At 37.6% G+C, this 288,358-nt stretch overlaps 5 protein-coding genes and 1 long non-coding RNA gene across 7 annotated transcripts; 1 reads left to right on the top strand and 5 right to left on the bottom strand.

Moving 5' to 3' along the window:
• Nucleotides 1-59,906: 59,906 nt before the first annotated feature.
• On the bottom strand, nucleotides 59,907-75,415 carry ralba (v-ral simian leukemia viral oncogene homolog Ba (ras related)). 2 transcript variants are annotated; one of them, XM_008402924.3, is made up of 5 exons: nucleotides 75,264-75,415; nucleotides 64,536-64,749; nucleotides 63,481-63,689; nucleotides 62,856-63,033; nucleotides 59,907-61,353 (listed from the first exon to the last, which is right to left on the bottom strand). In XM_008402924.3, exons 2-5 carry the CDS (start codon nucleotides 64,647-64,649, stop codon nucleotides 61,231-61,233), a joined length of 624 nt encoding a protein of 207 aa, XP_008401146.1. In that variant the 5' UTR covers nucleotides 64,650-64,749; nucleotides 75,264-75,415; the 3' UTR covers nucleotides 59,907-61,230. The 2 variants fall into 2 exon arrangements, with proteins under 2 accessions (XP_008401146.1, XP_081460681.1); XM_081604555.1 differs by having other exon boundaries at nucleotides 75,237-75,391.
• A 2,307-nt stretch (nucleotides 75,416-77,722) lies between these two features.
• On the bottom strand, nucleotides 77,723-243,484 carry LOC103461272 (syntaxin-binding protein 5-like). The gene is made up of 49 exons (XM_081604843.1): nucleotides 241,712-243,484; nucleotides 212,979-213,076; nucleotides 181,106-181,187; nucleotides 175,952-176,052; nucleotides 168,996-169,130; nucleotides 159,983-160,046; nucleotides 153,457-153,540; nucleotides 151,897-152,020; nucleotides 148,156-148,231; nucleotides 147,778-147,932; nucleotides 146,873-146,945; nucleotides 145,889-146,036; nucleotides 145,078-145,145; nucleotides 144,401-144,441; nucleotides 143,863-144,077; nucleotides 143,519-143,694; nucleotides 143,130-143,255; nucleotides 140,471-140,622; nucleotides 137,275-137,343; nucleotides 133,381-133,446; nucleotides 126,438-126,542; nucleotides 121,005-121,058; nucleotides 117,796-117,975; nucleotides 110,067-110,168; nucleotides 108,218-108,457; nucleotides 106,868-107,231; nucleotides 105,121-105,286; nucleotides 104,582-104,693; nucleotides 104,159-104,379; nucleotides 102,915-102,949; nucleotides 97,849-97,939; nucleotides 94,944-95,017; nucleotides 92,083-92,288; nucleotides 91,756-91,961; nucleotides 91,012-91,089; nucleotides 90,682-90,854; nucleotides 89,563-89,800; nucleotides 88,772-88,981; nucleotides 87,935-88,024; nucleotides 87,723-87,827; nucleotides 86,335-86,571; nucleotides 84,444-84,583; nucleotides 81,695-81,784; nucleotides 81,179-81,307; nucleotides 80,968-81,045; nucleotides 79,278-79,579; nucleotides 79,106-79,146; nucleotides 78,374-78,585; nucleotides 77,723-78,275 (listed from the first exon to the last, which is right to left on the bottom strand). Exons 1-49 carry the CDS (start codon nucleotides 241,877-241,879, stop codon nucleotides 77,942-77,944), a joined length of 6,834 nt encoding a protein of 2,277 aa, XP_081460969.1. The 5' UTR covers nucleotides 241,880-243,484; the 3' UTR covers nucleotides 77,723-77,941.
• Nucleotides 243,485-257,859: 14,375 nt separating this feature from the next.
• On the bottom strand, nucleotides 257,860-260,284 carry LOC145550845 (uncharacterized). Its single transcript, XR_014086628.1, has 2 exons — nucleotides 259,748-260,284; nucleotides 257,860-258,227 (listed from the first exon to the last, which is right to left on the bottom strand). It is a non-coding gene; the product is annotated as an uncharacterized LOC145550845 (long non-coding RNA).
• An 11,049-nt stretch (nucleotides 260,285-271,333) lies between these two features.
• Nucleotides 271,334-280,757, bottom strand: gtf2e1 (general transcription factor IIE, polypeptide 1, alpha). Its single transcript, XM_008402972.3, has 6 exons — nucleotides 280,572-280,757; nucleotides 279,464-279,759; nucleotides 279,206-279,363; nucleotides 275,308-275,503; nucleotides 274,833-275,071; nucleotides 271,334-272,481 (listed from the first exon to the last, which is right to left on the bottom strand). Exons 2-6 carry the CDS (start codon nucleotides 279,751-279,753, stop codon nucleotides 272,024-272,026), a joined length of 1,341 nt encoding a protein of 446 aa, XP_008401194.1. The 5' UTR covers nucleotides 279,754-279,759; nucleotides 280,572-280,757; the 3' UTR covers nucleotides 271,334-272,023.
• Nucleotides 280,758-280,837: 80 nt separating this feature from the next.
• rabl3 (RAB, member of RAS oncogene family-like 3) lies at nucleotides 280,838-285,157 on the top strand. The gene is made up of 8 exons (XM_008402985.3): nucleotides 280,838-280,961; nucleotides 281,405-281,496; nucleotides 281,852-281,981; nucleotides 282,073-282,187; nucleotides 282,291-282,441; nucleotides 283,385-283,456; nucleotides 283,719-283,757; nucleotides 283,926-285,157. Exons 1-8 carry the CDS (start codon nucleotides 280,916-280,918, stop codon nucleotides 283,980-283,982), a joined length of 702 nt encoding a protein of 233 aa, XP_008401207.1. The 5' UTR covers nucleotides 280,838-280,915; the 3' UTR covers nucleotides 283,983-285,157.
• On the bottom strand, nucleotides 284,232-287,270 carry LOC103460710 (mast cell protease 4-like). The gene is made up of 5 exons (XM_081604554.1): nucleotides 286,665-287,270; nucleotides 286,344-286,491; nucleotides 286,058-286,202; nucleotides 284,573-284,833; nucleotides 284,232-284,459 (listed from the first exon to the last, which is right to left on the bottom strand). The coding sequence occupies exons 1-5, from the start codon at nucleotides 286,714-286,716 to the stop codon at nucleotides 284,307-284,309; spliced, it is 759 nt and encodes a 252-aa protein (XP_081460680.1). The 5' UTR covers nucleotides 286,717-287,270; the 3' UTR covers nucleotides 284,232-284,306.
• Nucleotides 287,271-288,358: the final 1,088 nt, after the last annotated feature.

Raw genomic sequence — 288,358 nt, 5'->3', positions numbered from 1 at the left:
CAAGCCTGTTTAAACCACTGATGATTCAAAAAACATCTACATTTCAGTAAATGCACCATTCACACATTGGGCTGCTAGGAGCTACTATGAATAATAAATAAAAGGGATTTTTTTTTTTTAAACTGTCTTTGTAACCAACCAGCCGTCCCAGTTTAGCCTCCGAAAATGAGGTCAGACAACCTATCAATGCCTATTGTATTCAGGTAATACCAGTATTTTTTGTTTATCTCACACTGCACAGAAGCCTAATATATTTTTCTTTTCTGCCAACAAATTATATTTATAAGATGGGTGGCAAGAATCTATTTTTGAGCTGTTTTCAATTCAATACAGGAATGAAGAAAAATTGACCTCTTGCCTTTACAGGGACAATAATAAGCGCTGAGTGGTTCCTATTAAGATATAAACAAACATAGGCACTCACACAATATACAGACGACCCCATGAGGTATTCCATTGCAGGATGGTTACATTAGTCTTGCCTTATAGGAGCCATTTAATACCCGGTCAATAAAATGCAGCTTTTAAAGATACTTTCACAGAAAACTCAATTTAAACTTAAGGACAAATATAGTCTATGCCTTTCCAATCTATGCAAAGGCATAGACTGGACACATAAAGTAATAGCTGCTACTTGAACTCAGTCACATGTATGGACAGCATGTGATAGACCCACACAAAGCAGTGTATGATGGTAAAGTGGAAGGAAGATTTTGCACAATTACTTAAAGATTTACAATTAAAGTCCTTAGACTGGAACATGCATTTATATTCAGCCCTGAGTCGATTACAGCTTCAAGCATTTTGTGGTGTGTCTTTACCAGATTTACACATCTGGATAATGAGATGTTTAGGATAATTTTCCAGCTGGAGAACTGATTTCTTCCGAGTCTCAAGTCTTGTGCAGCCTCCAAAACAGATTATTTTCCTGAACATCCCGATCTTCGTCTACAGCCAAAGTTTTGAACTCCAGTCCTTGAAGTTTGAAGGCCGGAGTCCCACATCTGTTAGATGTGTCCCTGTTCCAACACACCTGAGTTGCTTTCTCGGCAAGTCATCAATTTCAGAAGAGTGCTCCTAATGATCTAAATATTTGATTTAGCTGTGTTAAATCATAAACACACCTACATTTTTCAAGGACACTGGTCACTGAGGGCTTGAGTTTCACACCCATGTGCTTCACCAAATTGTCAATTTATTCGACCAGTTACATCTTATTAAAAATTCTATGATTGAGTGGGGCTGCTGTGGTGGCGCAGGGGCAAAGCACAACCCACATATTGAGGCCTTGGTCCTTGTGGCGGTGGTCACAGGTTCAATTCCTGGCCTGGTGACATTTGCTGCATGTCTTCCCTCTCTCATTGCCCTCCTTCCTGTCAATCTACTTTCAAATAAAGGCCACTAGAGCCAACAAAACCTTTAAAAATATATATATATATGATTGAGTAAAGGGGGGCTGCACAGTGGCGCAGTTGGTAGAGCTGTTGCCTTGCAGCAAGAAGGTTCTGGGTTCGATTCCCGGCCCTGGTCTCTGCATGGAGCTTGCATGTTCTCCCTGTGCATGCGTGGGTTTTCTCCGGGTACTCCAGTTTCCTCCCACAGTCCAAAAACATGACTGTCAGGTTAATTGGTCTGTCCAAATTGTCCCTAGGTGTGAGTGTGTGTGTGCATGGTCTGTGTTGCCCTGCGACAGACTGGCGACCCGTCCAGGGCGACCCCGCCTCTCACCCAGATGAAGCTGCATTGCAATATTGTCAGATTTCTGTAAAACATTTTATATTACATGTGTAATTTTTGCTTCCACTTCTCAGTTATTTACTAGTTAGTTTGTGTGCATAAAATAATTAAACTTATATTCTGTACTGTGAAAACAATACAGAAACGCAAACAAACAAAACTTCAAGGAGGAATGAATACTTTTGAATCGCACTGTACAGGGACTTAGAGGCAGTGAGTGAACTCATTATAATGTAGCTGCTATTTGAGCTCTGTCGCTCTGTCTGTAGGAAAACGTGTCTTACTTTCACAAAATGCAAAAAAAAAAAAGAGGAAAGAAGAAAGAAAAGAGGGTGCATGAAAATTCGTCCTGGCCAGTGAGAAATGATGGCAAAGCTCTCAACGGCCTGTCATGGAACAGATGGTATTACAATATGGGAGCAGCACTATTAACAGATCCATTCATTTTGTGCCTGTGCTGGGAGTGCAGCACATCACCGAGGAAGCTTTAAGTGGGCCAGTTTTTTCAGATGGTCACCCCACCTTTTGTGCTGACAGTTTGCCACTTTGTATCTTGTGTTTTCCTTTGAATATCACTGACGACATGATATTGAACACTCGCTCTCGAACCACCGTGACATTGTGGAGACCACACATTGTGCCTTCTGCCTTTGAAAATGCTTGTGAGTGTCTTTCAGAATGACCACTGCCTGTAATAGGACGCTTTTTGCATTCAGATGTTGTCCAGACCAAAAAGGCACTTTGTAGTTCTCCACTTAAGGACTTTTGAATTACACCCTGTTGGAAAAGAAAGGCAAAGCTAAGTGCTGCATGAATTTTTCAGATGCTCATTGTCTAATTGAACCTAATTAGCATGATTAAGAATTTAAGAGTTGTGTCTGTTGGAACTAAAGACAAAGTAGTAGTTGTCACTTCTGCTAGAGATATGGCAAAAGAGATTATGTTACTAAAAGATCTACAGCACCTTCTAAATTTATGTGCACCATTGTTAGCGTGTAAAAAGCCTTCACAACAGCGTACTCACACCCTGAAATCAGACTCCAGTCTTTTTTTTGATGTAGCTCCAGCTACCATTTTGAAATTTTACTTTACCTCACTTAATATGGACAAGTTTGGGCAGAACATTTTTTTCATTAAATATTATTTTAATATCTTTTTTTTTTTCTTTTACATTTTTAAGAACAGTTAAGAAATATAAGCTTCTCTAATAATAGGTCTTCTTTTATGTATTAAAGAATCCTTAACGCTATGTAAATATCTTTCAACTGTTTCACACAACAACAAGGCCTCCCATAAGGAAAGCGTCAAATGATATAAACTTGTTAGCATTTTTAATTCAATTCCTTTTAGTGCCTGCATAACCACGGTGGAGTTGCTTGATTAAAAACTCTGTAGTCCTAATATATTGGATGAAAGACTGGGATGTTATTGGATGCATTCTGAAATTTCTTCATTTGAACTCAGCTAAATTCTTTAGATACCTTTTGCTCTGATGCTGCTGGAGGCCAGCAGAGAAAATATATTCAGTTTTTTTTTCCTGCTGCAGGATCAAACAAACTTTTGGTTGCAACAATATTAAAGCCTTGAGAGTTTTTATTGCTATTGTCATTGTGAAAACAGAAAATTGTGTCACTCAAAAAAGGACATACCAAAGAATATACATTTATCCAATCTTTTGAACCTAAATGTTCTTAACATTTTTTGTGCAAGATTATAATGTTTATTCAGTGTTATACAAATCCATTAGTAAAGTAGTATGTGCAGTGCCACATTAATCCCAGTAGAGGTATTTGATGGAAAGAGTTTGTCTTTTCTTTTTGATAGTATGGAGGAGGAAAAGGAAGATTTTCTTTGGTTTAGGATGTTGTCTGAAGGCTGAATGGAATCATTTAGACCAGTGGTCCCCAAACTTTTTCCTGTGAGGGCCACATAACTTTTCCCTTCTCTGGTGGGGGAGCCGGAGTCAGTTTGTAACAGAAAAAGTGTTACACGTTTATCACCTGCGCTGCCGGAAAATGTTGACGGGGGACGGGGGGAGGTGAGGGATGCGCGTTTCTCGATTGATTTTTACCCAGAAAGCACATGGGCAAAAACTGTTAGTGAAACGGTCACTGGGACTGACTAGTATATATTCCATTGAGGGAGAGTAACTTTAACATATGAATTCCTCATATATTAACATAAAGGCTCGTTTTGAAGTATAAGCTTCTTCTCACAGGCATTGCTTCGAAGAATTCGACCTGGAATGCGGCGTTCATAACAAACACGTGTGTTCATCTGTTCTACCGCTAGCAAACAACCGTACTAATTAAATAACATAAAAGCCAAGCCGTTTCCTAAAAGTAAATGGCGCATTTTCCTAAAAGTAAAATGCGCCATCTGTTACTTGGCGCATTGCTGCCAAGTAACAGATGGCAGCAATGCGCCATGCACTTCCTGCTAAAGGGCCCCCTGGTGGTTGAAGAAAAGTCCACATATAAACCGGAAAATACAATATATAAAAAAAAATCTGAAAGCTCTCTGGTATTGTTCAGGGGGCCGGACCAAATGTGGAGGTGGGCCGGATCCGGCCCGCAGGCCGTAGCTTGGGGACCACTGATTTAGACTGTTGAAACTGGAATAAATCCATTCATTCTGTTACAAACTGTTAGGAAATCATTCCTTTAATATTTCCACTTACTTCTCCTAAGGCATTGACATTTCATGCAGACATGTTTTCACAAGGAAAATAGATAACAACACACAGGTGCACCTCAATAATTTACAACATTTTCAAAAAGCAAATTTATTTCAGCATTCCTATTCCAAAACTGATACTTTGCTACTCTCAGCAATATAATTCAAGCTTATATTGTTTTTAATTTTTATGATTATGGCTTCTAAATACAATAGTCATTCGTGCATAAACAAAAGGAAAAGTTGCAGAGTCTTGAGAGAAATATGTAGGAAACTTATTGAAAACTTCTGCTTTAAGAGCAACACCACACAGATGTATTCAAGACCTGAACTTTGTATTAAGCTACTCTGGAACCAGAAACACCTTTCCTGCACTCAGGGAGAAAAGACCAGGCTGTTGCTCAGTAGTCCAAGCTAATCTTTTCAGATGAAAGCAAACTTTGCATTTCAGTTGAGAATCGAAGGCTGGGAGTCTGGAGAGAGCATGGAGAGGAAAAGTAGAGTTTGAGTTGCTGGAGGTCCAGTATGAAGATTCTATAGTCTGTGATGATTTGGTGAATGATGTTGCTGGTGTTGTTTTATCCAGTCCAAAATCATCTTTGGACCAGATACCAGTAAATTTTAAGGACATGTCATGTATCACTTTACCATCATATATCATATATATCATTTTGCGCCTACCCATACTGTCAAAAGTACATAGGTTGACACATTAATTTAAATATATTTTCAGTGATCTGATCATTCAAATTTTTTGTTAAACTGAGTCTAATTTCTGAATTGTTGGCCACATTCAAGATGATCAGAAATAAATGTTTAACATACATCACTTGGTGTGTGAATCTACATCCAGTTTCTCATTTTGAATTGAATTACAAAAATACACTTTGATTCTAGAATTCTTATTTGTTGAGATGCAAGTATTGCATTTTATTATTTTAACTGAGAGTATTAGTGATAACTTTAGTTTAAAGCATATAAATGGGATAAAAGATCAAATACTAAAGCAATTTTCACCTTCATTTTTTGATTAGCAATGACCTACTGCATGTTCTTGCATAAATAAACCCCTAAGAGAGGAAAATATCCATTCATTGTATTCTTATTCTACACCTCTGAACACTGAAGGGCAGACTGTAAATACTCAGCACCAAGAGTCGGAACACAGACGTTGCAAATCTGTGGATTCAGTTTACGCTCACTAAACATTTTTCCTTCCCAAAGCATTGAATTACCCCACTTTGTCAAATCTGTAAGTATTTGAAATATATGCCCAACGAGTCTTTTAGTGCCATAATACACCAGCGGCAGAAATACTAAACAACAAGAGCAACATTTGCATAAGACAGAACAGTGTGTGTAGGCTTGGTTGATTAAAGGATCAGGTTTTTGAGCCAGTTTGAAGATTTCCTGAGTTTATTTTTACATCTATAATTACTTCTGTATATTCATTCATATATAGTTAAAGCAAGCCACCATCTGGCCTAGAAATCTTCTCTTTAAGTCATGCTAAGTAGTTATGGTAACGTGTTGCAGCATATTGGAGTCCTCAAAGTACCTGGAGTTTTGTCCTAGAACTTGCATCTTCATTTGGCTGCATCACAGTTCTCTCTGCAGCACTGATTGAATTTATGGATGTTTCCATCAAAGCAAAGGAACGCCATTAAGATGGAAAAAACTCAGTTCATTAGCACATTTTCACTCATGATTTAACCTGTGTTCTAAATGATTCGAAGTGTTGGTAAAAGCATAAATATTTAGTTAAATATTGTTAAGTTCCACACTGCATTTTTAAAATTCTGATCCAATGTGGAATAAAATGTAACCTTCAAACTGCTCATAATCTGATTTTTGCATTCACAGCAGAAGTGGGCTCTACAAAGTAATTATAGGTAAATATATTGATGGAGAGTTTCTGCACAGGGACATTGAAATGTATTAGCAGTAAGTAAGTAAGTGGAGAAACATGTTAAAGCTTTTTGCACACATTTTGCATCAGTTTAAATGATCTGCTACTAAAACAGCCCTAAAAATGAAATGGCATCTTTAAAATAAATTAGACACACATTCATAGAGATATTTCCCCTAATATTTTTTTACAGATGCAGATAATTAGTGAACCACAAAAATCTAAACTTGTAGTTGCAATTTTAAAATTTGGATCAAGAAGCTAATGATTCTGAAACAAATTCTTTAGATGTAGACGTGATATATTGATAAAAATAAGTTATTTAAAATAAATCAATGCTTTGATCTGTGTATGAATCGGTTATGGGGAATATTCTTTTTTTCTGTTTTGCAGTGGTGTAGTTAAAGTAACAACAGTGCTTATTGATTTAGAAAAATGTTCAACGAGACAGAGAAAAAAGTTTTCTCTGTCTATTTAATCACATCTTCATCTTCTGGTAGGAGCAAGTTGTTTGAATCTGCGTGTATTCAGTGCTTTGTACATGTGGGGCAGATATAAAGCACATTGTGTTTGTAAAACCTTTGCAAAAAAATGCAGCAAATTGCATTGCTTTGTGACTTTCCCATCATCAAAAAACATCTATTTATATCCTTGTTTTAAAATTTTTACTTCTGCTGTGGCTACCTGTTCTTGCCGTCATGTCCCTTTTGTAGCATTTGTGGGTTTCTACCTATTTTGTCTGCCATAACTTACAGTATCAGGCAAATATACATGCTGCCGTAATTTGTTCTCTTGTTACATTCAGTATGTTTTGAGGTGATAATGATGCCTGGAGATCTGCCTATCATTTCAGTTACGGGATAACAACGACAGTGGCTAGTCGCCTCATTCTCATTCCACCCCTGTGAGAGTAAAAGACGTAGAATTACCCCGTAGCTGCTCTCTCCGGGGAGAAATCCTTGTGGAAGAAGCCCATTCTCCAGTGTGACTGGGTGGGATGAACCTCACTTGTTGATAAGTTATCATGTGTTGTCTGTCCTCTCAATCAGAACACATCCACCCTGCTGCAAGGCTCCCGCTCACCACGTTCTCTGTCTCGGTGAGGGCAGGCTGCATCAATACTGCTTTCACCCCACGCTGCTCTGAGAGAAGCCTCATTCTTCCTGAAATCAACTGAGAATTCTTCAGAAATTGGCCATTGAAGCTCTGAACTGTTAAAAGGCCACAAACCTTTTTATCCGCTAAGGAATGGATTTTGTCCTCAACATCTTTGAAATTTGACAACTTTGTAATGGAAAAAGTTTTTGCAGGGAATGTGAACAAAATCTCCGGAATGTTGATTTAGCTGACGCGGAGTATGTTCATGAAATGGGGGATGTTAGAAAAAGAGATCCTTGAGGCATCTCTGCTGGATTCTTCAAAAACAACCTACAGGCAGAGGAAAAGATTTACTGTTTTGTCTTTTTAATCCTGTGGAACAGCACACAAAAGAAGACGTGTGTCTGTGACTGTATACCTGTGCACAGGATCTGACTGTGTGAGGTTAGCTAACTTACATCCTTACTTATTTACATATGGTAATTGAAAATCTTAATTTCTATTAGCATAAGTATGAGGATTTACTTGTTAATACATTATTTGCAGAGTTTCCTATCAGCTCTTTATTAGCAGCTTGCATATTGCAAAGTCATAAAAAAGGGATATATAAAATGATAAAAATTTTAATAGATTGTGCTGTGAGACTTGTATGTGGAACAGAACTCCAGAGATTTTGAAGAGTTTTTCATGTGGGTGGTGATGTGATGCATGTGATCCTGTTGTTACTACACAGCAAATAGGTTGTACTTATAAAGCTCCTGGTCAGAGGGAGATTTTTAGGGGGTTAAATGTACTTTTCACAGAACAGGTGGATTTTTCTTGGATTCCACTAAGTAACATTAGTGATGCTAATTGTTGATGGTGAACCCTAATCTGATAAGGCAGCGAATCAATGCCTCGGGTTAGTAAAAGCTAAAATAATATTCTATATTTAATCAGTGTTATATTGTTTTGTGACTGCTTCTCACATGTTTTACTAAAGATGTTCAGATTTCTGATAATATCTATTTTTCTTGACAGCACCAGATATTTTGTCCCAACCAGAACTTGTACTAATTAGCCTCATTATCTTGGTTCAACGCAGAGAGGATTTGGCTAAAAAAGCTCAAAATATGTATGTGAGTGTATGACATAACTGTGCATTGCATTGCCATTTGTTTGGAAACACATCTGGCTCAACCCATGAAGTTAGACTTTAATTTACATCTTGTTTATGCGGACAACGATTTTATGCTAAGAAATTTGCTGAATTACTATAACGCCAGCCTGTTTACTTTATGTTTCAATATGCACAAAAATTCCCTCCTTACCTTATTGCATCATAGTTGCATTTAATTGTTTGTTGACCAGATTTACACAAAATCTTGTTCTTGTGCCTTGCTTTGACTGCTGCGAAATTTAATTGCCACGCTGAATGTGGGGATGTCTGAGCGCAGTCACCAGGCCAAGTCACACAACAGAGAGGACGGAAGATGCAACTGTCAGAAAAGTTACTTTTTCACATATTTTATAGATCACAAAATAAATTTTTCCTAGCCCACGATACAGTGGTACAAGCTGTGCTAAACTGACTTTGATTTTGAAAGAAAGGAGGTGAAACTGAATGGGTCGAAGAACAACTATGGGTCAGTAAGATAACACACAGAAAGACAGCACCGGCATTCAGTTTGGTTGGGGACTCTGATCCCAATTATTTAAAAATGTCTTGAGCTTGGTATGACAATGGAAATCGGGACGAGACGTCCTTTACTGAAACATAATTCATCTCAGGCCTACCTGTTTGGTCTGTGTTTGCTGGATTGAACAAATAGTTTTTTTAACAGCAAGCAATCAGAACATAAACCTTGAACCATCAGTATTTAAAAACAGAGACTAATAACTTTTTATACATCCATCCCTCAGTTGTAGTTCGCCACATATTTAGTGTCACTCATGCAAGTTTGTATATTTCACAGCCAAAAGACACAAAGTGCAGAGCCTCAGAGTTCTGGTTATTGTCCCTTGTGGGTCCTTTGCACAAGCCAACCGCCTGGGGACAGAAAAGTGATGCCTAAAGACCAACGTGAGCAGAAGTGTTTCAGAAATTATACGTTTGAGTCGATTTGCAATAAAAAGAATTGATCTGACATTTTAATGGACCCGGAGAAATAAAATACCACAAGAGTAGGTGAAATTCAGTTTTCTCAGCAAATAAATCATCGGAGTTGAGGCATTCAAAAGACGACTGTATAGAGTTCCACAGAAATAAACCGATAAAATGACAAAGCTTGGCAAAAGTCCTTGGGAGATCTTCTCCTTTCTGTCCCATATGAATAATATATAGGACAGCATTCTCTTCCCACTGTTCATAAAGTTAATTATACAGCCATATATCCACAGTCGTCCCTCTCAGTTTCAGAGGTAAACAAAAGTCAGGCCAAGGACAGTGTTGGGAAGCTGCAGGTGTTGTGCATGTGCCACTACCTGTAATGACACTTCAAGAGAGCATTCATGTCCTATTGACTTTGAAGCATGGTGGGCTGTGGCCTTGTAAATTGGAATCGAACAGAACAATTATCCCATTAAGATGTCAGCAGAAGTAGAATAGAGCAGATGTTACTTGTTAGCTTCAGTTTGAATGATCCACAGCAAGCTGTGTGGCACAGCAAAGCTAAGTAAAGGCTTTTAACAAAATTATGGCAGATGTTTTTTATTTGTTGACGTGTTCATGGTTGAGCACAGTAATGACAGGTATTTATATCATAGGTAACAACACTGCTGGAAGACTTCCAAAACAACTTTCCAGTGAGGCGTAATTGTGGATAAAATGAATAACTTAACCTTGCTTGTCTGGAAAAAAGTCAAAGCAATTGTTCATTGCAGTTCATGAAGCACGGTTAGCAAAGTTAGCATTCCTGCATCTCGTACTACAACTCTCCTTTTTCTATGGCCAAACTGCAGTTTAAGTGCCACTGGTTTTACTTGGGCTCTTTTAGTGGCATATATAGGACCTTTAGGTATTGGCTACATTTTTTGTGTAGATATTAATATATTACACATGTAAAGCAAACTATGAAGTTACGTTTGCACATATTTTCCATCACCAACCTGAATAAGCTTAAATGCTTATTGGGTTAAAGTATTTATAATGGTGTGGCCTGCATAAATATTATGTAGCTGCTATTCCAAACACTTTAAATTGTCAAAATATTGGAGCGTGACCAAGGAATAATAAAATGGTTTGTTGCAAATGGTCAATGGAATCACAAGGAATGTGTTCAGAGAAAAATGGTGTCAACTGATTTGAGAAGAATCAAACTTTAAACTACCTGGAATCCATTTTCCTCAAATGTTGTCATATTTCTCAACTGTAACTTACCTAAAGTGCCTAAAAGTACAAGCTGCTCAAACCTCAGACACATTGCCAAGGTAACAAAGGCTGAGACCTGGCCAAAGCTGAACAAGACACGTAAAGTGAAATGTCAAGATTGGACCCAAAAATATCTAAAGATGGAAAGGCTTTAATTTTTGTGCTAGAAAATGCTTCACTTCAGGAAGTGAAGTACCCAAGATACTATCCTTGCTTCTGTAATTGAAAAGAGGGGATGCTAAATCATTAAATTACTATTTCTGAAATGTCAGAAACTTTATTTGTAAATCTTGAATTGTTTATTATTTCACAATTTTACAGATAAAGATGAACAAGTGAGATGGAGAAAAATAATTTAGTTTCAGAAAAACTGCTCAATAACAGCTGAAATATTTGTGTACACTGATATGTTCTTTAAAAAACAAAATCAAGATTAATTGAATTTGGATTGATTATGGAACTGCTTAGTCATGGTCAAGAAACCAGAGTGTACAGAACAAGTCTACATTTGCACTTTTCTGTCCTTTTAGTTTCTATTTTCAATCCAGTTTAGTGTTAAATTGTACATTTTAAACCTTTTTGATTTGCATTGTACTTTTAAGTACATGGTACACAGATCTATTGCACAAATGATCCCTGTCACATCCCGCCTTTTAGTGTGTTTCCATTTGTTTCTCAAGAAGCTCCTCCAAGAACAGGTGACGGAAATGACTTCAGGAGTGAGCTCAAACTTACTGGGGTTTTTTTTTTGTCATGCGTCTTTGAGCTGGCCCTTTGAGGGGCCAGCTTACCTGTCCACGGTGTAGCCTGTTTTGACAGCTTGGACAGACTCCAGCATCCTGCAACCCTGAAAAGGACAAAGCTGGTTTGAGAAAGGGATGGATGGTTCAAGCTGAATGTAATTATTCTAAAAAACTGCTGTGACATTCACACCTGGGAACCTAAACCAATTTGAAAGCCAGCACAAGAAATTACCATGCAATGAGGAGGTTTGTCCAAGTTTTCATTTCTAACTTGTTATATATTGCATTAAGTTTATGCATTTTGACATATTAAATGAACAGAATTGTGCCATGGCCCTTTTGGACACAGTTTTATTTTAAAAAGTCACCGGCTTGCTGTTCGGCTGTCAGTTTGACGCTTTGTGACGTGCTACTCCATGACCTACTCCAGACCTTGTCACACTTCCTTCCACATTTATACATTTTTCTCACTGTAGTTGAGGCTTCTTGTCACCCATCCATCTTCTTTCCTGCAACCTGGAAATTATTCAGAGTGAAATTTTCTGAACACGTTTGACCACTGCTATTGTCAGAATTGGAACAAGTCATTGAAACTAGTTGATTTCCTGGCATGGATCCAGCTATTGGGCATTAATTCAAACCTTTCAAAAGAACCCAGTTATTGCAGAAGCTTAATGTTAGTATTTTTCTTTTTTTCCACTCAAAAGCCAATCTTGGTTTATTTTTGGGATCTGCACCTTGTTGAAACATGTAGTTTTATCAACAATCCTGCTGCTTTTTTGAAGTGAAGGTAGAAAGTTAGAAGGTTTATTTTTATATTTTCATTTATTTGTGCAATGCACTTTGTTCCATTGGAAACGTTTTGGACGAAGCTCGGGTCAGTTTCAGGAAGCCAACAAATTTTAAGTAATCTCTTCCATTTCTAAAGAGAAGAGTGGTCAAATATCCAACTGTTAATGTGTCAGGATTTTGCTAATAGATAGAGTTTGCAGTTTCTCTCTGCATCTTGCTGAAAGACATTTAACCAAATATCACTGGAGGGTGAACAAATGTAAGCTTGTATGTACAGTAGATATTGTGTAGAAGAGAGTAAATCCCCAATAAAATCAAACATCTAAATGTAGAAGTAATTAAAAGTGCAGCAGTGTCGTTTTATGTTTGATCATTTCCTCCCAAAGGAACAGTCCAAGCACAAGAGTCAAAGGCCGTAGATAATTCAGTATTTACGATAATGGTGGATGCAGCCTATTCACTGGCACTGTAAGGGAGAACACACTGTTGTTGGTGGAAGGGGTGTGAAACATAAAATCCATATGATACTTTTTTTTTTGCTATGACTGCTTTTTTCTCGATCATATTTTAATGTTTTTGAAACTAATGTTATTGTCAGTTTACTGAGTTGCTTGTTGTTTTAAATTATGGCAGTTACATGCCAAAATGTAAAATCTATTTGATGTCTGATAGAAAAAAATATGAAATTACACCTGTTTGCTGCAGCAGCAATAATAACAAAGCAGCCAAAACAGTTGTACTATATTTCATATTATGTGGAAGTTTATGAAAGTCACACGGCAAAAACAAAAATGTTTTAATTTGATAAACAACTCTCATGTGGCTTTCTCTGCTCATGACCCCCAGTAGAAAACAGTAGAAAACAACTTTATGTAACGACGTGTGTGTAGTTACTGCTTCTTTTTGGCTATTCTGTGTGGATTATATTTCTCGTTCTTGTTTTTCTTTTTAAACAATTGCTTTATGCAGCACATGCTTTTGGTCTTGTTGTTTTTCTTCTGACTCCAAATTTACACCCAGTAGCCATGTGACAGTATAACCTCATTGTTTATAACAGTTAAGAATTACAGGAGATAAGATTAAAAAAATGTTTGGACAGAAGTGTCCAAAAGACTTGGCATGAAAGGGTTTGACAACTCCTTCATCTTTCTGTTTCTAATTAAATGGTGCATTTAAGCATATTTTGGCTCTGTCTGGCTGTTGGTAAGCTTTATATCCAAACTTGTAAGATCAGTTCTTATCTCAATAAAAATACACTTGGTAATCACCAAACCGATTTAAAAGGCCTTCATGTACACCTATGTCAAAGCGGCATTTATAATATCAACAAGATTTGAGAACATTTTCTGTGAAGTAATGTTTTTGTTGTTGTTTTGTTTTTTTTTGCTACATCATTGTGATACATGTCGTGTTTGTTACAATGAATTATTTAATAAGATGTAGAGTTTATTTGACTTTTATTTTTGATCAGAAATGCAATTTTATTCTGTCTTGGCTTTGATAGCAAGAGCCAAACATTCCTTGTAACTTTGATTTTTATTTATTTATTTATTGTAATTTAACCTGGGACACTAAAAATCCACCATGGTGAAAGAAGGCGAAAGTTACTTTGTGTCAATGTCAGAGAGAAAATAACATGGCACAGCAATAATGGCTGTAGGAGGATTTGTTTGTGGATTCTGTGCAGGCAATTTGTTTCTTTTGTTTATTTCATGTTAAGACACAGGCTAGTGCAAAGAGAATTACCTGTTCAATGTTTGTTTTGTACCAAGATAATGCCTTACTCGTTTTATCAAGGGATAAATGCAATCTTGAAACCCACTTTTCAAAGGAAAAATGAGGGAAAATTGGCTTTGTTGGTTTACCAAAATGAGCTAATGTTCTGTGGACATGTTACCATCATCCCTTGATGTTTCCTCCTTGAAATAAGCCCATTTGTATACCATTTTATGACAAATGAATCTAGGAGAAAGTATGTTAAAATTATATTAAACGCAGCATGAAAACTACGCATTTCACAAACAGTAACGCAAAGTGATGCAAATACATGCATGTAATTAAAAGGAAAGCTGTATAGAATTTATTCTGCCCAACAAACGGTCCATAATGCCACACTGAGTTTATTTTATGCAAGCTGTTCATACAGGACAGACACATTTCCTTGTCGTCTGTCAAGATAAGGTCACAAAGACAAGTTGAGGTAGACCCTAACATTTCTCTCATGACCAACATTTTCCAGCTCATTCTAAAGAATCAAAAGACGAGGGGGGGGAAAAAATCACATATTCTCACAAGAATGAGTGAGTGTCACGGTGTTAAACATGATCTAATTGCTTTTATTTTATTTGAAACAGTATTTTTTTTTCTTACTACTGCTACAACAATTCAAAAATATTTATATTGCTAATAAAATATTTATTTTTCCACTTGTAAATGTTTGATTTTAATAATTACATTGAATCAAAAGTGCATAATAAGGGAACAGTAAATTCAGTAGCTGTTTTATTTTGCTACATAGAATAGAACGCAGTAGACATTTGGTATTTGTGGTTTTGGGACCACAGTCACATACAAACAGGCGAAATACTTGAGATCCCCCCTATAAATACTTCAACCTGCTTAGTTTAATACTTCAAGCACCAAATATACATTAGTATGCATTGATCTCCATATGCGCTGGTCAGTCAAACATACATAATGTGTTCTTTGGTCGGGAGAAAAACCTGCATCCTGAAGATTAAAAACATTCCCAGCTTACATTTGTTCCTCTTCAATAACAGAATTTTATTTTTGTTGTAAATAATCCACCCTATGCAAAATGTTGCGGTCTGATAACATTTTATTGCTGTTATTGCCTGCGGTTATTGCCAGTAGTAAAGAATGCAAGAACAAGATGAGCTGCATGAGCAGCGGATGTTTATGAGATGGAGTTTGTCAAAGTTATTGATGGGCCTTCAGCGTACATTGAGTGAAGAACACATTTTTCAGTCTGGAAAATTATTTATGGTCGGGTTTCTGAGATAATAAAAAATGCTACTAAAAGTTGTGATCCTCCTTTAGCAAAAGGAGAATAAAACATTTCATTTTATCTAATACACAAAATCTAAAACTCCTGATCAAAGTGCAGTTGAATTTAGAACTTTGTGGGTAGAATGTGATTTTTTTTTTTCTTTTTTAAATGTAATTAACTCAGAACCAAAACGATTCATCTGCTTCTTCTGCAAATTCTTAATCTCATTGGTTGATTTAAAGGTTTTATGGAAATTAATTATAATTAACTAAAAAAAAAGCATTATTACTATAGTTGGCATAACATAACTGTGTGCAATCCTATAATCCGATATTTTTATCTCTGCCTAAAAACATATTTCGGTAACGACTCTCTGTTCTAAACTCAGAGAGCGAAATAAATTAATAAATATTTTTCAAACGCATAAAACAGAGATTGTTCTCAGGGCAATTGTGCCTGGTGTTTGGTTATTTATCTCCCTCTCCTTTCATATCATATCACGGATACTGTTAATAGCCCTAAATGTTTGTTCTGCTTCCATGATGCTTGCTCACTCTGAATATAAAATGACATCTGTTGATGTGCATTCAGCCAGCATCATCTGACTATAATGATTAAATTTGCTGTCGCATACCAATTGTGCTGAAAACGTGCCACGAGATCCCAAGAGTGATTTGTGTTTAGTTTGTTAATAAAAAAAATATATATCCAGTCTCGTTTTTTTCCTCCTGTGCAGTCTGGCATAGCTACGTTCTGCCGTGTGAATAAATCAGTCTTAAATGTCAGTGACTGGAATGTGTTAGTGGAAGCTCCCCACTGAGGCTTTGGTCACTGGTGGTGGGAGGATGCACACCCACTGATGGATTACAAAGACACATGTGGACTGAAATCAAATGCATCCTACCCATGGAAAATAATTGTTTACCTAATATTTGATTGGTGACAGTGCTGAAATACGTACATAAAACAATGTGAGAGAGAACAGACAAACAGCATATTAAAGTAATGCAGCTCTGGAAATAACAGTCCACTGCACTGAACGCGTCCTGGTTATTCCACCAAACATTGATTCCTGAACTCTTCCTGAGTTGAAACATTAGTAATGAAGCCCTAGGCAAAAATTCAACCCGTAAGACTCTTCAGGCATCACCTACCACCGCGCCTTCACCCCAGCCAATCAGGACGCACCACCTCTCTATCTCGATCTAATCACCTGGCAAGAGCCCCTTCAAAACGCGAAGCAACCACAGATCCACCCGCTTCAGCTGTGCTTCAACCCACCTCCTCCCCGTTTCCACCTCCAGCCTCCCAGACGCCTCCAGATCCCCTCAAGACTCCTCTCTCCAAGCTCCGCTCCACCACCAGTGAATGGGCCCGGGGGAAGACCTACCTGAGCTTCGTTCGAGCCGATCATTCAAGCTCACTGCGATTCTCAGCCTGCACGTCTTCCGCCGGTGTCCGAGCGCCAAATTCTCGGTCCAATAAAATTGTCTAACTGCTGTTTCTCTCTCTGCGTGAGTCTCTACAGATTAAATTGTTGTTTCTAAATGAATGTGAACTTTTTTTCTTTGCATTATTTGAGGTCTGAAAGCATTGCATCTTTTTTGTTATTTTGTCCGTTTCTCGTTTTCGGAAAATAAATGCTACATTTCATGTCAGCAGTTCATAAACTAAAAGAACAATGTTCATTTTACTCAAAAGTAAAATCAGAGAAAGTGATCATTTTAATGGTATTTTAATGTTTTTCTAGAGCTGTAGCTAGTGCCAAATAATGCAATTTTGGTCAGTAAAGTTTTCAGCACACGTACAAAAAAACAGACGCAAAGATGATTCCAACCTGGTGAATCTTTTCAGGTCAACAAACACCACCATGATTTAAAATGACTTATTGCACAAACAGACTTATTGATGTGTCATTTTAATTGTATTTCTTATTCAATGGAAACTCTGGCAAAATTGGGGTTTTGGACATTAGAAGAATATTAAAACAAATTTAAACAAATTTTAATGGAAACACAGCTAGTGAATTCTCCAAATCTTGGTGACCTTCCAAGCCTCCTTCATATTCTCCTTCCAACCCTGTTTCCAACCCTCATTTAACCCTAATTCCAATACTTCTCTCAACACTAAGTCCAAACTTCCTTCCAAACCTCCTCTAACCCTAATTCTAACCCTTCTTTCCTTCCTTACGTTCTTTAAGATTATTACTTAACTTACTGTCAAGTTCAGCTGCTAATTTTAGTACAACAGTTAAGTTTTTGCTTTTTTGCTGTTGAGCTTTCTGGTGAGATCTTGGTAGCCTTTGCAGGTACCAAGGTGAGGGTTTGATTTTGATAGTAAGTGAAACCAATACTTGTGTGAGTTCAAGACATTTAACAGACTGAGGAGAAATTCTTCATCATCTCACATTCTAAAGGCAAATAGAGAAACATCTTTAATTGAGGAGGTATCTGAAAAAAACACCATTAAACTTTCAGAAACCACTATAATCTCAAGTCACTTTGCTATAGTTCCTTAGCAAACTCAAAGTTCTTAGTAATTAGCAACACACACAGTTGAAGCTGAAATCAATCCAGGATCCCTCTGGAGATGTAATCCTTTCTTATCCTACTGTAAGCTCAGATCAATGAAACAAGCACAGACTTGCATTTGGTCCAAGTTAAACTGACACCCAAAACACCAGCCTGCAGATGCTGGTCGAAACGTCACAAACAGAAAAAAAATTCTTAATTTTTATTTTTTTATGAGCAACAGAGAACACAACGATTAGCCCAACTGCCTCAATGCAATATTTGGATTTTTTTCCATGTGTCTGTTTCGGTTTTCATTGGGTTTTCTGGTTTTCTCCAACAGGCGGTGAGGTTTTTTTTTTTTTTTTTTACTCAGAAGTCTCAGAAGCAATGGATCCCAAGCAAATGTTAACAGCTTAAGAAGAACATACTGTTCCTTCATTTAGACTGCTAGCTCAAAGAAGAGCTACACCGCAACTTTTCTAACACTGTTAACTAAATTAGTTAATAACCCCACATCATGCTGATATTCTTGATTTTGTTCCAGTGTCAAGAGGTAAAACACTAAAGTCAACCATGTTGATACCCACCATGTGCTATTTTATCCTTAACAATGTCAAATTTTGTTTTGTGCCAATATCTGTTTTAAAACTTAACAAAAACACTAAAGCACTAGGCAAAGAACTGGCTCCTGTACTTAAGGATTAGCACTAAATAATTTTTTGTACCATGAAATAGCCAATTTAGAATACTTTCCAGACAACTTTAAATCCCTTACCAATTGATAATCTGCCATAATACTCCTTCTGAAGGTTTCAGACAGTTCATCATGGTGTTCCAGTTTACTTCAATAGTCAGGAAAACGCCAAACCCAATGTCTGAGGCCTGAACAGGGTCAATCTCATTCAAAACACTAACAATGTTCTAGTCATCTGCATCAAATACGATGCGACTGAGTGTCCTAATTTATTAACCACCAGAATTTTTAATCTGTTGAAATACATTTAATCTTTTTTTTTTCTCTCTGCCTGTATTTTGCTCAGTAGTTCAACTTCCACAGCCAGTAAAACAAATGGCTTGTAAGTGAAATGTGCATAAAATAGAGCATAGCGTTAATGAACAGATAGAGTGTGGGCAGTGTGGCAGTAAATTCCCTGAAAGAGCACGAACTGTTACAACAGAAAGACTCCAGTGCTGAAGTTGCTGCGAGTTTCTGGCAAACCTCAATGATTGGCAACGAATAGATGAGTGCAGCCCCGAGGCAGTCCAGTGTTGCTGGATATCAGTCACCGCTGATAAATAGCCCTCTCCACCGAAAACAAATGTCCCCTCTTTTACCAGTGATTTAGATGAAACACCCAATGGACATCAAAATCCAATTGGTCTGCCTTTGCACTCCACTCATCAAAGTGCATCTGTTGGCCATCTTTTAGCGGCAAAGCAAATGCTCCATGAAACACCGGCAACATTAAAATTTAATTTCCCATCCACAGAGAAAACACCTCTGTGAGGACTGTCAGTCATTTCATACACATGTTAAACAATGGCGTATTAATTTTCCCCAGAGTTTATTATGGTCTCTGCCGTGGGCCCCCCCCTCCTCCTCTGTTTCATTGCCCTGCCGTCTCGCTATCTTACACACACTGCGGCTCTTCTTCACTTGCAGTTGAAAAGGCTGTCAGGGTGAAATCTAAATAGGTAATTATCTGACTTGTATAAAGCAGAGAGGAGGAGAGAGAGCGAGGCAGCCGCCGGGCCATCGTGACTGGCCTAAAATTGAGCCCACTTCTCTGCACAGGAATATTAATTGCAGTTTCACCTTGTGTTTGGGGTTGTTGTTAAATCTGTCTCCCTTTTCTTTTTTTTTTTTTTTTTTTTGAACAGGCGGTTTTCTACCAATCCCACATTCATCTGTTTATTAGTTACAGTTTGGGCTTGCTGAAAAGCCTGATGTCAGGGTTTTTCACTTGTCTCACAATGGAAACGGGGCTTCTTTAAAATCTTTCTCCCATTCTAGCGTTTCACTGAAAGTGCGTGTATGTCATTTGTAGTGAATAAAAAAGGAACAAAAACAAAATGTTTGATGCATTATTCTCATCCTTGATTCTCGTTTACTGAATAGAAGTCTGTTTTTGGTGGGCTGCTGCCCCCAATAGGCCAAATGAATGGAAGATGAATGTTTACTGAGAATTTAATTAATTTGAACATTTTCTGATGCAACTGATGCAGAAAAGCCCAACAGTTATTTTTTATTTATATTTCATTATAAATGGGAAGAGGCAAATTATTTAAAATTCATAGATAATTGTAGCAGAGCTCGTATTTAGATTGCTTCAAATCATTATTTAAATTATATTAGCAAAGTAACAAAAACAATGTAAGCTTTAATAAGTCATTGATTTTTCTGCTTGTGTCCAAATAAGATTCTTAAAATATAGTTTCTTTGTGAAAATAAGGAATGAGTGATGTGCAAAAGAATTTACAAGATAAATAAGGCAACTTTCAAGAGCTTTAAAGAATTTATTTTGCTCATTTACACCTGTGTCTTATCATTCTTTTATTTTTATTTTGATGTTATATAATTATTATCTTGTGACAGGTCGACATTTTACCCTAAATAATAGCAGCATGGTCATTTGCGTGTTTGCTGAGTAAATTATTATGAGTTATGAGTTTGCTCAGTTGTTTAACAGTTTGTAAATAAAAATCACTTGCAGTGTAATAATTGCATGACAACAATTGTGTGCAGATTGTCTTGTATGATTAGTCCAACATCATGGTTGACTTCATTCACAATATACACTATGCTAAATGTTTTTATTTCTATTGTTGAGCTCAATACCCAATTTGGTTTTAGACAGATACTCTCTTAATTAGCGATCTCCTCATGTTTAAAAGTGTAATCTGAAATCTGATTTAATCATAATTTAACCCTTGATTTACATCAAGCAAATCATCGTCCAGACGATTTTGTTTTGTATAAATGTCATATTTTTGACCTTTACTGCATCTGTCCTCTGACATTTCAGACGAGCTGAACCTTTTTTTATTTTACATTAGCTGCTTGCACTTGCATATTTTTATCCCAGATGTTTGTGTTATTTAAACCGTAGCTATTAAGAACCGCAGAAAACCTGTTGACCTTAATGGGACTAAAGATATACAAGCCTGGCAGATTCTTTTTTTTGGTATAATGGTGCAAGTGCTATTGATCCTGGATAACATTTAATTTCCCTCGCAGTTGGTGTCCATCAGATTTGCATGAGGTCACGCCGCCTCACCTCATGTCTGTGTGGCCTGGAACCTTTTGACTGAGTGACTGGTAACAAATGATCATCCTCTTGGCTGCACTTTGCAGTCTGGCTGGAATAGCCCTCAGTGGCTGGCTTGTGCACAGACATATAGACCTAATGGAGGTGGGCAGGGTAGAGGGGGGGGTGGTGAGCAGAGATGGATTCTTTCTGTCATTCTCCGCTCGAGCATGCCAGCCCCTATTTGAAGAGATGAGCCATGTTTGAGTTCACATCTCTAATTAGCCACAGAGGCCCGATCCTTGTTCGCAGAATTATTACACTGCTTAATAACAGCTGCTACAGAAACATAGGAGGAAAAAAACTAACGCTCACAGTTTAGACATGCCGTCGACTTGTGTCTGAAACATGAGCTCAGAGACACATTTTGTTTGGATCTGCAAATATGCAAATAGCATTGTATGGATGTGCAATACGTGCGTGTAAGTGCCTGAGTGTTCCCCAACAACAATGAGAAAAACGCCAAAGAAGTGGGTCTCAGATGATTAAGAGCAGCCTCTTTCCCCGAGCGTGTTGGTCTCCAGAGACACATCATCTTCCTGATAGTTTCTAGGCTGAGCCTCGGCCTTGCGACAGATGACAGAGAGAGACGCCCAGCAACTCCTCCTTTGTCTAGTTCAGGGAGGCAGTCTGCTATCTAGCATTATTTATCTTACAAATGACTCTATCGCTGGGCTCTAGTGTTTGACTTCACATCTGGATGACTGAAAGAGTGCAGAACCAATCTGATCTCTTCTTCTGTGTCAGTTGTCATTTTTTTCCTCCCCAGATGATACTTAAAATTCATGAAGCTGCCTCCGGCTGTTTTGTCTTTTTTTTTTTTTTATTTATGTAGTGATTGAGTATTGCTGCTTATCAAATTTTTTTTCTAATATCATTAAAATAAGCTTTGGCAAAGTAACGAGCCTGTGTACAAACCTATCTTTCTGCCACAAGTATTTGAACAGACAATAACATGATCCTTCATCTCCTAATTAACCAACTCAGGAGTTTGCAAAGAGAAAACCTTAAACCTGAAGCTTTGACTGTCCTCTCACAAGAGACAATTGGCATGTTGTCCTTGGTGGCACGCAACAACGCATGCACCTTGCGTTTCTTGGCTGTATTTTTTATTCTTCTCTCTGCCTCCAATGGAGACTGACCTATATGGAGAAAAATGTCAAGCGTAAGGCAGAGAGCAGATGAGAGAACAGCAGAGAGAGAAGACAAAAGCGGACTAAAGCATACACTCAAATCCACTCATGCAGGAAATAGAAAGAAAAAATAAGATCCTTTCCCTTTTTTTTTTTCTCCTCTGCGCTCCCCTGGAGAGGTCACCTTATCTCACAGTTACATGGTGAAAAGCTGTACAATGTATGTGCAGTGCCACATTCATTTTGTGATTCGTAACAAGCCCTAATTAAAGTGAGAGAGAATATTTATGGTGTTTAAGTTACCAAGAAACAGGAGCTCATTTTAAGACGAATACAAATTCTCTGCCAAATTGTCACATAAGTTGTGGAAAAAGTAAGAAACTAATTTTATATTCATTTATGAAATTGTTGGATTCAATTGTAGTACATTTTCAAAAAATGTTTTGTTTAAATTTAAAAAAAATGGAAGTTATTTTATGTATAGCAGCCTCTCTTCCTCCTGAACCATTGGCATTTCTGGCTCCATGTCTTGTGAAACATGACATTTTTTTATGGAGGATGACTTTTCATGATGTGTTGGAGGATAATAGACAGCTTGTTATAGAGGACATGCTGCATGACCAACCACTGAGGATGCAGCCAGCTGACTGAGTGGGGACGCATAGAAAGAGGTTTTCTTGGAAACCCAGAACAAACAGCAGAACCATAAACAGCTGCACTTCAGCCTATGTCTGCTAATGGTTATCTCATGGATAACAGGATGGATTATTTACAGCTTCAGGAACACATGCCGCAGCAAGTAAAACCCTGCTGTGTTTTTGGCTGTCTCCGTAGCAACAAAAAAGCAACTGGATGGTGGTATTTAGCATCCATGACAACCTATGGCACACTTGTGGGTTAGTTTAAAAACGTTCGGATGTGGTAAATATTTGAATTAAAATCTCAAGAAGAAATAGAAGAGGTAGTCCCCATGGTAACTATAAAAGTCATTTACTGCAGGGACTATGCAGGATGGTGGACAAAGATTACTTCACAACAAAGTCACAGTGATTTCTTAGGAAGGTTTCCACTTCCTGCAGCTACTCCCCTCCTTCATCCATCCATCCATCCATTTTCTCGCACCCTTTTTCCCTCAGTGGGGTCGGGAGGGGTGCTGGTGCCCATCTCCAGCCAACGTCTCGGGCGAGAGGCGGGGTACACCCTGGACAGGTTGCCAGTCTGTCGCAGCTACTCCCCTCCTATGTTTGATATTTTAATTATTTATTTGTTTGGTTAACCATGCATTGGCTATCTAAATATGTTTGAGGTTTTTTATTGAACAACAATTTTGTCAAATGCTTACTAAAAATCATTTCAAACAGCGTCTTTAATGATAGCCATGCACAACCCTGCAGAATCCAAGTGCTGATCGTATTTCTGTGTGCTACATGTGCTAAATTGGATGTTTTACCCTTTTTTTGTATTTCCAAATTATTCATGAATAATGAAAATTTTGATTTCTTGTCCAAACAAAAGTGTAAAAAGAAACCTTTGCCAAAGTAAAAACTAATTTCTAACTACAAAATAATGACAAATAAAAATAGGTTAGCTAAAATATGTGATTGCATAAGTATTCACCCTACAAGTCAGTAGAAGAGGCACCTTCAGCTGCAATCAGAGCACAGAGTCTGTGTGGTTAGGTCTCAATCATGCTTCCACACCTGGGTGCTGCAATTTTACTCCAATCCTCCAAACCAATTCAAGCTCTGTTAGGTCCAGCCACAAATTCTCAAATCCATGTGTTTGTGGTGATGTGCAGAGTTTTATGTCCGCCAAACAAAGCATTTTTGTCTGATTAGCAAAAAGGTCCATTTTAGTCTCAACATCCACTTGACCTTGGAGTCTCCTAGAGACTTAATTTGAGTTTTCTTCAACTGTAGCTTTCTCATTTCCACTCTCCCATAAAGCTTTGACTTGTGAAAAACCTGGGCAAAAGTTGCTGTCTGCAGAGACTCTCACCATCTGAGCTGCTAAAGCTTGCAACCCGTTCAACTTAGTCCTGGAGGCCTTTGTGTTTAACACCAGGTGTTTCTGTAGACTTTGCTTCCCGACTCCAATGACGTTGTAGTTTTTTTTTAAAAAACACTAACAATAGCATGAAAAGTGACAGTTAACTCTCAAAGCATCCACAGTTCCTTTAAGTAATTATTATTGTTATTTTTGTGTCAATCATGCAGAAAGAGCAGCTTCCCTAGAGATATAGTTGAGTAACAATTTATGAAGAATGACAACTTTGTTGAAAACTAAACAAAATAATGACAATCCTTTAAGAGAAAAAAGACTGCCGCTTCACCTAAAAATACCAATAAATTTCATTGGAGATATAACACATGAAAATATATGACAATCATGTCATATTGTTACAAAATTACTTCCCTGTTGGTCTTGTTTTTTGAAATTACAGTCCCTCTTTAGCGGCACTGGAATCTCTAAAGTATTTCTGCATTCATCACACTAAGGTGCAGCATCTTTTTTTGTCCTTTTTGTACCATTGAGATGGAACTAAAATGGTGTCTGCATTTACATATTGAATGGGAGTGACTGAAGGAACAGAGACAGAGCCTCTGGGATATTGTTTTCTGTCATTCTTTGGATATTTGGTTTTGATTGGAGACACAAATAGCACTTTCCCGCAACAGCCGCATGTACGCATCAAATGTAACCTCTTTCAAAAACAAGATGTGGAAATAGCTTCAGTAAAACCAAATATATTTCCAAAGATTGTCCACTCAGATCCGCCGAAAAACAGTTTTTTCCATCTGTATCAAACTAAATATATTTAGTCTTAATAATAATCTATAGTCTGAAAGGGATATGTCCCAGTTTGGATAATTAGTGGGACATTCTCACAGGGGAGTTAAGCTCCCAAATGGATCATTTTAAATATAACTTCCTGAAATATTAACAACTCAAAGTTACATTAATTTGAATGAGGCAGATGATTGTTATTGCTAGATTAAACAAACAGCTTTTCAACGATCTAATTTCACCTCATGGAGGAATATTATTTTTGCCGCTGGTACCTGGGATCTTGTTTTTTCAATCATGATTCTTGTCTCATGATGACAGATCAGGGCCAGAACATATAAAACCTGGTAAATGGGGAGCTTTGGTTTTTTTGGATAAACTGTACTTTCATGTTGACATACTGGAGCAAATGCATTCACAATAGTTCTATTGAGAGCTATTGCGTCAGCCCTAGAGGAAAGGACTTTCCTCCCAGCTACTTCACAGTCACGTCAGACATACAGCTCCCCCTGGTGGCGAATCAGGAGTAGGGATGGCAAGCGTGGCTTTGACTAGCATCGATAGCGATTCTCAGCTTTAGAAATGTGTAATTTATTTATAATATATTCATGGAGTGGAATGGGTCTCCTCTGCTATGACTACAGGCGATGGTATAGTACAGGCTAGATGACTGTCACACTGACTGAAGTGCTTAGGAAGTTCTCACGGTTGCACTCGCTGCTTGCTCAGGACACAGCAGGGTTTTGTAGTTTAGTCATGCAAAATTGCAATAAACCAGAAACATAAAATGCCACTTTCAGTGTTTATAAGGCGAATAAATACTTTCTTCCTTCAGGGTTGTCACAGATGCTCTGTTGCCATGTGGGTTAACATAGCAGCCAGGAAAAGGTAAAACATTAGCACAATAATGGGAAGGAGCAAACTATTGTTACGTGTTCAAATTCACTTTAGTTTTCATTTGACCTCTGAGCTCCAGCAGCTCTCAGGTGCAGGCTTGTGTGTGAGCTTTCACACTTGAACTTTTGAATTGTCCATTAAGTGGAACATTAAGGTCAGAGCCATTGTCACCTGCTTTCCCTGCCCGTCGTGAACAATGTGCAAAAGACCAAGACCTTTCTAAAGACAATTTGTCACATTCATGAGAAACATTAACTCCACTGAGGAGCTGTGTTTCGGCAGTCTGCAGGAGAAATTTTCAAAGCTGCCAGACAGCAGCAAAACATCAAGCATCAGGGTGAAAGCTTGAGGTCAAACGCAACTCAACAGGGTGCTCTGGTAATTATCCCCATTACCAATGCACTCAAACTAGTAGCACTCCTAATTTAAACTCTGGGAGGAGAGTTGAGCATTTTCAGCTTGGCTGCTTCAGGTCACTTGTTTGAACAAAGCTTGCTGTCTTCTTAAGTCTTCCAAATCAGTCTCATGTGTGCCATGTGTTAAGCAGACTGAACCTGTGTTCAGATGCTAAGATAAGAAAATGACCAAGTTAAACAGTATAAAGAGGAGTCTGTACCCCTGCATGTGTCTTTGCTGTAACATTATACAGAAAAATGGATGACTTTGTAGAACCAAAGTGGACAATCTCCGTAACGACTAAAATGATAAGTGTTATAGATATGTTTGCATTCTTTAAATCAACATGAAAGCTGTCTTCATTTTAGATTTTTAATAATTCATTTAAACTATTCTTATATCAGTTTAGCTCAATAACACATAAAACTATTTCGAACTTCCCCAAAAACACATGAAAATAACATGTTGTTCTTTGTAGCCGTCAACAAGATCCTGCTAAAAATGTGATCATACTTCTTTCAGAGATCTTTTAAGTTGGCTGCTTTCCTCAGTAGTTTAAGCTTTTAAGCTTTGTTCAAGAATTGAATCATCAATTTAACTGAGGATCGAACTATTTTCAAAACTAGTTTTGATATTTTGTTTGGACATGAACAGACAGTGGTCTCCATCTGTCAACCAGCTAGCTTCTAATATGCGGCCACAGACCTTTGTCTTTAAAATTCTACCACCATTTAGAAATGCACAAGTACATCTGGTAACATAGCAGATCTGAATGACACGACCACTACCGTGCATCATAATAAGGTTATCAAGTCATTCTGGTTTCTAAAAACTACTGGGGTTAAATGAACAGAAATGTCTAACACAAGGTTCCACACTTCATGACTTTATTCAAACTGTAATTTTGTGGAGTTTGCTAATATTCATATGACTTAATTAAGTATCGTGTGATTTCAGCAAGGCACTTCATGCCATTTGCTTAGATTCAAAGTCTCAGAAGAAGGGGCATACTCACAAAAAACATTATCACATGTAGAAAAAAGGCTAAGATAAAACAGTATCTAAAATGATAAAAGTATGGAAATAATAGTGTTCCAAAGAAAAGTAGAAAAAACTGTTAAACTGTTGTAAGACATATCAAGGATAGACTTGATATGTCAAGAGAGAGATTTTTTTTTAAATTATGCACATCCAGTTTGAATATAAGGTGAAGGAGAAATAGCAATTTATTAAGCACAGCTCTAATTTTTGTGGCTGAGAATAATTAGCACAACCATAAATTAAACGGTGCCACTTTAATACTTGAAAATGGTTTGCAGCCAATTACTGCCTGAAGACAGTAAACTGTGGAAATTTCTAGAAAGAAAAAAAAGGTTTCTCCTCGTTTGGCAGGCCTTTACTCCAGCTGTCACTGGTATCTGTCTTTCTTTCTGACTAATTTTGTCTCCAGCAAGCGGACTGTTGGGGTGGAGATGAGATGATTGGCTCAGACAACACAGGATATTTCACTTCCTTATAGTCCAGGACTGTTTGGAGGTTTTTGCGATGCTTTTTTCCCCCCTCCTCTACATTGTAAAGTATTCGTAAAATACTTGTAAATTATTTTTACTGAAAAGTTGAAAGGCTTTAACCCTGAAGCAAAAACTTGTTTCCAAAAAGTTTTTGCTTCACGTATGATAAATTTGATTTAAAATTTCAGGCTGCAGGAAAATCCTTTTTTCAACAAAAGTTTCAACATGTGTATGTTAAGAGATAATTGCAAAAGCTTTCAACCAGGCATAAAATACCTAGAATTCCTGGTTTCAGGTTCTCTAAAAGTGGTTCTTAAAAAACAAGGATTCCTAAATCCTTCATTCAAATTGGTTTTCACTGATACTATGAATGTGTGAATCAAACCAATTGCATCCTAAACACAATCACATTTTTCTGTGCATAGCCATGGAGAAAAAGCTATACAAGTCACAAAGAACTGAAATACAATGATCATTAAAATGTTGTGTTAAAAGAAAACTGTTATGCCAATATTAACCTATTAGGCAACTTGACCGAAACAAAGAAAAATGGATGCAAAGCCAGAGGTTTGAAGAAATTTTAGACATTCCTGCCTTCCAACAGAAAAGTCTCCTAATCTGATTCATCAGTGTTGGATGTTTGTTGCACAACACTCAGAACATTGTTCTTTTGTTTGATCAAAGTTTACTTCATGTCCTTTTAGCTTGTGAATGTTATATGAATTTGTTGAAGATGAAAACAGAAGGCCAGGCAGATTCATTTGTATACAGTCATTGATTGATAAAGCTTTTCAAGGAGCTTTGAAGAAAATTAAGTGCCTAAATAAACTGACAACTGGAAGAAATATAAAGAAAAAAATGAAAATGTAACAAATGCCTTAGGATAACATAAAAGTGTTTGCATAACATGAAGAGAAAGAAACGGTAAAATGTGAATTTGAGACTGATAAACATTAATCTAATGCAGACAACTTACAAATAAACAGACTTTGAGATTTATGGGAACGCATCAGGAAAAAAATGCTTTCAGTAGTTCAGGATTGTTCCAAGGTTTAGAAGCATGAATGCTAAATGCTGGTTCCTCCTGTTTAGTTCTGGTCCAGGGTACACTGAGTAACTGTGCCTGTTATGATCTGAGGGGTCTCGTAACTGACAAGTAAAGGGAATATTTTCAGGGTTAAAACTTTTTTAATGCGTCATAGACCAGTAAAAATAATTCAAACTCTTTCTCTGTATAAACTGGGAACCTACAGAGTCTTGGTTTATATAAGGACACGAAGTACTAACTGTCATTAAATTTCCAAGCTCAGATTCCAGAACCATTTCCTCCCTCTACATGCCTTCCTTCCTCATAGTGTAGAAATTATAAATAACATGTGAAAACATTTATTTTTCATATGTTTAGATTTCCCGAAGCATCCTTTAATTTTCTCTCTCCACAAACTCCCAGTCAGGGTCACTGAGGAGTTCAGACGTATCCCTGCAGCTACTCAGCAATAGCCAGGGTACACAGATCACTCTACACCTTAAGGCAACTAAAAGAAATGTTAACCACACGCAAATGTTTGTAGACTGTGGGAGGAAGCTGGAGTACTCAAAAAAGCATATCCTCGCAAAGGAAGGTTATCCAAACCAAACATTCATAGTTGAGATCTGACCACTGGATCCACCATAAAAAAACAAATTTTCATAAAGTTAGCCAGGAATTTAAGGTATTTCAGTTAATGGATTTGATCAGATTTTTTCATTTAAACCCATAAAATAAAAACATGTTTTTCATATTTGCTAAAACTGTCACTATGCACTGAGGTCCTACAGCCATCTGCAGAAATATACTACAGCCAGTCACAAACAACCAATCAGAGCCAAAGAGGAGGGTCTTAGCGCTGTCAATCATTCTTGTTTATGCACATGCAGCGACAAAATCACTTTAGCTGGCAACAGTGACGGTTCTGTGTACAGAATAAACATGAATTGCTTGACTGCATAATGAGTGGAGAACATGAGGAGAGGAACTGGGACTGTTTCACTCACTTCAAATTATGGTTTCATCTATTAGAGGAAAAATATACTCAAAGAAACATGGCTGAATGTGAAAAAGTAATTCTTTTATCAGAGCACAATGGCAAAAACAAAAACACCTGGCACTATAGCCATGTTTCCATTAAAAAAAACACATTTTGCAGGCATTCTGTAGTTTTGATATGTATGAAAATTGACAAATAATAAGTATTACAGATAGTTTATTACTCCATTTGTAAAGAAATTATTTTACCAGCACTAGGAATAACTGTTGCTTTCTTTTTAAAAAGTAAGATTTGATGACATTTTATAAAAACTAGGGTACGGTAAAACTGAGATTTTTTATAATTTGCCCAGATTTAATCTTTCTTCAATAATGTTTTCATTCATTTCTGTATTTCATTGCTTGGACAAAAACTGCTGTCCTTCACTTGCTGCCATGCTTTGTGGTGCAGACTGATGCGCTGGAAGTTTCCTTGAAAGTCAAACTCGGTGCTTCATTTACATTTCAGAGTACGTTTTTGTGAATAGAGCCAGTTCTACAAATAGTGTGTTATAACCTGTCATTTTGGAGTTCCATTGCATTTGGTTGTTGTTATAATTTGAGTAATTTGTACTCTTGCAGCCTGTGTTGGCAGACTTTTGCAATGTGAGATAGCAGGTGGAAGATACAGAGCCTTAATTCTGACAGTATTCCTTTTGCTGTCACAACGAGCCACCCTCAGATTGCTTTTAGCTCTTGATCGTATGTAATGGGAGTCTGGCATAAGTCTCAGCATGGGTGATAATTAAAAGTTTCACCAGGGCTTGAAACAGGTCTTTGACTGCTTGGGACCCAGCGTGACACGCTCCTTTGTAGCATCTGCTAATGACCCCTCAACCGGGTGGTGGGCTCTCTCTGATGATAAAACCGAAGAGTTGATCTGCACACTGCACTGGGCCACAAGTCTTTATTAATGTCGCAGAGTCGTCCAACAAACAACTGGGGATTTTACAGCCAGTATCAGTGGGTCTCAGTGGAGGTCATTACAAAAGCGAAGAGCAGCATCTCAGAACATATTCTGCAACTTATGACATTTTAGCTGAGACGGTGTGGCAGGGAAGCAGAACGTGAATTGTGCAGCGACAAATAGAAAGTCACAATTGGAGACAGATATAACAGAGTCGGGAACACAGGAGAGATGGGGGGGGGGGAAATGTGTTCAGGGTTGGGAAAGCGTCTTTGAAAGCTACCAATTACTTCATACTAGAAAAAGTTGCATTGGAGCTGAACTCCCCTGGGCGGGAATTCAGGCATTGTTCCAGTGCTCATGCCACCAAACTATTTATTTCAATTCAACTGAGTTTTATTTATACAGCTCCAAATGACAACATAATTCATGTGAAGCACTTAACATTGTATAGGACACGATCCTTGAATATTATCAAGGGACAGCTAGCAATTCCCTTTTAGCACTTGGCACCGGTAAGAAAGGAAAAAAGCACTTTTAATAAGAAGAAATCTCTGACAGAACCAGGCTCAGCAAGGTCAGCCATCTGCCTGGAGTGGATGGGGTGAGAGGACACTGGAGGAGAGAAAAGAAGAGAGAGAACAAACGAAATAACAGCGAAGACTGGCCAGGGTTTTAGGCTAGCGAACAGCAGATAAGAAAACACACTCAGCCAGAGCCAGGGATGCAGATGGAAAGTAACGCAAGGACGTAAAAAGGAAAAGGGTAGAAATCACCGTTTACAGGAAGGAGAAGGAACACAGTTAATGACATTCAGGAGTCATATAAATGCATGGAGTGTGAAAAAGAGGAGAGGTGCTCAGAGCATCATGGGAGGTCTCCCAGCAGGCTGGGCTTAGAGCAGCATAGCTGAAGGAAGTTTTTAGCTAAATTTGAAAAGCAGAGAAGGTGTCTGCCTCCTGAACCTAAAGGGAGCTGGTTCCACTGGAGAGGAGCCTGATATCTATTTGACTTTCAGACAGTCACCAAACCACAAATAGGCCTCAACGCTAAGAACTCAGAGCAAAGTGCCAGACTGGGATCATTTCACCTGTTTCTACTGTATCTACATGGTTATTTAATGAAGTAGAAGAGAGGACAACAACAGATGCACATTAAACACTGTCTGACAAATTAGTCAGTCCAGATGAATCACATTTTGTCCAGTTACAACCACAAAATGAAATATATTTTATTTGGATTTCATGCGAATAATTAATTCTAAGTTATTCAAAATTGATGAATGAAAGAGAAATGATGAATGATTTTTAACATTTTTACAAAAAAATACATATATATATATCTAAGAAGTGTGACATAAATGAATATTTGGCCTCCCGAGCCAATGCTTTGTAGATCCATTTTTCCTGCACACCTAACCACAAAAAATAAATAAATAAATTTTGGCCCACTGGGCCTTAATATTTGCTTGAAAAAAAAAAACGATCTGATGAGATGCTGGAAAAGATTACAGTTGGGTTCAAGTTGTGCTATAAGGAGTTGAGGCTATTCAAGCCTAAAATACCAACTCAGTGCAAAACATGTTGCAGCAGCAGAGATGTCCCCATTACTGATGTCAGCGTCCACAATTCACATTAACGAGTATTTTTAAGTTTCATGAATGACCAGGGTTTTCTGCAACACTTGAAAGCTGAATGGGTATGACGGCACTTTGCACCAGTCTGATGGTTCAGTACCATAGATAACTGATTAAAAATAACAAATAATTTTGTAATTAAGCTCATATGCCTATTCAATACTACAGCAGGAAAGCTGTTTTTGATCTGGAAAAAAATTATTATTTTGTCAATATATGGTTTTCTGAAAACATTCATTGCAATTAATTCATTAAAGACTCTACAATTAACTTGCTTGAGTATTTTAGTCAAGTTCGACTACTAATTTTAACCAGGATTGCATTGGATTGCATAACTAAGTTTGAAGATGTTTATATGCCTGAATTGATTTGATCCTAAATTACACACATTAAAATCAAATCTGTTTTTGATATGGCATTTGTTGTGACCTGGTAGTATATAAATATGTAAACTGAACTTAATTGAATATGTAACATGCAACTCAGATAAATATCTGGGATTGTACATAATCACTGATGAGCACTGCATTGTTTTACTTCTCATATTTGTTTTACTACGTATATAACACAAAATAACAAAAATATATTCTATAAGGAAACAGCTGATGAGTCCCTGCAACCTTGTCTTTAAATGTGCATTCACTGTAGCGTTGAGCCTTTTTTGCCGACTGCCTCTCTGGACCACTGAGCTAGATTTATACATGAGAACTACTTTATCACAAAAGGCTCACCGCCTTAGCCCATGTCTTCCCAACCGTTTTGTTTTCTCCATACCAAAACTATCTGAAAACACAGTAGGAAAGACCTGGTAAATAATTAAAAATGAATGCAAAACAAACCCCTTCTCCTGACTGGGTATATTGGTTTTATTCTCTTTTGTCTGCGTATTGAATATCTAATGTGAAATATGCTTTCAACTGCAGATTGTTCTTGAGCATACAGTGTCACTTCCACTTAATCTTTGTTATTTCTTTATGCATTATTCCAAAGATAATCCCTATACCATATTTATTCATTTGCATATGATAATTGGTTTGCAACAGTGAATACAGTAGGTAATTACCAGTAACCAAGCATTCAGGCTCCCCACCAGCTCCAAACAAAACACAGATAAATAAATTGATGGGGAAGCCAACTGACGTGACTCAAGTTGAGCTTTCCTCTTCACAGTGTAATGCGTGTATGTGTGGAAAGGAAGCTACAAGCCTATCTGAGTGTGTCAGACGCAGATTCCCTATTGAGGTCTTAATTGCATCTCTCACTAATCCAGTTGCTTGTCAGGGCTGCTGCTGCTGATGGCCCTTTACAGCTGGATAATCGCCAGGCTCATTGGGCAAAATGGTGCACACCCATCTCCCTTCCACCTGTCTCTCTTTCAGACATTTGTTAAATGTGCCTTGTGTTGCAGTATCTTTAATGTCAGCTGGAATTTAGATGTCATCAAGATAAGATATACAATTTTAAAATGTCAGAATGTCAGACTTAATACTCCCAGCCATTCATTCTATAGCTACAAATGACCGTGGTGCAGTAGATCGCTATTAGACGGGGAAACAGATGATGTTTTCCACAGTGGGAATCATACTTTGGAGTTTGCTGGGGGGAAACTGAGAGACCAACTGAATTCTGAAAAAGATTGCAATGTAAAAAGAGCAACAGTGAACTGACTGTGAGAAATGAAACTACAGAATATGTGTGAGGAAGTTAAACATATAAGACATGTGAGTTTACTGCGACAAGTTATAATGTAATTTTTTCCATCCATCTTTGAAGGACATTAACAGAGAAAGACTACAAACTTTATTATTTGCAACCTAAAGCTTTTATTTACTAGTCTGCTTTCAAGGTGCAATCCTTGTGGTTCTTAGACGCTTTGCACCACTTCACCAAAGATATCAAATGTTTTTATTTTTGCAGTGTACGGTGCCATATTGAGCTAAAAAAACCAAAACTTATCTAAATGTGAGGAAATAGAAGGAATTTTGTAGAGGAAAAATTTTGGTCTCTTCTGAAGTTTTTCCACTGATGAACTCTGAACAGTGTCTGTGTTTTGGGATTCGTGGTGTGGGATTCACAGTGTTCAACTGCATCAAGATCTGGTGAGATACTTTTGCTATAATGTCACATTTCATTGATATCGGGGAATCTCATTCCCATGCTCTGAGTGCTTTCAAGTGCAAAGAAATTATTTCTCAAATTAATAAGAAGGTACGTTTTTATTTTTCAGCTCAACAAAAATTAGAAGGAAATAACTCACAAACTGTAGTTTTTAGGGAATGCAACAGTTGTAAACAAGTCTCCAGAAGGGCATATTTAACTCTAGCATTTATACAGATGCTCATAAAACACAAGACAGTGAACCTCTGCACCAATCTTCAAATTGATGCAGAGGCTTTAAAGCTGCAGGAGAAGAAATCAAAGACAAGTAAACATTTTAGACTTCTTTTGATTCCCATATATTTAATAGAAGCTGTGCTTCTTGCAACAGATTTGATCAAATATTTGAATCACAGCTCCACAGAATGCACTTCAGGCTTGTTTTCATCTGTCAGTTTGCTGTAAATAAAATAAGTTGAGCATTTGGTTGGGTTGCAGGCTTCAATCAGCCTGGTTTTAATGAAACTAGTTACGGTAACTAATTGCAAAAATGGGTCTGAGGCTTTCACTATGCACCACTTCAAAATGCTGCCCTCTTAGATCAAAGTTAAGCACTCGAATTCAGATTTTGACTACTAAATCTTTATCGCTCCAAGATTTGTAGTTCATAATTAATTTTAATATTAATATTAATTTAAAAACGTATTGACTGCTCCAAACATTGCTTTCGTCATGGTTTTTTGGATCAAGAGACTCTGTCCTCTTTGTTTCTTTCAATAACTTTTCACTCCATGTTGATATCAAATTGCTTGGTGGTGGACAGAGGCACTGCAGCTCCAGCAGTCTCCAGTCTATGACAAGTTTGAACCATATTTGGTCTGCATGGGGCATTTTGGGCCAGGTGCTTTAAATGATGGGCATTTCAACAGTTCAAAGATCAAACGCTCTTCTGAAATGGTCTTAACTGCAACCGTGTTGATAATTTATGGATAATAGTAAAAAACTGTATTCCTAGCAGGAAACTAACCAAAAGATGAGCCCTACCACTACCGATAAAAAGATTTGACCAACATTTAGCCGGAATTACACCAGAAGGTTGGTTTTGCAGTTTTGAAAATCCTGTGGTCAATGTGCGAGTTCCCAAAGAACATTTAACCAAACATAAATGAGGATCTCTATTTGTGTTTAAGGTTGCAATTATACTTTGGCTCTGTGCTGATGAGAGAAAATCCACAATAACTTCCAACTTTTACGCTGTATAATCTTTCTATTCCACATTATTAATAGACAAAAATTAATATAGGATTCATACCCATTGTAATTTTACAATGTTTAACCTTGTCGTTTCTAGCAAGCTCAAGGTTCATTTTATTAGGAAACAGGGGAAATGTTGAGAGGCTCCTCTGTATCCATCATTTGTTGAAAATTATTACATTATCTATTCTTTCCATACAGTTCAGATAAGGTTTAACCATAATAATGCCATCGTTTTGTGGAATAAAATTCTGATCTTGAAACTTTCCCAAAGTACGGAAAATTGGTTTTCTAATGAAATACAGTGAGTAAATGAATGGCAGTGGCCAGTTATACTGGCTGAAAATGAAATTGGCACTTTGGAAGCAGTTCAGGCTCTGTGACTCGATACGTCCTATTTAATCTGTCACAGACAGCCATTATGTCCAACACTGGCAGTTATGAAAAAAAGCATCGCTATCTTTCATTGGGAACCTGTTTACTGTCTTGTTGGTTTTAAAACAAACCCGAGAGATTCGTTAAAATCGATTAGAATCATTTTGGAGCTGTCATCTGTCTGACATGTCATAGCCATCGCTTACAATAGATTCACACACATCTGTTTGTAATAGCTTTACCATTGTGATGCACAGTGCTGCTGAGAAGTGATACTTTTTCCTAAAAGTGTGATAATTAGTTGATAGCAAAGTTGTTCAGAACTCGCCCTGCGAAAATGCTCACCATTCATCTATTTCATCTGTCTTTCATGAGAAAATCAGGAAAAAGTCTTACGCAGGCCGAACTGAAAGAATATAGGAACCCTTCCATACAAATTTGCTGATTTTGTAAGGTATTATGAACGGCAAGAGGCTTGAGTAGTGAGGTGAAAATAGAGAGAACAACAAAAGAAAGAAACACATGGTTCTCACATGCAGCTGTGTAAAAAGTAAGTGTTTCTTCTTTCACCCCAAGAGTTTGTCCGTGTGGAAAATTATCAACTCAAAGCAGAAAGAGTACAGATGACAAAAGTGCAAAAGTCTGACTGCCATATAAAGAATTATAAGAACTTCAGCTGAATAGATATGAGGTACTACTTTGTGTGGGTGAAACAAACATCTTGCTAATCCTATTAGTCACTTTGTATTTTACAAACCTACATGTCTGCTTTTAGCCATCTCAAACTCGGCCTTAAGAACGTTCAGTAACAATTGAAAAGTTTGATGTGTCGAAGTGAGAAATCTTTTTTTTTATTCCTGACTGAGACTCACAGATTGAGAAATAAATACAGGAGAATTATGTTGACAATTAAGTGTGTTTGACAAAGCAAGTTTTTACTAAAATAGGGGTATTGCATAAAATCGACTTGCTTGAGCTTTATATCACATTATAACGTTATCCCCTCATCAAAAACATACTTGGAATGTTGCTTTGATTTTGTCTCGCATGTTAGAGAAATCCTTGAATCGTAAAGTTGAATTTTAAAGTTGAATGTGATTTTGTAAGTCATCTTCCTTCTTTTTAGATTCCCCTGGTTTTAATGCAGTTGGAAGACCTGCAGGCAGCAAAGCTTCACACAAAAGTACTGACTTCTCTCAGAATATTGGACAATTTAAAAACAATATCTAACAACCCTTTTGTTTTCTTGCTTCCTCTCTAAAATCTATAGCTGACCCTTTAAGCAAATTGATTTTTTGTTTTTTATTATTCAGCGAAGTGTCACAGCATGTGCTGTGGACTCTGTAAGTGCACCAATCTGAAAGACAAACAATGTTATAACACATTTATCTGTTTGGCCACAGGATATGAAGGTTTAACTGTAGTTGTCAATTATAGTTAGTCACATACACAAAATGCTCACTCAAGATGAGGGATTGCTGCAAAATCAGTGAGTTGATGCAATTGGCTGTGGTCCATTAGATAACTTTTCACCAACTGGGACAATATACTGCATTCTTCTCCACTGTATTAGAGCTAGAATTGAAATGGAAAATGGAACTGGATTTGAATCCGCCTATACAACTTCATTGATTTGTTCTGTTTATGTTTCTCGACAGTTGGTCTGGTAGCGTCTGAGATTACATTTTTATAAATAACCGGAGAGAAACTGAATAAGAATGACAGGTTAAGGAGACGTGGAAAGTAGGCGGCGAATGAGTGGAAGTGATGTAAAGTCAAAGTAAAAGAGAGACTCGGGACTCTGTCTTGTTTGGCCTCAAATGCCACACAGTGATATCAACCACATGCCTCTGGAACAACCAGGTAATTAAGTTAAAGAAATTGCTGGCGAGGCTGCTCTTATTAGAGAGATTTACTATCAAAGCTGGGCACTCTGAGTGACACAAAATATTGCCTGCCAGCCATTAACAGTGACCTTTCCTTTGGTGCCGGCTTTTATGATTGCCATTATTGAGATGTGCAATGATCGTTGCCTTTACCGCTGTCTGAAGTCGTCAAAAGACATTAAACACCAATCAGGCTGCAAATACTTATGTTTGCCCTTGTAGCAGAGGGAGAATATAAATCACGGGCTGAATGGCTATTATCCTGGTAAGCGCTCAATTAGTTACTTCCTTGCATATTGCAGTGAACCCGATCTATACATTTAGGTGATTTCACATTTTTATATTTCATTTTCCCAACAAAAATCTATTAACTTTTGTTACCTTCAATAAAATGTAAATGTGATATAAACTGAGGGAAAAAACAGCCTTCATAGGAGAGTGTATAAATGTTTTGTAATTAAACTGAACTCTTCTCCCTCTCTGTTAGACAGCGATGGGTTTCATCAGGACCTGGGAAGATGGTGTGGGTATCCTGCACTAGCATAACCTCTAGAACAGAGCATATTTCTCCAATCATGAGTCAGATTTAAATTGCATCTAAAACATTGCTTCGGTGCAAAAATGGCAGTAAAATAAAAAATTGAATAAGGCACATTAACAGTGCAGACAGCAAACAGTCTGTTTTAGAGGAAATGTCCAGATGAATAAAATAAAATGCCCAATGATGGGACTTTTCTTGAACTGGGTGTTTTACTGTATCTGGTGTGTGACTTGAGAATATAAGAAAAGAGACTCGACTAAAACATGTTCTCATGTGTTCAACTTATAACATTAAACCACAAAGCCATTTTATGCCAAGATAATAGACCCCATCTTTTTTGTATCTACTTCATTCATCTAAAGTACATGTCAAATTTGGGAGTGTCAATGATGGAGAAGGTAAAATAAGTACTAAAAAAGAAAATGCTAACTATTTTTCCATCTTCCATATACTAGGTACTGTTCAATCAGTACATGCAATATACATGCATTCAAACTGGTTAGATATTCTCACCTGCTTTCTGCAGCCATCTATAAGCTTTTGGTTGAGTCCTGATTGGACATTAATTCAAAGTTTATTTGATAGGGACAGACACACATTTACATAGACAAACTGAATGAAACAGCAGTCCCATGTTAGCATCATGGTGCAATAGCAACAGCTAATTCGCAGCACTTGTCCCTAGATGGGCTTTTTTTTCCACCTCTCTTTGTGGTGGAATTGGTGATTTAATTTACATCGGTTCCTTTCCTTGGCACATGGATACAATCATGCCTCCAGCCTTTGGTAGTGGTGCTAATCATTAATCATGCTGACCTTTTGTTTTTTGCTGGAATGCTTCTCTTTAGAGAGGAATTAACGTCTCTCATTTCAAGGATGCACACAGTAAAACAGCGCACAATAGTTTATCCTTGGTGAAAAACTCAAAGGTGAAAGGTGAAGATTTCTACTCAGTTCCTCTATCTTTATATTTATGTCTCGACAATGTCTCCATCGTTGCTGCTATCATTTAATGAAGCCCAGTGAGGAGCAGAGGGCAACACTGAACCCATATGCAGGACACACATGAAGAGCAGAGGCAGCGAGACACTCGCAGGCAGTTAGCTTGGGGGCTTCAAGCTTCACTCTAGAATCTGATCCAGGCTGTGTTTGACTCTACATACCAAATGGAAGAAAAAACTAAATAGGGTAATAGAATGCATTGCCCCGAGATTCACTGGAAGTCACAAGCGTGGGCACGGAGGAGGCATGTAGCTGAAGTGTAAAAGCCATCTGAAATTGAGTTGGCAGCAGGACCTCTAAAAAGGAACAACTAAGAAAATGTTGAAGATAGCTGAGGAAGGAATATTCCCCCAAGGAGTTTGGATTGCACCAATGTGGAAGGAGCGGAGCCCCGTGGGTGGAGGGTGCAGTCAGGTTCACTGAATTCCACACAAGCCTATCAGTCTGAATATGACTTCTCCAGAGGGAGTGGATCCCCCATGCTGCAGCTGTCTGAGCTGAGCTGTTTTTCTCTCTGGGGGTAATTTGTGGCACTGCTTGCCGAAACATCCATTCATTCTGACGTGGAGAGGAATAGGAACATTTAAAGGCCTTTATTTCTCATCCTTTTTCCCTCAGACAAATTTATTGGTTTGGAAGTTGTTGGCCTTGAGACTCCTCACTCATAGGTTAAGGTATATCTCTTTTATGCCCATGCAAGTGGCTCGTTGGTTTGGTAAATACAGACATATGCTGCTGCTCAGTCGGTCAGACAAAAACAAGCTGAAGCATACTCATGTTTTAAATATATATATATATATATATATATATATATATATATATATATATATATATATATATATATATATATATATATATATATAACTTTCCATTTTCCTGCTGTACTTCTTTTGTTATTCAGTGATTACAAGCATAATTGCAGCACTCAAATTTTTCAACTACCATGTTAAGATGCTTAAGTGCACAAAACAAACTGAAGTGCGCCCTGCTGGACAAACTGTTAATATGCTAAGTGGGCGACATGACAGATTTATAAAGTCTAAATTTCACCAAGCAGAACCTAGTAACACTACAGAGCAGATGCTGGCTAATTATCAGCATCAAGGCATTTCGAGGTTTTGACCCGTTCTGGTTTGAAAGCCTCAAAAAGGTCCAACCATTCAAAAGGCTTAATGCCATTTTATTAAGATGTGAAGGAAGAGTGACAAGAAGGCAAGGAGGTCGCTGAACACAAAGTCATTTGTAATAATAATTCTGGTCCCAAACTCCTGCGCAATAAGTTCAATCAAATCAGTAAATAACAGAATGGGAACTGATTTCTGGTCCAGTATTCTTTCACTTTATTTAATGCTGTAATGCTTTTATTAAACTTTATTTTCGACAGGCTCTTCGTTTAAGAGATTTTAAATTTCTTAAACTTTCAATCTTTTGGTCTTTTTGTTGTTTGGCTTTCATAACTTTTTGCTATGGTAACTTTGGAAGAGCACAGAAGCTGTATCCTGGGGCCCTTTGAGAATGGGTCTGTCAACACGTTTGTCTCACTGTATAGAGCACGAGGCCAGGGCAGGCAAGTAATTCTCCTAAAGGGCCACATGGGAAAATATGACCACTGGCTGAAGACAGAGTGAGAGGGAGAGAGCACTAATACAACTTAAGGTTACCATGCCATGAGAATCTCATACTGGCCCATTCTTACAGTAAAATAAATGAAGCACGCATCCCAATTTATTCATATTGTTAATTATAATGAGGCTTCTAAACATTTGGCAGCAAATAAACACACAGTCCTGCAAGCTTCCATGTTAGCCTGACTTGGCTTTCTCAAAGTTCTTGCTTGAGTAAATGCTCCATCTGCCGATGCTGATCTCATCTCCAACACTGCATCTAATCTCTATCCTTAGGAAAGGATCAGACCATGTTCACTGATGATTCTGCTTCCAAATCAGATGACATTCCGGATCTCACTTGGGCAATCAGGCTTCAGCGAGTCTTGAGTGGCTTCCAAGGTGACATTTCCATCTGATCCCTCTACCCACTGTGGACTTTCTTCCTCCCACTATCAGGATTTGCGTAATGTTACCACTAATCTAAATTCACATAATGTAATCTGTTATTTCATGGCATATGCACATATGTATGTACAGACACGCACGCAAATCTGTGTGCATCTGTGCTTTGCACTTGAACAGAACGTAACAGACTTAAATGCCACCACGCACACACACAAGCACATATGCATGGGGAAGTGGGTATGAACACAAACACAAACGACAAAACTTCAACAGACAGAAAAAACACACACTTTTCCACTCTCTCCAATAACTGGCAGGAGTAGAGGAAGCCCACAAAGGGAGTAATATCACACCAGGGAAAATGCCAAGTGTCTTATTAGTGCTTTAGTAGAGATGGCTGGGAATCGATGAGCGACCCTACTGGTCACAACACAAGCGCTCCCAGAGACGCGCACATCATGGCACTCAGTCTGCACAATCCATCATAACAAAACATCAGCAAAAAGAAAAAAGAAAGAGAACTCCTCAATGTCTGAAGACTTTCTCCCTCTTATCCCCCGTTCTGTTCTGTGCTTTGGGAGAGACGTGAGAGTGCTGCTAAGTGAAGGCACAGACAGCATAAGGAGTCTCTTATTTTCTTCTTTGGTGCTTTCAGGTGGCTCCTCTGTTCCACCTCCATCCTGTTCAGAAATCCTTTTTTTTAACCTCACAATTTTTAAAAGCTGCGAGTAGTAGTTTATGAAAACTGTGTAGTTTTTTTTCTATGCACTCATCACTTGACATTAAAGAAAAAAAGCACAGATTTTTGTTTTTCTTGCAGAGGAGGTCTAAAAACTTATGACTTTTCTCCCAGAAAACCAACCAGTTTAAATATTCTCTCTTACTTCTGGTCAAATGAAGCATCCAGTCAGAATTATGCCAAGACTTGTTGATGACAAAAAAACTTACAGCCTTCAGTTTAATGTGCCAAATAACACGAGTCAATTTAGAACTTTTAGTTTTTATAGGTATTGGTGAGAAAATACACAAACTTCTCAAAATTATTTTTGATCACTGAAATTCTTTATAATCATTCCACTAACAAAGCAACCAAAATATATAAATGAATATTATATTCATCCTGATGATGACTATATGTGAACCTGTAATTGAAACGATACACAGACTGAACCTATAAAACATCTCTCACCCAGCCACACTCATTTCTGTGTTGACACACAGATTAGCAGGCTACTTGGAGTTAAGCGTCTTGCCGAAGGGCACGTGTGAGTTGGGGGAACCGGCAATAAAACTTGCAACCCTCCAACTTCTAACTGTCTTGCATTTTATGAGTTAATTTATGGGCTCTACTCACAATCAAGTCCTGAGTCATAATTCAGCTGGCAGCAACTAAAAACAACTGGAAGAAAATTGTGAAGAAATGTGGTGTGAAAATTGCCTTTGAGAATTTCTACTGGGCTTGATAGAAAGACAAATGGATCCTGCAGCTTGACTTGACTTGACCTTTACAAAAGACCCGGTAGTGCCGGTGCCTTTATGATGTGTAGTCATGCCCTTACATATATGCTCTTCATGTAAAATATTTTTCTACAAAAACCTTTTACTTTTGTGCTCTCACAGAGAAACTCAATAGCAAACTTTACCAAAGGAACAAATAGACATGCCAAATGCTTTATGGGGGGAAAAATGACTGTCTGCAGCAGAGGTGTATTTAGAGAAAACATTTCAGGATTGTAAGGTCAGAACATGTTCATTTGTTTAGCAAAGCTGACTAAACATTCAGCGTGTGTTGCTGGCATAAAATGTCCCTCCAATAAGGATAAATGATACCCATCAAAGAGCTTTTACAAATCTATTGTGCAGTATACCGAAGCGGTTACTATAAATCACATTTCAAAGTTTGACAAATAAATTACTTTAAGGCCTCTACTCTTTTGGCACATAGATTTCAATTACTGGTAGTAAACAGAAACAAAGATAAAGAGTAGTTTTATGGTTTTATCATTCTAATTCAGCTGTCTTAGTGACTAATGTTGACATTTTTGTACTGCAACATATTTTAACACCAACTATGTAGAGTACCTACCGCTTTACATGGGCACTGTACCCACATAATAAATGTCATCCAAAATAATTTTACAAAATGAACAAATCTAATTTCTAAACAAAAACATGTGACCAAATCAGTCCAACCATGTCGAAAGACTGAAATTCAGTTACATGGATTTTGAATTGTTCCAAATTATACTTCAATCCAGTCAAGTTCAGTCCATCAAGCCATTTGGTGACAAAACCTAGGTGACTGCATTGACTTTGAAGTAATTCCTCATCCTAAGCTAACATTCACGTCCACTTAAAAAAAAAAAGAAAAAGAAAAAATTACAAAAAGGAGAAAATATATAAAAATAGCTTCTGTTTCGGTGCTGAAGAACATGTTTTTGCTTGAAGGCAGAGTAATTACCATAATTACTGTCACTTCAGATTTACCCAAAACAATAGATTACCACCCACTGCAGTCTTGTTGTTTCACAGTTTGATTTTCGGCAAAAATCACTAAGAATATGAACATGTTCCGTGTGTTATTTAATAACAGAAAGTTACACGGTTAGAAATAAGCCATTCTAAGGCTGACCTTATTCCAACCTAAGATGCGTCTGTCATATCTATAACAATAAAATTAGAATATATTTTTAAAGTTAGTCTGAAATACTTGCACAAAGCATATGAAACAACTTCAATGTGTGCAATGTATAAACTGTGTGCTCACAAAAATAATCACGTGTCATGATTTAGCCATGGTCCATCACGTTTTGTAAAATAAATGATTGTTTAAGATGTTTTCTGAGTTTCTTTTTCTGACATGATTTCAAACGCTTCAGACAACAGCAGCAGAAATCATACCAACCATGATTAATGTGAAATGTAAGAGAAGATGCAGTCACAAACCAGTCAAGATGACACATTTCAACATCTCCATTGCCATTCCTCTGGCTCTTTTTATCATTAAGAATGCTGTCATAAAGTTACGGGAAGAGGTAGGATAAACAAGGTTATTCTGTATGGGAAGTGTGCAGATTGCACGGCAGCACCATGACAGACAGGGAAACAGCTGGTGGCTAATGGAGTTTCTAAGAAACTGTCTTTACGACTATCTTCCATGCTTCACTCTGTTTTCCTTTATTTTGCTTTGACTGGGCTGCTCATCTTGACTTCCTGATTTACCTTAGTTCAAATTCACGCTCAGCCAGAAAATGAGCTCTAAAATGAGTTCTAAAGTGACGTGCCTCAAGGGATACACTCTTTAGTGTTTTTCAGTAAACACTATAGCCACTAAAATAGCTATTCATCAAACAGAGCTGCTCCGACACTCACCGGCTGCCTCGAAATTTTAAATGTTTGAGAAATGATTCTTTTGAGGGTGGGTTCCCAATTTTGGGTTGATAGTTTCCACTCAGTGTGAATGTATCACTGAGTTTTTGAAGATGAACATATTGTGAATGCACCAAGTTTTGTTAAAGATAAAACACATATAGAGAAACATAATTTAAAGTTAGTTTTTAACAAATGTAGATAAAATGTCAGCAGTAAGATAAAATATTTTTAATAAAGCAGATTTTGCAATACCAGTAAATAAAGATAATGCTTTCTTCCCTGTTCTTTTTCAAATGCATGGTAATGTACAAAATGCTATTTAAGAGCTGTTGCCCTTTTTACTGCTTCTGATCAGGAGTGTGGAGAATTTGATAGTAATTTATTATCATTTTTTTAAATCTGTGGACAGGTTGTTGCATTGATACATCGTCAATCAATCTTCTCATATCCCGATCTCTAGAGCCAGTGTAGCTGAAAAAAGAAAGCGGTACACGTAGACGCATCATGACAGAGACAAAGCCCCATCCCAAAGCCTGACAACACACAGAACAGTGGCAGTACAAGGAATAAATGAAGAGCTCATCCCTGCCATAAATCCAACTTAAATCCACTGTCTAATCAGTATTCTGCTTAGGCTCTCTTTGGCACATATTTTCTATTCTCCTGAACATATTAAGTGTTGAAAATGTTGTGGAAACCACAGATACAAATTAAAGTTACTTGAAACCTGATGGTAAAGAGTCTACAGTGTATTGCATGTTATATGATAAGTTAGTCTAAGATGGGAGGTGTGACTGCCTCCCATCTTAACCTTTCAATTATTTTGTAATTGAAAGGTTTCAATTACAAAATACCAGCTTAAAACAAAAAAATAGAAAGACTCACTAAAATTTTAGCAAAATTCTAGTAAATTTGTATTAAATCACTGTAAAATAGTAGTAAAATTTCAGTAAATTTGTAATAAAAGCAAAGTAAAATTACAAAACAGTAAAATTGTAACGGAATTACAGTATTACTGTCACAAAATTACAATTAGGATTTTGTAAAGATTACAGTAACTATAACTACAGCAACACTGCTGGCAGTAATCTACTGTAAATTTTACAATTTTACTTTATTGTTTAAAGTGAATATAAAGATTTTTTTTCAGAAGGACACGATGAAGATTGTCAGATTTGTCACAAAGCATTTCTTTTAGCATTTCTTTTATTTTGTTGAGTAGTTAAATTTAACAAGCTGTCACGTTTAGACACCCACTCTTTTGGAACAAATTAACATTCCCAGAGTTTCTTTTTTGTTTTTTTTATCAAACTTTTTACAGTGCCTTTACAATTACAGAACAACATTTTGATATAGTGTGTCCTTTGTTTTCCCTCACATCGGACACAGCAGCCCTTTGGTCCATTTGACTGGTAGAGACTAAGACACAGGTGATATTGAGAATAAAGCCTGGCCCAGCATGCTATTATCATTGCTGCATCTTAGACTCAGTCTGAATCCTTGAATCTTTTATGCTCAGCTGAACAGTTCAGTCGATGCACCTAACAGTGGAGATAAATCACTTTGGACATAACAATACAAACTGGAGCAGAGGGCTGCTTGTTATTTGATCAGAATCCTATGAGACCTGAATGGGAAACACTTTACCTGCAAAGGAGCACTATCATTTCTGACTTGCTATTTGATATCTTCCTTTAGTCCTGGACAATTGTTACATAATTGCAGTGTGATCTCCAAGCCGCACAGCACAAGGTATGTAAATATTATGTTTCTTTGAGCCCATCCAAATACCTGAGGGAGATTAGGGCGGTTGTACAAAAGGTCAACCAGCACCACAGTAATTGGGGAAACAGCAAGTCTGCTGATTAGAATTGAGGTCAAAGCTTTGGTTAATCCCTAAGTGGCCGGCTGGGTCAGCACCTTTAAGGCAAACATCCATACATACTTTTCATGGACCACTTAAAAATGTATGAAATAATACATTGTAATGCCTTGCAAAAGTATTTTTACCACTGAAACTTTTTCACATTTTCTCATGTTATGACAATATTATTTTAATGGGGATTTTTTGTATTGAGTGAATGTGATGTAGTAGAAATGATGCATAGTTTTCTGTTTTTGGTTGTGTTTTTGTAAATATACAAAAATACATATTTTGAAAGTGTGGTATACTTTTTTATTTTGCCTCCTTTTACTCCAATAAACCAAAGCAGATTATGTCACTTTACTTAATTTAATCTCAGTGTAAAGGTCTCTGAGGTATGTAAGAGAACATTAGTGAAGAAACCGCTTCATGAAGACTAAGGAACAGTAATAGACATCAAGTGTTGGACAAGTTAACATTTGTCAAGATGTGTCAATGAGAAAGCCCTGGTTGAAAGAAAGTCATAACAAGTCCCATTTACTGTATATTATACTACAATACGTGTAGGTACTATGATAAACATGTGAAGGAAGTTGTTTGGTAAACTTTCATAGAAACTAATTAGAGGCTAACCAGGGCTACAATAAGTTTAGATCACAGCATATCCGTGTATTAGAATGGACAAATCAGAGTTTAATCCATCCAATCTGAATGAGCTGATACTGTAACGCAAACAGTAATAGGCAAAGATGTGAGTGTCTGCAGCTTTGAATGCACCTGGGAGCAGGCGTGGAGCTATGGGGGGGAGCTGCCCCCCGGCCCGGGCCTGGATCGGTGCCCATGGGGGTCCGGGTCTGGAGGTGCCAGGGAGGGAGGAATGGTTTCAAGTCGCTTTAATGTTTGATTATAGACGGAGAAAGTGCGCCCTCGCCTGTTGAGAAAGGTGTATTTAATGCTTAAGTTACTTTACCTCAATGGAATATATAGAAGTCAGTCCCAGTGACTGTTTCACTCACAGTGTAGCCGATGTGCTTCCTGGGTAAAAATCAAATGACAAACGCGGCCCAACCCCCCCGTACCACCCACCGCGGCATCAGTTTCCAGCAGCGCAGGTGATGCCCGTCAGGGGCCCAATCATTGGCCCCGCCCCCCGGCCCGACGCTGACTTGTTCCGCTAGTGCCTGAGAGGGTGTGACTGCTGCACCGTATAACTCATGTATGTAACAATAGCCCTAACATAGTGAATAATTTTGAGATAAAATAATAAATGTTATAATAAGGTAAGGTGAACTGTTGCTACATGTAAGAAACAGGCAGAAGAGACTTTACCAACGTCCAAATCAATATGGCTGGACTGTCAAAGACTCTTTAAAATATGTTCATCTATCTGTGTGTACCCACTGACAGTAAACTGTACAGAGATGAGACATGAACTAGTGAAAGGATGTTGTCGAGCATGTTTGGTCCTCAGCGAACCCACCAGCAAACTTCCACGACTTAAAATATCTATTACCGCACAGCTAATTCCCTGAATGCTGAAGGTCACCTTCAGAGATGTTCTGGACTCCATCACAGCCAGTTTGATATGTGTTGGCAGCAGATAAAGTGCTCGCAGCATATTGAGCAGAATGTGAAATAATATTTTGGCTCATCAGCACGAGCCTAAAGGCAGAACGCCAAAGGAGATGTTATAATTTGAGAAATCACCATTCCAAATCTGTCAATTAAATTCTACACAAAGGCATGTGTGCAACAAGTAGTGAAGTGATTTTATTTTACTTTAAAAGACTAATTAACGGAAGCACTTATGCATATTGTATAAACACACTGTTCACATGCTTTCACACCTGTCACCTGTCAAGTTCAACAGAATTATATTGCTGGCACCGAGAGCCCAGCTGTGTTAGGGAACAAGACATCCTTCTACATCACTATCTTTTGGAATAATTGAATTCTTCACTGCACACACAAACATTGTGTCTTTCTATCTTCATGAGGACGTTGCATTGACTTCCATTCATTTTTTGCTCATTTCTATTGCCAAACCCTGACCCCATACATAATCATTGCCTAACCCTAAACCTAACCTAAGCTCAACTCATGCCTTGGTCCTAAACCTAACCCCTAACCCATAAACAGCACTTCTTCGTAAAATGGGCTTTAGGTTGCCTAAGGGGTAGTGGGTCCTCACAACGTAGTATTTGTTGGAAAGATGGGCCTTACAGGATAAGAAAGGCTAAAGCACACATGTATATATACACACACTTAAACAATTTAAATTCCTGATGCAATTATTGCCCATATTCCTCATGCAGATGATGTGAGCAGTACTGTGGTATCCTGCTGTTCTATAATAAAAATAGTCTCTAATGAATTAAGCATACAGATCCTCCACTAACAGGAGTCATGTGGTTAGAAGGGAGCGTTCAGAAAGGGTAATTATTGCCTATTTCACTTTAATCTGCCTTAGCCGCATCCTTACATGTTACAGTAAGATTGCAGGAAGATGTGTTAGAGTGTGATGATGTTTTCATCTTTCAAATCTTCACTGACTCTTTGTTGGATTCTCCATGGAATCACCATCTAGAGGTTCAAGCTCAGAGCAGATTTCACTCCTCTTGCTTGCCAGCAGTGACGACACATAATGTTCATATTTCTTGATTATTCACTCAGTTGTGTATGTTATTTATTCTCATTCTCTGTATTCAACACTTGGCTAGTAGTATACGTTTGTTAGTTGTGCGAAAAATTGTGGCTTACTGCAAAGAAAATCTGTTTTCTAGTAGCTAAAATAGCTTATGACCGGTTAATAAACATGCTCAGATGTACTTTACTGTCTAATCCAGCAGACCAGTAAGACCTCTACTGTAGCTGTAAACTTGATATTTTAAAAGTAAAGAAGCCAAAGCTGAAGATAAGAAAATCAGCGTCACAAACAAGAGGAGTCATGCGGTCTAAAGTCCTCATTCAAACCTTTTTGGATTTGAGTTGCAAAATGCCACATCCAGAATGGTTCTTTTATCAACTGTGACCAGAAGAGAACAATCCTCACAGCATGACGCTGTCACAACTATTCTCAATTGAATTATGGTCTTTTCATGGTGACGCAAAGTATTAGATTTTCATCACAGAGAGCAAAAAAGTTTCACTTTGGTCTCATTTGATCACAGCAAATTCTTCCACTGTCAGAGAACATGGACCTAAATACACACACAGAGCCACAATGTTCAGGTTCTTACTGGTAAAAGAAAAAAAGGACAAAAGTTATAAGAGTCGCAATGCTCTTCCTTTTATGTGCTGCATTGTGTTGGTCTGTCATGAAAAATCCCACAAAATAATATGAATGTGGTGCCTATAAAATGGTACAATTTGAAAATGTTTAAGCCGTTATATTTTTTTCACCTGACTGCATTTCATCATTGGATACTTTACACATACTTCCAGCTAATTAGCTGCTACACCCTTAATTGATCATGTGGTTTTAGTGGCCTATTTGCAGTATATATTTGTTAATTCATCAAGTTCACGATGACCTCACCTCTGTGCCTATAAACTACAACACTGATCCAAAGTAGGTCCAAAGTATACTTTTTTTTGTTTTGGTGTGCCACTGGAAGGTTTTCAATGCCCTGCATTGTTCAACAAACTACAGGCCATAAAGTAGCTGACGGAAATGGATCGTTTAAATTTAAAAAAAAATGTAAAAAAAAAGAACTAGGAATAATTTAGACGTAGCGATCCACAAGCTAAACGACCATTGAAAATGGGCTTTTTATTACACTAGAATATTTTTCCTCCACCCATAACTATATTCACAGTAGGTGTTCAAGGTTCCATTCCTCTGTGTACCACTTGTAGATACTGATAGTGATAAGAATGATAAACAGCTTCCCGTCTGAAGTGCTGACGGATTGTACTGTCAGCTTGACAACATCAGTGGGAAAAGATTTATTGCAAACCTCAGATACCTTGAGGCTTAATGCAGCCACACAGTTGTAAATGAGAGCAAAACAGGGTTCATGTCTCTTACAGGTGCCAATGATGCTTGTCAGCAAATTGAAGCAGACCTTTAAACTCCCGCTTTGAAAAACAGCACATCCACTGCATTATGGAGCTTTTATTCACATTTGAAGAGTGTGTGACATTCTCTGCTCATCTTTGATGCTGAATAGAGTTGAAGGTTGACTCAAAGCTTACATCTAGAGATAACTCCACACTACATTTAACCTGTTTGCAGGTCGTTGTGTCTCAAGCAGAAAATAGCATCAGTTCTTTAATGTGTGTGCGTGTATTCAGCACATTATAAGCATAATTCTCCAGGTATTAGCTGCACAAACTGCAAGCTGAGCAGAATACTAAATCTGTCACCCAGGTAAACTGTGAGGTTTGTGTTGCTTTTTTTTTTTTTTACAACGGGCCGCGGCTGGCTGTAAAAGATTAAATTTGGCTAACAGTGGAAATGGCGGCCATAATTACACGTTCACACTCACACTGTAAACTGCGGGTATCCACAGAAGGTGTTAACAATCAGCTAGGAGGTGAGATTGTTATGTGCGTAAGCTACTGCTGATAACATATGGTGATATGGATCTGATGATGATCTTCTACCATCAGTTCCTAACAGTATGTAACGCAAATATTTTTCGAGCAACATTCAGTTTTTATTATTGTGTAAGGCATTAACAACCTTTTTTCATGTAAGTTTGTTGTTGATATTCATACCTTCTGAACAGTTTTTTTTAAATTAAATTCACAAACTTTAGCATATTTAGTTGAGATTTTAGATCAACACAAATCAACAAAGTAGAAGAAAATGTTTTCATTTATCAATGAAAATCTAACATTTGTGGCATGCATTAGGATTCAATAAGCCCCATTTACTGTAATGTTCCTAAATACAATCCAGTGCAATTAATGCCATTAGAGGTTATCTAATAGTTAAACAGAGTACTTGTGTGAATTTTGATTTAAGTGTAAATACACGTACAAAAAAATAGTAAAAGCACACAGGAAAGAAAATGGGTAAAGTTGTAAATAAAGTTTAAAAGTTGTAACACTATTCATTCCAACATCCCAAAATGGGGAATAGTATGGAATCAACCTAAACCAAGATAAGGGGCCAAGATAGAGGGCAAGGAAGTTATTAATTGCAAAAGTAGTCAAGAGGTCCACAATAAGTCTGGAGAAGATTCACGGCTCAGGTGGGAGAATCTATTAACAAGACAAACCACAATTGTTTGTATTGCACTATTGTGCACTCTGCAAATCTGGACTTTTTGCAAGACTGGGGGAAAAAACAAAAGCCATAGCAGAAAGAAATTCATAAGACATGTCATTCACAGCTCACCACTAGCATTCCTGCAAAGCACAGTGAACACACTAGCAACATAATGGTGGTGGCAGCATCATGCTGTCAGAATAATTAACTTCAGCTGCATCAAGGAGGATGGATGATAATAAATACAGTGCAATTTTTAAGGAAAACTTCTTAAAGCCAGCAAAATGTTTGAGACTAGAGCAGAGGTTCATATTTCCACAAGATAACAGGAATCATACAACCAGACCTACAATTGAAAAAGTTAGATCAAAGTAATTCCACATGTTGCAAAGGCACAGTTGAAGAAGAGCACCACATTTTGATGAAAAATACCCTTTCATTCTACAATTAAGCATTAACTATGCAGCAGCTAGCTCAACATTTAAGAGATGAATAATAATGTTGCAATTTTGAAGCTGTATTACAGGGGTGCCCAAGTCCAGTCCTCGAGTTACCATCCTGCGACTCTTGCCCCAAAACCCCTCCGAATGCCTGAATTCCCTCATCAGCATGTCACGCAGTTCTGCAGTAGCCTGATAACAAGCAATTTATTTTACTCAGGTGAGCTGGAGAAGAGGTGCATCTAAAAGCTGCAGGATAGTAGCTCTCTGGAGTTAGGAGGATTGGAGATGGGCACCCCTGCATGAAAAGCTACAAATTACAAATTAAGTGTACAAAATTTGAAAACGCAGAACACAAACTGAAAAGGAATGGAACTGATTGCAAAGCACTGATGATGATAGCAAAAAAAAAAAAATCTCGTTTTTAAAGTAAACAACTTCAAACACTGGCACAAATGATGCATTATAGAATCTCTAGAATCAGTTTCGCTTTACATTATAAAGCGATCATATTATGTAAAAGAAGCAAACAAGCATTTTGTGATTTATCCTAAATAAAAACTAAGCTAAAGATCCAGTTCCTGTGCTGGGGCTTTAACTGTTATGAACAGCAGTGGTGTTTAATGTGGCATGATATGGCTTCTGGGTCATGTCACAGTTGCAACAGCCTGGCACTTCATCCTCATGCTGCTCATTACAAATATGGACCCATGTAAGGGAAAATAAACAAGTTTTCCAATGGCATAACATTTATTGCCAACAAGCATTATTATGATGAAGAAGAAAAAAAACATCAACCAAACACAAATTTGTCACTTTTTGTTTATATCTATACCTGCATCTGTGTTTGCAAGTTCATCTTTATGTCTCTCAAATGTAAGGCGCTTCTACAGAAATCAACATTTTTAACATTAGAAGTATGAGGACACCATTTATGCAAGAACCGCTGCTGATCAGAAATGACAAATCACTCAATTAATCTATAAACCAGAAGCAACAGTATTTATTTGTATCTCTAATAAATTACAAAATGTTAATTCCATTATTTGTTTTTCCAAACCCATTTTGTCCTGTTCAGGGTTGCGTAGAAGAGACCATCCCAGCTGTCATGAGTAAAGAAACATGGCTTTCAGTCATTTTGGTCATTGATTCTCGACAAGATTTGTTTTGGACAGTTCAGATTATTACTTATCCAACACAATAAGGTCCAATAAGGTCAGCTGATTGGTGTGAGCTCATGTAGTAAATTACATGTCATATGGTAAACTCCTGTTTGCTTTTGGATTAAAACAGAGCTGCTCGATGGGTTCTTTCATTAACTCATAATGAAGGATTGCACTGATTCCTCTAATGAGTTTGTTAGTGATTATGGGAGGACAGCAGCAATTTGCATGAAATGGCATTATTTGTCTGCCATGTGATGAAAGAATAGACCACAAGTGTCTTTAAAATAACTCTTTATGCGACTTTCACATATAACTACATTCAACTCAATGTTCCTCATCTTATTTGAACACAAAAAGCTGCTCAGTTAACTGACAAATAATAAAACATGTCGGACAGTTTAGTGTCCAAAGGCTTAATTAATTTTAAGAATATTACATTTTTCACATTAACAGAGTAGAAATTCAACGGCATAAACTGAAAAGAAATTTAAAGTGCCAAATCTTATGTCTTTTTCAACTAAACAACTTGTGACAGAAGTCCTTTACTCCACAGTGGGTCTCTTTGATGGGATCTGGGAGAGTTAAACAATGCTGCACTTCCAGAGAGATGTGGGTATTCATTGTTTCATCATTAACTGTGATACATTTCTTACGATAAGAAATGTATCTTATCATTTGTGATAAGATAAAACACATGATTTGTGTTTGTGGGGCTGTGATTGCTGTGGCATGCAGTCAAAGCCACACAGTTACATAAGAAAGAAGCAGTAAATAGTTCTTCACATCACTTTTATAGTTATCACAACAGTACCACAAAATATTGTGATAAAACCTCAAGTCTGTTTCGCCCATCCCTACTTCCAGATAGGCACGGCAAAGTTGTATGTGTAGAGAGAACATGATGATTGACTGATGGAAACCAGTGCGGCAATTATAAACTTACATCAATTATATAGTATGAGCAAACATTTCAGAAAAATATATCTTAGAAATCTTTTCTGAACATTTTAAACACCTAATTTATTGAACAGAGAAGAGCATAACCACACAAAGTGTTTCCACTAATACAATAGCATTGTAGTGGATCCATATTAAGCATTGTGGATCTGTCCCAGCACACACTCTTTGCAGAGACTGAGTGAAGACCATGTCTGCAGAGTTGTTCCAAAGGGATCATCCGGAGAGAGCATGTGTGCCAGGCAATAAAAGACACTGTGCAAAACAGGCTTTTTTCATAGGCTGTTTGTGTTGTTGTGGGGAGCTGTTGATAGTTTTGCTGTTATGGAAACAAAATTCAGCTGAAGGAGAACGCTTCACTTTAATTCAGCAGTAATTTATTCTTAAAGAGACAGACATCTGAGCCACTGCCACAACTGATTTTTATGATTTGTGCTTCAGTTGCTGCAAAGAGTTCCAGACACATTGAACTTCTTCGCTTTGTGTCTCGTTAAATCATGAATTTCACAGTGTTTTTGTCAGATTCCATGTAAATAGGTCAACACAAAGTAGTGCATACTTGTGAAGTGGAAGAATGAAAGTGAAGACTGTTTAATGATAAAAATCTGAAAAAGCCATTTGTATTCATCCACTTTTACTCTGACATTCCTGAATATGATCCAAAGCAAGGAATTCCCTTCAGAAATCAGCACAGTGGAGAATAAGGGTGTATATAATTTAATGTCAGAATAAATTGAACTGCTCTATGAATCTCAGAGGTTTGTCAGAGAAAATGACTAAGCCAAAAACATTATGAAGACCAAGGCACACATCGGATAATATAGGTGAGGGATAAAGCTGTGGAGATATTTAAATCGGGGTGTTGTCATAAAACGATATCCCAGGCCTTTGAGCTTCAAACCTACCAAGAAATGGCCTTCACCTACATCGACAGGCTGGACGAGCAGAGAGAATTAATCAAAGAAGCAGCGAAAGGTCAACAGTAACTCTGGGGGAGCTGAAAAGATCCATTACTCTGTTTATATTGAAACTATTAGTTGTGCACCTAACAAGTCATGAGAAGTTCAGGATACATTCTGCCACAAGTCATTCAGAGGACACAGCAAACATTTAGACACAGCAAACATGTTTAGCCTCTCTGGATAAGACGAGATCCAAAGTCAAAACAAAGTGGAAGCAACATCACGTGAGGAGACTTTCCTTTACAGGAACGGTGAAGCTGGTCAGAGTCTATTGGAGGATAAATTGAACTAAATACAGTAATAAATGTACATATATGACTGTGCAATGAACAATGGAAACTGGAAGAGAAGGAGCTGAATGAACCATCATGGGATGTACCCATCACAGATAGCTGTAGTGGCTGATGTGACCAAATCCTACCAGTGGCTAGACGGAGCCGGACTGAAAGACAGAACTGAAATACTGATCACTGTAGTACAGGAGCAGGTTTTGAGCACCAGAGCAATAGAAACTCAGATCTACCATACCATGAAAGATCCCAGATCCCAGATCCCAAAGAGACTTCAGAAAAAAATCCAGCATCCCATTGCAGGAAAGAAATACATGGAATGCCAGGGGCCAAGCAGCCAGAATAGCCGGAATACGACCTGGAGACCCGTAGGTCAAAGTGGAAATCACCTCCCCAGGTGATGGAGAATTGTCGAGCTAAGATCCTGTGGTACTTCCAGATACAGATGGACAAAGCAGTAATCTCCAATCAACTGGACATTGTGACCATTGATGAGCAACAGTGTGATCACTTCTGTGATCAAAGTGGCAGTCCCAAATGTTGGAAACATCAGGAAAAAGGAACACGAGAAACCAGAGAAATCAGGGAATAACTAGAAAGAGCCTGGCAGGTGAAAGCAACAATAGTGTAATTAAGTATAAATGCAAATACACACAATATTTTTTATATTTTTATTTGTATGCATCTTTTAAAGTCATGTGTATTTCCCTTTCACTTTACAATTCAGCATTGATTATGTTTGTCTATAAACCAAAATCTTAATGCATTAAAGTTTGTAGTTTTGAAAAAAGATGTGAAAAACTTCAGGGTGTAAGAGTACATTTACAAGTCACTGTACAAAAATTAAACAATAAGCACATTAATACACTTTTAATAAAAAATTGCTGAGTCTTGCTTTATATTTAACACTTATTTATGGTTTTGGATGTTCAACGCGCACTCACTGAGAGGAAAGCTTAATTCATTCCATTAACATTTAAACAAAAATGTTACCCTTGTGTTATCAGTGATGATACACATACATTGGGCTATAAAGATAATCAGAACTTAGTCTTAATTTCTGCAAGAAGACATGATTTAATAGGGGGTGATAAACATTTAGTCATTCTGTCAGCCTCAGTCAAGATGAATGAAGCCTTGGGGTGGAAGAGAAGCTGGTAGCACTAATGATGCAGAAAACAGCAAACGGCACACAGGCTCTAGAGAGATGCAAGACTGCCATCCCATGGCCAAAGAGAGAACAGAAGTCCTCCCTCATAAGGCTCAATGTGCAGACGGTAGGAAATGGCACAACCGCTAAAATACGAGTTATTCTCTGTCCATTGCATTTATTTTATAGGTCGAGCGCAATTCCATAGAGCCGGTTTCTCTTTCTGTATAATGAAGGACTGTGATGGTGCTTTATCACTTGAACATCCTCATCCCCAACATTAGCTCAGATATAATGAGGGTTATTCAGAGGACGGGGGCCCTCTCCACAGAATGATAAAAGACCCGAGAGTATGTCTGTGACATGGCATCGGTCATTAGCCTGCCTCACTTTGCCCTTTCATGTATTTCTAAATAAGTGCCTTCCTATGGGTTTAACAGACCACCTAATCTGCCTACTTAGAGGTGCGGGCGAGGAGTGGGAGCCCAGAGAGGTGAATTTCAGGCAGGTAAATGTGCTTATCTGCGCTGTGACATGTTTAGCCTCTCTGGTGGAAATTCTGCCACAGGCTTCCAACCCCCGGCAGGTTTCACTGGTGATATAAATTATGGTGAGATGGGGGTGGGGGGGATTAGTGTATTTATGTGAAGTATCCTGTGAAAGTGGAGCAGTGGCTTTCATAGGTGTTACAGCTTTAAATCCCCACAGCAACTCTCTCTGCGCCTTTTTCTTTTAAAGGTTAACGTTGATTTAAGAATTCCCCCGGTGTTGACCTGTCTGATCAATACTTTTAAACATACAGTTCTCTCCCCAAGACTGGAGAGGAAGTCTTATCTCTGTTGCCTTAAAGAATAAAAGATTGGAGATACAATGAGGGACTGATTTGAGGACAGGTGGGGATATTAAAGTGTTGGCAACCAAAAAGAACTTGACTTGATGCAAAAAGAAAAAAGATGCTGGAAAAGATCGTCAACTTTTAGAGAATGTAAAAAAAAAAAAAAAAGTAACACACAAAATCAATTAAAATCCCTTGAGAGTTGCTTCTGAATGAAGCAAAACAAGGTCAGAAAAAAAATTGCTTTCAGGCAGATTTGTAAACAGCCCCCAAAGAATAAAAACAGCAGGAATCTGATGATTTTCAGACCACTCTTATTTATTTTTTTATCATGAAGAGTCCTGCAGACTGAAATACAAGCAGATTACTCTACATTTAACTCCAAAGAAGGTGCAATCAGATTATGGGTCAAACATTTCGATTTACATAGCACCAAGGAAGCATGTTCCTATCCTTCACACTCAAAGCTATTTTAAAAATGTCATTATAGTGAGTCTTGGCCGGGCGATGTAGTCAACCCCGTTTTCACACTGTGAAATGAGCTTCACTGACCCAGACGCTCCCTGGGCTTCGAAAATGTGAGTCTTTGCTTCAGCTGATCTTACACCAGGCTGCCATGTGACAGAAGGTTGCGAGGTTAACAGAAAGGCTGGTAAAACATCATTGTCACCAATCAAGAAAACAAGCCCCAGGCTCCCAACGTGACTTGGGAAGCCATATGATGTAAGTTACTGGTCCAAAGAAGATAAGGAATGGCAGCAGTGACATTCGTCCTTTAGGGTTAATGTAAGTGTACGAGAACATTGCATAGGCTTGCAAAAGTATTGAACTTTCTTCATATTTTGTCTCTTTACAGCCACAAACTTCAAGGCCTTTTCTTCGGATTTTATGTAATAGACAAACACAAATTAAGCACAATTGCAAAGAGGAAAATATTATATGCATGGAATGCATTTGTATTCAGACCCCTTTACTCTTATAAACCTAAATTCAATGGCATTGATTATTATTACTATATCTAAATAGCAAATAAAGTCAGACTCACCACTTTGTAGAAACAACTTTTGCAGAAGTCACAGCTGTAGGTCTTTTGCGGTATGACTGAACCAGATTTCAACATCAAAAAACAGAAACTTTTGGTCATTCTTCTTTGCAAAACAGCTCAACATTTATAGCATTTGTGAAAAAGCAACTTTAACGTCTTGCTACAGATTCTCATCTACATTATGGACTGACTAATCTATCCTAGCACAACATACTTTGATCCAAGCCGTTCCATTGCAGCTCTGTTGCTACTGAAGGTGACCCTCCTCTCAAGTCTCAAGTGTTTTGCAGACTAGCAGCCTTTCAGCTTCTCATTCTCGAATGGGGAAAAGCATCAACACTCGTCACCATCTCATTGTTTTATATTTTTTTCCCTTCCCACTGCTGTGTAAAAACTAGATGTGAGCATCACTAATAGCCATCCAGCATCCCGATTCGTCCAGCAGGGTTGTGATTCTCTGCAGCTCTTACAACTCTAACCTGACCAGTCATTTTAGGTTCATGGCCTTGTCTTTGTAGGTTTTAATTTGTACCTTACTATTTCCATTTTGGATAAGATATTAAAGAGTGCTCTCTGAAAAATTATAAGCTTTGGATATTGTTCTGTAACCTATAACTTATCTGTCGTGCACTCATTAGTTTTCATAGTGCCAAATGTCCAACATTGTTTCCTGAACTAAAATTCCACAAAAGTGAGCTGTTAATGTTAATTAGCTGACTTCTGAAGGAAATTGGTTCAATTAATTTTATTTAGTAAACCTAATAGACAAATTAAATTACTTTTTTTTAAAAGTTTGTGTTAATACTTTTGATAGAATTTTAAATGCACACACCCACCAGGAGAGGATGATGTGCAACACCAAGCATAAATAGTGGTAAATGACTTAATTTCATTTGAGTATTGCTTTCATGAATCAGCCATGATTAAAACCTAAAACTCGTTTTAAATAATAAAAACATAAAAAGGTCAAGAATAAAGAAAAGAAACATTTATTTTGCAGCTTTCATGCTGCAAGGAGACTGACTCATGTTCACAGTAGAATGCATAAAACAAAGAAGGCATGTTACAAAGAATGGCTTAGGCAGTGGTAGAAACATCTCACTCACCACAGCACTTGATTAAACAAGAGTTAAGATGCAAAGCTTTGCTCAAGGACACAGTAAGGTAGTACAGTTCAGACAAATTGCTCTGTTGGAGCACATACATAGTGTACAAACATGGTTCGATTTGCAGTTTGGTTGGCACAAACACCACTGTGAACGAAACCCCCTTCCTATGGCAATGAAATGCATGTTATTAAAATGTAAAGAACCGCTGATTTCCTGCATTTAAACTATATTGACCACAACGCAGGCATGTCATTATTGAAGATTGTCATCAAAATGCCAGAACATCAACATTCCTTTAAAAGAAACAAGAAATACAAATCTGCACTACTAGAAAGGTCGGAGTATATGGATGCTTTCTTCTGTTTGTGATAAACTAGTAAATATATCGCATCAGATCTGCACAAAGAATTAATTAATGAGTTTTTCAGTCCCCAAAATTCTGCAGCTTTTTACCTGTAGGACTACAAAGAATTTATCTGATTGACTTTTTGTAATCCTACAAAAGAAGAAAAGAATATGAAATAACCCTGTTTGGCCACAAATCCTCTAATTGGATTCCACTACCTTGAGAATCATCTGTGGGCACAAAAGTCACAAAGTCTTGGGGAAAGATAAAGCTTACGCACTCAGAGGAAAAAAAATAAAAATAATCATTTGAAATGTTTATCAATTCAAAGCAGCCAAGTAGAAAGAATAAGTCTGAACAGACCAAATGGATGAGACCTTGGCAAAGCAGTAAATGTCACCATTAATGGACAAACATGACAGACAGCAGCATTATAGTTCCTACAGTTTGATGAACACAGAAACAAGAGGTCTGCATGATAAGGTTACGAGTGGCTTCGGAAATTTAACACGTTGTTTACTGAAATTCAAAGGCATTATTCAGCGATAAACAGTGGAGAAATTCTTGAGCAGCATAGTTAGTGTCACTGGCAGTTTGGTCATTAGCTTAGTGTGAGCCATCAAGCACTGCAGTTTAAGTCACAGTAACAACAGTGGTCATCTTCCAGTTTTAGTACGTAAAATTGGCAACAAAGTGGTTGAGATTGTTGTAGAGACTAATCTATCACAAGCCATTACAAAAATAATTATCAATTTCCCATTTAAATGACAATGAAAGACATCCGTTTTGTTCCCCGGCAATACAGATGTGTGTTGTGGCTTATATTTAGGTCCATGAAGAGCTCAAAGTAAACAGCATCTCTCTCTGAAACTCTTCTTACTCTTCTTGTTCTTTCCTTTCCCGTTTTTGTCCTTGTTTTCAGTCATTTTCTTGCCACGCACGTCGCGCATCAGGTCGAAGAATACCTGGAGGGAAAATGAGTAGCTACTTGTCACATGTTTGGGAGTCAGATAAAAATCAAACAAGTAAATTTGAGTTCACGTTACAATTCAGTACTGTACAGAATTTACAAGTTAGATATGAGTGGTTACTGTTAGCAAGTTGCACCAAGGTTTTACAAATTCATGGTTTCACAATCACCAAATTTTCCATCAGAGAGTGAATGGAGTAGTCATTGGTCATATGGAGGGAAGAAAAATGAATGTTGCTGTTTGTAAACATTGTCGTCAGAATGTAAATGATAACTTTTCTGGAGTGGGACAAAAGGTGTTTGGTGGCCATTTACTGTTACTGTGTCAATTTTTGCTAGAAATAGATATTTTTCAAAGAATCAAGTTGGAAGCGTGATCAGAAACAAAACAACCAGCAGTTTCTTGGAATTTGTTTTGCCTTTGGAACTTAAAAGGCAGTGACAAAGAGCCTCACTCATCTACTCTGCTAAAATAACAGAATTTTAAAATGGTTTAGGTCAGAGATGCCTTAATGGGGTCTGCATTCGGCCTGCGAACCAGATATCTGTGGCCCTCAAGCTGTGATTTTATTTAATTTTTTAAATATAGACTGAGGCGGCGTGAAATTGTGTGTTGTTTCCCTAGTAATAAGAAGACAACTAAATGTCAGCCATATCATAAAGCATGGACAGTCATCTCCATGTCAACCTGTCACTCGGTCATTACTGCTGCAACACCAGCACTTCCACTTTGGGAGCGGTTTTCTAGCTGAAACCTCCCCAGCACTAGAAAACGGCACATTCCAAATTTGCAGTGAAAGGAAAATTGACTTTTATGCATTAATTCTCCCTCCAACCAACACAAGCATGATTCTGCTTAATTTACCAAGAGATCGTCGGTACGACAAAGCATTTGAGAGCAAAGAGGCATTTTGAAGAGACATTTTCTCAAACTTTTGAGTCAAGAAAAGGAAGAATAAAAGCTCTATCACCATTTTATCAAGCTGCAAGTAGAATTCTTGTTTGATCCATGACACAAAACAACACAATCCAACAGCGTACGCACTCTTAGTGGCATGGATTTTAAAACAGATCTTACTGCAGATCTTGATTTCTTTGTTTACCGACAAATTCTGTGGAGGAGTTGATTCTTTCTGTTAAATTGAAAGAGTTGTAACTTTATATTAGCACTTATTTATTTTAATTTACAAGATTCTTGAATGATTTTGAGTACAACTGTATGTTGTATGTATGGACTATAATACATGGACCTTTGACTATGAAAATTTTTCATTTTGGTCCTTTGAGATTTGCATTTATACAACTCTGGTTTAGGTAAACTATGCCTATGAAGTAACTGACAACAGTCTGGCTACCTGAGCAGGCTGTGTTGTTTACTAACCAGTCAATATCAATGCTGTTGATTATGACCAACATAATCATAAGCATAAATTTACCATGTGCACCTATAATTTTAGCCTTTTTCTGTTTAGTAATGCAGTGAGTGAGCATTGGCACCTTATCCACGTTGGCTCTAGTTTTGGCAGACGTCTCTACATACTGGACCCCCCACTCCTCAGCCTTCCCGCGCGCCTCATCACCAGACACCTGCCGACGATCCTCCAGATCCGACTTGTTGCCAACCAGCAGGAGAGGGATCTTGTCCTCCTCCGCCTTCACTCGCAGGATCTGCTCCCTGCAAGCACAAAACAAAAACCCAATAAGCAAGTGCAAGGGTTGTCGAATACCGTTTTTGTACTTCGCAAATAATAGGTACAATTCTTTAACATTTAGCAGGAGCATCATTGTTTTTGTAATATAAAGGGTTATTTTCTTCCCTGCAAAACAAATCCATGTTGGACTGGATGTAACAGTTTTGTTGCAGGTTTTTTTTGGATCAGATTCAAGCAAATCTTTTTGTCAATTCCTCAGGACTGACACTGGAAAAAAGCAATTAATTTAATCCTAAACTGAACTTGTCTAAAACAATAACATGACCAAGGAGTAGAAAAAATGTAATTGAATCATTTCAGTGATCACAGTCATTACCAATATAGCAACATGTAATCTAATTTACATCTCATCAAAGTTGCGGACCTTCAACAGATGCCACATTTACGCGCTCGCCTCACTGCATCATTACCTGAACTCATCAGTGGCACTGAAGGACTCGTGCTCTGTGATGGAGAAAACCAGCAGGAAGCCCTCCCCGCTGCGAAAATAATTATCCCTGATAGCAGCATAGTCCTCCTGGCCAGCTGTGTCCAGGATGTCGATCTGGACTTCCTCCCCGTCCAGCACTACCTTCTTCCTGTAGCTATCTGCCTTAGTGGGTTCGTAATCTTCGACAAACTGAGAAGGAGAACATTAAGGCAACTTATTTGCTTGCGTTTTGGAGACTGTATGTGTGTTTTGCAGGAGGATGCAGAACACCAGATTTAAACAACCTGTCAACTTTTTCAGATTCCAGTCATAAAATTCAATATGTTTTCTTTGGATTTTATGGAAATCACCAACACAATGTAATGTATTTTACAGATTAAAATATGAAAGGTTTGACATGCATTTGTATTTACGTCCCAATGTCATTACTTTGCAGAATCATTGTTACTGCAGTGAGGGTGACACCGCCACCTTTACAAAAGAGGCCATTCATTTTGAAATTTTTACTAAAACAGCTCAATTTGAGACACACTGAATGGAGACCATCTGTGAAAAGCAGAACAGATTCTTACCTGAATGTGTGTCTGGGCCATTAAGCCGTTGTAAATGTACAGCAAACGTTTCTAACTTTTCCAGAGTTCACCTCAACATGACAGAGACCCAGGTTTTTAGGTGGGTCAGAGTTTGATTGTGCATTCACACCTCCCCAAATGAACTGGACTTTCCAGGCAAACAAATTGGGTGTGAAGGCACCCTCCCTTTCACTTGACAATTGCACACTTCACATCAAATAGCATTAAATCACAAAGAAGCTTGTGGTTGTAATGTGTAAAAAAAAAAGATCATATGATTTTATAGGAAGTTTGAGCTAGTGGCCTTATTAAAATGTTTTTAGCCTCTCCTATGTAGTCGTTCTGGGAGCCCTCATCTCATTTTAACAGCGTTTCCCAGGAGACCAATTAAACAAAGGGAACCGTGGTTAACTGATCAGACAGGAGTTTGCGGGTAGACCAGGTGTGTGTAGTATCAACTCACCTCATCATACATGAATTGCAGCGTGAGGGCGGACTTCCCCACACCTCCACTTCCCACCATTATCACCTTGTGCAGTGCCAGAGAACTCTGGTTTTTACCTTTATTGGCAGCCATCACTGGATTTTTCTTCGAGTCCTTCTCACACACTCAAACACGTGCACACTCGCACACGCAGTCACACACACACATGCACACACTCGCCCACAACAGCGACCTGTGAATGACAAGAGAGGAAACTTAGCAGTGTGTATAGTGGATAACATCAATAAGGAGGGAACATGGGAGAAGCGGATGGGCAGATGGCAGTTGTTACTTAACAGATAGCAGCGCTCTGTGCCAAGGCTCTAGGCCGAGTTCCAACAAATCTTGAATCTTAACACCCACCGCCCCCTTTAAAGTGCCAAATTGCCTACTCATGAATCCGAGAACTTTATAAAGTTGCCCATCAAAAGGTCATTGCAACTGATCAGGAGTAATGAAGCCATCATTCTCCACGGGCCAGGCTGAATTTACGAAAGCATTAAAACAGAGCATCATGTGCTAGAGCCATTAAAAAAAAAAAAAAAAAAAAAAAAAAAAAAACTGACTGGCCATCTATCTGCTTTATAAGAGCCCTGCCCTGAGTAGGTGAAAGCTCAGAGTCAATTGCTTTTTGCCTGCTTCTGTATCTCCCATCCCTGTCAGATATAACTTTTAAACAGAGTGCTAACGGACTCAGCTGCAGATGCCTTAAATGTCTCATCTGAGCCTCAATTAAAATGGAAATTATTTCAAGTTTTGAATGCGCTGAGAGCTGAAAACCAAGCTTCTACTGTTCATATTTCTGCAGTTATTTAAAACTGTGATTATGTCTGCATTACTGTCACATTACAGCTGGATAAAACACACTCTTCACATTGTTCCTTTAGCAACTAGAAGTCCAATCATTTCATGTGTGCTTTAACCTTCATTTCCTGCTGAGTTTGTTTGCCAAGAGCGGTTTCTGTTTTGACAACCTTAAAAAGCCAACAAAAATATTTATCTTACTTTAGCCCTTGTAAGTGATGCGGTAATTTTCTTTCATTTAGGTTGAAGATATAAACAGATGGATAGACAAATCCACCTCACAACAATATACTGAATTTATCTCAAGTATTTTAATTTTTTGTTGCTTTCGCAGACTAAACATTTGACAAACTACAAGCTTTTAAAGAAGCCATGTACCATTATAATATTCCCGTTCAGCTTTGGCTGCATGTTGTTTTTTTTATGCTTCTTTTAATCTATTGTGGTCATAATAACAAAAGAAGCACTGAAAATTTGCGATGCATTCATCAGAGTGAGTGAGAGAGCAGCAACCGTTAAGACAAGCTTTCACTAACATTTTCGACTAAACCAACCTAAGTTGAGTTGACATTTTAAACTAGTGGCATCTTCACTGTTTCTATTATTAATAAGTATTACTTAATAAACAAAGCAGTTTCTGTATGCATTTTCAACAGAGAAAGAGGATTACTTACTCCGAGATCTCAAAAGCCTGCAGACATATTTAAATCTAGTATTTCAATGTCCGATAATAAAAGCTTATAAGGACAAAACAGCAACTTTGCATTTACACCCCTAGTCTTTCCGTTATCTATTAAAAGTCTTGCTCTGTCTCGCAGCCTCAATGAAAACGTCTTGATACGTAGAAAGTACCGTTTCTATTTATTGCTTCTTTTGACTTCATTTTAAAAACACCTTGCATCATTTAAGAAAGGGCTAACCTTGAATCTTCTTTCACTCAGTAACCTACTACCCTGAAAACTGTTGTTGTTAAGGTGGCCTGGAGAAGCGTGAGTATGACCAAGTGTGTTAATTTTAGTTAGTTAGTTTGTTTGAATTTTACGGCCAATCAAATTTGCCTCTACTCCGAATTGTTCTATTGCTCAATTTATGTGTGTCCACTTTAAAATGATCTAGTTACCGGGTCAATCTGTACAAGTCTTGTATATTTTGAAAAAAAAAAAAGAAAGTCACTGACTTGAACTAATCTGTTGGCAGAATAAAAATACCAGGAGGAAGAACTCAGAGTAATATTAGTAGCATCTTTAACCAGTAAATGCAGATAATCTATTTTATTAACTTATGGAATTCCTCTCATCAGATGGTAAATTACCAGACATTGTTCACAAGAAGATGATTTACTAGCAAGAATGTATCAGTGTTTGGTCTCCAGGAGACCATTTTTATAAAATTAGGGCTGTGTAATAATATCGATTTTGCGATATATATCAATTTTTTTTTTCTAGGGAAAAAAAAATATAGATAAGTATCGTAACATCCAACTGTCACCTTGCTCACTCACTGCTTGCTTTGCCGGGAGAGTGATTAGGTCATCAGGCTTAGAGTGATTCCTTCAGATGTTAAGTGTCAAGGTAAAAAGGTATCAAACTATTCAGAGCAGGGTACTTGGTGCACTTTATTTACTTTACAAATGCTATATAAGCTATAAAAGTCTTGCTCAGTACAAACTGGTTCAGTTTGCACTGTTTCAATTAAAAGAAACATGTTTTCTCACCACTTCTTTTATTCATTTTGTCCAGCTGTCGACTTTAAGTCTGTGTCCATGTCCAACCAGAGCCAGGTATTGTGTAGTTGGTGCTTTTAATCAGTTTTCAGTTAAATTAATTCAATCCAACTCTATAACAGTCACAAAATGTCACCAAAATCACTCTGTCCCTCTAAAATCTTTCAGAAAATCGCAAAGGTGTATTGAATTGTATTGTTTGCTGAATATTGCAATATATATTGAATTGTGAGCAGAATATCGTGTATCATATCGTGAGATTATTGTATCACTACAGCCCTAATTAACATGTTGTATCTTGCGAACCTAATAGAGAACACTCAGTAAAATAAAGTCCTCCTGGGTCCACTGTGCTCTGATAAAAAGCATTCTTCAATCTGTTATGTGAGCTGATCTAATATAAAGACTTAACACCATCATGTGTTTACCTTGCTCTGGATTGATGCCACTTCTGTCATATCAGTGCATAGAATACCAACTGAGCCATCCAGCAACAATGTATAGCCAAAAGCACAAGTCCAAAACAAAATACCAGAGCATAAAAATCGCTCTGAAAGAAGCTTTGACACAAACACTTCTGTAAGTTAATAATGTTTGACTCTCCTGGCCCCTCCTAATATGTTTAGTACCTTATCTTTAACATTTTCTCTGTCTGTCTCTATAGAGACAGATCCTTCCCTCCTCTCAGGATGTCATGCTAATGGAAGCACTGAGCTGATTCATAGCAGTATTAATAATCTGCTCCTCCCTAACAGTAAACATTTATTCTTGAAACCAGCAACACTCTCTTCAGGAGACAAGACTAAGAGGAGAAAGTCTTTTAAAAATACCTTAGAATTTCCACTTAAACTAGTCATTGCAAACGGAAGAAAACGAGCCCTAAAAATCAAATAAAACCTTCAAAAAGATCTCTAAATGGGCCACATGATACGAGAAGTTTGACCATTTTTAACAGATAACAGCATCTGAGGATGTGGCATCATCGTTCCACTTTCCCTAATCAGGGAATGAAGCCTGAACTTTGCTCTTCCTGTCTTTGTTATCCCAAACCAGGTCAGTGGAATACTTGATATGAAGAATGCCCACACAAACACATTTACACACATTCTTGTGGAACTTGCAGAATTCAGCATTTATGTATACAGGTCACCATTTTAATTATTCACATGTAACCCACTTCCCTGTGGACAAGCACAGATGGAAAAACTAGGAAGGAATTAACATCAAACTGAACTCGATAAACTAATTTAACCAAAAACCTCCAACATTACAGCAACACGGACAAAGTCAAGATAAACCAGTATTCTGGCAAGTCTCACATGTTTGGTGCAAGCCCTTTAAAGAGGATCAGGGGTTGTGAAAAGGGAGGGGTGAAGTGCAACAAACCACTTTGGTTGCTAGGCTTCTGAAAAATAGATGACACCATTACAATATGGACAGCAGACATTTATTAGCAAGCCCTTCCGAGAAACACCCAATCTTCCAACTGGTGTTTATTTTAAGGCATGGGTGAAACTAAAACAACTTTTTCCAGGATTCAGCATAGAAATGCCTGCAACTAAGCAAATTGTTCACTAACAGAAAAATGTACTTGCCCACCAGTTAACCAAAAGTGTTTCTTGTTGCAACCTTTGGTCATTTAAGTACAAAGTACGGGTGCACTGATTGCAGTTTTCTGGCTGATCACAGATCTTCAAAAAGTCTGACATGCCGATTCTAATTGTTTTGTCTGAAATGCTGCTAAAAAATAGCAAGAAAGGTACCGAGTTGGCACCAGTGGGGTCACTATTGTTTACTGTGAATGTGCAGACGACATCTTTTGGGCGGGTCAGTCAAACATCCCTCATGGCAGAGTAACAGAGGACAGTGGCTGGTTTTCTGTGGATAAAATCAGCTTCAAATTTAAGTATCAGCTGATCAAAATCTCCCAATATTCAGAAAATCATGGCTGAATTATTGGTGCACCTCTAGTACGAAGTGAAAATAATCACCTAACTTTGAAAACAATTTGGATAGCATTCGTTGCTCATAAGCATTTCTGCTTGTACATTGGTATGGTCAAAGAATATCCACCATCTTTTTTTTTTACAGGTAATGACTAACTGTATCATTTATGAACAGTAGCTTGGTCTCACACAGGTGTTGCATTATTACCTTTCAAGATTAATAAGAGTTGCATCAAACAACTTATAACAAATATTATGGTAAAGTCAATTATGTACAACACTACAAATAGGTTAGTGGAAGACTTATTTCTTACAAAATCATCTTTTACAGGATTACTGCTACAAACTATTTAGTCACAAAACAGTCCCATTTCTGGTATCTAACTTAGCCTTGAATCTCAACAAATTAAGTCATGTTATTGTGTCTGTGCTATGTGTGCACTGATGTATTAAATAGACATTTGAACCTCATTTGATTTCTTCTGTCCATCTACTGAACCTTCAAACTGAGGTTTGTGATAAGATCATCTGCTCACCTCACCCTCAAAGATGGAAAACTAAATTAATCTCAACACTGACAACTTACCAAGTGAGCAGAAACACTTAATTACTAATTGGAGCAAAAAGTTTGTTGAAAGCTCAATTATATACATATATATACACATATTTTTCTAGAGAACTGCTTTGCTCTCCTTCATGTATGCATTACTCTTGTTGCATCTATAAATCAAACAGCAAATCATCTTTTTAGTATTTGCTACAAGTCTCAAAATTAACTCCAGGAACTGAAGGATAAACCTGGCTCTCATCTTGCTGTGCCAAAACAATAACCTGACAGAGTCACAGTAATGAGAGGAGAGTAAGAATGGGTAAGGCGTTCCACGATCCCAGACCAGGTTTCAAGACTACGACTTCTTTATCACAGTGCAACAAACAGTGCAGAATTTAAGCGTGAAGCCCTGCAGGTGGCTTTGCAGAAGTGTGTTTGGTTCTTCATATGTAGCAGTTATAACAGTCACCGCCTGTGGAGATCAGGAAATGATTTACTATACTTAAAAAGGCAGCTACACCCCATTTTCGTCCTACAATGCATACTAACAAGTATTTGCCTGTGGGAGTGTACAGAGAAGCCTTTGACAAAACTGGGCAACTGAGACCTTAAATCCTCCCTGTGCCAGAATCCTCCCGACTGCAGCAACACTAAGTGGGCTGCTTTTCTTTTTCAAACCAATCTCTATTTAAAACACTTCCTGTTTTATTTAATATGAAAATATCTTCAAGGTGAAAATGAGGTACTGTCTAAACTGTTCCCAATAAAACAAATTAAGTCTTTTCTAGGGTTGAAACAATTGGATTAATCGTGATTAATCAATTACTGAAATATTTGTCAATTAATTTGGTAATCAATTAATCATTAAATGGAGTTAACAGACTCTTTTAGAGATCATCTGCAGAACAAACACCACCCTCAGAGTAGTAATTAAGCCAAAATTGTGCAAACAATATTGCATTTCAGATTAAATATCTTCTTTGTCTATAAATACGTTCTACCTTGAACTCCTTAATTGGCATAGTTTTGGTTTCACCGGGTTCATATTCTGGCAAATTGTAGACAATAAAGTGTTTATTTTCTCATTTAAAACATGAATTGAACTATTTTATTTGCAAGTGATGCTTTGGTAGCTTTTTGAGAAGTATGATATTTGCAGCAACATGCAAAAAGTCAAGAAAGGCTTCTTGGAATAGCTGAGCTTCATTTGGATGTTTTTTTTCTTAGTCAGAGAGCTTTAAGGTAAATGCAGTAGTGTACTGTCCTGTATTGAACATGATCTTAAATTTGGTGGTCACTTCTGAAGACACCCACTTCAGTTTGTTATTTAAGTTTTTCTGTTTGTTTGTTTTTGCATAGGTATGTGTATATGTTATGGACCACAGAGATGAGAAGCTCTGAAATTAATTAGCATTTTGTCATTTCTATGCAGCAAAGTAAAGGCATTTTAACAAGGGTATGTCACTTTTTTAACCACTGTTTGTTCAAAAATCATTTCATTACTGCTGAGCAGCAGCCAGCTGCCCATTTACCATCTCCTTAAAGGTTAAGTTACATACCACCACCTATGCATAGGGATGACACCTATAGCTACAGTTTCACAAAGTAATTCTATTTGTGTCCTTGTCCCAGAATAGAAGCAGAAAAAAGGAAAAATGATTTATTGACTCAAAGTGTCTTTAACTCACTTACAGTAGGTACCCATGTTTTCCCCTTCAAGGTCAATTTTATTGGGTTGTTTTCTGAACAACCTACCATGTTGTGCTAAAAACAACCAGACAGGTCATTCAGTAATGCAGGTGAGCATTACTGAATGATATTATTAATCCTTAATATTAATAATCCTTAATATTTTATACATGCTCCATGTATGATTTTGTATTTTACAGATTACAAAAAAACTATTCCATTTTATTTTTTATGGATCTTTCTGTGTAAAGTCCAGTTATTTAATGAGAAGTCAAAGTCTGTAGCTCTGCATAGCACCTGAGTAAATTTGGATCAGATTAAATGTGCAAAATTTAAATGTACAAAATTAAATTAATTTTTCCACATTAATACCTGGTATCTGAATTTAGGTCAGAATCCACGTATTATTACATGTTAAGTTGAACTAAGCGTCTAGAAATATTTTAAAAGGTAAATTCTAGCAGTACTAGTATACATTTATTGTCACATAAAGAACAATGACTATGCAATAAAAAAAGAATGACATTATTAAAGCATTGCTTTGCATTATTTGAAAAGAAGACAAATAACATTTTTATTGAAAGGTTAATTTAGAAAAACTTGAAGAATTTTTCCACTTTAAATGTAAAAAATAGAAACAGAAAAATAGAAACATGCTGTTTAATGCTTTCTGCACCCTTCATTTTGCCACTTTTATACAGATATAGATGTTTGAAATTTAAGGTAGAAATTTGACAATGGGTGAGGTCCAAATTAATCACTCTGTGCCGTCTGCTTTCAGATTCCCCAAACAAAAGCATTTCAATTCAAATGTTTTTAAATTCATTAGAGGATTACAAGTCATTAAAAGTGCTCTGAATTTTACTAAAACAATCAAAAGAGTGATTAGTACTGGTTATCTACGGCATCATATTGTTGTGTAAATTCATATTTCTTAATTTGGCTTGAGCATTTACATAAATACACACACCATCAGGTTTGTGAGTAGAGACAACCCACTCAGTGTTGGTCAGTGAAACGATGGCCTTGATTATAGCGTATTCAGAGAGTGAGAGACTGAGGAAAGAGGGGGTTGTGATCTGAGAGACTCCAGGTGTCCCTACATTAATGAGAGCTCTAAAACTGGAAACTCTCCTGCTGCTGATTAGGATGCAACAAATACAATTACGAGAAATTATTATTTAAAATTTAAGAAAAAGAATCACAAGCTGCATATGAACCATGGAAGAAGAAAATAGCATAAATTCAGTGAAAGTAGATCTAAAATTTCTGACACTAACAGAAGTTTCCATCACACTGAAACAAAGCTGCATTTTAAAAGGCAAACAATTGCCATAGGTAGCGTCTGTCACAGCTTGGTAAACATGCCCACCGGCAGCAGCTGCCAGCACTGATTTGGAGAGAATTTACGAATATGAATAATATATATATATATATATATATAAAAAAAAGGTTCAACGTTTTTACAAATGTACATTTGCATAACTTGTTCCTCTTCCTTGGGGGAAACAGGATGCTCCGCTGTGTATTGCTAGTTCCTTACATCCTCATCTGCTTTCATCATCAAAAATGAGCTGAAGCTAAAACTAACAATGTATCAGCTGATTGTCAGAATCAACATAATTCAAGTCTCATTTAGTCACTCAGTCAATCACATTAAATGCAAAAGTAATTAGTAATTTTCTATGTGTTTTTATTGAATTTCTGCATAGAATATTAGAAGAATAACAATGCAAAAAAAAAATTATATATTGTATACAAAATCCCAGTTATGTAGTGTTTGAACTACAAAAGTGACTGTATGGAATGTGGCATTTGTCAACTGTTATATGCCAGGTGTATGAAAAAAGATTCCATTTTGTCAGGAATTACTATGACAAGTTTGAGGTGGGAGTTGTTTTTGCCAATAGCTTCAGGCTACAGGAAAAGAGACACAAAAAGACCCATCTACTCATGTTAAGCTATTGTGTGCTTATTAGAACTTTGCTTAAAAATCTGAACTATTCGTTTGACAGTTGTGATGCAAGTGTGATCTGCTTGTAAATGTCTTAATTGCACACACTGTAGTGGCAACAAGTGACACACTCTGCTGTTCACCTCAACAGTACTTTCAGTGACGACATATAGTGTTTGCTGTATCTTTTTGACCTACAAATGGCACAGCAGGCAGATAAAAAATAACATGAAATCAGCAAAGCTGCATGTTATTTGCGGACAAACATGAGGCTTCACTTTAATATAAACTGTAGGTGTGCCTCTGTGCCTCATGTAGTTTTGGTTAAAATATGTCCGGTCTTCACTCTCTGAAATTACTCACACTGAACAGGGTAGCCAGAAATTTTACTCAAGTAAGAGGAGTGATACTTCATTCTACTCAAGTAAAAGTATAAAGTACAGTGTAATAAAATTACTGTGAAATTTTTTTTTCCTCCCAAAAAAAGTTACTTAAGTAAATGTCATTAGTTACTACCCATCTCAGAAAGGTGAGGTTTGGATATGAGCCATCCTGCCTGACTAAAGAGAAGTGATGAGGGGAAAAATGTCTATCTTGCTCTGACAAGTTACAGAGTAAAACAAAGACAGAAATTGTTTAAAACTATTTTGCCATTTTTAACTAAAAGACTTGTGTGGTCGTGCGTGTTAATGTATACTTTCAAATGCCTACGTAATGTTTCTAAGTTACAGCAAAAAAAGTCCTACACTAAAACATAGGCAACTTTGTGGAATCAAAAAAAGGTAGTTATCTGATATATCCATTGTGTTTCAAAGCTGAGTAGGCACTGTGTTAGAAGTAACATTTGAATCAAATCAGGGGGGGGGGGGGGGTGAAACCCTCAAATGATGTTTGCTGTGAGAAGAAAAAATACCTAACAGTCTGCATTAGCTTCTTAAAAGCCAGGCCAAAACCCTACAAAACTGCCAAGCAATTCTTAAGCTGGTTTCCCTGAAAATGCTGCAAATGTGCTGGGCTCAGCATTCTGTTCACGAGTTGTTTATGGGGGGATGACTGCATGTTTCATTCCAAAGCAGATCCTAAATCAACAAGTTTATGCAGCCAGTTATCTGGAAAAGGAAACACACATTTCACTTCCCCTGCTACCTAAATGGACCTGTCATTAATATCGAGACGGAAGCGTGGTGCTTTGCTAACACCGTCCTACACGCCCCTCTTTTTTACTCAAAAACAGACAGGGGAAAACCAACCCGCATCTCTACATTACACTGTTTACATGTAAACCATCATCTGGCAACTGACCGAACTGGCTTTGGATCTTTATGACTCTGCATCCTTTAAGAGAGGAAAATACGAACGTAAAACCTAAAGATCAGGTTGCCTAGTCTGAAGATACCAACGGATTTACAACATCAGCAGAAGAACACATGAGCTAGTTTGGGTGTGTCTTCTTAGTGGCAAAACTTTACAGCAGTAACAATTATTACCAAGGTGCTTATTCAAACATTTAATGGTGGAAGATATTATTGACGTACTTATATTATGAGGAACTCACAAGTTTGTTAATATTAAAAAGAGTAGTTCACCCACTCGGGCTTTAACAGTTGCGAATACCGTTATTGTTAAAGAAAAAGTAACAGTACTTCCAAACCGCAGCGAAATGAACATAAACGTTTATTCGGAGTACAAGTCAGAAAAAGAAAATGAAGTGCTTACTAAGATTACTAACAGATCTAGGGAAAATGTCCAAATGTTGTGCTAGCGTAAACTCAAACAATGGTGCTGGTATTATTCTACTATTAATCTGGTTTTCTATTTAGAAAAAAGTTTGACAACCACCACAACGTGACGATTTCACCACATTAATCTGGTAACTACCAGTTTTTAAACACCCATATTCCGTTAAACACTGAGCACTTTGCCTCTAGCAGTCACTCGATATGCCCTTAAAAACGCATGGTAACGTTATTTCAAGAGCCATGCTAATAAGCACATAATAGTACAACTACTTTACCGAGATAAGAAGATGTGGATGCCTTACCGAAGCGTAGTTCCAATGACTGCCCTTGGTTGATGCTATCTAGCTGACTGCTTTTCCGGCGCAGACCGACGCATTGGTTCTCCAAATACAAACCGCTCCCGTAACAAAAGCCCCACCTTACGGAAGTAAAAAACAACAGATGACAGGAAGTGACGCATCTGCCCTTGCTCCAGTTAAAGAACCCGGTTTGTGGTTTTTGTATCTTATTAAAAAAAAAAAAAAAACATGCAAGCAAAATTGTTAGAACTGTGTGGGACTGTGAGAACCAAAAACATCGTCCAACCAACTTCTTAAACCACTTAACCGAAAATAAAAAAAAATAAAACACAAATGCAAAACAACCAGAAAACAGATCTTGTGGTTTTTAAATATTGTTCTGAAAGGCTTTTTTTTTTCAATTTCACAGTGGAAAAACAACTAGGACAGATAATTGATTCAAAATTATACTATGTAACAAGGGTAAAAAGTAAAACGTTCAAAGTCACTGCAATATTGTATGAAACTAAAGACATAAAATGCAGCAGCAGAAGTGACCTTTCAAAGAAAGCCAGTTCATCACACATTCAAGAGATAAACAGAGACCAACAATACCTGCAAACACTTACTTCTAAGTTCTGCTTAGACCCATCCATCCATTTTCTGCACACCCTTGTCCCTTAGTGGGGGCGGGAGGGTTGCTGGTGCCTATCTCCAGCTAATGTTCTGGACGAGAGGCGGGGTCACCCTGGACAGGTCGCCAGTCTGTCGCAGGGCCTGCTTAGATCCATGAATCAAATTTATGAATCTGAGAGCATGTGTAATACTTGGTTCATACTGAATCCAGACCAAATAGCTTACAATGGCAAGGTTACATCAGATACTTTCTTAATCTTATAAACATTTAGCACTATGATGCTCTTATGCAAATATTTCATCATAGTCATTTTAATCCTTCTAATCTTATAAAATAAATAAAATGTAAAAAATTCTAAACGTTGCATAGATTGCATTTTTCTTTTTACATTTTAGGATAGAAAACAGAACCAGCTTCCAGAAAGTGCAACAAAACCTGTATTTTTGGAGAAGACAATAAAGTCGTGTCATGTTTTATCTTAATATGCACTCAAAACTCAGTACAGCAATAAAATCCTAACTTTATGATTGTACCTTGATCTTTGGATAAAGATTAACACATTAGGACAAAAGCCTTGTTTTTTTTTATTATAAAGATCTAAAAACTGTTAAAATTACAGGTTTAAAAGAGCTACCAATTAATTGGTTAGAGGCACGACAGTGGTGATGGGAGTTCTCAGCCAGAAAAGGTATCATTGCATTTAACATAATCTGAATTGCAGGATCTCATGGATTTTAAGATTAGATTGTTTAAGAGCATTAATAAAGCAGCTGATGATGGAGTAGATTCTGTAATTTACAATGAGTTTTTATTGCAAAGCTACAACAGAGCAATCTGGACCTTTGATCTTAAAAGGAACTGAGACATAACTTGTCTAGATATGAGTTTATGAGCTGTAACAGATAATAAAAAGACCCAAGTTCCATTGTTTGGTTGCGCCTTCCAAAAGTATTCATGACTCTTGAACTTTGACCTTTTGTTACGATTCAAATGCACATCTCAAAATATTTTATTTGGATTATTGTAACAGAATAACACAAAGTAGAGCATATTTATGAAGTTTAATTATTTTGATTTACAAAGAAAAATCTGAAAAATATGACATTTCAGTGATTCTAGAAAATAGGGACAAAATGGGTTTTAATTTTCCCATTTTTTAAAAATTATCTCTCAACCTTATGTATGCAAATATGACAAATAATATTTTGGACATGTAAATATGCTAAGATGCAGGGTGCCAGTTATAACATTTTTTTAAAAATTACATTTTTAATCGACCTGACCTAGAACTTTGTCATCAACATCTGGCAAAAATAAATATAAAATGATTTTATAATTATTTATATGACTACTTATACTTAATTATCATAACATATAATTTTAGTATTTCTTTAATTGTTTTAAACTATTATAATGTATTGAGTTCTGCTCCTGGACAAGGGATTTTACAGGCATCATCCACCGACTACAATGTTTAAAATAAAAAAATATTCAGCAAACACCAGGAAAATATACATCATTGTGCTCACATGACCCAAGTTAGTTTAGTCAGATATTTGAAAAAATTATATTTTGTGTATATTTTATTCAAATTTTGTGCTTTATCCATAGGACCTGTTTTGTCCCTATTCTCAATAATCACCAATTTGTATTCAACTCAATACTTGGTACCACCAGCCACAAAAGTACGGCTGAGAACTTCTGGAATATGTCTTGGCTAGAGCTCCTTAGCATTTGGTTTGTACTTTACGTGGTCCGTGTTAACACAGAGGCATAGTGTGTGTAGATCTCTTGTTTCCCTGGTATTTTCATCACCCTCTAGCCATTTGAAAGCAAACTACAAAAGTATTATCTTAGAATCTTTATGTTCCAAAAATTCAGAATAAAACAGAATTCATGTACAAAATTACAGAAATGCATCCGTGTCCTGTGTGATCAGGTGCAGCGATATAACAGGTATAAAATGTAAATGTATCTGTTCTAATACAACACTTAGCATAAATGCAATTCACACATTGACTACTGACTTGATGATTGACCTTCACTCAATGTTGTCTATGAAGCATTACAAGCCTGCAATTGCAAATATATCATCTATGTCTTCATTGCTATCTGGGTTATTAATCTGTAATGCACTCCTGCTTGAAGCCTTGCTTTTCCCGACATCTTTAAAATACACCACTGGCCCAGAGTCTTTTTGCTGTCCAAGCAGTACTGTCCTCTTAAAACTAGACCTGGCTCTAGATAACATAAATCTTTTCCAGAGTGATTCAGAATGACCTCTTCGGCCAGTGATCCTCTTCGTTACGGCCGGAAAACGAAAAGTCCTCACTGCTGATCCCTGGGGAGACACAGCCTGGCACACTTCTCGTCTGAAAACCCGAAGCTTCCTCTGAACACTGAGTAAAAGGCCAGATAATGAGCGCAGTTAGCATTCAAAATGTGTCACAGAAGTTGAAAGTCATGGCTGAACAATTTTATGTTTTATTCATCTTACTTGTGTCCTCCTGATTCGAGACACTTCATCTTTTGGCACTTTAAATGCAGGAACGTAAGGAGACGTTTTGTCCTCTTCATTCTTTCAGATCCGCACCACTGAATTATCTCCTCCATATTGGCAGCCAGGTGTGTGAATGTAGTAGCCTCACTCACTTGTTTCTTGAACTCTTGTTTCTTGACTTTGTTGCTCAATTTTGAGACAGTCTTGTGCTTTGAGATCAAAATGAGTCAATAAGGTAACTAAGGACAAATAAATACTTGATAAAGGCTTGTCTTGTCAGGAGATAAACATGGGTTCTACTGCAGCTTAATTTTTTTACAGTTCCAATTCGTGTTTATTTTTTTGTTATTACTTTGACTGTGGAGACTGAAAAGTTTAAATAAAAAGCTCATTTCTGATACAAGAAGTAAGAAGTATCCAGGTGTTCTCTAGTCTTTCCCATTTTAAGAAGTAACTAAGACAAATCGACCACAGGAAGCCATGAATTCCTAATTAGAAGTCCTTACATTTTGTTTTATTTGCCATAATTTTTGTGTACAAATATATAAATAGGGGATTTATATATATATATATATATATATATATATATATATATATATATATATATATATATATGTACTAAATTCACTTCAATTCAATTTTCAATTTGGTTAAAGTTTTCTGTGAAAAAAAAAATCAGCTGTATATGGCACATGTCAAAGGAATAAACATATTGGTTATCATACTGACCTTGAAGATAAAAGGCTTGTCGTCAACATCAAAACCAACACCTGCAAATAGATTTTTGTATAACAATTGGTTAGGAGGAGAGAAATTTTGCAAACACCTGATAAATGGAGATAATTGGTTTGTCAAATTGCTTGCTCTGGTCTTGGGCTTGAATAATCAGGTGACTCCATACCTCTTTTTCTTTCCACAGCCATCCCAAGGTCTTCTTTAAAGGCCATCTGCTGTTTATTGTTTTTGACTTTAGCTTTCTTTGTTGTTTGGCATTTTGTTTTCTGATTTTTAGGACAAGCGTGAAACGCCGGATGCTTCTTGAGCACTAAAGCATCAGAGGGACCCAGGAACTCAGCCATATCTGCTGGCAAGACCGTGTCGGTGAGGAAGGGCATGGGTTTGGCTTGGGCTACTGCTTTCAGGAGTTCCAGGAGCCACTGGTAAAGACTGCAAAGGCTGACCAGTAAACCACGAAAAAACACCCTGATGAAGCAAAAGAACCAGATCAGTCATTTTATATGAAAAGAGAAAGCATTTCCAAAAGGCCACCCTAACAAAATTCTTTTATGTATTATGTACAATACACAGCAGCCTAAAGCCAGGAATGCAGTTTCACAGGAAAAGTCTTTTCCTGCAGCATCAATTAGCTCCAATAAAAATGGCTGACAGAATTGGCAGAAATAGCTTTTATATACTCCTACTTTGGAGAAATCAATCACAGACCCAAGCACAGTGGAACAGTGTATGAGCTATAAACTTTACAGTCCCACAGAGGAGAGGCTCTGTGCCAGGAGGTATTTGGATGGCTTCCATTTCTGTCACATTCATCATCAAATTTCTCCACAAGTAATCACCAGTAATGTTTGCTTTCAGTCACTGTTGTTACAGATCATTTATAAAATTTACCACTGGCTACTTAGTCCGAATCAGATTTCTTAGAGTTATCCTTACCCCTAAATGTCTCCCCATTCCTTAGTATTTAATTCAATAAGTGGTTCAAATATCCTCCAAAGAAATGGGACACTTCTTCACGAATCTGATACATCAGTTTTCACTGAATCATGCAAGTAAGGATTACTGACTTAATATGGCTGAGTGTGTTGAGTAAACAGTTATCAGCAGACATCAGGCTACATTATTGTTCAATGCTTGTTAAAGTGGAACCAAACTGTAATGCAGAAAGTACCTTATACAGTTTTGGAAAAAAAAATAATTTCTGAAAACACGTCCGCTTCCTGAATGGGAAGTATTCAGTCCCAATGTTTGATGATTTCCAACACAAGCAGAAGTAATAATGATGTGGTCATATTAACATAGTCAGTGCCAAAGACTGGTGGGGAGCATGAAGGGAAGAATAACATTTAAAATCATTTTATTCAAACCAAATATAGATTTCTCAACTCTATCCAGGGTAAAATATCGGTACTATTAAAAAAAATAAAAAATTATGAACTTGTTTCCTTTGAATTGATTTATATTCAATTCAAAATACCTAATTAATCCCAAAGAGGAATGAAATGTTTTATTTCATATTCCCTAACTTCTACAGATACGTAGATGGTAATGGGCAGGAAGGCTCTTCTGCAGCAGTCTGCACTACAGCACGTCTGAGTATCCACTGACTGAAAAATTATTATTTTATTTTAATTAGAATGGTTGTTGTGATGGTGTCATGCTATATATTGATAGTGTCACACTTAGTTTCTAATTTCTGGTCAAAGAAACAGGAAATCTGAATTCTGATGGTTTCAACCTTTGATTTCTGAGTCAAATCATTCTAAAAAGCCGAATTAAAGTTATTTTATTGTGCTGCTCTATCTCCCACATCCAACTGGGGCTGCAAATATGAAAAAAATTAAGTAGCTACTTACCATAAACGACTCAGCATGCTGGTTAGCACCATATTCAGGATGAGAAACTCCTCCCATTTCATCTGCCGCTTTGCTAATCTGAAAAATGAATCAAAGACAAACTAACTCTGACAGAGATGTTCCAAGATGCATCACAAACCCTCTTTTGGGTCTAATAAAAATAACATTAAAACTTGATCTACAGAACAGCATGAACTGCTAAGTAGGATACATGAAAGCTCTGCTGCAGCGAGACAAAGTGCAGCTCAGCAGCTTGCCAGCTCCCAGCACTTTCAGACAGGTCCACTCCAGCATGGGTTGACTCGGAACATCACAGTCACCCTTCTTGTCGCACAATGCCCTAAAACCCATGAAGAAACTGTAATTAGAGATCGTACATGCAGCTGCAATATTGTAAACAAAATGGCTTTGCAGACACTAGAGAGTGGGGAGCACAAATGATCGTGGGATTTTTGGCTTCACAATGAAATAACAGCAAACTGAGTGTAGATTTTCTCTTCAATACTCCCTATTATTTATAATTTTCTCATACCGTTCTGTTAGAGTAAAAAAAAAAAAAATCACAATTAAGGAGTTATAATAAGAGGATTAGCCATTAATCCCACATTTCTCATGGCTGAAAAAAAATGCAGACAAAGAATTGTAATAAGTGCATTGTGTTTTGTAACACATCTGACTTGTGTGTTAATGATAGCTGTATTTAGAACAATAATTTGTTAAAACTTACATTTGAAACTGATTGGGACATAGTTCTATTAGCCCCTGAAGAGCAGCGTCAAGCTTCATAGTCTTGAGTCTGTTTACACATTGTTCAACCTGTAGTACAAAAATGGACAAGATCATGTAGAAATTCAGGTTTAGATTGGAAAGTCTGAAACTTCTATTGCTGCTCGACATTCTGAGACTTGAAAAGAGAAAATGTGACACAGTGAAGCATAATGTGGGGTTTCTGCCTGCAGTTCTCACCTGCTGAAGGCCCTTGAAGGTCTTGTTCCCCCTGTAGCTGTTGTTCAGGACGTGCATCAGATCGTAGAGAAGCCGGATCTCCGTCTGCAGTAACTTACTGTGAAGGAGCTTCAGGACATCGTCGTTTTTCAGCAGCAGGTCTTTGAAGAGTCTAACTGCAAAACATAAAAGGGTAGATTGTCAGTATCCCTGCAAAAAGCACGTGGTTAGGTGTATAATTTCGCTTCATGTGTCTATAAGAATGAGCACACAACAAGGTGAGACATTTTCTGTTTGGACGTTCAAACCTGTTTTTGGAGCAACTTTTATGCGGACGATTGAAGTTGCACAGGGGTAAGGAATGTTTACCCTGTTCCAAAGCCGTTCCTCTGCCATGCTCCTCTGCTTGAAATGTGCGGAAGTGCAATAGCCAATAGCTTTTCCAACAAAGGTGACGTCAGAGTTAGCCTTAAAGGAGCCGCAACAATATTAAACCTCCACGGTACGGATTACTTGCATTTTCTTGCCCTAAAACAGACTGCGCATCCAAATCTAAAAAACTAATTATATGAATTTGCATTTTCATTACTAATAGACATATCAAAATAAAACATACCTAAAAAAAGAGTTATTTTATTTGAAAATAATTTAATTAATTAACCCATGTACAGTTATTAATTATCTACAACAGGGGTGCCCAAACTTTTTGAGAGCAAGATCTACTTTTTCTCTCACCAGCCGCCTGAGATCTACCTCATGACACAAAGACATAAAAATTGCAAATTAAACTCTATTGACTTATTTTATATGGGAATATACATCAGTTATAGCAGAAATGAAGTGACAGAAAACCTAATCCAGTTTCTTCCTCAGTGAGATTCTGACACTGGGAGCAGCTTACTGGTTTCTCAGTCAGAAGCTGGTTGCAAACCTGACGCCAGCAGGTGTCAGTCAGTCATGGTGGATCTGAAATTTGGTTTGATGACCTCAATATGAGAAACTACAGACTGATAGGGGGAACCAAAGAGCCCAATAAAAGTAAAGGCAAATCTTCTGAAGTCGGGATATCATTAATTTAATTTCACATAATTATCGCGGTAGAATTTGTTAAAACTTAATGAAATATATTTGTCCTATTTGATGTTTGTTGTGACGTATGCTCACACACGAACGAGGTAATTAGTCCAATTTTGTCGTTTATTGAATGTTCAGAAACTACAGCGGGTGTAATGAGCCACAGCAAAGGTAAAAAAAAAAAAAAAAAAAGAAGGTAAAACAATCCGAACAGACTATCAACTGAAAACATCTCCTACCTTTTTACTCTCTTTGTCGTTTAAGCACACCCGTTGCCGTGGCAACCGCCTGCGTCCCGCAAGCCGAGCAAAGATTAGGCTACATTAAAAACACAACATTCAGTCCGTTACGATATCAGGTTTCCAGGCTTGATGTTTATTTCTCGATTATTAATAAGCCTCTCATGAACACAGCCGTGGTTGAGTAGCTAATTTAAACTCCTGCTCTGCTCGTCAGTCGGTCTTTGAGTCGCTTTTTTTTTTTTTTTTTATGGAACCGAAACGCACAGAATCGCGCAACACCTTGTTGAAACAATAATTACTGAGATTATTAATTTTAACATGTTTCGTTGACTTTTTATAATTATTCTTTTTTTAATGAAGCTACAAACGTTTAGGATCTTAGTGAATATTTTTGATAAGCCTATCAGAAGAGGAAGTGCTGGACTCGTTCAGTTTGTCACCTGCCGAGATCCACTCAAAACCTTTCCGCGATCGACGTATTGAGCACCCCTGATCTACACTATTTTTGTCTATTCGTTGTATTTTTCCAATAGGCAACTTTGTACAGTTGAGGAGTAAAACATTTAAATGGATATCTTAAAAAGTCACTAATAAAATGTAGTTTTCATCTTCGCAATTTATCATTTTCATCCATTCTATTGATAATTTAATGAAGATACGGATCATCTTTTCTTCCTAATCACATATTGAACTAGTGTGTCAATTCACTCTTACTGCTTTTATCTGCCTTGCTTTCTCCAAGTAATTTTTCTTACAGCTTCATTACCACCGCTTCATCTTTACTGCCCTCAACTGGACGTGTGATTTCTGGTCTTTTTCGTCTTTAAACGGGAAGGGTCTGTCTGAATTCAATTATTTAAACAAGAGGAAATTGTGTGGAAATTATAACCCATTAAGTACTGCAGGCAAATAGTATAATAGTAAACTAAGCCAAACAGAATATACTGTAGTAACAGCCTGAATTTTAAGTTTTACATACCTTGCATTAAAATGTATTTTCTTCTCCTCGTGCACCATTATTTACTTACTATATCAGAGAAAAAAGTCTGTTTTGAAAACTACACTGAAAAAGAAATGTATCTTAATTCGTGATTACATGATGCAGCAAGCAGCATTAAGTCATTTATGCACATTTAGGTTGTGATATCTTTTATTTAACAGCACAGTGAAACAAACACCAAATGTTAATTCCCCAATGTTGTTTTGTCCTTTATCCACTGGAGGACTTTTAAGTTCACTTCATCCATTACAGAATCCTCAGACCTTCCTTTCACAGTCAGACCGTGGCTGCCTCCTTGTAGCCAAAAAACTTCAGCCTCGGCTTTCATATCTTTCAGCACCTCATTAAAAAGGTCCTGAGCAAAGAAAAAAGAAGAAAAGTCACCACTGAGGCCTGATATGTCATTGAATCTTCAAGTACACACCTGGCAAACACTGATCAAAGAGAGGCAGAGTAAAAAGGAGACTTAGAATTATAGATGTTGAAGAAAAATAACCAGAGAAGTCTGTGAAATCAGTAGAGAAGAAATGGTCAAATGAAATAAGCTGCTCTGCATGCAAGAGGGGTAGTTTATGTGTATGCATACATAAACTACAGTCATAAAATATTTTACTTTAGGATATAAGCTCAGACCTGTCCAGGGTGTACCCCGCCTCTCGCCCGAAACGTTAGCTGGAGATAGGCACCAGCAACCCTCCCGACCCCACTGAGGGACAAGGGTGCAAGAAAATGGATCATTGGAAAAACTAAGCCCAGTCTTACTGCTTCTGTAGAATTTAAAAAGTAGATGTAGCAGACAGATAATACTAAAATGCACTTGATTAAGTGATGATCAGCGAAATGACCAACAAAAGTGTGTTGACACAATGGCAAGTTGGAAAAAACATCAGCAACAATCTAAGAGAAACAACTGTATCTGCCCACAAATTTAGGAAGAGTTACAAGAACATGTCGGGACAATTTGAGGTCCCAAACACAGCAGCAAGTCATTTTTTTCTATAATTTTGCTCAGTTTCCCCATATTTTGAGACATAGAACGTCTCAAAATGTTTTATTGCATTTCTGACTGTGTGTTAACTTCCATATTGAAAAATGAAACTTATAGCAGTATGCAGAAAGAAGATGTTGCAATGAAAATCCAGACTGAAACAGATTGAAATGTTGTGGCAGGACATTAAAAAAGGAGAACAAAAGCAAATGTGAAAAAAAAAAAAATCCTACAAATGTAAATCCATTTCCTCATCCAATGCAGAACATTTTCACCCTCACCCCGTTGCACATTGTGTCCTCAGTGCCAGACACAAACAGCACACAAACACTCCCAGGCAGCATTTTTAAGTCTTCACTCCGCTGATGACGGGTGTGAGTCTTTCCTGGCGGGTGCAGGGGGAAAGAGAGGCAGATGACACCCTGCACTGCGTCCTCAGACTCATCGCTCAGCTGCCTGGCGAGGGCTGCAGCCGCACGGCATCCCATTGACCTGCCTGATTTGATCATGAAAGGAATCCCATTTAGTGCAGTAGTTTGTCTAAAACACAATGAAGCTGTTATCAATGGAAATCAGCATGGGCATGTGGCACTTTCTATTTACCTCCAAAAAATGTGTTTTTCAATGTAAACCTCTCCAAGGTTTTCAAGTAGTCCTGAAAGGACACATGAGTGTTTTTTTTTAATTTATTTAAATGAGGACTTTGCAATTAAAATAGCACAGCAGGATTTCACAACATGCAAATTTCTTAAAATGCACACCGATAGCAAATGTGCATTTTGCCTTAAATGAATTCCGGTCAATGATATCACAAGAGGCACAAGACGCATCTGATCAGCTGCTACTGCAAACTGTATGTCAAATTCACAGTAGTTTACATATTTATACATTTAACTGAAGCAAACATTTTCTAACAGTTGGTTTCTATGTATTCACTACTTGAAACAAAAGTCACATTCTACTTTTATTTTTTTAAACTTAACTCTTTTGAATTGATTCTGAAAGACAAAACTGAAAAACTATAAAATTCTGTTCAACAAGGCCAATATAGCTCACAAGTCAGATTTTTCCTTTCATTTTGCAGCAGTTTTCTTTCAACAGAAACAAAAAATACTTACCCAGACAGCATTATAAGCTTTAACTCTATAAGCCAAGTTCAAACCCTTGCATGTGAAACGGAGGCAGAGAAAACCGTCTGATGCCAGAGCGTGAGCAAGAGAAACTAAATGTTTGAAGTTCATGTCTCCTCCCGCACCGTGTGTTAGTATGACGGCTGTCTGAACATCATTCAGTGACGCTGGAACACACAAGACTGCGTCCAGACTCTTTGTCCCGAACGGCACTTTTACAAGTTCCTGAAAGATACGTTTAAAAGCAAGTCATTCATCTGGACAGCTCACTGCCCTTTTTCATGACGTACAGTCTGTGTATCCTCATCTACAGTCTCTACGTGTGAATTCCTTCTTTCAGCCTAAACTGCTTGAAAATGGCGCTTATTTTTAATGAAGAATTTCGTTATTTTAACGTTTACCTCATTAAACTTGTCCATTGCAGGCGGTCCTTCTGTACAAAGTCTTCAAAATGACTGAAAATGAGTGCCATCTAGCGTTCAGGAGTGGTATTTACAATTATTCCGTTTTTACCTATTTGAACATAAATTTTGGAATAGTGAATATTGAATTCAGATCTGGACCGCTGCTATGTTTCGTAAAACACTTAGAAAATGTAGAATTTTCCTTTAATTTCAAAACTATGCGCTTACCTGTGTTGGTTCATCACATAAAACAATTTCAAAAAAGGGGGAAAAACTATGGTGTTTTTGTGTGTAACATGCAAAACATGAACACAGGGTTAATAATACTTTTACAGCGATTTTATGTGAATGTAACGCTAATGTGTAAATGCTGAATAAAGGCAAGGAAACAAAAAAAAAACACAGAAATGTAAAAAGAAGAATTTTAATTATATAAAAAAGTGACATTCCTCTCATAATAAACAAATAAATCGTAACTTGAAAAGATTTCTTGGCAATTTCAGATATGATCCATTGCTCTTCCTATGGTGCAAGATCAAAGTTCATCTTTTGCCTGAAAAAGGGAGAACAGTGAAACAGTAAAAGAAACACTGATATTTGTCCTTTCAGGACTACCTGATGAAAAGCATTAATTAGTAAAAGAAAAAATGCAGTGCGGTGGCAGCTCATGTACAGCAGAGGGAGCCAGATACTTTAAAATGAAAGTATGTTATTGGAGCCAATAGTATAACACCATTACAAAAAAGATCAATTTAACTGAAAATCTAGTTTCTTAAATTTTAAAGCGAGTTAATAAAAATTAATCACTTTGGCCAACAGAAGATGCATTTAATGGAGGGAAAAGGGAAGAAACTTTTTCAATAAAGCAGTCACACATTTAAGAACAGATTTATTGTTGGGAAATATTTTTTAGCTGTTTAACACTTGTTCTAAGCAGCCCTGGTATAAAGGAAACGTGCCGAGATCCCTTACCACTGTCCGGTCGCAGGAACATGGAAACAAGTCATCTTTAGGTTGCTCTACAAACTCCATGCCCTCCCGAATCTTAGGCTCTGTGATCTGCAGCCTGGAATACTCCTTTATGAAGCACAGCAAAAATTATTTTATGAATATTGTTTACAAACAACATGATTTATTCAGGTTGGTATAACAGCAGGGGTAAAGGAAAAATACAGCAGTGATACCTTGAAAAGCTTGTAGTAGTAACAGAATATACTATCTCCCATTAAATGACTGCGGGCAAACTGCTGACCTGCAAGGGCAATTTTCCTTGCCTGCGAAAAGATGAGAGTTTTAAAAAAACAGCACCACAAGGAGGAATTACGCCTTGGAAAAACAATAGGTTACATGTTGAATTTAATGCTTTTCAAACATATAAAACATAAAAGAAATTCACATCCAGCAAGCCTGAAATGAAAGAAAAACAATGCATCTCAACTTATTTGTTAAATTACAGGAACGTGAACTATTTATACCTTCTTTACAAACTAAAATCTGACTAAGTGTACTCTGCATTTGTATCCAAGCCCCCTGAGTGACAGATTATATTTTGTACACAAAATTCTACTGAATTATATAGCAGTTTGTGGTTATATCATTTCAAGAGGTATGAATACTTCACTAAGCACTGTATAATTGATGAGCTCCCGTTGATAGATTTATATATAGTTAACTCAGAGAGGCATAAAATAATCTCAGCGAGTCAATAAATTCATACTCATGAATAATGTATTCTTAAATGGACTGCCTACAGTATTACACAGCAAACTGAAGAGATCTGATAATGCAAAAATGATGTGACCATTATTTAACAGATATAATGAGGACAGGCCTGCATTTTTCCATTACTCTGTTCTTCCAGTTGGGATTGTAACAGTGGATTCTGTAGATGGTTCTGCTCGAAAAGTAACAATGTGTGCTCTCTTGACAATAGAAAGAAAAAAAAAATATGTGTGTGAAATGGCTGTTCATAACAACACCAGTTCAGTTTTAGTGACCATAATCATCCAACAGATGATCACCTCGTCATCGTGGTCTCGGGCCCACTTGATCTTCTCCAGCAGGTCACCCAGATTTGCTTTTATCGGGATGTAATGCTCCCACGGCCGCAGCTCGTTGTAGAAATGCTCGTAGTAGCTGGAATCCTGCTTTAAGACCACACTGTCTCCTGCCAGCAGGTACGGCAGACGGTAGGCTGCTACTGTCCCATCAACGTTTATCTGATACTTATACTGCAGGTGAACAAGAAGAGAGAAATAAATCAAGTGAGATAATTACCTTCCTGAAGAGAAATTAGTTTCTAAATAGTTTACATGTAGGTATCCCATACTTCTGCCTGTTTTTAAATATACATTCAAAAACTTCCTGAAGAGGGCAGACATTTTTATATGCTGGTTTTAGTTATGGGATCTACAAATACCAGGCACTAACATATACAGGAAGGAAGAAAGGACAAGAATGAAAATGAAAAAATGGATACAAGAAAAGAAAAATATGACACAAGGGCACAATGAATGACAAAAGGAGGCAAAGACGAGGAAAATGAAGAAGCTCACAAAGTAGGAGGAAAGGACACAAAAACTGAAGGACAGAAAGAAGGAAGACACAAAAAAGAACTTTGGAATAAGGGAAATTTATGTTTCCATACTTCTTGTGTTCTTTTTCCTTGCTTTTACTGACTCCTTCTGCATCTAAAGTTGTACTTGACTTGGCAACTAGTATTTCTGTGTAGTAACTTTAAAGATATAACTAATTGGTTTCAGGACATACTGCACAGAGACGACGTGTCTTCATGCAGCTTCACCACTCTCACCTTGAAGAAATCAAAGAAAGAGACGTGTTTGACCAGCGGGCCGTAGAGGCTCTCATCATGTTTGAAGAAGAAGAAGTTCGTGAAAGCAGCATCTATAAAGTCGGGGCGAGCTCTAGACAGCTTGACCAGCTGTAGGCGCTCCTGGCGGCTGTCCCGGCCCCTCCAGAAGGCCGTGGCGTTCTTCTCCGGCCACGGCGGCCCGGTGTTGGCCTGGACCGACATCATGTCCAGGCTCACTCTGTCCGGTGCAGGAAAATACAGAGTTGAAGTCAAACCTCCTGCTGTTCCAGAGGGTAATAATCTAACTGTATGACAAAATATACTTCTTTTTGGCCATACTCAGTGTCTTAGAAAAGCAAAATAAAATTTGCAGGCTGTGCTTCTTGCATAAAATAAGAGTCCAAGTCATTGGGACAACTCGGCAGAAACATTACAGAAAATAACTTATTTAGAAATATTTTATAAGCAAATGAAGTCCCCTGTAGACACAGAAATGAATAAAATCTACTCATTTAATTGATATGTGACCTCAAATCTAATCTTTCAAAGAAGCAAATTTTAAACGTTGATATTCTGCTTTTCCATTTAAATAATGTTTCATTTGCTAAATAAATCAATTTTTTTGTCTCCTCAGTAGAAACAGTGGGATTTGTTTTGAGTGTTCCTGCTGCAATCAGTGTCAGTTCTGCAATGTATTGATTAAGAGGTGCTGACTGCAAATGCATTTCACATAAAAAATACATCGAAGTTAGTGATTTTAGATGCAAATAATAAAGTTTCTGGGTTGTAAAAACTCTGGCAAGGCACTGGAGGACAGGGTGCCTGTTCTGTTTTCTGCTGGTCTATTTTTAAACCTTTGCAAGGACAGGAAGAAAGAGACAAATTACTTCCTTCGATTTTAGTTCATGAGAGAAATTCCCTGGAGCGAAACCAGCAGAGGCTTCGTTTTCAAAAAGCTCCTGGAGTGCACTCCAAGTTCACCTGCATAAATAGCTGATTGTGTATAATAATAATAATAATAATAATAATAATCCTGTAAGCTTTTGCTGAATGAGGCTGAATTACAGTAACTCTGGTGCTAAGCAACACTTAATACGCACATTGATTCAAAGGCCCTACCTTCCCATGCTCTCTAGAACCGACTCAGTCAGGTCGTAAGTGGGCATGACGATATCTCTGGTGTTGTTTGAGCCACACCAAGAAAAGATAGGATGGAGCTTATCGGTGGGTTTCCTCTTCTCCAGGGGCCAGTCACCCAGATTTACAAAGAACTCAACATCAGGGAGTCGAACCTGCAAACACACCCTTGTAGAATATCAATGATTCAGCTCCTGTCTGATGTTCTCATATATATATTCATGATGAAAGCCTTGCAGAAGAGAAACATCACATTCGATAGGATCGATATTCTAAATTGAAGGGTATTAGGTTATTCACGTTAAAGCTCACCTTTCTTGTAAGTGAGAGTAAGATGGCATCCATGAAGATTCTAAAGCCGACATGTTCTCCAAATGTTTTCACATACACCTGGAGGGAGAAGGAAGGACAAAATGAAGATGCAGGGTTTCCCCCAGTACATTATAAGCCTGGTGGGCCACCAGTATAAATAACTGGCCGCCAGTTATTTATACGTTGTGAGTTTTTTTTGTGCTTTTTTTTTATATTTGCATTTTTAAGACTTTATAGTTGGTGTTCAGGCATCAATCTTCCAGTAACACATAATTATCAAGTGATATTTTCAAGTCTCCCGTCAACTTTAAACATTTTTTAACTCAAAAACACGGTGGGCCACTGGATGAATGACTGACAGAGCGCTCCAACCACCAGGCTTCGCAAGTTTTCTGGGGGAAACCCTTTGGCAAAAATAAGTCACCCTAACCTCTTTGGCATTTCAGATTGATTTTTAAGTTAATCTGGGTTCATTTATAAAAACAAAAAAACCATTAGATTTCTGAAAAGATGCCATGTTCGGAGTGACACTTTAGAATGATGCGTCAACTTGCGTTGATTAATCTAATAAAATCTCAATCAGGTATACTGATGTTTGTGAATGCAATTTTACAAAATCTGAATAAAGCTTAAGGGGTGTAAACGTCAAGGGGGGTGCATTTAGGATTTTTTTTTTTAGCTGTTCTTTTATTGAACCTGTGAGTTAAAATTTGTATAATTGTTATAATTACATTTATCAAGTACCTTGTTTTCTTTAATTGTGTAATGACAGAGGCTTTGGCGCTGCCCAAAGCGCTTTGGGATCTCCTGTGAGTTCTGATCTGGATCGACACTCGCATAAAGGGAGAGATCCCTGCTTATCTGGGCGAAGGACTCAGGACAGCGCATGTTTTTCTCCCATACAAAACCACTTGGCTGGGGACAGTCACAACCTTCGTGGTACACTCTACCTGGGAAGGAGAGGCATATTCATGCTTTTTCACCCTGTGTCATAGCAACAATGTTGAAGTTACGCTTCAAAAATGTAATCTTTTGACACACAATGTTATGGCAACTGGAACAGTTTTCTACCTTGGAGAATATAGGGTGACTTGGCAACATGCTTGGCTTTCAGCAGAACATGGATGTGCAGGTCAGTATAGGTGGCGTACATCCTGTAGCGAACCAAGAACGACCCATCCCGACGATCAAGAACTTGAATCCAGATCCTGGTGAACTGCTCTGTTGGGGAGACCATCTTTACCTCAAACGTCTTCTCTCCAGGCGATGTTGTTAAACTAAAAGTATCAGGATACAGAGAGATTACTCACGATTGGTAATAGTTTAAATCTGATATCTATTGCTGCTCTCTGTGCAAAATGAGTGAAAATGATACAGCTAAACAGAGAACACACCCTAAATGTGAAACCTTTAAAGTTTTTTTTTCCTCAGAGGACAAAAGATGTGTGACGAAAGGTCAGCTCCATGTGTTCTCTCTAGTTCCAAGTTTCAACTTTTTTACTTGAGCAAACAGGGAAAATAGAAACTGTAAACAGATGAGACAATCTGCAGGTAACACTAAATACAGTAGAAGCTTTTTTCCAGTTTTGATAACTATTGCCAGAGCAAAGAGAAGCCAGAAGTGAAGTCAATATTTGAAATATTTGGCCAGGATATATTAATCTAATATTAAAATATGTTTGGTGATTATATGCTACTCCTTTTTTTTTTTTTTTTAAAGATATTTGATATGTTCTCAGATATAGTATCAGTTGTTGTAGCAGGATGTTTACAGTTCTCTTTAAATGCAAATGGTTTCCAGACCATTAACTGTTCTGATCCACAGTTGGGCCTCGACCCTTACTTTAAGAACAACTGGACTTAAATTAGATTGAGACAAATTGATTTTGAATTCTGTCCGATTAGGTCTAAACCGAAACTGCTTTCTGTAAAGGGCCATAAATCCATCATAAAACATCGCTATACAACTAAAATAACCTGAGTTGTACTTCTCTGCAGTGGCGCAGAAAGTGGGTAAACACGGTATGCAACGCATAGGGGCGCTGAACTAGAGGGGACGCAGTAATGTCAGTATTAATAATAAAATAATAAAGACTGTGGTATTCTCATTCAGTAACGTAATTAAATTAGTTGTGCTACCACCCCACGCCACTAGAGGCAGTAGCAAACCCGAAAAGGTGCAACTAAGGAACCGATTTAGAAGTACACAGAAAAATGAAGCTATATCCCAGATTTCAAAAGACAATAAAAAGGGGAGACCGCAGATAATATAGGAAATAGCGCCCCCCTTAAATTCCAGAGTGCAATGGTCCCATTTCCACATAAGGTGTGAGACAGTGGTCTGTCCCCGACCCTTTCTGTTTACTGCAGCAAAGTTCTTCTCAAACAACAAGGTAATGGTGGGTAACTATGGCAACCAGTGACCGTTTAACAGCCCGCCTACTCTTTCTGCAGTCAGGTTGCCGCGCATCCGCCGTGTTAATAAAAAAAAAATCAGAATATTGAGACCCAAAATGTTTCAATGCCGGCTGAAGAACGTGATGAGGAGCGTCCACGGAAAAGGTAAGTTCTACTGAGAGCACTGTGATTTCTGCAACAGAGCCGGTGACCGAAAAGAAATCCGTCACATTAATAGAAGAAAGTCGACCAGAAAGGGGAGAAACAGTCCAAGACTAGATATCAAACAATATTAAGAAGACCCCATTGTTGTGGCAATCTTTCCCCCAGCCAGATACTTGCATCGATCTGACGTTTTTTGCTGCAAACAGTGACATCAACGGTCCTGTGTCTGAAAATCAAAGTCACCAGGCAGGTTTGCCCAGAAGCGAAAAAAAGACGTTCTGGAAAATGTTCCCAACGTCTCAACCTTGCATAGATGTAAGTTTTTTTTGCTGATAATATTGAGACCAAAAATGTTTCAATGCCGGCTGAAGAACATGATGAGGTAGCGTCCATGAAAAAGGAAAGTTCTACTAAGAACACTGCAACACTGATCACCAAAGAGGAATCCATCTTGAAACCGCAGGAGACACAGGATCAAAAAGGGGAGAAACATCCATCTCTGGGAAAACCCATGGACAAGACAAGGCAAGTAAAATGCTCCTGGGAAGCAAAATATAAGGAGTCTGAATTGGCACATATGGAAGTACAAAAATTCTTAATGAAACAGCTTGATGAGATGTTTGATATAAATCAGAAACTAGATGCTAAAATTAAAAAGCTAAAAGATCTGACGAACAAATTACTCTCGGAGAGAAGACAGAGGAAGAGTACTATGGTTTCAGTTCAGACTCAGTGCGAATCACAAAACACCTCACCAGTTTACCAAAGTGTGTCAGTCAAAACGGATATGGATGTGCCTAAAACCAGATGTTACTTGAAACCAGTCGGTCAATCAATATCAACACAAACAGAGATGGATGTGGTGGACAACAGATTTAACTTGGAACCAGTTTATAACACCATTTCAACCCAAACTGAGCTGTTTTTACTGCTTAAAAAACAACCTTCTGAAATACAAATGAACAGACATCAGGATCATCAGACAAAAGTATTCAAGAGATCTACAGTTGAGAACAGCATAGAGTCAGCAAAGAGAGATGCATCTGAACTGAATGTTTTCAGTAATTACAACATTTCTGGTGACAACATTGAAAGAGAACTTTCAGTAAAGGAAATAGTTGGAGACCAGACAGAGACAATCAAAAACGAGATTCAAACAAATGAAACAGCCATTGGTGAAGTACAGCAGGTGATAGAAGAAGAAGCGGTCTGCATAACACAACAAAATGGAGACGGGAAGTATGAGAAAAAGCGATCAAAGACATCTAAAAGTAAGATCAAGAGAAAGGCAGCAAGGAGAGATGCATCTGAACTGGAGAGCCTCTGTAAGGAAAACGTTTCCGGTGACATTAAAAAAGAAGTTTCAGTACCAGAAATAGTTGGAGACCAGACAGAGACCATCGAAAATGAAATTCACAAGAATGAAACAGCCATCGGTGAAGTACTGCAGGTGATAAAAGAAGAAACAGTCTCCATAACACAACAAAATGGAGACGCAAAGGGAGAAAAAGCGATCAAAGACATCTAAACGTAAGATCAAGAGAAAGGCAGCAAGGAGAGAAGCATCTGAACTGGAGAGCCTCTGTAAGGAAAACGTTTCTGGAGCAAACATAGAACAAGAAGTTTCAACAGCAGAAACAATTAGGGATCAAACAGCCTTTATTAAAAACGATATTTATACAATAGAAACAGAGATATCTAAAGAACAGCAGGTCCCTGAAGAAAAAACTGAACAGGAAACTGTTGTAAACTTGATTGAGACAGATCAACACTTTGCCCCAATCACTAAGACAACAAATCCTGATTCGGAAAAAATACCTGACATCCCCCAGATTGCTTCTGAACAAACTGGGACAATAGCTGGGACAGTTTCAGAAGACGTAACACGTCAAGTTGATGTCGTTTCCAGAGAGGAGGAATGTGGTCTAACGGAAAATCAGAAAACATCGCTTCCACAAACAAAGTTTATATTAAGCAAAGATGAAGTCCAAACACCACCTCAGGAATTAGAACCGCAATCAGTTGATGAGTCAGCTGAGGAGGGCAATATTTCTGAAGGAGAAGAGAACCCCAAGAAAAAGACATCAGTGTGGAAGCGAATCAAAAAGGCTCTAACTCCACCACCTCTACGCCGGTTAAAAAAAAACAGATGTAAAGTCCATCCATCATAGGCATCAACTGATGTCTAAAGTAGATTAGATTTAAGAGGGGGGCGGGGCCACGTGTGTTTTGGTGATTAGCGGTAATTAGAAAAAAAGCTACTGTGATTTTTAATTGGACATTTTAATATTCAAAAGACAGGACTGCACGGTGGGAAATGTCTCGCCGTGTAGGTGTGGGTTCACTCCGGGTGCTCCGGCTTCCCCCACGTTCAACGACATCAGTAGTCATCTTCATCCATTGTAAGATGTTTATTTCTAATTCGAAACAGAAAATCAGAAAACCACATTTTTTAATTAGAGGGAGATTTAGAGAAAGAAAATGTAAACAACGTGGAACAAAAAGAGAATTACAGAAGTCTAAACCGATACAAACTGGGAAAAATTTAGAAAACTATTTATCTTTGTGGGCAATCAATCAATCAATCAATCAATCAATAAAATTTGTATAGCACTTTTCAGCAGCAAGGCTGAAACATGTATATATACATACATGTATAAATACATATGCATATATATCTGCCTCTCTCTACAAATATTTATAAATCTATATATAGATATGTATGTATATCTATATATAGATGTCAATCTATAAATATATACCTCTCTTTCTATATATATATATAACATGTATGTGTATGTATACATATATATACCTCTTTATAAATATATATAAATCTATATATAGATATGTATGTATATCTATATATCGATGTCAATCTATAAATATATACATCTCTCTCCTTCTCTCTCTCTATATATATATTTATATAAATATATAAATACATATATATACATACATATATATGCCTCTATATAAATCTATATATAGATATGTATGTATATCTATATATCGATGTCAATCTATAAATATATACCTCTTTCTCTCTCATATATATATATATATATATATATATATATATTCCATATGTATTTATTTACATATATATGCCTCAATAAATATATATAAATCTATATATAGATATGTATATATATTGATGTCAATCTATAAATATGTACCTCTTTCTCTCTCTCTCTATATATATATATATATATATTGTATAAATATATAAATACATATACATACCTATATATATGTATATAATACATGTATATGTGTTTATACGTATACATATATATACCTCTATAAATATATATAAATCTATATATAGATATGTATGTATATCTATAAATATATACCTCTAGCTATATATATATATATATATATATATATATATATATATATAGATGTGTATGTATTTCTATAATTGGTGGGTGGGTGGATCGATGGATGCAGCTACTGTTAATATGTGTGGGTTCACTCCGGGTGCTCCGGCTTCTCCCACGTTCAACAACATCAGTACTCATCTTCATCCATTGTAAGATGTTTATTTCTAATTCGAAACAGAAAATCAGGAAGCCACATTAGAGGGAGATTGTAAACAGTGTGGAGCAAAAAGACTTATTTGTTTAACAAAGAAGTCTAAAACTATACGAATTGGGAAATATTTTGAAAAGTATTTATCTTTGTGGGTAAGATATCTGTCTGTCTGTATTTCTGTCTATTTGTCTCATTTCATCATTATCATTTTATCATTATGCAACAGTTGCTAGTAATTTACTCAAGATGGACATGGAGATGGAATGAGTTGGTTTCCCATCAAACTCTAAAAATTATAGAAAACTTGCTAACAAAAAGCCTCAGGCCTGCAGCCCATGGACGGATCTAGACACAGGCCAACAGATTTGGCTCACTTGTATATTAAATTATGAAATATTGCCCTGTAGACAGCAATTTATTCACATGTACAATTATTATTATTGATCATTTAATTAAAGATGAATTGTACAAGTTTATGTCATTGGGGCCGGGGGCGCCGATGACATGTTCGCATACACCTCAGAAAGTATGTAGTTGTGCCCCTGCTTGTCTGCACTCTTGTTTAGAAACAACTTCCAAAAATCGATTTTTATTTATTTATTTTGGAGGACGGTTGACGGCAAACTATTAAAAAAGGGAAAACTTTCAATGTTTCACATTAAAAGAAAACCCATCCATTTACTTGGATTTGAGGGAGGGGGAACAACATACGCAAACCAGGCCAAATGTACTCACTTTTTCCCTGAGCTGTCCACCGCCTGAATGTAAAAGAATCGAGCAGGGAGGACGATGTCCGCCTCCAGCCCTGGTCCCCACACCAACGTTTTAGCAGCGCTGATGATCGAGCCACCCTTTTCTCCGGATAGCTCACACCTGAACACCTCCAGACAAAAAACCAGCAGCAGCAACAGTCGAACAGACATAACGCCAGGTCTTCTTTTCTTTCGGTCGAGCCTTTTTTCCTCACTGCCGTCTTCTGCTGAAGCCCACCAAAAGATGAGAAACACAAGGGTCGTGTCTTAATATGTTCCGTTTCCATCTGCAAATGCTCCAGGCAGCAGCGACATTGCTAATATTTAATGTCTGTTTAAAATAAACTTCATATTATTTTTGTTTTAGAAGTATTTTCTTGCAGTTCAGCTAAACTTCGGGAATCTGCTAAATAAACCAGGGAGGCGGGCTCAGATATGGCAAGGCTGAGCTGCTATTGGTTGAGGCTTCACGGAAGTATAGCAACAATTGGCTTCAGGAGCAACAAAATACTAAACAAGAATATGATTGGAGGGAAACACGGAAGTAAAATAAAATGTAGTTGGCTAGGTCTGCTCTTTTTATATTGCCCGGCACATGACACAGCTACAGCGGCGCAGGAGGAGTTTATCTATAGAATGGAAAGGAGGGAGGGACGGAGGGGGAATATACAATGTTTTGAAATAGGAAAAAGTATCAATCGAAAACGGGGACCGTCGGAGACATTATCAAACAATATTAAAAAACTAATAAAAATCATGTAAGTATATCTATTCATTATCTATGTCCACTTGTCTATGCGGTTCTTATTCAACTCAAATGGTGATAAGGCGAGAGCCAGGACAGGTCGCGAGTTCATCATTGTGCAACATAGATATACACAGATCAAATAACTATGCGGATTAAGATCTTACAATTTACAGAGACAAAGTAACCAAACAGTCATCCTCTGGACCGTGGAAGGGAGACAAAATACCTGGAAATCACAAAAGATCCATGCAAAAAGAGACAAGACAGGCCACATTCAAATCCAAGACAAATTTGGAAGGTAACCATAGATTTATCAGCATATATCATGTCATATGTTATACATATATACATCGAGAAAGCGCTAACTTTCTTCAGTAAATTTAACCTACATTTTGATCTTAGCATCAAAACAGACTATGTTTATAAGAGCCATGGCTCTTTGAGCTGCATTAGCAAAATATCTTCTGTATTGCTGCACTATATTTGGCTCAAAAATTAAGAGCTTAGACTTAGTATTAACCTCAATTTAACATTGTTTCATGCAAAAACGTTGGGGATTTGCTTGTTGTTCTGCTCAATGACCAGAATAACTACAATTAGCAAAACAAGATGAAAATGTTTTTTTCCCCTATGTTGTGCATTCAAACATATCATTTTCACTAATGATGGTCATACTCTACTATCAACATGATGGATTTAGTGAGACACAAAAGAGCAATTAAGCTGTTGACTGTAACCATAATTTGCTCTGGTATTTACAGCAGCCATATTGGAGTCAAAGGTGAGCCACCAACTTTTAGAATTGCATCTCTGACTTAATGGAGAGTCACAAATTATGTTTTGAGCTTCAAGCTGTTTAAATGTCATTTTTTCCTGAGTACAAATGAAACATAATATAAATTTGTTCCACTTGAATCAGCAGTCAGAATATTCAGAATATTTTTGAAAATATTTTCAAATAAAAAGGTTCTAAAATGTAAATGTAATTGCTTTCCTTAACGTTTCACTCCTAAAATTACATTTCCTGTACTCTGATGAAGGAGCATGACAGCAAAGGAACAGAGATTTCCAGTGTGTACATCAATCAATGTTTATTTCAGTTTTGCTTTTGCATCAACATATTTTCAGACCTTTTTTATCAAGTTATTTCTATTACACTAGAATATATCAAGAACAAAAAGTGGAATCCATTGAAATAAGACAAACGTTGTTGCCATTATTGAGAAAACCAAATAAATGCCATTTCAGCATACTACATTGTGAAGAACTACATAGTTCCAGTGATTTAGACAGAGCCAGAATACCAGATAGTATAGTACCAGCAGTAACAGGTAGAACAAATACAGAAAATATCCCAAGAGTCTCTCATTTTTTGTGTTTTACCTTTCACCCAAAGTTAAACTGTACAGTTAATATAAAAACTGAAAACATACAAACCAAAAACAGGAAAAAAAAAGCTTAATAACAAAACACCCTGTCAGCAGAAGTCAGATTTTTTTGTTTTGTTTTTGATTTTCCTTCTGAATTTTGGTTTTCTTTTCTTTTTATGCGTATTCTCTGCCACTGAAAGAACTGCACAGAACACAAATGTCACTAACGGTACAGAGATAAGAGGATGATGTATTATTGAATCAAAATCATGGTGTTTTTTTCTTTTTATTCATGTAGCTCCACTGTGAAAGGTCAGAATGTTTAGGTTAAGTTTATGTTTGTGTGAAGGCCATTTGAGTCTAAGGAATGTGTCAGCAGCCCGACAAAGCTGGTGGAAATTACCGATTTACTTGTGAATCTTTGTTTTACAGATTTTAAATGCATTTAATGTATGTTTCATTTTGGATGAGAAACTGGCCTCTACTTGACCGAGGCAATTTATTTTACCCTCGATGTGGTGATGCTCCAAAGGATAAAAAACACGCGAGTGATCAAAGTTGGTACCCTTGGATTTTTTTTTTTTCAGGTCAGTTCAAAATACAGACGAGTACACAAGTACAAAATATCCTTCTTGTTTGACGCTGTTAGTCTGTGTCGTGTGGCTACCCACTGACGTACAACACAATCACAATTTGATACACGACCATGTATCATAAAACATTAGTTGCTTTTAAAAATACATAAGCCATCAGTGAAGAGGCTGTAACCATCAAATATTTGACTGCGACACAAGGATATCATAGTCAGTAAGAACAATATTGAAAAGAAAAAAAAAAACATTTTTGCCTCCAGTTGAAATTTCTGCAAATGTTTTACACATATACATATTTTTCTTCACTGACTCAACATTTGAACATCACTTAAAAAAAAAAAAATACTGTTATTTCCCCTGAACCGTATACAGATACACTACTCACAGACGGCAGAGATGAAACTGATGTGATCTCAACTCACTTTTATCGGAAGAACTGAAAATCACAACGCACGCCGTCCTGGGTTGCGAGTAAATGCCTATTTGGGTTTAACACTGAAAAGATGGGAGGGCACATTTTTTGATTGCTTTGACAGAAAAAAAAGTCATATTTGAAATCTTTCTTGAACACACACACACACACACGCACACACACAACCCAAAGGCTTGCTAAACTGTGACGTCAAACAGAGGCCGTTAAAGATCCACATAAAAAAACGCCTTTGTTTACTTGCATTAAAGGTGACCTATCCGAGTCCCTTTCCTTCTGGCCCCAGATTTTTATGTTTCAGTGCCAAAATGTAAAAAAAAAAAAAGATAAAATAATTACATTTTTGTGTTTTCATAAACGGAATAAAGGTTTTAATGTGTCTTAAATCTACCGCTCATGTAGATTAATAAACCTTCAAAGTTTAACCGATTGAAATTATTCGTATATTAACAAAAAAAAAAAATTACAAAATACATTCAGTACTAATTTAAAGAAAAGAAAATTCTTCATTTTGGACCAAATTAAAAGTGGTGATACAGGTACCAGCCTAAGAGTCTTTCTCTACCCACATTACAGGGACATATTTTCTCTGTTGATCCCAAGTCCCAGTTGAATAAACATGCAGATAAGCAATAATAAAACCAGTTGGTATGCAATAGACGGATTAGAGAATAGTTTTTCCTCCCAAGTGCTAGTGCCACCCTTCAACCGGACAGAGTCCTGCAAATTCACCCATTTCAAAAACCTCCATTGCCCTTATATATATTGTTTAAAGAAAAAATAGAAAATGAATTTTGATATGCCCTCTACAAAAAACTTCACGTGTAATTCTTTAAGATCTATCGCTCCCGCTAATGACCTCGTCTTGCTTAAGCTTCCAGTGAAAAGATTCCTCCTACTTGCTTTTTATGGCACACAAATTGTATATAGGTTTGTACAACAGATATAAACACACGATTCAGAATACACTGTCCTCATCTATGTCACTTCAGTTGCTGTTTTTACACACCTTTTGAGTATGGAGTTGTCCCTCTTTGTCATCCAATGTAATTGAGAGTAGCAGCAGCTCAAACAGTGAAAACACACTAGGGTGATCAGACTTTGCAGAGTTATTACTACTTATTTAAATTTGCATTGTGCAGCCCAGAGTAAATGAAGTTAGAAGAAAGTTTGAATATTACATTATTCCAAGTCTGTGTAGATAGTTATTTATGTGCATTTATATTGTATTAAGTAATATTTGCTCAGACTAATAAAAATACTAATAAAATTAACCATAAATGAAAATTAAAAAAGGGAAAGTAACACAAGTTTTGGCTTAATAGCAATGCAGTTATATGATTCCCTTTTCAGATATAGTTTTTTTTTTTTTTTTTTTGCCAGTATCTCAAAAATATAAAGTTTTTCATAGTTTCTGTCGTTGGCTTACATCATAAATAAAAGTTCTTTTTTTAATCATTTTAAATCTCCTCTTAAATTAGCATGCTGCTTTTTAATATGGCAGTTGGATATTTTTAATACTCATCCATTGCTGTTTCATGCATTTCTTGTTGGTTTCATAACTTTTGAGTATCTACACAGTAAGATCCAGAAAACCCAACCACACAAGCTCACACTCAGACACACACACACTCACACCAAATTGTTGGATATTTCAAGTTCTTTCTTTAGACCGTCAAACTGTCCCCAACTGTCCGTATTACCTCCAGTCTAGACGAGGAATAAACCTGCTCTCGTCCTTCAGCAAAGTGACACTGAAGTACACACAGCTGGTTCTAAAAGCTGTAAAGACAAAGTCACTCTTCTGTCTCTTCTGATTGCTTTCATTTCACATGTGAAAGTCCAGTCGCAGCATGGAGTTCTTGATAGGCTAGTGGCAGCCTCATCCCGCCGTCCCGATGTTAGAACTGGTACCACTTCTTGTCCTTACACTTCAGCATCAGCTGTAAAAAGACAGGGTCATATGCTGTTGGTTAATAAATCAAAGAGTTAAAATAAACAGTAGCTGAGCCTCCAATGAATTTGTTTTCCTCAACATGGGGGAGCTTGTTTTTGTCATCATAAAATAATTTTGCCAATAATTTGAAAACAGCAGCTGTCGGGTCCAACAGCCATGCAAGTCCAAGTCAGTCACACCAATGTTAGCTTGCAAACCGTATTTCCTGCAATCCATTAAAAAAATATAATAAAAAAAATCACTTCTTGCAAAAGATACGATTTTCTTGGGTTCCCTCCAACAAGTCAAGTGTTTTTCAACCTTTACAAGAGAGACTGTAAATGAAAGACTGTATTGGCTGCTGCAGCTCCTTATCAATGTAATGCAACTTTTATATAAAAAAAATCAACTAAGATCTTGTGGCTTATGAAATCTCTGACATGAAACCACATATCATTCCTACTCTTCCCAACCACCATAGCGTGTTGCTGTGAGCCTTTCTCCCATGCTAAATCACTCACACCCTTCAGTATGCAACAGTTTCCTCAACCTGTGGTAAAAATCAAATGAAACGTCTCTGAATCCTCAACTAGCTGATTGTACAATTAGAGCAGGATGGAAATGTACATCTTCTTCATCTAAAAAATGTCAAATCAGAATAAATATGCTAGCATTAGCATAGCATTTAGGTAATTTCTCTGCAATAATACATCATCTGCAGGAGAAATTCATTAGTTTATTCAAGTTTGTATCAAGTCTTTAAACAAAAATGATGAAGCAGTACATGTTTTAGGTGGTGTGTTGTTAAAACACTGAATTAAAATCTTGCAGTAACACCTTCTAGGTTGGAATATCTGTTACTGAAGTGAAAATGAAAAAGAATGCAGAAATTTGCCATTATAATTGTAGTACTAATGTACATAATATCAGAATTGGAATATTTGGTAGAATATTACATGTCAAATACTACTCATTCAAACTGGATGGATTTCTCTCTCCCCGATGTAAAAAAAAAATATATATATATATTTTTTGTGTTTGAGATAGCAAAGCTCATGGGCATGAGAACATTGTGATGATTGATAAATAGTGAAATGTGGCGAAAAAGCAACCAGTAAAACCGTAACGTTGTGCAGACCTATGAAACATTACTGACAGACAGTATGCCTGCCTTCACTGTGGACCCGTAAACATAAATATTGTCTTCTATCCTCACCTCATGAGCATGTTTGGAGAAAGTTTCTGCACTGGTCATCATCAGGGCGGTCCGCTCCTCCAGCTCCCCCAGCCTCTGGCCTCTCTCATCCAGAGCGATGCGAGCCCGAGCCAGCTCCCCCACCGCTCCACTCGCTGCCACCTTCATGCCTTCTACACCTCCCTGACCGGGGATGTGCTGTGCCAGACTCCGAGAAGCCTTCCCAGCTGCCGCCTCACCAACTGGGAACCACATCAGGTAAAATGACATTTTCATAAACCGTTATCCCTGTGGTGCTCTCAATGTGTATTTTAGCTATTGAATTAATCTTGAAAGGGTTAATTGTTTTATGTTTTCTTATTGTTAATGAATAAGTTAGCTTTTTAGATACAATGCATACTGGGATTCTATGATAAGTTATAATTAAATAATAAAAAGACACACAAAGCTCCTCTCTGTCGAAAGTATGGGCGTTTCCTCCAAAGAAGCCCTTTAAAAATCCTCTGTTTTGAGCTTCTGGCGTTTCTATTGGAGTAAACAGTTCCCCAAGCATTTCCTGCAATGAACAAAAAGAGCAAAAATAAAAATTTTAAGACTCATATTTCAGCCATTTTTTTTTAGAGGTACACAGCCAAAACATCAGTAATGACACTGTGACCACCTTTGCCTCTAGATGGCACTATGGAAACATCACATGACTTAATCCACATCCATGTGCTGCAAAGTGTGGAGCGTTAGCTCTGAACAATAAATATCTATGATGATGCTCATATTTAAATGAACACATTTACACAGTAAAACCATATAAATTTTCAATCCTTTGAAGTTTGCACCATGTATAACCAAAGTGACATCTGACGCCTAATCCCGCCGTCCGCCCCGGGCTTTAACAGGGCCATGAATAATGGATACGGCTCCTTCACAGCGCCGGTGCTTTTCCCAACCAAAAGATACATACCTATGCACAGAACCACAGTGCTCACCTGCAGGTTGTCACACATTTCCTGGCTGTATGTAATTCTCTGGATTTCTGTCGGGGAGCTGAGATACAGTGCCTGCCCCTCATTGGTGAAACAAAAGGTTCTTGCTATGCGCATGTCTGTCAGAGGCAGGTAATTGACATCCATCAGCGGTCTTAAGCTGGGCAAACTGCGAGAGGAATGACAGGAGTGAATGAGAGACACGTTAGACACCTGGTGAACACTTAGATCATATGAGTTACCTTCTAAAAAAAACCAATGGGAAGTGAGAGCTAACTTTATGCCCAGCAGTGAAAAGGAAATCAGATATTCAAATAAAACCAATTAGCTTCCAGCTGAGTAGTGAAGAGTAATTTCTCGAAGCAGATTTTCTCAACTATGACAACATTATATCTACAAAGTGCATGAGAGAAGACTAGAAAGCCAATGCATATCCAGATAAATTCTGTTTTAATATTCATGTCTGAAATACATCAGATCAGGTGCTTTAAATGAAAAATATTGAGTGGAATCAATCAACTATATTTGTAAATGTTGGGATCTCAGTCTGACTGCAACTATGCAGTTAATTTTAGCAGTTCTGAGCTGGACTTGACAAAAATCTCCATATTTTGATGAGAGAAGATTATTACAAGACAATTCCCATAAGACTTAAAGACGACATATCATGCAACATCCAATTTTTTAGTTCTTGGATGCATTTTATTGCGCACTTGGAGTCCATAGGAATGCAGAAAAGTTGAATTTTTCTCTGATGCTGTGTAGATATCTTTATATTCTCAGATTTTTTCTATCTGTTCAGTTTCTCTGTTCTCTATTGCATTTTTCTCCAAGCAATAAAGCACAGCATTTGCTTCAGAACTGCCAAAAACAAGGCCATGAACTTCTGGCTAACAAATATTGCGACACTGCCAGTTTTATTTCTTGCAGCAATTTTGAAGTCTAAGTTCAAGGAGCCCGAAGCTACAAGTGGATCGAAGTGTTCAGTTGTTGGGTGTATTAACCCACACAATTCATCACAATGTTCCATAGCATCAGAACATCTTCCAAGGTTCTTAGAAATGTACCCACATCGTGGAGAAAGTCATCTTTGTTTGCACAAAGCACTTCAAGGACAAATTGAAGTGTTTTAATTGAAGGACAATTAAAACACAAGATGTTTTAATTGGATTGGATTTTAATTTGGTTTTCATCAGTAACACAAGATGTTTTAATTGACTTATTACATAAACTTTATGGCATTGCTTTGGCTGCTTTAATTTTTTAGCGCTAGTGTTAGCGAACTCGTTAACTATGTTGATGCCTTGTCTAAAAGACTTGATTTAAATGTTGGTAGCAATTCTGGCTTGAACATGTAAAGATGGATGGTAAAATTCTGTGCAGCTAGATAATTGTAAATAAATGCTCAAGCTGCATTTAAAGAAACCACACCGAAGTGAGTTGCTCTCAGGCACAAATCAGAACAAGGGGCTTGTGGAGCTCGCATAATGAGAAATTCAGACAACTTTATGTGCAGCACGAGTAAATGATTTAAATGTGAAAAGGAAGGATTTACAGTAAAAGCATGATATATCCACTTTAAAGTTGCAAATTGCAGCAAAAAGTACTGATTCAAGATAGCTGGGAATGCGTGCTGTGCTTTTCAGACTTTTACTGGTAAGAAACTTTCTAAAGGATCCTTTTTCTTACATTTTGGCTTACGTGTCCACCTTGCACATGCAGAACTCTGAGCGCTGCAGATCAATTGTACCTGAGTGTCATGACGTGTCCGTTAGCGCAGAAGCAGGCCAGGCACACGCTGTTGCACAGAGATACCACATCAGCTCGAAGCACAAAGGACGACTCTGTGATGTTGTGGACAAAGAGGCAAGACTGTGAGGGCATCAAGAAGACTTTGGCCTGCCTCTCAGAGCACACCACGGCCAAATGTCCCTCTCCAAAGGCATCCTGGGAAGAGGACGGGGAAAAGTGGACCAGCTTGCGCCTCCGTGGTCTGTCAGGGTCCTCGGGGGCATTCAGGTCCCGCCAAACCTCATATGGGCTCTGAATTAGAGCTCCATTGCAGTCCAAGAAACCAAAGCGAAGCACAGAGCCTTTTAACATTTGGACTGCTCCTGGGAAGTTTGGAAAGGACAAACAAGAGATAAGAGGCAAGTGGTCCACAATTTTCAAAGCTGCAAATGTAGAAGCTATGGAGCTGTTGGATCCATAACAATATCTGTTAAAAGTATTTTAAAAGCTTAGATTTCATAAATAAGCTTAAGAAATGCACATATGATTACACGATTGCCAGTATTTTTACTGACAGCTGCTGATGTTTCCTTAGATACACATGTGACCAGACTGATGTCTTCAAGATTTGGACAACTGAAAAACATAAATTGTAAAAACAAGTTTGTTTCAGCTGTTTTACTTAAGACAGCCAATTTTTAAGAAAGCCATTACTTAACACAAGGTTTCTGTTTTACTTCAGAGGAATAAGGACGACTAGTGCATGTTTGCCTGCTGCTATTTAATCATGTTCAAAGTAAACAGCGAAGCAGCAAACCCTTTTGAACTATTGAGTGATAGCAGTAATTTACAAGATCAAGGATGACAAATTCCTGTAAAAGTTCTCTTCCACTACAGATTAAATCCAATTGAAATAAATGAGCTTCCTATGCTTGCTGTGTTTGACTTGCATTGTTCTAAGAGTGAAACATAGAGCACTTAAGTCTGCAGAAAATCTCCTGCCATTATACTAAAAGGGGCTCTTTTGCGGAAACATGGTATTTCGAGAGGTTTTAGGGTAGATGGGCATGTAATCACACCATTTTAAGAAAAACAACAAAGAAAAACACACCGTTTTCTCAGTTCCCTTACACTATTTTTATTAAAATAATCCCATTCTGAAAAAATAGGGAAAATGCAACCTTTAATTTGAGCACTTTAATGATGTAAAATGAACTCTTGCATTACAAGAGTTTGATTGCTGTAACGCCAGTAAGGCTTTTCCACTGATTATTCACAAAGGCATACGTATTTTAAAACAACACATAAATAAAAATAGCTCATGAGCTACACTTTGTGTCAGTAAAAACCTAGAAGTGCTGGTTCTTACCACTGGGGCCAACAGTGACAGGGTCCTCCATCCTCTCCTCGTGGTCAGTGGGGATCGATAGTGGGATAAGGATGACCACTCCTAAGCTAGTCCCTACCCACAGACATGGTGTGGGCAGGGCATCATTCTTGCGTCCATAGGACTCTCCAAACTGCAGTGTGGTGATAGCTTCTTTGGTGTCCCTGTCAATGCTAGACACGCTGGAACTGCGAGAGCGGCTGAAGGAGTTTTCACGACTCTCTGTAGCAGCGGCGGCAAGAACAATGGCCGAACACACAGGCATGGCGGAAACAAAGAATGAGGAGACAGATGGGAAGCAATGATGGGGAGAAGAGGAGCAAGAAGGAAAGAAACATAAGGTAAAGTTGTGAAAAAAGTTTTTTTTTTTTTTTTTTTTTTACAAGAGTTGGTGAAAGATTAGTGGGGAGGAATGGTAGCACAACAGAAAGGAGGTATGGCAGGACAAGGAGTTAAAAAGAAAAAGGGCATACAGGAAGGAAAAGGAGTGATAAGCATGGTCAAAACATTTTTAAAACTCAAAAATGACTAATTTCTTGACTAAGTGATGTAAAACACTGCAACAAAAATGCCTGTGGATGGATGTCAAACACTTAGAAGCAAAGTGAATATTCACAGTAAAGACACCTGGACAGAAACACCACCTCTACCTGAAACAAACACCCGCACACATGAAGAAACACATACACATTTATGCTTTAAGTTTATTGACATCATACTAGTCCTTAGTCACTGACAGGACTCCATCTGGCGAGACACGCAAACTCACACACACTTACACTCTACAAACTGCACCAATTTCAAAGGCTTCTTTAACTCCATCTCGGCATTCTGCGTCCCACTCCTCCATTGTGTGCTTAAAGCTTCCATCATGAAAGCATTTCCGTATTGCTGCATTTCTGAATAATTCAGAGCCAAGAGACGTTCAGTACTGCACTCTTAGACTGATGTTACAAAAAGTGGAGGCTTTATGGAAAAGCAAGTACAGATGGGTGCAGAGCCTGGCGTACGCTTATCAAACAGATTAATTGAATCCAAATGGATATTAAAAGGCTGCATCTTTTTTTTAGCACTTTACAGTATTGTGATGGGAAAATATCCAATCCAATTATCTTTTACATAAATTTGTACTACCAGCGCCATTAAAAAGTATTTTATTCCTTAAACCTTTACCACATTTTGTCCAATTCAAACCAAGAACATCAATGCATTTTGTCAAGATTTTGTGTCAGGCCAACACAAAATCATTAATACTTATTGAAGAAAAAGCTTATATGGTTTTCAAACCAGTTTCACTCTGCAGATTTAACTTTTTTGATAAAAGAAACAAAAAAAAAAAAGTTTGAAAAACTGTTTCCTTTCATTTCACAATCATGTGCAACTTTGTTTTGTTGCACTATGTAAAACACAGCAAAATACAATGATGTGTTCTGGTGGTAACGGGACAAAATGTGGAAAAGGTCAAGGGTTACGAATATTTTTCCAAAGTGCTTTTATTGAAGACATGTTGAACATTTGATATTTAAATCCCAGAATACCTAAGCTCTCCTTGTTGATTAAACACAACCTAAGACGAAACAAAAAGAGGAGATCTCCCTTGACCATAAAATCAGTACCAAGCAAAAGGCCTGTGAAAGATTTAGCTGCTCTTCTATAAAGATGACATGACCCACCCAGTTCGTACACCGTCCAAGACAAGATGACGCAGCTGAAGGCATGTTCAGATGACACAGGGCCACAAGACGAGTTGATATTCTGACTGACGGACGGACGCAAACAAGTCAGCAGGACAGCGGTAGGTGTGTTTGTGTGTCTGCCGAAGCCCCCTTACCTCTCTCGTTCCAGCAGTACGCGGCGGTGGTGTGGTGCTCGTCATGGGAGTACATAGTGACTCCGTGTAACTGCTGAAGCATTGCCCTCCTTGATGCATGCCCTAATTGTCCCCCAACAACATGAACCCCGTAGAAGAAAACCACATCCCCGTCATGGCCCAGAGAAACACGTACACAACACCAGTGCGCACAAACAAACAAGAGCAGCAACGCAACAGACGAGATGGACGGATGAACAACGGTTCCAGAGAACAACAAAAAGGAAGAGAAGAAAAGAAAGCAACTGAGCGTGGAAAACATTTCTTCAAAAGTATACGGCAGTGAAAGCGAAGCAGTAAAAGATGGGTGATCCGAGCTCGGTTTCTAGTGACCAAACAATGCATCTTCACGTCTTCTGACTCTTTATGCTTAACAACGTGCTCATGATTAAGCTCAAGTGTCGTGGGGAACAGACACTGCAAGCAGGACACTGTGACAGATGAACAGATTCTGAACTATTGCATGACAAAGTTGTAGTGAACATGAATTTTAAATTAGAGATGGAGAATTTGCAATTATTTTGGCTAATATTACTAAAACCACACTCTCTGTGTTTATTCCCTAAGAAACTCTGACCCTTACCTTAACTCAGGTATTTTAATATTCTGCCAACATTTACAAATGTTAGTGTGTCTTATACTAAGCAAAGGTTGAAAGCTAAGTATAGGCGACCATATTGTAATATGTGAAACTTTCCGTTTATGCGCTTTAAATCTTCCTCCACGCATGCGTATATAATTTTCTATCAAAGAGCTCCTTTTATCAATTTAAGCACCTCACTTGTGATTTTAAAATAGCTAATTCTGAGTTGTATTTTTGAGTTTTAATCAGATCATGCTGACTGATTCCAATCACTCCATAACTTCCCTAAAAGTTTTGATATTTTGAGTTGCCAGTCACTTTGCTGGCCAGTTGAAAACACACAGCTATTGATTAATTAATTTCCACAGTGTTGGAAAAATAAATAATTATTCTTTTCTATTTGTGCATTTTAAAGATGCATCCAGAGATTAATCTGGAAATGTAGATGGACTGAGAAATCACCTGGATCTTCCTTGTGGCTGCAGCAGCTGGTTATGAACTCAACAATCGTATTGTTTTTGATCAGTGAATGCATCATAGCTAAGCTCTGACAGATTGTCTTTCAGTTAGCAGACACACAAATAGAAAACTGTGATAATCATGCTTATCTATAATGTAAGATTTCCAATAGTTTAAAAATGTTTAGACATTTTTGAAACTGTTTAACTGCAGAGTTGAGAACCACAGGTCACCCGCTCTCAGACGTGGTGTAAAGCTGCTCCAAATGTATATAAAAAATATTTCTGAGTAGAAAGGCTGCTTTAACTCTCCATTGAAGCTATAAATATACAACTGAATAAATAGTATAGCACCTTACATAACATTTTTCTCTCTCAAATATTAATTTGGACTTTGCTTTGCTGTTGTTACTTCATGTGTTTTGAATGAGTCTATATTTTTCTCAAGAGTCATTCAAAACCTGCAAAAAGGCAAGTCAGCTGTAGCCTCATTTGTAAAGGACAGATGATGTAATTCTGTGCTAAATCCAAAGGGATTTTACTGTATTGCTACGTTTTCATTGAGTAAAGCAGCTCTTTACATTTGGGCTACTGGTGAGGAACCAATGTTTTATTGTTAGATCTATTTTTATTATTTAAACCTCTGAAAGATGAATCGGCTAACATCAGCAAGTCAGAACTGAATTGGGGATCAGAAATTGGATACAAAATTGCAGATCAAATAATCTGTAATTAACATTATTTCCAGTTCAGTTTGGAAACTGAACTGGAATTTCACTAGTTAAAAGTTCACTCATGCATCTATGTGAAAAGATACAACAAAACATGTGGGTAAATCATTGCTCTCTTTTTTTTCCAGAACCTCTGCTATCTCTGACAACAGTGCTGCACGCTGCAGCAGGCATCCGTGAGCATACAATGGACCTCTGTCGTGTGTCTGGGCGGCGGCAGCCTGCTTTCGCCGTGTGTCACTGGGGTGTGTTTACGCTGCGTGACAGAGCCTGTGGGGTGCTGGCTAATGAAAGTCAGGCACAGTGGTGTTCTGACAGGACACAGGGACCCCTTGGGGCCCCTAACAGGGAGGCATAGACAGGCTAGGCGGTATAGAGGAGGTGAGACAGACAAGAGCTAAACAGTGCTATGTTCACGTACACCTGCAACACAGAATAGAGACATGGACGAAAGACTGGAGACAATGCCTAATTCTATTTTGTTTTTTTTGGGTGGGGGTACTTATATTGACTTGTCAAATTTCAATGCCTAACTGGTAAAGACTTTGTCTTCAATTTGTAACAAATTAAAGAGCAAAAGAAGCAGCAAGAGTATGGGTAAGAGTAAAAACAGGCCAATCAATCTTATGTTTGAAGTTCAGCGAGCCACAACAGTGCGTTATGATTTAGCTAAAAAATGTGCTGTACGTGAGCTTCACTAACTGTAAACAAGACTCGCCAACTAATTAGTCATACAAAGTACTGAACTATAAATTGGATTGTTAATATTTAATACATTTGCGCTCAAAGTAGAGTCGGTGCTGTACTGTACGTTCAGTCGGGCTTCCCCTGCCATTTCCCTCCTCTGTCTCAAGGCCTGGCATGTAGGCCTCATTAACATCAGCCTCATTTCTCGCACTGTTTTCTGACCTTTAATTATTTCAGTTATCCTGCTGTCTCTTCACCGTGGTAACCCAGCGCAGCTGCTACACAACAGTCCCAAAGGTAGGTAACCGATACAGTATAAGCAAAGGTGAGCCAGCAATTGAAAGGCTAATTAAAAGAAGTTGCAGTGTGTGAAAGAAAAAAAAAAGTTTATCAGAGAAAATTGTGATAGCACCCCTAGTGGAGATGCATAAGAAGTAAAATAAATCCGTTTTTTTTTATTGCAGTAGTATATTCTCACATGCTTTATGTTCTTTTATCGTTAGCTCATCCCTTAGGTTTTCTACAGGACTTCATGTGGACTAGGACGCTGATAGGCTAATTTTATGTCTAATTGTTTTGTATCAATATTCTGTTGAAAGACATAATGATGACCCATTTTCACTTGAATAATCTATTAGGGAGAAAAACGGTTCCACAGTTTCAGAGATTCTCCACCATTCTCAACAGTGAGCATGAGGTTTCTTTTCACATGTCTATCTTTTGTTTCCTACCAAACACACCTGGAGTTTGTTTGTTGACAAAAAGCATAATCTTTCCCTGGCAAAAGCAGAGGGTTCCAGTTAGAGTCCCAGTAAACTTAGTAAACTCCACAATAATGACCAATATTTGTAATGTTAGTGCTATTTTCTGGCATCACTCACAAACAACCAAGAGCCTGTGATGGTTGTTATGGAGACTTGGTGACCCCAAGATGCCCCTCTTTGTTACAACACTGAGCTTCAAATATACTAATTTACTTTTAACTTATTAGTACACAAACACTTGTGGAAAGCTTTTCTACCTTTGACCTATAACCTACCAGATACCTGAGGTAATTGCACGAGACTCCAATGCAGACAGCTAGCACAGCAAATCCAAGGGACTTGATTGCTTTGAAGGGTTCAACTTACAAGCAGTATTCAGAAGAGCTTACTTTGCCTGAACACCAGCCAGAATTTTGCTGATAGCCAATACCAGACAAGAGTATTAGAAATTTGAACACAGTCGAGTATGAGCTGTTGCTATCAAGTGGCGATAGATTTGTGTCATTTTCCATGCTTGCACTGATCTGCCTTAGAAGATTTGCAAAAAAAAAACATGAATGGAAGATGTATCAAAGTAAGAAAACCTTCTGAAACAGGCTGTAAATAACTCAATATAAGCCACGAAATAGGCCAACTTTAAGTGTTGTTATATCTCCACATCCAGGTTGAGGTAGGGTGATATGGTACTGCTGATCATTCTCATTATTATAACATTTTATGCCATATTTCTCAAGCAGTCTGTCAAACAGCAATTATCAGAGGTCATAAATGCTTGAAATCAAGTGTGAAAAGGAGTGATTTTCTCTGTTGTCAGCGATGCTCTCACTGGTAATGCACCTGTAGCCAAGAGAGCAACTTTAATAAAACATTTAGCTTATGGTAATGAAGAACTGCTTCCCTCCTGGTTCCAGGTCACTCTTGTATAATGAGGTTGATGAAGATAGCAGTGCGACTTGCAGAACTGATATAAAGAGCTCAGCTTTGACTGCAACAAACAGCACTTTACTCTGGTTGGTAGAATGTACTTTCATTAGCTGTGAAGACTCCTGAAAGCATTCATGGAGCTTACAAACAGGCTGAATGCAAATCGTTACAGCTTTGAAGACCAGCAAGGATTTGAAGAACGAGGGATTTGAGAACGCAATTTAACCTCCAACTGACCAACTTTTGCTCTTTCTTTATGCTTGATGTGCGTGCAGGGTGGCAACAGTAGCTGTGACATTTCGGCGGCTGTCACACTGTTGAGTCTCCTGTGGAGAGATCTGCCTTTCGTGACTTGACTGAGACTTTTTGTTGATCTGAGAGAGCTCAGAATAAAAGTGAAAATAGGTTCATGAGTGAAATGGGATTGGCCGACCCACACTGCCAGAGACTTTTGAAAGTTTACGATCAATGGGGGGATTACACGGGGCATCGATGCACTCCGAAGTCAACTCATTGTTTTAGGTTGGCTGGCTTTACTTTAAGATGATGCATTGGGCTGAATTACAGCTGCACAGTAAGATATTTTTTTACTTTAAATTAGCACACAGCAGTTTGTCACAACAACTTACACAATAAGGTCAGTCAGGCTTCAGTCAATTTTATGGATAGCCAGTTTAAATATTTTCTTTGAACTTGCAGTTTCCTTGGAATGTGTAATTTTTCAGAGCATCAGCCAACCAAATCAACCTCTCTCTGTGTGACTTTTTTTTGTTGTTGAGAAAATTATATTAGATTCCAGTTGAATAAATGTAAAAATGCTCAACATCACCATAAATTGTTGATTATTCAACTAAGACGACGCCAAAGATTTCCAGAAACATCTCTTTCTCTCTGCTGCCTGGCAGTGACAGACTAAGTACAAGAACTCACTTGTAATTAAATGATGCAGTCTTAGCTGAGAAGACATTTTCATGTGTCAGTCCTGTTGCCCATACCTCAGAAATGATGTTGCTAGAAAAAAACCCATTTTCATCTTGGATTTGACAGCGCATGGTTTTGCTGCCATTTGCTTAGTAAGAGATAAAGGGGCATTGTTCGAATGTAAAACTGAATCATGTCTCCCTTTACATGGTGAACAACAACACTGAACAGAAGACACAGACTTTGCTAAGACAATTTTATGATGGTGTCTGTCTTCATTTTGAGAGAACTGTAAACTTCAGTAGGTTTTGTTTGGAGCTTTGTGATTGACCAAGACAAAACAGTACATAGTTGTAAAATAGAAAAGAAAAAAAGAAAAAAGAAGTGGTTTCAGTCAGACTGGATGTAAAGAGAAGTTTCTCTCATCCTTACATAAATATGCTTCATTGTAGCTATAACTGTAAATTTAAGGTAATTATGCTGTAAGAAAGTAAGCCTCTATCCTACTCCAGGCCTTTTACATGCATTAGGAAAGTTGCCCTAAATTTAGCTCAACCCGTCTTACTGCAACTCTAACCATCTTTCCTGATCCTACTGAAGATGAGCAACCCCTGTAATCAGAATTATTTTCAGTGAAATTTCTCACCAACCATGGAGTCTTGCTTAAAGGCCAAAAACTGTTTGGAGTCATTTAGCAAGGCACAGTGAGATGTTTAAAGCTTAGAATGTTCTTTACTGCTTAACTGTACTATAAATGTGTGCCCAACGTTATCCCCAATGTTCTCTAACTTTAGATGACTTTACAAGACATCTGTATTTATACTTAAACAATTATGTGCTACTTTGTCCTGGTCCATCACAAAATCCATTGAAGTTTGAGGTTACAATCTAACAAAATGTTGAAATGGGTTGAAACACTTTAATGAAGTGTATATAAAATTTTTGAACGAATGATTACTCAGACACCCATTTACACTCTCGAAAGCATGTTCCTGTTTCAGTCATATCGCTAAAAGCATATTTACACACAGAATATACATCATGGTATGGTGGATACACCATTTTTCCATTAACGTAGAAATTGTAACTGAGTGAAAAAAGGGAATTAAATATCACGTCGCCAACCTCTAACTAGTACATTGAGATCCCTTAAAACACATCAGTGATGCTGTAAGTTAAAAGTTGTGATAACAAGCATAAGATATTTGGGATTTTGAAGAGGAAAAAAAAGATGCTGTGAAAAAATAAAAAAACTTATCTTGCAAATTCACTTTACATTGCACAACCTTCAGGCCTGGAACATGGTTGACACAAGCAACAGTTCAAAAGCACACAATGCAAGGGTTGTTTCTTGCATTTGAAAGAGCTTATAGTCAAAATAATCCGAGCTTGCAGTCAAATTATTGAGCGGTGATGCTAATGCAAGGTGCAGAAATCCTGTTGCACATAATCAAATGAATAGCTCAAAAAGAGTTTCTTGCAAAAAAAAAAAAAAAAAGGCTTCTCATATTACAAGTAATTCAGCTTGGGTGAACATATTTTCCCAGTCACTGCACACCAGATTAAGACTGCTCTGTTGAATACAGAACATCAGTCAATAGAGACAATTTCATTCTCTTCAAACCTCATTTCAGTTTTAAGGTAACATGACTCTTCTAGGTTTTTTTAAAGCATTTCTCTGTGACTTTTCTGGCCACTCTATTAATTCCATCTCTATTAATACTATATCTTCACTAGATTACATTGTTTAAATCTCCCTGTTAATATGTGAGGTCCTTGTGCTTTTATCAAAAGTTTCAACTTTACTGTGCAGGAGCAAACATCACCAGTGCTCTACCACCGTTGTCATGTTGTTATTTCCAATAAGTTTTACCTGGTGCAGCACTCTGTGTGCATATTTCAACAAATGTAGTTAGAAAAGAAAAATCATGCATGCAAAACTTGAAGTGCTTCTTTTTTTTAGTGATCACTCTTTCCTACTATGCTGTGGTTATTGTAACTATTATTACTATTGCCACCATTGTATTGTATTACAAACCCTATTAACTGCTGCTTGAAAATTTTCTCCTGCTTTTTGTTCTTTATTATCCTTATTTTATAGTACGATTCCTTTGGCTCTCTTTGAGTCATCAATATATTTTTTTATTTGAACAAAATATATTGAAATTAAACTCCAGTTGGTTTTCAAGGAATCTGCCCATATGCACAATTTGGAGGTGTGTGTGTTATTCACGTCAGTCTTAGCTCAGTTTTAAAGGCTTTTTTTTTTTCCTTTGGTATTGTCTTAGTCTTGTGTGAAGTGGAACCGAACAACTAATATACTGCGTACAATTAGAGTGGTAGCAGACTTTCCTAAGCATATTTTTGACTTGACCTTTACTTTTTTGCTGCAAATAATTAGTTGTTTATTTGATTATGAGACCATGTGCTCTCTCCTTTTGAGGAGTACAAAAATCAGGGTGCCATCTTGCATTAGCACATGCTTGCCTTGTGTTAACTATGTACCAGGCCACAGTTCACTTACCAAAGGGACAGAGGGTAACATGCAGCTCATTAGTTATGTCGGGGGTGGGTTATGTTATGACGGTTTTAAGGATGGGAGTTGGGAAGACAAGCACACACCTTCAGTGTGGGACACAGGCAAAGAGATCTCCATGCAAGCAGCAGACTGGGCCTTTCGGAAGGGTGGTCGGCCAGGGCCTCTGCGGGTTAGCCGTGGCCCTTCAGGACCCATTGGAATGCGAGGCTTCCCCGCCGAGCAGGGCTGAGAGGTGGGACTAGTGCAATGTCCATTGACATGATCTGTAACAACGGCAAAGCATTAGCAAACAATAGAACGGAGGGAAATGATAAGTTTGTCCAACATATTGTAATCCACAGCTGCAACATCCATCTTTATAGGTCTGAAAGTAGGAAGTGAAATCAAGACATCAACTGGTCTTTTTGAATTGCCATTAGGAAGCAGTTTGGAGAATGTGTCTTTTTGTTTCTAGAATGGAATGGCAAGTATACTTCAGGGCCAATGAAGATGGATATGTTGCAGTGTAAGAGGAATAAAACCTGATTGTCAAGTAGGAAAATGACAGTGAAGGACAGGGAGGTGAGTGCGTGGCAAAGGGCTGAAAAGAGGTTTGAAGGTAAGTATGTGCAAGGAGAAGAAAGAGATGCTGTGTCCAAAGAAAGGAAAAGGAAAATGCAGAGTGAAATTTGTAAGTGCAGCTTCCTCGACTCTGTGCCAGTAAAGAGATGAAAAAAACACACAAAAAAACAGGCATATTTCATCTCCACTTTGTGTTTTTATCACCGTCGGTAAATTCTGTTTTTAGCAGAAGCTATTAATTTCTTCATCTAATCACAAGCCTTAAGACATTACCAGCTAAGCTCATAATAAACCTTTAATATCTGCTCTGTTATTCCTGTGCAAATTATTTTAGTTGGAGTGGATACAGAGTCACAGATGGTGCTCACATGAAAACACTTGTTACACGCTGGAATCGTGGCTTTGCATGTTTTCCCCATAGGGACCGCATTTGTTGCTGGCTTTGTCTTTATTTAATGGAGCGGGCCTACGGGACTGAGCATCGGAGAATAAAATAATTTGTTTAGAATTAAACCCTATTAATGAGGCAACAAAAAGAAAGCAGGGCAGTTTGGATTGGGTGGATTCTGATGTTCAGTGTTAGACAGACAGATTCTGTCGGGATCATCATAATTAACAGCCCCATGAAACCCGTGCCTTTGCGTGTCTGTTCTCTCTTGTCCTCAGAGAAAAAATAAATAAAGCAATGCCCTTTTTAAATGACATCCTTGTAATAAAACCAAGGTTAAAAGCATTTGGGGTTGATGGGAATGTCTGATGGAATTGCCTGCCTTTATTACTTTTCTCCTTCTCTCTCCGATATTCTTGTCCAGACTTTTATGAAGCTTGAGGACAAACAGCACTATGCTAATTGCTAAAAGCAGTACACAGTGTCTCCTGTTTTCTGGTCTCTTTCATATGTCTGCCTTTTCAGATCCAGTTTTCCATTCAGGTGCTTTTGGCAGAAATAATCCAATTTCAAAGTGAAGATGAAAAACTCTGGGGTGCCACCCAATCCACGTGCAACACTCACATGGGTTCACAGCAGGATGGACAAATGTGGTACAGGGAGTTTTTTTCCTCAGCATGTAAAATGGGGCTAATGGGAAGCCGCATGTTAGTATTCATGTCTATCTGCCTGTGTGTTTTCAAATAGGGATGCAGTAACACTAGCCTCTCTCCAGATGTTGTGTTTGAAACCCTTAGTTAACCAAAATGATCTTGACCTTATCCAGAGCACGCTGATCCATAAATCTACTGAAAATAATTATTTACACACATCCACACAAATCAGAAAATGTTCCATCCGACAGACTGCATCAATTTTTCCAACTGCAAAGTTGCTCCTTTTCTTTAAGAAGACAAAAAATGTATACCCTTGTGATCTTTTTCATATTTTGACTTGCTTCAACCACAATCTTTAATGCATTTTTACCAGGTTTTTTATGACAGACGAACACAAGGGCAAGCAGATTAGTGAAGTGCAACGAAAGTGATAAATTATGTTCAGATTTTTTGCAAATGAAAACCTGAATATTGTATCCAAATTGGATTCCCTTACTCCAATCTGTTAACAGAAATGTTATTTTTTGACAGTCATTCCAATATATATATGATAGTTTTTCACCACCGTTGCATTTTGCATGAAGGCCAAAATATTTAATTTTACTCTTTAAGGCAAAAAATGTTATATAACCTAACAATGTTTTTAACTTCTCACAAATGTTGACCTTCATCTATCTGCTGTGTTTTTTGGTTTGCACAATACTGTTTTTTATTAACACTTTTCTTACTTTTCTTACTTTGTAAAAAAATTTAAACCATGTATCATTTCCCCTCCACTTCATCTACAACTTTGTGTTTGTCTGTTACATAAAATCCCAATGAAATAGATTCAATTGTGTGGTTGTAATGTGATGCATGAAAAAAGTTCCTACTTGTTGTCAAGGATAAACACCAACAAGATGGTAATTCTTTTACTAAAAAAACTAAAGTAAACGGTTTGGACATTTTTTATTCTGGCATAAAAATTTTCACTCTTACCATTGCTGAAAATAATATTACTGTACCTTCATTAAAAAAAAAAAAAGTTTGTAATGAAGTTAGTTGGAGAGATAAGTAGGGACAGGCACGTTTTATGTTGAAAAGCAGAAATTGTCAGTGTGGACATCCCATGTCATACTGCAGAAGGACAGCAAGGGAAACCCGAGATCATGATGTGTAGCAGTTAGAGGTGCATGCGGGGGTGGACGCGTTGTATCTGTAATGTAGGTGATCCAGTCAAAATGAAGGAAGAACTGTTTGAGAGAGAAATGATCCAGTTACAATGAGAAAGGGCAGCGAGTGATCCAATACTGAAAAGCAACGGTTGTCGATGAAGGAAAGATTGAGGAAAACCAGAAGATGGTCCAATCATGGCAAAAGCGATAGAAAGCCTCAACTTTGAATATGAGTATGAGTTACAAAATCACCTTTATAAACACTTGCAAAATGTAGAAGAAACAGACACAGTAGATTCAAATGAAATCAAAACACGCCAAAGGGCCAAAATAGACAAACACCTCAGGCCGACAGTCTTATGGGCTGGTTGAAAAAAAAAACAGAGAAAGTCATAAGGAAATGGAAAAAGTAGTGAGAAGAATAAAAAAAAAAGGTTCTTAAGCAACAGAAAAGCCTAAAATCTTTGAGAAAAACAGAAAATAAACAACTTAAAGGAAATCAAGTGAAAACTGCTGGCTTTCGCCTACCGTACCAAGATCAGTCTTAAGATCTGTGGGCAGACTTAACTTTCTGCCGGGTCCCTTTACTGAAACAAAAGAATAGGAAACAAACAACCGGTTAATCCCTTCAAATAAAAATAAGTAAATAAAGGAATTAAATAAATAAGAAGAAAACAAAGCTGATGTAATCTATGTTAAATAATGAGAAACAAAGTCCAAAAAACAAAACAAAATAGAAAACTTAATAAAACATAACTCAGTCAAATGAACAAGGAACCAGTGCATGCAGATTTGTGCAGTTGCATAAGGCAGGCAAGACGCATGCTCTAAGGTTTTCCCAGGCCATTGTTCACATTGTTCTACAATACTAGTAACACCCAAGACTGATGTGGTGGTAGAAAACCGCTCTCTGTTGGGTGAAACGATCACTTTCTCCTGTTCATTGAATTATTTAACATCCATTTGTTTAGTTTATTTAGAGTATTTAAAAGGAAATAAATTCATGTCAAGTGCTTTTTATTTTCAGAGGCCTGGGATGTCTCACATGGAGGCAGAAATAAACAGAATGACACCCCATGGTGCCGATACAACAGTCACAGTCAGACACTGAAGGCAACGGAAACAGCTCAGTGAAACATTTTGCAAGCATTTTACAGTAAGTAGAGAACTGTAAAGGTTGAAGTTGAGGTGCTAGAAGTCAGTTCCATCTCAAAAAAAAGAAAAAATAAACCAGAAAAACGGATTATTGTTTACTTATTTCTTCTGAATGATTTAGTTGACACGTGGAAGACAGAAAATGGTTTTTATATGATGCCTGGTAATTTTAATGACCAGAAGAAAAATGGCATGACCATGAATTTCAGTTTTTTTTTCTGTTTATTTTCATTTCATCTTTGTTTTTAATTTATTGGTGGAGGGCAAAAAAAAAAAGAAAGAAATCAAAGGAGTCAACAGATTTCTTTGTGAAAAAGAAGTGGACTCAGGTTTCTATCCTTCTGCTGTTAAATGCCAAAGAAACAAAGAGCGCAGGATAGGAGGTAAAACACTATTGTTAAAATTTTGACAAAAGTAAACTGGGTGGAGTTTTCTCAAGATGCTTTCGTCCACAGATTTACCTCCAGTTCAGTGTTACCTGATACTCCAATGACAATGATATCATCTTCTGGAAAATACTGGGGAAAAAAAATCTAATTATACAGAATAAATTAGAAATGTATGAGGGCATAATTTAAAGAGTCTATTTCTGACTCACTTCATTGGATTTTTTCCAACATTGAGTGCAGACCTTCAGATTAATGCTACTAATGAGATAACAGACGAGCACTTATGTTTTTCATATATATTAAGGATCTGATGCTGCAGCAGCAATATGAAATACTGACTGCAAGAGATACAATAACAGGAAAACTATTCTCATATAAACCTGTTGCACACAGATAGTTCTCGCTGTGCAATTGCTCCTTCGCTGACTGAACACCTCATAAAATCATGTTAATCAGAACAAACAAGTGGGGCTGATCTGATGAGCCAAGGGGCCAATCAGCGTAAAATTAAGAGTAAGCCTAATAATTGATTGCAGTAAGACAGTGTCTTTACATTGCATGTTAAACATATAATGTCTCGCAAAAATATTCACCTTCTCTGTTTATTTTGCTTTTTTTTTTTCTTGCAAAACAGCTTTGAGCTATATTGGATTTGGGGTATTGCACTAAATACAAGAGATCCTGAAGGTATGGTGGTGGTAGAATTATGATGAGGTTTCATTATTGTATATTCATTGAGTTTGCAATGCCTCACAAAATATCAGCCCCTTATTTTCTTTTCTTTGTCCTGCAACTTGAACTCATCACAGTTTTAAGGGGGAAGGGAGCATTACTAGAAGCTAGGGAAGAAAAACATTCCAAAAGTGTGATCCTGAATATGTTACTTATACATTTATGTGGCCTGAAAGAGTTTTTTTCCATCTCTCAAATTTCTTAATTGAAATTTTCAGTTGGTTCTTTCATCTTAACAACTGCAGGCATAGTAATGTAGAAGCTCCTGTTATCAATACACAAAACAGATCTACTGTAACTGGTGTCACAGTCAGACCCCAACTCTTGCCATGAGCAAGATTAAATTCACACAACATTACAAAATTAGTGGATCAGATCGTAAATGGACTCTGTACTTAATCTGATTCTTAGTTAGATGTGATTAAATGCAACAAAGCTCAACCAACAGCAAATAAGGTGAATATTTTTATGAGACACAGTGTATGATTGGTTAGAGAAGTAGAGAAACAACACATTTTTTTCCCAGTGGATGTCAGTTGTATGGAATACATGGTAATTTTTGTGTTAAATTGTTCACCATGTCATGGTGATTTCATGTCACTTTAAACACAATAGCAGTTTTTGGAGCAAAGGCTTCAAATGTGATGTCAGCCGTCTTTCCTCGCTCATTTGCATATCTTTATGTGAAGAAATTGCACAACAAATGATTTTCCATTGGTTGCCCTACAGCAAAAACCATCTTTAAAGTTATTTTTCTGACCCTGCGAGTACTTGCTTTCTCTCTACAAATATAAAACATTTGCTCAAGGCAAAAATAAACATTTAACTGTTCTCCAAAATGCTCTGGCAGTGCTCAGCAGTTTTTTCTTTTTTGCACTAGGCGAAAGTCGACATTTTATCCTTCCACACAGACAAGCCATCACTTTACAGCCACATACAGTGGCTCTTAAAAACATCTACAAAAAGTAGACTTTTTGTATCTTGACTGCATAATGATAATTTGCACCTACTCTGCCCTGATTCTTCAATGACAGACTCATAATCACTGTTCGGTATTACAAACCTTAAATCTACGAAATGGGATGCTGACATCACATATGAGGCTAATTCATGAGACTAAAACACACATTGCTAAACTGACAAACAGAGCAAGCTGTATTAATATTTATCAGCCCTGCAATTGGCCACTCAGAGGGCTCATGCAGTTAGAGACAAGACAAGGCGATGACGAATGTTAGCCAAGAGGACAACAAGATAAGTATGTGAGTTTATTGACACACAGACAAAAACCCCGAGCACTACGGTTTGGGAAAACAGCTTGTCGCCTTTTAGTGGCAGAGATGAGTGACTCTAGAGGAGGCACTTGTTGAATAATGCCACATAGGAGCAGTATCCAACTGGAATGCAACCCCTTCCTCTTCTTCTTAAGCCCACCTGCGTCACAGCATTGGAGAGTGAGGAGGGATCCAAGGTCAAAGCCCAGGGCTGGTACATACGGCAAACATCACTGCGTGTGGAGCAGCGGAGACAATGACACCGCCCAGCAATCATCCACACAAAGCATGGAGCACACTGAAAAAACAGCCAGACACACTTTCTTCCCAGCAACAACGTGCTTGTTTACACTGCAAGCAAGCTCGTTCATGAGTCGTTCTGTTGTCACCAATGATGGCTAGGGAAGGTCTGATTAAGTTTTTCCTGCTGAATCATAAAAAGTATAGATTTATCTCAAAACCTGCATAATGTTCCCCATGTCTCTATGGTATTTCCATAACTCGAGTGCTGTAGAAGTCAGAAGTTTCACAGTGCTTTGCAAAGAATTGCAATCCCCAAACTTTTTCTAATTTTGTCACCTTACAACCACAAACTATGTTCATATTAATGGTACTTTAGGTGATACAATATAACCATGTGGTGTAAAACGCTAACACTGTTTGGGGCATTTGTATTTAGAACCTTGTGCTGCAATCACAGCTGCAAATCTTTTTGGGTACGTCTCCAAGAGCTTTGCACATCCATTCTTCTTTGAAATATAGCTAAAGCTTAGTCATATTGGATGAGGAGTGTCTGTGAATATCAATTTTCAAATATTTCTGGAAATTCTTAATTGGGTTTAGGTCATGATTTCCTTACTACCTTAAGGTCCAAGCCATGCGGGTGTATGTATGGGGTCATGTTCCTACAGAAATGTGAACCTTTGCCCCAGTCTCATGTTTTTGTGTATCTAAGAGGTTTTCTTGCAGAATTGCCCTCAACACATATTAACTCTGACAGCCTTTCTTGTTCTCACCAAAGAATAGCATCTCCACACTATTATTCTGCCACTACAGCGTTTAGGAAGAGGGAGGAGGTCTGTTTCGATGCAAGAGTAGTGTTAGTTTTCTGCCAGACATGGCATTTCTCATGTTTGTCATAAAGTTACATTTTTGTGTCATTTGACTAGTCCTCATCCTTTCACATTAGTGAAGGGAAGTTCAGCTCTTTTCAGAGAACCGGTTCTGGGAGCTGTGCTTTTTTGGCTCCCAAATAGCTCCAAATGTTTATTATATCCTGCAGCCTTGTATTGATTGACTCACCTGACTGTAAAGTTCTCATTAGTTAGACCGTCTTTTTGTAAGATACCATCCATCCATTTTCTGCCGCTTATCCGGGGTCGGGTCGCGGGGGCAGCAGCTTCAGAAGGGAGGCCCAGACTTCCCTCTCCCCAGCCACTTCTTCCAGCTCCTCTGGGGGAACCCCAAGGCGTTCCCAGGCCAGCCGAGAGACATAGTCCCTCCATCGTGTTCTGGGTCTTCCCCGAGGCCTCCTCCCGATGGGACGTGCCCGGAACACCTCACCAGGGAGGCGTCCAGGAGGCATCCTGACCAGATGCCCGAGCCACCTCAACTGGCTCCTCTCAATGTGAAGAAGCAGCGACTCTACTCCGAGTCCCTCCCGGATGACCGAGCTTCTCACCCTATCTCTAACGGAGAGCCCAGCCACCCTGCGGAGGAAACCCATTTCGGCTGCTTGTATCCGTGATCTCGTTCTTTCGGTCAGGACCCAAAGCTCATGTCCATTGATGAGGGTGGGAACGTAGATCGACCGGTAGATCAAGAGCTTCGCTTTTGTAAGACACCGCTAATAATAATTATCTTCCACCAGAGCTGTGGATCTCTGCAGCTCATACACACCTACCACATGACACTTTGCTGCTTCTCTGATTAATGGCCTAACAAGGCAGTGAATATAAATGCACATTACATTCTTTGTTTTTCTTTAAGTAAACAAATGAAATGAAAAAATGCATTTTTTATTCTGCTTCATGATTATGTGCCATTTTGTGTTGATAATCATACAAAATTCTATAAAATAATATGCAGTTTGTGAATGTAAAGTGCCAAATGCTCAAAAGTTCAAGGGGAATCTGTACTTCTGAAGGGACTCACTGTATTTTTTTTCCATTTTTCATCCTCTAATAGTGTTTAATTATGTCAAAGGTAATTTAAATAATTCGATTTCTGCTATCCTGTTAGTAGGGCTGCTCACAGTGTTGAAGCATAGCAAGCATGCAAGGTGAACACTGAAACAACCACCATCCTAAAACTAATGATCCTGTCTTCCTCACGTATTACATGTTTGCCACAGAACAAAAACCACAAGCAGGTGTCCGTGAAGAGGCCAAGATCCATGAGTCATCCCTCATCTTACCATTGTCCAGTAAGTAAAAGACTGGACTGCAGTGGCTGGCTCTCAGACTGGCCACAGGCTCTGGCAGGATGCGTGGATCATTGTGAAGGGAGGTTGGGTAATGAACTGAAACAGGAGAGCCAACAGAACAGACACAGACTTTTGAGGGAATCATGGGAGAGACGAACACATTGGGTGAACTGGGGAGAAGAGAAACTTTGCAGATAATAGACAGGAATCAGATCTGAAGGTATAAAAAAAGGCATTAATGAGATATTTAGAAAATATTCTATTCCATCAACAGCTGACCACTCAGCAGTCTTGATTTGCTCCTAGCATAACAGTGAAAGAACTATCAATACTACCACAAGTACAACAAAAACTACCACCAGCCACAACTATTTATGACACTGCTACTATAACATAATATTTTTGTGATAAACCAATTATAGCACAAACATACTGAAACATTTTTAACACAGTCGTAGTGCTATATCCACAAACATTAACAATAAACCAAACAATTATTGCCATGTTTCTAGCCCAAGTTACTTAATAAGCAATGCATCTTTCCCTCAGCTGCACCAATATTTGTTATTCTGATATCTAAAATCATTTTGACTGCAAAAAGTACAACTAACTGGATCCCATGGAAACAATGACAAAGATTTGTACAGCTGATACAATCAGCGTCACATTGACCATAGTACTTATTATTTATTCAACTATAAAACTACTGAAAGTAAAATGTAAGACAATAAAGCTAAAATCACATGTAGGTTTTGTCAAAAGAGATTTTTCTTGCTTATCTTAGTGTTTGCAAATTCCAACATGAAAAAAAATTACAAACCATATAATCCCATTTTACAACTAGACAATGTAATATTTACCTAATCGTCAATCATGTATCTTCTTTGTATATTAATGTTTTGTTCATAATGCTGTGGCAATTCAAAGATCATTTCAGGTAATTTTGTAGAGATTCAGTAATGCAATGTGTTTGCATACAACCATCTCAGTAATGGTACTAATTAATGGAAATGGAAAACTAATGGAAAACTAATTGGTCATTGATTATACCAAGACAGTGTATTTACTGCATATTTTTAGTATGCTATATCATTACACCAGGATTCAATCAGAAACTGCCACATAGAATTCAAAACATGCCACACAAAGACAGACGTTACCATTATGTTTCATTGTCTATTTATTTTGTATTTTCACATTTAGAGAAGCCGGTTTTCTCTGGACTGACATGACTTGCGCCTCTCATGATAGCAGCTGTGTTACGTTTGTGCTGCTTTGTTTTTCAAACATTGGTTAAATTTCTGGTGCAGGTGTTGTATGTTTGGACAATTATTCCTTCTGGTTTTGGATGATGTGCTGCTGGAAGGATTTTGACATTACATTTTTACTTTTGGACAGCTACTATGATATGTATCCATGGCAACGAGGTATGCTTTGTCCACCTGGGAGCTGCTGACTAGCATCTCGAAAGCTCAACCAATGCCTGACCTCTGACCCCAAATCCCAAAGAAGTTTAACAGGAGGCTTCATGGAGCTGAGAGAGAAGGAAGAAGTTCAAACCATCTCTGCCATCCATCACAATAGGTAGGTAGAGATTACATTAGTTAGCACCTAATATAATATAGTTATACCATATGGTATAACTATATTATATTATAATACCCCGGATACCTCGCCCGGAACGTTAGCTGGAGATGGGCACCAGCAACCCTCCCGACCCCACTGAGGGACAAGGGTGAAAGAAAATGGATGGATGGATGGATATTATAATATAATGGTGTTTTTTTCTCCATGTTTCTCTTAAAATATATTTTCTGATTAAAAGAAGAAAACAAGAATGTTGAATTAGCATTTTTTTTAACTTCGTTATGGAAATAGAGACATTGATTTATGTGTACTGTCGCACTTCAAATGGAGTCAGTGTGACAGGGAGGGAGGGCTGAGTGCCCTGATATACAATGATGGACTTACAGGTGGAGTCAAATATTTACTTGTTCTCATGAAACGATTGATAAAATGGGATTTATTCTTGACGGATAAAGTGTTTATTTTCTCAAAACTACATTTTTTTTTAACCTTTTCCAAAGTTTTACTCTTGGTAATAAAGTTATTATAACTTTCAAACAGTGTATATTTGAGGAAAATTTATACTTTTTTCATTGGATTGTTGAATTTTAGCAAAATATCTTACTTTGATATAATTCTGCATAGTTGTTTTGTTCTACTATTAAGTCTGAGGTTTCTCACAATTAATTGCATGGAAGTTTCAGGTTTGAAGGACCTCTGCTGAATTTATCCTTCTAGGTCCAGTTCCCATCAGTCACTTCCGATCTTATTAGACTGACTGAGGGTCAGCTATAAACCCTACTACGGCTACTTGTGGCTGGAAATTCACAAGAATAAAGGTAACACATAACCCCAAAACCACCGACCCCTGGAAATAAAAAGAGGCATAATGTGCCAGGTGTGGAGGGAGACAATGTGCAGTCAGCGGACAGGCCAATTACTGCATCTTATGGCAACAGAAAAATAAGAAAAATGTCAAAACAGAGAGATGAAGATTTGTTAAGAAGAAATCTACAACTATGCTTTTAGTTACCGACACATGGGGTGAATAAGGACAATTGCCGACTTGTTTAATAAGCTGTCTGAGGGTGTATACGGCTTTGAGCAGACACAGCAAACCTGGTTTGCCAGGGGCAGAGAAGTAGCATCTAATAGCCACAAAGAAGAGTGGCAGTGTGTATTCATCCAGAGAAAACAGGCCGTGAACTCTCAGTCTGCCAAGCAGAGCACAGCTGTGCCGTCTAATATTACTGGAACAATAACACGTTTCTGTGTGTTTTTTTTTAATCATTCTCCAATTAATTTGCAACAGGTATTGAGATGCAGGGGAAACAATTCTAAAGGTGATCGTATTAATTTTCATCCTGTAATTCTAATGCTATAAAACGGTCTTTATATGCTTTATGGGTATGTTCTCCTATCGACAAAATGTGAATCAGAGATGTTCACGCAGTGTCATGTTCTACATACATATACATGTGCTTTTCATCCATCTATACATACATCATGTCTTCTTTTAATGAACCAATGACAAACCTGTTGTTAAAGTGAATGCCCGTGACCTAGACGACGAGACAGCTGTGAAAGACGTGGCACCACAAAAGAAAAGAACATCTTGTCCTAGTCACGTTATTTTGTCCTTGTGGTCTCAACAGAAGGCAAGGCTGGTGAGAACACATGTGAAAACAGGTGACACATATCCTACATTATATTCTAAGAGGGAAAAAAATAATTTTGACAAACTCAGAATATATTGTAGTAAAAAAATGTGTGGGCTCTTTAAATGCATGATAAACACTACGACTCGTAATCTTAGCAAATTAGCTGCAGTGCAAATAAATACTAATTTACAGCACTTATTTATGGTTGTCCGAATCAAGATAATCAGTCTTTTAAAACGTTCCTTCAAAGCCTCAAAACGTTTCCATGATACTGCTACAACAGTTTTACATCGTTTAAATATCATGTTGCTCAATACTGCCTCTCCCCCACATGTTCCTGCAAACTCTGCTGGCCGAAAAAAAAGGTAACTACACTTTTTTAACCAAAATTTATGCTATTTATCAGAAATCAAGAAGAGGAATGGAATCAGATTTTAACTTTTACTCAAGTCAATTCCTGGAAAGACTCACATCATACAAAATAAAAGTTTTTGAGAAGTCTAGTTGAGAAGTCCTGTTGAAAGACCTTAAGCAGCCTGTTTGTCATTAAAAACAACTTCAATGTGGCTCAGTCAAAGAAAAAAGGGCCAAAATTCTTCCATAGAAAGTTCAAATTTGCAAGTTATCTCAAAAGCACCATAGCACTTCTTGCCACCAGGAGTGGCACAACCATTTAATCGGTTTAGGTGGCAATTCGATTTTCAGATACATCTCATCAATAGCCACTTAAACATGTCGAAACACAAAAAAAGAATAAATTTGAAAATTGGCAAAAACCTTTTCAGAAAATTGAAGAACAGACGCTGAGTTTTCTCCTACTACTTCACACAAACCAACAGATTAGGAGCTCAGCCCAAGGACACCTCAGTATATGGAGTGGGAAGACTGAGAAAACCGCCAACCCGTCAATTGACAGAAGTTTCTCCCTATCCACTTCTGATCTGCTAGACAACTGAAAGGGCACATTTCATAGTCTAATTTATGCATTATACCCTAATCAAGAGATTCCAGTCTCTTCGTTCCAGTTGGACACCCTGAGACGTGGAATGGGCCGACTGAGATCAAACTGCCAACCTTTCAATTGGCAAATGTTTTCCTTTTTAATGACTGTCAACATGCTACTATTGTTTGTTTCTCAGTAAACCTGTAACATACACTGCTTCATATTCTTATTATTATTCTCCACATGCAGCACTGTTATTTATTATACACACACGTACATGCTGATGAGCACATTAGGGTAATACAGGGCTGAGTGTCTTGCCAGAAGACACTTTGAAGCATGAAGGACAATTTAACGGGCTGTACTGAGCCGACAACCTTCCAATTGGTGGGTGACCAGTTGAACACTCAAGCCACAGCTGCCAGAGTTGATGCCAGCTCGTTCTTTCTGGGTAAGCCCTCAGGGTCTGCCATTTTGGAACCGGCCACAACATTAGATAAGCTAGAACTTTACACCACACTTGCCCCCCAAAACAGAGCTCTATCAAAAAGAGGTCTTGCAGAGATAACTGGGAGATTCTTATCAAGGAAGCATTTCTGTGCCCTTGGCTTTCTGAGGACAGCGGGAGGAAGAAAAGCTGAGGTTTTGACGCTGAAAATTGTGTCAGGTGAGTGGCCTCTTTTAAAGTAATTTAAAGGCCCAGATCTGTGGGGGTTTGTGAGGATAGAATCTAACAAAACAACATGCCTCAGAGCCAAGCAGGGTCATCACCTGTTTGGACAGGTGCAAAGATGAGGTGTTGGCAGCTGGTCAGGAGGGCAGCAGCTGTGGTCCTGATGGATGGTCGTCAAAACACTACGTTTTTTCAGAATGAAATAAAAGGTTCCCATCATGGCACAATTCCCAAAAGTCTAATTTCTCTGCAAAGTGAAATATATTGACAACCTACACATAACGAAACCTTTAAGTTATCCACATTCACATGTTTGATAAACGGACTCAATCCTGTCACACAGAGGTCTGCTTTGGCGTACCTGTATCTGGGAGAACAAACTAGATTTTACTGCAACTCTCTCTTATTTCGACGATGTAACATTTTCAGTCCAAAACATCCTCAACTCTCCTTAGCCGTTCCCAAGAAATTGCTGGACATAACCTCACAGACAGCCAAAGTTTTAAATTAGCCACTATCTGTTGAGAGGTCTCAGAAATTGAGTGCAATTTCCTGAGATGTGAAGAGATTCTTAAATTGTTCCTTGTCTCATCAAAAAGAAGAACCAGACTGGAATAAATTGGCCATCAAGGCAAATATTAGAAAGGATTTCTCACTGACAGAAATTATAGAAGCAGCATCATTGCTGAAACAGGCTCTCAAAAATAGATTTTTTTGATGACACACCACTTTATTGGGTGGCATCACATTACTCTGTATTATATTTCCCAATATTCATTCTCATCCCTGCTGATCAGTCCATTTTATATAATTCCATTCTCAATGACACCTAAAATCAGGCATTTCCTTCATATTCATCATCATCATTTTGCCTGTGTTTGACAACAATTACTTGAAACTGAGAAAAGCAATACATATGTTGCTGAGTGTCAAAGTCTGATACTTTGAAGTCTTACATAATCTTTTCTGTTACCCATAGTGTTAAATTATCTATCAGTGGTCATAATGTTAAGGCAGGTCAAATATTTAAAGCTAAGAAAGTCCTGTTTTAACAAAATGAGCAAAATTGTTAGTCTCTTTACCACAGTCACATCCACTGACAAAACCATTCTGACCTTTAAGTCCTGAAAGTGCTAAAATAAAATGTCTCGCTATGACTAACACAAAAGCACCTCCACAATGCACCCCCTTTTTCTCTTCAACATGCAAAACTCAACAAACTGCAATCAAGCCACTGAGTATTTTAATCAAACATCCATACAGCAAAAACATTCAGTAGCCCATGTCAGTGGTTTGACCCTGCTTTTCTATACGGTGTCATATTTCTAATGAAAGAGACAATATAATGAATAGAACATCACCTATACGCATACACAGACTGCTGGGATATATGGATTGTTACACAATTGCACCTTTCAGAAGGCAAACCTCTTTCATCATACATCCTGTATAATCTAATACAACCAGCTCCCTCTCAGACGCTAACAAACACTTAATAGACAGGAGATCAGAAGAGTTTTTAAATGATGCCGTATAAATAGGACTAAAACAGCTCAAAGAAAAAAGAGGGTTATATAAACTGAGACCTTACCAGCCCAACTTCAAAAACGTGATTATAACCACAGCTGCCAGATGCTTTATCAACTTTAGATGACAAGTCAAAGATGCACATAGAAAGAGGATGAAAAGATGATTGGGGGACTTTTTTTTCTTTCTTACCTTTGTGAAAACATAATTCTGTTGGATTAAAGAAATGAAAGAAAATAACAGCTGCGGTTGTGGAAAAACACATCAGATATTCTACTCCACTTCCATCATCTTTGCGACTTTTTAATCAAAGACTTCCAGCTAATCCCACAGAACGTGAGCTGCCATTTTAAACAGCTGCCACGCTCATCGAGTGAAGATGCTCATGTGATGGGTGAAGTGACCGAGGGCTGTAATACAAGTTAAAAGTCAACAGCAACCCAGCATAGTTTCAAAGTGCAAGCAATGAAACAGATGCAAACTTTGAGCAAGAATTAGGTAGAGGTAAATGTGGCTGTGTTGTGTGTGCGTGTGTGTGTGTGTAGGCATGTGTGGGTAGGTTACCTGAAGTGGGCGACTTGCTTCTTTCCATGTCTATGGACTGCTGGTTGTCAGTGAGTTCAGTAAGGCCTGCCGCAGCCAATCACAGCCAAGAGGAGGAAGAGAAGACACACATTCAGTCAAAACTTTCTGTAACCATTTTATTGATACAGATGAATCATTGAAAAAAAACAAATTTGTATCAGCCACGCAAAACTTTTAAAAGGGATATTTATACTTATTTATTGGCACCTCTACTGTAGATGTAGGGATAGCATTAAAAAAAATACAAGTCTTTTATGACTAAGTCTAACACAGAAATGCTATAGAAATATCTACTTTGTGATTTGAATGCAACCATTTATCTGAATGATGTCCAATCCATTCTCACCTTAAAACGTCTGCTTAACTCTGCTCTACTCTATAATCTATTCTGAAAATGCTCCAAGTGGGTTGCACGTGAAATAAAATGTTGAATATGTGAGAAAGCACTTTAGTATGACAGTTAGTGGAGGAGCTGTGATGCTGTGGGCCTGCATCTCTTCCAAAGACCCTGGAGACATCTTTTTAAACACATCACCTCATGAACTCTGAAACACCAAGGCATGCAAAAAAAGAGCAAGACTGTCACTCAATCTTTCAACAAGATAACTTCAAAATATATGATCAAACCAACACAGAGATTCTAACTTTCCTCAACTGGCATCACAGTCCTTAAGCCTAAATCCCAAAGAAAACCAATGGAATCAAGTGGATAGAAGTAAGCATCAGACAGGACCAGGGAGTTTTGATGATCTAGAGAAAAAGTGAAAACATCTCAGTATCAGACTCTGTGTGCTCCTACTTTGTGAAATCTCATGAGGAGGAGACTTCGCACTGACCTGGGGAAACTGGTTCTACAAAGTATCAAGGGCTTGACAAACCTGTTTGTCCCTGTGCACACAAGTCACTGCAGACAAGCATGCAATCTATTTTGACCATTTTAAACTTAGCTAAGCGTTGCCCTCAGTGACGGACAGCTTTCAATACAATCCCTTAGGAGCTGATAATGCACTGGTTTCAGTGTTTCCACAGAAGAGAACAACAAAGTGATTTCGGACCAGAATATGAATATAGTGTCTGTATCCTTGTTCCTCTGAGAAATCAATGCTCCACACTGTGAAAGCAGCTGTTCTCTCCCCACTGCATTTCTTAAAAACAAGATTTGTTGTCCCCCCCCCCCCGACTATGATCCGATTCTTTGTTTTTATTATCTGCTGTGTGTTTGTCTCTACCCTCTGACACTAACTATTATTGTCCCTGTCGGTGCGCGTATCCAACATGATACTTGAAATTATGCTGCATGTGGCTGTCCTCAGAGAGGTCTCTGTGGGTGGGTGATGGAATTACGCCATGAAGTGGAGTGGACAGTAGAGGACACTAGGAGGTAACAATTAAGCCTTAACAGCAGGGTGACAATAATGTTGCTGTGCTTTTGTTAAAACCAATTATTTCTTAATGTGGGATTGTTTTTCCCCTCTAAATAAATTGTACTCAGCTTAAAGCACTTTGAATTGACTTGTTGCTGAAGTAAGCTATACGAATACACTTTGCCTCGTCTAAAAGTTGCATTTTTCTACAAATTTCCCAATGTGTACAGGTCTACACCTCCTTATCAGTGATGCCAATAAATATCAAAGTACTTATTGAATATAATTATTGCCAATAAATAAATGATATTAAAATCAAGGTTTTTTTTGTGCTGGGTGAAACTTTAATTTCATGTTAACGGGGACTAAATTTTCTCCACAAGGAGCAGAGTGGCTGATTGTCAGTGTGACCTGCACTACAGTCTGATTAAAATATGGAACTACTTTTGGTGCAGAAAAAAAATACATTGAGATGTAAATGTGAACAATAATTTAGTATATATAGCACGTAGTGCAAATCACACTTTAAAGTGACATAGACAAACAATCAAAACACAAACCAAACACAAGTCCAATCAAAATCTGATTGCATGCAGCAAGCACAGGTCAAAATGCAGTCATTTCTCTTTCAAAAAAATCAAAACAAACCACATCTGCTCACATAACTACACCCTGATCTCACTGTCAATGTTTGCTGTCTGATATGCATTCACTGTGGGCTCATTAAAAGCCTCACTGAGTCGTCACAAATTTTCAATAATTAAATTATTTCCCACTCAGTCAAAAGTTCTAACAAACCATCTGGTTTCTAATTTTGTCTTGGTGAATGTCTAAAGACTTGACAGACAGTTCGAGTGAAAGGTCTCAGTAAAACATTTTTATTGGATAGATCAAGAATTTATGTGAAACCGTATCCCACAAAGAATAAATCATACACATACATTTCAATCCAGTGCAGGAACAATTCAAGTTTCAAAGTTTAATGTAGTTAAAATATACATCAGTTGAAGCCTAGAATATTTATAATTTGCTCTTACTAAACTCAAGACTTTTTCTCTCTTTCCTGCAGAGAACATCATTTAGACATGACTGAAACTGAAGTAGTCCTCTACAGTGGCTTTCACAAAGATCCCTACTCCTTAAAGGGTTTCCCATTTGGCTCGTTACAACAAAAACCCTCAATGTATTTCACTAGGATTTTATGTGATCGAGCAACAGAGAGCAACATATCTTTGTCAAGTGGAATGTAAACACACAATTAAGCCCAAAGTTATTTTCCTTTAACCAAAAACATGGAGCCTGATGTTAAATTAAACCGATATCTCTCAAAAGATAATAAAACAAAAGTTGGAAAACAACAATTTCTGTTTTTCTTTAGAGCTTATTAAAAATGGAATTTCAGAAATTATTTATACTCTTCTTAATGACTACTTAGGTTTGATCAGCTTCAGCTGGATACTCTGGCTGGATTCCCACATAATATGACTTCCAGTCAAACTTTTTTACATTGTGGACAACAAGGAGAAATATGGATTAACTTATGACTGTTGGGAGTATAATTTTTGAGAATAATTTTGGGCTTAAGTGTAACGTTTCCAAAAATTTTCAGACATAAAAATCTAAAATGTGCAATGCATTTGCACTGAGCCTCCTTTACTATGACATCCCAAAATAAAAGTAAGTGCAACCAGCAGATTCCAGAAGTAACCTAATGAGTGATTAGCTTATAAAGCCATATTCAAAGTTTTGGAAATCTTCTGTCAAAGTTAAGCCAATTTTCTAAATATGGAAAGGAAAAATCACAACTTAAGACCTTTACAGACATGTTTGTCCATCAAAACTGATTGGCTAGGCAAGGATATTATTATTCAAAGAAGCAGAAGAGACTTCTTTGGGCCTCTGGAGGAATCAATATAGTAACTTATGCACTCATATCTGGCCTATGTATTGGAGAGGATAAAAAGAAAGTCAGTGTCGAACAAAAGCTACAAGAAATACACAAGAATTTTTAATTTTGCAAAAGCCATGGCAGACAAAATTCTGGTCAGTGTCTGGAGGTGAAAAGCTATAAGAATCTGATTCTCCAAGCTATGGCTCTTAGGGGAGAATACAAATGCACACCACACTTTTCAGATTTTTAATTGAAACCCAAATTTCATTTTCTTTCGACATCACAATTATGCACCGTTTTGTCCGGATCTATCAGATAAATCCCTCAACAAAACGCTTTGAAGTTTGTGCCGATAATGTCACAGAAGATTCAAGGCCCCAGGAATGCCTTTGAAATTCATTGCACATGGCACAATTTTCTTTCGGATTTGCCATTATGCTGAAAAATAGGTTTTAGACAATTTCTTCAACTTGTTGCTTCGGAATGTGTCCAAATCTGTTCCTATGTCTGTCCTCTCCACCAAAAACCTATTAGAGACGCACCCACCCAGCCCCGCCACTCACACACATTCACAGAGTTCTTTCACGCCAGCCTTTACTGTAGGAAGGCCCGACTTACTCTGATAGGATGTACGGATCCTTTTCTTTGAATCTGAATAAAAGTTTGACAGGCCGCGCATGCAATGCTCTGTCAGGCAGGCCCCACATGCCCACATCAGCAGCCACAGAGTCACCAATAGGTGGGGGAGGAGGAGGCAGTGGAGGAGGAGAGGGAATGAAGGAGAGAGGAGGAAGAGATGTGGGAAGAGATTCAAGACAAGACATGAGATAGGACGGAGGGAAGAGAGCGAGTGAGTGATAGCATTGCGAGTAGGGTGAGAAATGGCAGAAGGAGAGAAGATAAAGGAGTGATGTCAAGAGGGAGAAAACATATTTTTAGGGAGAAAGGCAGATAGGAGGAAAGGGAGGGAGGAGGGGGGGGGGGAAGAGAAGAACACACAGGCTTAGAGTGGAAAAGAAAGTGAGAGCAAGCAGCAACTGAGTTAGTGTCAGGGGAGGACAGACAAGATATACCGGCGGCTCCAGCAAACTCCAGAAATGCTGATGCTGATAGGTAATTTGCTCAAAAACCACTGTGTTAGCAGGAGAGATATCATTACTGAGAGGCAGACATAAAATAAATCTCTTGTTGCGGAAACTAATTGCTTTGTAAATAAAAACATTGCACTTTGTGGCTAAACTTTACCTCAGTAATGACAAGGTAACTCCAGTTAATTAATAAAGTAGCAACATAAAGTACTTAATTTAAAAGCAATATTTCAAACTAGATGCACAGTTTTCAAGTGTATTTCCTTGGGATTGTTATTGATGAATACACAGTGCAGTAAGAAAGTGTTTTCTCCTTTCCAACTTTATTTTATGTTTTTTGCTTTTCTTGACATTTTTAATTTAATTATATTGTCTACTTTTGATATCAGAAAGTTCATTTGAGTAAATACAAAACATGGTTTTTAATTAACATTTTTATTTATTAAGGAAAAAGCACTATATAACCAATGACAGTTGTGCCATCTTTTGTCAGAACTGCCATCAAGCATTTGTGAATAAGTTTTTTACATAATAATTTTGTTTCCCTTTTGTTTGAGTAATATTTTAATTCAGTCAAATTGTTTCTTAATCAGCTGACTGTCTTGTAGCCTGCAACTGATTAGCCAGCAAATATCGGCTTGTACTCTAAGTATTATTCTAAAAAGACAAGAATGACAAGCTTATATTTTTGGTTTTGATCTATGTATATAATCAATATGTTCCATTGTTTTAGTAGGAGGAAAAAAGCATATTTTTGTGAATTTTAAATAAAAGCAATTTGAGCATGTTTTACATTTTGATGCTCAATGTTATCACACTGAAAGAACTCAAAAAAGGAATAAAGCTTTTTGGCTCAGTAAAACAACAGATCAAAGCATCAGAATTGCAATTTGCATAATATTAATGCTTACAGTCTATTTTACAGATATATATATATATATATATATATATATGAGTGGTGGGAACAGCTAAAAATGTGTTGTGAAAGACAGAACATAACTTTCATAAAGACAGTTGAGCTACAGGAACAGCTGGTCATTATGGTGACTAACATTTTGATATATATATATATATATATATATATATATATATATATATATATACATTTTTTTTTATTCCATTGATATTCACTTTGTAATGACTTCAGAACTGAAAACACTTTATATCCACTACAAACACCTGTGGAACCCAAAGTAAGTCTGGATGTTTTTTCTCGGTTCTAACTCAATACATGAAGATTTTTGCCAAAGTCAATTTAAAGACTTAAAAAACTGGATCCTAAGACTTCAAATATCTTCTGTGTTTTTGTTTTTTTTTTGTCTCCTCAGCTCAGTTTCTAACAACATGCACATTGTCTCATACTATTTGTTTCTACTTAGATACATATTAAATTGCTGGACAGTTTGAAACTAAGGCTAGTTTAAGATCAGGACTTTTTCTTCTCTTCTCTTCTCACAATACGTTCTGAATGTTGAAAATTGCTACAACGCATTAAGGTATGAATAACTGGGTTCAGAGGCCATCGCCAGCCGACGTAGGGAGCAGAGAAAAGGGAGGCGGGGTTAGGAAGTACAAAAAAACCTCTGTGGCTTTTGACTACAGATCTATGCTCAAGCAGGACTTAAAACAGAGCAAACAGAGACCAAATGACAACATGCATATTAAATGTCAATGTTAGATGACACATAACTTGTTAACATGCACCTCATAACAATGTGGCAAGTGTTTTTGTTTGCCATGTGTGACAGGAAAGAAGGAAAGAGGTAAAGAAGAGCAGTATTGTTTGATAGGGGCTGTTCATGTCAAAAATAATGTAATTTTCTTCTGGTTTTGACGTTTTTTAATCAATTGTGAAATATGCCATTGTAAAAAAACTTCAAAGCAGACGTGTTTTGGGGCGTACTATGAAGGCATTTAGCTTTCTGCATTATTATGAGCTTTTGAATTAATCTTTTTTGGTCAGATTAACAACATCTGATGAAAATAAGCTTGAAGTTGGTATTAAACACTTATCATCCCCACTTTCATGTATTAATTTTTTTATTGGTCTGATGTCATATCCTAATCTTTTCTATAAAATGTCTTATTAGCTGAATGCAAAAAATAAAATCATAATTAGCAGAAATAAAGGCTTGAAAACATCAGTCTGTGTAAAAAATGTGTTTTACTTAGTAATTTGAAATTAACGTTGCAATAGTATTTTTTATTGAAAATGATTCTACATGGCATTGATTTTATTCATTTTAGTTAGCATGGAAGAGGAACTTGCTATCGACAAATGCCTGATGTTAATGTCCATCATAAAATGTGAACTGTGTAACAAATATAAGAAAAAGTGGGAAAACATAGAGGTTTAGGTTAGGAAAGATTAGTTACAGGAGGTTACACCTTTCTGCTTCCATCACTAGAGCTTAGTCATATGAGCTGTGACATTTACTGAGAATAAAATAAAGCACTGAGTTAAAGTATTTCAAAATATTAATCTAAAATTAGTTAGCTTTGCATGCTAGTGCCTTCAAGCCTTTCAAATGTTAACAGAAACAATGTAGATAAATGCAAAAAAAAAAAAGTAAAAGTAATAGAAGAAAAATAGAGGACAGAAGCTTAGAAAATTGAGACAGAAAGACAGAGTGTTGGATCGCTTTGACAGTTAATTGTTTAGGTGCTTGGTAAGTGCATCAATGGGCAGGTTTATGTAGCAAGACAGATGTGTTTGTGTGTGCTACCTGAGGTGGACTGCCTGTTCCTACGGGGGGAACGAGTAAGGCGCTGATATGGATCGGTGGCTCCGTATAGATCCAGTGTCGAAATGCACAATATAACAGTTTTTTGTAAGTAGTCAACCACTGCAAGACCGTTACAGTTCCCAAACGCCAATCTGGATGCACAAACACACAAAGGAACCACAAAATCAAAAACATATTCATGCTTTAGCCTATTTGGCAAGGTTTCTCTCACTGACAAAAGGTGGAACATGGAGGACTTCCAAACACTGGGAAATTATCTGTGACATTTTGATGCAATTACTGACAACAAAAGCCCGTCTTTATCGCACACCGCTGGCGCTGCTGTGATTTCAATATTAATGCCCGATTTCCCGGAAGATTCACAGCCACCTGTTAGGCCCCGACTCTGGAGCGTCAGGCATGACAGATCAGGAGAAACTCGGTAGCCAAACTTTGTCCTTGTACATGCAGGATGAGACAATATTTTTCATTTTTCTATAGTAGGGACACCTAATACTTTTGAAAAGGTAAAAAATAAATAAAATAAAAATAATTCTTGCTCGTATCCATTCACAAGTTTATGGGAGTCAAAACCCATGTATTTTAAGTAGGAACCTTTCAGTTTTTAGGCTTGTCCCTGGTGGACTTTTTTTTTATCAGGCACACTTTTAAAAGTAGGCTTCAAACTTTAAAAAAAAAAAAAAAATCAGTTAGTTTGGCGTAGGTTCCCTGTGGTGTCTTCTTAGTTATCCTGCTATAACTTTAGGCTATTGGAGGACTCATTAACCTTTTTTTACAGTGTTACTGTGTGCTCCCTCTTTAAGGCATTAACTGCAGTTATTATTGCTGTCACATTTGTTCATTTCTTTTCTTTACCTTCTATAGAAAGTACTGATGGCCCAGTGCTTCTGGGTTTCACTGCATCTTTATTTGCTCCACAAAGAAAATACTGCTCATCAGTTGAAGACTCAAGTACACCGTTTCCCCTGTAAAATGCTTTGAGAAGACATTTTTTATGACTCTGCACTGTATAAATAAACTGAATAAAGTTATATGGTGGTTTTTAAAGGAATAACATGAATGTCAAACAATTTAAAAAGAAGTTTACAGAAGAAGCAGGCAGTCCCACAAAAACAGGACTAATATCATCAATACTGTTTAAAACTTCTTTCATTTATAAAACAATTGTCTACAACAAAGAAACTAATTTGTTTTTGGAAATCAAGTAAATTATATTTAGTCTTTCACTACTTCAATTAACACAAAGCTAAAATATTTAATCTAGAAAGCTAAAGGTATGCTCTTTTTTGTGTACATGTAAGAAGGAGAGTTTCATGCATTCATGGAAAAAGCCAGTTAGAGACAACAAAATAAATAAATCTCTGGCAGCTGTTTTCAAATTATGGAAAGCTTCAAATGAGAAATTCAAACAAAAATGCAATGGCCTTGAATGACACTGGGCTTTTTAAACCGAGCTGTGACTTTACTGATTTTGATAGCAGAGGTTCTTTTCAAAGAAAAGCAATTAAGCATTCTTTAAAGGAAACAGGAAAGAGGTGTGCAGTTGCTGCATGTACACATCCACATTATTTTATTTTATATTAGAGCAACGCTCCCAAAGATGTTTTTTTTTATATATAATTTTAAAAATGATGCAAATAATTTTATAAACTTCAGTTTTTACAATGAAGGACACTTAAATTATCCTAATCAATGACAGGATAAGTACATATAATTTTTCATATCCAAACTTATCTTCAGTGTTTGTCAGAACAGCATGCTGCATAATTAACATTGCTAGGTTATTGCTTAACAAACAGTTCCTGAATGCTTAAATGTGCTAGCCGCTTCTGTTAATGTTTATTTTATGCCCTTTGGAACCTCATACAACCTTATATAACCAGAATACATAAAAACCTGCTTTTATGTGCTGAAACTGGCCCAAAGAAAGGACAGAAACAACCAGACAGATGGGCAGGACTATGCATACGCAACACCATGTGTGCTTGGAATAGAATGCATTTACTCTAGGTTTAGGATTTAGCCTTAGCTAAACTTTCCCTTCTTGACAGAATTCGAAACTAAGATGCAATTGTTTTGTTTCAGCCCCTGAAACGTCATTCATCATAAGAATAAAATTATAGGATGGGTAAAACAACAGGTTATAGAGGTATTTAAATGTTAATGCAGTCTAACTTGCAGTTCTCTGCAAGAAAACCCAGGACATCCTGGAGGAACTGCTCTCTGGGAAAACCTTGGGATTCCCACAGAGGAACTGGCCCAAGTGGCTAAGGAGAGGGACGTGTGGGTCTCTCTACTAGCATGATGGATGGATGAAGAAATACTTGTGATGCAAATAAAAACTAACTGGTCCACTGCAACTTGAAAAGGCATTCATCTGAACATTTAGTGTGGGAGTAAATATTTTAATCAGTATGCATCACGTTGACCCTTTTTGAATAAGAAACAATCCAAACACATTCCAACTTAAAAAAAAAAAACAAAACAAAAAAACAGTTCAAACAAACCAGCAAATTTCTAAAATTATTACAACATTCAAGCTGTTGCCAAGTGTACACAAACTTCTTGCAAGGACTCCATTTGTCTGTGGATATCCACAAAATCTCAGTTGCACAGATAGACCAGCAGACAAACTTACAGTCCATATGCAGAATTGAGGTCCAGACTGGTGATTTGCTGTGGTGGTTCACCGTCCACCCACAGCAGCTGGATGACCAAGTCTGACTGATAGCCAGGAGGGACCCGGACCATTTTGTCCTTTACTCTAAAACAGAAGGAGAGAGGCAGGTTGGTTAGGTACACAGCACAGAAAGAAGGAAGGGAATTACACTCAACAGTTAGGTGTTTATATCTGCTATTAAAACGTTTGTTGTTTCTATCTTCAATTATGTTCTTGCATGCTGAAAAAAAAAATACTGAAAAAAAAGCACTTTATTTTTAACTCGTCTGTTTTTAGTAAATATTTTCTTACACAAGTCAGGATTTATCTGATGTTTTGTGTTTGCAGTGTGTGAGCTGAGCTCTTACTTGAGGCAGGGGATGCTGTCTCTAGCACCGTCTGGTGTCCTGCTGCCAGGGCTAACCGGGTACTGGTGGTGGGGTTGGGGTGAGTGGGAGCCTGGCTCTGAGAAGCAGGGATTGTTTTCATTCTCAGATGGAGTGATAATATCCTCCGGCTCACACTGCAAGCGCACTTCTAAGGACTAGAAACGACAGTGGTGCAGAAAGATGAATGAATCCACAAACCTGCAGCTACGGCGACAAGTTTCAAACAGAGCCGGTGATTTCAGCGCTTCAGACTTCACATTTATGCAGGGCACCAAGATAATCAGTTTGCGATCATGCTTGTTCAGATTCTTAGTTCTACTCACCACTATCTGAGTGTTGGCATCATATTTGCTGAAGCGATACAGAATAATGTGAGCCGAGATGCCGACCACACAGAAGATGCGACTATGAGGGCACCAGCTAACCATCTGAACAGCAAAAGGGTCTTCCTCCCCCAGCTCAGCAGCCCGGCCCTCACCTGGCTTTGGCTTCTCAAACACTTTGGAGGTCTTCAGCTTGTACAACATCTGCAGTGTGACTTTTGAAACAAATTTGAAGAACAGGAATACACTGAATATTTCTTTTCTCTTTGGTAAGACCCCATTTTCATATGCCATTTTATGTCTGTTTCTGCTAATAGCTTTGATATGACTCTAGGCAATGTGCCTAATTAGCTCTGCAGCTTCCCCTATCATGAGAGTGCTATTAATTTGCTTTGGTGTCCTCTCTTTTAACCCTGTGGCAAAATGGAAGTGACGCATTGGGGGGACTCATATTGTTTACTGGATTGTGGTGTGTCACAAAGAACCTGAGATGATCTCTAAACAATATTTCTGGAAGATTATTAGAGAAGGGACTTACATGCAGATGCATCCCAAAATTTTATTGACCCATCAGCATGTCTGAACAAAAAGAAAAAAAGCTGTTATTTTTCTGAGCAATTGAGAAATCTGTCAACAGATGTAAATCTTAAAATCTCATTTTATATTTCAACACCACAAATTGCCACCCCTAAAGACACTTTAGCAGCTACCGCTTCAGAACTAACCAAACTTCCCTAAATTAGTGATTCATTAATATTTTTGTAAATTGCTCTCTTTAGATCTGTAGCACAGCTATTTTTATTCTGTTGGATGAGAAATAAAAAATTTAATTCTGAGATTCTTCTGAGGCAAAGTGTCGCTATGATCTGAGATTTTAAGATTTTTCACACTGTGCTCTTCACACAAAGTATCTCCATATCAGCATCAAAGACTCGACTCGGCTGACGCTCAGAAGCAGGCACCCTCCTGTGTCCAAGCCTAACAAGTTAACATGTCTGTCAGTCCTGCAAAAAGCATTGTGGGTAGTGCCGTTTTCTCCTGAGCTTGGTTTGCATGGACTCAGTTCACACGTGTTAAATCAATACTATTCAGACTTTACTTATAACACGGGTGTTAACGTTACTCCTTTGGATTTATTTTATCTGTGACAAAGACTGCCAGACATTCCAGAAATGCACCTTTTTTTATAATCTCATTCCAGTATTTCAAACTTACCCTGTAATGATGATTTCTGGATAAGTGTGAGAGCCTAATGTCCATGTTCCGCCACCAATTGGCCATTCCTTAAAACAAATAAAATTATAAAATCTGCATATTTTCACTGCTGACCACCGGTGGTCCCAATAATATTTTTATTAAATACTCCAATTTCCATTTGACAAAATATGTACATTTGCGTTCTTCAATTTAAAAGTGAAAAATTAAGCAGAGCTTGATGATAATCCATCACATTTCCTCAGGCAATTATTCCCATGTCTGAATTTCCAAGTCTGAATGAATGGAAAACAAATAACCAAATAGAAACTAAGCTGTTTTTAGTGTCAGAGTATTGGCTATTTTAAGAAAGTGAAGTCAGAGAAAGCATAACAATATATTAAAAAGAAACCACATTTTTTGCAAAGCCATGCCTGATGTTAATACTTTTAAACAGGGAGCGACATGTCAGCAGATAACAGGAAGAGTGAACATCCTATCTTTTAGCTTCTACTAGGGACAGAACATACTGGATTTGGAAATCTCAGAGTTAAGAAAATGCTAATTTTACTCAGACTTGTGTTTACGACTAAAGAAATTTGACATCTACAAAAATAAAATAAAATAAATATTAAACACTGTTTACACTCAGTGGGACGTCACCTCTGCTGCTAAATAATAATTCATAATCACTCATCATAGTAAAATTTAAAATGTACATTGGATGCCTTTAAATAAAATACTAAAGATATCTTACAACAACTATGCTAAAACAACAACAAAGAAAACAGATCTTTCTTAAACTTGCATTTTGATAATAAACCTTCTGCACCTTGTGACTGTAGCCAGTCTTCTTGTTTTTAGCTCCTATTGAGTAGAGAATGGGGATAATATCTGGTGGGCAATCTGCAAAATAAGCTGTGCAGGTAACAGGAGACTCATGGATATCCATGGGATATGGGTTCTCAAACACAGGAAAGCTGAAAGACACAAGAATGTTAAATGTCATAATGTGATATTAGAATAAGAGAAAACAAAATATGAAGCACTGTAAACTACAGAGGACAGAAATTTGTATTTTACAAAGTCAGTAAAATAAGATCTCTGATCTCAAACCATTTTGTCAGCAGTAAATTTTAACACATCTACAACAAAATCAAAATATTAAAACACATGACTCAGAAATTAAGTTTGTCACAACAAAGCGCAGCAAAAAACTTTATTTACTTATTGAATAGACTTCTATTAGCAATGTGTCAGCTTAAACAGAACTTCCTGCTGATCAATGAGAATGTGTAATACAATCTGTTTGTGCTACCACTACAACCGTCAGGAGACATTTATATCCGACTGCTGTAATTATGAAATCTAATTTACTGAGCAAACTAATTTATACTGAAGTGTTGATCTACTATTCAAATGTACTCTGAGGGCTTTGGTGTTAATCTGTTAACATTTTTCATCAGCAGCTTTTATCTTCACATCACCCTTTAGAGGTTAATTAACCCAGGTGGTAGAGTTTTCACCCTGAAAGCAAAGTATTTGGATTAGAACATCTGAGGCCACATTCACAATTCTCATCTTAAAACTTGAAAAGTTCTCATACAAAAGTGTTTCCATTGAAGTAAGAAATTTGCTTGAACACATTTTTGATAGATTGATGGACTGATTGATTAGTCTCAGAGGGCTAAAGAGCTTTCTTACGTTTTGAAGCTCAGCCTTAGGTGAAACTTTTAATGCTTTTCTTCTTTTATCATGTTGAATATTGCAGAAAATGTTTTGAGGTGGAGGTCTTTGCAGTTTGGGAAGCACCTACTTGCTTTGTGTCAGATCCACCACAATCAAGTCCTTCTCCAACAGCACCACCACCGCATAAGGGTCCTGGACTTCTGCAAGGCACAGATGCCAAACAAATGATACCATTTAGATCCAATTAATCTTCCTTAATCACTTTTAGGATAATATTAAAGTACTTACAAACATTATGAGAGCAGAGAAAGAAATGTTGCATCAAAAATATAAATCATTAGGAAAATATGAATGTATTTTATTTACTTCCGGAAAATCCTCTGATGATGAATACCTGGAAACTAACGTACTGAATTTCATTTACTTCTGAATCAATTTATCCAGGACGGTACTGGTCCACATTTGACCCATGTTTAGTATAGTAGCCCTGTTTTCACAGTGTTGTGACTTTTTTACACTTATATGTTGTTCAGTATGATAAGTGACTGATTTACAATTATATGTTAAGCATAGATTACATGATTATTATTAATTGAATTGAACATGATTGTATATAATTACAAGGATGAAGTGAAATATATTTAAGTGCAAGACATGATTTATTTGAATAGAAGAAGTCTTTTATTTTGAAGAATGCTTAAGTATCTGGTTCTGTTTTGTCACTATCTTGCTTTGTTGATATTTTGGTTGTCTTGGTTACGAATAGCTGTTGCCGTTATCAGCTGTCGCCGTTTTCTCTCTTCAATAAAGAACTGAACAGAAAGGTTCAGTAAAAGACATACGAGCCTCCGTTTTGTTTGAAGAAGCTTCACTCCGTAACACACAGTGCATTGAGATGTCTGATGTTGGATAATTACTGTGTAGAAGCTTCATAAAGATTCTATTCTGACATTTTCAAACATCTTGTGGCTGCCAACAAATGATGTCATCATGGCTTTAAAACATCTAAACAGAGCTGAGGGAAAGTTGTACCGTTGTTGTACGGAGTTTCGCAGAGGACCATGAACTCTACAATAGGATAGTCCATTTCTAGAACCGTGATGGCCTTGCCATGCATGATGGTTAAAGCTGGCCGCCGTCCTGCCTTGTCGTATGAAAGACCACCAGAGAAGATAACAAAAGGCTCGCTGTTGGAGAAGAAGAATTTATATTTAGTAACTCTGCATGGTCGGTGTCAGCAGAAGCCAAAAACGACAATCTACTCATTGTATGAAATTATGCTCAAGAAGATCACACCACATGGATTCAGTTTCAAATACTGAATTCACAGCAGAAATAATAAGACAGAACAAATGAAACTCAACACATGTTTAATGAGGAGTTACTTTAATCAAGAATTAATTCTCATACCTGCTCCTTGAGGTCTTGTACTCCACTTTGAGTATAGGTTTGCATGACTCCTTTCTCCCATCCTTCTGTATCTTTCCTAAATGAGTGGAAAAAAAATATGAATATGTAACAGTCACTTCCAATTAACTGAAACTAATAATCTCTTTCCAGAAGATTAGCTATCAGATTTTTATGGACATTTTCTCAGACGTTCCAGATTAGCCTAAATATATGGGTTGCTTCATTACTTCATTACTATTCATTTTGTTGACTTAATACTTTTCTCTCTATTGGTGTACACAATATTTCACATCCATAGTTCTGTCCTCTGTTGCTGACATAGGCTGAGTAACATGTCTTGCCAGTAAAGTCATAAAAAGATTTGAACACAAATGTTTCCATTTCTTTCTCTTTTTTTAATTTGGTGGAATGACAGATCACTGCAACAGTCACTGCAATACAGAAAGCTATTTTTCTTCCAGTTCTTATAATGAAATGATTTGGCAGTTTACTCAAAGAGGAATTATCTCGGCTTGAATTCAGCAAGGCCTTGAGTTGTATTTCATGGGAACAGAACGATGAACAAAAGCCAAGCTTTTGTGAAAAATTGAACGCATGAGAATTTCTACAGCCTGTAATATCAAGTTGAATATGGTGACATGGATTAAATGTCCAACTGGACAGGAGCTGAATAAAATATTGATATTCTTACAGATTTATTATACTTTTAACTAATAATGTTAAGGTTGCGACATTGTGAAATTGTGAAAGTGTAAAACCTTTTTCCTAAATCCATCTAGTCAGACATGTTGGCAGAAAGTGTGCATTAATTATTCTTCACTCCATGTTTGGTCTAAAATGTTTTACACTCACAAATTTACAAGCTCTGTTTACAAATTTCTTCGTGTGAATTGCACACACTATGGTGTCCCTCATTATTTAGCTAATTACCTCCTAAATGCTGACATGAAAATGCTAGAAAGAGTTGATTATGGCAACTGGGAAACATTTCAGTAATTTTGCTGACTTTCTGCTATAGTACAATCTATTTAGAAAGTCTCAAGTTTTCAAAAGCCTAAACTAGAGAAGATTTGCTTGGATAAATCACTTTCTATACATCAAAAGATTGTAAGTAAAGCATAACCAGCAGGCAATCTGAGAAATTATTTTGCCAAACATATCCTGTATTAGAATTTTGCATCTAGTTTTTCATCAGTTTTAATTTAAATTCTTAAAATCAACTCAAAACTCATCAGTAATATGTCAACACAAATTCTTACCAGACTGTGTAACATAAATTAAGGCAGCAATGAGACCATCTTCTTTTTTATATCAGCAGTCCAAGAGCATGTAACTATATAAGCTCAAGCCTGTGAGACTCTTTAAAAGGCAAAGTGCACCCTTCTCTTTGTAAACTGTGAGAGTCTGTTTATTCAGCATCAACACCACATCTTGAATTAAGACTTGAATGCTGACTTCCAGTTGGCCACTCCTCTGCTCACCAGTTCCCTGTCAGGGAGCCCACAGTCTGCTGGCCCTCAGCTGGAACCAGTCCCGGAGCAAACCTTCAGAAAGAGAGGAAGGCTCCAGGCGGAGAGCTATAGTCTCTGTGTAGCACTGCTCTCTCTGGGTTTTGATTTTGCTTTCTTTCACTGGGCCTTTTGCTGTAGTCATTTGGACTGAATCACTTGTCTGAGTGTCTTTCCTGCAGTTCCACCCACAGTTTTGGCCTTTTGCATTGCCTAGCAATGACAGTCACCTCCACTGTAGCATAACTCCACCCACAGCGTGATTCCCCTCGATTTTCTCCAACCACTCCAGATACCCTTCGAGTCCAGGTTGTTGAGTTCTAGCTGTCTTGTCATTCAAAATCTTGGGTCTCAGGGCTCTCCGGATCTGCCCGTCCTGACTGGTTTTCAAATCAATGACATTGTTGTTACTTACTGAGACCTTTCAGGTCAGACCTACCATATACCATTTATAAAATCATCTTTGATGAAATAAAACAAAATAAAATTAAGAATTCACTTGGGTCCAAGAACATCCTTCCGATGTTTACCTTCTCACATTCTCCTCTTTCTTTTCTGCTTCAACTTTCTGTTATCTCACAGCTCTCTGTGAGGGAACAGAAATCTGACAAGGTCAAGATGTCCTGGGAGTAAACAAAGCCAGGAAAGGAAAATTTAAAGCAAGAGAATACATTTGAAATCTTTCAAGCGTAATATGGAAATCACTCAGCTGAACCACTGCTTAAGATTTCACAGCGATTCTGACGGTTTTCTTTCTTTCGTTGAGGAAGTGAAAATTAGTCTGGTTCAATTAGAGTGAGTTTACGGCTAATTTCATTCTTTCACTCGCATGCTTACACACGCACACACACACCCACACACAGAGAGGCGGGTACACACACGCCACAGACCACTACTAATGACCTAAAGGGGGAATATGCAATATGGTCACATTGTTAAAATGTTCATCACAAATAGCATAAAAAAGAAAATAGGATTTGGTTACTATTCTAATTAACACACAGTGGAATCAATTTATTGATGTGTAAGCTGCAGTTTTTTACATGTTCACCAATATGTTAAATATTTTTTGAATCTGCATCTTTCAGGTCCCTCAGTGCAATGAAACGTTTTCGTTTACAAAGAGCTATGTAGGTTTAAAGTTATATATATATTTGTTGCTTTTGCAATATAGTTTTTTACAAACTTATACACAGTTTTTGATTGTATTTCTGTTTCTACACTAACAAAAAATAGCAAATAATTGTAAAACAGAAGGAAAGGGAAACGCAGTTTTCCAAATATGCAACAAAAACAATCTGGCATCTCATCAACACCAACCCCCATCCATTCACATACAGTTCAAAAGTTAACCTATTCCTTAATCTTGAGTGTTTTGTGCCCTTTAATTTACATTCTTCCAATATTGCCCTGTATTTAGCTCCATCCATTTTCCCCAACACCTCTCACAAGCTTCCCATCCTGCTAGAGAAAAGCAATCTCACAATATGTTGCTGCCACTGCCATGTTTCACTATAGGAATCTGCCTTCTTTAACAAGCCTGACATGTCCAAGCCTGACATGTGTTTGCAGTTTGGCAAACTGCAAACGCAACTTTTTGTGCATTCCTTCCAAACCAAACATGGCTTATTCTTCCTGCCACTCTTCCATAGGGACCAGATATTTAAGCATATCACCAATAGTTACTTTGTAAACAAATTCTCCCACCTGAGCTGTGAATCTCTGCAGTTTCTCCAGAGATACCACAGGCCTCTTGGCTGCTCCTCTGATTAATGCTTTCCTTGCCCACTCTATTAGTTTAAGTGGATGGCCACATCTCTGTAGATTTGCAGGTGTACTTTAAATGTTTCAGGGCTTCACAGAACAACTGTATTAATACAGAGATTAAATCACCTACATTCACCAAGTGGATGATCTGAAAAGCAAACTGGCAGAATGTAATTTATTAAAGGCACTGATGTTAACTGTGGACATTTTCTGAACAGGCACATCACACATTTTTGGTTTTTATTTGTAAAGATTTTAGAAAACCATGCATCATTTTTCCCTCCACTTCAGAATAATGCAACGTTTTGCGTATATCACAAGTAATCCTCAAAAATACATTGCAGCTCATAGTGAAATGGTAAAAACATCAGGGTATATAAACACCTTTGCAATGCAAGGCACACAGGCAACAGGCCAGTTGCATGTTTTTCTGGAATTTGAGAAGTGGAATGAGTGGATATCTCACCGTGAGGAAAGGTGACCTGGAATGGCTTGGTAGTGTTTCTGAGGTTCCATAGCGTCAGGCTGCCATCCGAGTGACTGCACATAAACTGCTTCCCTTCATGATGCCAACTGACTGAATGGATAGCCTGTAGCAATCAGACAGCGTAAAATAATATTTTACTTTCATAAAATCAAGTCTCTCTTTTCACACTTCCCTAAAGACAGATATAGATATATATGTGGTCTGCAAATAGTCTGCTTTATCCATTTCTTGTTAAATCACACTTAGTGCCATCATGCTTTACGTAAAAGCTTACAGCATTCCTACAATTGCCCTCCTCACAAATTGTTCTGGGTGCACCCAAAGGATAATTCAGTTGTTTACTCTTGACTTGTCCAATTTTTTAAAAATTTATTTTTAACTCAGTAGGTGTGAGACACAACTTTTATGCTACACTGACGATGAGCCACAGAAAGCTCCCTTAGTGAAAGAGGAGATAAGAGTGGCAGCATAAGTGGAAGATAAGTGCACAAGGTGACAATACCATGGGGAAATATGGCTCTACGGATGCCTTGCTTTAGAATAAAAATGAAGAAAAAAAAAATAAAAAATAAGAATTCAAGTAAAATTTGGTAGGACAACACAAACATACATACATATTTGTCTGCTTCAATAAGACAATTTAAATGCTTAGTTTAAATTGTAAACAAACACCAGTTTCTTTGAAAATCACTGTTTTTACATTCTTTAGAAGATGAGACAGCAGATTATACAAATACCACTTTTGCTGACCTGCATCAACTCTAGCATATCTTTAACCTTTAAGATAATTTTAGTATCTGTATTACAATCTGAGCTTGCTGAAATGTCTTTTACATTGTGATGACAGTTCTGTTCCATTTTTACATGAAAGTATTTGCGTTTTACCAGAAAAGTCTCTTCAGACTAACATCAATATGGCAAACAAGTTGAGATGATTCCACACCATAAAGAAAGTAAATGCTTATATCCTTCACTACTCTCTGGGCCTTCACCTACGACAGCTGAAAGAACTGTGTAAGCTTTAAAAGGACAACTTCAATGACCAGAGCATTTTCAAGCTCCAATCCCTCCAATTACAACTCTTTGAAGAAACGGTAATTGGATGCTGAGAGACTTGTTGAAGACAATACCATTTGATGCTGCTCAGACATTTTAATTGTGCTGCACTTTGTTGACTTTAAAAGTATTGGCAGGCAAAAAGCTTAAATTGTTTCACTTAATGATAAGAAGAAGACATGATGACTAGGGGCTTTTTTTTTATCAATAGCCGCCGTCTTTCTGAGTAAAATGTCAATAAAAGGAAATGGCACTTTTCTTTTGAAACTAGTTTATTTCGACAAATTAAGTAATTAACAACAACTAGTTGCATCGTCAATTAAGGTGGGTATTATTCTTTTTTTTACTTCTAAAGAAAACAATACCCACAAAATGCAGCTAATAAATTCTGACATTCTTTTAAGAAGTTGCCTTTCATGTTTTTGTTTTAATTTCTTTAGAAATAGTTTCTATCAGTGCATTCAAGGAAGGAATGGAGCGAACCTCATCATAGTAGATTCTGAAGTCAGCCTTCTTGGCCCGGAGGTCCCACTGCACAATGGTTCCACCCTCAAATCCTATAAGCAGCTGCAGAGACGAGTGACAAGAAGTAAAATACAAAATCATATAACTTTAAAGGGCATATTTCATCTTTTTTTTAAACTAGAAAACCTATAACTTTTGATATGACACACAGTACATCTCAATCAGCATCTGTTGTTAAAAGCAGATAAGTCATTTTAAATAGAGCTGCTATGATACACTTAGAGACTGTGGAGTCAAGCCATTATAAAAAATGAACCTCCACCACCATGTGTCAACTTAATACATGTTAAATTATTATTCAAAGTGGAAACTGGATCATTTTGTTTAGCAAGAAAGAACTTTGTAAAGGGAATGAGCCAAATAAACATACAATTGGTAACACAACACACAAAAGTTTGTTTTATACCCTAATGATATGTAGGAAAAGTAGGTGAGATTTATAAAAATGAAGATGGTGAGCATTTCCTCACCAGTCATAAACATTGTTTTCAATTCAAAACACTTTGTGCTTTGACATGGATTAAGAAAGAAGGTTTTCAACTTCATTGCAGTTGAACCAATAAAACATTTTAAAAAATGACATACAAAAAGGAGTCCGTTAAGCAGCTCCCATTAATTGTTAGCATGTTTTCAGCAACCACTGCATGGCTCATTGACGTACGTATTCTGTTGACACACTTGTTCAGAGAAAACACATCGTTAACAGTGCAAATCACAGAAACTATTTTCTTTAGAACCAGAGCAGAATGCTGTCTGAATGCTGAATTAAGCTGTCTTTTGTGAATTCAAGTTTATCTCACAAATTAAAAAACAGGTAGGCAGAGCTCACCACAGCATGCTTTTAATTCCCTGGTTAGTCTCCAGGCTACTGTTCTCAGACAGAATTCCTACTGATGTCGTTTTCCTGCTTATTGCAGAAATAACCATATAAATCTTGGTGTGACGAGCTCACATTTTGAGCTAAAGACTTCTCTATTCCTTCTTCATTCTCGGGTGGCCATTGTGTTATGCACTGATGCCCAAGTTCAATTTTGCACAGGCACCCATGGCCATCACTCTTCACAACTTTCTCCCATATTTTCAGCTGCTTTGTCCTCAGCTTCTTTCTTTTAGGCCTTTTTTTTTTTTTTTTTTTACACATTTGTCAACAGTGGAGATATACATGTTTAAAACTTAAAAGGACATATTTACAATCAAATTGACAGGATAATGGAAACATCTTTGCTGTTTAAATATTAGATAACTATTTTAGATGATTTACACATTTTAAAAACATGAGTGCAACCCCAATTTCAGTTTTGCTCAAAAAGTTTACATAAAAGCCCCTTTCACAATATATTCAGTTTTAGATAAAAACTAGCCTTCGAGTTTAATGTACTACAAGAAGAGGGAATTACATGAATGTAGTACTAAATCTTTACAAATGTCGGAGTCCAATTATAGAAACTCAACATTGGAGTAACAAAAAAAAACTAAAGGTCAAAACGTTTTTGCTCTAATTGCTCAGATATTATCTGCTTTTTTGTTTTATTACTCATAATACAGCTCCAGTTGTGCCTTGAGATGGAAACGTTTAAACCAGTAGACAGACTCTTATTATCTTGCTTATTAAGATTGATACACTTGTGCCTTTCTTTAACAGCATGTTCTCTTGTCCTTCTCCTTTAGAGAAAGGCTAAAAGAACTGGATCTCTGTATCGTGCTATATTCAAACACCAAAAATACATGAAGTTAAGAATTACCAATTAAGAGTTTTCCAACAGTGTGATAAATTAAAAAAATAAAAACCATTAAAAACTGACAGTATAACTTATAAGTTAAAGTCCTTTTTATTTTAGAGAATTGATTTAAATGACTGGATTTAAATGACTGGATGAGACTGAATAAAACTACTCACTTTAAATGTTAGAAAGAAATTGATTAACCTAAGCATCAAGAATTTCACAACTGCTTTCATACAATTGAAAAATAAAGTAGCATTACTTTAATTTGATGTTTTATTGATGTAGGTTTCACATTATCAGACTATATGTTGATAAGAAAGATTGAGTTACACTAAGAGTTTACATTGTGGTTCCAGATGCAAAGACTTTTTAATATTTGCCACCGTTGATATGTTCTATGAAGCATCTTTTAAATATGAGACATTAATTTTATAGAGACGCTGATTTAACTTTAATTCCAAAGACCTTGAAGGTTCTGAACAGTTCTGGAGAGTAGGAGTAGATTTTCCTAATTAAAGATAGAACATAAAACATTAGGTCCTCTGGTCAAATGTTAATTAGAGACAGTCATTGGTTATACTTTTAAAATGTTAACTTTTAAAACTACATGTATAAACACCTTTATATAAAACTAGCGATGAAGTAAGACTTAAAAGAAAGACACAAGGATGCACAAAACAACACTTCAGGTGCAACTTGGATATCTCAAATTGTTCCCTGTAAGATATCAGCCATTTGTTTGTTCAAGACTGCTGCAGCCCACTGTAGAGTCTCACATTTAGATATATCATAGCATCATCTGCATGCAAATTTTACTAATCATCCTTAAAACTTTCAAGTCATGTATTACTAAGGTATGCTGGAAAGCAGCGGTTCTAAAATGTTTACTTGTTGAACACCCACTTACAGCTTTGAATGCTGATCTTATGCCCCGTTTCTGATGAGCCTAATCCCAAATGCCTAGTGTTTCTGGGATGACAAAAGGAGAGATTCTGAACCTTTTTTTTTGTCATTCTGAGAACCCAAAAGGGTTGTGGTTCTGAAGTCAGCATCTCCAAACCTCTAAGAGAAATTAATTAAAGATTGAAGTGGTTTTATTTGGGATAAAATGATGCAAAAGGTCTAAAAACTTTCAGATATTATGTGGATAAGATGAAATGTTCTTTTGTTTTATCCACGAAAGATAAGATAAATCCAGGAGATCACTGGATCTCCCGCTGACCAGTGAAAGTCCAACTGGTGGTGGAAACGCTTCCCTGAATACGCCAGATTGTAAAATGTATCGAGCCGCACTGAAACGAGGCAACACACTGTTAACTCCACCACATTGTTCTTGTTTTTTTATGGAAACAAAGGAATCCCAATGACTAGGACTGTACTTTTTTTTTATTTTATCACAAATACTGTCAAATTTACACTGTAATATATATCACATGTAAAACTACATGTGATATAGGAAGGTAGGACCTTTTGGACCTGAAACGACACCTAATTTCTTCTCCACCCGTACTGATGGGTACAAAATTCTGCACGCACTATACAAAAGGTAAGAGCAGATTGATGCCGTCTGATCACAGATGACAGGAGAAGGAGATCAGCGGTGCTGGGAGGAGCACAGACAGCAGGCGGAAATGGCTCTCCTGCTGAGCAGAGACACAGTGTGACATCTCAAATATGGAAATGGGCGTGTGAAGCTGAGAATAAAAGCTGCCCTTTAGAAACACCCTGCAACCTTGAAGTTTTACATTAGTAACATCAAAAAGTAAAGGAGAATGAAGACACACTGTCAATACGCAGAGAGAGAATCAATACTGCACAATTTGTTCTCAAAGGTATGTGATGTTTGACAGCAGACCTAATTTAGCATGATGAATGGCTGTTTACCGTGTTTACATCAGTCTGACTTTGAGATTGGAGGCAGGTTGTTGACGTAATTCAGACTGTCTGAAAATTCAAAGAAACTGTCACAACAAACGCCACGGCAGTCTAAGTAGGCAGACAGAACTCATAATGTCTGTGGAAGTCCACATTTTAGAAAACAGCCAAATAAACCGGGTGCAAATTTCCAAGGGCAAACTGACACAAAAAAAATAAATAAATAAAACGGAACCCGATGACAAGAAAGCACACAATTCTTTCAACTGTTTGTTAGACGATTTGACAAGTGTGTCTGACGCGCAGTGAGTATATATACACAGCAAAGGTAAGGACAAACAGATGACAGCTGTAGGACAAATTGACTGACATGGAAAATGTGTTGTTTTAAGCAAACACAGGAAATGACTGTAGCTGAACTGCACAGGAAATATCCCATCTACACAGGAGATGTGAGTACAAAAAATTTTTATTAGAAAAGGAAAACAAAAACAGAATAGAAACTCAAAGCCAGCTGCTGGCATTTTGAAAAGAGGATAACACTACAGCGAGAGGGAAAACTGAACTGACTATGCAGTAATTTTCTTTCTGCTTAAGTGGAGATTTCATCAGCTGAAAACTCATTATAGAAAAAAGCATTAGAATCAAATCAGTGTGCCAGAAAGAAACTTTCTCTCCACAAAGCAAAGTATTTTTTTTGAGTCAGACTTGTCATTTTCAGACATCTATATTCAAGAACAGACATGGGCTGTTACTGGTATGATAGCACACAAAGTGTTGAAGTTAGTTTCAAAATTGTTACAATTTCCATCATGCCATGCCTATAATTTAAAGTTCTCTAACGAGATGCCATTCACTTGGTTGAAAGAGGGATCCTACGCTTTTCTCTTGCTTGTAAGGAACATAAATTCACCTGTACAGGCCTGCTACTCCGTCACTCCCGTAAAGGTAGAGCAGTTCTGAAGCTACAGTTTGCAAGCTGGAGGCATGTCTGTAAAGCTGCAGACTTCCAGTTGTCTACCTGAGCAGACAAGGCAAACTGCTCATCAGATAAACCTGACTAATAAATCAGGATGAGCCTGCTACAACCCAAGTGTTTCTATGTAAAGAACAAAACGACATCAGGGTGCGACTGTATCTGAGAGTATTCATGGTGTTTATGATTGTCTGCTTTCATCTTCAGACTGCCGGTGTCTGCTGTCTGAAATCTGACAGAACATTTCTAAGCCAGTAACAGAGAAGCTAAAGCAATGCTACCTATGACGCATGTTAATTGTTATTCTAATCTTGATGGGGACAAATACAAACAGTAAATGAATGCAGGTGAATGAGCCGTTTCATGTACTTGAGAAGCGATTCAAATAATAAAATTAATTAGGTAAATCTATCTCAGTCACAAGAAATGAATTCAACTTAAGGTCACTAAATAAAAACAAAAGGTCATTTTAAAAGTTTTATTTTTTGTAACAGTAAAATCTTAAGTGCTGCTTTAGCATACCAATAGCAAGGTGGCGAATTCTGCTCTGTGCAAACCAGACAGCAAAGAAACAGTGGGAACCATAAAGAGACAGAAATTATATTTTCATATGAAATAGAAGAATAAGAATATTTACTGTCAAATAATTACACGATAAATCAATTCTACAGGAGAGGTAACCATAAATGACTTGTTATCTGATGCAATGAAGAAAAATGGAAAAAAGCAGGAATAGATGTTGATTTTCGATTATAAATAAAACGATTTAGATCATGTTACATATTTATGCTTTAAGTTATTGAGCAAATACCCTGATACTGTGAAACTGTTATTTTAACGCATAATTTCCCATTGGGTCATGAATAACTAAGAAGCACCTTTGTGAAATGTAAAAATACATTTCTGAGCACAATACTTGACCAAACTAAAAATTCATAATTTATCTTCAAGTACTTTTTTGATTGTAGGATTTTAATAAAAGATTGCATCTGGGCAAGATTTTAATCTAACACCTATTGTGCGGTTATGGAGTAAATAAAAAGCTCAAGCTATCATTCACAATGACAAAAAAATAAATCACATATTAATACAGCACAATAAATAACATGTTTAAATATTATATGCAACCTAAATTGCATATGTATTATAAACATTTAATTTCTTGGAGTCCAGCTCAGATACTCGGCCCCTACGTAGGTGAGTGTCAGATAAATCACAGCTATGCGTCTTGATTGGAGGAGGAAAGAACAGCCAGGCTGCTTTTCTTGGTAGAAAACATGTTTTCTCTCTAAATCCCATCACCTGCCCAGTGTTGTCCTGGACGTGCCAGCTCTTTTCTAAGCAGTTCACAGCAAAATCTTTCCAGATGGTTCTCAGTGACTAACCATCTGGTGCATCGGGTCAAGCAGCATGAATATAACTATACATGTATATATATATATATATATATATATATATATAGAGAGAGAGAGAGAGAGAGAGAGAGAGAGAGTGCAGTGTTATTGTAGTGTGGATACATTTTCTGAACACAGAAATGCACCTTGTTAAGTCTGCCTGTATCCAAATTATTCTAAGTTTATTGTGGAACTTAATATGCTGCAAACTTTCTGTAAAAACTACTATGCATGACACTCTGGAGTCCTCCTTAATTAGGATTGAAATACAAATCTGCTCAAGCAGGTAAAGCCATGCATTCTTTGCACTTCTGTTCTTCTGTGAGCATAATTCATAAGACAAGAGGAAAAAGAAGAGAGCAAACACAAAAGTCGAAATAAAAGACATACCAGGGGATGTGGGGTTAAGAGAAGTTTAACAGAGTGTAGCAGTGGGAGAAGGAAGGAGCCACCAAGAGTTTGAGTAAAAGAAACCAGGAGATGTTGCCAAGATTTTCTGTTGTCCACCTACTCACCTTTCCTTCGTCCTTTGGGCTGTCACTCAGATGAACTACAGGACCTGGGTGAGTTTTAGTTGATCTAAGATGAGAAGAAAGATGATGTATGAAACACAGACATCTTCTGTAGTGCTGCGAAACAACATTACAGGAAAATGTTGTTTTTTTTATCCCCAGAATCAAGTAATTATTTTTGCATTTTTTCTTTTACCTATACAAGCTGGAGTACAAGTGGTTGCTAAAAATGAGGTAAAACTATTGCTGCTAAAAACTGTGACATTCATAGGCATTCTCTGGAAAAAAAAGCCAACAAAATTACTGATATTTAGAGAGCACTGAGAGAAAATAAAAAGCAGAGATGGGAGCACATATGCACTTTAAAAGGTGGTGTGTTATAACTATAATTTTCTTGTAATAAAAATCCAGCTGACAGCTACATTTAGTAAATTACCCTTTTGTGCAGTAATACATGTAATGTGCTTTCCGGAGTGCATTTCTTTTTATTACGTGCCAATGAAAGCTGCACAATGACATGCAATCTAAGAACCATTTACACCTATGTTCTGGTTCCCATTATAATGTCTGAAACACAAAAAGAATGCACCAAGATTTGGTATGTATAACCTAATAATAATTGTACCACTCTATACACTGATCTAAACTGGGGCACTTTGCATAATTAACTAAACGTACATTGCCTTGCAAGCGTATAAGGAGACCTTTGGTTTTTTTCCCATATTGTTACATTACAATCAGATATATTAAAGTATTTTATTGGGATCTAATGTGAGTGACCAACATTAACAAGCATGTAGTTGTAAAGTGGAAGGAACATAGTCAATATTTTCCAACAAAAAACTCTGAAAGAAAATGGATTGGTGCATGTGTATTCAGCCCTCTTTAGCAGCAAAGAGTGACCTGTATGTATAAAAAGCTAAACGCTAATCTGCAAAGGCCTCAGAAGATTTGAGAGCATCAGGAAACAAACAATGTCACAAATTTAGCTGCATGTTTAGCATTACTGTCCTGCTGGTAGGTGAACCTCACCCCAGTCAAGTCTCTTTCTACTGCATCTAACAGGTTTTCTCCCAGGATTTCTCTTTGGTCAGCTCCATACAAATCCCCATCTACTCTGAGCAGCTTGTCTGTCCCTGCTAAAAAAGCAAATCTATAATACAGCGCCAACACCACCGTGCTTCACAGTGCAGTTGACGCGTTCAGGGTAGGCTAAAATGTTGGTTTTCCACCAAAGAAAGAGCTGTAGATGTTAGATGATGGTCCGTTTTAGCCTTTTCTGATCAGAGAACCTTCTTTCACATGTTTTTCACGAGCCCCTCGTTGCTTGTGGAAAGCTACAAGTGGGTCTTTTTATAGCCTTTCAACAATGGCTTTTTGCTTATGAATTTTACATAAAGGTGAGGTCTTTAAAATGCAAGGCCAGTACTTGGTTTACCTGTCAACAAATCTAGCCAGTCTGTTGAAACAGTTGCAGCTCCTTCAGAGTAACCGGCCATTTGGCTGCTTCTTTGATTAATGCTCATCAGTGTAGGTGAATGACTATCTTAAATTCTCATAATGATCCCAGTATTATTTAAAAAAAAGAAAAATCTTCTTTTTCCCCTCAATGCTATTTAATTGATCAACAACATTCTCAAATTTCAATTCCCTATTAAAACCTAATTCCGTTTTGATGGGCGCTTCCTTCTTTTATTTCCAATTTTGACTTTCAATGATTCACTTCCTGCTAAAGAGCCCCATGTTGGTTGAAGAAAAATCCACATTAAAAGCGGCTTATAGTCCGGAAAATACGGTATATGAAAAAAAATCTGAATGCTCTCTGGTATTACTCAGGGGGCCGGGCCAAACGTGGAGGCGGACCGGATCCGGCCCGTGGGCCGTAGTTTGGGGACCACTGCCTTAAGAAGAAAAACACTGAGCTTACATTAAATTAACTATTTGCTAATGATCCCACTACACAGATGCTCCACAACAAAAACACATAAATTGAATATATACTGATCTACGCCTTTTCATAAAGACCAACTAAATCACCTGCCTAACTACCTGCTCACAGGTAGACATCCATTAGGGTCAACTCATGATTCAAAGTTGTCTTAGAGTTTATTTATGAAAAATATTGATGCAGAGGAAAAAATGTTCTCTGTACTTATTGGATTTTCCATGGCCATGACTCAGGACTAATGCTTGCTTTTGTATACAGAAGGCTGCATTCTTTGGCTGCTGAAAGCCTTCACAATGAAGAGACGGATATGAGAATTTCAGGTGGGTTGCCAAGAAATTAGTGACTTTGTGATGAAGTTTTTTTCTGACAACTGCCAAGGCCAAGCTTTGAAATCTGTACAAAAGTAAAGCAGCAGATAATAAGCCAAAAGATAAAAAAAATTATTACATTTATGAAAAAATGCTTGCTGAATATAACTGTATGAAAAGGATAAACAGCAGGCTAAAAGGTTGAGAATTTATTTAAAAACATGCTGATTTTGCTCTAACAGACAAGAGTCTTTAATCATGTAGGTGTGTGTGTATCCTGATGTGATCATAGAGTTTTAAATGTAGACATTTAAGGAGAATCTTATCAATCTGGAGGACCTGAAATAGTCCTCATTGTTTGTGTTTAGTTCCTTTGGTGTTTTAACTTTGTTTACTCCGTTTCTGGCTTTGTTTCCAATGTTCTACATTTTTACCCCCACACCTGCTTCCGTTTAGTATCCATCACACCTGGCCTTGTTCATCTCCCTTAGTGCATTCATACCGTCACTTCTGCCTCAGCCATGGTGCAGCTGTAAGTGAGGAAACCAATGGGATTTGCTAATTGTTGTGGTCAGCATTCAGGCTAATTACTGTAAGTGATATAAGCAAATAACTGACTTTGGAAAACACTTTTAAGTCAAAGCATACTGGCCCACTTCATCTGATAGAGGACACAGAGACAGTAGAAAAGCTTTATAATAACTTTGAGATATTTTCGCTACTCTTCAGTTTGCTAACTCAGCAAGTGTCTGTCATACAGGAACGAAACAAACATCTTTGTAAAAGGTAAACTCTCTGCTGACTTGCAGAGTTTGCTGGCATTGGGGCCATTTGAAGAAAAAGTGAACAAGTGTTTTTGTTTGTCTTACCTACATAACCTAAGCAGTTCAAGGTCTGCTAACTGTCCAAACCAAAACTCAGACTTCAGGAGTTGTTCAGGTTGGCGATTCTGATTTAAATTCAGAATTTATGATTTCAGAGTAACAAATTTTGCAGGTTTTTAGTTCTGCGAGTGTCTTCCTTTCATTTCACCTTTTAATTTTTCACCCTGTTTTTCTTAAAATGTGCTTTTTTTATTTCTTAAATTTATATATTTTTATATGTATAACACAGTTTATCACTACTTAACATATATTTGGGCCCTGCAACCAACCATTACCGTTTATTACAGGAATGATCTCATCTGACGGCACCCTGTGGAGCGCCTTGACAATGAGAGGGGTACTGTATTTTCCGGACTATAGAGCGCACCTCACTATAAGCTGCACCACAAAGTTTTAAAAACGTACATATCTAAACGTACATATCTAAAGCCGCACCGGCTATAAGTCGCTGGTATCTCCGCCGCTCTCGGTTTTCCACAAGGATGCAGCAGAAGGCTGCAAAGCGGAGGGCTGCGCCCTTAATAAATCTGCTATTAAGGATGCAGCCTCGTTTCCAACGACAAAACATGGATTTGTTCACGTTGAACTTACATGCAGTGGCTCTATTCCCCTCCTGTACTGCCAGATCGATACCCTTCAACTTAAAAGTGGCATCATATGAACTTCTTCTTGTGGTTTCCATGATGAGGGGATATGAGTTTTAAAACATTTCTCTGTCGTCCCTGCTGCTAGCAGGTGTTTGTTCTAAATGAAAATCAGCACTTTCTTCTTTGATTTCCAATGTTGACTTAAAATGATTCACTTCCTGCTAAAGAGCCCCCTGGCGGTTGAAGAAAAATTCACAGAAAAGCCGCACCAGGCTATAAGCCGCATGTTTCAAAGTGTGGGGGGGAAAGTAGCGGCTTATAATCCGAAAAATACGGTAATCATAACACAAACTGAAGGCCATGATGTCATAGTAGCTCAACATATACAGGAGTGATTTTCCTTTTTTTTCCTCCACTACACTAAAGTTTATTACATAAATTAATGAAAACAATTAAATGTTACTTAGTGGCTTTGGTTGTCAACACTCATTTAATTTCAGCATAAGACAGTATTGCTAAGCTCCAACATTAATTTGTAATTCTGATGTTTTGTTTTATTATTTGTTTTCAGAAGTGGAGAGGATCTAAGGCCACAATAATTCCTTCTTGCACCCAATTAAAAATAATCTCTAAAATCCCCAAGATAAATATATAAAAAAAACATGAAACAACCAGCTAATGAAGCTACTGCATTATAGATGAACTTTAATATATATTAGTTACGTTTTTAATTGAGCCTTCAATGCTCAACTAATAGCATAATAAATAAATTATTTAGCTTTTACAAGTTTAATATTTTGATCTAGTTTGTAATGATAATTTTACATTTTGTTTGGTCCTTTTAATGTTTTTGTTTTCACATTTTCATGTTTCGTTTTATTGTGTTGTCACAACTTGTCTAATATTTTACTTTTATGATTTTTGTTTCAAATGTGCTTAATTTGCTGATTCCATGTGTGTGAATAGGATGTCAGTATCTTTATAATCCATACAAAACTCATGTCTTACACTTTGAATAAAATGTTCTCTTCAAATTAAATTTAAATTAATTTACCGACTGACTTACTGACCGATTCTTAACCACATAAATGTCCATGTATACTTTTTGACACCTTGTTTAACCAGCCAGCCTTCTGGACTCGTCATACTGCATAGCCAGAAGCCTTAAATAGAATACATTAACATACAAATTTAAAATTTTGATTTAATTTCTGGCAATGCATTGTGTAAGAACTACATTTGTCCAGACGGCTTTGTCTAATGAACAGATTACCATATCAGTCCTCCTAAAAGCTTTTAAGAACGCTGCTGGTGTCTCAGTGTCTGTTGAGCAATGGTGTTGCCAAAGAAACCAGCAACTGTTAAACAATGCAGCATTTTGTGGCCTTGGGAATAAAAAAATGGAAATAAAGCATGCCGCAGCACATGCTGGAAAGTGAGAGGAAAGGATCGAATTTAAATAGATATTGTAAGTATTCAATTATTTTCAAACAAATGTCATGCAAGGACATGTTTATCTCCACCAGGTCCGCTGGAACCATGGCAACCAATCATGGTTAGATGAGGGTAAATAATCAAAACGACAGCTGAAAGGGAGCTAGACAGGGCAGGAAATAGTCGGCAGCAAACATGTCAAGAACACAATACATTCACACGACCACATATTTATTTTATATCCCATGTGAGAAGGCTTTGCTTCAGGTTGCCCAAGCATGTGACTTATATCGAAAGCATTCAGATTTAGATGCATGAAATGGCTAAAAATAGATCATTTATTTTAGAGGAAAGCACCGTTTGATGGTTATAGATGTTTTGATTTATTTAGATTGAGAGGGATTTTGTAAAAAGAATAACGTTAGGCAGTCACTGTGCAGGAAGTCGTGGTAGAATAATAACCATTGAGCTCAACTCGAAACATCACAGGAAAAAAATGACAGACAACATCATACTTTTTCATAAGAATTGATGCAAAAAGAAATGTACTTAAATGGAGCACTATAATCCTGGAAGTGGAAAAAAAAATGACCCAGCAGTGCACAGTGTACAGGTCACCAGTCCATGACAGGGAGCCACAGGCGCAGAAGACAAACAACTTTGAAACAACCTTGTCATATGACAATTTTAAAGGTAACATCTAAACATTTTAAGATAAAAGTAGCAACATGAACTACATTATTATAAACAAAATATGTTAAAAAAAAAAAAAAGGTTATAAGTTGTTGGAGGGCATAGCCACACATCATTTAACCCTTTATTTGAAGCTTGTAATATACTTGGATTAGGGTCTTTTCTTTGCGGGATCTTTATTTCTGTACTAATGTTGTATTTTAGCCTGGATAAATTAAGAACAAAGCCGCTCTCATTCATATAAATTTCTGTTAATTATGTCAGAACATGTGTACTTATTCCATTAAGAAAACATCATCACATTATTATCTTGTTTAAGTTCTTTTACACAACATGTTACCTCAAGTCTCCTTGACTAAAAACATGTTAAAGTTTGATCTCGGGAAAGTGTAACTACTACACTGGTCAGATATAATCACAATTTCATCCATCCATCCATTTTCTTTACACCCTTGTCCCTTAGTGGGGTCGAGAGGGTTGCTGGTGCCCATCTCCAGCTAACGTTCCAGGCGAAAGGCGGGATACACCCTGGACAGGTCGCCAGTCTGTCGCAGGGCAACACAGAGACACACAGGACAAACAACCATGCACACACACATGGGAGAACACAGCAGCTCACTCGGCTACATGTTATAGATCCTAATAATAAGTGGAATTATTGTCTTGATAATAACCTAGGGGCAATTTGGAGAGGTCAATTAACCTGAGAGTCATGTTTTTGGACTGTGGGAGGAAACCGGAGTACCCGGAGAAAACCCATGCATGCACAGTTTGATCTCGCAAACTTCATGCAGAAAGACTGGGGCCGGGAATCGGACCCAGAACCTTCTTGCTGCAAGGCAACAGCTCTACCAACTGCGCCACCGTTCAGATATAGTCACAGTTTTTGTATATTAATTTAAGGTTATAATTGTGATTGATGACCTTTGCAAAGTGCATGATTTGACTCTGTATCTTTAAAAACCCATGCAGTCAAGACAATAATATTTCTATACCCTCAACCTGACATGAATTATATTTTATGCGGCATGACCACTTTCTTTCTCTTTATTACAGCATCAGGAAGTTGCTGAAAGCCTATTGTTTGTTTTCACTATCCTTGCAGCACAAAGCTAGACATGCCAGTGTTGATTACACAATGCAAGCCGTAAACACAATTCCACTTATTATTAGGATCTATAACATGTAGCCGAGTGAGCTGCTGTGTTCTCCCATTCCTCCCTGCATCTCATTTTTTACATCTCATTTTGGAACAAATTTCCTGGAGATGAAATTGGGCATTAAATATGTTGCAAAGCTATTTGAATTTCAATGAGAGCCAGGTCCTCCCATTTTGGCGCCGCAGTCCCTGTTGAATTGTTGCTATAACAGACTCTTTTCAAGAGTGCACACTTCGGTTTGAATTAAATTAATCCATCTGTGAACGGGTGTTACACAAACAAACACTCCAAGCGCACAGACAACACACAAAAGTGTGAGTAACATGTGCATGTTACTCACACTTATTTGAAAAAGTCTGAACAATTTCTCTCCTGCTCACTAAATGATCCACAGTTGAAAAAACACAAAGCCCTGGCTCATCCTTATTCATGTTCTGTGGAAAGCGTTCCATTACAAACAATGAATTTCCCCAGTCCCTCTGTATACTGATAGGAGAGGAATGATTATCTTCTGGTTATACTTCTCATGAACTCCAGCTTAGAGAGGGACAGAGTGCTGAGAAATGTAAAATATAGAATAGATTAGTTTATGTTTAATAAAGAGAAAAGGATTCTTCCACTGAGCTGGATGAATGCCCTGCTGCCTCACATGGAAGAATAAACAAACTAGTGACATTGTCAAATCTGTTGTTCTTTAAAAACTGTCTTTGGGTTTTCATTTATTGATGACGTGTCCATAATCGGTAAATATGTTTGCATGTTAGCTGGTGGTTTAAAGTTTTTTTTTTGTGCAATACAGAGCCTTGCAAAATAAGTAATTGCACACCTTGAACTTTTTCACTTGTCAAATTACCACCATAAATGTCATTTTTTAACATTTTTTTTAAATAATTCAAAGTTGTGCATAATCATAAAGCAGACAGATAATGTCAGACAGATATATGGTTTTTTAATACATATATCTGAATTAAAAATAAAATGTTTTCTGCTATACAAATAAACTTGACTTGACTTAATTATGGCCAGAAAATGCTGTTTGGGTCAGTCATCCAACCACAAACAAGACTTGAACTGTTTGAAAAGAAATGATTTTTGCTTTGTTTCTTCCAACAGAGATCTACAAAAGAACAGATTAACAACACTCGCCGTCTTAACACCCCAGCCCTGCAAACTGATTGGCAGTCAGGCCTCCCACACAAACACATCAGTGTTAAAACTGCTCACTTTAGTTTGGGCTGACATACAACATGGTTTGGAAAAAGACTTATGACTGACACTGCAGCAGGGTGACTTGTCAGGGTAACACCAGAAGAGTGGCACATAGGTGGGTGAAGCCAAGAAAAAAAATGGGCGTACAATGCAACTGAGCACCAGTTGTTTTCTTGTGCTTTTAGTTGTCAATCTGCAGCTTACTGCATGTAGGCTGCCAGTCTGCACAGCCAGCCATACGCAAACAAAAGTAAATGTCAGATGAGTAAACCCTTGCATTTTAAGTAACGATGACTCACAAGATTATTAAATATTAGTTTAAGAAAAATGTACTTAATAATGAGTGCACTTTAGGCTGGTTTGTATATTCATGGTGTACATATTTCTGTGGGTGTATGAGATATGTAAAGTGAGATGAGTTGGAGAAAGAGGTTAATATTTTAACTGCTATTTTTAATAATTATGTTCATAACTCTGGATGGTCACTTATCTGCCCAGTATGCAGTCACCAGTAACAGCTCCTAATTTTGAAAATGTTATTTAGTGTCCCAAGATGCTCAACAACAATGTAGCTAGATTTAAAGGTCTTGAATAGCTGCCTGTTTTTTTTTTAAAGCCAAAAGCAAAAATATCATCATTTACAATCAATACTTAGCAACCAACAAACCACCTTAACAATTACTGTCTGCAGCTCCGCATGTATCATTATCCTAACAATTAAAACATCTCTACTGACACCATAATAACAATGTTATCACTGTAAATGGTGGTGTTTGAAACGCTTGATACTTACAGTTCTATGGCCTTGTTCCACATGATAACATATCCAGACAAAATAAAAGACTCAATGTTGACGATGTGTGTGTTTCCACGCTCCGTCCCCACGTACAGCCATTTACTCTGAAAGGGCAGGTGGCAAAAGGTGATCCTGGGGAACAAAGGGTGGGAAAATGACCAAGTGTCAGAATATCAGACAGAAGGGTAAATGTCTGCAAGTCAATAACATGTCTTACAGTAGTTTTTACTGGTCCAGTTTTATTGACGTTTATTGTAATTACATCTATCTCACAAAAAGGCAATTTTAACCCATTTCCTTTCAAATATAAACTAAATGAAACAAATCAGCCTTTAAAGGTAAACTATTATCACTTTCATTGTTTTCAAAGTAGATGAAACGTATTTTAAAACCATTAAAAAAAAAAATCAACCATGTAATTAAACATCTGTTTAGTTTGTTGTTGGATTAAAAACAACAAAAGTGATTGAGCACATTTTCTACAAAGACCATCTGGGAAGGAACTGTTGTTGAATTCTGTGAAAGTACAAATGCAAAAAGCACAGACTGGTCACACATTAAATAATGCTTCTTCTGCAGGAAACACCTGAAACAATATGAAACAGCCACAAAATTGGCTATGGGGAGGACAAACCAAAGCTAAGTGACAGCTCATGTAATTGATATGAAATAGAAGGGAGCCAGTATATGCACCATTAAGGCAAACGAGGTATTTCTTGTGATTTTAAAGTGTCTTTTGTCAGTACAACATGTTAGCTGATCTGCACTAAATGAAGTCAAACTTGCGCTGGAGACTTCTCAATTCACTACTTTAGTCCTGGTGTATGCTACACTGATGCCAGAGTTTGACATTTCCAGCTGAACATCATTAAGTGGTATCTTTCACATGCCTTTTCAGCGACCTTGTGCTGGCAGTTTTTGTCTTCCATGCTTTTTTTACCCCTCAAATTTCCTGATTTCAGTCAAGGATGCACAATTCTGGAAGTCAAAGCTACAAGCTTGAACAAAGGAACAAAACAAAAGAAAAAAGTTGCAAAACTTCTAGGCCCATTTAATCAAAGAAACAACTACTGAATGAAAAAAAGTTAAACTTAAGCTTAACTTTACCTATGTCATTCAAACGCATCTTACGATGACTCATTTCCACAAGCCAAACCATGAGTCATTCTGTATCAAGGTTTTATTTAGAATACAGGTTTCATTACCAGCTGTTGCTTTTCCTGCTCTGTATATATGTTGTCACTCCTACTGAGGGCGTCTTATGCCACAAAAGCAGTACAGTCTTTCAACATTTATATTTTACATGCACCTCTCCACATGCATTTGTTTAAATTGTATGTTACTCTTCATTTCAGAGACACCAGCTGCTCCACAAGTAATTTTCTCAATGAGTTTAGTTTTAGATTTAAAAAGAAAGACTTTTCACAAATATTTGACCATTTCAATGGGTTTAGCTCTTATAACAATCACTAATGTAGTTGTGGCTCTATGGGTGTAGTAAGTGTGAACCATCACCCGGCTTTAAATATTTCACAGCCTCCAACAGGTTATCTTTCTTCTTTCATATATCTTCCCTCTGGTTCTATCTGTCAGCTTATCTGTCCCTATTGAAAAGAAGCATCAATATTCCAACAGCATGATGCTGTCAACATGTTTCACCATGAGGATGGAGTTTGGAAATATAGGATTTTGCAAAGGCCGGAACTTTCCTCCCCATGTTCACTTTGACAATTGCCCTCAGTCATTTATAATGGATCCCAGTGGTCTATTATATTTTGGAAACCTACAGTAATGGGCAATATACATTCTACTGGGATCATATAAACTCAAACACAGGCCTTTGTTGCTTATATTTTTGATTACCATGTTTATTAAATAGAGTTGATAAAACAGTTATTCTGCCAATGAGTTGTATCATCTTCCCCATATAAAAAATATCAGCAGACCGTTATACATGTCTATGCTGATTACTTTACAGAAGTGTAGGGGTGGAGTGCATGTGTGTGTGTGTGTGTGCGTGTGGAAGCAGAACGGGGGTGGGAGGGATGCTCATTGGGCTTCAGCCCAACATCCACTCACCCTGTGGGCAATCGGATTATTTGATAGAAGACAAATGAGATGGCAGACAATTCAATAAGAATTTTAGGAGCTTAAGGTGATGACAATATCAGAACTGGCGGGGTGGGGGGAAAGCAGAATTTCCTTTTACAAAACAGAGGATTAGACAATCTTATGCCTTCTAGAAAATACAAATTTCTTATTTACTTTAAAAAGATTTTTCATGGTTTTCTTGAATTACTTTGAGTAATCCTGTTACATAAAAACAAGCCAGAGGGGACACTTCCAAAAGTATCAAGACTTTTAAACTTTACTGTTTCTAAAGTGACAAATAAACAGGCGTTTACCTTGGAATGGGAAACATTAATATTAATAATATTTCTATGGTTCTCACCTTGGCTGTGGGTTCAGGTGAGACCTTGTTGGCTCTGTTCACTACATCCTATAATTAACCACATAGAACATTAACTCTCCTACAATGTTGCCCTCACTTTGTAACACCTCTAAAATGTTTTATTGTACTAGCATAGACACATACACAAAATTTCTGAGAAATCAACCCTGAATTTATTTTTAATATATTTAGTATTTAGGATCTGTTTTTCTAATACGCTGGTATACCAGGAAATAGCCCAAAGGCTGAAGGTTTCATTAACACACACTCAAGGTACATGTGAAAAAGTTGCAGTTGGTCATTGTAAAGTATTGTGGGAGAGATGTGATGATGCATCTCTTCCAACAAACTTGGAAATGTTGTTAGAATAGATTTTAAGTAAAAAAAAAAAAGAACGGTGCTATCTTGAAGAAAAGTGAAAATAGGCCATCACTCAGTAAGATAATGATCCAAAATATCAAGTCACTCACTTTTGCTGGTAAAAGACGCAAAGTAGAGGAACAAGGTACCACAACTGGTGTAATAACAACCAAAGAAGACAGCTGCCTTCTGACTAGGCTCTGTGAGACCAGTCGAGAAGCAAACACCCTTAATGGAGTAAACAGATGTAGAGATTAAGTGGTTTGGTTGCATCACCCAGGGAATTGGCAACCTTGCCATCTGCTCTGCGTGACTTGTGACAACTGCTAAAGGAATCCCACAAAGACTTACTGTATCATTAACCAACAGACATGTGCCATGATGACGACTACATTAGCTAAAACAGCTCATTTTTGCTGAGAGGAACACAATAGAAACTGTCCGGTGTGTCATGTATTGCAAAAGTCAATTTTGTTTGGATTGTGCTCAGTTGCGTTTTCTATTTCTTTTTTTTTGACAGCAGAATGCCAGTCACAGGAGATTGCCAGGCACAAGCTGCTGGCTGACAGTTGTCACAAAACAATTCTTCAGACACTATTGTTTTGGGTCCCAGTAGGATGTTGGGGTGCTAATTGTCAGAGGTTCAGCCCAGAGACACAGAGCTAACTGGAAAGGTGCTGCTCTGCCTCTAGTGGGTGACTCATGATGCCTTTTCCCTTCTTTTGTCTTGGATGGTGATTCAGTGCACCTCCGCTGTGAGCAAGTGGCTCTGCCTCCTACCATGTTGCACCAGAGCCAGGTCATAGACATCTGATTTGATGGAAATCACTTCAGAAAATATTTACCACTGTATTAGAGAAGGTAGCTTTTATGTATTTATAGAGATGATCCCTAAAGTTTTTCACAAATTAAAGCAGATCCTTGCCATTAATCTTTGCAAAATAGATAAAGTTAATGGATGGAGAATGTCTATGGACAGCAATATTCAAATGTTCCCACAGATTCTCAATTGGCTTTTAATCTGGACTTGCCATTATCTTCATGGAAGGTTATTCTCTGACCAAGTTTCACATTTTCGCAGCCAATAACATGTTTTCCTGAAGGATTACTGATTATTTGGCTCAAGTCATCTTCCCATGAACTCTGACCAGCTTCCTTGTACTGTACTTCCTGAAGAGCCATGCCCTGGTTACCTTTCAAGTGGAGGTGTCATAGCACACACAAATATTGATTACCTCAATTTTAATGTGATGTTTTTTGTAGAACAGAAAAAAAAAAGCATATACCAAATTATAGGTTTTGCCTTATGGTCTAATAACAGAGATATCCTACCTATTTAGCATTGAAAAAAATATATGATGCAATTCCTTGCCATACTTCCACATATTATGCTGTAGCACCAGAAAAAGTTTGTGGGCTGCTAATCACAAAAATAACTCATAATGCATACCAGCATTATGAGTTATTTTTGCATTGCTGTTCTTGTTGAGAACTTTAGAAATGTTATTTCTCTACCTGGATAATAAGGGTGATACCTTTGATAGATTGTCAAAATTCAGATATGCTTGGGTAATTTATGTACCATGACGGTTAGGTATGAAAACATGAACCATTGCACCCCTACATTTAAGCACTGATGGCAGAGTCAGTAATGACTTTGACTCTCAACAGTCACAGTCTTCAAGAGCATCATGAAAGTGGCATCATGAACTAAAAATGGATGTGTCTATCCATGAGTTAACTACTCAGTGAGAAAGTTGGTTGACTTTCAGAATGAAAAAGTTTCATGTTTTGTTCGCTGTTGACCTAGAATACCATCACATATTCTGTTGTGTGTTCAGGTTGGGAATTTGGTAAAAAATAAATAAATAAAAAATGTCACAAACAAGTACGAAAAACACTGAATATGTTGGCCATTCATTTTCTTTACTCAATGCTGCAAGAATTAAAAGGTTTCTGCAGCACATCTTTCTAAAGGTCACCTATTTTAAAATAATTTCAATAATCAGCAAACTGCTGTTAAGAGTTATTGGATTTTGAGAGCAGATTTCTTTGCTGAAAGAAATTCAACACCCACAGTGACTTTGTGACCCTGCACTCCGTTGAAAAAAATTGCTTTCACTGTTCGACAAATTCAGCACCATTTTCATTAAATGTCCTTTCCGCTGACACAAGGACAGAAAGCAGCATTTCAAAGACATCAAAAGGTCTCTGGTACTGAACAAAGTCAGAAAATTGAAAAAAACAACATTAGTGCATAAATGTTGCACTATCCCAGAATCTTATCACCAACATTTTCCTGTATAACTGAGTTGCTGTTTTAGCTTGGTTAAGTAAACATGTTTCAGAACCCATTTCATTGGTTCCTCTTTCACCAGATCAAGACTACCCTATAATCTTTTTGCTGCTTCACCGGTCATCCTCCAACAATGCTCCTGTGCCGGTACGTCCACAGCTGTTTCCTCACCATCTACACATTTTCTTCCCCGTTATCCTTCTCCTTCCAAGTCTTTATTTTTACTTTTAAGCTCCTTGTGGTTTTGCTTGTTGTGAAGAATGGAGCATAATGTTACCAATCAATTCTGTTTTTCACCTCAGCTTCCTTGCAAAGCATCCCCACTAATTCCACACTTATTTTTGAATTTATATCCAATAAATCTAATTTATATAAACTTCCACCTAATGTTTGAGTAAAAAATATCATCAAATAAATTGATGGATTATCACAAATTGGTCAATGTCATTTTGACACCCAGGGTAGTGTGGCCTTTGGGATCAGAGCTGATATTCACCCAAGAAGACCTCTCCAACACCCTCCATGGACTAAATGACAGGCTGAACAGTTTTTATTTGTATTGTGCCGTCCTGTTATGATATTGAGGGGACCGTAAAATGCTTGCACAAAACAATGAGAACAGCTTGATAATTGGAGGCTGCTGGATGTTTTGTAGTTTAAAGTGGGTTAATTTTATGTTTGTAGATGAAAACCTTGAATGATAAAAGATTATGAAAGCAGAATTGAGTTAATGTTTAACAGTGGGAACAGAGACCAGGCTGCTACCGTAAGGTGAAGGCGGAGAGTGCTCACATTAAGCTGCTATAAATTGAGAGACTCATAAAAAAATCAGGGATTAAAACCCGTGCATATTGACTTTCATATGAGAGGATACTTCATATTCAGAGGGTGAGAAGAGGTTTGACATTTAAATCTTGAAAGACATGTTTGCTTTAGATGCAAGGTGAGCAGGTTTTAGAAACTTAATCTAAGATGAAGAAAAACCAAAGTTATTTAAAGATGAACAAAGTAAGTCAGAGTAAAAGATTTACTTGTACGTCTTCTTTCAATTTAAATCATAAAAAGGTTTTGATTGTTTTGACTTATCGGTAAGGATTCTGCAATGGTTTTGTATTTTAGCATGACATGTGTAACCTTATATCTTGGGTAAAAGTAACACAGCAGCAGCATCCTCTCTCTATTACCCTCATGACCCTGCAGAGATATCAGGCATAACAGCATCTGAAATAAACTCTTACAGGAACTTTAGGGCAAAACTTTGCTCCTCTGTAGGAGGAGAAAACCACTCAGTTCTATCACACAACGAAAAAAATCAGTGGCGGAACCACCACGTTTACAAAGCTGCACATTTGACCCTTAATAACAAATCAAATTGAAGTCATGCACCACCATGCACAGAATGACCAGACTGCCATTACCAATATATATATATTTTTTTGTTTGGTTTTTGCTCTACAAGCTCTCCTACATGGAGGCAGTGTACAGCACTCGGGTAAAAATGGTTTCCTGTGGTTCCAGGGTTAAAATGCAAAAACAACTCTGGGATTTTGTCACTACCGTAGCTGTATGGGCCACATCTCCCATAGAATCAAACCTAAAATCATTCATCTGGCCACAGCAGCAAGAGTGGTAGAATAATCTTCTGGTACAGCATGATGGGTATGGACAGGTCAGCTGTGTAATGGGAGTCAGATCAGAAGAAGTCTTTGGTCACTGGACTGAATTACTCAGAGACAGGTGCATTCCTTTTTCACAAAGTGTAAGATGTGGAGTGTGTGTTCACTCAGCGTTGATATATGTGTGTGTAGATCAGGTGTCTGTCAATCAAGCTGAATTTTTGCGTACCTCTCTCTGTTGAATTTGAGTGAATGCAAGACTGCTGGTCGTCTCTGGCGCAGATTCCACAGGTGGAGTGTGTCGTCTGCACAGGCTGTGACCAGCGCCCCCTGAAAGAAAAAGAAAAGACATTTTAGCAGAAAAGAAATTTGACTTATGAAAGAATTCGGTTTGCTTGAAGTGAGGTTCTGTTACTCATTATGAGTAATAATTCCAATAATTGTAGTAGACACAATGCTACTTTGATAGAAGTGGAAAAGTGAAGAAATCCTCAAGGTGTAAGGAAGTCAGATGGACATGATGTTTAGCCCAGTTCAAAGATGTAAGCGAAAACTGGAAATGTTTGTATTTATGGGATGCAATGCTGTGTCAGTAACTACCAGCCATCTAAGCGTTCACTATTGTTAAACATGTATCCATTTGATTGCTCCAACCCAGGTTGAGTATCTACGCATCCTTGAGTTGGTGTCTGATTGTCGGTCTCTTGGGGTTACTTCTAAACAACTCCAAAACCTGTAAAAGTACAGGAATCTAGAATCCAGGGGTCTTACAACTTCTAGATGTGTCTCAGCTTCAACAAACCTGAGTCCCATAATGAGGTCATTAGCAGGATTCTGGAGAACTTGACTGCAGACTGAGGAGCTAATTAAACCATTTGATTTAAGAATGCTGGACCAGGGGCGCATCTAAAAGCTGCAGAAAGCTGGCCCTCAGTGATTACAATGAAAAAAAAAAAAGCAGATTCCCCTTTAATGAAGGTTTGTATCACAGTAAATCATCACTTAGTGCTCTCTTCTCAGGTAGTAAATATCAGAAAATCCTGACAGCCTTTAAACCTGGAACTGGAACAGATTTAAAAATTTTTTTGGATGCCATTCACAGCTCCAAGCTACAACCCCATAATGGAGCATGGCATGACACCCAGCAGAAACTGTTACTAGCTCAGTGTCGTCCTCTTCTGTTTAAAGTTTTGTTTTGCAAAAACGTTCCCCAGAATTTTCCTTTTGAAATTTTTCAGATGAAACAAAGAAACTGCTTCAAGAGCTCATGTTTAGGTTGTTAATGTTTGGCTTTATATGATAGTTAATTCATTCACACTCACCTTTCAAAACCAACAAAAAAAACTGCTACAGGATGCTAAAAGTACTAAGAAAATGTGCAGCACATTTAAAGACCAGTGACTCTAGTGTTTTTAAGATAATATAACCTGCAATGAGAAAAGATCCAAATAATACAGCCAGCATCTCCAGAACATCTAGATTCTTGTTTTTCTGACAGATCACAGTTTGTGGTGTCCAACAGTTGTGCAAATGAGAAAACAGCAGCACCACATATGCAACAGTTTCTCCTCAGCCCGCAGAAATAAGATATCCAGCACAACTTTGAGTTCTTTCAGCTGCAGAAATACTCAAATGACTTTGCAGTCAGTCACTTTTTAGAGGGAATGAAAAGAATCAGAAAACATATTTGATCTTAAAAGAAAACGTTATCACCAAGATATGAAGCATGAAGGCAAAGAGCAGAGTCTTCTTTTATTTTTTTTTCATAACTCATCTCTTATCAGTCCCCGGTAGAGAGAATTTTTTATTTTTTTTTAACCCCTAATCTTTTGGGTCTGCATCGTTGCTCAAAGAAACTGAACAAACAGACAAAAACAGCTTGCTTTGTCATTGGTACTCCCCCACAACCTGTAGTTCTGGTTATATAAATAAGAGTGGTGTCCAAGCTGCTCAGCATAATGGACCGCACTACCTGCCACATCCTTCAGCACTGCTACAACGAGAACGTTGGAGGTAATGCCACTCTGCATTAATTTCCTTTTTAATTCTACAGAGGAAATACACAATCCAGTTTCCTTGTCCTGTTTTTTCTAATCATGTATATTATATTTGCAATTACAATAAAATGTCCCTTTGGGAGCTGGCATGGATTTGTTTGACTCCACTGCATTCAAGAGTAAAAAAAAAATTGCAATTAGGCCAGCAAATATTTACAGGATCTGCACTAAGCAAAGGAGTAAAATGACACATCATATTGGAGAAAACACTGGTGTCAGCCCAACATCTGAAGAAAATTGAGATTACAGTTGAATTCCCACTGAGGCTGTGCCTGCAGAGCATCGTCGTAAAGACTGGAGCCCAGGGAGAATTAGCTTTAGATTACAAACCTAATCACAGGATTAAGGACTGTAATGTTGCATGGACTGCTTCCAACTGATTTCCATATTAGTGACATATCCCACCGATTCTCCAAATCCATTAATTTATGGGAAGCAGAAAAGAAGTTTAACAATAACTTGTTAAAATTGTTTTTAAGAAGATTATTTACACCTCCTCCAAAAATACAAGTACTATTACAGTACTGAACGTCTTTCCCTCCTGATTGTTTACTTTATTTTTACTGGTGTTCATAATTCTTTCAAAGATTTTTGTGAAATACAACTACGTCTATAGAAAATAGCCTTCCCTTTTTTCTATATACAGAATGATTCGGATGCTAGCAAGTTCAGAAAATTAACTTGTTTGTATAACTTTACCTTACCAACAGCTTTCCATTCAAAGCGACTCATTTTCTTTTCTGCATCTCATGTAATTGCTCCCCTGGGGTTGGATTAAAGCTGTTCTGCATTGAAGGAATTAGTCATTTCCAATTACGCCAAAATGGATTTGTCAAATGGATGTGCAAACTTTCAGAGAGAAAATGTCTTTCGAGGGCCATTATCCACGTAGCTGCTCTGTAAATGATTCTTGTTTCAGAACAAATTTAAGAACATTTTGAATGCATATAGCCAAATCAACATCCTGCAATGTGGTTGGACATTAGGAATGATCCAAATTACTTTTGGAAAAGAGTTCTAGTTTCAATGCACTCCTTTTTAGATGTTTAGCCAACATGTTGATTCTCAGTGATTCCCGGTCTCAAAACATTTAATCGGTATATTCAGAATTAATCTTTGAAATGTTCCTGTGAGCCATAACCACATTATGCAAAGAAGACAAGAGTGTGTGGAGTATGGATTGGAAGAAGGTGCAAAACCATCTTACAAAGAAAATATGTCAGGCAGGAGAACAAGAACATGAGCAGCCGACATGGTACAATCTACCTGACTGCCAGTGTGTAATTATTGTGATGGCAACAAAAAGAAAGGTGAGCAGATACATGGATGGTGCATGTATGCTGACAGCAATATTATAATGAGCAGCAAAACCAGCAAACTATACAACTTGCATATATACTGTATATATATTTATGATGGTCTACACCAACTTGTGTCAAACTGCTGACTTCATGGATTGAGAGAGAGCTACTAAAGGTCACAGTGTGCTCTATCCTAATAGAAAGTTGGGTGGAAGGAAACAGTATAATATAGCATGGTAAGGACAGTTTGTGTATATGGTAGCATTTCTTAAATCCACCTGAGACCAAAATGCTGGTCTATGTGTATTATTTCAACAAGACATGCTCTGTTGCTCTTCTCCACAGACTTAGTGCGCATTTGAGGCCTTAGATTTTCACACGCAATGTTACACCCACATCCAAAGTCAGTACCTGTCAGAGAGCACACAAACTGCTCTCTCTCCTTTTACCATCCACCTCAATTTGCCACAGACGCATCACAAGCAGGCCAGTGAGTGATGAAGAAGCAGGCAAAATATACACTCTATAAAGATTACAGCAGAATAAAAAAGCAGAAAAAATAGAGATACATTTTACATACAAACCAGAATCTGATTGTTACTGAACAAGAATTGTCTTTAACAAGCTTACAGCAGATTGTTCTGCTTTTGAACAAATGTTTGTCAATATGATTCTTTTGAAGGTTAGTTCATTGTACACAGATCTGGCATAACAATATGACTACCCACAAGGCAAGTGAGTGATGCTATTTATCTCTTTATTATTGCTCCTGGTGGGGTGGACATATGCTTGAGTACAAAACTGTGATTGGAAAAAGAACAAATGAGAGTCGTTCTATAACATCAGTGTTTAAGTGGTCCAAATGGAAGAACAGTTATGAACCAATAGGACGATTGTCTACTGATGCATGTGGTGTTTAAACACTTTCAGTTGGATAACAAAGCAAAAATGGTTCAGGTGTTTCCTGGGGAGCACAACAAGTTTTAGGTGCTGACCTGTCCCACAAAATAAAAAGGGTTTCAACCCAATGAAGCTTCTGTGGGAAATGCTGGATAACCAAGAAATACCAATCTTAAAGAATCTACTGCTAGTACACCATGCCCTTTTCTAGAAAAAAATAAGTTGTAAGAAAAACACATCATCATTCATTCATAACATTGCAACAGCTCTTTGCAAAAACAAAAACAAGCTCAGCAGAATTTAGCATCCCACACCATCTCATCTGTAGAACAGTTTTATGAATTATCACTTAAAATGTAGTCTGCATGAGCTGTTGCCTTGCAGCAAGAAGGTTCTTGGTTCGATTCCCAGCCCTGGTCTCTCTGCATGGAGTTTGCATGTTCTCCCTGTGCATGCGTGGGTTTTCTCCGGGTACTCCGGTTTCCTCCCACAGTCCAAAAACATGACTGTCAGGTTAACTGGCCTCTCCAAATTGCCCCTAGGTGTGAGTGTGTGTGTGTGCATGGTTGTGTGTCCTGTGTGTCTCTGTGTTGCCCTGCGACAGACTGGCGACCTGTCCAGGGTGACCCCCGCCTCTCGCCCGGAACGTTAGCTGGAGAGGCACCAGCAACCCTCCCGACCCCATTAAGGGACAAGGGTGTAAGAAAATGGATGGAAAAATGGATGGATGTAGTATGCATAAGCTTGGTTTAGAGCAAGGACGTTTTTATTTTAAATTCCAGATACGTCTGTCAAACTATGGCTCCAAAGACTCAATGGCAACTGAAGAACCTGATGCGTCACATTTAAAATTTGGAATCAGTTTTTTTTAAGATGGTTAAAAATTAAAAATAAAAAAAAACTCATGCTACAGAAACAAACTCAGTGGTGAAAGGGGTTGCTATTTTTCATCAACAAATATTACCAACATTTCCTTTCAAATGAAGCATTTTTCTAAATTATGCTTTTTAGCACACACGTTTACGGCCAAGACAAATAGGACTCATGGCTTGTATCATATGTATGCAAGAAAAAACGGCTAAAAATCATAACTTTTTGAATACATTCTCACAGATTCAGACTTACCTCATTGATGAGGAACTGAAGTTGAAGAACAGCTGCTCCGCTCTCATGTTGACAGTAGCAGTCCACACCTGGTCGGCCCAGTCTGACGGCACCAAAGAGTCAAGGACTGTTATGTTGTAATATTAGCTTAAGAAATGACAGGAACCTGTTTCAGCACTTCCAAAAAAAGAAAAGACAAAATCAGCTTTACTGATTAAAGCACATCACAGGTAAATTGTAACAAATTTTCATATGGAGATACACCAGAGCTGTGTTGAGAGAATGCCGTTTCCTGAAAGTTGCTCTGACTTTTCATAATTTTTTGTTTTCAAACTGTACATTTTTATATTCACAGTAAACTCACATTTGTTTGGAAAACTGAATTTTTTTTAGGTGGTAATTAACTTTAAAGAAACACCTTGCAAAAATTATCCATATTTGTTTGCCAACTGATTTTCAGTATTTCACATTTTAAACCTTCTTAAAAGTTTAAAAATATTCCTTCCTCCATTTCCTAGAAAAGATGCTCTTTAGACCTTATTGTCCAGTGAGGCTGCAACAGTCCATGGCAAACAATAGTCTGATAACAACCATATTTTCTCATGAGAAGATAATCTAGGCCAGATAAAACCTTGAGCCTCATCTATTAGCTCGGGGGGTTGGGGATGTCTCAGAAACCCTAATTCAGAAAGGAGAAATACATCAAACTGTGATGCATGTTGGAAGGGAAATATAATAGCATGATGTATGGGAACGTTTTACCTGCACCTGCTCTCTGTGTGCTCCTGCTGTCTGTCTGGTTCACTGAGAACAAAATATTACATTGATTCCTTTTTTTAGTTTCACTCCAATACAGGTACCTGTGTCTGCACACTGACAGTATATACACATTTAGTTTTAGGTCTGAAGCTTAGGACTGTTGGCCTTTCTGTGCCATTAGTTGATATGAACCAGCACCAAAAATGTGGTTGTAATCTCTGGCTTTACTGTCGGTAAAGGCGTTCTAGTCTTTTCTGGTAATGAGAAAAAATATTAACCGATTCCGTTTTTCAGCTCCAACATCTTTCACAAAAGCTAAAACAAGAATTATGACCCTTTTCTATGTTGGCAATATTCTTAAATCTTAGTTTTGAAAAGAAATATCAAATTATATGTGATGTCTTTCTTAATTTGTATCACTGGTCATATGAATTGTCAAATTAAACTGTCAAATTATTTTGAGAAGCTTTTTATTCATCTTAATATTTTTTTAAATCAAATTGAAGCCATGTGTTTTTCTATACCACACAGATCAGGGAAAAAAAGAAACATGATTTGATATTGTGCAGTAAAAAGAGCAAAAATGGTTGAAAGAGCAAAGAGAAAAAGCAACTCCATGTCCCTCCCTCTCTGTTGCACCCTGGACATTAAAAGCACACTTTGTTCCCGTCATTCTGGCAATTCTGGGCTGTGCATTGAAAAAGCCTTTAATTTAAGAAAATGAGGGTTAAACATTGTGCTTTTGAAGCTGTGATTCATCCCTGCTTAACATTACAGCTGCACAGATAATGGGACCATCAACAAAAGGCTGCTTGTGAAACCTTCGAGTGAAATAGACAGACTTGAACTAATGTTGAGGCAGATGTCTTTGTTACTTTGTTTTTAAATTCCACCTTCACAGCTTTGACTTGTAATGTATTTTATTGAAGAGACTAACAGAGTAGCACATGATTGTGGAAAAAAATCTGTGTGGCAAAGTTTGGATATGTATTCAGGCCATTTTCTCTGACCTCCCCAAATAAAATACAGTGCAACCCAGAGTGCTTTTACAGTTTGGTTTATTGGAAACCAAAATTGTCACATTTGTTACATTTTCAGCTGGTGTGATTTGCTTTCACACTGTCAAAGAAACCCTTTGCAAAATGTATTTACCCCAACGCCTGTGGGGGCACTGCACCAAGAATCACTGAAGGAAATATAAAAAACTCAGAGGAAGACATGAGCTCAACTTCCTTCATCACAAAATGTAAGTGAAAATGGAGTGTTGTCAGACTTTAGCTGTTGTAAAATGTCTCTTTTGTAAAACACCATGAGCCATTTGTCCTGCTAGCGCTAAACTCTTGCATTCGTTTTGGTTGTTTACCCAGAATTCCCTGTGGTGGCATTTTAATATTCTGCTTCCTGCTTTTCCAGAAGTCTCTTGCATACTTGGCATTCACATATATATGTGCCAAGCTTTCATATGTACCACACCAGAGTGAGACCTAGGATTTTAGGTAGGACCAGATGTCACCTTTTGGTCCACATCAGAGTCCAATTATACATTCAAACCTGCCCAACAGAACCACAGTTTGATTCAAGTTGACTAATCAGGGCTGGTGTGAATGCACCCCAACTTTGTAGGTTTGTATCAAACCAGTCCACAACTTTTTTAAATAAAACGTAATCATCCAAAATCTTCTTTGTTGTATAGTTGTTGCATTGACACAAAACAATATATTAATACTTTTAGCATTACAATTACTACAATACGTTTTTCAGGTCTTTTCACATTTTCTATTATGTGACTTATTTTTCTGGTATGTGAAGTGACATCGTATATGAAAGAAGAATGCTATCTTAACTAAATGTGTTTAAAAAGATTTGAGGGGCAAACAAAATTGGATTTAATTAATCCTGGATAGACCACCGGAGACTAGAGGAAGTTCTCAATGTTTCAACAAACATAACAGGTGAAAATTAGCAGAAGGAAACGACATAATATGAAAACTGGGCTTGTTGTCTTGGATCTCTCTCAAGAGCAGCGACACATAAACTACACCTCGCAACCAACATTTTTAGGCATCCATTATTTTTGAGTAAGAATGACAAATCACTTTCAAACAACTACTTGTAATCGACTGTACTTGGTTCTTATTTTATTCAATCTCTGGAACAAAACATAATTTGAATACATGATTAAAATTGTAGTTTGCCGACTGAAAGCTTAATTTTATTTTTCTTAATCTGATTGCAGTTAGACTTCATTTATTTTATTTTTTCATGAATACAACCCACATACTCAACTGTGCTGCTCAACTGTGCTGCTCAACCTACTAATGTATTTTCCTTACAAAATAAAAAAAAATAAACAGACTTTTGAAAGACACGATTTGTTGGCAAGATTATTGCAACAAACAAGTAATGAACCAAATATTGTTCATTTAGGTATAGGTGGCACTTCATAAGACTGACTTCACTTTGACAAGAAATGTGGTGGCATTTCAATTTCATCCCAAATATGTGTTGGCAATTATCCATCTTTTTCTACTTATAAAGAAACCCAAATTGTTTTTCTCATTTTATGAGCAGAACAGAATATTAGTTTGTGCTCTGTTATTTTGTGAGCGTATGAACTGTAGTGTTGTATTACAAAACACGCTGAATGATGTGACTGGTCGACTCACCCTCCCCTTTTCCCCAAAGAGATTTCTGTCAACCTTGTTTAACATCACTGGATGCCTATTGCACCTTTCAAACAGCTCAAGGCAAGGTGATTGTCTGAGCTGTAATCAAATATATGCTCACTTGACTGACAAGGGAAAAAATATATTATGTATTAAAAAAAAAAAAAAAAACTTACTCTAGGAAAATGCTTTCTGCTAAAAGCAAGCAGGAATATTGGGAAAAGGCAGATTTATTCAGCACCAGAAGGAAATGTAGCCCCTGCATTGCTCTGGAAATGATTTTCTAATGCTAATGTGCCTGTTTCAGCAATATTTACTAGTTATAATTGATGAAACTATGTGCTTTTGTCCAGCTAAACGTCTTCTGTGTAACGCATTATCAGCATACGGCCATAGAATAAGGTTCATGGAGCAGATTGTATACCTTGCCACACTTTTACAATGTGATCTAAAGTCAACGGGCCAGAATCCTCCACTATATCATATCTCTACCAGCAGCAGCCATTGCCTCAGATATGCTGAACTGCTGAACCAGACAACAGATTGCAAGTGCACCGGAGAGGATGTTCTCCGACCATTCGAGGTTCAGAATACAGCCTGCAATTTCAGGTTACAGTCAGGATTCATGCCTTTGGTGGGTGTGTCCCAGGAGACGGAGCGATGATCCACTGATTAAAAGGTCAGTGGTTTGATCTCTGACTTCTCGCTGTGCATGAGGATGTGTCCTTGGGCAAGATACTGATGTGCTCAACACAGAGAGAGGGGGGGAGAGAGACAGAGAGCAAGACTGTGTGTGAATGTGGGGGAAGGAGGAAGCACAGAAAAAAGGTGCTTGGACTACTCACAGGTCTTAAAGTAAGAAATTAGTGATACTGCATCTATTAACTACCTTCGCCCATTAACATAACTATTACCCAACATCAATAAATAATCTATTGGTTGGCTTGCATCTGCTTAAAAACAGGTTCTATAGGATTCTTTGCATATCAGTATGTAGGTAATGGCTAGTTTTCACCATAATTTATTCATGGCCACTTCTTATGTTATACAATGGTTAGAATTCAGTTAAATATCTCACTGCCACAAATGTACATATTTATTTGCCTGTGGCAGACAGTAGATATGCTCTTGAAAACCTTGAACTTGTGTGTCTCTCCTTACACCAAATATGAACAAGTTATAGACTGAGTGTGCTGCACAGGAAGATGAATGGAGCCAATCCTGGAAGAAACGTATAAGAGGCTGCAAAAAAGTGTGCAACCAAATCAAAGGCTCACCTTTCAGTAAGAAACCTTAAGAATAAAACCAGGGACACAAGAGTTTACAGCAAATCCTTTTCAAGGGTTTCAAAGAGTGGTCCAGTCAAAGTCCTAATCCAATTGAGAATCAGTTTTAAAACTTGGAAAAGTGCAATCCCATCTTACTGAGCTATTGAAAATTCAGTCTCAAAATTTATAACACAAGTTAAGACATTGACCACAGACCTAATGATAAAAAATGTGAGACACTCCTAAAAAGTATTGACAGATGGGGTTCTGATTTTAAAGGCACCATATGATATATAATTATGAAAAAGCATTGAAAACAATCTGACCAAACTTTGCTGTTGATCTTATAAAGTCTAAAATCATAATAAGAGGCTTTGATGGCTGTGGTTCTACGACACAAAATGAGAAAAAGAAAAGTTTTACCAGGCAGGCTTTAAAGCTTTCTTACTTTCACTTCCCCCCAGTTTTTCTTTTTCTTATGCAATTCTATCCAAATTGACTTTACTAAATCAATAAACAAAAACAACAAAATACCAACAATTCCAGCTTACTAAGAGAACTGAAGCCTTTTTGTGGCCATGCACCCACATCGAGACACCAAACCAGTAAGGGAATATCTACGATTCGACCTACGGTGACGCACAGAGTAAAAAGAACAGGCCTGTTCACACAAAGCAGTCGATAAGTGTTTCAGTTTTGAAAGCCAGTGCTGCAGGTGGCTTTCAAGCATTTAAAGGCTCAAAAGAAAACTACCCTGAGGTGAGCATTGGAAAAAATAGGACAAAATGTCTGAGTTATGTTTGTTGAAATGAGTGCTGTCACAACCAGAAAACTGCACTTGACATTTTTCACACACAATGTGTAAAAACACTCTAAAATACACAAAAGTTAGTTTGATTTTAAAGTAGTAAACTTAAAATTATTTGTATTCCTTAGTTTCTCACCTTATGAACCAATAAATGCCATTAAGGTGAGTTTCTTGTACATGAGAGGCATTGTAAAGGTAGCTTCAATCTTCCTTGCTGCCTTTGAGGAAAATATAACTTTGCTTTTAATTGATAAACAGTCTCTGTTCTCAAATCTGCAAATGCTTCAAAATACACCAGACTCTTTTCAAAAAAAACCTACAAGCCCTACAATGTCATGAAATTGTTCATGCCTCTTAATGTTTTTTTTTTTTTTTTTCACATTTGTTAAATCACATGTACAGGCCTGAGTGTGCTGAGGATTTTGTGTGATGGACCAACAAATAGTAAAGACAAGAAAATCAGTCAGACAAGAAAAAAAACATAAGACATGATTTTCACAGTTTTATAAAAAATAAATGTGAAGAGTTTAATATTTTTCAGCCCCCTTCAGAAGTTTCCCCATTAGTAAATAGTCTTAAGAACAAACCAGGCCGGTCACTGGTAAGTTTTCATATCTGTTTAGAGTTAAGAAATAAAACCATATCCAAATAATCCCATGTGTTACTGTTTAATCTATTATCCAAAAATGGAAAATTGACTGCACCACTGCAAAGTTACCACAACATGGCCTTCTACCTAAACTGACAGGCAGAGAAAGGAGAGCACTAATCAAAGTAGCAGCCAAGAGGCCCACAGCAACTCTACTGGGAGTCCCAGAGCTCAGGAGGGGGGAACTGTTGACACAACAACAATTAGCTACATTACAGAAATCTGGCCTCTGTGGAAGAGCAGCAAGAATCAAGCCACTGGTGGGAAAAAAGTTCCCTTTACTGAGTGCCACAAGACAAAATGCTTGTCTACAAGTATTGACTCCCATTCCAGAAGTATGCCATGCTTTCTATTGATTTCCCAAATTAAATCTGAAGCAAAAGGTTTTGTTGTAATGTGATGAAATGTGGGAAAGTACAAGGAGTATAAACATTTTGCGAAATTCTTGAAATGAGCTTAGAGCATTAACTTGCCACTTTTATTGGCTGCACACTAAAAATTGTTTAAGTTGTAAGATGTTTCATGTTTTACTGGGAAACGTATTAAAGCATATAGAAAATTAAATTGAGCTTTCCTGAAGCAACATCTAGATCAGAAGTCTGCAAATCCAGTCCTTGAGGCTCGGTGTCCTGCAACTTTTAGACACGTCCATGCGTTTCAACACATCTGAGTCTAATAATAGGCTCATTAGCAGGACCCTTGAGAACTTGACTGCATACTAAGGAGGTAATTCAGACTTTTGATGGGCACATCTGAAAGTTGGAAGACAATCAACCCTTGAAGACTGGAGTTGAAGACCCCTGGCATAGATGTTAAAAACGCTATTCTCTTTTATATTCAAAATGTAATCTTTTGATACTTTAAAATCATATCACGCGTCATCATTTCAAATGTGTTTATTTTTAGAAGCGCATCGTTTCTAATTTTACAGTTGTATATTCCATAATTCCTTTGTAATGCTTCAGTAAAGTCAAGTTGATTTAATTTTTTTTCCATTTGTACATAAGTTGTAATTCTACAAAACATGCACACCACTGCTGCAAAAAAGAAAAAAAAAAAAGCCCACAACAGATCAGAACATAGTTAAGTTTGAAAGCATGGCAAATCAGTGTGATGAGCATTTTTAGACGTGCTCAGTAAAGCGGTGTGAAAATGTGCGTCTCTATCTTTGTGTGATTCAAGAACCAACTTCAAAGGGAATGAAAGACTAAAACCCATCTCTCTGCAAGTCTCCATCTTCCTCTACCCGACAGGCGAGTCTTTGTGCACGCCAAATTCAAATTCCCATCACACTAGGGACTGCATCAAAACACACAAGCCACTGTCAAAACACGAGCTGATGTGAAGGTGTAGTCGCCTACATCCAAGCTGGAGATAGACACCATTGCTGCAAGCTGAGTGAGTGACAGTGAGTAATTGTGCCATGTAGAGTTTGATTAATTTTGAAATACCAACATGTACATTTAAACATGTCATGAATGTTTGGTTAAATGTATTCTGTCAAGCATAGACAGTTGCCTTTGGTTTGAATATTTGATGGGTAAAACTGGTTCTAGTTTTTGTACAAATGCAAATAAACATAGATATACTTGTGTGTGTGTATATATATATATATATATATATATATATATATATATAGGGCCTGAATTTGAGTGCAGTAGGGTACACACACACACACACATATACCCTAGTTCTTCTTACACTGGTTTGCTCTAATGTAATAAGAGAAGTGAAAGAAGAGACACCCTTTAAACATACTAATACTAATGCAAAAGATATACTAAATTTCACAAAAAGGTTAAACTACATCTTTCATTTGCATTTGGAAAATAGCATAAAAACTGTTGTGACATCACAACTATACAATAAATGCTGTAATAATGTAAATGAAGCTATATTAAAGAAAATTAATATTGTAAATAAGTATCAATGTTTCAAAAGTATAATATAGACAATAAATATTTACCCTTTCTGATTTTTGAAATCAATTATTTATTTACTTGGTTTTCCATTGACAGTTGCTGTTGGTTAAGTTTCAAGTTCACCGAAGCACATCGCTCCAGACACACCAAAAAAAAGTGACTTCATGCTTATCTCTGTGTCGGTGCAGCTTCACATGAAGCCCCAGGATAAACTGTTGATCCCACCTGTGTTCAGATGAAACTGTCTGCAGCAGAACACGAGATGAAGAATACTCGAGTCATAGCATGCAGTGTGAAACTGGCTTTACGGTCTTACTTCCAGTCTGTGTATTCTACACCACATTTTAAACAAGACAGAGATAAATGTGCACAGAAATACAGGTTTGTTGCCATTTTCTTCTGGGGACTGCTTTAATCCCTTTGGATCTTCTCGTGCATTTGAAAAATTAACTTGCTCAACTCCAAAATCCTCCTGGATACATTTTAGTTTTAAGTCTCCAGTTGTTGCAGGTTGTAATTTAGAGCCTATTTATTCACAGTTAATCCATCCTGTGCCCTTTTTTTCTCGGGTTGTTTACTTTACATTTACACTGCAAAAGATTTCTATGCAGGCAATGAGGAAATTATCTCCTCGTTTATTGCTTCCCTAGTCTACCCCAATCCATGACCACAGAGCAGACCGGGACACAATTTGTAGGATATTAACAGAGCTGTGCCTCAGTGGTTAGACTTATATCACCCCTCACAGGTTACCTGCTGCGCCTAGTTTCCTGTCATCCCCGTAACTTGACTCTCAGACTGTGACAGAACCTATTGCAGTTCACTGGTGCTGTCATTCAGCTGCCAGCTGCAAACCATTTCTTTGTTTTCCTCAAAAGCTACTTATTTTAGAATACTTGAATGAAAAAATGGATGCACTATTATTTCCAAATCAGGCAGGTATTTTATACAGGGTAAAAGCAATATGGATTAGAAACAAATATGTTTTTTTGTTCATTTTAACGACAAACATTTTTGTGTCTAGACACCTGATAGATTTGGAGCCTGATAGAAAAACAAGCAATTACTTTCAGCATCATTTAGCATTTTTATTAGAGTATTAAAATGAGAAGGAATATGTGCATGCAGTGTGGTGGTGTACTTATGTTTCTGCCTTAGTCTGGAAGCTGTGACTCAGTAGGGAAAGTACAGTCAATCTGACCTCCCCCAAGTGCATGATGAAGTATCCTTGGGCAACACACTGAACCTAATGTTGCCTGTATTTTGCCTGGACGTGCATAATGGGGCCTGAATTTGAGTGCAGTAGGGTCAGTGTGACTGTGAGTGCTCAGTTATAGTAGAAAACATGAGTGCAGCAACCCATTTGGAGAATGAGCTTTTCCTACTTAGTCCATGTATTGTTACACAACTTTTTGGAAGACATTTGGAACCCATCCCATATTTAAAGTTTTGTTGAAACTGAATTAACAGACAAGAAGTGAAATAACTACACTATAAAAACAGCTTATTAAGCCCAAGTCTTGTGTTACATTTACCCCAATTCACACACTACACAGAGTCCTCTGAGTGAGAGTGCATCAAAAGTGACACCAATACCTCACTGGCAGGACTTGATGTTCCCCAGAATTCACTTAATTATTTGCCGTTCACAGCAAAATTTTAACTTTTAGCTATAGCATCACACATTGAGATGGAATAAATAGCGTGAAAGCATCAGCAGCATAAGATATGCAACAAAAAAAAAACAATTTCTAATGTTCCACCATTGTTCATTAAACCTGGAAGTTACATTTGGCGAGATAAATAATTTCCAGCTGACTCAACATTTTAACTCTTAACTAACCAAGTTAACTTAACAATTTAAACTCCATCTGTGAGTTTTAGTTTGTAATATGTTACAATAACATGTTTTCAGTAGAATAAAGATCACTTACTGAATGCAAGTTCTTCTTACACTGGTTTGCTCTAATGTAATGAGAGAAGTGAAAGAAGGCATCTGTTATGCTCAGTAATTGGTTGTTTGACTCTTTATGTAACGGTGATTAAAAGACTAAAGAACATCTGGACTCAGACTAATTTTCTTTATTCAAGGACTGGCCACAATCTGTGCTGAACCAAAGTTCAGCTGATCGTCAGTGACAGAGCTTGTTATTACATACATAGTAGAGCTGAGTCTTATCAATGGAAATATGCTTGTACGTTTCACTTTTATATTATTTTTTTTTTTGTTTACTTTATACGCAGATCCAGCCTTCATTAAAAGAAGTGTTTGAAATACCAACATGTGAATTTAAACATGTCATGAATGTTTGGTTAAATGTAATCTGTCAAGCATAGACAGTTTGCCTTTGGTTTGAATATTTGATGGGTAAAACTACAAAAGCAAATACTTCAAAGTTTTTGAAATCTATTTTATAAAGTTTAAGTTCTTTGACGTCAATGCTTATCTGGTTCTGAAACAGAGTTGAACATGTTCTCTGTGGAACATTTACTGCAGTTAACAATATTTTGATTTGAGTTTTATAATCACATCATCCTTTGTGCTTTTTGTTTCTTCTTGTATTTCTGACCCTAAATAACTAACTTAAGCAATTTCATATAGCTTAAGTTAGGTGTAGGGCTTTAGAAACTGAAACTAACTTGGAACACAAATGCTTGCAGAAAACATTTTCATTTCAGCTTAGTGGAAGACGGTTAGGCAAACACCACAATAACCTAATTTCAACCTACACAGCCCAACCAGTTGCTTAAGAACAAAGATTAGTAACAAATCTATAGGCTCTTACAGCTTGGTGGCAATTACAGAAAATATTAATAGGGTCAATTTCCTCTAATAATTTGTGAATATACATATGGGTGCAGTTTGATTGACAGCAAACATACCCATGGCTCTTGATAACTAATCACAATGTAGACAAAATCCTGTCAGATTTTGTGGAGCAAAAAAAATTGAGACAAAAATGCTGCCTGATTTATATTGTTACCATTTTGATAAGTGCATGATGTAAATAGTATTTAACTCTCATCCCTTAATAAAAGGGATGAGAGTTAATGGTTAGAAAAAGTAAAACACAATACCTTACTGTGTCTTTACTAGGTAGGAGGGGCCATCATAATCTGCACCTGTACTTCATGGACATGATATAACTTGATATTTATAAACTGCCAACAGGTATGGCATTATATAGAACATTGTGACAGCGGCCTTACAGGCTTCAAAAGTTACACACACACAGATACGACATTTCCTACAGGCTGTGTGAATCACACTTTCTGATTAGCACAACATTCTTGATTCATGATCTGCACACAAGGACAGAGAATGGCAGCTGACCTACGCTGAAAACCGAGTGAATCAATTCAACATTTTCAGTTTACCTTCAGAACGTTGCCTCCAGCTTCGAGTCTCCATGAATCACAAAACCTGTACAATTTGTTCCCGACAGAAAATCTAGGTCAAGTCCACCTGAGTGTTTCTTTTTTACAATAGTAATGTTAAGAAATGGTACACATTTCTTAACATTGTGTGCTATAGTGAAAATATGCTCGATTAGAAACAGAATAGTTAATTCAAATAACTTTTGAGGGTGTAAAGGTGTAAAGAATGACTTTTAAATATAAGCACAGGAAACAGGGTGCACTGTTTTGGTTAATCTGTGGCTGCATTTTGATGAACAGCTCAGCAAGTAGCTAACCTTCAGATAACCAACTTCAATAAGGCAATAAGGTTCATCCCAGAGAAGCTGCAAAGCTATTGAAGAAAACTAGTGAGAAGACAACTACTGAACCCTTGTAAAAGTAGGAAACGCAAAGAATAGGTCAAATTATTTTTGTTAAAGCGAGACTGCAGATTCAAGGGTTCTCAGTTCATAAATACTTGATCAAATTACAGCATTTACTACACCTGGCAGTGTAGATTTGGATGTCTACACCAGCAGGCAAGCTCAAAGAAAGAAGGTCAACAAATAGAAAACCAACACAAGCTGAACTCTGTAAATCAGGTGTCACCTGGAGACTCATAGGCCACAAGTATTTCTGTAGCCTCCTAGACCTCAGAGGGTCACAGACGTAAAACTTAAAGACAACAATTGTGTGCTTAAATATTGTTGTATCTGTCAAATTAAATATATATTTTTATTTTTATAGGGTCAAATTACATCAATGTGAAAAAAATGTTAAATAATGTGCATCTTAAAAAGTACAGATCCAATGTGGAGAAAGTTGTAATTTTTTAATAGTTTAATAGATGGTGTTAGCTATACATCCTGCCTCGACTGGCCCTTTGAGGACATTCATGACCTTAATGTGGCCTGAAATAAAAACAAGTCTGCTGTAAATAGTAAATGACCAGCATATATATACCATTTATCAACTCAGGACTCCAAAGTGCTTTACATTACAAATCAATAATTCACACACACATTGTTGTTGGTAAGACACAATTGGTACCACCAGGCTCTCTGATCACCACAAGCAGGCGATGTTTAGCCCAAGGGCACGATGACAGATAGAGTGGGGATTCAGACTGGCAACCCACCAATTATAGGACAAACGCCTACACACTGAGCTGCCGTTATGCCTGTACAGTTGGATTTCACAAGGTCGCAAAAATTGGCCTCATTTATCAATATGTGGGAATTATGAGCCTCTGTGATTTGATTTTAAGGGTTATTCCTCTGACATGTACTCTTTTCCACCAAGAACAAAGCATTTGACTGTTGGGCATTACTTCTTCTGTCATATACTCGTCCAAAAAAACATTCTTTTTTTGGAACTGAATACCGTGAGGTAGGAAAAGATTTTGCTGAGACTTTTTAACTTGTGAACACTTTCTATGATGGATGATCATCTCAACAATGTCTTGTATTTTTTATTTTTCCAACTGGGAGCCGATTAACATTTCAGAAGCTCAAATAATACCAGTCAAAGATGACTGGAAAATAAGTTACTGTGAATACAGAGCAGGACCAGAGACGAGGAAGGAGGAAGTTCAAAGCATTTCTTCCATCAATCATAATGGGCAATGAGCCATTGTTGGCATGCAAGATTTCATCAATATTATCTATCAAGAAAGTACACTCCACCAACAGCTTCTGCTGACATTGCATTTGATGTCATTAGCTCAGTTATTGCTAAGATATAAAAGGAGAAGGAGATTCAAACATATCCAAAGCAAGACCTGCTCTTGGCAAATCAAATCATAATATTGTTTTCTCTGCAGGAATACAAATTCCTTGCCAAGAAACAACCTGTAATAAAGAAAACTGTAAAAATATTGTCACATGTACGTAGAGAAGCCCTACAGGGAAGTTTTGAGACTATATGCATCACAGGCCTGTACTCTCATCAATTGTTTTCACTCAATGCACCTCAAGACTTCCAGGACAAGACAGAGTCCTGTCATTTGCAAACAAAAAAAAAGAAAAACAACTCAGCAGTCCTGTATCAGAGATGGGCAAGAAGCAGAATACAGAGAACTGGTGGACCGCCTAGAGGCGCATTGCGGAAAAAATAGTCTTATCTCTAATATAATCAAAACAAAAGAGATTATTGTAGATTTCAGGAGAAACAGCATTATGTCAAATTATATTTCAACAGTGGGAGAAGCAGAGGTGTAGAAGTAGCATAAATATCTCACTGTTCACCTGGACAAGAGACTGGACTAAAGACTTCTACACAAAAATAGAAGGGACAGAACAGACTGTACTGCTTGAAGAATATTGGGTTCTTCACTGTTATAGCAAAATCCGGCACATATTGCACAAGTCTTTTGTGGAAAGTACAATCCCCTCTGCCATCATCTGTTGGGGTCACAGCATCAGAGCCAATGACCTAAAAAAAAAAAGCTCAACAAGCTGATAGAAGACTGGCGGCTCTGGAACCTCTGGAGAAATAACTGCACAAAGAAGGAGTCTTCAAAAAAATGAAGAACATTATGGACAACTCCTAGCATCCTCTTTATGAGACTGTCACACAACCACAGAGTGTGTATTGGCAGAGGCTTCTTCAGACGTGCTGTAATACAGACTAATTGGTCCAACCCAGAATCATCAGGTTTTACAGCAGCTCTTTGAAGAAACCTGCTTCATGTAACTTACAACAGCAGCATTAAATTCCTCTTTGAGATTAATAAAGCTATCAATTGCCTGACTGAACTGAATGGAAACAACAATTTGCCTCTCAGATCAAGATATAAACTAATAAAAAAGAAACAGAGAGACAGTAGAGTCATGACACGAAAAACATAAAATACTCTGCTGCTAATTAGATATGCTAAGATTTTTCATTAAACATTTATAACTTACAAAATACATATTTTTGATAATGTACTACGTTTTACAAGACGTTTGTGTGTTTCAGAACTGTAAAAATCAGCACTAAGCTTTTCATCAAGTACCAAACTGGTAAGCTTAGACAGATTTTCTGCTCTGCAGAATTAAGTGCAGCTAATACAGGGTCCTGCTGTGGGCAATCCTTTCTGGGTACATGCCCTTCTAATCAAGAATAGCTGCTACAGTCGCACCAATTCAAAAAACACACATTCACAAAGTTCAGCAACCAGCACAGACTCAAGATCCTCTTTCTCTCTCTGCGGGTAAGGTACAACTTGACAACTGCAGCTATCGATTCAGCTGCCTGCAGGCTTTTTATAGAAACCAGCACCATCATTATGACCTGCAGCCTGGCCCAGCCTGCCGCTTTTGCCTGCCTCAATGTATCAAGGCTAAGACATTTGGTGGAAAACGGAGAAACTTAGGGTGCAGTTGAAGCAGGGCAGCAGAAGATAATGATAGCTATTGTAAAGTTGGATAAATGAGGGGTAATTGGGAGAAAGACAGATGTTTTTTTTTTTTGGAAAGAGAGAGAAGTGGTGGAGGCCAAGGCGAACAATAAAACAAAAGAAGATACAATGCTTAAAAGTGTTCATCCTCTTGGATGTTTTACCCTTTGCATTATTTTTTACAAATCAGTAAAAATCAGTTTTCAATTTGACATTAAAGAGGTTTTTTGCAATATTTTGGTCACAAAAACCTAGATTTTGTTGATCATGATTGATTTGTAGAAGCAATAAAAAGGGTTAAAACAAGGCGGTGAATACATTTAATAGATGCTGTATGTAGACATATATACCACATATCACATTACCTGTATGTGTCACAACAGCTAATGTCCCATCTTAAATTCATTTGAGAATTTGTTGGGACAGATTGAAAATTGAGGTTCACAAACATTTTCCATCTAATCTGACTAGCTAGCTATCATGCAACAATCTGAGTCTGTAGATTTAGTTAATTTGACTTGGAAAAAGTGCAAAAAGGAAACAAGAACAGAAAAAAAAAAATCTGTAGTACGACATATGATCTTTCAGATATTTTGCTCACATTGGCAAGACTGGTTATTGTAAATGTCCATTTTTACTTTACTTTCGCAAAAAAAGAATAAAAAAAACAAGTTCCATTGATATTCAGCTTCCCGCATCTTGTGGTATCGCCTCTTTGACTAACAAGCTGTCTGGGAATAAACACCGAAGATGGTGTGCATACACTTGCTAACAGTAACACTTTCTCTGTGTTGACAGAGAATAGCATGCATTAATGAGCGGCTGACTCAAAACAGAGTCCTCTCCTATCCGAATGACAAGAAGGTGAATTCTGACTGAAAAGAATGCTTCTTGAAATGTGTCTGCTTGAGGCAAAGGCTTAATCTTTAAAGGGTTTGTGTTTTTCCTCTGCAGTTTTCATCATATTTCCTCTGGATTTTATCACTCAATAGGAGCTCCACCAGGTGTTCAGAAACATCTGTCAGCTAAGCAATAAACAACTTCCACTCATAAATCTTGCATAATGAAAGTTCAGGACAAGCACTAGTAAAAGGCACACTTCTATATTTAATAATCGTGCATGAAGCTATGAATACTTTTTTTACTGAACAACAAATTATTATTTATTCAGTGTCTATTTTTCTGGCTTACATCTTTGTAACAACTCTGACCAAAAGGACCCAGTTTAACAGCATAATCTTGAGATATCTCAAACAGAGCAAGAAGAGGCAACATATGTGTTTCAAAGCATGTTAGCATGTTGGTAAAACTAATAAAATAAGAGCATCCATGCGAGTAGCTCTGTGATGTAGAATTTAAGCCTTTTGGTGGACACATGTTTCTGACAACAACATTTTAACACCCGTCATTTCCAATGATTACAAGATTTTTTTGTAATTTCCTCCAAACAGCCTGTTACTTCAGATATCCAATTTTCCCGTGGCTAAGTGAGGAACAAAGTATATGTCAGGGCCCATTAAGAATCACTTTAGGTGTCTGAGGTTATGTTTTCCTCCAATGCTGAGAATTGGACAGAATCTACAAATTCTTTGCACTTGTCAGAGCTGCTAACTGTTCAGTTGATCTCAGTGCAAACAGCATTTTAAAAGCACTCAGTGCAGCTTTTAGCTTTGGTAATACTTGTCAGTTGATTTAAAAAAAAATCATCCACTAACCATGTTTGTCCAGTCCTTTTTTTTTCTTTTTTGGCATAATTATGCACAACAGAAGACTGACTTTAAAGATGTTGGATGAGATTAAACTATGTGAGCGCTTGTCTTGTGTTTATTATGCAGGCCGTCACTTCACTGTAAGTAATGTGGTGACGGTAGAACATTTGTAGGATTTATTGTTTCATTTATACTGCAACCACTGGACTTTTTTCTTTTTTACAATTCTCTGTAAACCTGAGAGATAGTTGTGTGAGGAAACATTTCTGTGCACTGCTACCGAGACATCCCATAGGGCTTAATCAATCTTGCCAAATTCAGAGGAACTTAAATTGCATTTTAACCCATTTTATCATGGTCGTTTTGAACTTCAGCAAATCATCTGCTCCACAAGTAGATGCATAAGTGCATTGAAGTACTGCACAGAAGACGTCTGCCTTCTTCCACATGGTGTTTTGCCTGTGGACAAGACCAGAGGCAAAACACCACACAACTTAAAAAATGGCATGCCAAAATATGGCATTTAAGATTAATTAAATAAACCTATGAGTATTTGGAAAGTCTTCCAGAAAAATGATGGAAACATAAATCATACAGTGTGTACATAGATCCACAATTACAGTCTTATCATACGGTGAGATGAGATTTAAATGGAACAGCGTGCCTGTCGTTGTGTAATGCTCCATAATGCATTTCTATTTGGTGTATTTAAGTGTTCAGTGGTGCTCAAATGCATTTAAGACTCAGACGTGGGAAGAAATGGAAACATCATCAGGTAACTAAGAGGGCACAGCTGTGTTAGTGTTTATGGTTGTGAATTATAAATGAATACAATACACAGAAGCTCCTCATAGGAAAACATGACTTGACTATTCAGGATCATGGCTTCTGAGGCCAACAGCATTTGTAGCTTGTCAAGTTTAAAAACAAAGACAAAGGTAATGACATACAGTATATTTTTCCGTATTGCTCTTAGATGCTAGACCCTTGCCAGGTGTTAACTGTGCACATGCTCAGGAGCGACACAGTTTTACTTGGCTCACATGGTGGTGATTGCTTAAGGCAGTCACCCAAACACTGAAGTCCTCCCACTCGCACATGCTGTAAAACAACCGCGTGTAAGCAGGGTGTACAATGCTGTGTGAGCAGTCAGCACACTCAGCCTCGGAAATCTAAAACTGTTCTGCTTAGAGGTTGTGTAAACCTTCTACCTACTTATATTCAAAACACAGCATACATACAACAAACTTGACTTAAATCTCTTTTTACATATACATTATTATCACATTATAATTGGTTCTCATTGATTAAATAACTAAAAGTAGTGCAACATATTTTATTCAATATCTTTTGCCGTTTGGAGATTGGGTTGAAGAAAAGCCGTTCTTTTCTTACTTGCATTTTCCGGCTCTTCCTGGGTTCCACCATTGTCTTTCAAGGCTACACTGGGAAATATAATTCTCTCCAGCATGATTTGTATGCGCCCAGAGCTTTCCTACTTGTACAATGTGCCCAGGAGATGCCCAGGAGATATTCCAATCATATTGCATGCTCTTCCTCAGCTTATTCCTTTTCTTGCAGGAGCAGCGGGTCAACGCCAAACCTCCCTAAAGTATTATGGAGCTTTTCTGCCTGTAACTATAGTGGACCGTGGACAATCTAGGAAGTTATTTTCAGCTATTGTTATCTGGAATCAAATGTTTAGAGGATCCATATTTCATGGACATAGGTGAGGGTTAATGGCAACCTAAGGATCTGCTGGTGGATGTCAGCAATAATAGAAGCCATTAAGCTGAAACAGAAGCTTTTGGAATTTGATTGATGCTAAAGACTCCTGAGACAGTAAACAGGTATTGAGTGGTCAAAAGGATTACATTTTCTGTAGCTACAGAGGCAAAGCCTCGGTTGTGAAAGGCTATGAAGAAGGCTTTCAACTGACTTTGCATAATCTTTGGGAACTCTTGGAAAAAGAAATCAACCCCGTCTTTCACGTAAACAATAACTAAATATACGGTGAAAGTTGTGCTTTGAAAATCATCTTAGCCTAACCATCAAGAATGCTGTTTAGAAGGCAGAGTCTAAAGACTCAATGAATGATGGGTCCATTACATGGGAAGAAATGCCTCACATGCTACTGCATACCTGCTGTGAGATTTAAAGGCTCCCTTGGTTGAATGGCACTCCATCATCACTATCCTATGTCTCTGATACTGAAGCATGCAGAATTTGGTAAGTGTATTATTCAAATATTGGAGAAATATTGTATTTTTAAAAATTCTGTCTCATCCTAAACTATGCAAATGCTTTGTCGTCACTGAGGAAAATTAGTGCTTGGGACATTGTTCATCTGACTTGATTGGCAAGTTGAGGGTCCATTTAATGCCCAAAGAAGGTAAAGCTCTCTCTTTACAGGTCTTTCCATAGTGTATGTTTAAATTATCTGCATAATCTAAAATGTGTGCAAAGGAAACTACATTCAAACAGGACATGCATCAAATTGTGATTTCTCTTAGCAATTTCAATTTACTCTAAATTTTAACATGACTAGTTCCAACTGAAAGGTAAAACTGTTTTTCACAAATTCTCAAATTTCAGCTATATGCTTTTTCTTCTACCAAATTCTCTATTGCTTTCCATCTTCTTTTTAGTAACGGCTCTAGGATGTAAACTGTGTGGTTTGCGAACGGTGAGTCACAATGTGGGAAGATAAATCAGCCCAACTCTCCAGTGTTGCCAACAACCTATCTGTCTTTGCAACCTTTTTCTCTCCTCCTCTACAACATGCAGGCGTTTTTGCGTTCACCCTTGTGTTCACACATCTACACCTACACCAATCGCCTGCTTACAATCGAAGGCAAGCATCCTTTTATTAAAAGCCCACAACCTCTCCTTTGCTTTGTTCCCTCTCTCACTTGCAGACACACGAATCAAGCAATGCATCCTGAGAATGCGTGCAGAGTTGCACATAAACACGCAGATTCAACACTGAGCTTGTAACGGTGTTTGCATGTTTCGGTCTCTGTCAGTAAAGCTGCAGGCGGTATTACAGAAGAGATTAGAGTGCCGTTTTACTGAGGCATGACTCGTTCACCCCAAAAACTACAAATGTTTAGAACAAGAAGAGCGTATCCTCGTAAACTGGAGGGAGCAGAGTAAAGCCAGGAACGCAAAGATTAATAACTAAGACAGAAAGAATATCACACACCATGATGTTGGTGATAGATGGCAACATCTTTGTTGGTAATGATGATGGATACGTCCTTAGACAATTATGACAGTGAGCATAGCAGCTCAAAAAGCTAATAACAAAGATGGTCTTCCAGATACATTATAGTAATATTTATAAGTGTTTGACTTTTTTGTCTTTGAGAATTGTGGTGTACTATGATACAATAGTTCTTTATAGTTATAAAAAGTCTAAAATTTGTCTCACAGCATTATTGCTTAAAAAAATACATAAACAGTCACAGGTAAATGTTGGAGGATAGACTGGTCTGGAAAAGCCTTTTTCAGTTTAACTTTAATAAACTGTGGAACCCTGGATCTCTGAACTGAATTGTAGCAATCTGTGTTCATAATTCAAAGTGTGGTCAAGGTAAGAAAAGATGTTGACTGAATAGCTAATCCCACCATTTTATTATGGTAGGAAGATCCTTAAAAGTTTTCAATCAGGTGGCCTATTATCATTTATGATGCAGTTTGAGTTTTCAGCAGTGGAAACCTTTATTCTGGGTAGTAAAATACATTTTTTTAAAAAAATTTTAAAATTTTTAAAAACTAATAACAAAACTCATTTTGCTCCGAAGGATATCAAGTGTCAAGAAAATATTCTTTGTTTTGTCATTTTGCAGACCATTTTGATGTGCTTTTTCCAAAACAACAAATATTCAGTCATGAGGCCCTAAGAATTAAGATAGTACATGTTGGTATTTTCATTATAGATGGCAATGGAATAGCAAATGGAATCAGTCATTTGGTAAGAATGACCCAGTGGATGATTAAGCATCCCTACAAATTATGTTTAGATGAAAGACTACAAAAGCTAATATTTAAAGAACTTAAACTTTGTGTTAAAGTTATCACTTTATCAAGTTACAGATGTCCTGCTTAGAATTTAATTGTTCACATACTAACATCATTTTAGATTAATCATTTGATAATAAAAAATTCAAATGCATACCCCTTTGAAGCTAAAAATCTGTCATGCCAATTTACATTTTTTCTGCAGGTCATCCTCAATTTGTCGCTCCATCTTCATGGTAACTACAACAAATATATCAATATATATTTCTGTTGCGAAAACAGACCATTGGAATAAGATGGGGTCACTGCATCCCTGCCTGCAATGGTCTTCAGAGTGATCTTATTTACATTTTAAAAAGAGTTTCTTATAAATTATTCCCCTCTCCCACATCACGTACCTACTTATCTAGCTGCACAGGTGAGGGCATGTGGGAATGCCCTCACCTGTACCAGACCAGTGATCTGGTACAAGTATGTTGTGGGTGGTATCTGTTCACATCTCATGTGGTTTTCCAGAGGCTGTGTGCTCGCAAATATATACCCACTTCAGGGATTTAATAACAGCTGCCTAATCCAATTCACACAGAAGTAGTCACATTATACTCACTGAAGAATGAGAAAATAACCACTCTTGGTACACTCAAAATGAATGTCAAGAACATGCCTTTAAAGCTGATTTCACAAATGCTCAAGTCTGAGTAGTTTCATAACATGTTAAAAATACTGACGTTGAAGCACTTAAACAAAACTCAGCTTAAACCCAGCAGGAAGAGTTCGGGTTAAACAAAAGAAAAGATCACAGTTTTTAGCTTTCCTTCACACGTTTATGACTGATTACTAGAGTTTCTAAAAGTAGATATTTCAGTGATCAGGCCTCTCTTCTGGAACCAGCTCCCAGTTTTAGTCTGAGTCCAGTGTGTTTTGAATACAAAAAGTATTCTGAGAAAGTTTATAATTAGAGAGGCTGGGGTTATCCCAAGCTATATTTCTAGTTATGCTGCTATAGTCTTAGACTGCTGTTAAATGCTCCACATTTAACTAGATTCGCCTACTAATCTCAAATGTTGCTTAATTTGGTTTTATTTCAACTTTTGACTTTATGTCTTCTCTCTTTTTTCTCCTTATGATACACTTGTTAATGTGTTTCAGTGTTTCATCCAGTCTCTCGCCTTGACCAAGCTATCGGTCAAGTTTTTCTGCAATTAACTGCATGTGACAGACTCAGAGCTTATCTCTCTGGTTGTGTTTCTCTCCAAGATGAAGACACAAAAAGAGCTACAACCACTGCCATAATCCTTTTACTTTTCTTTATAGAAAGTGCTCCTGGACCAGTCTGTGTTTACTCCGTCTTCTCAAATCCCCAGTATTTTTGGCAGATGGCTGCTCACACTAAGCCAGGTTCTGGAGGTTTTTTCCTGTTAAAGTGGAGTTTCGTTTCTGTTGTCGATAGACAGATGCTCATCATGAGAGATTGCCGCAAAGTCAGCAGCACAATGCAAGCAACTGCTCCCTGTCGCTACATGCTCATCCTAAAAGTCAGCGTCTCGATTAAATTCTTTTTGTCTCCTCAGAAAATGTTTCACCCAATTTGAATAATAAACTGAGCATTATTTGATAACCAAGATTAGTTTGGAAACTTTGTACCAGACTTGGATTCTATATGATTTGACTGAATGCCAATTCAGGTGTGTTGAGAATTGGCACAATATGAATAAATTGAGTTGAATTAAATAACATTTCAAACTCCAGTAGTCTGAATAGTCTGACATCTCACTGAAAGCTTTATTTAAAAAAAACCTTTTGGAAATAAATATCCGTCCTTGAGAAGCTTTATCCACATCTCAGATATACCATTTCCATTCTCTCCTGATAACCTTTTCAGCTGTAGCCGTTTCCATTTATCTGTATCTTCATTTTTCTTTCTATATTTAAGAATATGTGGAAAATCTTGAACATTTCTGTTCATACATGCTAGTCAGAAATTTGACTAAAGGTTTGCTAAGTAGATTCGGTAAAATCTACTAAAAAAGGGTAGGAATAGTTTTGCAACATATTGCACCATGTCCTTCCCATTGTGACAGACTCCATCCACTTCTCAGATGGTGGATGGAGCCCGTCAGATGCATCATTTTCATTTTCTTGCGTCAACCTTTTCAGCTGCAGCTCTTTAGCTTGATCTTCTGATCTAATCTTTTTTTTTTTTTCCTCATGAAAAACCATTACTGTCATCCACGAAGCCACATAGGTGATTAAGAGAAAATGTTCTTTCCTAAAACACCTGCAGTCAATGTGTTCAAATCCCTTTAACAAACATGCTTGTGCTGGAGTAGGAAAGACGTACAAATGCCAAAAAAAGTCCTTTGTCTCCAAAAGCAGATGTCTAGACAAAACGGTTGGACTGCTGAGGGGCTGACGGCTCCAGGCCCAGGCAATGAGGTGAGGAATCAAATTAACAAGGGAAGCAGCTGGCATTGGTAAAGCCCTTTGGCAAGGGTCTGTTGTTTTGCTGATAGACAGAATGAATTAATGGGATATAATGTGTGACACTGCGTTATTTCACCTCATGACACTGATGACAGTCTCCACACGTCTTCTGTATACAATGCATAGACTGAGACACGCCTCTTGTTTATTTGCCATTATAGCACTGACAGGCAACAAAACTATGTTAGGAATAAATATAGTTGAACAAAATCTTTTTTTTTTCTGTTTGCATCCAGTGATTGATTTTTTTTTTCATTTCTTCTCATAATAGGAACCAACAATGCTTTTGGTAATTGTTATCCATCTTTCTGCATGGAGTTTGCATGTTCTCTCTGGGTATGAATGCATGTTTTTATGGTTGTTTGCTATTGTATTGTGTTGTTCTGTGTTGCTATGCAGCATGATGCAGTTAACTCTATGGGCTTACAGTTTTGTGAAAAAGGGGTGGAGAAAAATCGGGTGCTTCCCAGATCTCCAGTCATTTAGCTACCCAGTGAGCTCATTGCTCCCCTTCTCACTGATTAACTGGCTACTTTCAGTGAAAGTAGTCAAAACCGCTTAATTTTTATAGCCACAGGTTATTACACCAAGGGATGTCGGATACACCGTTCAATAATAAAATTTTGTTAATTTATGTTAATTTTCTGCATCTATAGAGCCCTCCATCTTTACAGTGAATAGATGATATGCAGGGGACAGTTTGGAAGGATTTTTGCTTCAGAAATGGAATAACAGAGATATTGTAAGGACTTGTGAGACATACAAGACGGTGCAAATGTGATTAAAATGTCAAATATTCTAGTGTTTGGATGTACCATTCACATGACATTCTGACAAGAGCTCTGTTTTAATTTGTGGAGTTGTTACTTGGACGTCTGTCCGAGACCGACCCAATTAATACCTCCTGCAAGTGAGGCAGGGGAAAGCAGATTTTACAGACTCCATTCTTGTACGGTGGAGCAATTTATAAAAATGAAATTCAGCAATGCGTTTCCAACACAGACTGCAAAATTTGTGTCAATTTGACAAATTAAATCAACACTGACTTTTGTCACTCACACACCATTAAGAGTCAAAAGTACATTCAGTACATTTTTATCACAATCCCAATTATTATTTCTCTATTTTTATGTTTTAATAGGATGCAGACAACTTTGCATAACTGGACATGATTGCTTATTTGAAAGAAATAAACACTCTGGGACAATGATGCAGTTTATTTGCCTTGTGTATCTACTTTGCCACTGGTCACACCTACAAACACAAGCTACACAAACTCGTTCACACATCATGATGTAAAGCCAGACAGGTAAATGAAATTTTGACAAGATAAAAATGTTGCCCTGGTCACTGATTAAATAGCAGCTCAATGATCTTAGCATTCACCCATTCAGTTGTGTGATTTTTGTAATTGCTAAAAGAAATATGTAAAGTTCTACTGAAGTTTTCAGTGACCTTTCTGTCATGAAGGTAGAAAAGCAAGCTTTAAATATCACAGGGGGAAAAAAAGCAAAGGTCAACAACAAACCTGAACCTTTCTTCATATAGATTTAACAATTTCAAGATTAATTGTTCTAGTTTCTATACTTTTAGTGCTTGTGAATGTGAAACAGTTGATCTAAAATTTACATTTGTCAAATGATTCAATAACTGATTGTAGTATGATCACCACATATATGAGTCTAGATTAATAATAAAAAGAGAGACAGGCCCACACAAAGGGCAAACTCTTCAAAATGCTGCAATCAATGTAGCAGCAAGTACCTTGAAGATTTGAACAAAGACTAATAATCACATTTATGTGAAACTTTGATTTTTTTTTTGTTTATATGATTGCAAAATTACAACCCGTTTAAAAACACTCCACTTTTACATTTTTAAAGGGACAAAATTCAGCAAATTGGCTCCATGGCTCATTAACCTTTAGGTTAGTAATCAGTACCATTGGCGTTTTTCAGAAGTTCACTAAGCGATGGTATTAATAGGCATCTGACCTTTTATCCCCTGACTTATCACCACGTCAAGAGTGAAAGGAAAGTGAAAAAGTGGCACTGAGAAAAGAGTTTTAAAAAAGTCAGGAGGAACATAATGGAAAGAAGTTTATATTAAAAACCCCTTGATTGCAATCAGACAAAGGAAAAAGGTCTAGTGTCCCCCCTTGCACAGATTGAAATTTATTTTTTTTATTTAATCAGTGCATACCTAGCAATAATAACATTTCAATAAACTGAAAGCAACAGCCTTTCCAGGAAGAACATTTCCCAGTTTGTTTATGCATCCTATTTCTGACTACCTCGATGGATCTTCAGAACATTTTTACACTAATGTCACTAATGTAAAAATAGTGAATGAGTTTGAGTCAAAAGCTTCCAGATCTACTACAGTATAAGTTTGTAAAACAGGTCATTTTTTGTTTCAGCACACTTTAGCACAGAACAAATACAGTTCCTTGAATGTCATTAAGCTTGACCAACATATTTATAATGTCATCTCGCTGCAGTTGGATGCAGTAAGGAACCTATGTTGTTTTTAATAGTCGCCATCTAATCAAAATATTCTGATTTTGCTGATGCCCAGCAAAATCAGAATTTTAACCTTAAAATTCTGATTAGATTTTTAATGTTCCATTGCACTGAGCAATGGAACATTATGAATTTTTAAAGTTCTTGTCGGTTACAGCCCAAATCATTATTGATTCTGCATGATATATTCACTATGTTTCCATATTCTCATCCACTCTGCCTGGTTAACAGCATTATTTTCCTGTCCCTATGTTGACTAATTTAACTACTACTGAATCATGTAAAATAGCATATGATGAAAATATAGATTTATTTTGGTTCTGGATGATAATTTTTAAGACACAGACCACTAAATGTGTCAAATTAGACTTAATTATTTATAAGGTATTTGCAAAAGTGAATTAATTTTACTTTCAAACGCTTGACTTGGACCAATCAAAAACACTATAATCTTTCTTCAGTGTTGAGTCCAGTACAAAGAAAATTTTCAATTCTGTCAATGGCTGTGTATTATAGCAAGTCTTCATTAACTTTCTAATTGTGAGTGAACTGTCATGTGAAAGTCTACATCAAGTTTTCTGCAAGTTTTTAACAAACATGCTTTTATGAATCAATTTTAGTGCATTAATGCCCTTTTCTAAGTGTTATTTTTATTTTATTTCTATAAAATTAACCAAAGATTATAGTAGCAATATGAGTTAGTGAATACGGACCTAAAACATTAACCTAAATTATCTTTACAATAAACAAATATTACATAAGAGTAAGTTTGGAAAAAAAATCCATTGTGGATTGATGTCCTGGAAATAACATTCTCATAGTTTTAAGCTGCTAAAATGTGATGATCTACCCGACTTGCTGTTAGGCTTCCTTTCCTTTGAAGATTTATTTACTTTTGTTGAAAATAACAGTAATACAACATATTTTTACCAGAAGAAATGGAACTTCAAGCATTAAGAAGTCAAAGAGAAACCTAGGATCTTGTTCAAATTGCTCCATTGCCTGTTTGTACCCAGCCATTACTATTTCATCCCAACCCACTTTCATTTTGCACCAGTAAATGAACCATTTTAAACTGACGCTGTATGGTATTAGGAAAACGTGATACTATATAAAATTTTTTTTAACCATGTCTTGTCCAGCTGTGGAGCAATCAGACTGGTTGCCTAATAGTTTTACTTTCACAAATGGAGCATTTCACTGCATCGCTTCACTTCACTTATATTTTTTAAAATAAAAAACTGTTATAATTTGCTTTCGCAGACAAATTTCTATCGCAGGTTATAAAAAGATAGAAAAGAAATGGAGAAGAGAAAAATGGAAAAGATGTCGGGAAAGGAAAGAGGGAGAGAGGGAAGTGAAAATATAACACTAGTAATCCACTTCTGTACTTGCAGGAATACAGAAAGAGAACACAGAATTTTGATATTATAGTTGAATATTTCTATTAAAATATTGATTAAATATCATGAACAATCTTACTTTTGTCTTCATCACAATGGCCCACCATTTTGCTTGAGCTTTCAAATCTCAGACACTATCATGTGACGCATCGACACAAAAGCCAGGCAAGTCGCTACAAAAGTGTGAAAATCAAGTTGATAAGGTTCTGTTCTGAAGATGAGGCAAAAATACCACACGGTCAAATAAAAGCAAAAAAGAAATGATGATCATGTCAAAGTGAAGCTTGTTGGAAGGAAAGCAAGAAGAAATGGGTGTTACAGGATTTTTGATATTACTGTGGATTTAACATTCATTGAGACATTATAATAAAAAGCAAACTAATTATTGATTAGTTATAATTTATTAGCGCTTTTCTGCTGAGCAGCATTCTGCTAAGACACCTTTAAAGTGAGTACAAACTAAAAGTATCTTAGATTATAAGTGGGAGGCTGGAGATCTGACTAAGTGAAATGAAATTCAGCCACAGTATGACATTTGGCTGCAGCGTCTACGTACAATGTCATCACTTCCACATGTGCATGGCCATGGCAACAGTTGTGTTGATAAGTTGTGTTGCTTCTGAACACACCATAAAATAGAACAGTGTGCAAGTAAAACACAGCCATACCCTTGAAGTGAGATGTATCTGATCGTAGCACTGACCACCAGGTACCTTGAACAGTCACTGCTGCACACACAGCAAAATGTTCATCATGCGGCACATAAAACATAGCCACCAGCACAGTGACAATCATGAATACATAATAGTCTACCTGATGTGTGTGCTTGTCTATCTGGCACTACCGACCTGTCCTCTCTCTCTCTCACACACACATACATTGTAAAGACTGTCTGATTAATAATAAACTATAACAGATGCTGTGTGTTTACTCAGAGCCACCTTGTCCCATTCCCAGCCCACGCTCCACTGGCCAAATTAAGTTTCATCCTCAAAACCAGAGCTCGAGTCCCATTTCACTCAGTGATGGTGGCTGCTTAACTTATCTTGATTACTTAGCACTGTCAACAAAATTTCCACAAAGTCTCTGCAGAGCCCAGGGTTGATAGAAGGGCTTGTGATATAAGTTTCACTCAAATTTGTCCTCACTTATCAACTTCAAAAGATCAATTTAAACTAACTTGTTTATTTTCTTCATGCACACCACAATGCAAGTTACGTTTCACTAAATGAAATAAATATTCCCTGCGATACATGTCCTAATTAAGGTGCACACACCTCCGATTGTGCAAACAAGTTGGTTGCTGATGGGCCAAGTGAAGCTGGGGTTTTATTTAGACTGCATTTCTAAATGTATTGATTATGTTAAAGGGAAGTCTTGTCAACAAATGTGCAATAAGCGGGAAAAATAAGGAAAAAATGCAATCAGCAATAAAATACTGGAGTCTCTAGAACATTAGCACTGTAAGCTAACTGTGAACTGTAACTGTGAAACTGATTTTCAATTATGATTCCTGGGTTTTGTGTCATCTTAAAACATGCGCAGAAATAAAATAAAAATACATTCTTCAAGTAGCATAATAAGAATACAATAACATTTGACTGAGTTGATCCACAATAATCCTGAATTGCTGCCCAACACTTCAGACTCAATCTGGCTTGGAGAGTTGGTCCCAACGTGTCACATAGCTTAATATTATCTGACCCCTGTCTTCTTCCTCTCCTCCACCATTTTTTCCAATCCTCATATCAAACTCGCTTTTCTTGCCCCGTCTGATTTTTTTTGTTTTCTCCTTCCCTGATCTTATTGACCGTTATGAGAACTGACGGCCTATCAGGCTCTGGCAATTCTATTACCAGAAGCCTTTTGAAAGCGAATTTACTTTCACAGCTTTGACACACAAACCATTCACAGGTCGGAGGCAAACATGTGTGTGCTCTCACACCTGTAACGTATTTCTGTGAAAAAAGATACAGACGGGGACTCGCGTAGACAGCCAAAGACTGCACACTCAGCAAGCCAGCTTGCACTGAGAAGTAAAGAAGGAAACGTGCAATTGCAGACTCCTGCCAAGCTCTTCCTGTATTCTGTTTGTACTCAATAAACTACACCTCAGCATATGTTGGTAGTCGCGCCCCAGGCAGAGGGAGGAGTGTCTTAGGGACGCCACTGCAGAGAGCCTAGTTGCCAACCCACTGCGCCAACCCTGATGACATTGTTGCTATGCACTATTCACAAGAGCAAGGCTGGTCCTACTGTGAGTGACTCAGCTATTCAAGTTAAATATGTCACAAAAACGTGGTAAGCATGGGTCATACCGTCTCAAGTTCTTTCAGTAGAATGTGATAAATGGTTGGGTATGGAAGGCAGTTTGTCATTGAGGAAATCAAAGTAGATAATATGGACATTAGATGCCACCTTTCTTTAGAAATCCTAATTCTATAACAGAAATAGACCCCTTAAACATACCCATCGTCAAACCTAGTCTTCATAAACGTGCCTTTGTCTTACAAAGCTGCACACAGCTGGGGCACTTTGTGGCTTCTTAGACAGACAAAGGCTCATTTTACTTTGTGACAACCATACAAGCTTGCCACGTCTTTCATTTGGGAGTAATCTTAGGGGTACAGATTAATCTTAGGGGTACAGAGAAACCAAAATTCCACAAACACCTTTTTGGGGCATGCCGGAGGGATCATGTTTCTCAGATAGCCAGGGAAACGTAGTTCCCCTGGAGCAACTGGCCCCCCTGGCTGGAGGGAAGCACAGACCTCTCTGTGTACCCCTTCCTATCCACTCAGTAGAAGATAAAAGATGGAAGGATGGATGGATATTAGAAGTTTGGTCACACCTGGTATTTTGAGTATCTGAGAAGGTCTGTAACATTTGCACCTTTTATTCCAAATTGTCCTGAAAATGTGTTCATTGAAACTTAAGCACATGTTTTACATACAGTTTGCAAATGATGTGCATACAGACTAGCACCCCAACCGAGCAACCTGCAGTGCGCTAGATCCTGCAGTGTGCAACCACCTAGTGAGCTAGGTGGTTGCCCCAAAGCAATACCTCTACAGGCAGAATATCAAAAATTTCTGAGGAGTTTTTTTTTTAATTATTTATAGTGGTTTAGTAGAAAAACTGTTTAAGTTGTAATTACCAACTTGAAGGCACGGTTTTGAAAAGCTGACATCGGTCATTTTGTGTTAGCCTACCAAAGCATTTTATGTCATGGCCTCTGCAGAGGTCAGTGTTTTGGATTAAGTTCAGAGATAGTTATGTTATAGATTTCCAGAACTACATCATTTTATTTTGTTATCATTTTAGGATTATTCCCCATTGTAAACTAAAAGTTACTCTTCATTGCTACATTGCTGGCAGCACCATGTTTAACTGCAAGATCAAATGTCTCTCCCTTCTCACCAATGGACACCGTTTACAAATCAATCAGTCGTCCTTTCATCAGATCAGAGGGTTTCTCCTTTAGGTGCCGTGACTCACTCTGGTTACTTTAAAGCAAAGCCTCAGCAGGATATCATCTGGCTTTTACTGAGAAGATGCTTCAGTCTAGCCACTCTTCTACAAAGGCCTTATTGGTGCCTCCAGGCACTTAAGTCTATAGAGTATATGATGGAAAACGTTGCCCCTAAAGAAACCACTAAACACAGTCCCCAACAGTCAATAAATATTGGCATCTCTTTTCTTTACATCTGAGCTTTGAAATCAAAAGATTTAATGTAAAAGTAAAATACAGCTAAATCTTAAATTCATTTAAAAAAAAGTGAGGAACATTGCAGAAAATGACAGCAGACTTTCAAATGCCTTGAAGGAGAAATGCGATGAAGGACAGAGGAAGGGTGAATTGGATAAATACAGGAAGAAAAAAGGTCCTCCAGACAGCAGGCATTACGGGGTGAGGCTGAGAAAAAGTTAAATAAAGAGAAGTGTGTGTATGGGTCTAAGCTATAGAGAGAGAGAGACGGAGTCAGCGACAACCACATGGGAGTTGGGGAGGGTGTGTGCAGCATGTCAATACAAATGCTAAATCACTCAAGGGCTTTCATCCAGCTGAAATTTCAGCCTTGCTTCAAAGTCAGGTGTAATGCAGAGAAAAAGGAGGGGTTGAGGTAGAGAGGAATTTAACAGATGTTTGCATTTCATTGCGCTACAATGAATATATCAAGTGTAATCCACCAAATCACCTTATGATTTAGCTCATCCTGACAAATTATTTCAAAAACATATAGCAACATCTCCCTCCGTTGCTGCCTTTATTCCGTTTCTCTCCGTACCGAGAGATCTGCGCTCAATCTACTCGTGTATAACCACATGCGAAAGCCTCGACTATGGCTTGCCGCCTTCGGCGCAGCCTCCCTGAAGAGATGCTTGGAAGCCTCGGTATTTATGAGGGTGTAATATCCTACCTGGGCTGCACTCGCAAATCCTCTCTCATCCCTGTAACGGGGTGGCCCAGGGGAAGGATGGGGCTGTTGGATGGACGGTTCTGAGACTGCAACACGACAACTGAGCAACATGATATGACAGGACAGAGAAAGGGGAGAGGAGGAAGGGAAAGCCTGAAGAGTAGAGACCCCTGCTTCAAAACACAACCTCTGTGGGAGGATAAGCTGCAAAGATTTAAATGGATATCTATTTGGAAATATTTCATAACTAGGTATGTTATTCTTGACATTGTTTCAATTACATCTACTTATGTTTTTGCTCCTGTTGGCAGGAGATAGTATATCTTTGCTGTGATTGATGAAGTTTAATTATACAAATGCAATAGTGTATAGGGTCAAAAGCCACATCCTCAAATTACAGAATGATGCAGTGTTTTCATAATACTTTCAACAAGTCTCTATTACCCCATAAATGTAAGACGAAATAAATTCAAGGATACATTCGTACACCACCTGATCTTGAACCAATGGCCAGGATCTTCTGCACGGGGTCAAAGGCCAAAGATGTGGGTTGGTACGGGAATCCATGCCGAACCGTCTGCAAGAAAAACAGTAACGTAAAATATCAATACAAATAATATCTATTTTACTTTTCATGTTTACTAAATCAAAGGTTATTTTGCAAGGAAAATATTTTATGTCTTTCTTTATTGCTCCTGTAGGGATCACATCAACACACGAGGGGAGAAGAATCCCACAAGATGTAGCACATCATTTTAACTTCATAATGTCAAGAACAATTGATAGTAGCAGATATAAAAAGAAGGAAATGTTCTACCTGTGACATTTTTGCTTTATTATTATTCCACCTGGCTGCTACTTTTGTAATGTTTATAGAAAACCTGCAACTTGCAGTCGAGAGAAATCATTAATCTAAGAATCTACTGTCTTTGATTTATCCGAGATCAGGTTGCAGCGATAATGAGTCCAAGAGGGAAAACCCAAACATCTTTCATACTTATAGTTCCTGAAACAACTTTTTTGGTCTAAGCAGGTAACCATTGAATTAAAGCACCTGGAGGGATCATCATCCTATACCTGAACCACCTCTACACTCTTAGCTCAAAGCAGCAGCTCTGCTTTGAGCTTCCCCTAGATAGGCACACTCTTTCCTAAGACTGAACCCAGTCGTCCTGCAGTGGATGCTCATTTAATCCACGCTTGAATATAGACAGAAAGGGAAATCGAGAGCTTGGTTTTTCAGCTCAGCTGTTTCTTTACCACAATGCCACACAGCAGGATTCACATCACAGTCAAAATTGTAAAAATCCATCTGTCCTTGACTGTCTTCCTACCATTATTCATGAATGAGACATTAAGACAAAGAAAAACAGCATTTGTAAGAGACTCGCATTTTACAGTTCCCCTTTTTCCAATCAACAACCAAATTACTTCATACTCGGCTCCAAAACCACTCCAGTGCATCTACCGTCATGATTTGAAGTTGCCAACAGAACCACATCAGCCACAAAATCAAATATGAAACCTTTCTGTTCACTAACCAGTCACCTTCCTTTCCACAAACAAGATTAACGACCAGAAGCAGCCCTGACAGAGTACCACTCAATTCTAAAACAAGGTTATTTGCAGAGAATGCAGACAGCAGAATGAGGAAAACGTCATTGTCTTCTGTAATATGTTGTGTCTATTATTCTCTTTTGCCAAAACAAAACAACATAGCTTTGAGGGAAAAAAAATAGATCAACCAAAGCAGAAATAAAAAGGTTTATATTTTGAACTCCATCAATCTGGAACCATTGTACTGAGATGCAAGGGAATCACTTCTTGAGAATCTATCAATAAACTTTACCTTTGTTCACAATGCAGCTGGATTCTGATATGGAGTTAATTGAATTAGCTTCAGCTGTCTCATTCCAGAGGCTGACAAGGCAAAACAAGGCTGTCTCTCAAGGCCCACTTTGAAAGGCCCTGAATGCTCTGCAGCTGTCTGCCATTAGTCATGTTAAATATCCCAGCGGACTGTCACTTGCAATAAACCTGCTCTGAGGGGATGTACATGAGAAACACGGCCATGATGGCTGCTGAATAAAAGCCCACTGCAGTATGAGGGAATGTCCTAATAAGATGCTATATAAAAAACGGCACCCTATGCAGAGCTGCTAAATCAATGGTGTGACACAAACAACCCACTGAAGGAGTGACCAGTCCTCTTTATACAAGCAAACTCAATTAAAAAAGGTAATGCACTGAATAATTCTAATATTTTAATTGGACTTTGCGATAAACACAATACATGGACACATAGTACCAGGGTAATATGGCAGTGCCCACTTTTCTACTGTCTTCTCAATGACTCAATGCTTTCCAGTTTGTAAACTCACCCTGTGCTGTTTTTTTTCCCCTTACAAGCAGAAGTTCAGTTAAAGTCCCTCACTGACCATTTAAGGCTTCACTGATATTCTTGTACAATGTAATGTCTGTTTGATCCAAAGTGCGGCGCAGGACATCTGACAGGGAGAGCTCTTAGCATAATTAGCAGGAGGGAAAATGGAACCTAGACAAGCGTATCAAATTTAAAACTACAGTCAGTGCTCACCATTAGCTACACCTTGCTGGGCCCCTTGTTTGCTTTCATAACTGCAATAATACTTTATGGCATTCATTCAGCAAGGTGTCAGAAACACTTTGTGAAGATTTTATGTTCGCAAATACCAAATGTGATCTATTGGATTGAGATCAGGTGACTGATCTGATTCTGCTGGTCAGCTTAATCTTCAGCTAAAGTCCAGAAGGTGGCAAAATGCTTAAATGTGATGCTTTGTTGCCATTTGCGTTTCGAATTTGATAGGGTGTGGTCAATAATGGGGCTAGTGAGTTTATGTTAGACTGAGAAACATTTCAACTTATCCACTTGGATGAAGTCAAGTATCTTAAGAACATAATTCCATAAAACTAAATGATGGTAGTCATCTCATACCCATTGTGGACTGTTATCAGGCAATGCTCACACACTGAAACACATGGGATCAGAAAAATATAAAGGTCACTTATTCTGCATCTTCTCTTTTAAATCATTCAGTTTGATTGTTCACTACATAGTCCCTTTCCTCAGCAATACATCCTGTAAGCGAGGTGGAAGTGTGTAATTCATCTTTGCTATAGATCTGTGTCTCTCTTTGCCAGCTACCATTTATTCACCCATTCACCACCTCAGCCCCTCCATCTCTGGTGTGTCCTCACCATGAATCCCACTCCATCTTCAGGAGTCATGAGCGAGAAGCTCTCACTCCCTTGGCACTCAGTGCTGCTCTCAGTCGCTTCTTGCACTCTTGTGAGTCTCATTAAGCTTTTCTTGTGTAGGCGTGAGCATGCAGCACCACCATTCAGACAGGGGCACATAAAGCCTGCCCTCACATGCCTCACTGCTTTTCACTGGCCAGGGTCAATAATGGAAGCAGTTTCTGTCATAAGTTCCACATTCAGTGAGTGGAGTACCAAATATTTCTGTTAATGAATTCAAGCAGAGCTCATGTAACAGATCATTTTCATATCACAGAAATTCCTAAGCATTTGCACAAACAGGGCACCACAGCATACGCAACTTACTTTTATAAGGCTGGTCTTGTAAGGCTCTTGTTGTTAAATCGGTTTAAAATATAAGTAGAAACCAGAATGTACATGCAGATGTGCAAATACAGTACACAGCAAATGTGGAAGTGTTCCATCAACTCCTACAGAGTAAAATTTTACACTTTTAAGGTGTCTATATAGGTCCACACTGGATGGTGTAGAAGTTACACTTTTGAATGTGTTATTTCTGATAGAGTTGATTCAACAGTAGTTGAAATCAAACACACTTCAGTGTTAATTTACCCAAAAACTACTGTATATTGTCAAAAGTTACACTATAAATGTGTTAATCTAACACAGAAGTGTAACGTATATATTAACATAGAAATCTGAGTTTTGAGATGCGCCACCACAACACCCAATCTAGCTAGTTTGATATTTATTGCCAAGTGACTGATGATGACGTTGGTGACGAGCTTTACCCAGAATGCACCTGGAGAAAATAAGGATGATTAATTTGTAGTTTTGTGTGTCATAAAGTCAAATATAAGAGTGAAAATAAAGCCAGTCATGTGGCACAACATTTTATTCAATATTTTACACCCACTATGTCACTAAACTCAGTCAGTCTAGTAAAGTCCCTACACTGGCTCCTTGTAGCACAAAGAATAGATTTTAAAATACTATTGTTAATTTATGAATCACTTAACAGTTTAGCACCACAATACCTTAAAGATCTGTTATTACTGTACCAACCGTCTAGACCACTCAGATCTTCTGGTTCTGGTCTACTCTGCATCCCCAGAACCAGAACCAAACAAGGAGAAGCAGCATTCAGCTTCTACGCACCACAAATTTGGAACAAACTTCCAGAAAACTGTAAAACAGCTGAAACACTGAGTGCCTTTAAATCTCAACTTAAAACCCACCTGTTTAGAGTTGCTTATTTTTAATGTTTTTATCCTTACTTTTTAATTTCTTTTTATTTCTCTTTCTCACCGTTTCCTTTTTAATGCTTTCTTAAAATCTATTTCTCTTCCTCATTGTTTATTCTATGTCACATGCTGTTTTTATTTTTATTTTAATTATGTGAAGCACTTTGAAATGCCTTGCTGCTGAAATGTGCTATACAACCATGAGTCAACAATGGAGCACCCTACTATATAAGCTATCTAAATCAACACCAGACTGAGTGTCGAGTTAGAAGTCAACACTGGTCTGGACTAACTCTTTGGAACACTTAGGGAATCTAACACCCACTAACACTCGTGTTGTTGAATTAACACGTTATTCTTAACATTCCGCTCTTGCACTGGAAATCTGACACTTCTGAATTTGCTGTGTATGATTGAAAAGTAAATGAACTACTCTTGTCTACAACAAGAAAAAGACGGAATAAAATGTTTATTTTGACTATAAATGCGACATTTCAGTTTGAGTTCTGCAGCATGAGAAACTCCCCTGCTGCGGGTATATCGTGTAAAAAATATTCACTAGGAACAAAATGTTCCCAAATACCTCTAATAACTTCTGGGCCAAGAGAGATGGAGGGTTCATGGATCAAACTGTACGAGGAGCGAGGAGAGAGGAGCTCACGCCACTGCATTATTTGGGTTGCACATAATGTCTCATCATCCAAATGCCATCAATCATTCAAAAACTCTGCAATAAAAACCAAGAACACAGAATGAACAGAAAAGCAGTAAAACCTGCAGACTGCTTTTAATCAATAATTTTGAACGGCTAGTAAAACGTTAAACTAATCACCATCATTAAAATCCCAAGCCAATTTGGAATAACACTGTAAAACATCCAGCCTTCCCAAGCACCCAATCACCAGCACAACACATATTTGTTTGACCACCTTGATTGTACAGAGTCTGATGTTGTTGCTCTCATTAATGCTGGAGAGGCATGCGTTAGTAAACCTGCTGGAAAATCGCACAGAGGACGAGGTGGTCGCGCTAAACACGGCAGTGCGAGAAACGACACAGACACGGTCTCATTCCCACCGCACTGCATATGTATGTGCACATGGTTTGCAGATGCAGAGATACAAAAAAAAAGACATGACCCCTTCCGACTGCAATGGCTTTTCCTTAATGTGTTATCTGGCAGAGCTTTTTGCATGTTTGTTTAGCCCACTTGCTTAGATAAACAGTGTTTCCGAAACATAGACTCAGTTGGCACATTTAATAATCTCTCTCTATTTCTTTCGCTTGCGTTTCGGGCCAATACAAATTTTGACATCACTGGTTTCTGTCTGAAATCATTTTGGTTCAAAACTGTGGTTATTTTAGAGGTAGAAATGATTACATTTTCAGAATGTTGAATCTGTCAGCGTAGAAAGCATCACTATATCACTGACCAGTAGGAATATAATGCTAGATGTACCGAACTGTCAGACAAAAGCAGTCAGAAGTTGAATGTGTCAGCCTCAGGTGATCAGTGCTCTGATCCAGAAGGGTACACACACATGTGCTTTCATATCCAGGGGGGAAAAATGAGACAAAGCCTCCACACCAAACCGGTAAAGGAATGGCTGGTAATGTTGGCGTGCCGAAGCTTTAAAATTCACCCATTTGCTTTAAATCAGCATTTTGTAATTGTTACAGGTTTTTAGTAACACAGCCGTAGCATAAAAAATGTAGCAGGCCTATGGGTTAGCATAATGCATATTATATGTTAATGTGACATGAGTCCAAGTGATATTTGGATATACATCTGACTATAAATGAAATGTCCAACTAGACCCTGAAAAATGGACGCCAGCCATAAAATTAGCCAGGTTAAAAAAAAACACTGAACACTTTATTTATTTAGGGAGGCTAAGCCTTAGTGACGTTATTCAGTTCTGTCCAGAATGTTAAGGCCAACTTAGCTAAAACAAACAATGTAATTAGAACTTTCAAATATAAGTAAATAGCAAAACTGCACAATTTGAATCATAATCTAGTGACATCACAATGAACTGTAGATTGAAAAAATCATAACCTAAAAAGGCAGGTTGGTATGAATACTCTTTAAACACTTTGAATCTTCAGATATCACAAACTTCACATCAAATTAGCATAATGTCAAATTTATTTATGTAGCACTTTAAAAACAGATGTAAAACTGCACAAAAGTGCTGTACAAAAACAAAAATAAAATAAGAGAGAAATATTACAAGAAAAGAAAAAAATCTGTATATATTATTAAAATAATATATATGATTTTTTTTTTTACATTTAAAAACATTTTAAATGTAGCAGGCCTTTAACGTTTGTTTCTCTTGTCATTTCTCTGGGGTCTCTTCCTATCATAGAAAGTTAGAACAATAAGGTTGCACTGCAAAACACTGCATGTGTCATCGTCTCATAGAAATAAGGGTTAACTGAAAATAACCCGAGTACTCGCCACGTGTGCCATTTTAATCCAAATCTTGGCATATGCATCCCAGTTATAAATGAGAATTTCATTAACTACCTTGTAAATAAATCAAATGTCTTTATATTTCTGCTTGTGAGGCTAAGCCTTAATGTAATATGCCACTCTGAAAAATATGGGTAGAAATATTACACTCCCTGAGGGTAAGGTTTACAAATGTGTTTCCCACTCAGAAAAACAATACACATAAGCTTTGCTGTAAATCTATATGCTGTGTGTCAACGGGCATTAGAGTAAGCGCTCCTGCAGCAGACCAATTAAGACTGCCTGACCTTCAGACGCAACTATATCCGATGGTCAACAAATGCAAACATAGCAGGGTTCCTGATAAACAGACTTGGTGTGCTCATTTCATTAAAAATTTATTTGTAAACAGTAAATGACCTACATTCAAGACATAAAATGCAAATTTCAACACCTAATGAAATCTACTGCAACCTTAACTTCTTAACGTATTTTTGGTGGTTGGATGTCGAAGACTATTAAGCTCTGGTGATCAACGTAACCTGGCCATTATACTGGGATTTGTGCCACTGAGCTTGATTTCTCAGGATACATTTCATCCTGGCCAATCAGCAAACAGGCAAACAGAGGGGAGGGAGTTGTGAACGATAACGTTGATTTTCTGGAATGCTTTTGAATTGTCGCCTGCCTGTAGTTTTAGCAATGGCAGCCGAGGACGTGAACAAAGTCACTCAGTCCATGTTGGGCATGCTTCCAAATATTAAACAATTAGTCAGGGCAAGATGAATGTTAAAGGCATTTTATTGTTGGCAAAGATTTTGTTTCCCAGCCTGCAGCTCTCTTTAACAGCCATCTCGTTTGGCTTGGCACTTCTCTTTTTGCAGTGGGGGATGGTGATTTACAGCATACACAATTTCCGGTAAGTTTTGTAGCGTCTCTTCCTTCATGATCGAGCTGGTGTATCGCACATGTCATCCAACCATTCAAAACTTAAACAGAGTTTGCATCTATAGGAATCTAATGTTTCTCAAAAGCTGAGGGTTCAGACCTTCTGTATGAAGCAAAGCATAGAAAAAGGCGCTGATATTTTTACCAGGCTGTAAATAAATGTAGATATTTTTAAAGATGTTTTTAAAAAGGAAAACTCCCTATAAGCATATGCTTATATCACACCAAAATAGGTAAATATTAAATTATGTGATTAACAGAGTATTGTGTCAAAGTGTTACAATCTTAAATTCAATTCACTGCATGCTCATGGTGAAGAAACACGTATCTCTGAGGACCAACCTGGTTAAACAAACACATTCACACCTTCTTCCTCCAGGTGTTGCCACTAGTCCCCTATGTTTTCTGTAGTTAGACTTCCCTGACTCCATTGCACTGTTGCTGGGATACAGGAGTACCAGCCCCTTACATGTACACACAAAAGTGCCAAGGGATTGAGAAATGTGTTATCTATCCATCTTATACAAATGTCCTCCATCTACCTGCTTTACTTTTTAAGCTGCTATCCACACAAATACACATTTATGCACACACCTTATGCTCTATCAGATAGTCCTCACAAATATCCCCCACCCCCTACAGACTGATACCACCACATGCCACCCACCAGCCTCTCCCGCTCTCTCTCGATGCAGCGCTCAGCTGCAGAGCTGGTCTAGACCCCTGGTTCTATAAATAGCAGTCAGCATCCATGTCTACCAGTGCCAGCCAATTGTGCATTGAAGAGCTGGATCTACAAACACATGTCAGCACAACATGAAATCAGATTCTCCCTCCCCAATGTCCAAAAACAGCAATTATCCATAATTATTATATAACATAAATTGATATTTTGTTACTTAGTAGGACGGAACAATTTTTTCTGTGCTCCCAGTATGTTTGGCTTTATTATTTTCTATGTTTTTACATTGATGTTATGTAAAGACAGATGTAAGGATTTTATAGTGCTGTACAAATTAACTTTCCTGGTCTTGCCAAGATTGTGAAAAATGTATTTTAGCAAACTTGTCTAAACACCTCGGCTAAATCCTATGGTGATTGCCATTATTAGCAAAAGTCGATGTATCCCGTTTTATTCTTTCTCACTTTTCAGGAAGGTTGGCACCGCATGAAATAACCGCCACAGAAATTGCCAGTAGATGTTTTTCCCTATGTCTAAGAGGTCAAAAATGCTGTTTTTTTGTGTGTTTGTTTGTTCTGAGTAGAAGCAAAGCATCTTCCCATACATATATAGCCAACTGTATACCACAAGGAAATTCAAGTTTAAGAGTTGCATTGCCTTTGTGTGGTAAAATAACAGCCATTTCTTCCTCACTGTTAGTACAAGCCACTGCAAAACATCATGCTAATGCAGCAACACAAAACAAATCCACTGTTTACTACTAGCAATTGCTCATGCTATACCATGCAAAGTATTCATTCCTGAGGATGTTTTCACATTTTGTCATTCTAGGAGAACAAACTTCAGAGTACCGAGTTTATTTTTACATAATGGTCTTATTTGAACACATCAAATGACATTTTATAAGACATATGACACTCTTATTGTCACGTTTCTATGAAGGCTAAGGTTTTAGAGTGCATTACTAATAGCTGTGCTCTTGACAATATTTCCCACTAGAGTTGTGGATGTCGGCAGCAATTCCAGAATTGTTGTGGGATTCTTGGTTAATTCTTCACTGCTTAATGCTCCTGTCCACCAATGTGTCAGTTTAGAAGGACAGCCATATCTTGATAGCTTCTCAGCTGGGTCATACATTTTTTTTTGATTGATATCTAAAATGGTGATGCATTAGATGTCCAAAGCGCATGTTATCGTTTTGTAACCTTAAAATCTTTTTTACAACTATATCGTTTTTAGTATTCATGATAATGAGTATTCTCTAAAAGGGTTCTTAACCTTTTTGTACTTCGTATCCCAACTTTAGTTCAACATGACCTGAGGCCCGTTTTTACAAATGTATTCATTTACCAAACTGTCCTCACTTTTGTTTGACTTCTATTCATTATTTAAATCGACCATACATGCACAGCTTAACAAGCAAAAATGTCAAATAATGTGATAGCATAATGAGATAATCACAGGAACATTTACTTATTTGTATGCAACCCTTCATTTACAACAATCTGAAAAAGCCAGCAATTCATGGAACAAAAACTGCAACACGAATAAAGCGATTCTTATTGTAGAATTACTTAATTTTTTACTGTGCTTGATTCTTTATGACCACCAAAATAACTTTTAAAAATACTCAAATATTTACATACAGGAAAATGTGGAATAAAATGCTCAAAAAAAAGCATATGTTTAAAAAATAATTTTCAAATTAAACATACTGTAAAAACATACATTGAAATAAAATGCAAATGAAAATATAACCATATAATCTGCAAATTAATATGACAATTGCTTCAACAACTTTCATTTTTACATGGCAGAACCAGAAGCTGCTCTTCATATCTGTAACACAATTACAATCACAACCATTTATCTTTTGGCAAACTACCACACTTTTTTTTTTTTTATGTTCGCTTCTTAACGAGACACTAGGGCCTGCCTCTTTCACAACATCACATCCAGTCTAGTTTGAATGGGGGAAAGACTCACTGTTACGGTAGCTCACAGATTAGCTAGGAGTCCGTTTTGGGCTTTGGTCCCTGTGTGAATCCTGATTCACACAGGGATGTGGTTGTGGGTGGTATAGGGGGAGTTTCACACTCCCCACTGCTAGAGGTGGATCCTCCTTTGAGACAGAAATCCACAAGGAGCCCAGGTCCAGTTTGCACTACTGTAACTTTTAAATTGGTGACAGGAGAAACTCGTAGAAGCTGGGATTCCAGATGTGAAGACAAAGCAACATCATTTTTTAGTAGGATCCACAGAAAATGGGTCCAAAATCCACACGTGTCCCCCTCTAGGATCCTCAGGAAAGCACTCATCAAATTTCTCAGTCAGTTGTGACAGGTGCCAAAAGACTGTTTCACTGATCTTCAACTGAGGAGAAAGAGCCTTAAAAAATGTCAGACAAGTGGAAACATGCCCACCCTCTTCTCTTTTGTCCTTTTGGTCCACGATGCAAGCTTTTTCTTGAATGCTTGAATTTTGTCTGCAGTAAAAAATGTTATTTCTTGTTATTCAGCTGGTTCAGTATAGTGGAACGATGTCACACAGGTAAGCAAGTTTAGCTGTGAATATTGTGTGAGTATTTTCAAGAGGGATTTTTTTTTTCTTGGTGAGAAAATTACAGACCTCATTCCTGAGTTCAAACTAATCCATCAGGACCTGTCCTCTTGACACCCACCTCACCTCTCTATGTTAGAGTATAGCTGCGCATGGTTCGCTTCTCTGTCCCCACAAAGCTCAGCTAAACCTCTGCAGTTCACAGCATTCTTTCTGATGAAGTTGACAGTTTTCACAATTAACTCTGGTGACATCTTATTTGCAGCAAGCTTTTCACGGTGGAGCAAACAGCAAACTATTTAGCTTCCGGTGCACAATCAAGTACCGGTACATGCTTAATGACGGTGTGATGCCTTCCAGTCATCGATGCTGCGCTTTCACTGCATACACCGACACAGTTCTTTCGGGTCAGGCCATTTTCACTTACGTAGTCATCAATGCACCGGAAACATTCCTCAGAATATCTCAGATTAGTTGCTCTTGTACTACTAAGGTTACTCACAGTGTCGTTTGAGAGTGGGTTGGTCAAAACCTTCTTATCATCTCGCAGTGTGTATCTGGGCTCTGCCTCGTTACCTCCATTGTCAAAACTGTGCTAAATAAAGTCCGGGTTGTACTTTCGCAAATGCTTTTTTTTTTAATACTGAGAGGTTGTTACCATCGTCTACATTTATTTTTTTATTTATTTCATTTCAAACTCCTCTCTATAACCATCTGTTACAATCTTATGGCAGGCTTATTCTTCTGTTTATTAGAGCATGTTAAACAGCTGACTGTTGCATTACTGCCACCATGTGGTTGGAACCTGTATTGTAATTGAGAGTCGCAATTATTTTCGCAACTATGGCCCTGGACGCTGAGGTCTTTACAGAACATATGTTGTAAAGACCACCATAATTGATAGATAAGATGACTCTGTTAACCGTGACATTTGAAGTCAATTTGTTCAGAGAAACACAAATGTATCCCAACTTTTTCCATATTTATTCCAAAAATAATGGAAGTCGTGTCTCTATTTTCTTTTAATGCCCATCAACTCTGGTCTTTCATGTTTAATGAAACTTACATAAAAGTGTGTGGTTGTATTGCTAAGGTAGGCAGTTTCAAGCCATACAGGTCCCTGCCCGGCTTGTAGTCACCTTATTCGAGCAGGGAAATTATCTCCTCAGCATATATCTTTCTGCAGGAGACTGTTAATGAGTCACTCAACTAAATAAATTGTGTTCAAACAGGGAAAGATCTATAAAAAGGAAATGCAAGATAGGTACTTGTTCACATCGTGAGAAAAACAAAGGGGGAGAAATACTTTTGATAGGTAATGATTTTTCCGATACAAAATCAGTATTAAAAATAGTCTCAGAGTTTTGTCTATCCTTGCAAAGCTTTGGGTTTTTTTTAATACAAAATAATGAAGATAATTACTATAAGCAGCAAAGAGCATCCTTGACAATAAGTTTCATAATCAGATGGATTCAGTGATGCCCAGTTGTCCGAAGCATTGACCCAAATGATTTGGTTTTGCTTAATTTATTCTGCACATGACATCACATTACATCTTCAATGACAACATTCCACACAGGTACGTTAAACATGGTGCCAGTACACACCACATCCTAACTTTAGAGTTGCTGCATTTATTTATACAACAACTAAATCCCAGGAGAATCCTTGTTCACAGGCCAGGATACAATTGTAGAATAATTTAAGAGGCCACTTGTGATTTGCAGTTTGGAGCAAGCGTTCTGAGAAATGGAGAGTAACACTTGGTAAGACTTGTGTCTGCATGCTGACAACGGTGGAATGCAAATGGAAGCAGAATTTATAATGCCTTGTGTTATGCATGGCAGGTCACAGCAATTCCTGTGCATTTCTGTTTGTAAACTTTCCACAGCATAAAGTATTTTTATGTTGCAAAACTGGAGCAAAGTTTGGCAGAAAGAAAGCAGTTTTACTCTCAATATTGTTTTGCTATGGTGCAGTAAAAATAAGCATTTGTTTCTGTCTAGCTACTTACTTTATGTTGTCAGACCAGTCCTATTTACTTAGATTAATGTTATAGGTTTGGTATTATTCATCCAAAAGGTATGAAGTCACTAAAAATTCACTTTTAAAAATCATTGATATCATTCTGTTAAAATATAATTTAACAAGCTGTGCGGATTAGTCCTCTATTAGGTATTTATTTATTTTTATTTATGTTTGGCTTATATTGAAGTTTGTTTGATATCTTAAATAGCAAAAGTACGGTCAACCTGGTTTGATTAAATGTTATTTTATGTAGCTTGTTTGGTTTTCTGGCTAAAACTTACCTTACTGCTAAAAGCGAATGTTTATCAGCGAAACGGAGTTAGCTTACCTTTCATTTCATAGCAGGACTCTGTCTGGATTTGTTAGTCTCAAACTAACAGCAGCAGTAACTCTGGCTTTTTAGCCTTTCTGAGCTGGGGCTTGGCCTTTCACTTCTAAAGCTTTCCGGTGCATTTTTTACTAATAAAAAATTGAAAGACACTTATTTTTCAAAGCCAAAAGAAGTTGCTCTGTTTCCTTTGACTGGAACGGAAAAGTGGGCCAATAGATAATTTATGAACAATTTTTCTAGGCTAAGTTTGTTATTGAAAGGCCGACGTGTGTATATGCCACAACATATCTAGAGATGAGTGCAGTAAGGAGGGACATGAGGTGTTTGGGCTAGACGTCAGGCTAAAGGAAGATACGCAAACAAAATATGTATAGGTTTCCTTGCACCATTTCAGAACTGCTGTTTTTAAAATCCACACACTGCATGTGTACATTCAACTTATAATTTGCTTATTTCACAAATTTATATTTGTGCACACATAGTCTACACCAGTGGTTGCCAAACTTTTTCTCCTGGGCCCCCCCAGTGGTTTCCAAACATTTTCTGAGCCCCCCTATGGATTACAAATAGTAGCTGTCTGGCTGAACGATGTGTGTGTGTGGGGGGAACGGGGCGACTTTTTGGGGAGGCAAAATGAATGTACATAGCTGGACATAGACAACAACATCGGTAGCCTACAGGCTACTTGTTAAGCTTAAGGTAATGTATTGATATTAGCTAGTCATCTTTTAGCTAACATTACCTGCATCCAGCAGCTTTACTCAACTCAGTCGGTTAGTTTGGGGTAAAGTTCTTTGCGTTTTGCTGGTTTGCTGCCATGATTCTAACCCACCTGTAGCTCTGCACAGCAGCAGCAGGTCTCCTTTACTGTCGCACAGGTGTAAACCCAGCGCGAATGTCGCCGCAGCGCAGCGCGAATGTCGCCGCAGCGCAGCGCGAATGTCGCCGCAGCGCAGCGCGAATGTCGCCGCAGCGCAGCGCGAATGTCGCCGCAGCGCAGCGCGAATGTCGCCGCAGCTCAGCGCGAATGTCGCGTTTAAAGGCGGCTTGGAAAAACAAGTTACCACATATTAACAACTGATTAAATAGTTTTAACTGCTGATTAAAGTGACAGAGGACACAGATATGGGAAGTGTAGAATATAACTACTACTGTATCAAATTGACATAGGAATAACAGAGAGTTGGCCATTCTAAGGTAAAAACCGAATGCATACAGCGGTTTTTTTTTCATCCAGACAGCTTCCCACCCACCCCCCTGCAATAGCATGGCAACCCCCCTAGGGGGCGCGCCCCACAGTTTGGGAACCTCTGGTCTACACTATGAAGTAAAACCAAAACTTTTCGAGGTAAACTAGTTGGTTTTTTTTTTTGCTCATAGTGTGAAGATAATATGTCCATATGTTTTGAATGCAATCGGCGATTCCTGGTTTCTGGCCTTCATCCATGCATCAAATCCAACCAAGTGGTTTTTACTATATCACCTGACTATGCAATTTTAAACACCCTTTTTCATTCATCTCAAATATATTGTGCCTATTTAATGAATGTAAGAGGAATGATGGTGTTATTTTCAAGTTGAGTCCTGACCAAACAGGTGTTAATACATAATACACTAACAGAGTAATGCACAAACAGGTAATTCCCTCCAACACTTTGCAGCATCTTTAGCTCTTATTTTATCACTCCAGCAAGTAAATAGGGCACATATGGTCTTCCTGTAACAGTGCCAAACTATTCTCATTCCTCTTAACCTGGTGATGCTGTTTGGTCTGATAGGATTTTTTTTACCTTGATTTATTTACCCTAAATAACTGGATATTATTACATATTTTGAATGCCAAATTGCTCTTTTAAATAAATTAGGTATTTTTCTTCAGAGAAATACCTTTCAGGTGTTTATTATTGATCTGACCTCAAACAGTATATTACTGCGTAATCCTTTTAAGTTTTCTATATATTTGAGGCATACGGTTTGTTTCTACTGCTTTGTAGATGATGCTTATTTAAATAGGAACATACCTGGATCTAATATGTGACTGGTGTTTTCAAATAAAATAAGAGCATTTTAGTGTCACCCTGAATGTACTAAAATATATTTTAACTTCTGTTTTAGTTGATCCTTTGGAGCAAGTTCTGAAATAATTACACTTAAAACAAGTGTGCCGCTTCATGTCATTAAAATGTGTTTTCTAATAAAATAATTGAACTCTGATCTCTTCTTTATTGTGTAGACTCAGCACAACTCATTTTGCCACTCAGCAAACAGACATGTAAATGTCACTAGTTTGGTTTATAACTATATTTTAAACAGTTAATGTTTACTGAATGCCAACAAGGAGGTGAAATGAGATCTTGCTCTAAAAGTATTTAATTTTAAATTAAAGTATGTCTTGCAAAGTGCTGTCTTTAGTCACCATCATCATCTGCTTCTATCTGGAGAAATAAGTGTGCGCTATGGTTCCCAGATAAAAACAAAGTAAATGTTTTAAACTTCACACATTGAATCTATGATTAATGCTCTTATTTTCCAGTTAAGCTGGGAACACTCTGCATGATTTTCTGCCTGTTTTTACTCTTGATTCCAAGCGGGGAAATGTTTGCATCAGTCGGCAGTAGTTGCAGTCAGCAAGAGGGGCGAGTTGGAACAAAAATCTGTTAGTGTGACACGGGATGAAGACCAGAGCCTGCAAGTGTGTGAGGAAAACCGACCCCATCTGACCTCAGCTGCAGATCTCCAACTGCAGATGTTAGTCGCTGACTAGATTGAAAAGAGACACTGGAATATTTCATTAGGAACATGAACCCACAAAAACAGTGAGCGAAATACAGACCGTCATCTAATTACAGTCACAACGTGATTAAAAAACAAGCAAAAACAGAAAAATAACAGACAACCTTTTTAAAATAATCTATTCTGCATCTGTTTTTCAGATTGAGTCATTGATAAATGAGATGGCCATTAGCTAACTGACAGACAAATGCTGACATTAACAATATGTTGGTCTCATATGTTCAGCTTAAGTTTAAAGAAATTCCTTATTGGAAAAAAAAAAAAAAGAGAGAGAGAGAGAGAGAAATCAAATGTTTCAGAAAGTTACCAAGAAAATCTGGCAGGTAAATTTGGCAAATAAGAGATCTGAAAAACAAACAAACTTTGGAGCAAAAGTGTGACAATACAAACTGGCTCTGCACGTCGTCTCGCATTACCGTATGAACTCCTTATGTACATAGCCTCCCTTAGTGTGTGCAATGTGTTGCCTTTGTGCACCGAAACTGTTCTTACGCATCACCCAGGTGTTTTAGCACCTGTCCCCCCAGGCTACGTGTCAGGATGAGAGGCAGCGGTGCAGGGAGAATCAGAGTTGCCTATTCCCGTCACAACCAACCATTCCAATCAACGTGACTTTACAGAGTCAGAGCACCCATCAAACAAACAACGGCGCATGTGTCTTTCGCCTACCATCGTTTGAAGTGGGGAGATATTTTGAGGTTGCTCTAAAATTCCTTTGATCTAGTCAGGAGCTGCCTAAAATAAAGAGAAGGCATAACAGAACGTGGATTGGAGAGGAAGATTTCTGGGAGGAGGAGTGGAAGAGGAGATTAGGGATGTCTGAGCGTGGGAACAAATGTTGAAAAAAATAAATTGGTAAAAAAAAACAAAAAAACATGGCCTTGTGTCAATTATTTATAAAAGGTAAGTGACGTCTATGCATTCATTTTTCAAATTAAAGTTAAAGTTTAATAGTTTTTTTTACATTATTTATAAGAGTTATAGTAAAGTGGTCCTTGATTGACCCTTAATTGTTTTTCGTTTACATAATAAAAGTACACATACCACAATCTAAATGTCTTGCAAAAGTATTCAGATCACATTTTCTTCATTTTTGAAAATGTGGCATCCATTTGCAATCACACTCTTCTACTCTGATTCAGCTCTGCCTACTGCCTCCAGAAGGCCCTTAGTTAGCAGACAGAGTATCTATGGCGCAAGCAATAAAGTTATGAAGAAGCTTCAGGCAGAGTTAGATTATTGAGCAAGTCTAAACAGAAGTTTTGGGTGATTTTGATTGATTTTGATGAGTACAAGAATTATTGGCCGCTGGTTCCTAGATCAGGACTGAAACCTCAGCTATTCATTCTTATGATACTAAATGCTCCTTTCAGCTTCTACCTGAATGAAGTAGTTCAGAAGTTTCACATCCTGATGAGCTGTGAAAGTGAAGTGATGAAGGGACTTTCCTTTCATCACTGAAAATAAACCGGATCTAATCAGCAACTCTACAATACTGTGCTGCACATAAATACACGGACACACACACACACACACACACATTCAGAACAGCCATCAAATGTACACAGGGTGAGAACCCAGTGTGTGAGAAGTCTAAAAATAAATGAACGAACCCATAAAAGATTCCTTCTCTGCAGACTGTGATGATCTCACTTGTAGAGCTGCAGACGACATGTGCAGCTAGATGGTGGTGAATCAGATGCACCATGCATCTTCATTCTTTTACTCTTTTTATTTATAGTAATTTTAAATCTTACTTATGATTGGTCTTTTTTTTAATATTAGTTTTTTGCATATTTATATTGAACATTTTCTTTGCCTTTATTTTTGATTTACTCATAGCTACTACCTATTTTGGCATAGGCCACTTTTGGGGTTACATGTTAGAAACATTTCTTTTCTTTGAACACACTCCTTGTTCAAAGCCAGACTTGGATAAGAATGAGACCAGCAATACTGAAGGTCTTAAACACAGATGTAAAGAACTGTTTTTGATGAAAAGCTAAAAAACACACCAATAATAGGCCATTGAGATTAATACTAATTACATTTAATTACCTATAATTCCACTATAATATGATTCATTATAAGTTCTAGCATTTCTGTTCTCAGTGCTACAACCAGAAAAAGTAGCTTAAAGGCATCTTGTCATTCATGATGCTTCCCAAATTCTTAAAGAGAGCTTAAAAATTACTTAGAAATTACTCACCCAGTCATCAGGGGGGTTTTCTTCAGTGCAGTCTGTAGTTAGAGGATGTTCAAATAAGCTTACTCCATTTTGCAGGTTTTTCCTCTTAGTTTATTATGAAAGCATGGCCTGCTGTGTAACTACTCCCCGTTTCTGGCCACTATCATCAAAGCCACTGAGATGCCATCTGTAACTTCAGAAGGATTGTCACAGTTCTGGCTCTTACGCCTGATTTGTGACCTTAAAGATGATCACCAGTTCAGGTTTCATGCTATGTGACCATGAGCAGTAGCACAAGTAAACACAAAGATGCATGAAGATGCAAAGGGAAACCGCTTTGCCCCATTAGTGTGTTATTCTGTATGTCCAATCTAATCACAATAAAACTTTATGCTAACCAAAGACGATGGAGAAAAACTACTCGAACATCCCTGGCCTGTAATTTATGAAGACATAATTGCCCTTGACAATCAAGCTGGTTGCAGCAACCACTGCCCTCAAGAATTTGTGAAAAGAGGTAATGACTCTTTAATATCTCTGCAGAGGAAGTTGACCCACTCGTCTTTAAAGAATTGTTCATCACAGCCACCCTGAGGTTGTTTTCAGCTCAAATTCCCTGCTCAAGATCATTCAACAGCATTTCTCTCAGATTTTGAATGGGCTCCTTCAAAACAATATTTTTTTTATGACCACGGCTTGCTGGAGGCATTTTTGTTTGGGCCTTGGAACATTCATATTGTTGCCTAGTCACTTTCCTATTGTTGAAACACAAATAATGACTTTAACTGAAGCAAGTGAGGCCTGTAGTTCTTTATAAGGGGTTCTGGGTTCTTTTTGTGACTCCTGGATGAGTCATTAATCTGCTCTTGGGATTATTTCGGACGGCTGGCACCTCCTGCAAAAGTTCACTACTGTTACTTATGTTTTATATTTGTGGTTTGTAGCTCTTTTTGCATTTCACTTGAGTTTCTAGGCCTTAGAAATTGCTGTGTAACTCTTTATAGACCCACAGATGTGAATTAACATTTTTCTCTGTTCTTGAATTTGTTTAGATCAGACTATAACATGTATTTTGATTTATTGTTTTGATACTTCAGGGAGTATTGGGGCTTGGGACATTGAATTTATAAAAATGTATCTGCTGATCTGAAACATTTAAGTGTAAAAAAGTGAATATTTAAAAAGGGAAAATACTTTTTACAGCACTATGTGAATAATAGGTATGTAAAGTTGCTGATGTTTTTGCATCACTATTTAGCAGAGCTAATATTTCACCAAGTTTTATCAGAAATTGCTCCTAATGGGTGTGCTATGGTGGCGCAGGGGTTGGGCACGGCCCATGTGTGTAGGCCTTGGTCCTCGACGTGGCCGTCGCCGGTTCGATTCCCGGCCTGGCGACCTTTGTCGCATGTCTTCCCCTCTCGGTGCCCACTTTCCTGTCAAATGGAGGCCACTAGAGCAAATAAAACCTTAAAAAAAGAAATTGCTCCTAATTTGTTTGGCTTTGTAACATTTTACTTTCATCTTCAGTTTTTACCTCTCATCCTGCTTCTCCTGCCTTCACATCATTGTCAACGCCTGACCTTATTCTGGAAAGTAAATTATTTTTCACTTGATTACTTCCGATAAAAAGTTGCTGTGACACATGCAGCATTCGGCCTCTTTTAATTCGGCAGCATTTAACATCATTCTTTTGCATTTGACCCTTTAATGTTAAGCACATATCACTTTAGATGAGAGCGTGGGCTTGATATCCAAAAATACATAATTCATTTTACGTAATCGCAGAGCAATGCGTACACATGTGCTCGTGGGTGGAAGGGTGATTGTTAAGACTGTAGGCTGGGGCTTTGTGTTGCGTTTCCATGCATCCCTGAGGTCACAAAGCAGCCATGTGGGGATCTACAATACATGCGGTTTAACCTTACAAACCAAAACAGCCAGGCTGTCCACCACATATAAATTCAACAAGCACGAATAATACCAAGAAGACCCCAGTAAGTTCTCCTGCATGTCTTGTGTTTACTAAAAGAATAAATATTTTAAAATGGGAAAGAAAAAAATCTGTTTCCTGGTATCCTGCTCCATATGATGGTCCTTAAAAGCTGAGCTTCTTGCATTTATGAATTATTAAACGCTATGCAATACATTCAAGCTAATGCAATTGGTAGTTCCCTGAACAGTCTCGTGGATGAAAGTGTGTTTTTACCACTCGCTAAATCATGCTGAAAATGCATTGTAACAGTAAGATGAGATATGATTTCCTCCTAAGAGACATCAAGTAAATTTTAGTGAGATTTTAAACAAGTGTGTGTGTGTGTGTGTGCATGTGTGTGTGTGAGAGAGAGAACTTTTACACATTAAAATATATCATGAACAAACTTCATGTTTGATCTGAAGCTTTGCTGAATTTTCATCTGTCATCCTAGATTGTAATTTTACACCTAAAGTATTGACTTGCACTTGTCTGGTCATTGACTCAATTATGCACAGAAATTGCATGATGGGAATTATGTTCGTAACACGCTGATCATCCCAGTTAAAGCTTGAATCAAATAAACAGACAAAGAAAGATTTTGGATGAGATTAAAGATGTATGTATTACTTTTATGTGTTACTTGTATGCATACAATTACAATTCAACTTAGAAAAAGGAGGTAGCAGAACATTTTATGAGAATTTATGACTCCCTTGAAGTGAACATAGTCGATTTTACCCATGCAGTTATATTTTCCACCCACCACTCTGCAGCCTTGCTACTAATGTCAATGCTGAAGCATCTCAGTCTGTGGTTAGAACCAGCAGGTTTTTAACTTCTTGAAATCAAGTCACTTTTAGGTTATTTATCCACCTATCCAGTCTCTTTACCTTACTGTCCTTGCAGGTGCCTACCTAAAGCAGTCACAGGAATCGACAGTCCATTACAGGACCGTTTTTATTTTAGAGGTTATTAGTTAAATTAAAATTTACTCCAGTTTACATAGAACTCATTTACAAGGACTGTAATATCTAGACAGCAAAGGAGGCTGATACAGGTCCAGAAATATATAATTGAATCAATATAATTGATTATATATTTGAGCCACATAGACAAATAGAATCATATTCTCAATTTGATCCTTGTTAAAATGTAGCAAGTCAAATTCAGGTAAGTCCTCACACAGTAAAAAAGTTAAAATGTCCGATGAATCAAGTCTTAGACTTGCAACAATGCGTCATCTTGAGCCAGCAAACGACGACAATGGAAACAAGTCAGCTGTGAGTTTTACTGTATGTGAATTCTCAGTGCAGACATTTTGTGTCATCGTGGGTCTCATTTGACCTTAATTACCTTCATTTCCTGAGTAGTGATGTGTTTCTATGGAAACAATATAATACAGGATTAAAAACTTTAAACAACTGCGTCGAGGATGGAAAGATGGGCCTCTGGCTATTGTTGCCGTTTTTTTTTGGCAACTTTAGCGACACATTCAGAGGTATAATCCCTTGCTCGTGTCGTTCTATTTCTCAAAAATGAATGCAACTTGAATTCTATCCTCTACGTGAACCACACCATACAAAAAAGCATTGCATGAGCTCATTCTACTTGAGAGTGCAAACACAGAAAACTAAGTGAAGCGGTGATCTGGTTGAAAAGCTCACTCGATTATATTTGCACAGCGTGAGGTGAGGCAGGCAGTCTGCTGTCACTGAATGGACAAAGTGTTTGAAAGCCCACACAAAAATCAAGAGGCGTCTATTTCTCGTTCACTCTCTCAGACACATGCGGTCACAGACACAAACAAAATGTAGAGTATGACACAACAGCAAATGGTTTTTACATAGCATTTGTGAGACGTTACAGAAATGTGTGCATATTGTGTTTTAAAGGCTTCAGTGTTTTCTAAAGATGCTGAGGAAAACAGAATTTCACGCTCCACCTGAATATGGATTACAGAAAATGTATCCTATATGTTTATTTTTCTCTATACTATCCTCCTAGCCTGACATCAGCTACTCCTTAATTGATCCCACACTGTGGCTTCTGACAGGCAGCCGACACATGGTAATGTGAGACTAGCTGGAAGTCAACCCACTGAGTCATCACACCCATGGAGAGCTTGTGGGGTCGCTGCTGAGGGAGTGAGGGTGATGTCATCCTTACAGGCAAATATATTGTGCTGACGGAGGAAGGCGATACAGAAAAAGGCGGAGGTTAACACCAACCCACTAAACTTAGAATATAAGGTTAAGAATATGCACTCGTCTAAAATGCCTTCAGAGGAATGAGAAAGTTATAGTTTTTCCAACTAGGATCATTTTCTGAAAGGTTTCTGCAAAACAAAGATTAGTACGACTATAGGATTTCATAAAGAATTTTTGTATTTAAATTTAAGCAATGCATGATCAAAAATCAAAATGCTATTTAAATAAAGCAGATTTTATTTTTTATAACAAAGCAAAACATTTTTGGTTAAATGAATTTCATCTTTGCATCCTAACAGGGACAAAAGGGATGATGATATAAAGAGAGTGTCTAATTCAAAATGCAGCTGTGCTGCTGTTCTGGCTAATTGTACATCTCCTTCTGAGATTAATCGCTTATTAAAGCAGATTAAAAAATGCATTGAGGTCAAGATGACCTAGCAGCACACCGTTTTAAATTTTAAAAATTCCACACAAAGAATTATGTATCAAAGGTTAGAAATGAATATTTACATGCAGATGTGGAGACGATAACAGAAAGCCAGTATGCATCAAGTTTTCCTTTATTTAACAGAAACTTTTATGGCAAAGGGGCCAAAAATGCAATTATTGCAGTACTGCAGCAAACACAACTAAGCTTTTTTCCCCCCCTTCAACAGACTGCAGTATCTTTACTTGCCTCAAGTCATGAAGAGATTCCCGTGAGCTAAAAGCAGCAATATATTATATTGTTCAGAATTTTATTAGAAAATCCAGGCAAAACAATTTTGTGCCATTAGCACTGCAACTAAGGGGCTTCAATGTATCTTGCTGAGGTATTTACATAAACACACACTTGAATGTCCCACTAATAAGTCTGCCTAAAATCTGATGTTGTTACACAGATGCTCCGTCTATTCTGATGAAAACTGACCTACACCAGCTTGCTAAATGTTTGGAGTCGCTGACGTGGCAAATATTTTGCCTTTATTGCCGTAGAATGGTGAAAAACGGCCCCCGAATGCAGTGAGCAGACAGGCAGGTACAAATAAACACTTGGTCTTAAAAAAAAAGAAAATCTTAGAAAACAGAAGTTCAGGGGAGAATCCAAAATAACGTTCAAGTAGAACAGAAGAAACCAAGCTGATGACAATAACAGGACGATGTAAAAGGAGCTGGCGACCTGAGAGATATTTAAGCTCTACAGTTGATTACTGAACAAAGAGCAGGTGGTTGATTTGAAACTGGGTGCAGCTGAGAGGGAAGGCAAATAACTCAAGATGAGCTGAGAAAATAGGAGTAATGGTCGATAGAAATCAGAAATGCAAACGAATCAGAAACACAACCAAACACAAAAAAATTATCAAAATTCAAACCAAAAAGGTGACAAGAGAACACAGAACCAGAAAAGTAAGGTTCTCAAAATAAGACAAAAAACTAAGACATAGAACTATAACTAATAGACTCCCACTGAGTTTAAAATAAATCCGAATGACGTAAAAACAATAAAGTTAACCAGAAATCCAAATAAACCAAGGCAAAAACAAAATCCTATATATCATGTCACTTCCTTTCTGATTAGTTCAGCTAATAATTGCCAGATTATTTAGAAGATGTAATTATAAAATCAGATTGTGCAGTTTGTAGAGTGTTCAATTTTATCAATAATTTAAAAAAATAATAATTAGATGGTGACATCAAGACTAGTTATGCACCCCTGGCCCAATACAAAAAGACAAATCTCTTTGTGCGTATTTACATTTTCAGACATGCCAATCCTAAATGCTCCAGTAAAAGGAAACTGGTCTTCTCATTTCCTGAAGAAGTTACCCCGCTCATCAAAAATACAGAATATATTTGAAAGCAACAGGCTTTGTAATCAGAAAAAAATCACACTGATGGGTCTTTAAGGTTACTAAGGGGGTAACTAGGACAGGTCAGTCACTGGCTGTACCTTCTGGTCAACTCAATGTTTGGGTTGTTGTTGCCTGACATCTGAAACGTGTCTCTCACGATGCTGCGTGAATCGTTTTAGTCACATGTCCCAAGGTGTGAATGCTGCAAATCTGCCTGGGATGACTCAAGGCTTCACTGTAGGTGTTAGAAAGATTAAACCTGAGGCCACTTTCTATTTTAGAGTCTTTTTTTATTTAACACTAATGGCTTCTTTCACTCATTCCTTGTTCAAATAACCTGTTTCCCCTGTATAAACTGTGCACAACTTAAACCAAGTAAATTAGAAGTCCAGTTTTCTTCTACACAAGCTCTTAAAAAGAATGCTCTTTGTGTTTGCATTTGCAGATGCACCAACTTACAAGGCAAGATAAGAAACAGTTTGACACATCAGAGAATGATTATGGTCAGGTTTTCCAATTTCTACAGTCCTTAACCTCACCTACCCTCTACTTCTTGCCTCAGTCTAATCACACACTGTAATTATAAAGTCTCATTTTGAAGGAGTTAAAACCTGTGCACACCTTTGCACATCATGCATCTCAAACATTTTCAGCCACCCAACCCAAATCACTTTAGAAAAGATGCACTCTAATAAGCTCATTGCTGGACTGCTTTCTGATTGGATGCAGGACAGGATAGCTTTCTGACAGATAGGCATGTCTGAAAACACACCAATGCACATGTGTAGATACAAACAATCTACACTTATCTGTGTAGCTTATATATATATATATATATATATATATATATATATATATATAAGGTCTTCTGTCTTCAAAATATGGCTCATGCACCATAATAGGTTAGATTTTTCCATTCACTGTCCTTAAATTTGTTATTCAGAAATCCCATGAATAATCAGAGTGGTAATCTTCATTTCAGTATGAATATGGGAACCTTTTTTAGAATTCCGCAGACAGGACTTCACTTCAGAGAGGTTATGGAGTAAATGGGAGTTACACATGCAATATGAATGAAGTCATTTGGATGAAAAGACTTCAAAAAATTTAAATGACACTCATTAAAATCAAATTGTACCAACTTGATGATTAAAGTAATTCATTCATTTTCAGATGTAGAAGAAGCATTATTCAGTGGCAGTGTCATTGATGACTGTGATTGAAACTGCAGGCTACACTCCACTTTAAGGCATATAATTGCAATTTTGGCAACCTGGTCATGCCTGGTCAAAGTTCTGTCACAGAATATGGCACAACAGATTAAACTTCCCACGAACTGTGAAAGTTATGTATTCTACTGTTTTGTAGGACCATATAAGGAATTTAAGACATCACAAAACAGTCACAAATTTTAATGTCTTTGAATGATTTTATGTAATTTTCTAGAACCAAATAAGGCACTTTGGTCATCATTTTTCACAAAATAACTGAAAATGAATGAGACTGGATGGAAGGCATTTGGTGATTTTCAATGTGTTGTCACAAACTAAATTGGATGTAGGTCTAAACTGACAGAGCCTACTAATTAGGTGGCATTTGAAGCCAGTTGTTACAATGGGTTTTGTCTTGGGTTATCAGAGTAAATGGGGATCAATATACAATATAGTCCACTGCACTGAACCCCATTGAAAACCTCTTGTTTATTCCATCAAATATTGATTTCCAAACTCTTCCTGAGTTAAAACATTAGTATTGTTGTTGCTAAATGAATACAAACTTGTTTTCTTTGCATTATTTGAGATCTGAAAGCACAGCATGTTTTTCCATTATTTTGACTATTTCTCATTTTAAAAGAATATTCATTTTACTCAAGCATAAATCTATGTTTGAGTAAAATGAACATAGATCTATGTTTGAGTAAAATGAACATAGATCTATGTTTGAGTAAAATGAACATAGATCTATGTTTGAGTAAAATGAACATAGATCTATGTTTGAGTAAAATCAGAGAACTGATCATTTTGCAGTGGTGTCTCATTTTTTCTAGAGCTGCAAATGAACATGCTTTTCAGAATTCTATATGTAAAATGAAAACAAAAACCAAATACCATTGTCCTACAACTGCACAATTGTGTGGTACTTGTGTGGTCTATTGACTTAAATCCAAATAAAATTCATCAACACTGAGAGTTTTAGCATGGCAAAATGTGAATAAGTTCAAGTGAAATTAAAGGATTGCAAGTTATATTTTAAAAACAAATGTGTTAAAAACATAACATATTTTTAATCAGAGTTGAATTCTTTTTCTGATATTTCTGGTAATAAATTGAGAAATGCATCACTCTGCAAAGTATTTTCTAGTCTATCAAGGGGTTAAGGACTGAAAAAAGCTAAAAAAAAAAATAAATAAATAAAATAAAAAAAAAAAAGCACAGTTCTTGGTTACTTAAGCAACAATATCACACGATTGTTAGTATTTTGGTAACCGTTTTGCCCTCTGTTGTGACTGATGTCTCCAGTACACACCAGTGTGACCTTCTCTGTGTTCTGAGAGTCGCGTAAATGTTGGTGAGTAACATTTCCTTGAAGAAGTGAGATAACCTTTAGACTCTGAATCACAGGCAATACATGTGACTAACTGCCATCAAGATTTTGCTCTTGTTAAAAAAAACAACATACTTTTGGTGTTCTCTTTGTTGTTTGTTATCAAGTAATAAATAAAGCAGCATGATTAAAAATTCTTAGAAAAAAGGAGATATTTGACATCTCAGCTGCCACTTAGTGGTGGGTATTTATGTTTTATCCTGCTACCTGCATCACAAAATTAACTCATTTCCCTCTTTTAGAAAAATCAATATGCGCTGAAACTCCTCCCCACCAGCATGATTCCCATTTCCTTCACTAGCTTCAACCTTTAGAGTGACTTCATTTGAAAGCTTGTTTCAGCATCTCAGCTATAACCATTCAACCAGAATGTTTTTGTAACCGATGTAAACAAAAATACTGTATTACATTAAAAAAATGAGTTAATGCTTCTTCCTACACGCCACAGTGAGGATAGAAGTCATGACTACTTTGAGAAGTTTGCCAAACCCTCCCACACGTCGTACTGCACCAGCTGACAGATTTACATCCACTCCAGAAAGTCTAGATCCTGTCTAAATTTATTTGGGATAATGAATGGAAGGGTAAAATTAGATATCTTCCTCGTTTCTCCCACTGTTTGTTTGAGAATAAAGACAATCTGTAGCTAGAACATTCCAGAGACAACACCATACTCTGCTTGAGCAGAAATATCTGCACATCCTCACCGTAGAGATACAAAATGCAGCAATTACCATAGAACACGGTGTCAATCTTACATGCAACCTTTTCATTCCACCCTGATTCTTATAGGTAATATAGAAAAATAACATCAAAGACCCATCCAGGCCTCCCATCTCTCCACATTTTCTCTGTTGCTGGGAGGAAAAAGACACCAAATCTACACATACAACAGGAAAATATGCTACAAATGATTGATGACAGTAGATTTTAAGGTAATATAATGCGTTCACAGCTTTCTCAAGAGAAGTTACGTCAATGTATTGAGCCATTAAGTGAGGGGAAGCAGCCTTCTGCATGGGACCAGTCTATATTGCTCTGCTCTCTTCTAGCAAATTCTCTTACTTGCTATACGGTGCTCTGCAGCATCTTTCTCAGCTTGTGAATCAACCTCCCTCCTCGGTGTTCTCCAGCCCACTCCCTCCCCAACCAGTTTCACTTTGCCCAGTAATAATCCAGCTCTGCAAAACACCTTGTGTTTTTTTTTTTTTTTCTCAGGCTTCTCAATGAATTATTAACAGCCATGCCCACAATGCACCCCAGTTTCTGTAAGAGGGTAAAAGGAGGGGGGAAAAAAAATAAATAAACGCAGCAAAATGCATTCAGAAAACTGCTATGCTGCTATGCACGGCTGCTATAAATACCCCCACCCATGCATTCAAGCTTCACCCCCTCCCTCATTCTCTCCCTCCTTCCCAGTGAAAAGCGCATCAGCTAGGACAGCACTGCAGGGCCCCTCCGCTGGCTTGATGTGCACTTTTTTATGCAAAGGGAGGGACACCAGTTATGTCATCGCTGCCACACCATTCGTGCTCGCTTGCTGATGCAACGCGGCTTGGTTGCTATTCATTGACTCCCTTTGCACTGTTTGTAGCACATGTGTGTGAGCTACTGCGGCTACACAGCATGCTCATGTCGGGAGCCGTGCTGCACATACAGATGGGGACGGGAGCCTGAACAGAACTGTGCACTGTTAGCGCCTCCACAAACGGCCGTTTTGAGCTGCATTTCTGCAAACAAAAGCGCCTCACGTGTCAACTAATCGCCTCGTTTGAAAGCGTGAAGTCTAACAGAAGAGCAGAGGAGAATCTGAAGGCTTAATGTTTCGTTCGGAATCGCTGTCCCTGGTGCTGAAGCGTTTTATGCCGCCGACTAGAGATCCCCGCGGCGGGAACGGCTGCAGAACTCGAAACTAACTTTTCAGGGGCTTTTATGCCAGTAAATTCGCCCAAACACTGGCAAAAAACATGAACAACAACAACAACAAAAAAACAAAAAAAAAATGTGATTGAGATTAAGTCTTAACAGGTCGATGCTTTTATCGACTCTGCGCCGTCCCTGATGTTGCAGACCTCCAGCTAAATGCATTTACCTACCTTACACAGCTGAAAGTTTTCCGACACCAGCGTCTCCTGGACGTCGATTTCCTTGGGAGTTGGCGCCGCGGTGGGAGTCCCAGCCGCGCTGCCGCACGATGGGGACCCCATAGTCCCCCCCGGAGAGGAGGTGGTCAAACCGTCCAGCACCTTCCGAAACTTCTTCATTTTCACTCGATCTGTCGAATGCTTTTTAAGCGAGTGAAACGGAGGATGCGAAAGGAAATCAGCTTCCTTTGTTTTCCCAGTGTTCACTTTGATGCAACAACCCTAAATTCGTTTGACAGCAAAAGGGGGGGGGGGGGAAAAGCGTCTCTTCCTGTGGAAGCAGGATGTACAGAGGGACCCCCCCTCTTTCTCTTAGGTGCAGTTCAAAAAGTCACAAATGCACCTCATCCTGAGCTTAATGTGTTGCCCATAGAAAATGCTCCACTCTGACGGGATGGTTTCAGCCAACGTTGCAGATGCAGGTCGTCTATCTCATCTCAGATTATGCACCAAAGGCCACTTAAACTACTCAACTTCATCTTCTCCCTGCTTCCTCCAGTAAGATCCACTCCTGAGCATGGAAACAAATCCCGCACCTCAGTTCCTTGATTTCATGAGTTACAGAACAGAGCAGAGATTCTTTCAGAAGAAGGCAGCTTTAACAGAAGGGGGAGAAAAATCCAAAAAGAAAGAAAGAAAAACAACTTCGGTCAGGTCGGTCCACTCTCTTCCCTCCGTTTTTTTTTTTTTTTTTTTTGCAAACAACAACAACAACAACAACACACACTTTCACAACACGGTAGCCGCCAGTAACAGGAGGAGAATGAGGAGCCAAAAGCCAGCAGACGCAGAGGCAATGCAGTTAAAGGAGGTTGGTCTTCTCAGTCAGGCCACAAAACGAGACAACTCAGGCATCAAGCAGGAGGAGGGCAGAGGAGGAAGCTTTACGTTCGCGCTGTGAACTCGTGGTTCATCTGCAGATCGATATGAGTCGGGGGGTTTTTTAACCTGATCCTGCCGCGTTTGGAGCGTCGCTTCGCTGCAGCCCACACACAAGTGGCGGGGATCTGTCGTGGTGCTGTGTGTGTGTGTGTGTGTGGGGGGGGATAAAACTAAAATAACCAGCCAGCCCTGCGCCCCGCCCCACCTCTCCGTTTCTCCTCCCGCCTTCTCCTCAACGATTGGTTACAAAGCTCTAAATCAGAGAAACGGCATGATCAGGACACAGAGGCGAACCACAATAATGGAGTATTCCACTTCAACATATTACAGAAAACGAGGATTAACTTGACACTCTTTCCATAAAGATACGAGGAGATCAGAAACCACCTCGTGTGGCTGGTGTGGAAAACCGAGGATTGCAGTTATCTTCGAGTAAATTTCTCCTAAGGATTGCTTCATTTAACACATTTTACACTGTGTTAACTCATGCAAATATGGACAATATTCATAATTTGTCTACATTAAGAAAGTAAAACAGTTACAACAATATTTTTCAATCGAGCCAATTCATGTCGATTCTCTTGGTGTAGCATTTTATTTTGAAGTGATGATGAACTATTGGTCTGGTCAAACAAAGCTAATGTTAATATTAGCTGATATTAGGAGTTTCAAGTATTTAATCCTTCCGAACTGCATACAATTGCATAAAACAGTTAACCACTAGCACCAATGCCATCCGGAGAAGTTAAATTTCTACTTTCATAGCACTTTTTTTCCCACATTTCACAAGAATCTATTTTAGGTTCAGGTCACAGAAAATAAGAAATCAATTTATTTTTTCCATCAACTTTTTTTTTTATTTTTGTTTTTATGAAGAGCCATAGCTCCAGCCATAGCTGAAATAGTGCTGAACACAGCTCTAACCATACATATAATTAAATGACAAACACCAAACACACAACAAGTTAAAGAAATTATAAACTCAATGCAAAATATAATGGAACAATGGAGTAAAACAGATATAATCAATACCACTAATCGCAGAGGAAATTCAAGGCCATGAGCGAAAGTAGGTATTTGTCCAATGTACAAATACCTACATACTTGCTAGCATAAAATGTATTTTAATTTGTCAAACTTTTAAAGTAAATATGTGCTTATCTATTTAAACAAGTCAGCACACAAAATCATTTTATTAGTACAACAAAGAAAGCCTCTGTGTTGGGATGTGCCACCACAAAAGCTGAAGTGCTTTAGCTGTTTAAATTCATATAAATTTAGCTCCGTAGCTCCATCCAAAAGTAAGACAGAGAAGCTGCGTGACAGGATGCATCTGGGTTTATTCCTCTGTTAGCCTCTGCTGTTCCTGCAAACCCACCGCTGAACTCAGTGACCTCCTGCCTGCAGCAGGCTCCTGCACAGCAACTATAACATTCTGGAGTAAACACACAATTCAACATAATCAGAGTTTTGATGGTTAGAGCTGGACTGTTGAGATAATATTAAGTCTAAAACAAAGAAAGAGATATACATATTATCAATAAAAGGGTCATTTGTGTGTGTTACACTATGAACTCACTATATCACTTTGCGCTGTTTCTCAGATTTACAGATTTTATTAATTTATTCATAGTTCTTCAAAAAGTCACGAATGCCTCATTTTACGGTATTTTTTGCACAAAACTCAGATCTAATTATGCATATTGACTTTTTCCCCTGCAGCTATCTGGCCACCTCGTTTCAAACCTGGCAGGTGTGCTGCTGGAAAATAAATGCAGCTTCACATTAGAGGTCACTTGGTCGGCTTGTGTCCCCGTTTTTGAAATATTTGTCTTCTCTGCAACACCAGAGTCTGAACCACATTTGTTTCTCGCCTTGCAAAAATGTCACGACTGTTGATATCAGCACTGCAGAGCATACAGTGTTTTAATAAAGCCGTGGAATGGAAATATCGAGCAGGATGTAGTTTTCATCTGATTGTGTTCAGCAGGAATTACTTCTTAAAACCGCATATCTGCTTCCCTCACGCTTCCTTCTCACAGAATGTGAAAGTACGTTATTCCACAGCTGATTATATATAAAAAGATGTCTTACCTGATATTATATTCTCTACGCAGTATAATTAAATACTGTCACTTAGGTCTAACATTGAATTCTAAATATTTCAGAGAACAGTATAAATTAGAACAATAATAAAATTAGATAAAAACCCAAATAGCTGATGCAAAAACAAATGCCTCACGTCTCATTTTTGAATGTAAATTTAAACCCACAATTATTAATACCCCTTGCAGATTTAGGTCTTAAGTAATCTTGTAATAATGCCAACATGCTTTTTCTGACTGGAAGCAAAAATAATGTTTTAGAGTGAATCAGACAAATGCTTAAATTGAATGTGATGGAGAAAGTATGGATTGCGCTAAAATTTAGGGTGATCGCAAGGAGGCTTTGTAACTTAAAAAAAATGGCCATTACTTCAGATAAATCAACAAAATGCCATGCAAGGCATGCAGGAAAGTGAAGTTACATAAAGTGTTTAATTGCTGTAATGTCTGTAATGTCAATAAACACTTTTTGATGAGCTATTCAAGAATTCACAAATAGCTTATAATGTGTTTTATTAAATAGAAATTTAAAAACAGTTACCTGCCTATTTTCTTAAAAGAAAAAAGTCATGCAAACTCAACTTTTTAGTCGAAAACTGTGTGCTCAAAAAATATTGAGGTGTTTTAATTATGGAAAACCTAAAAAAAGAAACTTAAATAATTGAAAAAAAAGGTAATTAAATTAATTTCTGTGTACTATACGACTCAAAAGCATTTACAGTGAGAGATTTCATCCATCCTAATATGCACTGGAGGATAAACAAAACATAAAGCATATTTACCTCACAAGACCAGTGATGTTGCATAATCGCTTACATCACCAGCCTCTGCCTCCTGGCTCTTCTTAATAATACCATGGTTGCTATTCTTTGTTCTCTAATTAAATAGAAAAACAGAAAAAATTAAAGTAGCATTTTCTGCAGACTCTGCATATGTCACTGTAACCACAAAGACATTTCACTTTCTGCTCTTCATACCTCATGAAGCTGATATGTATGTAGGTGATGTTGGAAAAATAATTGACTTCTTGAACCATGTTACATGTACCATCAACACTTTAAATATCGGTTTTGAGAAGTTTTTCTACTTAAAGTATTTTGCAAAAAAAAAAAAGATCATAATTAAACTTTAACATTATGCCATATCATATGCTCAATATGTAAAAAAAATCAGATTGTGAAAATGAGAAAATTCTGAAAAATTAGATGCTACATGAAGGAGTATGTGCTCAGTTTGTGCTACTCGTTTCGTAGCTGTTGAATCTGCAGGTTAAGAACAGAAGAGAGACATTTTCCCTTTTTCTGCCTATTGCTGGAGATTTGCTATTACATCTATTACGAGGTTGAGTCTTATTCAAATTGTATGCAACAGGGTAATATAATAAAGTGTGGCATTTAAGAAGATCTAGGTTTGATATATAAGATTTCTCAACACCACAAGCCCTTGCTCTTGGATCAATAAATGGTAATTATTTTATTGCTTAAGTATAATGTACTACCATGAGTAGGAAGGGTCAGAAAATAAACCAAATATTGCAGAAAGTACAAGTATTACTATATCGTGATAGTTTGAAACATGTCCAATTGAGACACTAAAATTCTGATTATCATGTTGCTTAAAGCTGTTCCCACTGTGTCTGTCTGCAGCACAAGTGCATAATGTTCAGGACATTGCAACAATGTCATTTTGTGTGTTCGGTTCAAAGACGATAAGTACACAAACGAGCACCAACATACGGGTTTGTTTTGGGAGTTGCATGGTAATTAGGCCGCTTGCTAATCACAGGTCAGAAATAATCAACAGCCTTCGTCAAGATTTTAAAACACAAAGCAATTTTGTAATTTTTGGGGGGCATTTTGTGTACTAAATCACATGTCTGCAACTGCAGCTTGCTGTGCTGATGTGATCTCTGTTTAAGATGGCAGTCACAAACAGCCTCATTACGCCGTGCTTTCCATTTTCAGCTTGATGTTTGGCTGCTATCAAGACCCATCAAAGGATGTCTTGAAACCCTTTAGGATAATTATAGCTCACCATCCATTGAGGGGAAAAAGGAGCAACTCCGAACAATGATTATATGCTTGACTTCTCCATTACAGGGAATATTGCCCCTGTGTTCAGTCAGCCTCACCTCAGAGATGATTTGTCGAGGTTGATTAATTTTGAGAAGCAGGTGTAATTAAAAGTCTGTCCAAGAAATGTCAGCTTCAACAGAAATTCTCAAAAACAAGCATGTGCACAAGTGCTGCAAGGCCAAAGATAGAATAAGGACACTTGACTGAGGTTAAGTATCATATTACAGCTTATGTTTGTATCTGGGAATAAATCATTCTGGCATAATTTCCTATTCTACCACAAAGTATTGTCAGTTTTAGGCAGACTTCGAATGAGATTTCTGCTAGAGGTAAATCTGAACAGATGAAACCGTTTGTGACTTCACTAAAAACATTTGAAATAGTTTGTGACATAAAATGTGAGGCATTTGAAAAGAATTGCCCTAAATCAAAGTTAGTTTTGCATCTCTAATTGAATTGGCATATAGTTCATATAAGACTAATGTGCTGACATTTAAATTTGTGTCACTTTTGAAGGTGTCAGAAGGTGCAGCCTAAGCAATAGGTCAGAAAATTAGATCGATCACAGCGATGTCCTTAACATTGAATCTATACTTCTCTTCAGCATACAATCTGTCACAATCTTTGTCATAATTTTTAAGATGTGTCAGCAGTTAGTGGAAGAACTGAAACAAAAGTTGGTAGAAAGTTACAAACATATCCTAAGCACACCATCAGACCTAAAATGGAAATGTTTTTTTTTTTTTTTATTAATCAAATCCTGTTCATGTTACCAAGGCTAATGAAAATCAAGATTCTGTGGCAAAGGCTGTTATCGCAGTGAAAGGTGGTTTTATAAAGTTGTTACTCAGGGGTGCTCTACATAATTACAGTTTTGCTCGTATTGTTTAATTGTCAAAAAAAATCAATAAATGTATTAAAGTTTAGGATTGTGATGATGCGTGAAAGTTCGAGTACGACTGGTTTTACAAACTGCTACAATAATCACCAACAAACGTAACAATCATTATGACAAAAAGGTTTAGTTTGTTTTACAACTTGTCCCTTAAATATATTTCTGATTCATGAAATGTGTCTATTGTTGGTCTAAATTCTTTAAACAGTGCTGTTGTAACTTTGCTTCACTCACTATCCTGAGTTTGTTTGTGGCTGCAGTAAGTTGCAGTCTACGTCTGCATATGTTTTAGTTAAAGACAACACTTCTAAACCATTAGATGAATATGAATGTTTTGGTGTTTTTCAAGGTACATTTCTGGTAACGTATTAGTTTTTTCATTTTACTCACCATTGTTTGTCTCTTTTAGATGCTACAGCCTGAGTAGGGAGGAGCCGGCCCAGCATTTCCTGCTTAAATGGCTGTATGATGTCACTGATGACATCACTGGGTTGTACCAAATTGAGTTTTTTTTTAAGTAATCTTTTCATTTGCACTGTATTACATGTTTTATTTTGTAGACTATTTACATGAATTTGTAAATTAGATTAATAATCTTATGCCTGTCTCTTTGTTCATATTTTGTTGTTTGGTTTGACCTGTTCTATTAAGTTATGGTTAAATGACATTCAGATGTGTTGCCAGTTTGGTATAAGACCAGTAAGATTTCAGATGCTTGAGATGGATGTCAGAAACTAAAAATGCTAAACAATAAAATTCACCAGAAGAATCTGAAAATTTTTTTCCAGTTAAATTCCATTTGTAACTACAATGGCAAGTGCAAAAAAGCCAAAAGAAATACAGCAAAAAAATGTAAAACACATTTAAAACTTGCAATATATATATATTTTTTGGAATGCAATATTCATACTATGAGTTTTATATTTCAAACTGATTAAATGAACACTTAATGATTCAAATACATTCCTCGAAGTTGATAGAAGCTCTCTCACTTGCTGTGCTGCAGGTCACAGCAAGTGTTCAAATCATTGTAATGACAAAAGAGAAACAGATGAATGAGCAAAATATATATTGGATTGACATTATCGTCAGAATCCTGTTGTTTTCTGATATCATGCAGCCCTACCAGCTTGTTTTACAGAGAAAGCCATCTTACAGTGGATTTTTAATTTAGCAATGCATCTTATGCAGATAATTAGATAAATTGGTGTTTCAATGGGAGAAGCACTGTGTCCCACACTGGAACCTAGTAGGACCAATGTTATCAGTCAGGGTGGGGCCAACAATTCATGTGAGAATTTTAATAGCGAGCAATGCAGCCTCAAAAGAAAAGGTCAAAGCATGTTTATTTATTTACCTGGGTATGCTTATTTATCCCCTTCACAGATTTGCTTACTCAACCTATTGTGAATGTCCCACTGCTGCAAGCTCTCCAGAACAAATAAGCCTCTTTATTGAGTAAATAAATGGGATGGAGCATTAATATGACTACTGCTCTTAAAGCACATATCTGTCAACTTTTTGTTTTCTAAAACTGAGATAATTAATAAATATAGAATATTACTGATGGATTAAACATATATGGGTATTTTTTGTCGGAAATAGCCTTTTTCAGTGCCATTTAAATTTTTTAAAGGTAGGCCGTTCTGACCTTTGGTTTACATTTAGATCACAGATTTGGCTTTTCAATTATTTATGTCTTAGCCAGTATGCAGCATTTAAATGTTGCATGGATGCTGAAGCAAGACTACCTCATAAAGTGTTGGTGAATTAGTTCTGCAGAGTTTTTGTATAGTCTTGGTAATATTACATCATTTAAATCTGTTTGGGAAATCTATTACAAAGGTCCAATTTTTTTTTTTTAAGAATACCAAAGTGATGATTTTAAAAGTCAGGATCGAAAGGCCTGCTAGGAAAACATTCTCATCAGTATGAAACTGAACAGTAATGCATCTCTTCCTCCACTGACAGGATGTTTTCTGATTGCCTCACTGTTGACTCAACCTTCCATATGCTGCACACTCATGTTTGTATTAGGAGGCTATTGCTCTTTATCCACCTGCCATCTTTGACTCACCATGACTCACCTCATGGGCTCTGTTGCAAACAAGGTTTTGTGGAAGCTATCATGTCATAAATGCTGAGTATATTGAAGGTCTATGGGACGTGATTCTGAACATCCTGTGTCACATTGAAAGCTTAATGCACAACACAAAACGTTCATCTGGTGCCCAGTGGATGTGAAATCCTGCTTTATGGAGAAACTGTGAGTAGGATTTAGAAGGGGAAAACAAAGAATAATAGCACTTTTTAAATTTTAGATCGCTCTCACAGCAAAATCTGAAGCAGGTATTTGATTTTTCAAAAAGAAACAAGAAAAACAAAAAACAGGCTCCCATTGTGTAATAATCCCCCAAACGCCCTGAAAGAAAAACACAATGCAACCACAAATCATGCAAATATAATTAAGGTACAAATATTCATAATTTTCACACATAATGATTTATTTGTGCTTTTCTAAGGTATTATTAAATTGGGTAATGTTTTCAAACCTACTCCATTGGACTTTTCTTTGTATCCTATTCTTGTTGTTCTTGGTCACTTGTGAACGAGACTGTTCTGAATTTCCCTCTTTGTTTCATTTAATTTTAAACAATACTATATGACACATTTGAGAAATTTGTTTTATTTGCTTTGCTTCACATCTTGTCTGCTAAGATGTACATTTTCCTCATTATTATTTTAATCAGAAAAAAAAATGGTCTAAGTATTTGCCATTACATAGATTGCATGATAAACAGCACCACAACATAATGCTTTGACCATCATGTTCAACAATGGGAACTGTGTGTTTAGGGTTGAAAGCCTCTCGTTTCCCTGTCCAAAAAAGGAGCTTGAGTTTAGTCCAGCATTTGCCTTTTTTCAATTACGTCTAAGCTTCTCCTCTGTTGCTGAATCTATTCCTGTCTGCTTGGCTACTACTTTCCTACTTTCCTGCTAAAACTACCTCTTATTCAAGCTACCAAATGCCCGCCGGGTTATTCGATAAAGGAGCAGAAGAGCAGAGTTCAGAAGCAAAGTGAAGCCATGTAAAGTTTCCCTTTAAATCAATTTCCAATTAAGAATGCTTCCCTATCAGTAAGACTACTTGTAATTGAGTTAAAGTAGAGGGAGCCAAAGCCCAGGAGGTACAGAAGACCCTGTAGGGAATATTAATTTCCATATAAATGAGCTGATAAATGCACACCTGATTTTCAAGATTCATTATTGGCCAAAAGACAACGATAATGACTGCTTCCCGTTTTCACTTAGAACTTATTTTATTCCAAAGCTGCCGAAACCCTGCTTGATGTGCTTTTCTTGTGTGTAGATGGCTAGTTTCTGAGAAGCAAACACACAAGCATGGATCGGCTATTCACCCCTAAGCAAATAAAAACCTTTACGGTAGGCAGCAGGAGCCACAGTCCCACTGAGAACACCATTATCAAGTCATGAAATCTCACATCTACAATACAGAGTATACTTGCCAAACATTTCCTTCAGTGTTGATGTCATAGTTGTCTGATTTACAAAAATCCCACAACATAAAAGTTGTGGGCTTTCTTCTCATTCAGTATTTTATTGATGCACTTTATAAATATGTTTAGGTGACAGCCAACAAAGGCAATTTCAATTGTATATTTATTTTTAGTAAATGTAGAGAAATAAGAAAAAAAAAGTAATATTTTGACAAAATGGCAACAGTTCGGCTCTGTTTTGGTTGCTATGGCAAGAATCCCCTCTTCTGTTGCTTCCAATTGCCTCTAAAGTTCTGTGTTTGAGTGCAGCCAATCAAACACAACAGGCGGTCTCTCTGACGTCTTCCTCCCTCTCTTCTGCTTCCAGCTCGAAAAAGACTAAATCCTTCAGGATCATTGGTTTCTAATTCCTTGGCTCCAGTTTTTGGAAAGTCAACCTTTTTGTGGACTTTTCATTGTGCAATAAAAACTCAAATTATTATGAATTTAACTTGAACCTAATTTTTAGGTCAAAGAGGCATTGAGGTCACAAATCAAAATGGGATTGATTTGAAATTAGGTGTGATGCTGCTTACTTAAACAATTGTGGATATAAAAAAAACACAGATGTCGGAAGATTGTTTGCCTTTTTTTAATCACAATAATCATGACATGGAATGTGGCTAAATTAAAGTGAGCTTTTGCCAAAGGTATGCTATTTTCTGTCATTGTCACATGGAGTAACTTCAGTCCATTGATGTTTCCTTCCAGTTGAGGTTAATGATTGCCTGGCAATCTTATGTTGCAGATTCAACGCCCCTTAAATCCCATAATCTTAAACCATCTGTCTCAGTACAGCAAATGTAAAGGGATGGCTCAGATTTTTTTTAAATGAGGTTCTGTTAAAAGGTCAAAAGCAGCAGATGTCATTAGGCCCTATCCTTCCTGCTTCTTAATATTCACTTCATTTAATACTTTTTCCTCTTAAATTTGGGTTTCTGTGTAACAAAAAGTGGAAATGATCATCTGAATACTCAGCACAGGTGTCACTGCCAACCGGAGCAGCTGAACTGCACCCTGCTGCTTGCCAATCAAAATATAAAATACAGTCACCACCAGGAAGCAAAAGACTGGAAGGTAATTTGGAATGAAGCAGAAATAGCTTGAAATGCTCGGTGCTTTACGCCATGTTGCCAATAACTGGCATAAAAAGATTTGAGATACGTCATGGGATATACATCGATATTTTAAAAAAAATTAAAAAAAATCCAAACAGTTTCTACGTTTTCCAAGAACTTTGTCTTGTCCTAATCCATCCATCCATCCATCCATCCATCCATCCATCCATCCATCCATCCATCCATCCATCCATCCATCCATCCATCCATCCATCCATCCATCCATCCATCCATCCATCCATCCATCCATCCATCCATCCATCCATCCATCCATCCATCCATCCATTTTCTTGCACCCTTGTCCCTTAGTGGGGTCGGGAGGGTTGCTGGTGCCTATCTCCAGCTAACTTTTTGGGCGAGAGGCGGGGTCACCCTGGACAGGTCGCCAGTCTGTCGCAGGTCTTGTCCTAATACATACATAAAATATTACTGATGATCATTTCCAGCAAATAAAAGAATAAATAGCTACCACTGCAGAATTAATGAATAAAATGACAAATTGAATATAAATGAAAATAAAAAGTATCTTATCTCATCACATTTACCATATGTAATAAGATTTATCACATTTATCACTTAACCCAAGTCACAGCAAGTGAGGATGTTTGTTGACTGAAATTAGGTAATTTATTATTTTAAATCATTCAGTAATCTATGGACCCATTTGATAAAGATGTAATTTATAATGTCTACTCTTAAAGCATTTCTCCTTGGCCAGATGGAGTTAAAGGTTTTGCAGCTGCAGCTCAATCTAAGCTCTTCAGGTTTTCTAACAGCAGCTGCAGCAGAGATATCGCCACAACATGCTAAAGAAAGTAGTTGTTGGTATCATACAGACTACATTACATGCCATTTGGGGCAAATAACCAATTACATTCATAAAATGAAATAGCAGCAATGCTGTTGTAGTTAGTTCAGCGTGGCTATCTTCTATCATTTTACACTGAGTAAATGCTGGCACAAAGGTAGCTTTAAGCGTCGAGCAGACATACAGTATGCCGGCCGTTATTTGATTGCACTTAAAATGAAACATACACTGTTTGCCACTGTTACACTGTTTTTCTTTTCTTTTTTTCCCTGCAGTTTCAATCACTGGCTGGAAGTGTCGGAAATGACTGACTTGTTTATTTTTAGGCTTTTCTGAGGGACGCAGACGTAAATATGAGCAGAAGTGCAACCTCCACAGAAAGAGTCATAATTTGATAACTCAGCTGAGCTGGGCTGCTGAGCTATTAACCTCATGTACAATGCATGAAGAGGTCCAGGGCACTTTGCATTCCACATAATAAGCAAGTGATTAAACTCAACATGGTCGGAGCAGCAGGGAAACATTAATTCATTCTACATAATCATGTCAAGTATAGAATTGCTTTTAAATATATATATGTCTGTGCATGCGTGCAAAATCATTCATAATTTCTGCTACATTTTATTGAAGGATAGACTGGCTTTTTGTTGAACTCTTCCATTTTAAATCCTACTGTATCTTTAATTCTGGGACATACTGGTGACCTGTCCAGGGTGGGTTGATGCATAGGCGTAGGAAGCGGGGGGTACGGGGGGTACATGTCCCCCCCAATATTGAAGAGAGTCCCCAATAATTTCACCTCAGTTGCGAAGAATTTTAAAATCTTCCACTCGCATGCTTTTATTTTGAAGGCCCACAACAGCACATTAGCAGAGCGCTTCCTTCACCTGAGTCTCACTAAATTGTTTATCCAACTCAAGTAATGTGAGCAATGTACATGTTTGGCCTGAGAAAAGTACAAGACTACGTTATTTTGAGTAAACTGGATTTGACTACTTTTGTCACTGGAGTGAATGCTTCAGCTCAGCGGTGCGCATGCGCAGTAAAGTGCGGTAAGCTTCCATTGGAAGACACAGAGCTTCTCTAAAGGTGAGTTATTCGTCTTCAGTATATTTTCATGTGCCATGTATGCCTTTACTACTCGCATATATGGTTACTGGTTATTTTTTCTTTGAAAAGATGATGCATAAAAGTCTTTGCAGGTTAATATGCTAATTTTAGCATTGGCTCATGGGTCCAACATTAGCTAAAACTGCCACGCCTTTTACTTGAGAGCCTTTAGTGTTTTTGACCCTGCAGGAATAGCTAGTTGGCCAAAGGAGGAGATAAACACCACAGATGTTAAGACTCTGAAACTACTAACCATGCATGGAGGGCTCCACCCCAAATCTAGCATTCTGACTAAACGAGGAACAAGGAAGGTAAATAAGGCAGTAGGGCTGTATAAATAAATCGATTCGGCGATATATATCGATATTTTCCGCCCTCGGAAAGTATCGATTTTTCATCCGCGAGTATCGAGCCGTTAAACCATAGGGGTCCATAGCCTTATAGCCCTTTTTAACGTCTAGTTTGTTACGGCGTAGCAGCAAGACTCCGCCTCCCTCAGTCTCACTTTCAACTTAAGCTTAAAGTGCACATTATAAACTACACACCAGTTTTTAAATTGTGTTAATAGGCCAAGTATAACCGGAGTTATGCTAAAATTAGTAAACCATATTTTTCCGAATGTCAGAGAAATGTCAAGCGCCGCCATTCCCCGGTTTTTACGGTTATGTGAGAGGGACTGAGCTTCCAAACGTACAAAACGAAACGAAACATTAGATTCCTGTGTTTTTGGAAATGTAAAATCTTCAATAAATAACGATGGGCTATATTTTGTTGCTGAGAAACGAAGTAAAGTTGCGCAAGTAACCGTGAAAGAGAAGCGGAATGGAGAAGCGGAAAGGAGCAGCGGCGCGAACGGAGCAGCTGCAAAAGCAGTGAGATCGCGAAATTAATGCAAATTTCGACTGGAGGCATTCACTTCGTAGTTTTTAGCTTAGCGGTTTCTGTTCTGAATATAAAGGACCTGAAGAATGAACACGGGTTGATAACATCCGCAGCGGGACATCCGCGCTGTGTTTTGAGCAGGAAGACGAAGAGGAAAAACCCGCAGCCAGAATCCGCGGCGCAGTGAGGATTTCCATGATAACAATGGCTGATCGATCATTCTTACTAGCAACAGACAAAGAGTATCAGAGACTGAGAGAACTATGAGTTCCTGGCAGTCTGAGAGGCAGCTACTCAGATCCAAGCAGGGGAATAGCGGCGCTGCGTAGCTGCAGGGAGTCGATCACTACGGGGTGAGGCGGAGCCACAACTTTAGCATTTAGAAGAAAGCAGTTTACAGCCACGGCTAACTCCGGGAGCCAAGGTAGAAAAGCCTTTTTCCCCATAGTCTAAAACAGTGTTTTTCAACCACTGTTCCGCGGCACACTAGTGATCGTCAGGTGTGCGGTGGAAATTATTCAATTTCACCTACGGTACCGTATTTTCCGGACTATAAGCTGCTACTTTTTTCCTAAGCTTTGAACCATGCGGATTGTAGCCCGATGTGGCTTTGCTGTGTATTTTTCTTCAACCACCAGGGGGCTCTCTAGCAGGAAGTGAATCATTAGAAGTCAAAATTGTAAATCAAAAGAAGAACGTGCTAATTTTCATTAAAAAGGAACTTATTGCAAAATGTTCTATATAAGATGACTGTTTTAAAGTCTGTAAATACTATTGATGATATAAATACTTTTTAAATAATGGGACATCTTTAAATGTCATGTAAAATGGAAACAAGTTGTCTCGTTTTGATGTTTTGACAGTTAATTGATTATAAATTGATAAGTATGAAAGGGGCAGGACATTATAAGATATTACATCTTCTACCTGCTCCTTTTCAAACAGAAAATATAAAATTTGCTTGTCACTTGGGCATAATAATTTGTTTTACCTCTTATTTCTCTAGTCTCTTTCATTCTATTTTATTTTATTTTTTTCTTTCTTGATTGTCTTTTTTGTCTGTTGGAAATAAAAATAAATACATAAATAAATAATTAGCTGGCCAAAGGAGGAGATGAACACCACGGATGTTAAGACTCAGAAGCTACTAACCATGCATGGAGGGTCCCACCCCAAATCCAGCACCCCGAGACTAGCCGTAAGGAAAGAGGCAGAGGACTAGTGAGTATGAGAGCTACTGTCCAGGATGAAACATCCAAGATCCATAAATACACCACGGACAAGGTCTCAACAGACAATGTGCTCATTAAATGTCTCAGACAATGGGGAACAGAGGATGAGGTGCTGGAGGTACCATCATGGGAGGACAAGCCCCTACATGGGATGTACCACCGACAAATAACTGAAGTGGCTGATATCAGGAAAACCTACCAATGGCTGGAAAAAGCTGGACTCAAGGACAGCACAGAGGCTCTCATCCTGGCTGCACAGGGACAGGCCCTAAACACCAGAGCAATAGAGGCTCAGATCTACCACACCAGACAAGACCCAAGGTGTAGGTTGTGCAAGGAGGCCCCTGAGACAGTCCAGCACATAACAGCAGGGTGCAAGATGCTGGCAGGGAAAGCGTACATGGAATGACATAACCAAGTGGCAGGCATGGTGTACAGGAACATCTGCAGAATATGGACTGGAAGATCAAAGTGGGGATCACCCCCAAAGGTGGTGGAGAATAACCGCGCTAAGATCCTGTGGGACTTCCAGATCCAGACAGACAAAATGGTAATGATGAACCAACCGGACATTGTGGTGGTGGATAAACAACAGAGGAAAGCCGTTGTGGTGGATGTAGCAAAACTAAGTGACTACAACATCAGGAAAAAGGAGCATGAGAAACTGGAGAAATACCAGGGCCTCAGAGAGGAACTGGAAAAGGCCTGGAAGGTGAAGACCACGGTACCATACCATCCCATACCAACTTTATTTATGAAGCACTTTATACACCAATAAATTGATTAAAAACAGAAGAAAACTGACCAGCAGTAGAAGGGTTAAGAACACGATAGAACCGAGCTGCAGTGCATGCTTTAGCTTTAGCACAGGACAGGACAGCGTTATCTCAAATAAAACAGGCATACGTTCTGAAAATAATGAGTCACAAACTGGTAGACCATAAGATAAAACCAGATCAAGACTGTGACTATGCTCATGGGTAGCATCAGTCAGACTGCACAAAATTAAAAGAATCGGTAACATTAAGAAATGACTGAGCCATAGGTGAAGTAGGACGACAGACAAGAATATTAAAATCACCAACAATGAGAACTCGGTCATACCTTGGCATAATATCAGCCAGGAAATCAGAAAAGTCATTTAAAAAGTTTTTGTTGTACTTCGGTGGCCGATAGACCGCAGCACACAGCACAGTGTGAGAGCTGCCGAGTTCAAATAGGCTGATCTCAAAGCTACTAAACGAGGCCAGAGCCAACTGTTTACAAGTAAAACTGCTTTTTAAAACAGTCACTATACCTACACCGGACCCTGACATCATTGGAGCATTAAAATAGCCGCAGTACCGATGTACAAGTTCATTAAAAATGCTGGAGTCACCAAACCACTTGTCCATGATTCTGTTAATAAAACATCCAATCAATAAGAGGAAAAGAAATCCCTAATGACGAAAGTTTTATTTGTCAGCGACCTGGCATTTACCAAACTGATCCTGGCAGAAATCGGCGGGTCTACACCATCAGGTGGCATCCGGTGCTCCCGGCAAAGAGGCTGCAGGTTGCTAGGATTCACCCTGCGTCTACAGGGCCAAGGAGCGCAGGGACCTGTGGTAGTGCCTGTGGTCATCGGGGCCTTCGGGGCAGTCACCCCCAAACTGGAGAAGTGGCTAAAACAGATCCCAGGAACAGCATCAGACATCTCAGTCCAGAAATGTCAGGTTCTAGGCACAGCCAAGATACTGCGCAGAACCCTTAAGCTCCCAGGCCTCTGGTAGAGGACCCGAGCTCAGCGGATGCAAGAGTCCACCTGTGGAAGGGTGAGAAGGGAATTTATATAAATATGAATAAATATATATACACATTGTCTGAGTATCTCCAAGTAGGTTTGATTTTAACTAGCGTTTCACCTAGCAGTAAACTACATTATTTTTTTCTTATGTGCACAACTATCAAACGTTTCCCAAATACAATGTGACCCCAACACTGAAACTGTGAGTTTCTGTAACAGTATATGTTGAGTAACTGAGGGAAATAACATAAACATGCAATATTTAGGGCTCTCTAACAAGCACCATGATGTGCAGAAGTGCTTACATCCCATAACTATTTCTAGCATTTGCAATGCTGCAGCCACAAATTCCAAGATATTTTACAACAAGGATGATTACTTCAGATCAACACAAAGTGCTGCATAACTGTAAAGTGTAAGGAAAATAATTTGCAAACTTTCTACCTTTCTGATAACATTTTAAAACTTAGAAATCTGACTCGTTATCAAATTTCTGGGCCTCGTCAGAGAACTTAGGAACAGGAAATTTAACAAGGCAAGTGATATCAGATCTGAAACTGTCCGAACAATATGAGATGATACATAGGGTGCTCACAGAAAGGAACATTTTAAGTCTGCTTTAAAAGCAGGTGTTTCTGTTTTTTAATAGAATTCCTTTAACTCAAGAATTAAAGCCAGTTCTAGGAGTTTAAGATAAATGGTGTTTTTTTTCTTCTCATTTCTGCCTTTGCAATGATTCTTCTTAAACATCTCTTTCTGTAAATATTTCTGTCTTTGTTCTGTAGCCTATACTTGGTATCACAAAACATTAGGCAATATCAAGATCGAATAATGGTAATATTAGTCTAAATGCAGCCAGTGGCATGTGAGCTATAACTAGCATGTTGTCTTACATTGACTTCCTCCATTCAGTGTGCTAAACATGGTTAATAAATAAACAAAATAGCTAAAAAGCTTATTTTAGGAAAAAGCCTACTTTTAATGTGGGCAATAGTTACATTAGAAATGTTTGTGCTCTGCTTTAGTTCTGAAGTTTAACTTTAAGTTTAACTCTGAAGTTCACTTCATGGCACTTGGTTACCAGTAAACACACTCTCATCTCTTAGCAACAGATTAGCAACAAAAATTGTTATTGTTCAAAAAACATAGGATTTCTTCTGCTCTCTCTCAGACGTTTACTTTATGGAACTTTGTGGAACTTGGTTACCAGAAAACGCGATCATCTCTAAGCAACAGATTAACAGCGTAGCAACAAAAATTCTTATTGATAAAAAATATGTTTCTTCCGCTCTTTTGAAATACCACTTATTTTACACTAACAAGAATTGTGCAGTTGGTGAATTTTGCAGAAAAGTTTTTTTTTTTTTTTTGCCATTAATGGCAAATAGGCTATATTAAACATACATTCAACACAAAAGTTAAATTCTCGATTTATACTTCGTGGTAGTTCGTTACCAGAAAAAAACCCGCTTATCTCTTAAAACCAAATTAATAACAAGTAGTTTATAAAACAAAAGCTCTTTCAAAATAACGCTTACCTGATTAGATACAAGACATTCACCGTTGGCAAATTTCGCAAAAGTGAATCTCTGAAGTTCACTTCGTGGCTCTTGGTTACCAGTAAACACACTCATCTCTTAGCAACAGATTAGCAACAAAAATTGTTATTGTTCAAAAAACATAGGATTTCTTCTGCTCTCTTTCAGACGCTTACTTTGTGGAACTTTGTGGAACTTGGTTACCAGAAAACGCGATCATCTCTAAGCAACAGATTAACAGCGTAGCAAGAAAAATTCTTATTGATAAAAAAATATAATGTTTCTCCCGCTCTTTTGAAATAGCCTACCACTTATTTTACTCTAACAAGAATTGTGCAGTTGGTCAATTTTGCAGAAAAGTATATATATATTTTTTGTCATTAATGGCAAATAGGCTATATTAAACACACATTCAACACAAAAGTAAAAATCTGGATTTATACTTCGTGGCAGTTCGTTACCAGAAAAAACCCCGCTTATCTCTTAAAACCAAATTAATAACAAGTAGTTTATAAAACAAAAGCTCTTTCGAAATAACGCTTACCTGATTAGATACAAGACATTCACCGTTGGCAAATTACGCTAAAGTAAATATCTGAAGTTCACTTCGTGGCTCTTGGTTACCAGTAAACACACTCTCATCTCTTAGCAACAGATTAGCAACAAAAATTGTTATTGTTCAAAAAACATAGGATTTCTTCTGCTCTCTCTCAGACGTTTACTTTATGGAACTTTGTGGAACTTGGTTACCAGAAAACGCGATCATCGTTCGTCGTCTTGGAGATGAAGCGGAGTTTTTTGTTGGCAGCGATTCAGACTCGCCAAAACTGCCAGCCCAGCCAGGGAGCCAGGGTAGTTGTAAGTAGCAACTCTAATGTTAATCACAATGTGTGAGTTAACTGATTATAAACTGTACCAGCCCCAAGGTTTATAGTTAAGGTTTACATTGGAGCCGCCTGGGAGAGCGGCGCGCGTGATCCGCACCGAGTTGCAAAGATCCAGAGATGCACGAGGCGCTGCGACACGCTGCGCATGCGGCGGCGTCAGCTCGTGCCGCTGCGTGTCCGCTTCAACGCGCACAATGAGCTCCGTGCTCATGATAAATTAAAACAAATTAAATCATTTCCATTGGCATGATTTATCACTTTTCTTTTTATTTCTCTTTCTTTCTACAAAAAACTGTATGATAAAAGCTTTCAGGTTGGTGCTTTGGTCTCAGCGAAACCTTTTTTTGAAGAAAGGTTTTATTTACAAAGAATTCAAAATTAATTTTATTTGTTGTTTTGCTTATTTATTTTGGATATTTGAAATGCCTTCCAGTTGCAGTGTTAAAAGTTCATTATAATTTTAAGTTTACTGATCTTTCAGATTGTGTTCTTGCATTATAATTTTCCCATTAACATTTATTACTTAAAAATGGTCTAAAAACAACAATAAAATTGTTTATCAAAAATCAAAATTTGTTATTGTGACAGGTCTACACACACATGATATATAGTGTAGTTAGTTTATTGCCATGGATGGCATAGTTACATTGAAAGAGTAATTTGATCACTAAATGAAAAATTCATCCATCAGCTAGAAAATGTGCATCTCTTTTCCCTCCATCGTTTACGTTTGTGTCGCTGTTGTTACATATGAAACGTATCTCCCCAAGGAAAAAGAAGAAAGCAACAATATGTGTTTTCTAAAAATAATCACAAATACTTAACTTGGATACGTAATTTTAATCTGATTATTGGATTGTAAATAGTAACACGTTAGATTACGCGTTACAAGGGGTCAGATTAGAGTAACACGTTGATGAAACCTTTGTTTGACATTTTTGCTCAAGCTATTTACGGATCTTTCAAGTTTCTGATATGTGTCCCCCCCCCAATGATAAACTTGTTCCTACGCCCTTGGGTGGATGGATGGATGGATGGATGGATGGATGGATGGATGGATGGATGGATGGATGGATGGATGGATGGATGGATGGATGGGTGGGTGGGTGGATGGATGGATGGATGGATGGATGGATGGATGGATGGATGGATGGATGGATGGATGGATGGATGGATGGATGGATGGATGGATGGATGGATCTTTAATGTTCTGTTGGAGTGATGTGTGCTTCTTGCATGCTGAATACTGATGACTGGGTGAACAGCTGTGGATGTTGTCATCAGCAGATCTGCCGGTGAAGACACATGGCAGAATGGCCTCGAGTCAGACTGGCACTGCATTGCAACCAGTTTCAACCCAACAAAGCATTTATTATTTATTTATAGTACAACACGATGTTGTCGCTGAATATACCATCGCCAAAACAAAATCATGGTAGAGGCAGTATCATACTTTATTTTCAGCAGAAACAGGGAAGTTGGTTTGTATGGATGTAAACATATTATCCTCTAATAAACCTTGAGATACCCAGTGGTAGCCGGACCCACTGACTTTGATGGGTGATACGAGTAAACTAATGTTTGGAAATATATAAAACATATCAGTAATAACTGCCGAGTAACTGCCTGTGTCCTAACAGGCTGAGGAAACCAGGACGAATCTCTGGGTTAATGAGACCAAGTTACAGATATGACTGAGTCACACATTAGTGGGTAATTGTCTTCCTGCGGGGCCTGAAAGTTGCGTTTTGCCAGGAGACAGAAGTAAGGCTTTTGTTTGCTGGCATAGCAACAAGTTCTAATGTTGGTCAACTAATGAAAGGCGACGTCAACGCTGAGATCTCCTGGGACTTTTCCCACAGGACAGAGAGGTGGGTGGAGAAGGAAGTGTGAAACCAGGAGTGGCAAAAAAACAATTACGCTGGAATAAGGATGCAAAGGAAAGAAGATGCAAATGCATTGCAAAGGAAATAATTTCTGCGGTTGATATTCAATGTGTAATAACTGTTTGGGATACAGTGTCATACAAAATCACTGAAACACATTGAAGTCATTTACATTTTCACAAACTGTATTTTATTTTTCTGAGATGTTGTATGACAGATCCCAACTTTTGTATAATTGATAAGCGAGAAAACAAAGATGATTTGTTTTTAAGGCTTTTGCAAAATAATTCCCAACAGTGGAATCTGCATTTGATTTCAGCCCTCCTTACCGTGATACCCCTAGATAAAATCCAGTGTAACGCAGTTGTGAGAATTTAGTAAATGGAGTGCAAATATTCAATCGTATATATGTTTTTTTTTGTGAGTGTGTGTATTTTGTTTTGGAGAACATATTAAATAAACATGGATTGGGTTGGGTCTCAGGCTTTCAGCATTTTATGACATGTTAATTAAACTGACAAACTCTTAGGCTTGTTGTCATGGAAGAATGAGAAGAAAGCCATTGTTAAAATAAAGTAGAAGTTAGTAGAAGCAGTGTAAAGCAAGCCATGTAGGAAACACAGCAAACATTTATATCTCCAAGATATTTGTAATTAAAGGAAAGCCCTTCTTTTTACATTTTAAATAATATAGCAAACATCCAAAAAGCAAATATATTTTACAAATATCAATTATTAAAGGCTCAAACTTTTTGTGCAACTTGGTAAATCGCATATAAAGTGAGAAGGTGAACTCTTATTTTAAGCAATTGTTGTTAAAGATGGTTGACATGCTAACATCAAATCTCAAATTTTGCACTTCATCTCATTGAAACTATTTGATCAAGGAAACTGGCAACCTCCTTTATTTTTAGATGACTATATGCGTGGTAAGTTTCATTGTGGAAATACTTATGGGTGATAATAAAGCCCACTGTTTGCATTACACTGCCATCAGGTGTGTTCATCCATGTCATGGCTTCAGCTCCATTTAAAAATGAGACAATTTCAGGCACACGTACCTCAGTGCACCGATTATTTAGCAAACTAAAATCCCAGGAGATTTTAGTTTTGTGAGCACAGCAAACACACTCAACCGCCTTTTAGACAGGAGAAAAACAACAAATTGTACGATTATGAATTATGTTATTATTGCACGGGAGGTACAGAGTTTATTGTCATGTGAGATAACTGTTGTTCCTGAAAAAGTATTTCAATAAAATATTTGGCATGTGATTCGCCACTTCACTTCAAACAATGGTATTTAAAAACCCTAGACACCTTTTTATTTCCAATATCGAAGCAAGTTTTAGGAGCAGATTAATCATTGTTATTTAGAACTGTGTGAGAATCTTCCAAAATTACAACTAATTAAAATCTATTCCATCCACGTACAGCCAAGACACATCACCAGTCCATCACAGGGCAGTGTAGAGATACACAACCATGAATGCACACACTTACAGCTAAGGACAATTTAGAGAAACCAATTAACATGACAGTCATGTTTTTGGACTGTGAGAGGAAGCCGAAGTACCCAAAGAAAACATCTACACAGAAAGATTTCAACGTAAAACACTCATGTCTGGATATTTCAATTTCACACAACAAAGGCACTGAATACAGATACTGCAGCATATTCATTCTGTGAAGTGTGAACAAAAGCAAAGGCAGAGACTTGACAGTGAGGATGGAGGCAGTTTGCTAAACCAAGGCTCATCTGGCGGAACGGGAAGGTGAAAAAGCAGGGCAGACAGGATGGGAAGGACGCAGGCGACAGGCAGGAGTCAGACAGATAACAGGCTGTGGCACCACAGCCAATCTGGCAAACACATACTGAAACCTGTCCTCCATACACCACATACTGGGAGCCTGATAAGGGACAGCTGAAGTGGATGATTGGATCACGTGACTGGACGCAGCGCAAAGCTCAGGGAGGGCAACTAGTGGGGACACACAGGATGACAAGGTCTGCAGCTTTCCACGGTCATTAAAGGGCTGATGTGTAGAGACAGTTGGAGGCTGAACGGGGGGGAAGGGGCGACGTGTCAACACAAATGACGCCAATGTTTGACTGTAGAGCCTATTAAAAACGCTGCCCACCAGCTGCTTTGACAAAACTCTGAGCTACCTTTTCCTCCTATGTCGTCTTTCTCCACTTGGTGTCGTCTGCTGTATTTTTCTTTTAATAAAGAAAATATGAGATATATAAAAAAAAAAAAAAAGGTGGATCACAAGAACGTTGTCACAAGATACCTCAGGTTCCTCATGTAGAAAGTTATGATAAAAATAAAAACGGTGTCAATTATTTAACAGAGGGACAAGCAGAGACATGCAGATGGTTTTACATGAAGCTGTCTCATCAGCACATGTTGATTAACTATGTGCCCCTGCATTCATCAAGCTGTAAACACTTGTGAGATTTCATTAGACATCATGAATTCATGTACACACTAATCAGGCAGCTCCTGCTTTCAGGATGTTGCCTCTAATTTTTTTAAATTTTTGTTCAGCCTGTTGTCAGGATCTATTTTACGTGTTTGAACACAACGAATTGAACTCAGTGAAATTCTGTCTCACCGCCCGTCAGTTCAGTAGATTGGAACATTTTGTTTCATTTTAGTCATTTAATAAGCATGAAACCACACATTAAAAAAAAGCAATTGAGCTGTTGCGCTCTCTTTCTTGATGAAACATGATGGTTAGCAATTTTCGAAGATAATCAGGGGAAGAGAGTGCCACATCTTGGGTCGGGCTGAACCGAACACACTCCCTCAGATGCATTACTGTCCTTGGCTAGTATGGACAAGTTCAGAGCTTCTCATGAATAAATAAGGAGATTAATGGATGTGAATCCTTCGATAAAAGGTTAACAGCCTCTAAAAAGGACAAACATTTGTTATGCTTGCGCTGCTGAAGGGTCACTGGAACCCGCAACAAACCCTCCTTTCAAAACTTGCCTTCAGATGGCATACGTTTAATCAAAGATGTGTTATCTGCGTTGGTTTAATCTTTAGCTATGAATTCACAATAGGGCACATGTGGGCAGGAAAAACACCTTCCAGTGTAATGCTCAGAACCAAGAACCCAAAATTTCAGTCAAAGTAGAAAAAAAACAAAAGATCTTTGAGGATCAGGGTATGGGACAGGCAACCACCAGCAATGGGACAGGAACCTCTTAAAGTGTTGGAGGATGAGGAGTCCAGGTAGCACAGTGGGTAGTAACAGGTGACACATCCAGGAAGAAACAGAACTAGGAGGTCAAGGGGTTGAGGCAGGATCAGGATAGCAGGACAAGGCAAAACTTAGCTGAGGGACAGGCAAAGAGCAGTGGTCAGAGCACAGAAAAGGGTCCAACACATGCAGGCACTATGAGGCAGACAAATCCAGGGGCAAGGCAGGAGGCAGAGGTCGAAAGGCAGAAGCAAGGTCACGTCCAGAAAACAGAAGCCAGTGAAGAATCCAAGTGGGCTAAGTGAAGAATCCAAGTGGGCTAAGTGAAGAATCCAAGTGGGCTAAGTGAAGAATCCAAGTGGGCTAAGTGAAGAATCCAAGTGGGCTAGACAGGGCAGGAAAATCCAAGGGACAAAAAACGTGTTCGAGATCATGGTCAGGTCAGGAGGAAATGCTGGATGTCTACTCACACCAAGGCTTTCAAAAATCTGGCACCGTCTGCCTGCCTGAGAGCTGACTATAACTGCTGGTGAACAGGTGGAAGACATGAGCCTGATTGTGCTCCAGTGCAGCAACATGCAGGTGAACCAGATGAGCTTGATGGGAGAGGTGAGGGCTGAGGAGAAAAACAAAGCAGGTAGACGGGCCAGAAACATGACATCTAGTCACGTACTCCTCTGCTTTTACTCATCTAAAATATGGTGATCTGTTATAAGTAATGGTTTTTTTTCAAAGTTGTTAATTTGATCCAAAATGAACAACTCTGAAAAATCTGAAAAAGGGTATCTATTGTGAGATAATTACATATTCAACACATTTAAAGAAATTGGTTTGATTGTCCAGCACTAGGTCCAATTATGTTTTTTTATGCCTGCTTTCCTTGGGCTACTACATTATCAGAAAAAAGTTATATTGACTTTTGTTTCTTCACTTCTGCCACTTAACTCTGTGAATTGAAGTAACAATGTACGACTGAAGTTCCATTCTGGTCTAGAATGTCGATTCATTTCCTCAAGCTGAATTTAAGAAATGGTAGAAATCTTGATTTCTGGTCGTAAAAACAAACTTAAAATTGATCGGGTAGTCACTCTTGATGAACTGACACTGGCAGTACCAATATGAAAAACCTTGAAGTTGTTTTCAAACAAGACTTATCTGTCATTTGTCATATTAAACAAGTCACCAAAAAAGTGTATTTTTTTTCACCTTTGTAGCACCTGCAATATAAGAAACCTACTGTTTCAAAGTGATTCAGAAAAAAAGCACCAACATTTTATCAACTTGACTTTACAACTATAATGCTACATTATGTTCCAACAGCTCCTTAAAGAGATAATAGTTGGTCCAGAATGCTAATTATGTATTCATTCCAAAAATACTGCTTATAATACATAAAGTCCTCCAATGTCTAACCTCATTATTCTTAAAACAACAAATTCTTTACAAAGCCACATAAGAGCCACAGGTTTGTGAGAAAACCCCTGTGGGTTTTCAGGACCAGAATAGGACTCAAACCAAATATTATTATGGTATATTTACTCTTACACATTTTTTTATTTTTATGTATTATTTATTAAATTAAGCATCTTTTATCATGGTCACATGTCTATACTTCTAGCAGCAACAGCAGCAACTCATTGTCTTAATTCTCAGGCTTGATTTGGCATTTGCAGTCCTGCTGTGTTAAAGCTTTGTACGAATTTAGTGAGACAAAAATGGCTCAGTTTGTGTTGGTTCTGATGCAAAATTATTTGTTTTAAAGAATTTGTATTTTAGTATTGATTACATCAAAATATAGATTAGTTAAGCAACAACAGTGCAGTCAAAGGAACAACTAAAACGATTTGCTAACAAAGTACTTCATTGGATTAAGAAATTTACTGCACCACTGTGACCCCTTCAGTGAGAGGTGAGGAAAAAATGTTGAATGCAAAAGCTTCTCGGTACAGCAAAACATCTCTGCATTAATCATTTAAACAGCATGTCAAAAATAAATTCTCCCCATTGGAGCAATTACTATCAGTATGCTTTTTAAGGCTGTGTAACATTTTACTACAACTCCTCTCAGCAACAAAAGAGATAGAAGAAGATTGGACTGTTTGGGAAATTGATAGAAAATCAAAGATTTTTGTCCCCTACAGGCTTCCTTCATAAATTGCTGACTTTATCAGCTCACAAATAAAATCTTTGTTGAAAATTTAACCATAAGACTCATAGGATCACAGAATGCTGCCATACTTTAGGTGTTGTTATTTAAAACAAATCTGAAACATCCCTCTTCTGCATATCTTAAACCTTGACAGACATTTTTTATTTTATTTTTTGGTCAAATGATCCAAACTGTGCAAAGAATATTAGATGAGAAGGGGGAAAATATCATTACAATTTATGAGTGGAGGCATGGTGTAATAGCAAGCAATGCTGCTTCGTGGCAATGAGGTTCTGGGTTTAAATCTCAGCAGGCCTTTCTGCCTGGGCATGTGTGGAGGTTTTCAGTCTACAGTCCAAAACATGCATGTAGCATTAAATAGTAGAATCCAACTTCTCCTGTTGTGTATGTAAACAGCTGCTTATCTTACATCTCTCCTTGAGGAACTGGAAAACTGTATATGGTAACATGAAGAAAATAGTTAATAATTCAAAGATTAATTAAGAAATGTATGCATTGATTAGTGCTGCTATATTGGTAGAGTATTTTTTCCAGAAACATAGTTGCTAAAAGAAAGTCTTGTAATCATATACCATCTCTGCAGCATGAACAGTGAAGCAGAAAGCCACTTTACATCAGGTTAAAAAGTCAATGTGTATGCATGCTTGTATTATTATTGTTGCATGTTAGCATTCAGTTATTATTCCTTGATTAACATACAGGTTTCAGAAACATTCTTTGTTTTTGAAGCTAAGCTGCATGGTGGATTAATTGTTGCCTTGCAAGAAGGTCCAGGATTCAAACTCTGGCCTGGCAAATTGTTCCGTAAAACATTTCAAAACTTTTATCAAGCAAATATTTCCCTGACATCAAACAGCAAGGGTGTTTTGCCACTTCAGCACCATATATCTGACAACACCAAGCCTTTCCTCAACACCCAGAGCAAGAATGAAAAAGGGAAAGCTGAAAAAAAGCCTAATCCAAAAAAATGACCCTCACTTCTCTATTCTAAATCTTACTGTGATGTAAAATTTTTGAACTTGGCCACTTGACTAAAAAAAGTAAGGGATCAAAGGAGATTGCTGCGGCTGAGTGACAGACTGACAAACGGGGTCGATTATTAAGTCGTTAATCTTTGGGCTTCATTAGATCAAGAGTGACAGACACCTGCAGTCAATCAATCTTTATGTAATCTTCTCAAACAAACCTTGTGAGGCATCACTCGTTACAGTCTGCCTCTGTGTGCCTCCTCCCACACTCACACAAACCAGTCAGATCCTACGGTGTTCCTCATTCAGACCCAGTTAAATGTGATTTTGTTATTCAGTTTGTGAATGTTAACCCTGAGTACCTCTTTTTTACATAAAAAAAGGAAATCAAGTCATGTACAAAAAAAAAAAGTCAGGACCCAAGGTTTGGGTTCTAAACTCAGTCATCCATGTTCTAACTTATTAAAACACAAACCCACCTGTTCTTTCAGGTACTATGACTTTTTGCAGCTTTGTGGATTCCCCTCTGAGTTCTTTTTCACCCACCCTGTGACCCAGACCTGCTTTGGTAGATCAATGGAACAGCGTGGGCTCAGCTTTTTAATTGAGCTGTCCTGAAGGGCAGGGGATGTTTTAATGAGCCCTGGTCCTGTTTTCATCCTGACCTTTGAGGTTCTTCTCTACAGGTGTCCATCCTCTAACTTAAAAAGAATGTATGGGCTTGTAGGGTTACCCCAGAGGTTTTTACCTCACCACAGTCCTCTGCAAAGGATGACATTTTCAACTTGAATTTAATATGTACCAAACGCTTTTTTTTATGTTATTGTGATTACATACTAGACACATTTTGATGTATGTTTCATCAGTGTGAAAAGGAATAGAATCTTAGTCAAAAATATTAACAGGTCAGAACAGTGCAGTTTCCTTTCAACATAAACTGTTTGACTGCATTCTTCTTATCGAAAGCATTAAAGTACTTAAAATATAAAGCAAGACTTTTTGACATTATTAAATAAAGTGGAGTCTTGTTTGAAATATCCAAAGATGGAAATATACTGACTCCTGAAAAGTTTAACAAATAAACAGCTTATTAGAATAAAATAATTATTTCTTAGAATAAATCTAAGATATTAAATTGATGTTTTCGTCTATGACCTTTGTGTTTTACGTTTTGGTCACAGTTTGCTGATTGGTTGGCTGAGTGGTGTGGCTGCACGTTCAGGATTGGCTGTTTAACAAAACCTCCTTCAAGCTTGGAGTTTGCCCTCCAATCAGTGACCATGCATGTGTCTTCAAAATTATGGTTGTTTGAAATTGGCAACCTCTTCTACTTCAAACCTCAACGAAACTGTCAAGATCTTCAACTCGTACTACAATACACAAAATTCTGTTTAGAAAATTAACTGTAATAAACTGTAAATTGTCATGAACCAATATTACATGTAACACGTGATCAAATCCTCTCCTCCTCTTGCAACACAGAGGGCAAGATGGAAATAAATACTGGTTAATAATATAGGCATAAAATCAATATCTTGTGCATCTCTAATTGCTACAGGTTTAAATGTTTGCGACTTTTGAGAAGGGTTCCAGACTGCTGTCTGGAATATAATGCATTTCTCCCTACAAACAAGTTTTAAAACTTAGTCCATTTGATTTTCAAAAACAATTAATTAAAGCATATTTCTGTAATTAACATTAAGGGTAAAATTTGACCTTAACAGTCAAATTCAGTGAAAGTCTAATTTGGCTGCATTTGAACCATTAGCGTTTTGCTGCAGTGTGATGACAGAGCATAAATTATTACCCCTTTTTAATCTACTCGCATATCTAAAAACAACATTGGAATTAACAGAAGTATAAATAAACAAAGATTTAACTGCATTCCAACAATTTCCATTATATCTACATTCAGAGGAAAAATATTTAAAAAATGTCACTTTAAAAAAAAGATACTGCAAAGACAGAATATTAATACAGTTGGTAACGTGACAAGTGTAACATTGGCATATCTTTATGCAAATACAAGAGCCTTGTCAGAATGTAGGCCTTGGCTTGGAGGTGACATTTCTCTCTGTGTGAGTGGGTCACTTCATGCCGCAGGACGCCGTGGTTACACTAGAGCAGTGATTACAAAGCAAATTTCACATCATCTTCAGGAATCTGATCTGACAAGTAAGAAAAGGAATGACTGGAAGGTTTCTCTGAGCTGAACGAAATTAAACAAATCTTTACTTTTCTACCCTTTACATCCATTAAGGCGGGTCTCCACAGCAGGAAACGGGTGAGATTTTTTTCTCCTCCTGCACTTCCAATGCATTAACTGGGTTAAAATTAAATGACCAGGGTAGAACTTTACCATTTAAAAATTGTGGGTGTGGAGGTTGTGGACCTTGTCTAATAATTGCGCAACACCTGCAAACATCACATTTGATTTATAGTAACAAGATAAGGACACATTCAGCCAGGGTAGCAGTAATATTTTATTACAGATATCTCAAAGTTACAAATGTTTCACTGTTACCCACAAATTGTTTTAACCAAAAGCACCTTCTCTTTCTCTGTATTTTGCCTGAGATGAGAATTCAGACCAAGCCTGTTGAATTGTAGAATATTCTGACTCAACATCATCTGAACAGGCAGGATAATGAAAGCTGCAGTCGCTCGCGCAGTGTTTCAGTGTCCAACCCCCGCACTGTGAAGTGCTCAGATATCTTTCACCAGTTCTCACGCAATCAATGCAATTATGCCCATTCAACAAAACTGACTGGAGGCATGAGATAGATGCCGGTGTGTGTAGACAGCTGCATCGATTAAAGCAAATGTTGCGTCCCTTTTGTCCGGTAAATGAAAGAACAATGGCGAAAACATTCCTGGTAAAGCTGAACTGTTTAATTTTGAACTGAAGCAAACAATAGTGGTAAAAAAGAGAGCGCAGCTGGCAGACGGAAATTTGTTGTCGTTTGGTGACTTTTGAAAATACTTCAAATAGAAATACTACAAATATGACCGGTGGAAAAAAAAATACTGGCAAACCAAACATTTTCTGAAGTTTATGGAGCAGCATCCTGTTTCCTCTCCAGTTGTCCACTGACAGTGTAAGACAGCAGAAGCATCAGTCAATGAATGGAACTTAAAAGTATCTAAAGTTCTTCAGAAGAACATATCCTGGAAGAGGTTTTGTCCCATCTCAATGTAAGCCTCCTTTTCCTGCATAGACATCTGCTCCACCAGCTCCGGCCTCTGGCTCACCTCTCTGTATGAGAACTGCCGACCCCCCACCATCACCATCGGCTCATCCCCCACCTCCTCAAAGTCGTCGTCGTCCTCTTCTTCGACCTCTTCAGCGGCGCGATGCTGAGAGGCTGTGGCAGTGGTGGGGCCCGAGGGGAGTTCGTCCTCTGATTCACTGGTGTCGCTCTCTGAGTCACTGGCGTTAGCTGTGGCGGAGGCAAGACCCCTGGCAGCTGCGCTCGCTCCACCCACACCTGCTCCCGCGACGGCTCTCTTCTCGTGGATGAGCAGGGCGCGCATCACTTCCTCGTTTTCGTCCGCCTGGCCTGCCCCTTGACCGGCTGTGCCGTCCTGAGCTCCGGCTGCGATGTCGCCACCTGCGGAAGAAACATTTTTCATTTGGAAAAAAATTTCCCCAAGAAAAATAAACCTCACTGAATGGCTTAGCTTCAAAATACATGAAATATGTGTTGTTATTGTATCAACCTTCCAGACCACTCAGGTCTTGAGGTTGTAGTCTGATCTGCATCTGCAAAATCTGAACCAAACATGGACCACAAACTGCAAAGCTGCCAACAGACTGAGCTCCTTTAAATCATCCATCGGTTTAGAGTAGCAAGTGGGACATTGATCAACGAAAGCAGAATGTTTATCGGTGTTAATAATTGGTTACTTTATTATGTTTTTAGGGTGTAGAGCTCTTTGAACTGCCTTGTTGATTAATTGGGTTATGAGAATAAACTTGATTTCGACATTAAGATTTAGGAAAGCGTTACAAACAAAAATGAAATACACAGCAAAGTATTTATAACAAATCACTGACCAGTCATGCATTTTCTTTCAAATTGAACCAAGTTCCTTGTCCTCCTCTGTCATCAACAAGGGGAAGGTTTTTAAACCGAATCAGAACTCTACCTTACTGAAAGGATGTTTGTCATTTGCACAAGAAAGGATCCTCTTGATGACAGAATCCTCGCTCAAACTAATCAAGGCTGATTATTTCAATTGAGCAATTATGCCACAATAGATGTCTGACCAGGTCTGATTGCCACAGGCGCTTGTTTGGAGAAATAAAGTCAGCGTGTGATCGTTCACTGAAGCCCCACGCTGGAAGAGGAAGACAACCTTAGTTAACAATTATCCGTCTTCACTTCCCGTCCCTTTAGTTTGACTGAAAGTTTAGATTGGTGCTGGCAGCATCATGCTGCAGGGACACGTTTCTTCAGCAGAGACAGAGAAGCTGGTCAGAGTTGATGAGAAGATTACTGGTAGTGAATACAGAGCAATCCTGGAAGACAACCTGTAAGTGACTGCAGAAAAGAAACTAAAATAAAATAAAAAATGCATCCCCCAGCAGGACAATGAACCAGGGCTGAAACAAATAATCGGATTAATCATGATTAGTTGACTATTGAAGTAATTGTCAATTAATTTGGTAGTGTATTAATCAAAATAGGTCATTTGCTTAAAGAACAACATACTCAGAGCAGTAATTAATCCAAAACTGTAAAAAAAGATATATAATTTTTGCATTTAAGGTAAAAAAAAAAAATTCTTTCTCACTCTTCAAGTGGTATAATTTCAGCTTCACTAACTTCAGATTATGTAAAACTGAATAATGATTGCTATCCAATCATTAATACACAAAACAGTCGTCTGATGTTGGGTCTAGCAGAAACAGCAGAGCTTTTCACATGTTGATGTTAAACGTATTTTTATTTAGCTGCAGATGCATCCTCTGCTACAAATGATCAAGCACGCTCAAAGGAATGATCTCATTGCATTTTAGGCAACATGTTTGTTTTCTTATCTGAAAAAGGAAATTAATTATTTATGGTTTTCTAATGTTGTTTAAAATAAGCTTAAGAGGTTAGATGAAAAATTTGCAGAATGCCAATTCTTTTTAATCCGATTCATTTTCAGAATAATCAATAGAATATTTGATTGCTAAAATAATCAGTTTCTTACATTGAACCTAAACATATAGCTGGCAATTTAAAATTCAGGTTCACAGAAAAATGGGAACAAATAAACCGTTTATTGCCATTTTATATCAGGATTCTGTGAAGTTAATTCATGAGCAAAAAAAGCCATGAAAGAAGGTTTTCAATAAAGAATATGTTTCAAATCTGACATATTTGGGGGAGAAAAAAGCCTTTTATAGTTCACCAACATAAAACCATGGCAGCACAGTTAAATAAATGAAGTCATTCCAGGGCCCATTAGTTGAATTTCGATTTCTCAGAGGCATTATCAGGGGATTAGGACCAAAATGCCTCTGGACCCAACTAATTAGACTTGCAACCAGTAAGAGCAACACAACACGTGATGTAGATCTGGGCCATTTGGCAGCCGCCCACTTATCTGCTCTGACTTGGGGTAGAGAAACCTTGGCCCCACTACATCAACAGCAGTGACTGACTGACTTGAGGAAGGCTCAGTGGATTTATGTTGGACCAGAAGGACGTCTGAAGTCCAATTTGCCAGAACAAATAAAGCTAAGGTTGGTCAATCCCCTGATCCTCAGTTTTGCTATAAAACCCTCTTCTCTCCTCCACTCACTGAAGAGACAAACCAGAGAACCAGAACAACAAAAAAAAAAAAGAAGGAGAAACTGTATCCTTTATGACTCTATAAGCTAAAGCTAAAAGAAAAATGCAAACTTTTTTCTGAACAGAGAGAAAGCTCGGCACAGAAGAATGTTTCACGTAAAGGAGAATTCACTCACGGCTCTTGAGAGCATCCGGCTCGTTGTAAGCCCCCTGCACCGTGCTCTGCGTCAGCCAAACGGGCCGCTCCTTGGGGGGCTTGCCCTCATTGACCTGCCTCTTTTGGTCATCCTGCTCCTCCATGCTGATAACCACATTCTGGATGTACAAATCAGCGTAGGCTGATCCTTTATTAGACCAGGCTTCGCGGTGTGGCCCGCCTGCAGCATTTCCTGCAGCAGCTGCAGCTCGTTCACGGCTAAAGAAAAAGAAGAATGCAATTTCAAAAAGCAAAATAAAAAAAAACCCAATAAGATTAGGGAAACAATGACACATCTGAGCTAACCTTTAGAATAAAACAAGTACTGACAATAAAATGTAAACATAAAAGCCATTTCCATTTCTGCAGATGAATAAACACAAAGGTGAGCTACAATCCACTTCCTGACTGAGGCGGTAAGTGGTGTGTTGCTGTGAGACTTGTTTCGAACGGACCTCTGCTTGAGAGCGGGGATCTCGGTGGGCTCCGGCTCCAGCAGGTCATGGGACAAGTTAATATCTTCGGTTTCGCGTAGGAGTGCGTAGATGGGCTCGATTTGCTCATTAAAGCGGGCCACAAGTGTCCTGGCATCAGGGCAGACCGATTCATCTTCTTCTACCTCAGTCTGACAAAAGGTGCAGCGAAACGTAGCTGCAGGGAAGCAAAGAACTCAGAGTGAAGCAGAAAACAGAATTAAAACAAGAAATTGCTTTTCATGGAAGCCACTGTAACAGGCTAACTTAATAAGAAATATGTTCTTCTGACCATCTAACTGATGCATGACAATGTGCTTGGCATTATAGGTGTGTCCATTGTACATAAAGTGCAGATGTTTCATTACTTAAAACACACATGGCGCTTTTCTGGGATCTAACATAGATGAGCATGCTGTTTTTATGCAAATAGCTATGAAAAAAAAAGAATCTTACATAAAAACATACCAAAACTGAAACACCTAAAACAAGAGCAATAATTAGAGATGTCCCCAGTTTTGCAAGTGAATCTTTCTTTTTTGTCCAATGGGTTTCTGATTTGCCCATTTATTGGTCTGCAGTGATCATCAGAAATGATATTGATGTTTTTTCCAAGGCTACTTGGTTTTTTTGCACGGTGACGACCTAATTTATTGTAAGCATTACCATCTCTGGGTAGTTCTCAGGTCAGCCTACCTTAACCCTGACAATGCCAAAAAAAAAACAAAACAATGTTTCCAAATCCAGCGCATTCAACGACATGCAGAGATTGAAAGTCCAAAAGTAGTTTTGCTGTAAAACACTCAGACTTTCTGTAGACTCCAGGTCAATTAGCTTCTATGCCATTTAATTTTGACAGAGTCCCAAAGGAAAGTGTGATTAATTGTCCTGCTCCTTTTCTGAACAGAAAAACTGCTAAATGGAATAGGACTGAAATGACCACACCTGCTAAAATCTAAATTTCTGTTCAGCTACCAGCATGAAAAATCTAGTATCACTCCATAACAATGAAAGGTTTTATTCATATAGGTTCTTCAGGGTTCATTGGTGCATCTTTAGCAAAAATGTAGAGAGTAATCTCGTCACTGGTTCAGTATTTTACCAAATATAGGAAATAGCTAAAAAATCTCAGTGTTTTAGAAGGGATTCTGAAAATGCCAGGTGACCCATCACTGCAGCACCTATGAAACAGATCTAGGAAGAATGAGCATGGAGAATCTCTACTCCAAAAAGTCTCCAAGCTCTGTTTGTAGAGTTACAAACTATATTTTGCCATTCGTTTCTCTGCACAACAAAAACTGAATTTAAATTGCTTTCTGTGTGTGCTCTGACTTGGTGGAAATCGCACACTAGCAGGTAAACACTAACTCACCCTTGACTGTGAAGACAATGTGTAGAGAAAATACACGGCAGGTAACCTAGGTAACCATTTTTTTTTTTTTTTTTCCCCCCAGAGTGGATTTTTTTGTTGGACGGGAGGGGGTAATAATTTTAAAAACATTAAATTATATTTCTGAGGGCTGTTGGAAATTGGATGCAGTGCACCTCACCCCTTGCCTCCAAACAGTAAGAGAAGGATGTGTCTGACCATCTGCTTCTCTTCCTGATCTGTTTCAATAATTGGAGGCATTCCAACATTAGCACAGACCTTATGTCTGCTTTTAGGCCTTTGTGTGCATCAGGGATGGAGCAAAACAAAGAATGCATGCTCATTTTGGGCTTGAGGCAGAGAGAAAAATGACTGCTTCAACAAATAAGTAGAAAAAAACTGTTGTTAATGACCGGGTGGATGTCTATAAATGTGATTACTTCCTGTCATGATGTCAAAACCAAAGAAGCAGCTGCAAAACGGTAAAGATGCTGATATTTCTCTAAGTTGAATAAAAAAGAAATAATCTAAAAGGAGGCAACTGACAAGGAAAGGGAAAAAAGAAAAGATGTGTTTTGCTCAAGCTGCAGGGTTCTGGCTCTTCTCTGAGGGTCAGGCTGAGATTGAACTGAAAGTCCAGCACTGTCATTTCCTATCCCTATGGGATCCCACTGAGTGTTGCTGGCCCCACAGAGGCTACCAGTCCATCCGACTATTATGAGATCTGGCTACTTGATTTTAAACAGCTTCCCTTTGGGTGGTAGAATAACTTCTCTTTACAACAATAACTAATTCAGAAAATGCTCAAAAATTGAGAGGATGCTGTAGGATAAAAATTAGTCTTCACATGACGGTTAAGAAGGAAAAGTGAATCTTGTGTTCACCCTCTGCAGAAATGCATGCTGTTACTTTTAGAAAGATAGTTGATGTGTTCATAATTTTCACAGTTAAATCGTTTTGCTGGCTGAAAAGCCATGGTGAGGTTCAGTTTGAAATGTTTGGAACTCATTATATGTTTCCTTTTGTCTGTGTGTTTCTTCCTTATTTGACACAGGAGCTGTAAAATGTGAATTCTAATGTGGTTTAATCTAAAGTAATATTTAGTTTTATGCATTCTTGTTTTTCATTTTTGCTAATATTTTGTTGACTTTCTTCAGGAGTATCTGGTATAATGTGATTTACCATTTGTCACATTTCACCGTGAAATAATTTGACTGCTACTCTTTCTGAAAATAATTTGGCATCAAGGGAAAGGGGTGGACATATGGCCAACACCAGGAAATTAGATTTGTCTAATATTAAGCAGCTGATAATTGTATTTGCTTTGAATTTAATACAGTGTGTCATTTCAACAATAATGCAAATTGGCAGCATATCTGGAAGGCGTACTGGGTTCTTTGCAGAAGGTTTTATGGGCAACGAGCAGCTCTAATGAATAACTTGGATTTGTTCAATCATAGATACTTTAGAGAAGAATTGTCTCTGGGATGTATTCAAGAAATGTACCTTCAACCTGCCTGATATAAAGAAATCTGAGAAAAAAAACAAAAAAAAAACTTAACACTGCCATATGACTGGAAATCTGAGACTGCTAGAAAATCTAAGTGTGAAGCTTTATGGGCAAAATCCAATTTCAACAGAAACAATACAACTTAAAAAAATAAGACATGGTAATTTAAAAAAAAGATACATAAATAAATACTGTGTAATTGTCCAATGAACTTAAGTCTGATATTTTCATAATTTTTGCTTGTGCAGTCTTATACAGATAAATAGAAGAATTTTAAAAACACATGTTTTAACAGGACATTTTTGAAGAAGATTTGTGTGCACATCATGTTCTGGAGAGGATTCCATCCCTCAAATCCCCACAGCTGCAACATTCAGTGACCCTCGATTATTTCCGTCCATATAATTGATTGGAGGAAAGAGGAGTGGGCAGCATGACTGGACAAACTGTAATTTATTTATTTATTGTTTGAAACAACCTTGGATGAAGTGAAAAATATTTGATATCAACAAATATCCATAACATGGGATCTGTGAAATAGTTTGACCTGATCTGTGTTGGAGGACTTGGCGATGAGCCACTCAGGAAGCAGGAACTAAGCAATAATGTACAGAAAATATACTGAAAAGAATAGTGTGGTTTCATGGATTTATCTCTAAAAGAGTTCCTAGCCATTTAAATATGATTAAACATTTTAATGTAAGAAATGCATTAGTACAATCCATTTTTCAACATGTGCTTTCACTGCCATCTAGAGGTAAATTAAAGCTGCATGAGACAAACAAAAAACTGTGAATTAATCAATTTTGATGGTGTGTCTTTGGGCATAGATCTCTTCTAGTACCAATTATTTAAAATGTATGTAATAGGAATACAAAATGGTGCATGAGATTTTGATATCTGTGTTTCCCCAAAACTGTCCAACTACTTTTGCCTTTTTAAGTGTAATAAGAAAAAGGCAGGAAGTGTTTCAGGAAAACTGCTTTGTGTCAAGTATTTACCAGTCATGTGATCAAAAAGCTGATTGGCCTCCAGGTCAGTGAAAGTGGAGAAGCAGCAGGGGCACCTGAAGGAGGCGCGGCTGGTGGAGTCCCGTTCGTCTGTCTCAATGCGCCGCCGCATGTGATCCAATTTGTACTTCACGACGTTAACCAGCACTCTAAAACAAAAAGAAAGCATGTTTTGGAGTTTATGTGCAATTAAATGCATCTTAGCTATACTGCAGAGTGAAATCCATGAATAAATAAATATAAACCAACCTGTAGTTAATGAAATAGTAGTTGTGACGTGTTGTCTTCCCATCAGGGGCCGTCTCCACTCTCATACGGCACTTGACAAACTTGTCCGCCTTCAGGGTGTTGAGCACAGAGCGCAGCTGTTTGCGGTCGAACTTCAGCAGCTCCAGCATGTCCTCTTCTCGGACACATGGGTTACGTATCAGCACGTCCAGAGCCAAGGCATGTTCCACTCCATAAAAACCCCTTACAACCTGCTTAGCCAGCCGCTTCAGAGACGCAGGGACTTCGGTTAGTACCTCAGGTTCAATCATTTTTAGCTGTGGAGAAAGAAACATAACTATAAAAAAGTTCAGACCCATCTAATAAAATAAAAAAGGAAAAAAGGAAACACGATTAATAAAAAAAGATCTTTGAAGAATAAATGCTTAAGCATGATTTATTTTCTTTCCATTTTTATCAATAACTAGAAATTACAAAAATCTGAATTCATACTGTAAATTGTACGGCTTTGGAAGTACACTGGAGAATTGGAATACTGTTTATAAAATTTATTTTATCCATGTTCATATCTTTATAAAGTAAATTTAAGCAATCAATATCTGGTTTTAAATGTTATGACTTTTTGGTTTTTTTTTACTTAAAAACATACCACTTACACTTCCGCAGGTTTCATTTACTCATGTGACGTTTTGTTTTTAATTCGAGAGGGAAAAATCGTATGTAATAGTAAAGGTGCTTCAATGAAGTTCAGAATTTGAAGGAATAATGAATACCGGAGACTGCAAAAACACAATAAGGGGGAAAAACTGCCAGCAGAGAAGATTGGATATTTTGACCAACTTATTTACAGATTCAGTTTCTAAACATACACAAAATGATGGCTAATTTTATACAGACAATACAAGAAACAAAGTCATTCAAATTTACCTGAGCATCATTTAAGCTAAGTAATAAAAAAGAACAAACATTTGTAGGAATTTGGTCGAGATGTTCGTCTTTAAATAACAAGCCCTTGATAACATAGTCTTTACACACAACAGTTTGCTTATAAATATCTATACATATTTAAACAAGCTATAAGAGTTTACCTCATGGTAACTACATTTCTAAAAGTTCGTTAGCCTCTTACCCGTTACTCTTCCTGTTTCACCAGTAACACAGGTCGAAACGCTAATTTAAGCCATTTGAGATTAAAGTTACTCGATCATATCGTCAGACAAAAACGTTTTAATCAGTCAGCATTCTTCTACACTTCCGAATGTTTCAGTTGCTAAGTTTAGCTAATGTGCTGCAAGAATTATCCTGAGAGGGTAACTCCGGAAGTAAAAATATAGAGCTGCTCTTACTAAATTCCTATTGGGCAGAAATGGCACTGGGCGGAAAGGTCTTTTAGAATTAACCAATCAGCGTAGATACAATTATCTTCAAGGCGGGGATAACTTGTTGTTCTTCCGGTACACTTCGTCATCAGAAATGGCTTCTCTTGACAGGGTAAAAGTGTTAGTTTTAGGAGATTCTGGTAAGCTACGCTCTATTTGTATTTTACGAATGACAACAAATATATATGTACCTAGTTTTTATCATTGGTTTTCTTTTAATCCAGACTTAGTTTCGGTGGCGTGAAAACCATATCTTGATTAAGAGCCTATAAACTGTAACTGCAAATCTGTTTTGCAGCTATGAAATCCTGACGCAACAATGACACTTGTGGATGTTGCAAATGTAGATAAATGTAGTACTAGCCATATTACTATCTCGTATAAGTAAGCTCAACTCCACTGGCGCATCAGTAGGGAAACGAATCTGTTTGTATTCTTGAACAAAAAGGGAAGTGCAAATGCCAAGCAGCGCTAAAAGACAAGCTCTCCCAGACTGTTGTGCTCAGGAATTGTTATATAAGCATACATTTCACATAAAATCGTTTCAGTGAACCTTTCTATATTTTCTTTTCATCATTTACAGGGGTAGGCAAATCTTCCTTAGTCCATTTAATATGTCAGAATCAGGTTTTTGGAAATCCATCTTGGACTGTTGGCTGCTCTGTGGATGTACGGGTAAGCACTGCAAACATGTCACATCATTAATGAAAGGAAATGATTCTGTTACCTTTGTCAGATGTAATTGGTTTGCCATTTATTTGGAAAATGCTGCACAACTTTAAACAAAAATCTATTTACCATGCATAGTCATTATTGTTATTCATCAGGATGCCATGGAATTTAATATAAAAACATGCACACATATTCACATGTAACTCCATGATACCAAATCATGACTAAGCAATAATTCTGAAAACTATTCCATCTGCTATAATGTGGGCTTTTGTAGTCAGACACACCTCCTAATGACTGATTTATATTTTATTGACTAAAGTACCATCATATCACTTCATATCTACTCCAATTACAGGTTCAAGATTACAAAGAAGGAACACCTGAGGAGAAAACCTTCTACATTGAACTATGGGACATTGGAGGATCAGTGGGCAGTGCCAGCAGTATCAAAAGCACCAGAGCAGTTTTCTACAATTCAGTAAATGGTAAAATAAAACAAAGAGAACGATTTGTATCTAGGTCGACGCTCTCAAATCTTATTGAAGTGACTTTATTTTATATTTTTATATTTTGTAGGAATAATATTGGTACATGATTTAACAAATAAGAAATCTTCCCAAAATCTCTACCGCTGGTCAATGGAAGCTTTGAATAAGGATTCCTCCCCAACAGGCGTCATTGTCTCGAATGGGTTGGTTTTCATCAGCAAAATATTTTCTAAACCTTTATGCATGCAAAAAGCTACAACTCATGTGACCTGAACTACTTCTTTTTGTATGTTCATGCAAATGCAGTGACTATGACAGAGAACAGTTTGTTGAGAACGCAGTGCCTTTGCTGCTGATTGGAACAAAGTTTGACCAGATTCCAGAGAACAAACGCGGTGAAGTTCTCACTAGGACGGCCTTCCTTTCTGAAGATTTTAACGCAGAGGAGATCAATCTCGTAAGTTTCTTTTTTTGACTGAACTTTGAAAAGTGGATGTTATAAAAACTGCCTGTTTGTTAAACAAAGGTAATATTTCACGTTTGTTGGTTTATGATTCAGTTTACCGTAGAGTGTTGAGAAATGTTTCTCCACCCCACACATTTCTTTTTTTCTCTTTTGTCACATTTAAATGTTGTCAGATCATCAAACAAAACTTACAGTCAGACAAATATAACCTGAGTAAATTCAGTTTTACAAATTATTTTTCTTTATGAGGTGAAAAAATTGTATCCAAAACCAACCTAGCCTTTATATAGAAAAGCAATTGTACCCCTTGGTAAAGCAATAATTTACTGTGTTTAACAACACTTTTGGCTGCACAGTGGCGAAGTATGTAGCACCGTAGCCTTGCAGCAAGAAGGTTCTGGGTTCGATTCCCGACCCGGGGTCTTTCTGCATGGAGTTTGCATGTTCTCTCTGTGCATGCGTGGGTTCTCTCTGAGCTCAATTTCACTAGCCACTCCCAAGCTTAATTACTTGATTTCCACCTGTACAATCAAGAAGGAAAGAATAGCACAAGGCCCGACGCTGTTAGGCTGACTATGCTGTACTCCAGTTCCAGATCTAAAGTCAGACATGGGCTGGAATTTAGGAATTCTGCTTTCTAACAGAAAATCATAGGAGATCATTTCCTCAGGTTGTTGACCTGAAATTAACGCTGTATTAAAACAATACAATATTTAATTAAGGAACATAAAAACAATAGTATTAAAATTAGCCTAATCTGAATCATTAATTCTAAATCAGTCAATATCATGACCATCAAACAAATACAAAGGAACTCCAGCAGGGGGCGCTCCAAATCTCTCTTTGTCTTACTTACCAAAATCCCCTGCGTGTGGAAACAAACACAGTGGTTTACCACCTGAGAAAAAAGCTGAATATTATCATGTTTTCCCAGGACTGCACAAACCCAAGATACTTTGCTGCAGGCACGTCAAATGCTGTGAAGCTTAGCCGTTTCTTTGATAAGGTGAGGAACCTGAATAGTGTAATGCAATGTTTTATTAATTTTAGGACAGCCTGGTGGATCACAAATGTCACAAACGTCTCTGTTTTAAAGCTACTTGCAGTGTCTCTGTTTTGGTGGTCTCCAGACAAAGTGAAAGTGAAACCCAGTTAGACAAATATACATTTGAACTTTTTTAAAAGATGATGTTTAAATCAAAAATAATAAAGTTTTCTTTATTTGTCATGTTTAATAGTAATCAGAAAAATCTTATGACTTTTGGTAGGTAATAGAGAAGAGATATTTCACCAGAGATTCAAGTCAGGTGAGTTTTGTGTTTGCTTTTTATGGAAGTTAAGGAATAAAATCACCTGACACTAAAACATTTTAAAGAACTGAATGTGTCACCGTTTAAATAGAATATAGGTACAAATGCAGTCTAAAGTGTGAAATGAAATGACCATCTCTGAACTTTACTTTCATTTCCTTGCAGATGACAGGCTTTACTGACAGAAAAAGGTTCAACTTCAAAAGTTTGCACTATGACTGAGTTCCATGAATGCAACAGCAGTGGTCTGTGGTTTTTCTCTGTGGGTTGACATGTTGGAGAGCAGCCTTAGCAACATAAACAACCTCACCTCCACCTCTTTCTGCTATTTTATATTCCTTTGACCTAAATGTGAACTCAAAAAGAAATTTAACGCAAATTGGGAATAAATCTTTTACAGATAATATGCAAGATTGTTAGGGAGTATCTTTTTATTTTAAATGAACTACTTGATTTTTTTTTCTTATCATCTTGTCCACAAACAAAACACTTGTATCAGGTTTCGACACGTAGATTTGACTAAACTTTCCGTTAAATGAGGTTGATTCAGCCTTTCATCACATTTTTGATCCACTGCAGAAAGGAACGGACTTTAGTGAAGACATGTGGACGCTTTGGGTCATCACATTCTTTTTCTGCAGTAAAAGCAGCTATTCCTTGAACCCTGGTGTTGCAAATAAGAGGTCCCCCAGAATCTCCCTACAAGAGACGAGAAAAAGACTTGATTAGGTTTTCAAAGGAACCAGCTCTTCTTTTCCAATGAGATGTTTTGTTTTTCATATTTTCATTCATGGTATGTATTCCTTGATTACCTGACATATTCCTCCCGTCTTTTTGTTAAACTTGGTGCAGATCATATGTGTGGAATTGAAATACGTTTCCCAGACACGTTTGCACTCAAAGCTGAATTGGATGCTCTCTGTGGTCTCCATCAGAACATCAGAAACGGGTTTGGTTGGTCCAGTTCTTCCCCAGCCAGCCACGTCACAAATTGTGTTGGCAGGAATGTCCTCGCTTTTTGTTGCTAAATCAATTGTCTTTACATTGTTGTTGACTTTGGCATTTTTTTCCAACTGTTGAGAGAATATATTGTGGAGAAGAAAAGCAGTCTAATTAGAATTGCTGTAAAATAAAAAAAAATGTTCTTTGTCATTTCTAAAAATGTTCCCTTTGGTCTCAAATATGTCTGAGCCTTTTTTTTAAGGTGGTTTGTATTAAAAAAAATTGTGCAGCACAATTATGTGATTACAACGGATCTCAGAAGTGTACACACTGCCAGATTTAAGCATCAAAGGATTTGATCTTTTTTTTTTAACATTAGGAAACATTGTTCTCCTTTTATTTGACAGACGCATCTGTTGGAGGACAAAAAATTACAAAATAAAAATTGCACACTTTGTTGGACCACCTTTTATTTTCAATGTTGGCATTCAGTCTTCTTTGATGCAAGTCTTTCAGCATCCTACATCTTGACTTTGCAATATTTTAACATTCTCTCTTGCATAAGTTAAATGGTACATGGTCTGTAATTGTACAGTACTCTTTGGGGTCGCTTTACATTTCATTCAGTCTTTCACTCATTCACATACTGATGGTGGCAAGCCGCTATGTTGTAACCACGGCTGCTCTGGGGCAGTCGGGCATGAGCAAGGCTCCTCTGCACCGGCACCACCAGGCCCTCTGACCACAAGCAGCAGGTAAAGCGGGTTAGGTGTCTTGCCCAAGGACAAAATGACTGAGACAAATGGAGCAGGGGTTTCAACCAGCAACCCCGGTCCGGTTACAGGTTAAGACTGTCTCCCTTCAAGATTTTATAGACTGCAAGGGCATTTCTTTTTTTCCACAGATCTTTTTTTTGTGTCAGATTTAGTTTTGGACTGTAAGAGTTAAGTTTTCTGAAGTGAAAGTTTTTTTTTGTTGTTGATTTTAACTTGCTTGGAGTGTCACTGATGTGGGAAAAAAAATCAACAGTTCAGATTTCTAGCAAACACCTAAGGGTTTTCTGCCAGGATTAAGTGGTATTTAGAACTTTGTAGAAATTGCTCCACATTGACAAACATGTCTAAGACGATTATATCGACAGTAAAATACGGGATGGCTGCATCATGTTGGTGTAGTTTGCCTCTGGATGAACTGGTTCATTTCACAAAATAAATTATCAGGAATAAACACAATGTTACTTGGAATTGTGTCTTTCTGCATAGTATTTGGCATAACTGCTAATTATAAATGAAGTACCTGAAATATTTGACAAGGCAACATTTTCAATGAGGACAAATTGTATAAATGCAGGTTACCTTAAGCAGCATAATGTCATACTCGTATTGGTTGGCTTTAAATTGCGGATGTACATGGTACTTCTTCACATTAATCCTTTGTTGGCTTCCCTCCTTCCTGCTGATGTTATGAGCCCCCAGGACGACCGTGATGTCTTGGTAACAGCTAGTAATGAAATAGACTTTAAACATAAATGCCTTAGAATTCATGTTTAATTTCCTTATTGGTTTATTATTAAAGTTAATCAGTCATTTTATGTTAATTTATTGTAATGTGCACATTTTTAACGTTGCCACACACACTCACTCTTTGCAGTGTGCTGCGGTTAGAACATAGTCCTTCCGAATAAGCATCCCACCACATACATGCTGTCCTTGAATCTGGAGTGACGCCATGTAGGGTCTGGAATGCGGTTCTGCAACTTGGCCACCTGTTATACCATATTCAGCTGCCCCTTTAAGAGTGAAATGTAAAAGTTCAGTCAAATTAAACCTCATATCAGGCAAACAATTTTCTTTTTCTGGCTACTTAAACACAAAATCCAAAATGGACATTTGAAAATTGGAAAAAAAAAAATCTGTAGCTTTAAAGCTCTCATTAAAAAAAAAAAAAAAAAAAATCACTTACCACTGAAGTTGACGAGTAGAAGGACATAAATGACGCCAGTTGTGTGTAGCATGGTTGCAGTGAAAGGATGAAGAGCCTGGCTTGCAGAGCCCCCTCAACACCTTGTGTACTCAGCCTCAAAACTCACAAACGGAAACACCGACTGGTGGGGAGGTGTTAAAAGGTTCATGCATGAGTGAAACCTGTATCACACATACCTTTGCTGTTGCTTTCATGCAGCAGTGCTATTTTACAATCATATAAATGGTCAGGAAATGACTAAACTGGGTTTTTTTTTCTGCTGCGTATATTTTTAACTAATATGTAATTTAATTAAGAAGCATTTTTGTTCATTTTTTGGACCAGTAGTATGCGTCTTATAGTTTACACTTTCTGCATTAAACAGTTCTGTGAATTAGGGCTTTTTTTTCTAGTGGTTGACTTTAACATAGAACGATGTGCTTCAGCTGACTAACCTACTCAGCATAGAAACTGAAACCACAACTTTAAACCACCAACTTTCTATCTGTGGGGGCATTTTTTCTTGGTCAAAAAGGTTTTTTTTTTTGTGGTAGCATTTGAATATAGGAGAAAACATTTAAATGTTTTCTCTTCAGTAAGAGGCAAATAGACCACAAAAAAATGTGAACTTATACAAATTAGTATAATACGTCCAAATAGTTAAACGTCAAGGCTGCATTTTAAAAACGTTCTCTTATTGAAGATTTGGTGGTTAAACTACCACAGCAAAATCACCTCGTCTTTTTAATATAAATACAAAAGGAAATGCAACCCAAGCCCAGATCATGTCATGCTACCTTGTTTACAGCGACACAATCTCTTCCTGTGTGAGACGGTTTACTTTCACTAAGTCTATAAGGCCTTACAGACTTTTAGGGCCTGCCAGTGCTTTTATCTGATTTTTGTTGACTTATGCTAATCAGTTAGAATGTGGTTTAGATGAGTTAACTTTAAAATCAAACTGAGTGATTCCATATGGTCATTGGACAGGATGCGGGTGGCTTTGCAAGTTCTGCTGGATTACATATTCCGCACCTCCATCAAACTTCTCAGCAGAGAAAAGAAACTTTGGACTCAATAAAAAAAGAGTGCAGCACAGGAGATGACATGGCTCCCCAAATAACCATAGACATATAAAGCTATTACCTTGGATTAGAAAGAAACCTGTTTTCTATGCCTCTCCACCCTTTTTCCAGTAAAAGTTGATCAAAATGTCAGGTCAGAGTCTGTACGCTACCGTTTGGTTTCAGACTGAAAGTATTCAGACCAGGAAGCAGAAATCTCCCAATTAAATTTGCATTATTGGTGGCAAAAAAATTATGTCTGACTTAGGTTTTTTTCTCATTAAACCCTACCCCCCAAAAATTTCAGAATCAAGCTAAGTTTTAGCATTGTATTACCAAGCAGTTTTTCCTCTCACTAATTTAATTTATTTTGAATAATCAGGGAAAGATATTTATTCATTTACTTGCTGTTTTAGAATTTATGGGACCAATTGAGACTTTCTCTGAATGCTGATTTATTCCCACTAGCCTGTCATTCTGGCTGCCGTGGCATCGTTGATGTGTTCTTGAATCTTTAGTTTTGGGTTAAACGTTTTTTCTTAGCGATTCTGTACATTTGAAATGCTTCCAGGTGTTTCATCAGGTGTGTTTCTTCATTGAGCAGCGTAGTTAATTCCTGCATCCTACTCA

Source organism: Poecilia reticulata, chromosome 2, assembly GCF_904066995.2.
Source record: "Poecilia reticulata chromosome 2, P_reticulata-male-v2, whole genome shotgun sequence".
Classification (NCBI taxonomy): Eukaryota; Metazoa; Chordata; class Actinopteri; order Cyprinodontiformes; family Poeciliidae; genus Poecilia; species Poecilia reticulata.
The sequence above is the reverse complement of the archived record's forward strand: the minus strand, read 5'-3'. Positions and strand labels throughout refer to the sequence as shown.

Bases quoted from the DNA above. Each gene is read 5' to 3' on its own strand.
- gtf2e1 (XM_008402972.3), bottom strand. From the start codon at position 279,753: ATGATTGAACCTGAGGTACTAACCGAAGTCCCTGCGTCTCTGAAGCGG. The intron at 275,504-279,205 runs GTAAATACTTGA...GCTTCCCTGCAG, and splicing joins GCTTTTTGATCACATGACTG to CTACGTTTCGCTGCACCTTT. The intron at 275,072-275,307 runs GTCCGTTCGAAA...CTTTTTCTTTAG, and splicing joins ATCCCCGCTCTCAAGCAGAG to CCGTGAACGAGCTGCAGCTG.
- ralba (XM_008402924.3), bottom strand. From the start codon at position 64,649: ATGGCTGCCAATAAAGGTAAAAACCAGAGTTCTCTGGCACTGCACAAG. The intron at 63,034-63,480 runs GTAATGATGCAG...TTGTGCTTGCAG, and splicing joins AGTGCCACTGATGAGTTCAG to GGAGCAGATCCTGCGAGTGA. The intron at 61,354-62,855 runs GTGCCAATGCTC...TTTTCCCTCCAG, and splicing joins CTAGAGCCAACGTGGATAAG to GTATTCTTCGACCTGATGCG.
- rabl3 (XM_008402985.3), top strand. From the start codon at position 280,916: ATGGCTTCTCTTGACAGGGTAAAAGTGTTAGTTTTAGGAGATTCTG. The intron at 281,497-281,851 runs GTAAGCACTGCA...CTCCAATTACAG, and splicing joins GCTGCTCTGTGGATGTACGG to GTTCAAGATTACAAAGAAGG. The intron at 282,188-282,290 runs GTTGGTTTTCAT...ATGCAAATGCAG, and splicing joins GGCGTCATTGTCTCGAATGG to TGACTATGACAGAGAACAGT.
- LOC103461272 (XM_081604843.1), bottom strand. From the start codon at position 241,879: ATGAAGAAGTTTCGGAAGGTGCTGGACGGTTTGACCACCTCCTCTCCG. The intron at 146,037-146,872 runs GTAGGTGCTTCC...TGTGTCTTTCAG, and splicing joins GTGGATCTGACACAAAGCAA to CTTTCCTGTGTTTGAGAACC. The intron at 107,232-108,217 runs GTAAGAACCAGC...CAAACTTCCCAG, and splicing joins TGTCACTGTTGGCCCCAGTG to GAGCAGTCCAAATGTTAAAA.
- LOC103460710 (XM_081604554.1), bottom strand. From the start codon at position 286,716: ATGCTACACACAACTGGCGTCATTTATGTCCTTCTACTCGTCAACTTC. The intron at 286,492-286,664 runs GTAAGTGATTTT...TCACTCTTAAAG, and splicing joins TCTACTCGTCAACTTCAGTG to GGGCAGCTGAATATGGTATA. The intron at 284,460-284,572 runs GTAATCAAGGAA...CGTCTCTTGTAG, and splicing joins AGACGGGAGGAATATGTCAG to GGAGATTCTGGGGGACCTCT.